A 288,358-nucleotide genomic window follows, 5' to 3' on the forward strand; every position below is an offset into this window, starting at 1 on the left:
TGTAACTCTATTTCAAATAAATAGATCTTTAAAAAATATTGATGAGTTGGGGTTAACTTCTAAGTTACTGTAAATTCCATTTAGGGACTCAAAAATAGTTTCCTACAAAACTTACAAAAATAGTTTCCTAGAAAAAGGTAGCGATTGCAAAAGACATTAGCAACCTCTGAAGGAGCCAGTGCTATGGCAAAGTAGGCTAAGCCTCTGCCCGCGGCACTGGCATCCCATATGCACGCTGGTTTGTGTCCCGGCTGCTCCTCTTCTGATCCAGCTCTGCTATAGCCTGGGAAAGCAGTAGAGGATGGCCCAAATGCTTGGGCCCCTACACCTGCATGGGAGACCCAGAAGAAGCTCCTGACTCCTGGCTTTGGATCAGCACAGCTCCGGCCAGAGCGGCCATCCGGTGGCAGCTTTTTATTTCAGGAGGAAGGATGTCATTTTCAACGAAAGGTGAGAGATGTGTGTGAGATACTGAAGGTTCCGTGAATGTTGCATGGGGAAACTGGTCACTAGGCCGGAAGACAGACTGATGGTGCTGAAAACCGTGGACTTTGGCCTTGAAGCACCTGCTTTTGAATCTGGCTGTGCTGTTCACAACCTGTCTGCCTTGGCTAAGTTATCTACCTTTCCTGAGCCTTGGTTGCCTAACTATACTGCGGACATAGTGCTGCCTCACCAGCTTGATGTGGAGATTGAACAAATGGATGCCTAACACTTGGTAAGTACACAATTATTGACAGTGACTGTTATTTTTGTTATTTGCAGAAAGAAGGGGAAAGCAGAGTCTGAGGCCAAGGAGAGGTTTCCTGCTGGCCTTAGCGAGGGACAGATAGCTGTTTTGCGTTCAGAAATTTCTTTGGAAGGGTCTGTCTGCTCCTGGTTCAAAGGCCCCTGCTGGGGAGTATTTCTCATGAAGCAACAGGACTTCTTTAGCTCTGGGGTCTTTAACCCGTGGGTGTGCTTTCCTCAGGGGACTTACCCTTAAGCTGGAAGACAAGCCTGTCACACAATGGCAGGATAAGAAAGAAGGCATGGTTAATGCCTGATTTTGCAGCCCAGAGGATCAGAGCCAGAAAGCTTTAGGGGGAGGAGGGCAACTCCCAGAGCAGACCATAAGCTGAGCGTTGTCCTGGGAAGCCTCCATCCCAGGTGAACTGGGACAGTTGGTAATGCTATCTTCAGAGAGCCTACTGAAGCCGCCAGGAGGGCTCCTTTCTGTAGAACTGAATACTCTCACAACTCTGCCTTTAGTCTTTCCTCAACACTCAGCTCCAGGTGAACTGCCTTTGAAGATCTGCCCTCTACCCTTGATTCCAATCTCCTGGGACCATAACCTTTCTGGTCAATTAGTTCCTTTCCACTAGCTCCCCTTTTGCTGTTGATACCCATGTAAGTCTGCTTCATTCTGATAAAACTTTCTCTTCTACCAGCCACTATCTTTTTCTTACACTTTGTTGTGTCTGGACTCCTCAAAATGGTAGGTTGCACTCACTGCTTCTTAGTGTTTAATTTCCCACCCGTTCTTCAACCTGTTATTGATCTGCTTATTAATAATCCAAAATATTAATGAGCCATGTGGGCTCTTGCCACATATTCAGAGAAGACTTCTGAATACTGGCACAAATAAACCAGGCAACATGATGAGTTTTAAGCTTTTTATTCAGTGAGAGAAATGCATAGGAGAGTGAGGGCGTTAATCTAATCTAAGAGAGAAGGGAAAGTCTGGAAATTAAGTTGGAATCCTTACCAAGCAGAAAGCAGGCCCAAAGCCACATGCAGCAAGTGTTTGGTTCTGAGCAACTATTAACAGCTTATCACCGCTGCATGAAGGCCATGAGACCGGAAGGCATGGGGCAACAAAGGTCCATAATGGCAAAAAGGGCCAAAGGGCCAGCCCACCGTGTTTCAGGCCTTTAAGCCACTTCCAAAGGGGAGTGGTTAATTAGTCTGATTGGCAGGTGGACACACAGGTGTGGTCAGGTAGGGGCATGAGATCACACTGGAGCTTAGTGAAGGCATGGTCTTCCAGCTCACAAACATAATCAATTTTATCCCATATACCTGCCTACATCAAACACCTGCTACAGTCTGCCCTTTACCTCCACCTGTGGACTGAAGCTATCTTGGGTGAAGACCCTATTGTGAGATTCAACACCCAGTTCTCAAATGTTTCTAAATGGACCACTTGTTTTTCACATCATCGATCATTTCCTTCATGACCCTTCACTCCTTTGACCTCTGGATGAGCTCTTGGTTTTCTTTCCATTACCCCAGGGCTTCTGTTCTGTTTTCCTCTGGAATCTCTTTTGCTCTAATTGCCTCTTCAATGCCTCTTAAAATTGCGTTTTGTCCAGGTGATTATAATAGTCTTCCACTGGAGTCTCCCAGATTCTAGGTTTGTCTCTTTCAAGTCTTCATTCCATAAAGTCATTAGAATAATCTTTCTAAATATGTGGGTCCATTGCTCTACCTAGTAAAAATGTTTAATAGTTCCCAAATCCCGCTTTGAAGATCCTAGCAGCATGAGATGTCCATTGTAATAGCTTTATTTCATACCACACCTTCTGTTTGGGAGAGCCATGCTTTCTTTTTCTACATGCTTTATTTTTCTCAAGATTTCTTTATTTATTTGAAAGGCAGAGTCTCTCTCTCTCTCTCTCTCTCACACACACACACACACACACACACACGGTAAGTGAGAAAGAGAGACAGTTCTTCCATCTACTGGTTTATTCTCAAATGGCCACAGCAGCTGGGGGCTGAAGCCGGAAGCCAGGAATTCCATCCAGGTCTCCCATGTGAGTGGTAGGAACTCATATACTTGAGCCATCATTCACTGTTTTCCAGGCACATTAGCAGGGAGCTGGATGGGACTTAACCAGGCAGGTACTCTATTATGGGATGCTGATGTCCTAAGCAGTGATTTAACCCCTGAGCCATACAGCCTGCCCTGGGAAGCCCTTTTGCATACCTGTTTCACCATGTTTCCTTGGAGATCCAGTCTTCTCATACATATCCTCTCAACAGTTTTATTTTATCTCCTCAGGAAGAACTATCCTAATATTTCTAGGTACCAGGCAAGCCTTGGCATCAGCTTAAAATCAGGTGTTTCTGCACACCTGTGTGCCTTTTGTAAGGAAACGACTTCTTTCCATCTGAGTTTCTCCTCTCTAAAAATGGGGGTGACAGTCATTGACGTCATAATGTGCTTGGAAGGAGAGTGCGTGTTTGTGAAATGTTTAGCATAGCGTCTGGCCTTTCCTCTGGGCTTTCTCTACCATGAGGGTAGAGCCCATGCCTGTCTCAATCATGCCAGAGTCCTCAGTGCCTTGGAGTATCTGCCAGAGTGGAGGCCTGTCTGAATAAAAGAGCAAGAACCACACCTAATGGTAATGGATCCATATCTGTGTGTTTATTTTCTACAATTTCCTGCTTACTAATATTGTTTGGTGATTTAAAAAAAATCTGTAATTCTCCTAGGCCTTGAAGGTCTGCTCTTACTTGCTAATTTATCTCTTTGCTCATCAAGTGTGGATTATGGATTCCACATTAAGAAAGGTGATTTAATCTGGAAAGATTGGGGCCAGCATTGTGGTGTGTTGTGGTGACTGAGACACCTGCATGCCATATCCGAGCACTGGTTTGAGTCCTGGATTTTCCTCTTCGCGTCCAGTTCCCTGTAATGTGTCCGAGAAAGCAACAGATGATGTCCCAAATACTTGGACCCCTGCGGCTCATGTGGAAGATCTGGATAATGTTCCAGGCTGCTGGCTTCGGCCTGGCTCAGCTCTGACTGTTGCAGCCATTTGGGGAGTGAACCAGTGGATGGAAGCGTTTTCTCTCTCTCTCTCTCTCTCTCTCTCTCTCTCTCCTCTCGCCCCCCTCCTTCCCTCTTTCTCTCTCTCTCTCCCCCCTCTTAGTCTACCTTTCAAAATGTTATCCCTGATCTGTGGTAACTAATAGAGTACAAAAATGTAATGTGTGAAATTTACATTTTGAGAGCTGATTATCGTTTATAGCCCTTGTCTCTACTGTTGAAGAACAGTGCATTTTTCTTCTTACTATTTGCTGAATTCTTTACATAGCTTATCATTATAAAATTAATTGAAAGAATGTCATTGTGAAAATTGAAAGGATAGCATCCCATATGGGGGCCGGTTCTAGTCCTGGCTGCTCCTCTTCCAATCCAGCTCTCTGCTGTGTCCTGGGAAAGCAGTAGAAGATGGCCTGGGTGCTTGGGCCCCTGCACCCACGTGGGAGATTGGGAGGAGGCTTCTGGCCCCTGGCTTCAGATTGGCGCAGCTCTGGCCATTGTGGCCATTTGGGGAGTGAACCAACAGAGGGAGGGGCTTTCTCTCTGTCTCTTCCTCTCACTGTCTATAACTCTACCTCTCAAATAAATCAATAAAATCTTTAAAAAAAATTGAAATGATAAGGAACATGAGTGGGAGGAAGGGAAGTATCACTATGCTCTTAAACCTGTATATATGAAATACATGAAATTTGTTCACATTATATAAATAGAAATTGTAAATAAAAGAAGAAAATCTGGAAAGATTAGAGATGTCAACTGACCAAAAAACTTTATTAACATACAGTGACCTGTGTGCAGGATCCATTGTTTAGTGGACTCTGATGAGGCAGCCTCTGCTGTTGGACACATTCTCCTCACACTTGGGCTGTTGTCCTGGCATGAGATACTGGGGGAAGGGTAGGGGGACATCTCATTCAGAAGGCAAGACAGAAAGGGGGTCTGGGAGAGAAAGGAAGGGATAGGATTGTTCTTGTTCTGGCTTTCTGCTCTCCAGGGTTGTGATTTTAGATGTGGCAAAAAGACATTTGCCAATAGTAGTAAAATACTGTTTTGTAAAAAAAGATTTATTTATTTATTTTCAAGGCAGAGCTACAGTTAGAGAGGGAGGAATAGAGAGAGAAAGGTCTTCCATCTGCTTGTTCATTCCCTGAATGGCTGCAACAGCCAGGGCTGGGATTATCTGAAACAGAAGCCGGCATCCAGGAACTTCTTCTGGGACTCTCACATGGTTTCAGGGGCCCAAGAAGTTGGACCATCTTCTACTGCTTTCCCACGCACATTAGCAGGGTGCTGGATTGGAAGCGGAGCAGCCTGGAATCAAACTGGTGCCCATGTGGGATGCTAGGATTGCAGGCGGAGGCTTTACTTGATGCGCCACGGTGCTGGCCCCAGTAGTAAAATTTTTTGCAGTCTGAGTTTAGTGAAGAATCAGCTAGGTGATTTGCGGGGCCCGGTGAGAAACAAAAACGAAGCCCTTTGTTTATACATTGCTAAGGATTTCAAGACGATGAGGAAAAGCATTAAATCAACCACAAGATCTTGGGCCATCTCTCAGGTTTAGCTCCATGAAACCACCCTGCTTTTGAGACTATAAGAATATTGCAGACAAGAAGTTTGTGTGTTTCTGGCATTTTCTGCAGGGTTCAGCTCACTGCCTGACTCATGAAGTTTAGAAAGAGAAATACCAGGCAGCAAGCTTTCTCTTCTTCATAAAGCTGGATTCTATTCCTTGTATCACAGCACCTTCTTATGTTTTACTCAAGACTCTGGAAGTTTCTGTGTTATGATTTCTCATGGTTTAATTACTTTGTTGCCTTCTCATCCTTTCTGAAAGGAAATTGAAAGATCATAGCTTTATGAGTAGATTTCATCCATGTGTCCTTATTTCTTTGCTTTGTTCTCTCTTAATCCTATTTTCCACATTATTCCTTGAAATAAATAATTCATTTCAGAGGGAGTGAGGGTGACATGGGCAGAGAGGCAAAACTCTCATCCATTGGTTGACTCCCACATGCCACAATGTGTAGAGCTGGACCAAGCAAAAGGCAGGAGCCTTTAACTCCATCCAGGTCAGCCATGTGGGAGGCAGGAACCCAAATACTTGAACCATCCCTTGCTGTCCTCTGGGGTGTGCTTTAGCAGGAAGCTGGAGAAGGGATTGGAGATGGGACTCAAGCCCAAGTACTCTGATATGGGACAAGGGTGTCTTAACTGATAGGCCAATTGCCTGCTCCCGGATTTTCGAACTTTACCTCCTGTAGATGGTCTTCACAAATTGCATGTCTGTGGCCATTTTAGTTTCCTTTGGGTTCCCTCCGACTTTCATCTCTTTCCCATCAAATAAAGCACTTACAATGGAGTGCAGTGTCATAGATACTTCTACTACTGTGGTGCATAAGCAGTGCTGGACTAACAGTTGTAGGGGACAAGCAGAGCAGTGGATGGTTTGCCAACCCTCCAATGCTTGTTATGATCCAAATTACATCCAAACTCTTTTCACATAATTGGTTCCTAACACATAACACGCTTGGCACTCCCTCTTTCCAAATTTTGTTCCATATCTGTTTAGTATATTTACTTTCTTTGTACTCTTTTAGTTTTAATTGTTTTAGCAGTCAACTTTAGTTGAATCTTGATTGATTTTTGTGTCTATTTCTCAACATTTGTTGGCTTCATATTAACTGACCCTTGGATTTTGATTTTTGTGCTAGGATCAGAAATTCTACCCCATTAGAGTTTTATTTAACCAGGAATTCTGCCTTTGCACTCAAGATTATTTGATGGATGATATGGTGAATTTCTACAGCTTATCTGAGTGATCAGAAACTATAATACACATTATGTGTCTATAATCCATGATAGTACTTAAATTATTCTTGTGGCATACTTATTTATACACTTTATTCTATTGTGATTTTTGACTTTTTGACTCCAGCCTGTTTTCTTTCCCTTCTCTTCTGTGTTGCCTTAGATCCTTACTGTATCATTTCTAAGGCAGGCTTTGACCCCTAAGATGACTGCCTATGATGTGGTCATCAAAGTAAACAAAGCATTGAAAAATCCACACCCATGAATGAACATAGAATTATTGTCTACTCAGTATAAAAAATGCAACTTCAGATGTCCTGAAAGAAGGGGGCCCTGTTCGAGACTTGAGGGAAGAGAAGAGATGTGACCCAGTGTCAGGGACTGCCGTAGACAGATAGGGCTGTGAATCTATCACACTTACCACGTGCAGGAGATTAAAATCCTGCCGATGTCACCCACCCATGCCTAGATCTTGATGTTATCAACACTAAGTTAATACGGAAAAGTAGACACATGAAAGAAGATCCCAAAGCTTAGTCGCTACTGTCTATACAGAAATGGCAGCATGGCGGTAGTCTTTGGGACTGAAAGTTACACAATTTTCCATTAATTAAATGTGTTTTAATAGCTCATTCCCTTAAAAGAACATTTTAAAAGTGATGTATGTGTGTATCTACTGACTAACAACTAATGTGTTCTAAATTCTGAGGTGTATTTAAACAGTGGAGAATTTTTCCACTAGGTGGTAGAATTTTGCCATGCTCATAGGTCTGAAAATGTTGGGAGGAGGGAAGTTACTTAATTAAGATGAGTTGAATTAAAATAGAAAGTGACCGTAATAACACCATACACCGATGGCATAGATTTTTTTCTTCTTGATACAAACACAGAAAATTATTCCTAATGCTATTCTTGAAGCAGGTCCAAAAGAAAACAAAGATTTTTAATTTTCAGAAAAAATTGGACATCAAAAGTACACCCTTAGAGACTAGTTTGTATTATATAGCCCTATATATCTGTTATATTATGTATGTATTACATACTTAACAATGACTAAAATTTTTACTTTCAATTTTAAAGAACTATTTCAATCTTTATGAGACCCCAGTTCTCTTTATTATAAAAAAGATTCTTGTAGAAATTATATCACTCTTATATTTGTCAGTTAGTTACTTCCTTTTTTTATAAGTGCTTTGAAAAAGAATTCAGGGAGGTGACATGAGAGGAAAGTTACATAGCATCATTCTTTACTGTCAAAATAGTTTTTTTAAATAATTGAATTTATAGTTTCCTTCTAAAGAAATCTTCAGTCCAATACTCAGCCTCCCTTGTCTGATTTATGTAAATGTTGTTGTACCGACAGTAATAACTTTCCATATGGCAAGACACATTTCTAATCCATTATACCTAATTCCAATCAGGAAACAAAATGAAACTCCTTGGTTTTTAACGTTTTTATGTTTCCTTCTAGTTTCTCTGCATAAAAGCTTGACTCCTTTCTCTTCTCTTACTTGGTAAATTAATCTTCCTTTCATCATTTCCCCTGTGTGACACTCTGACCCTTCTCCCTAGATCTTTCAAGCACTGTAAAGGCCACTTTTGAAATCAGTATTCTGCTTGAGCCTCAATAGATTGGGTCAGGCTCTATGATTAATAATTAATTCCAGGCCTTAGATAAAGGTCAGCCAGACATTGTTTCTCTCCCAGAGTCCCTTTGTGGTCTAAACTCACAGTATAATTCCCCATCTAGAGGCACAGCCCTGACCTCTTAACCTTTCTGCTATCTGGCTCTCTCTTCCTGTGCAGCACTTGTCTTCCTTTGATGAAAAATTCACACAGTGAAAGACAGTTGTACGATGGGGATTGGGCTTCAGCCTTGCTAACTCCCACTCTAATGAGAGGTGCCTTCCTACCAGGAGGCAACACATCTGATTTGCTGGGGGCAGGTTCTGGACTGGTTGTCTCTGTGGTGGTGAGCTTTTGGCAAGCCTTCTGGTGCTGTCCTGGCACTGCCTTATTGAGGATTTTAATTCAGTGCCTGCTGCGTGGTGTGCTGGGGATACCGATTTACATACAAAAATGAAATTTTTTTTTGCTTCCACAGATGTAATATCAAGTGGGTGGTAGGGATGAGTGAGTTGCAAGAATTTAGAAAGGAAATCAAGATGGGAAAGGTCCAAAATGCCGTGGAAGTCTGGTGAATGGGAGCCTAATCCACACCTTGGTACTCAAGGAAGGTAGAACAATTTCTGGTGCTGGGTAACAGACTGCTCCAAAACCTAGTGCTATAATATTATTACCAGTTTATTTTCCTTATAAAAAGTGTGGACCAAGAATTTGGGATCCACTGTGCCTGGGACCTCATCTAGGAGGACTGAAATGGCTGGGGGCTGGAGTCATGGGAAGTATCTTCACTCACATGTCTGACAGGCACCTGGGCAGAGATCTATCAACATGAGCACCTGCACATGGTCTCTCCATGTGACCAGAGCATCCTCACAACATGACAGACTCTGGATCGCTGCATCCTTTACATGGGCAGCTCTGGGCTCCAAAGGGTATGTGGGATGAGAGAGGGAGTGTGGCCATCTTTGGGAAACCCAATATGCTACAGAATACTTTCCAGAAGAATCGAACTCTGAGCTGACATAATGGCTGTGTAGGAATTAGTTAGGCAAAGAAGGCAGTGGTTTTCCAGGCAGGAGTAGGATGGGTAGATGCCTAAGGTCATGAGGAAGGAGACAGAGCACAGATTAGGTGGGGCATCGCAGATATGAAGGTAGTGGTGAATGATAAGGCTGGATAGGTGGTGAGGCTGTGAGAGAGGTTGTGTAGAGCAGTGGGGACTGTTGTGATTGTTAAGGATGAGATACAAAGTAAAATTTCTGCTATACTTTAAAAAATCACTCTGGTTATGTGCAAAGAACAGATTGGAGGGGACTAAGAGAAGATAATTAGGCAGGAAGTTGAAAACCAGAAGATCTGCTAGCCAGAAGTTGTAAGCCTGTTGAGAGATGGTGGTGATCTGCTGAAGAAATAGATTGGGAATAGAGAGAGGATACGGGTGTAGGGGTGGGAACTTCAAAAAGTTTGCAAGAAATGTATAGTATGAAAAAAACTATGCATGGGTTTCAAAATATTTTTGCACCAAAAAAACCTTTTTAAATCTGTTTCCTTGAAATTTGTGGGCAGATTCCTCATATTTAGAAAAAGAATCAAGTGGAGTTGGTGATAGTTGGATGAAACGGAGGGGTCAAGGGTGGCAGCCAGTTTTCTGGTTTGGGATCATGGGCCGATGAGAGAACTGTTCACTGAGATGAGGGAACACTGGAGAGAGGAGGCTTATGGGTGGGAAAGCTGATAAGCACCACGTGATAATACTTCCCACCCCTACACCCGTATCCTCTCTCTATTCCCAATCTATTTCTTCAGCAGATCACCACCATCTCTCAACAGGCTTACAACTTCTGGCTAGCAGATCTTCTGGTTTTCAACTTCCTGCCTAATTATCTTCTCTTAGTCCCCTCCAATCTGTTCTTTGCACATAACCAGAGTGATTTTTTAAAGTATAGCAGAAATTTTACTTTGTATCTCATCCTTAACAATCACAACAGTCCCCACTGCTCTACACAAGAGAAGAGGTCCAGTGGACAGTTGAATATGTAGGTCTAAAGCTTCCCATTGGTGCTTTTTGACTCCAGAGCATGAGGCAGAATCTCTTATATGAAACTGGTAACTGTAAGAGGAAATAACACTCACATCAACCAGCACCCACCTAGCTGAGCTTTGTCTTTGTTAAATTTCACTGATAAGGTTTCTTTTCCTGCTTCTCCATCACAGTGTTAACTTGCATATTTCTGCAAGTTTTATTAAAGAAAACTTACAGAAATGTTTGAGCCACATATTTCACTTGCTATTTGGCCTTAGCTGAACACATGGCTATTTCATTAATTTACAAAGGAATTGTTGGGGCCAGTAGGTTTACAAAGTGGGTTAAGCTGCTGTTTGTGATGTTATTATCCCATATTGGAGTGCCAATTCAAGTCCTAGCTGTTCTGCTTCTATAATGCAGAACCCTGGGAAAGCAATGGATGATGGCCTAAGTACTTGGGACCCAACCATCCATGTGGGTTGGAGTTCCTAGCTTCTGGCTTCTGCTTGGCTCAGCCCTGCCTTTTGGGGGCATTTTTGGGAAGTGAACCAGATGATAGAAGATCTCTCTGTCTCTCCCCCTTTCTATTGCCTTGCCTTCCAAATAAACAAATCTAAAAAAAAAGGAATTATTGGGCTGGGTGTGGTGATACAGTTTGTTAAACTGCTGCTTGGGAAATTGGCATCCAACATCAAATTGCCTGGCAGCTACACTATGCTTCTGATCCAGTTTTCTGCTGATGACAGCATCTGGCTTTGGACTGGTCCAGCCCTTGCTGCTGTGGGCATTTAGGGTTTGAACCAGCAGATGGAGGATCTTTCTCTAGGTCTCTCCTCTCTGTCATTCTGACTTTCAAATAAATAAGCAAATCTTAAAAAAAAAATAGAAAGGGATTATTAAGCAATTGCTATATCCTAGATGCTGGATTAAAAATTTGACCCTTGTCTAGCTCCTGCCCTAATCTCCCCTTTAGATTGTCACAGATCAAACAACCCCAGGTGCCAGCTCTGTTGTAGGTTCTGGCGAAGGTGGGAGTGCAGTTAGGGCATTGTCCAAAAGGCTGCTTGTACCCTGCATTCCTGCCTACCTGCCTACCTGCCTTTCTGCCTTCCTGCCTTCTTGCCTTCTTGCCTTCTTGCCTTCCTTCCTTCAAATATTTACGTATTTGAGAGTCAGAATTACAGAGAGACAGAGGGAGAGACGGAAATCTTCCATCTGCTGGTTTACTCTCCAAATGGCCATAACGACCATGGCAGGGCCAGGCTGAACCCAGGAGCTTCATATGGTCTGCCATGTAGCTGCAGGTACCCAGGCACTTGGGTCATCTTCTGCTGCTTTTTCCAGCTACATTAGCAAAGAGGTGGATAAGAAATAGAACAGTCAGGACTCTAACTGTACTCATATGTGATGCCAGCACTGCAGATGGTAGCTTAACCTGCTGTGCCACAGTGCCAACCCCAAAAACTGCCCTTATTTCTGGCGCTAATTGCAAGTTTAAGTGCTAGGAGCAAGACCACCCTTAGGTTTGATAATTTACTAGACAAACTTCCAGGACTCACTGAGTTGCTAGCTCACTGTTGGGGTTTATTATAGTGGAAACATAAAGATGGAAGTCAGCCAAGGGAAAATGCACGTGGGGTAGAATCTAGGGAGTTTCAAATGCAGAGCTTGCTGTTGTCCTGTACTGGTGCAGTCATCGACAGTGTCAGCCCCTCCTGGCCATGAAGTGTGACAACATACAGGGGGCACTGCAACCAGGGAGGCTAACCTACCCCTTGGTGTCCAGTTTCTACTGGGGCTTGATCATGTAGACGTGGTTGACCACCTGCATGGCTGACATTGGTCTCTAGCCCCTCTGGAGTTGAAACCAATACCATGTGATACACAACCTCCACTGTAAATCATACTGCTAGATCATCTGGTGTGGCCCACAGCCCCCAGAAAAACAAATGCCTTCTTAGGCAGGGCATTGTAAGAGCCTGGAGACTGACTTGTAGGAGCCAAGGGTAAAACTTGGTTTCTCCTTGAGCTAAGTTAATTCTTTGCCATACAATAGGATTAGGGATGCAGTTAATATAAACATAATTCAGTGGTTTGACAGCTGGGAGACTGAGAGAACAGAGGGGCTATACTCAGAAATGAAACCAAGAAGTAGCCTGCACTGGAAGGACAATAAGAGAGGAGGATGTTCACGAGTTCAGTTTTTGGGATTGAGATACTGGCCGTGATCCAACAATGTGAACTGACCTCAGAATGGCAGCAGTGGCTGGGGAGCTGGGGAGGCGAGGCAGAGGGGACAAGGGCAGTTGTATCAAAAAATCCCAGAAAAAGGCCCATATAGAGTTCCAGAGCATCAGGAACCACTACTGACCCTCCTGGTGAGTCTCAGATTAGAAAATGAGCCCCGAAGAGTCCCTCCCACTACCAGACACTGCTGGAGAACCGCGCTTCATAATGCCTCCACTGATACAGCTGTCACCACGTTGGGGCTGTTCTATCACCTTGTAAGGAAGTTCTATTTCCCTTATCATTGTGAAGGATTTTCTGATCAATAAATGACATTGGTGGGGCTTATTTGCCATAGGGTATTCTTGCCCCTATTTCAGTATGTAATGCCATCTCTCTTGGTATCTGTCACACTGTTGAATCTTGGCTGAGTCCATGGAGAACATGTCTCAGACTGGCTCCTCTCAGTAACTTGCAGATGTCCATTTTCCTAGTAGTTTCATAATCTTTCAGTCTGAAATATCCCTTACCTAGCACCAGTCTAAATTTGCCTCTAATTTTTTTTTTTGTGAAGATGCTTTGGGGATTAGCAGAGCTAAGAAGCCTCCCCTGGGTTATGCATCTGCTTCTTGTGTTTTCCCTACCAAGAAAACTTGCCCAAGACCCTAGAGCCTCTGGTTTCTGTTGCCACTGGATTGCCACTGATTCTGCCCAGAGCCTTCCTGATGATGGCAGCAAAACTGCAAAGCAAGTAAGAGCCAAAGCCAGGGATGGAAACAGGACACTGCAAAGCCCCAAACAGATGTTCCTGGGGCTGGAAGACAAACACAGAGGCACTCTCAGGGAGGCAGCACCATAGACGGGAGCATCAGGCAAGGGAGTTTCTTTCCTTTTCCTTGTTGGAACCTGAAAGAAACAATACATTTCCTTTCATTCCCATGAGAGATGGAAAATGCTCCTGTTGTTGAATGTGCACCTCCCTGGTAGGCATGGGCCAGCTAAGAGGCTGCCACAGTGGGGAAAATAGATGTCTTCTTGAAACACTCCATAACCTTGGCAGAACCTTGAGGTGGGCAGCCTGTTTAAAGGAGGCCTGGAAAGTCCAGTATAGCCATTTGAAGAGTGGTGGGGAACTTTCATATTGATCCTGGCCAACAGCTTGGTGTATCTGGTCCCTGGGATTAGCTGGCATCCCCATATTGCGGTGGTCAGTCTCTTGCACACACTTTCTCCAGGCAACTTGCTACTGTCCACATCTGTGCTGTGCCCTGCCAAGCACCCCCCCCCCCCACACACACACACACTCAACTGTTCCCCCAGTCACTTGAATGGAAATTTCACAAGTTTCAAGATAATGGAATCAAATGGGTAGCTGTGCAGCTGTATTATAAGGTCTAGACTAGAACAGAGGTGCAACTCCATCTGGCCTATGGAGATGAGTGGTCGCTTTCTCATGGGCATGTCTGTTTGCCTCTGTCTATATGACATTGTCTTCTTAGTGAGTAGAGTCCCATGGAACCAAATCTTTATTTTTTAAAGATTTATTTATTTGGAAGGCAGAGACAGAGATCTTCCATCTACTGGTTCACTCCCCAAATTGCCCTCCAGCCAGTTCTAGGCCAGATGGAAGAAGCCAGGAGCTTCTTCCAGATCTCCCACATGGGTGGCAGGGGCCCAAGTATTTGGGCCATCTTCCATTGCTTTCTCAGGCACATCAGGAGGAAACTGTGTTAGAAGTGGAGCAGCTGGGTCTTAACCCAGCACTGCAGTATGGGATGGGGTTATTGCAAGTGGTGGTGTTGTGCTACAACACCTTCCCTGGGACCAGGACTTTAGTTGCAGAGTCAGTGGAGGGTTCCTCAGTATAAATACAAGCAGCCCTCTGCTCTGGGCAAAGGTAGGGGGACTTTTTATCTGAGATGTAAGAGCCAACCTGGCCCGGAGTGTGGCAATCAAGGGACAGGATGGGCCAATCTGTACAGAAGCTGTGGAGTGGACACTTGGCCCTTCTCCCTAGATTCATGGAGAGCCCTCAACTTTTCTCAAGTGACTGTAATCAAGGCCCACAGCCATTAACACTGTGTGCAGTCCCGAGAGTTGACTCCTTGAGGAATGAAATCAGTGGGATGGAGGACAGACTGTGCAGGGGCCACAGGGAAAGGTGGAATAGCAGAGGCTGGTGTCTAGGGACATCTTTTAATAGCTCTGTGAGGAAATCGGACGTGGCTTTTGGGGACTCCTGAGGAGTTGCAGAAGATCTTGCTGGGGCAGAAATTCCTGCATGCTTGGAAGGATGTTGTAGAGTCAACAACAACTATCATTGATATGACATCAATTGCTGGGGAAGCTGGGATGGTTATTAAAATTCTCTGAGCATACCCTACCTTCTCCTTCTTGGCTTGTCCTCTCAACATTTCAGGTTCCTTCATTCCTTCAGAAACCCTATGCACTCTGCTAGGTTCTTGGTTTCGATGTCTGAGTGAGCTTGGCTGGCAAAACAAAATATAAATGGGGTGGCTTAAACAATAGAATGTTATTTTCTTATGGTTGTGGAGGCTAGAAGTCCAAAGTCAAGGAGGCTAGCATGAATGGTTTCTGGTGAGGGCCCTTTTCCTGGGTTTTAGATGACCATATTCTCACTGTATCCTCAGTTGGTGGGAAAGGAGAGAGGGGAGATGGAGGGAGAGAGATTTCTGGAATCTCTTCTTATAAGGGCATCCATCCCATTATGAAGTCCCACACTCAAGACATCATCTAAAACCTAATTCCCTCCCAAAGGCCCCAACATCAAATACTGTAACAGAGCTTAGGAGTCAATGCATGAAGCTTGGCAGGAGAAGGATACAAGTCAATCCATAGCACTAGGTTAATCAGACCACCCCAACCTCCACTCCTATGTCAGCCCCCATAGAAGGGGAAAACTATATTTGTCCTTATGTGGACAGTGCTGTCTTCCAGAGAGCTTGCTCTTTCTTGGAGACTTCTGTGCTTCTACACAGTCATTTTTTTATCTTCCTTGACCTGACTCTTCCAAGTTACTTCTCCAGTATCCTCATGGCATGTGTTGGTGTGGTCCTACATCTTTTCTTGGGAGGAACATCTAGCCAGAGACCAAGTCAAGGTGATAGGGAACAAAGAGCTTAATTCAGCCCGTACTGCTCTTCTTACATCTCAGGATGGGGCAAGAGTTTTCAGTTCTTGTCTCACTCTTCTGTTGAGGGAGGAGAGTTGGGAAAAGAGGATTCCAAAGAGGCAGCCACAGGGAATCCACAGGGTACCCAGGATGCCAACCCTCAGTCTGGATAGTACTATCATCTATCCATTCTGTTGAGTCAGGAATTGTTTGCTTCTGAAATCAGCAGTGATTATCAGAATATTAAACAACCAGTAACGTAGAACCAACGCCAACTACAAAACCAATCAATTCTGGTTGCACGTGGCAGGACCCCAGTTGTTACTGTGTTAAATAAAAGGGGCTCCTGCAATTGGGAAGCCGAGGACCTGGAGTGAAGTGGTTGTTGTTTAGCTTGACTGGGGCCCTGGTGACATGGCTATGACTCGGCCAGGGCCTCTGTCAGCCTCTCGTCTCTCCCCACCCTCTGGGAGCTGTCCTCTTCCTGTAGGCAGGCTCTCTTAATGTGGGAGGAAGGTGGTTAGTGAAGGCCCCATGGAGAAATCCTTGCAGTTTAGCAAGCCCAGGGACAGGAGGCACTTCTCTTGCCCTGTGTCTTTAAGTCAACGTAGGGACAAACTCTGGTGCACCTTCAGTCACATGCCTGCTTCACACAAATCACTGTTGCCTGGACAACGAGATACTATGAGTGGCCCAGTAAAGGTCAATGTTTGCTTCTGTATGTGTGGGATTTTGTGTGATTACCTCAGGAGCCTTGTATGGAACAGAAGGAACAATTCCTCAAAAGAAACAGAGGTTCTGGCAGGCAAAAATAGAGCTGTCTACTGTGAAGGCGATGGCAAAGAGTTAGGAAAGCTTCCCTCGCCACACACTGTGCACTGCTGCACTTGACACCACCCCCGTTTGGGTGCTGCTTCTAAAACAAGGGAGGGGAAAATCCTCCAATGCTGACTCACAGTGATTCCATTTGCTTGGTGGAGGAGGAAGGGCAGGACTATGGGGTGTGGTGGCTTCTCTTCTATGTGGTCACAGAAGAATTATTGGGGCTCTACCTCTGCCTTTCCCAGGGTTGTCTGCTAGACACTGGTGCAGGGCAATGAAGACCAGGGGCCCCAAGATATTTCACTATTTCTCTGTCTCCCTATCTTCTTTAGAATAGATTTTATTTGAGTTTTTAAGATTTCTTTTATTTTATTTGAAAGGCCCAGTTACAGAGAGTCAGAGCCAGAGCCAGAGCCAGAGATCCTCCATCCACTCATTCACTCCCCAGATGGCTGCAATGGCCAGGCCTGGGCCAGACCGAAGCCAGGAGCAGGAACTCTTCCCGGTTGCTCACAAGGGAGCAGGGGCCCTAGCACTTGGGTTGTCCCTTACTGCTTCCCAGCCACATTAGCAGGGATCTGGATCAAAAGTGGAGTAATTGGGACTCAAACTGGCACCCGTATGGGATGCCAGCGGTGTTGCAAGTGGTGGCTTTACCTGCTAGGCCACAACGCTGGTCCCCAGCTCTCTCTCTTCAACTGTGCTGTATGCAGAGTTTGCTGTCATGCAGTGCTGTGTCTTGTGCAGGATGTGGAGGCAGCTCCTGGGGGAGCAATCAGGAGAGGTTGGAGCAATGTGATTCAGTCTCGTGTTTTTCTTTCTTTCTTTCTTTTTTTTTTTTTAAATATTTATTTATTTGAATGGTAAAGTTACAAAGAGGGAACGACACAGACAGAGAGCTTCCAGGCTGAAGCCAGGAGCCAAGAACTCCATATGGGTCTCTGGCACGGGTGGTAGGAGCTCAAGCACTTGAGCCATCTGTTGCTTTCTCAGGCTCGTTAGCAGGTAGCTAGATCTGAAGTGGAGCAATTGGGAATCCAACTAGCACCCACCTGGGATGCTGGTGTTGTGGGTGATGGCTTAACCCACTGTACCAAAACTTCAGCCCCTCAGTCTGTGTTTAAAGGCTTATTTTAGTCAGCGGAGGGTGGGTTAGGGTTAAAAGGCCATTTGTGATGGTTAGGTATGAGTGGCAGCCTGCCTCCTGTTTTCCTTGCTGTGTGTGGGTTTGGATAGGTGTCTTGTCTTTGAGGTGAATGTAGGATGAGAATGGGCATTGGGTAAGAAAGGGGGGCACCTTGTGAGTAAGGAAGACTGAGAGCTGGGCCAGTGAGGTGAATGAAGGAGAAGGCATCTCTCACAGAACAAAGGGTGTGGGTGGACATGTGTGGAGATGCAGGGAGAGAGGGAGGTGCAGGGAGAGGGTCTGCGAGGATTTGATGTCAGGAGTGGCTTACTGAAGCAACAGCATGGGAGTGGGACTTGAAGGGAGGCATGATTTTGTGTCTCAGCTGTCCAGATAAATGACTTCAGCCATCATGCCAGGAAATGTGCGTTATAATTGCTGCTGTGCACAGAGCAAAACCTGGTGGGGAAAGGCCATGAGGGATGAACGCATCCCCTGCTTCGGCCAGTGTGGTTCTGCAGCCCCGTAACAGCAGCTGATCCACTGTGTGCCAGGCATGGAGATGACCCTATTACCAGCATCACCTCTCTCTGTCCATGAGACGACCCTGCCAATAGGCTTTAGCCCAGCAATTCTACAGCACAGGTGGAGAAACAGGCTCAGCATTAGCCAGGGGCTCCTGCTCAGACGGTCTTCCTTGGCCCAGTGGCTTAGGGGGCTAGGGCTTCTGTCACAGAGAACCGTAAACTCACATGGGAACTACAGAAACTCGTCTCCAGTTCTGGAGGGGGAAGGCTGAAGTCAAGGTGTCACTGGGGCCGTGTGCCCTCTAAGGGTGCTGGCAAAGCATGTGTCCCTAGCTTCAGGGTGGATCTTGGCTTGTAGCTGTAACTCCAGTCTTCACAAGGCGTTTTCCTGGTGTGCATGTCTGTTCCTTCACATGGCACTGTTGTGTTTTTAAATTTTTATTAATATAGAGAGAACAGATTTCATGTTTCTCATAGTTACAATCCTATGTCACTCCTTTAATCTCCTTCTTTTCTTTTCTTTTTTTTTATTTTTTGACAGGCAGAGTGGACAGTGAGAGAGAGAGACAGAGAGAAAGGTCTTCCTTTGCCGCTGGTTCACCCTCCAATGGCCGCCGCGGCCGGCGCGCTGCGGCCGGCGCACCGTGCTGATCCGATGGCAGGAGCCAGGTGCTTCTCCTGGTCTCCCATGGGGTGCAAGGCCCAAGGACTTGGGCCATCCTCCACTGCACTCCCTGGCTACAGCAGAGAGCTGGCCTGGAAGAGGGGCAACTGGGACAGACTCCGGCGCGCCCACCGGGACTAGAACCTTGGGTGCCGGCACTGCTACGCGGAGGATTAGCCTATTGAGCCGTGGTGCCGGCCTCCTTTTATTTTCTTTAATTTTTGCCAAAACATAATTAATTTTAATCCACTCTATAATTACAGGCTTAATTCACTACTAACCATAATATTCAAAAAATAAAAAATAGGAAGATCACATTTCCACAGGAGTATAAACAAGGGCTAAAATAACAATTATATCACAAGATGTCTGTTTTGTTCATATACATTGTTTTGTATTCTGTATTAACTACCATGTCACACTTTTTTTTTTTAAAGAGTAGTTTATTTATTTGAAAGAGTTGCAAGGAAAGAGGGAGAGACTATGGCCCCACATGGCCACACCGGCCTGGGCTGGGCCAGGCAGGAGCCAGGAGTCGGGAGCTTTCAGGTTTTTCATGTGGGTACAGCTGTCTTCTGCCACTTTTCCCAGGTCATTAGCAGGGAGCTGGATTGGAAGTGGAGCAGACGGGACTTGAACTGGTTCCCAAATGGGATGGTGTTGCAGGTGGTGGCTTTACCTGCTACACCACAATGCTGGTCCCATAGAGAAACCAGTGGTATTGAATGATTGGCCCACTCAATTCTAGTATGGAATCATCTTAGCTAATTACATTTGTAACAAATCTATTCCAGATGAGGTCAGATTCAGAGTGCTGATAGGGATTGAGACTTCAATTTAAGAACTAGAGAGAGGTGTGTTTCAACCCAGGGGTCAGGGTTTAGGGTCAGGAATCGGTCCATTTCCACCTCTAACTCAGCCTCTGGCAAGGGTCCCCTTGCTGTGTAGCTGACACCCCTGGCCCTGCTGCTGGTTCTGGGGCTCAGCTGTGACCTACATAGTGTAGTGACAGCTTTAGCTGATAGATAGAGACACTGCCAAGGGCAGGTGTCCCTCCCCTCCCACCATGGCCAGCTGCCTTGTCTCACCACCGCCACCACATTGTCTTGCTGACTGGCCAGAGCCCCTCTGCCATCCTCTGTACACCATTCTTGCTTGTCCTCCATCAAATAGACTCCCAGCGTCCATCAGCATGCTTCTCAGTGAACGCTGCCAGTGCCACTGTTTTCCTGCGTGCTTTTGGAGAATGACTGTCTCATTGCAAATGCGCCACGACTCATTTCCTCCTTCCTGTCTGTGGACTGAATGGGGGTCTCCACCCTCCTCCTCCAGGACCCCAGGAAGACAAATGTGAACAGTGGATCTAGGAGGTCCACTATCTTCAGGAATATCATCCTCCTCCTCCCTCCTCTTCCTTAGGCTGACTTCAAAAGCTGAGGCCCCGTGAGCAACTTTCTTGGCTGGTTTCCCCGCTCGATCTTAGCCAAAAGGCCGAGACGCGATTCTTGGCTGCTTTCCGTGCAGTTGCATATTTGATAGGGAACTGTGATTTTAATGATTCTATTAACTCCCTAGAAAAGCCAGCCTCGCTGTTTCCCCTCCTCTCCCTGATTTGGAAGTCGGTGGAGGACACACACAGACACATTCCCCTCTACTGTATAATGTTGCAATCAGCAGCCGGCATAATGAAATCCAATTAATGTGTTAGGTTGTTGTGATTCTAAAAATACTTCCTGCCCCCTGGAGGGGCTGAGGAAATTGGAAGAATCAAGGGATTACAGCAAACCTGTAATTTGCAAAAAGGTTCTTCAATCATTTTGGAGGCTGCAGATTTGTTCTTGAGAATACAAAAATAGAAATAGATCCCTGCTCTGGAGCGTGGCGATCCCCGAGACCATCAGAGTGATCCTTCCTGCAGATGCCAGGCCTTGCATGCAAGTCTAATGATCCCTTGGTTCGGATATATATATATATATATGAATTATTAAGGTCAGTTAATTAACACATTTTTCTTCTGCCGAAGTAATTAGATGAAGAGAGTTCTTGCCCTCTTTTTGGCTTTCTTGGCAGTTGCTTAGGGCTGCATTGAGGCAGTAAACATATTGCCACACAGATGCTAACCAGAAAAGTAGTTTTTCAGCTTCCATTTGATTTTTGAAGTGTCATCTTGCTGCTGAAAGCACTTCTACTCAGGGGCGTAGGGAGAGCTGGGGGAGGGGAGCTGGAGCCCGGGAATGCGGAGCGAGCAGCAGGCCCCCCACGCAAGGCTTCCTGGGAGCGCCTTCGAGACATGCAGCATTCATCTGTCATTCCATCCAATTTTAGGCTTCACACTCCACAATTTTATGCTCTCTTCCCAAAGTCGCTGTCACTTGTACAAAGGTCAGCCAAAGTGAATAGTTACCATTGCTGTTTGAGTTCACATTCCAAGGTCATTTCTCTTCTGTCCCCAGTGTGGCCACATATCTTTAAAACTGCCAGAAATTAGAATTTGGTGAATAAAGTGATTTGCCTGTCATTTATGTTTCTTGAATTTCTGGGTCAGTGGTCCCCCATACTGTCTTTGCACCTGAGTCAGCTGAGCATAATCAAGAACAGATTCCCAGCCTTTCTCTCAGATTGGTTGTCCTAGCATCTCTGGGGGTAGGGCCTGGAAATCTGCATTTTAAACGTCTCTGAGGGCCTTGGGGGAGGTGTTGTGTGGCAACAGGTTAAGCTGTTGCTTAGGACATCGGTGTCCATATCAGAGTGCCTGGTTTAAGTCTCAGCTCCTCTGCTTCTGTTCCAGCTCCCTGCTCATACACCTGGAAGCAGCAGGTGATGACCAAGTGCTTGGGCCCCTGACGCCCATGTGGGAAACCCAGATGGAGTTCTTGGTTCCTGGCTTCAACCTGATCTAGTCTTGCTGTTGTAGGAATTTGGGGAGTGAACTGTGGATGGAAGATTGTGCGCTGGGGCGCGCTCTCTCTCTCTCTCTCTCTGTCTCTCTCTTTCCCCTCCCCTCCTCTCTCTCTATCTTTCAAGTATATGAACATAAATAAACATTTTTTTAAAAAAAAACCTCCCTGGGCCAGTCTGGTGGGACATGCTAACATTCAGCAACTCCTTTTCTTTGCTGCCAGTGGCTGCTAGTGTTGTGCAACTCGGGCCTGCTGGCTGGTCCAGGGAGGCCTCCCTACTTGGCATAGTGAAATGCACGAAATGGCACTGGTTGCTTGGCCAGTGGATGCATTAGATTTTGTTCCACATCAGGTGATGCTTCCATCTCCTGGGTCTCTGCTGACCAGAGCAACAAGCATATGAGACTTGTCTGCTGTGAGAAGTCTGGTTGGCAGAGAAAGCAGAGCCTGGTAGAAAAGAAGGACAAAGACATGAGTACCAACTAACAAAGTTTCCAGAGTGTCCGTTTCCTCATCTGTGAAATGGGTTCAATAGTATCAACTCCCATGTGGTTGTGAAGCAGAGGCAAGGTAGGGCATATAAGATTCCCAAGCACAGTTTAAGCACTGTATTTGTGGAAGGATGGTGATGGTGTTGGTGATGGTGATTTTTAGCAAGGCTCTGATAGAAGCAAGGAGGTAGTGGAAGGTTGGAGAAGAGGCAGTGGAAACTGTGCTCTCCTTAAGGACTGGGCAGGTGTGTAGCGGTGCTGCGCCTGGCTCCTGATGGGCAGTCAGTGAGTGGTTCCTCCCTGGCTACTGCCTAGCTAAGATTTTGTGTGGTTCTCCTGGTATTTCTTTCCCATCCTTACTCTTCCTGATGGTGGTTGCTGACTTCACACATATCTTCACTGCAGGGGTAGGTGCCCTACGGTGCAACTTGCCCCAGCTCCACTCCTCACAGAATGGCGCCGTAGAGGCCTCTGTGTCAAGGCATGAGGGGTCGGGCTGGTCTGTAGCATCCACCCTGGGAACATGTAGCCTCCACGAGGGGCCTGCTGGCATGATGACTTGCTTGGATTCCCAAGAAGAATGAAGAGGCCATTATGGTTGGTGGAAGGCATCCACAGCAAAGATCAGAACTCATGACCAAAATGGGGAATGAGGACATCTCCAGTGTTGGCGATGTCTTTGGGATGGCAGCATTGAGGACTCTGGGCTCTGTACATGAGATCCTGGGTCACACATTTTGCCAGTTGGGATGATTATCAGATTCTGGGTGCTTTCCATGGATCATCTCATTTAACTCATGGAACCCTGAAACAAGTAATATCATAAGAGGACACAATCCCGCATCTTTAATTTTGAAACCCTAGAAGTTTTGAAAACCTCAAACGTTTTGTAACTCATTTGAATGTAAAACTGATCTGAGCAGATATATTTTGGCAGGAAAACATAAGTTGAATTCATATGATACTGTTTCCAGTTGTGGAAATGACGTGAATGTTCATGTGTATTCTGAAGAAACGTTAACAGATCTCATTGGTGTGGACTGTGTCAGACGTGGCTGGCGTGTTACATACAGCAAGGTGTGTAACATGTTACACAGGGTATGGTGTATGTGACATGTAAGTAATCTGAATTCTGAAAGCTCTTCTGACACCCAAGGGTTTTAGAATAGGGGTTCTTTGTTTTTTTCTGTTTCTCTGCTTTTACAGAAGAACCAAGGCTGAAGGAGGTGAAGTCATTTGCTGAGGGTCACAAAGCTGCTAAATTGGGTGCCCTGGTTCTAATCCAGGCCCCTTGTGAGGTGTTCTGCTGAGAGCTGCCGTTTCTTCCTTGATTTTTGAATTGCTTTCCATTCTGTCACCCTGGCATATGTGGCAGGCCCCAGGAGGAGTGTGCGTGCGTGCGTGTGCGTGCGTGCGTGTGTGTGTGTGTGTGTGTGTGTTGTGGGGTGAGGAGTCAGGTCTCCATACTCTCCTAGTCTACCCTGAACTTTATAAACCCTCTGTGTTTGTCCTAAATGTAAATTTGACCTTTCCACCCACCACTTAAAATCTTTTAGCGCTGCCTGTGCGCCAGGTCCAAGCTTCTCTCTAGAGTGGGACACGAAGTCCCTTCTGCAGTTCTGCAGTCAGTGGTGTGGACTCCGGCAGTGGATCCTCTCTTGCTGCTCCCTGGATGCTAGTGACCTGGGCAAGTCACTTATCTGTCTATGTCAGTTTTGATCTGTAAAATAAGGGTGATGGAAACATCAGCCTCCTGGGGCAGTACAAGGAGTTCACGAACTAATGCGGTGTATGACAGAGCAGCATAAGCTGTAAGCACTCGAGTATACATTGAGTATTCCTTGTACAAAGTGATTAGGGCCAGACATATTTCCAACTTCAGATTTTTCTTTTCATGTTTGAATATCTGAAAATACATGAGATATCTTGAGGATGGCAGTCAAGTCTAAACACCAAATTCAGGGGTGATGTTATGGCACAGCTGCTTGCAACACTGGCAGCCCATCTGTGCTCTTGTTCGAGTCCCAGATGTTACACTTCTGATCTAGCTCCTTGCTAATGTGCCCGGAGAAAGTAGCAGAAGATGGGCCAAGTGCTTGGACCCCTGCCACCGGTATGGGAGTCCTGGATGGAGTTCCAGGCTGCTGACTTTTGACTGGCCCAATCTTGGTTATTGTGGGCATTAGAGGGATGAACCAGTAGATGGAAGCTCCTTCTCTCTCTCCTCTGTCACTCTGCCTTTCAAATAAAAATAAGATAAATCTTAAAGTCACAAAACTTCTTTTGTTTCATATATACCTTATACTCACACACATAGCTTAAAGGTTGTTTTGCGCAATATTTTTAGTGAACCAATATTTTGCCTGTGATCCATCACATGAGGTCAGGTGTGGAATTTTGCACTTGAGTGTCATAAGAGGTCTCAAAATGTTTTTGAATTTTGGATTTTTGAATGCTGAACTGTTATGCTTATTACTATTATTATTTGGCTTTGTTGCTTTTTGTCTATGCTTCTTTCTTTCCCTACCCAACCCCATGCTTAGACTGTTATTGCCTGGTCTGGAAAACTACTGAAACCTCCTTGCCATTATTCGGCCATTTCTGTTCCTCTATCCTGTTGCCTGCTTGCCAAACACCTGCTTGTCTTTTGCAAATCATATTGACGGCCATTTTTGCCTTGAGGATGTTCCCAGTGTACACAGTTACTGGCCTTTGGGCTATCGTGATGCCAAATTTGCATTGCTGACATGGCCAGCGATGATGTATTTCTAAAAATATTTATTTTTATCTTACTTGAAAGAGAGAGGGAGGGGAGAGGAAAGGAGGAGGAAGGAGGGGAGGGGAGGGCATGGGAGAGGGAGATTCTTCAATCTACTTGTTTATTCTCCAAAAGCTCACAATAGCTAGAGTTGGACCAGGCTGAAGCCAGGAGCCCTGAACTCAATCCAGGTCTCCCATGAGGGTGTCAGGGATGCAAGCACTTGAGCCGTCACCTGCTACTTTATAGAGCATGCGTTAGCAGGAAGCTGGATCACAAGTGGAGCTGAGACTCACTCCCTGCCCTCTGATGTGGGATTTGGGCATCCAAAGCAGTGTCTCAATCCCTGCATAAAATGCTCACCCCTACCTGTGATCTTTTTTAAAACATATCATTTAATAACTTTAAATTTTTTAAACTTTTATTTAGTAAATATAAATTTCCAAAGTACAGCTTATGGATTACAATGGCTTCCCCCCTCCCCCCAAAAAAACTTCCCTCCTGCCCGCAACCCTCCCATCTCCTGCTCCCTCTCCTATTCCATTCACATCAAGATTCATTTTCAATTAGCTTTATATACAGAAGATCAATTTAGCACATATTAAGTAAAGATTTCAGCAGTTTGCTCCCACACAGAAAATAAAGTGTAGAATACTGTTTGAGTACTAGTTATAGCATTACTTCACATTGGGCAACACATTAAGGACAGAGATCCTACATGGGGAGTAAGTGCACAGTGACTCCTGTTGTTGACTTAACAAATTGACACTCTTGTTTATGGCCTCAGTAATCACCCTAGGCTCTTGTCATGACTTGCCAAGGCTATGGAAGCCTTTTGATTTCGCCGACTCTGATCTTATTCATACAGGGTCATAGTCAAAGTGGAAGTTCTCTCCTTTCTTCAGAGAAAGGTACCTCCTTCTTTGATGACCCATTCTTTCCACTGGGATCTCACTCACAGAGATCTTTCATTTAATTTTTTTTTCCCAGAGCTTCTTGACTTTCCATGCCTAAAATACTCTCATGGGCTTTTTAGTCAGATCCAAATGGCTTAAGGGCTGATTCTGAGGCCAGAGTACTGTTTAGGACATCTGCCATTCTATGAGTCTGCTGTGTATCCCACTTCCCATGTTGGATCATTCTTTCCTTTTTAATTCTATCAGTTAGTATTAGCAGACACCAGTCTTGTTTATGTGATTCCCTTTGACACTTAATTCTATCATTATGATCGATTGTGAACTGAAATTGATCACTTGGACTAGTGAGATGGCATTGGTACATGCCACCTTGATGGGATTGAATTGGAATCCCCTGGCACATTTCTTTTTTTTTTTTTTTTTTTTTTTTTGACAGGCAGAGTGGACAGTGAGAGAGAGAGACAGAGAGAGAAAGGTCTTCCTTTGCCGTTGGTTCACCCTCCAATGGCCGCCGCTGCAGCCGGCGCACCGCGCTGATCCTGGCAGGAGCCAGGAGCCAGGTGCTTTTCCTGGTCTCCCATGGGGTGCAGGGCCCAAGCACCTGGGCCATCCTCCACTGCACTCCCTGGCCATAGCAGAGAGCTGGCCTGGAAGAGGGGCAACCGGGACAGAATCCGGCGCCCCAACCGGGACTAGAACCCGGTGTGCCGGCGCCGCAAGGTGGAGGATTAGCCTATTGAGTCACGGCGCCGGCCCGGCACATTTCTAACTCTACCATTTGGGGCAAGTCAGCTTGAGCATGTCCCAAATTGTACATCTCCTCCCTCTCTTATTCCCACTCTCATACCTGTTGAAGTGAAATGGACACTATGAAAAACAGTGACTTGATAGGCCCTTGTCCTGACTGTTGATGTACAACTTAATACTTTATCCCTTTTAGTATTTTTTTTGTTCTACTTAATACTATTGGTTGAACTCTGTAATTAACACACTTATTCTTAGGTGTTTAAATTTAACTGAAAAGTGATTTCTGTTAAATACCTGTGATATTTTAAAGTTCTTATTGGTTTGTGGAGCTGAGTTTTTGAATTTTAAACCTCTTGAAAACAAGTCCTGTATGTTTTTGTATCCCCAGTTCCTGGCAGAGAATCTGATGTGAGCTGCATAATTAATATGTGTGGGTAAATGCTTTGGAGAACTCTTTCTATCTTGGATAGGAATTTCTGCTATGGATGCTATTTACAAGCAACATAATCTACTCTTGCTAATTTAAGCTGGAATAGGAATTTATTAAAGGATAGCTCACAGAATTTCCAAGAAGCCAGAGAATGGGTGGGGTTTGGGATGCTTTCTAGTCAGGAACAAGAGAGAATTCCACTGATGGGTTGTTTCACCATGGCTCTCTGCCATGCTGGGTGGGGACAGGGGTTTGCCTTGCTGATGTCCTGGGCAACATCTCCAGACATCTGCTGCCACCACCTCTGAAGGCTGAACTTCTGCACCCTCACCAGCATGCTATTGTGTAGCGCATGGGTGTGGCCTTCTAATTGTGTTGCTTTTTTCCAAATTGAAATCTCCCCTGGATGCACATGGACTCTGGTGGAGCCTAGATCAAAGGCCTGTGCATAGACTGCAAGGGAGGCTGTGGAGGGGAAGGCACCTATTTTGAGAAAGCATGGATTCATAAAGTAGGGGAGCCCAAGTGCAGATAAAGGTTTGAAAGGTGCTGAGTGGCTGGAATAGCAGTGGCAGGGGAATTGACAGCAACAGCAGTGATGGTTGAACAAGATCATATGGCTTGAATATGATTGTCCCTTCTGAAACCCAGGTTGAGAGCTGATCACCACTGTGGTGGCATTGGGAGGCGGGATCTCTCAGAGATAATAAGGTGGGTATGAAGGGTTCATGACTTTCTTACAAGAGTGGTTGGTGGGGCTGGCATGTTTGCATAACTGGCATCCCATATGGGCTCCAGTTCATGTCATGGCTGCTCCACTTCTGATCCAGCTCCCTGATAATGCACATGAGAAAGCAGTGGAGGATGGCTCAAATGCTTGGGCCCCTGCTACCCACGTGAAAGACCCAGGTGGAGTTGCAGGCTACTGGCTTTGGGCTGGCTCAGCCTGGAAATTGTAGCCACTTGGGAAGCGAACCATAGGATGGAAAATCTCTCCCCTCCCCATCCCCTCTATGGTTCTGACTTTCAAATAAGTAAATACATTTTTTTTAAAATATTGGTTGGTATAGAGTGAGCCCAGATCCTTTTGCTGTTCTCGTTTGCACAGGCTGCTTGCACTTGTGCTTTCCCATGGTGCTATGATGCAGCACAGAGCCCTTGCTAGATGCAGCTGCCTGATCTTAGACTTCCAGCCTCCAGAGATGTGAACTAAATACACTTCCTTCTTTGATACATGACGCAGTCTCGGGTATTCTGTTATAGCAACAGAAAATGGACCAGGTCAGTGGTGGAAAGGACAGGGTTTCCTGGGCAGAACCTGAATACGTTTGCAGCATGAGACTGAAGACTACCCCCAAATGAGGAAGCTGTTGGAGCCAACAGCTCTAGAGCACCAATTCTATCCTGTGCGTGATGGCCCTCTTCTCCATCTCCCCTGTCAACTCTGATGTCATCTGGACAAAGACTACACTCATGAATCGCAATCATTCTCTTTAAACTTGATTGTGAGTGATTTGTTGATAACAGAATAAAAGGAGGGACTAGTCATGATCTCAACTGATGCTCTACACCTGCAGTGTCCAGTGTGGTAAGCATTAGCTACACATGACCATGGGGCACTGCTGTGGCTAGCGTGACTGAGGAACTTTTAAATTTCATTCAACTTTCATCCATTTAGATGTAAACTGCTACATGTGGGCCATGTCTAATTTATCGGCTATGCAGGTACTCTGCTTGTTTGCAAGGACGAAATGGACCATTATGTATTTAAAATTAAAATAATTTTTAAATACATAGTCTACCATATAACCATATACCTATGTATATAGGTATACATATAGACTATGTCTGTATACATATAGAATATGTATAACCAAATACATATACATAGTCTACCATATAACCAAGTGTTGCTTGTTAGCAGTTAAAGCCTTCTAAGATTTTATTTATTTATTTGAGAAGCAGAGTTACAGAGATGGAGAAACAGAGAGCATAGTCTTCTATCTACTGATCCACTCCCCAGATGGCTGCAACGGCTGGAACTGAGCAGATCTGAAGCCAGGAACTTTTTCCAAGTCTCCCACACAGCAACAGGAGCACAAGCACTTTGACCATCCACTGCTGCTTTCCCAGGCTATAAGCAGAGAGCTGGATCAGAAGAGGAGCAGTTGGGACACAAACCAATACCCATATAGGATGCCAGAGAGACAAGTGGAGGCTTAGCCTAGTATGCCTTTTCTTATTGATAGAAATATTTTGTGATGGGGCTAGTGTTGTAGCATGTTGGGTTAAGCCACCAACTGTGACACTGGCATCCCATATGGATGCCTGTTTTAGTCCTAACTGCTCCACTTCTGATCCAGCTTCCTGTTAATGTGTCTGGGCAGGTAGCAGGGTGGGAAGCAGAGGATGACCAAGTATCTGGGCCCTGGCATCCAGGGGGAAGACCTGAAGGAAGGAAGCTCCTGGCTCTTGGCTTTGGCCTGACCCAGCCCTGGTCATTGTGGCCATTTGGGGAGTGGGCCAGTAGGTGGAAGATTTTTTTTTCTGTCTCTTCTTCCCTCTCTCTAACTCTGCCTTTCAAATAAATAGGTGAAAAAAAAAACCTGTGGTGGTTTGGTTTAGCAATAAACAAGTAAGTAGTGAGATATTGAATTAATTTTATGTTGATTTGTTAAATGAAGGCTCTAAAAATTAAAATTTGAAATAATATTTTACAAGTAAATCACTACAGAAAATACTTTTATTTGTCTTAGAGAATGTATTCAAGGTCTTGGGCAGTGGTCCTCAAATCGTTTATGAGAGCTTCTTTGGCAGGTTTCATATAACATGGGTTACAGGGACCCACCCTCCAAGTGCTGATTCTGTAGGTCTGGTGGGACTGGGAATTAACATTTCTAACAAGTGCCCAGGCAGTATTCATACTGCTGGTCTTGAGACACCACTCCAAGAACCCCTGGCTTGAGAAATTCTCTATTAAATATATTTAAGGAAACTTTTTCTTGTATGACATCTCAGAATTTTTCATCTACAAAGATTACTCTGAAGCTCCCAGAGGGAGCTATGTATTTGGCACAATCCACCTTGATTTGATCCTAAAACCTTTCCCCAAAGGGTAACCCAATGACCAAAACTGGGAAACACAATTCTATAAAGCTTCAGTTTTTTCATTCTTCCACTTCCCCTATCTAGTCACAAAATTGGACTTCTACAGGCTCAATTCCAAGCTGTCTTCTCTTTTCTATCTGTCTTGTCCTGAGAGCTCATTTAGGGCTGAGACAAAAAGTGCTGGCACCCAATTTGACATCCTGATCCCCCCTCTGAACTCCAGAGTGTATGCACTGCCTACTTGGCATTTTCTCCTCAAGTACAATGATGTCCTGAGCTGAGCTCTTGTTTACCACTGCTAGTGACACAGATTCCTCTTCTGGTTTCTATTCTGTAATGCTTCAGCACCCACCACCTGGCTTGTCATCAAGCTCATCAGCAAGATCTTTCATTTCTGCAAAAAAATTATGCAGAGTAGTGTATGTGTGTGTACCTATAGACACACAACACACACAACCTTAATCCAAATATGAAAGTCTCCATTACAGTCTCCATGCTAGTCACAGGCCCATTCAAGATATAGGTTTTTATTTCTATCATCATATGCTTTATTGAATGGATGACCCCTATATCTCCAGGTGGGGTCATAAAGTAGGGGAGAATAAAGTTATTCCCTAGCTCTGCCCCACCTATTAGTGTGGAGACTCAACTGGATCTCAGATCGTTCCAGCTGGTTTAAGAAAGCCCTGAGAAACCTTGTATGAGCTCAGGAGCAAGTCCTCTCTGGCAGTTTGCCCTTTCTGCTTCCCTGTGTCACCCAGAGAGGAGCTCTACCCAATTCCCCTCTTCCACAATGAAGTATGGAGGCAGGTGCGACTTCATGGCCTGGCTGCCACAGCCTTTTGCTCCATTGATCACTGAAGTCAGAGGGACACCTGGCTTCTCCATGTTCCATGACACAGGGTGTAGAAGAATTGTTTTATATGCTCTGCTTTTCACTGAAACTTGGGTAAAATGAACTTTCTGTTTTATATTTCTTATATCTCAGGTGCTTTTCTTCGATTCAGACAGATTCTATCCCTAAATCTTCTTTCCTTTTCTCCACTAACCTAGCGCTCTTGGACCAAATTTGGGTGGCTTTATTTTCCTTTCTTTTAGGAAGACTTCCAAAAAGTGGCCTCTCCTTCCTCATGCAAATAGAATTGTCTAAGACCTGCCTCCACTGCCTGACTAGTTTTCTTCCTGAGATGGATGCAACCTCATGCTCCTCGTGTGTGCTACCTCCTGCATTGTAGTAGATGTTGAGGTCTTTTTGTGTATGTAGATAGCATTTTGAGATGAGAGGTCTTCAGAAAAATTAGGGAAAGGACATATTCATGATGTCAAAATATTTTTTTAGAGATTTATTTATTTGAAAGGCCTAGTGACACAGAGACAGAGAAAGAGAAAAATCTTCGATCTGGTGATTCATTTCCCAAATGCCCTCAACAGTTAGGGTTGGGCCAGGCCAAAGCCAGGAGTCAGGGACTCCACCAAGGTCTCCTTTGAGGGAGGCAGGAATCCAAGTACTTGGGCCAGCATCTGCTGCCTCCCAGGTACATTAGAAGAAAGCTGGACCAGAAGCTTGGGAAGCCAGGACTTGAGCCAGCACTCTGATGTGGGATGTGGGCATATGAAATGAGGACTTAATTGCTTCACAATACCCACAAATGCTTTTACCCCAAAATAAACAACTTTTAATTCCATTTTCCATGAATGTTTGGACATACCCTTAAATATGGATGTTTATATATATAAACACAATGTGCACTTTCTGTTTGATTTGCATTGCACCATAAAATCTCGAGGGGCTACTCTGTTGGCTCCTCTTCTGGCCTCCTTCCATCTTTTGGAGTGTCCTAGGTTGTTCTTGGTTAGCTTCAAAAAGGTCAGAGATGCAGATTTTGTCACTCCAACCAAGATGGAAATCCATAGATCATTAATTCCCTGCTGATGGGTTCTTTAGATGGTACTCTGTCGCTCCCCCTCTTCGTGGAGTAACGACACAGGACCCTGCGCTGTTCTTTTGTCTGCTCGGCCCTTCCCGGGTTTGCTGCTGGTTCTTCCCGGGTTGGCTACTGACCCTTCCACCTCCGTGGAAGGGCGGTTCCCCCTAGCCACTTTCCCCACTTCCGCAGGGGAGCGGCACACCGCCGGCCGGCTCTCTCGGGGGCTGCACAGGCGTTCCCTCAGATGTTCCTGGTGCATGTTGTCTCTCTCCTCCTTTATAGTCCTCTTCCACCAATCCCAACTCTGCTACCCACACGCCGAGTACGCTGCTCTCCTCCAATCAGGAGCAGGTCCTGCTGTTTATTGGTTGAACTGGAGGCAGCTGTGTAGAAGCTGTTTCCTCCTCTCCCAGTGCCATATTGTGGGAGAGCAGATGCATAGAATAAGTCTTAATTCCAGTAACTTAGTCTAGTCCGAGTTGCTCCCAGTTGCTCCCCACAGTACTCCCATCAAGAAAAGGTTCAAATTGCAACCTGAGTTTCAGAGCAGAGCATCACTCGGTGGCAGAACTGTCCGGGTGCCTCTCCCTGTGCCTCCCTCCTTCATGCTCCTTCTGCTAGGGCCAGCCTTCCTTCAGCTGCAGGGTATGTGGGGCTGCAGAGCCTGCCAGGCCTTGTGGTGCCCTGGAGCCCAGCTTAGCTTCCGCACTGCCTTGATCCTCATCAGCAAGCTGTGTGGACAGATGGAGACTCTTTTTAGTTTTCCGCTTGTGAGCAGTTTGTTGTGCAGCATAATCCGACTTAGGCCACGAGGTGTAGTTAGGCTCTATCATGTAAAAAATCAATACAAAGAGCAAAGGGTTGGTGAACTGAATCTGATGTCAACTTTTTCAAATGTAAAAATAGCACCCACATAGATTTTAAATACACATTTAATGAGAGACAGTGTCTGTGGCCAGTTGTTCCTCTTTATAGTAATCCTGAATAAATAATTCATTCGGAGACTGAATTACTTAGTGATTCATTTGCCTAGACCCAATGCCAAAGCAATGATTTCCAAACCTGACTGCACAACAGAATCACCTGGGAAACCTATTAAAAATACAGATCCTTAATTGATGTGGGGACCTCAGATCCCGTAGTTTTAGAGTAGAGGTGAGAACCCAAGTCACCTGCAGAGCAGGCAGCAGTCATTCCAGTGTACTTGCCTTGGGGATTTTTGCCCATGACTAAACGCAAGTTGAATACTAGTTCTTCTGGTTTTTCATTAAATACTACACTCGCTGGGTGCTGCCGCTGCCAAGTGACTCTGGTTCCAATATGATTTCTCCTAATGTACTTGGAACAGCTTTCCATTTCATCTAAGTTTTTTCAACTCTCCCTTAAATTAGATTCTCTGTTCAAAATTTTATTGCTCGCCCAGCAAATATTTGCTAGGACACCATGTACTGCCCAAATGCCCTCTCTGTCATTAGTGACTATTATTAATTATTAATTGCTTCCAAATAGAATCCTTCAGCAAGCTTTGCTTTTTGGCAGTATCATGCAGTGCTTTCAGAATTATGTCTGTTATTCATAGAGGTATGCATAGTTCTTCTGGCTATGATTTATTATATGGTGTGATTTATTTATTTAATTTAAATTGCAGCTTGTGGTCTATGTAATAACAATGGTGTTTCAAATGTATCTATTTATGAATGTTTGGGACTTATGTAAGTATGTAAAACATAATCAGACATGTTCTCTTAAGAAGTGATTTGTAACGGGAAAATGTAATCTTTATCCTCATATTAGTATTTTGAGAAATTATTTGGTAATTAGAGTTATTTAAATATTAGATGCAAATGAAACTATGTGTATTATTATAAATATTTCTCAATTTGAATTTTCAAAGTTTACAAATTCTTATATCTCCTCAAAGAGTGATTAGAGGAAGCAGAATTACCTGCTCAAGGGAAAAACAACTTGGAATCTTATCAATTTGCTTTCTTATTACCATGAAGCCAATTTGAATAATCAAAATTTTTTACACTGCAGTAATTCTGCTTTTAAAGCCCTCATTTGAGCAGAGGAGTGATAACATCGGTGGACTCCTTATATATGTCCTGGTTGTGATTATGTCTCAACCTCACCTTGCTGAAGAGCCCATGAGAGTATTTTAGGCATGGAAAACCAAGATACTCTGGCCAAAAAAAAAAAAAAAAAAGACCTAAATGAAAGATCTCTGCGAGTGAGATCCCAGTGGAAAGAATGGGCCACCAAAGAAGGAAGTTCCTTTCTCTGAAGGGAGGAGAGAACTTCCACTTTGACTATGACCTTGTCTCAATAAGATCAGAGTCGGAGAACTCAAAAGGCTTCCATAGCCTTGGCAACTCATGACAAGAGCCTAAGGTGATTACTGATGCCATAAACAAGAGTGTCAATTTGTTAAGTCAACAACAGGAGTCACTGTGCACTTACTCCCCATGTAGGATCTCTGTCCTTAATGTGTTGTGCAATGTTAATTAATGTTATAACTAGTACTCAAAGAGTACTTTATACTTTGTGTTTCTGTGTGGGTGCAAACTGTTGAAATCTTTACTTAGTATATGCTAAATTGATCTTCTGTATATAAAGAGAATTGAAAATGAATCTTGATATGAATGGAATGGGAGAGGGAGCAGGAGATGGGAGGGTTGTGGGTGGGACGGAAGTTATGGGGAGAAACAGCCATTGTAATCCGTAAGCTGTACTTTGGAAATTTATATTTATTAAATAAAAATTTAAAAAAATAAATAAACCCACTTTGTGTGAATATTAAGTGGAAAATTAAAAGGTAGAAAAATAAACCTACATGTCTCTCTCATGAGGATTCACAGCACCAAGAAATCACATGAGCTGTCACTGCAAGTGTGGCCAGGCAGGAGCTATGGTAATTGTAAGCAGATGTATAGAGGACATTTTCTCCAAATATATTTCTTTTTAAAAAATTTTAATTGACAGGTAAAAACTATGTTTATGGCGTATGACATGATGTTTTGATATATGTGTACATTGTGCCAAATGCGTTTCTAAAATTACATATAAATCAGAAGCTTAAGTAGCTTTCTGCTTCTTTTCAACAAAGCGAAAGCATCCACATGAGAGGAAGAAGATGTGGTCTTTGTCATACCTCACTTATCATGATGTCCTCTAATTTCATCCATTTTGCTGCAAATGACAGAGTTCCATTTTTTTCTGGATGATTAATATTCCATTGTATATAAATGCCAAGTTTTCTTTATCCAAAGCTGAAAAAAAATCCTCAGTCTAAAGACAGAATAGTGATTACTAGAGGCTAAGAGGGATGAAGGGAAAGAGGGCGTTTGGATAATGGGTACCAAAGCAGAGATAGATAGAAGGAATAAGTTCCTAGTGTTGCACAGCTTAGAGGATGGCTATAGTTCACAGTAGCCTAGTATGTATTTTATGGTCAGAGAGAAAAAAGGATCTCTAAACATCTAATGAAATAAAATCATAGAAGGAGTTATGACATTGTTTATACTGATTTGATCAATTGTATATTTGGATTGAAATGTCACAATGAAGCCCTGAACATGTAAGATGATTATTAATAATTTTTTTAAGATTTATTTAATTTTATTTGAAAGACAGTGTTACAGGGAGAGGTAGAGACAGAGAGAGGTCTTCCATCAAGTGGTTCACAGCCTAGATGGCTGCAATTAGCCAGAGCTATGCTGAGCTGAAGCCAGGAGCCAGGAGCTTCCTCCAGATCTCCCACGTGGGTACAGGGACCCAAGGACCTGGGCCATCTTCCACTGCTATCCCAGGCCGTAGCAGAGAGCTGGATGGGAAGAGGAGCAGCTGGGACTAGAACTGGCATCCACATGGGACGCCGGTGCTTCAGGCCAGGGCTTTAACCTACTGCGCCACAGCGCCAGCCCTTAATAATAAAATTTTACAAATTAATAACATACATAAAACAAGGGATGCAAAGTCCATCATACATTCAAAGCATATATAGTAAGTGCCTATGATATCATGCATTATTCTAGGTGCTAAGGATAAAACAGTCTACAAGCCGACAAAATCCTTAACTCTCCTTCCTTGGAGCTTGGAGTCAAACAAAATAAATAAACTAGAAAAACAGTCACAAAGCAGAACCCACTGGAACAAGCTCTGGCGGGTCCCCAGAGGAAGGTCACTCCACTCCTTACAGAAAGACTTAAACATCCACTGAAGGCTTTTCCTCAAAGGATAGTATAACATCCCTGTTATCCATGGATACTGGCTCCAGAATTTCCTGCAGATACCAATATCCATAGATGCTCGTTTTTTATGTCAAATGGTATCAAGTTTGCACATGACCTGCTTATATTTCCTTTTTTTAAAAAAAGATTTTTTTTTTATTTATTTGGAAGACAGAGTTACAGAGAAGTAGAGACAGAGAGAGAGGTCTTCCATCCACTGGTTCACTCCCCAGATGGCCTCAATGGCTGGAGTTCGCCGATCTGAAGCCAGGAGTAAGGAGCTTCTTCCGGGTCTCCCACATAGGTTCAGGGGCCCAAGGACTTGGACCATCTTGTACTGCTTTCCCAGGCCATAGCAGAGAGCTGGATCGGAAATGGAACAGCCTAGTCTCGAACCGGCGCCCATATGGGATGCCAGCACTTCAGGCCAGGGCTTTAACCCGCTGTGCCACAGCGCTGGCCCCTACCTGCATACATTTTTTCTGGTCATTTTAAATCATCTTTAGATTACTTATAGGACCTAAATTCTATGTAAATTGCTGTTATACTGTTCAGGTAATAATAGCAAGAAAAGTCTGTACTTACTCAGTACCAGGGAGTTTTTTTTTTCTGTATGGTTTTGCTTTACGATTGATTGAATCCACAGAGGTGGAACCCACAGTTTTGGAGGACTACCTGTAAATGGGATGCAAAGCATTATTGGTCATGTTGTAGAGAAGAAAACTTTATTCTGTGTAGTATCTTTTTTTTTTTTTTTGACAGGCAGAGTTAAACAGTGAGAGAGAGAGACAGAGAGAAAGGTCTTCCTTCCGTTGGTTCACCCCCCAGATGGCTGCTATGGCAGGCATGCTGCACTGATCCAAAGCCAGGAGCCAGGTGCTTCCTCCTGGTCTCCCATGCAGGTGCAGGGCCCAAGCACTTGGGCCATTCTCCACTGCCTTCCCAGGCCACAGCAGAGAGCTGGACTGGAAGAGGAGCAACCGGGACAGAATCCAGCACCCCGACTGGGACTAGAACCCGGGGTGCCGGCCCCACAGGCAGAGGATTAGCCTAGTGAGCTGCGGCGCTGGCCCTCTGTGTAGTATCTTACACAAGGTTGAGAACCTCCACATTTATATCTCCAACTGCCTTTTGACATCTCCATTTGGATGCACAATGTGCAGCTCACACAAAAAATGCCCTAAACAAAATTCCTGACTCCTTACAGTCCTAAACTTGCTTCTACCTCAGTGTTCCCCATTAGAGTACATGGCACTTGATTTAACTCCCTAGCACAAACACTTAAAAGACATCCTTGATACATCTTTTCCTACATCCACTCCATCGACCACACACTTCAATTTCAAGATATGTGCTGACTCTGACCATGGATCATCTTCCCTTTGTCACCTGTGCCTGAGCCATTATCATTTCTCACAGGCATTCCTGCTACCTGGTTTCCCTGTACCCTTCTTTCATGGTCCCCTAGTCTAATCTGATAGTGACTAGACTGATCTTTCAAAGACATTATCCATCATTTCACTCCACTGCTCAAATCCCACTGATGGCTTTCGTCACACTTCCTATAAAACTCACATTCCTTTTGTCCTGTGCTTTGGCATCACTTGGGGGTTGCTCAGTTATTATCACTCAGCGAGGTGTCACCTGATCTTCTCTATGAGAATTGGCCTGTTCCCTCCACCTCTGCCAATTTCCTCAACCTTCAGTTTTTCTTCATAGCAATTACTGCAGCTTGAGGTTTTTATATTTATTGTTTACTGGTTTGTGATGTCCGCTTACCTCATGAGAATGTGAAATCCATGAACACAGGGACTCTGCCATGTGTCTTACTGTGTTCCCAGTTTCTAAAACTAATGCCTGGTGCACAACAATTGTGCAGTAAAAATATCTTCTGAATGACTGAAAAAATCAAGGACAAGGTATTCAAGATCACTGTGTTACACAACTCCTTTGGACGTGACACATTCCACAGCTACTTGTAGCAGTTATGAAATTTGCAAGGTACAAGACTTTGTAGTGGATTTAGGGAACAAAAAAATTGTTTTTATATTTTGATTGGGAAAGGGGCTCTGAGCGGCTGCATGGCAAGACATTATGTAGATGATCTTCATACTATTTGGTCTAAGATAGATGAAAAGTATCCGCTGTGGTTCACATGTATTGTGAGTGTGTCCTGAGAGGTTTCCTGTGTTGGAAGCTCGGTCCTCTGTGTGGTGTTGTTTGGAGGAGAAGGAGGAGGTACCTTGATCTGGGGTTTAGTGCAAGGTCATCAAGTCATTGGTGGTACTGCACTTAGAAGGGATTAATGGCGTTCTTGTGGAACCCTAGTTAGCTATGGTGAGACTGAGTTTCTAAAGAACAAGACGGGCTGTTGCTGCAGATCACTAGGCTAATCCTCTGCCTGCAGCACCAGCACCCCGGTTCTAGTCCCAGTTGGGGCGCTGGTTCTGTCCCGGTTGCTCCTCTTCCAGTCCAGCTCTCTGCTGTGGCCCGGGAAAGCAGTGGAGAATGGCCCAAGTGCTTGGGCCCTGCACCTGCATGGGAGACCAGGAGAAGCACCTGGCTCCTGGCTTCGGATCAGTGCAGCGTGCCAGCCGTAGCAGCCGTTGGCGGGTGAACCAACGGAAGGAAGACCTTTCTCTCTGTCTCTCTCTCTCTCTCACTGTCTAACTCTGCCTATCAAAAAAATAAATAAATAAAGAACAAGACAGGCCTGTTCCCTCTCCCTGGCTTCCTGTCCCACCCTGTGGTCTCTCACACATATTCTGACCGTTTTTACGCCATCTGCCTTGAAAGCATTACCGGAGCCAAGCAGGAACTGGTGTCATGCCCTTGGGCCTCTAGAACCGTGAGATGAATAAATCCCTTTTCTGTATAAATTAGTCAGCCATAGGTATTTCGCTACAGCAATGAAAAACAGACTAATAGGTACAGTATCCTTACAAGTTTTCCTTCCATCTCAGTCTTCCATTTTTGCAGAGAACATGCTGGGTCATTTGGAACATATTTTCTTGTTATTCTATGAACAATGAGAAATAATTTTTACATATCTGAATAATTTTGCTCAATTAAGCCTTGGAATTTCATTTCATTAAGAGTGGAAATAAGGTGGCTTCCATAGTAGCCTTTGAGAGGGAAAAGAAAACCCGAGCGATGGCTTCAGGATGAGGAGTTTCTGGATTCCTTGAGCACCTGCTGAGGTTGTTCATATCCTTAGGTGTTGGGTGTGCATATGGCCAGCCGTGTGTCTCTGTCCTTTACTTTAGTATATACCAGCTCATTGAGATCACCTGGAGATGGCTTTCGCTGTGACTCCCAGATCAGCTGGTCTTAGTCTTTTAGACTCATCAGCTGAGCCAGCAGCCACCCATTGCTGAGAGCAAACAGAGCTGTACTCCGTGGAGGCTCCTGACCAGCCACAGACTCCTCTTCCTCTTCTTGCTCTGTTGCGCAGCAGCTCATTGGAATTGGTCATCTTGTTCTGCGCAGCCTAGCAAAAATGAGGGACATCTTTACGTTTGGGATGTTGCTTCTCATTTCAGGCTCCTGATGGTGGCTCAGCGTCACTGGATCAATGAACTCTATAGAATCAGTATCTCCAAAGCAATTTCACCTTTATTTTTGTTTCTGCCCTTCTGATCTGGAAACTCGCTGTCTATTGCAAGCGCAATTCTGGTGTAATTCAGCAGTGTAGACACTTCTGGAGTTTTTCCTGTATCAGTCTCCCATTTGAGTTCTGTGTTAAATGATAGATCCAGTCTCTCATGGAGACTGTCTGCTAAGCACCTCTGACTGGCCCAACATCTAAAATACAATGGGTTTCTGCCACGCTGTTACCTAACAGGCCAAGATGCTCTTGAGTGGTCTGAGATTTGGTAGGAATTTCTGTCTTTAAGATTATGTAAAGAGATCCAAGATGACTGACTAGTGAGGCCCTGTGTTTGTTCCTTATTATTTCTTGCTGCCTGCTAATTTTAAGTTTTATTTTTTTCTTGCTTTCCCAAGTCCTTACAATACATTTTTAGATTGTCTAATAGGATCAGAGGTGAAATAAATTAAATTAAAGCTTAAAACATTCAACACAAAAAGCTGGGTATTTTTTCAAAAGAAAACAGGCAAATCTTTAGCCAGATGAAGAAAAAAACTCAGATTTGGAAGTGAAAAGGGAGACATTACAATTAATATCACAGAAATACAAAGGATCACTAGAAACTACTATGAATAATTATATGCTAACAAATTAACAAGCCTTGAAGAAATGGATAATTTCCTGGATATGTAGAGCCTACAAAGATTAAATCAATAAAGTACAGAAAATATAAACAGATCAATAACATAAGGAGATTAGAGAAGCAACTAAAAGTCTCCCATCAAAGGAAGGTCCAGGACTCAATGACTTTATAATTAAATTCTATGAAATATTTAATGTCTCAAACTATTCCAAGATCTGGGACAGGTTGGAACTCTGCCAAACTTTTTTATGAGGCAGCAGAGACTCAACACAAAAAGGAAACTACAGACTAATATTCCTGATAACATAGATACAAAAATTCTCAATAAAATATTAGCAAACCAAATCTAACACTATATAGAAAAGCTCATACAACATGAACAAATGGAATTTATTCCAGGAATGCAAGGATTGTTCATTTGCAAATCAATAAAGCCAGGAAGTACATCAAAAGAATGAAGAACAGAAATCATAAGATCACCTCAATAGATACAGAAAAATCACTGGATAAGATTAAACAACTCTTCATGATAAAATCTCTCAATAAATTAGGTATAAAAGGAACATACCTCAAAATTATAAAGGCTATCGATGACAAATCCAGAGTCAGTATCATTCATAATTAATGAGGAAAACTGAAAGCATTTCCCCTTAATTCTAGGAGAAGAGGATAATGTCCACTTTCACCACCCTTATTCAATATAGAACTGGAAATATTAGCAAGGACTATTAAGGAAGGGAAGGAAATAAAGGGCATCAAAATTGGAAAAAGAGGAAGTAAAATATTCATGTTTGCTGATGACATGATTTTGTACATGGAAAAACCTAAACACTCCACCAAAAATGCTATTAGAACTGATAAACCAAATCTGTAAAGTTTCAGGGTACAAACTCAGCATGCAAACAAGTAGCATTTATACACCAATAATGAATTTGATGAAAGGGAAATCAAGAAAGAAATCCCACTCACAATAGCTACAAAAATTAAATATTTAAGAATAAAATTAACCAAAGAAGTAAAAGATCTCTACAATGAAAACTGTAAACCACCAATGAAAGAAGCAATCAAAGACCCAAATGAGGAAAGATTTCCATTGTTTATCTGTTGGAAGAATTAACTTCATTAAAAAGTTCCTACTACCCAAAGCAATCCACAGATTCAATGCAATCCCTATTAAAATACAAGTGAAATTCTTTATAGAACTTGAAAAAAAATTCCTAAAAGTCATGTGGGACCACAAAGAACCAGAATAGCCAAAGTGATCCAGAGGTGAAAAAAACATCCAAGCCACAGGCATCACAATATCTAATTTCAAAGCATACTACACGGCTTTAGAAATTTATACCACGTTTCACTAGCACAAAAACTGACACACAGATCACTGGAACAGAATAGAGAACCTAGAAATTAATCCACATACATATAGCAAATGATTTCTGAAAAGGCTATCAAGAAGATACATTGAATAGAGAATAGTGGTTTTTTTTTTTTTTTTTTTTTTTTTTTTTTTTTTTTTTTTTTTTTACAGGCAGAGTGGACAGTGAGAGAGAGAGACAGAGAGAAAGGTCTTCCTTTGCTGTTGATTTACCCTCCAATGGCTGCCACGGCCGGCACGCTGCGGCCAGTGCACCGTGCTGATCCGAAGGCAGGAGCCAGGTGCTTCTCCTGGTCTCCCATGGGGTGCAAGGCCCAAGGACTTGGGCCATCCTCCACTGCACTCCCTGGCCACAGCAGAGAGCTGGCCTGGAAGTGGGGCAACCGGGACAGAATCCTGCACCCCGACCAGAACTAGAACCCAGTGTGTCGGCGCCGCTAGGCGGAGGATTAGCCTGTTGAGCTGTGGTGCCGGCCGAAAATATTTTTTTTTTTTTTTTTAACATTATTTTGTGCTGACACAACTGGATATCCATGTGTAGAAAAGAGAAGTTAGATCTCTACCTCTTACCATATACAAAATCTACTCAAAATGGATCAGCGACCTAAACATAAGAGCAGGAACTATGAAATTGCTAGAGAAAAGCATAGGAGAAACACTTTAAAACATTGGTGTAGGTAATGACTTTCTGAATAAGATCCCCAAAGAGCAGGCAACAAAAGCAAAATTAGACAAATGGGGCTATTTCCGACTCAGAAGCTTCTGCACAGCAAAGGAAACAAAAGTGAAGAGACTGCCAACAGAATTGGTGAAAATATTTGCAAGCTACTTATCTGACAAAGGGTTAATATCAAGCATATATCAGCAACTCAAAAATCTCAACAATAAAAACAATCATTCCACTTAAGAAATGGGCAAAGGACTTGAATAGATACTTTTCAAAAGATACAAATGGCCAATAAATACATGAAAAAAAATCTCAATATCATTTGCCATCAGGGAAATGCAAATCAAAATCATGGTGACATATCACCTTATCTCTGTCACAATGGCTGCTATCAAAAAGACAATAAAGGCTAGCAAGGAGGTAGAGAAATTGCAATTCTTAATGTAGCTGAGAATGTAAATTATACTGTCAATTTGAGAAGTATGGAGATTTCTTAAAAAGAAAACCTAGAAATAGAACTGCCATACAACTCAGCAATCCCTTTACAGGGTGCGTGTGTGTGTGCGTGTGTGTGTGTGTGTGTGTGTGTAGAAGACATGAACACATTGTATCAAAGAGTTTCCTTCTCCATCATGTTTATTGCAGCATTGTTCACAATAGCTAATATATGGAATCAATCAAAATCAAGGTGTCCATTATCCAATGAATGAGTAAAGAAAAATGTGGTAGATTTATGCAGGGGTATATTTAAGAATGAACTATTGTTTGTAGCAAAATGGATGCAACTAGAGGACATCATGTTAAGTGAAATAAGTCAGACATAGCAAGAGAAATAGTTTATGTTCTCCCTTGTATATGGAAGCTAAAACAAACAAACAAAAAACCTCAATATGAACACAGAATGGTGAATACTAGAGGTTGGGATGGGTAGGTATGTTAGAGGGAATTTGGGTAACAGGTACCAAATCGAAATTGGATAGGAGGAATAAGTTCCTTCTTATACATAATAAACTAGTATATGATGTGTGAACAAATAGAAGAAATAAGTACCAAGCCTCTAATCATAAAGTAATATCAAAGAAGGAAAAATGTTGATTGCTGTGTTTTGATCAGTACATATTTTAAACATGTATTGGAATATCACAGTGTAGTGCATAAATATGTACAATTATTAATAAAAGTAAGGAGAAATAGCAGCAAGGTCTGTTTGAGAAGTCTTCACAAATTTACAGTCTTTAATACTAACTTGGATATCAGTCCTAATTGAAACAAACAAACAAACAAAACCATTTATTTGAGAGGTTTTGAAATCAGAGAGAGAGGGGTGAGTTTTCCCATCTGCTAGTTCATTCCTCAAATGCCTGCAAAGACCAGGGGTGGGCCAGGCTACAGCTGGGGGCAGGGATCTCAGTCCAGGTCTCTTACGTGGTTGACAGTTACTTGAACTATCAATACTGCTTTCTATGATGTGTATTATTAGGAAACTGAAATTAGAAGTTGGAGCTGGGAATTGAACCTAGGCATTCCAGTGGGGGACATGGGCATCCAAGCCTCTAGGTTAATTGACTGTTCCCTGAAACAATTTGGCTTTTATAACTATTGCACTTCTTATTTTATATCTTTATCCTCTTCTGCTCTTTAGAAAATGCCCTGGCCACACATAAGTGGATGTTTGGCTTTACAAGAATTTGTCTATTTTTCTTCATTCCTGAAGGCAATTAAACTCTTATGGGACACAGTGTTGATGAGAAATGAGAAACATTCTCATACCTGGAATATTTCTTGTAGGAGGAATGGTTGAATTAATTGTCAAACCCTGTGATGCTTCACTACGCACTTTGGGAATATGTTGCAGAATTTTGTGTTTATGAAAATATAGAAGCATGGCATTTTTGAGAGCTAAAATCTGTGATACTGAATCCAAACTGATTTTTGTCTTATATCAATTTTCAAGCTTTATGGGAGTGGGTTATGGTGGCAGCCCTCTCTCATTATGTCTTCAGGGAAGTCACCTAGAGTGTTGCTGCGTGGTGTGTGTAAGGAGAGAACAATTTTTTTTACAGCTTTCTCAGGACAAGAGATGAACTAGAAATTATAGTATTTTAAGTTTGTAGTTTATTGAAGAGATTTAACACTGGCTTTTTCCACCAAGATTTCATTTTTATAAAGCATTTTTCTGAGCAATTTTACTACGTTTCCCCATAGGGCTATTTATATTGCTAGGCATATTATCATGTAAAGTTTTGCTGTTATTCTCATTTAGATTGGCTGTGCAGCCTGCCCCAAATTCAGGAGATAATTGAGTTTTTCAGTATTTTCCTCTGGGGGTACACCTTGACAAAATCAGTGCAAGGGAAAAGAGAAGGCACATGGCATTTTTAGGTGGACTCATATGCATATCATTAAGCATTTGTTTTCCAAGATGAGCAATGTGCATCATAAACACTGTTTTCCACTGTCTCCCATGGTCAGGGATGGAGTGAGCCTTAGGGAAGTCTACTGCATAGATTTCTATGTCTTGTTTATGAAAAATAGAGAATTTTTACATTTTGATGAGCCTGCATCAAAATATCCCTCTAAGCCAAAACAGCAATTGCAAATTGACCCTGGCATCATGTCCTGCTTTGGAAACCATTTGGGTAGAGAAACCTACATTTAAAATTATACAACAAAAAATTATGAATACAGAACAGAATATACTTTGAAAAGGGAAGAACAAAGAGGAAGCTGTCAACAGATGGGAGGTGGAAGGGGAAAGGAAGTTGGAGGGTCAGGCAGGAGAGATAATATCCTCATTTACAAACTGCAGAGCCAAGAGTTGAATTACTGCACTTTAATTAAAATGGCAAAGATAAGCAATAGATGAATTAAAAATTGTAATCCAAACACACACAAAAATGAAGAGAAGTAGGTTAAGGCACCTGTGTTTCATATCAGAGTGCCTAGGTTTGATGCCCTCTTCCAGCTCCTGATTCAAGTTTCTTCTTAATACAGACCCTGGGAGGCATGGGTGATGGCTCAGGTTATTGGGTCCTTGCTACCCACGTAGGAGATCTGGATTGAATTTCTGGCTCCCAGGTTTGGCCTGGGCCAGCTCTGGGTATTTTGAGCATTTGTGGAGAGAACTGGGGAGTGAACCAGCAAATGGGAACACTGACCCTTTCCCCCTCAAAATAATAATAATTTTTAAAAATACATAAAGAAAGGAGAAGGGGAAGGCAGGAAATTAATAGATTTTTTAAAATAGATTCACCATGTCTAAAGTTAATAAATCAAGGAACAGCAGCACAAGCACATTCTTTTTCTATTTTTAAATAACTTTTGGCCGGTGCCGTGGCTCAATAGGCTAATCCTCTGCCTTGCGGTGCCGGCACACCGGGTTCTAGTCCCGGTCACGGCGCTGGATTCTGTCCTGGTTGCCCCTCTTCCAGGCCAGCTCTCTGATGTGGCCTGGGAGTGCAGTGGAGGATGGCCCAAGTGCTTGTGCCCTGCTCCCCATGGGAGACCAGGAGAAGCACCTGGCTCTTGTCTTCGGATCAGCGTGATGTACCGGCCGCAGCGGCCATTGGAGGGTGAACCAATGGCAAAAAGGAAGACGTTTCTCTCTGTCTCTCTCTCACTGTCCACTCTGTCTGTCAAAAATAAAAAAAAAAAAATAACTTTTTTATTGTGGTGAGAATATTTAATGTGAGATCTACCCTCTTAACAATCTTTAATCTGTACAATATAGTATTGTTTACTACAGGAAGAGCACAATTTTAGAGATATTAGAGGGGCCAGTGTTATGTAGCAGGTTAAGCATCCTACATGGGTGCCACCAGTTGGAGTTCTGGCTGCTCCATTTCCAATCCAGTTCCTTGCTAATGAACTTGGAAAAGCATGAGAAGATGGCCCAAGTTCTTGGGTCCCTCCCACCCATGTGGGAGACATGGATGGAGTTCCAGGCTCTTGGGTTTGGCCTGGCCCAACCTCTACTGTTATGGCCATTTTGTGAGTGAACCAGCGAATGGAAGATCTCTCTCTCTTTCTCTCTGTCTCTGTCTCTCCCTCTTTCTCTGTAACTCTGTCTTTCAAATAAATAAATAAATCTTTTTAAAAAAAGCTATTGGAGTGGTAAGCAAAAATACTAGAACTGAAAATGTTTTCAAATGATGTTCTCTGTGTACAGGGTAGAGGGAATCAAGAGGGACTATGTGGGAAATGCTTGTTTTACTTTTATTTTTTTAAATTCTTTATTTTGGATTTTTTAAAAAAATTATTTATGTGAAAGGCAGAGTTACAGTGAGAGAGAGAGAGAGAGAGAGAGAGATTGAGATATCTTCCATCTGCTGGTTCACTCCCAAATGGTCACTATATCAGGGGCTGGGCCAGGCAGAAGCCATGAGCATCAGCTAGGTCTCCCACGTGGGTGCAGGGGCCCAAGGACTTGGGTAATCTTGCTGCTGCTCCCCCAGGCACATTAGCATGGAACTGGATCAGAAGTGGAGCAGCAAGGATTTGAACCAGCACCCATATGGGATGTTGGCACTGCAGGCGATGGCTTAACCTGCTGCTCCACAGCGCCAGCCCCGAAATGCTTATTTTTAATTAAAAGTTTTTAGTTGTTTTAAAATTAGCTATTTTAAATTATTTTTGCTATGTACATAAATTCAATTTTAGTTTGTTTATTTATTCAAGACTCAGTGCTGCTCCCATCAACTTGTTCACACCCTAAATGCCTGCAACAGCTGGGACTGGACTGGCGCTGTAGGTAAGAGCCAGGAACACAAGCCAGGCCTCCCTCAGGGGTGTCAGGACCCTAGGGGCCCAAGTACCTGAGCCTTCAGCTCTGCCTCGGCTTTGATTGAAGGAACTGGATCTGATGAGAAGAGTTCTAGGAAAAATTCGGGCAGCTCCAGTATGTGAGGTCATCAGTGTCTTACGTAAAGCTGTGGTTTGTTAAAATCTCTTTCTTGGTATCTCATCTTGCAGATGCAGCACAGAAGAAGCACAATTCCTCTGCCCCCTCACCAGCTTTCCTAAGGAGAGTTTCTTGGGGGATGCAGGAGAGGAGACAGTTCCCTGTCTTTGTGTGAATGTGTCTTAGAAAGAGGACACTTTGTAAGGGGGTGGTAATGAGGGAGAACTCAGTGTGGAGATAATGAGAGATTTCCTGTGGGGGAGGTCAGGGCCCTGGGGGTGAGGAGTTGGTACGGGAAGTGCCATGCCACCTGCCTTCCTTTCAGATGGGGGCTTCCAGTTCTGTCAGTGGCTAACACCTGGTCCTCCATGGAGGTATAACAGGGAAAGATCCTAGAGCCCCAACTACTGAGTTCATGGCCCCGGGAACTGTGGTGCAGGTCCCCATGATGGCATAGGGGGGTGAGGGGAGGAGTCACTGCTGAGACACTATGGGGGCACCACCCATAAACACCAAGAATCAGGTTTTCTTGCCCATCTTTCTAGATCTGGTGAGGCCTAAGGTTCTTGGATGATCTAAAGAGAGGAGACAGTGTCTTTGAACATTCATAGATACTTAATTTCTTTCAATCTTGTTGAGTGGCAAAGAGGGTGAGCTCAAATCCATTCTGTTTTGAAATACTGTTATTGGAGAGTTGAGGGGCAATTCATATGTTTGTGGTGACACCAAAGCACCCCAGATGACTGCCTTGGCTGTGTTTCCAGATTAACCCTGGGAATGCATTTCTAGTCACTACTAAAACCAAGGACTCAGCCATGCACAATGCACATTGGCCACGAAAACAACTGCTTTAAAGGCACTTTAGCGGTGCACTGAGAAACAGTTTTACATTATGTTCAACAAATGCAAACATTGCCCTATAAATATTTGATCTTTAGCAAGCTGTGGTTTCTGTCTGGACAACTATCACAGTAAAAACAAAGCGAATATACAATTCCTTTTTTTTTGGACTGAATTTGGGAAAATTTGTTGCAATGACATCTGAGACACCAAGGCACCAGGCATCTCTGAGAACCGTTTGAAACAGGTAGGAGGTGCACACTGACACAGCGAGAGAGGGAAGGGAGATGATAGGGCAGGCGCAGTGAAGGGAGAAAATCAATTGATCTTTGCACTGAAATTGCTGGACTCATGTAACAGGAGCTCTAGAGTGGATTTTTATTTACTTGTTTCTTTTCAACTGTATTTTATTTGCCATACTTTAGAAAATCATTAATTTTGGAGGGGGGAAACAAAAATTGTACATATTTATGGAGCACAGTGTCGTATTTCAATATATGTATACCAGGTGTACTGATCAAATCAGGGTTATTAACATTTCCTCCTCTTTGTCATTATGGTCAGAGCCTCAGAGCTCCTCTCTTCTATTTGCTCAGAAGGCATATAATGGGTTATTGTGAACCACAGTCAACCCACTGTGCTGAGTAACACTAGGAATATATGCCTTCTCTTTCTCTCTTTAAAGATTTATTTATTTTGGTGGCATGTACCAATGCCATCTCACTAGTCAAAGTGATCAGTTTCATAATGATAGGATTAAGTGTCAGAGGGATCACACAAACAAGACTAGTGTCTGCTAATACTAACTGATAGAATTAAAAAGGAGAGAATGATCCAACATGGCAAGTGGGATACACAGCAGACTCATAGAATGGCAGATGTCCTAAACAGCACTCTGGCCTCAGAATCAGCCCTTAAGGTATTCAGATCTGGCTAAGAAGCCCATGGGAATATTTCAGGCATGGAAAGCCAAGAAACTCTGGACAAAAAAAAAAAAAAAAAAACCTAAATGAAAGATCTCTGAGAGTGAGATCCCAGTGGAAAGAATGGGCCATCAAAGAAGGAGGAGAGAACTTCCACTTTGACTATGACCTTGTCTAAATAAGATTGGAGTTTGTGAACTCAAGAGGCTTCCATAGCCTTGGCAGCTCATGATAAGAGCCTACGGTGATTACTGACATCATAAATAAGAGTGTCAATTGTTAAGTCAACAACAGGAGTCACTGTGCACTTACTCCCCATGTAGGATCTCTGTCCTTAATATGTTGTACTATGTGAATTAACGGCGTAACTAGTACTCAAACAGTACTTTACACTTTGTGTTTCTGTGTGGGTTCAAACTGTGAAATCTTTACTTAGTATATACTAAGTTGATCTTCTGTATATAAAGATAATTGAAAATGAATCTTGATATGAATGGGATGGGAGAGAGAGTGGGAGATGGGATGGTTCACTGGTGGGAGGGAGGTTATGGGGGAAAAAGCCACTATATTCCAAAAGTTGTACTTTGGAAATTTATATTTATTAAATAAAAGTTAAAAAAAAGATTTATTTATTTTGAAAGGCAGGGTTGCAGAGAGAGAGAAGGGGAGAGAGGCAGAGATCAACCATCTGCTGGTTCACTCCCCAAATAACTGCAACAGCCGTGGCTGGGTCAGACTGAAGCCAGGAACCTGGAATTCTATCAGGGTCTCCCATGTGGTACAGGGTCCCAAGCAGTTGGGCCATTCTCCGCTACTTTACTAGGCACATTATTGGGGAGCTGGATTGGAAGAGGAGCAGCCAGGTTGGAACCGGTACCCATATGGGATGCTGGCATCACAGATGGCAGCTTTACCCACTACACCACAATGCCGGCCCCTATGCCTTCTAATTCTGACTTGGTACTCATTATCCAACCACCCTACATCCCCCCAACCTTCCCAACTTCTAGTAATTACTATTATACGTTTCAACTGAGGTATTTTTTTTAGCTTCCACATACGAGGTAGAATGTGTGATATCTGGGGGCCGGTGCAATGGCTCACTTGGCTAATCCTCTGCCTGTGGCATCGGCATCCCATATGAGCACCGAGTTCTAGTCCTGGCTGCTCCTTTTCCAGTCCAGCTCTCTGCTGTGGCCTGGGAGTGCAGTGGAGGATGGCCCAAGTGCTTGGGTGCCTGCACCCACGTGGGAGACCAGGAGGAAGCACCTGGCTCCTGGCTTCAGATCAGCGTAGCTCTGGCAGTAGCAGCCATTTGTGGAGTGAACCAAAGGAAGGAAGACCTTTCTCTCTGTCTCTCTCTCACTGTCTAACTCTGCCTGTCCAAAAAAAAAAGGAAAGAAAAGAAAAGAAAGAATGTAAGAAGTGTGATATCTGTCTTTCTGTGAATGCTTTCTTTCACTTATCACAATGTCCTCCAGTTCTATCCATTTTACTGTATATTAGAATATTTCATTCTTTTCTATGGCTGAATAATATTCCACTTCTTTTGTTTGTTTACAGGGCATTTCAAGCATTCTGGAAGGTTATAATTCCCATATTGAGAAAATAAGAAGTCTATCAAAGCAGGTTACTGATCTTATAGTTGCTTTGCATGCTGCTTACTCATGGTTGTTACCTATGACTCAGCAATCATCCAGGTTGAGACTGAGCCCAAGTCCATTGTGGGGGAAGATGCTGGAATCTGCACTATATTAAAATAATGTATGAAGTCCTTCAATTTGTCAGATATGCTTTAGTTAACTTTACATCTATTTTGGTCAATGCACTTTAGTAAAATTATTTCCTTGTTACAAAATAAGAGAGTCTGGAAGAGAGACTAAGAATATACTTATAAAAAATGTAAAGTACAAATCCTCATTAACCCTTAACTAAGGTCTCTTCTGTTAAAATTATACCAGGTCGAGTAAGCTCACACGTTTTTCTTCCTAGCTCTTTTTTATGATTTATTTGAAAGGCAGATTTACAGAGAGGCAGAGGCGGAGAGAGAGAGAGAGAAAAAGAGAATCTTCCATCTGCTGTTTCACTCCTCAGGTGGCTGCAATGGCCAGTGCTATGCTGATCTGGAGCCAGGAGCCAAGAGCTTCTTCCAGGTCTCCCACATGGGTGCAGGGACCCAAGGACTTGGACCATCTTCTACTGCTTTCCCAGGCCATACCACAGAGCTGGATCGGAAGTGGAGCAGCCAGGACTAGAACTGGTGCCCATATGGGATGCTGACAGGGCAGGTGGCTGCTTGACCTGCTATAACACAGGCCCCTCTGCCTCTCTTAAGATAATTGACATAACAATTAGGATAATTGCTGCTTGTGTCAATTGAGCCTTACTAAAGCCAGTAAGAAAAAGTTATTTAAAAATTAAAGAAAACTACCATGCTTTTACATAAATTACTTTGTTTTTGATTTAATATTTTAATATTACAGATGTCATTTAAACTACTTTTGTACCCTACCCAATCTTACTTATAAAAAAATCATCTTGCCCAGAGCTAAATCTCTCCAGAAGTATGTTGTTTCCTCCCCAAATTATTATTGTTATTATTTTTTTGGACAGGCAGAGTAGACAGTGAGAGAGAGAGACAGAGAGAAACGTCTTCCTTTTTCCGTTGGTTCACCCCCCAGGTGGCTGCTACGGCCAGCGCACTGTGCCCGGCACGCTGTGCTGATCTAAAGCCAGGAGCCAGGTGCTTCCTCCTGGTCTCCCATGTGGACCAGGAACCAGGTGCCTCCTCCTGGTCTCCCATGCAGGTGCAGGGCCCAAGGACCTGGGCCATCCTCCACTGTCCTCCCGGGGCCACAGCAGAGAGCTGGAATAGAAGAGGAGCAACCGGGACAGAATCCGGCGCCCTAACCGGGACTAGAACCCGGGGTGCCGACGCCGCAGGCAGAAGATTAGCCTAGTGAGCTGTGGCGCCAACCCCTCCCCCAAATTATTTTTAAGGCATATACTATGCTTGTATTCATAAACTTTTTTTTGTTTATTAGTCTTTAAATAAATTGGATTATAGCATAAAAATCATCCACTAAATTGTTTAGCTCAGTGGGAGCATTTCATTAGCAGCTTTATTGAGATATAATTCACACACTGCATAATCACCCAATGAAAATGTTCAACTTAATGGTTTGTAAGATATTGACAGTTATGTACAACTACCACCATGAGCACTTTTCAGGGCACAAATAATTTCATCACCTGAAAAAACTTAGCTGTTAGTCCATTAGCCTTTGTCATTCTAATTACTACCACTCCTCTCCTGCCTTCCCCCCCTCCACTGTGGTTCAGTCCTGAGCAATCATTGATACAAGAATCTACTTTATGTCTTTTACACTCCTTATTATGGATATTTCATGGGAATTGAATAATATGTAGTCTTCTGTGGTTGGTTTCTCTCACTTACATATGTTTGGTTTGTTTTCAAGGCTCATATATGTTTATGTTTAGCATGTATCAGCACTTCATTCCCTTTTAGGTTAAATACTGTTTCATTGTGTGAATACACCACATTTTGTTTATTCATTCATTGATGAATGCTTGGCTTATTTCCTGTTCTGGGTATTATGAATAAGGCTGCTGCAAGCACTTATGAACAAATTGTTGTGTGGATATGTGTTTTCATTTCTTTTAGCTGTCTACCAATATCATTTAAGGAATGCCACACTGTTTCCAATGTGACTGTGCCATTTGACATTTCCATCAGTAGTGTACTGATTTCTCTTTATCCTCAATAACACTTGTAATTATCCCACTTTTCAATTCTAGCCAGCCTACTGGGTGTGAAATGGAGTCTTGTGATTTTTTTTTTTTTTTGACAGGTAGAGGTATAGATAGAGAGACTGAGAGAAAGGTCTCCCTACCATGTTCTCATGAGTACCATTGCTTTATAGTAAATTTTGAAATCAGGAAGCATGAGTCCTCCAACTTTATTCCTTTATAAGATTGCTTTGCTATCCTGAGTCCCTTGCAATTCCATCTGAATTTTAGAATCATCTTGTCAACTTCTACAAAGAAGTCAGCTGGGAATCTGAGTATTTACTCTGTAGATCAACTTGGAGAATATTGCCATCTAAACAATATTAAGTCTTCTAGTCCACGAACCTGGGATTTTTCCTAGCTATTTAGATCTTAAAAGTTTCTTTCAACAATGTCTTCTAGTTGTCAGGTCATGAATTTCATGCTTCTTTAAAAATTTTTCCTTAGTATTTCCTTCTTTTTGATATTATTAAAAATGGAAATTGCTTTGTTAACTTAACTTTTGTTTGTTTATTTGTTTGTTTGTTTTTTGACAGGCAGAGTTAGACAGTGAGAGAGAGAGAGACAGAGAGAAAGGTCTTCCTTCTGTTGGTTCACCCCCCCAATGGCCGCTACGGCTGGCGCGCTGTGCCGATCCGAAGGCAGGAGCCAGGTGCTTCTTCTTGGTCTTTCATGCAGGTGCAGGCTCCCAGAGATTTGGGCCATCTTCTGCTTTCCCAGGCCACAGCAGAGAACTTGATCTGAAGAAGAGCAGCCGGGACTAGAACCAGAGCCCATATAGGTTGCCAGTGCTTCAGGCTGGGGCTTTAACCCCCTGTGCCACAGTGCTGGCCTCACTATATATTATTTTAAATTTATATTTTTCATATATTTATTTGTTAATGGGGTTTATCTTTGATTTACTAATTCCTATTAGCCTTTGCCTATTTTTTATTTGTTTCCTGGTTTGTGGGAGTTCTTTATATAGTCTGTATTCTTATTCCTTGTTGTTTTTTTATAGCACAAGTATTTCTACCTAATTTGTGGTTTTTCGCTCTTTATGATGTTGTACTGTAGAGAAGCTCCAAATCTAAATGCTGCCATGTTTGTAGGCAGAATTTCTGTAGGTTATATATTTTAATCATGTTTAAGAAAAGCTTCCCTATTCTCAGGTCATGAAAACATTTTCCATTTGTTCTCCTAACATTTAAAAATTTTTTTCTTGGGGCCAGTGCTGTGGCATATTAGGCTAAGTCTCAGCCTGCAGTACCAGCATCCCATAGGGGCAACCATTCTTGTCCTGGCTGCTTCTCTTCTAATCCAGCTCTCTATCTATGGCCTGGAAAAGCAGCAGAAGATGGCCTACTTGCTTGGGCTCCTGTACCTATGTAGGAGACCCAGAAGAAGATCCTGGCTTCAGGCCCCTGGCTTTGGATTGGCCCAGCTCAAGCCGTTGTAGCCATTTGGGGAATGAACCAGCAGATGAAAGACCTTTCTCTCTTTGTCTCTTCCTCTCTCTGCCTGTAACTCTACCTCTTAAGCAAAAAAATTAAAACATTTGTTTCTTTTAAATTTAGGTCTCTAATTCATCTGAATTTTATCTTTTTCTGTGGAAGCAGGAATCTTATTTTTCCCCATATGCAGTACCATTTATTAAATAGTTCAACCCCCTACCTTCTCATTGATTTGTTATTGATTTCTGTTATCTATCAACCTTTTGCCTATGTGCTGGGCTATTTCTGGGTTTTCAGAATTTTATTGGTTTCTTTGCTATGTACTGCATTAGTAACATACTACTTTCATCTCTCAAGTGTGAGTAGATATACACAGTATAAATGTGTGTGTGTGTGTGTGTGTGCATGTATGTGTGGGATATAATTTAGAAGAGAAGGACAGTGAGATTCTATTTGTATCTGTGAGACAGCAAGTCCCCTACTTGTTATATCCTAAAATTACTTTGGCTACTATTCATTTCTTATTTTTCAAAGTGGATATTAGGACAATGTCCTGTGGGTTTGCATTGGTCGCATGTATTTATCTGGAGACAATTGGCAGGTGCATGTGTTGATTCTGTATCTAATCACTTTCCTAATCATAATTCTAATAATTTATCTACAGATTTTTCTTGACTTTCCGTATGGGCAGTCATATTTTCTCCAAAATATAACAGCCCTGCTTGTTCCTTTTCTGCATTTAACCTTTTTTAAGGATTTATTTATTTATTTGGAAAGTAGAAATACAGAAAGAGGAAAAAGGAGAGAGAGAGAGAGAGGGAAGAGAAGGGGAGGGGAGGGGAGGGGAAGGGAGGGAAGGGAAGGGAGGGGAAGAGAAGGGAAGGGAAGGGAAGGGAAGGGAAGGGAAGGGAAGGGAAGGGAAGGGAAGGGAAGGGAAGGGGAGAAGAGAGATTTATTGATTAATCTTCCATCCTCTGGTTCACCCCTCAATGGCCACAATGGCCAAAGTTGAGCCAGGCCATTGCCAGGAGCCAGAAGCTTCCTCAAGGTCTCCCACGTGGGTGCGGGGGCCCAAGCACTTGGGCCATCTTCCACTGCTTTGCCAGGCACATTAGCAATGAGCTGAATGGGAGCAGGTGGGACTTGAACCAGCACTCATATGGGATGCTGACACTGCATATAGAGGCTTAGCTTTCTATGCCACAGTGCCGGCTCCTGCATTTAATTTTAATCTATATTTTAAAGCATTAAGTCACCAGTTATGGTTTTCATAATACCTGGAGTAGTACAGGTAATAGTGGCAATTGTTCTATTGATTTTTACTTCAAGAGGTTCCAAAGTTTCATCCTTTGTCATCAGCTTTTGACAGGCCACTTATGCTAAAACAGTAAGGACTATTCTAGAACAGTGATTCTTAACCTCAATGCTTCACTGAAGAACTTTATAAAAAATATTCATACCTGATTTCCACATTCAGAAATTCTGATTTAATTGATTTGGGATGCAGACTAAGAACTGAAACTTATAACAAACCAACCAACCTGCCCAGATGACTCTAATATTCAAAGTTTACTCTACTTCTCTGATTAATGTTTGCATTTATTGGGCAAGATTCTATTGGAGACAGACGACAGCAATACAAATATTCCCAGCTTAGGAAAAATGAAGAGAAGAATTTTATACATTTATAAGATCGTGGCAGTTGCATAGTTAGGAGTTGCTGAATCCAGAAAATACGGGTATCTGAGTCCTCTTTCCTACCATCTCTTGTTTCTATTCTCTTGGTAAGTGACAAGCATTCCCCGCTTGAGTGGTAGACTTGTTTCCAAAGAGAGAGGGATTGCTCTGAACTCGTAATACCCAAGATGGCAAGAGCATCTCTTTCCTGCTGGATCCAGGAGAGACCCTGATTGCTTGATACCTGCCCACCTCTGGACCAAGCCCTGTATACAGTATCATTTTCTTCCTTACTCAAACCTCTTTTTCCTTCTGTATTTCTGGCCCAAATAAAGACACTTATATCTGCCAGTCATGCCATCCAGACACCTGGGAATCATTCTTATCTGCCATTGCTGCCATCCAATGTGACTAACAATACAAATAGCCCTGCTATTTCTGTTGGTCTTCCTAAGCCAGACCTATTAATAACACGGTGCCAGAAGTCTCTGACCCCAGAGTCCTACTTTTAATCTCTCTAGTTTAACCTCTAAGGTTCTACTGGGTCTGCCTGATTATTTTTTTTTTAGACACTGCTCCTTAATGTGTGACACAGTGGTCCTGTTCTCTCTATCCCATTCTTACTGCTTTAATCCAATCTCTGAAAAGGTCCCTTGCTCAAGTATTGCCCTCTTTCTGTCCTGCCCCCTGTACCCCCACACACCTTACAGCAAGATCTTTGAGACTAGCCATGCACCACTGGCCATTGGCATTTGCCCATCTGTGTTGGACTACTTTACAAACTCTTAAAGCAAATGTCTTCTATAGTACTGTACCTGTCTTCTTACTGAGAGTTTGACTGTGATAAGAATTTCAACTCATTTTAAGCAGGAGAAACATCAGCTAATCAGGTGTTCTTTCAGTGCTTAGTTGCCATAGTTAGTATTCACAGTGGATTCATTCTAGCTCTCCTTAGCACCTTGCTGAGTTCCTCCCAGCTACAGCACTCACTGATGGGGCTGAGTGCTGTGAGGCAAGGGAATTCAATGAGAAATGGTCTCATAATCTCTGTTGACGCAGGGATTGAGATGCTACATTAACATGGGAAGTGTCAGACTCAGTGGAGAGCCACGAGAGAGCTCTGGAGGAGTTGGTGATGAGACTAACTCGGCCGATTGTGGAACAGAGAGGAATCCTGCACACTGGAAGTTTCATGGTGGGGCTATTGTGGCTAATTAAGAACAAGGTAAGGGTCATAAGATTTCTTAACCATGAATGCTGTATGCTGGTTGGAAACTTGAGTTAAACAACAGCATGAATAAGCAGAAAAGTTTGTTAGAATTTGTTAACTTGACACATGGGAATGACTTTTTTTTTTACCCTAGAAACCTTTTATTTAAGGTATACAAACTTTGTGCGATTCATCAATGTAAATTTAGGAACATAGTGATTCTTTCCATTCTACCCTCCCTCCCACGTGCACTCCCACTGTTCTTCCTCCTCCCTCTCCTATTCCCATTCTTATTTTTTAATAAGATCTATTTTCAGTTAACTTTATACACATAATACTAACCCTATACTAAGTAAATAATTCAACAAAAAGTATGAAAAACAAAATCTGTTCCTCAACAGTGGAGATAAGTGCTGTTCAAAGTCATTGCATCTCAAAGTGTCAATTTTATTTATATAGATTACCTTTTAGGTACTCTATTAATTATCACAGATCAGGGAGAACATATGGTATTTGTCTTTTGGGACTGGCTTATTTCATTAAGTACAATGTTTGAGTTGTATCCATTTTGTTGCAAATTAAAATATATCTTTTTTACTGGTATATAATATTCCATGGCGTACATATACAACGATTTCTTAATCCAATCTTCAGTTCATGGACATCTGGGTTGATCCCATATCCTAGCTATTGTGAATTCAGCTGCAGTAAACATTGAGGTACAGATAATGCTTTCAGATGCTGATTTCATTTCCCTTGGGTAAACTCCCAGGAGTGGGATGACTGGGTCATATGGTAGGTCTATATACAAATTTCTTCCAAGTGGCTATACTAGTTTACATTCCCAAAAACAGTGGATTAGGATACCATTTCCCCCTACATAATCACCAGCCTTTGTTGTTTGTTGATTTCTGTATGAAAGCCATTCTAATAGGGGTGAGGTAAACCTCATTGTGGTTTGGATTTGCATTTCCTTGAGGGCTAGTGATCCTGAGCATTTTTTCATATGTCTGTTGGCATTTGGATTTCCTTTTTTAAAAAATGTCTGTTAAAATCCTTAGCCCATTTCTTAACTAGATTAGTTGTTTTGTTGCTATTTTCTTGAGCTCTTTATAGATTCTGGATATTAATCCTTTATCTGTTGTACTATTTACACATGTTTTCTCCCATTCTGTTGGTTGCCTCTTCACTTTGCTGAGTGTTTCTTTTGCAGTGCACAAGCTTCTCAATTTGGTGTAATCCTATTTGGCAATTTTGGCTTTGATTGCCTGTGCCCCTGGGATGTTTTCCAAGAAGTCTTTGCTTTTGCCAATGTCTTGCAGGGTTTCTCTAAAGTTTTCTGATAATTTGATGGTATTGGGTCAAAAATTTAGATCTTTGATCAAGTTTGAGAGGATTTTTGTGTAAGGTGCAAGATAGGGGTCTTGCTTCATACTTCTGCATGTGGAGATCCAATTTTTTCAGCACAATTTGTTGAAGAGACTGTCCATGCTCCAGGGATTGAATTTAGCTCCTTAGTCAAAAATAAATTGGTTGGGGGCTGGCACCATAGCACACTAGGTTAATCCTCTTCTTGCAGTGCCAGCATCCCATATGGGCTCTGGGTTCTAGTCCCGGTTGCTTTTTTTCCAGTCCAGCTCTCTGCTATGGCCTGGGATAGCAGTGGAGGATGGCCCAAGTGCTTGGGCCCTGCACCCACATGGGAGACCAGGAAGAGGCTTCAGGCTCCTGGCTTCAGATTGGCATAGCTCCAGCTATTGTGGCCTTTTGGAAATGAACTACTGGAAGGAAGACCTTTCTCCCTGTCTCTCTCACTATCTGTAAACTCTACATGTCAAATAAATAAAAACTAAATAAATAAATAAATTGGTTGTAGATGTATAGGTTGACTTTTGGTTTCCATTCTGTTCCATTGGTCTACACATATATTTTGTGTCAGTACCAGGCTGTTTTGTTTATAACTCTTCTGTATTATGTCTTGAAATCAGGTATTGTAATGTTCCCAGCTTTGTTTTTGTTGTATAAGATTGATTTAGCTATTTGGGGGTCTCTTGTACTTCCATGTGAATTTCAGCACCATTTTTTGATCTGAGAAGAATATTCTTCATATTTTGATAGTGATCACATTGAATCTATAAATTGCTTTTGGAAGAATAGACATTTTGGTGATATTCTTCCAACCCATGAACATGGAAGATTTTTCCATTTCTGTATATTTTTCTATTTCTTCTTTTAATATTTTATAATTTTCATCATAGAGATCCTTGTCCTTGGTTAAATTTATTCAAAGGTATTGAAATTTTTTGTGGCTATTGTGAATGGGATTGATCTTAGAAGTTCTTTCTCAGCCATGCTATTGTCTGTATATACAAAGGATATTGATTTTTTTTTAAAGACTGGGTTCCAATAAAACTTTATTTACAAAATCAGGTTGGGAGTTATAGGCTGTAGTTTGCTGATTCCTGATAAAGCATTATTTTTTTAACTTTTATTTAATGAATATAAATTTCCAAAGTACGACTTATGGATTACAATGGCTTCCCCCCCATACCATCCCTCCCACCCACAACCCTCCCCTTTCCCACTCCCTCTCCCCTTCCATTCACATCAAGATTCATTTTCTATTATCTTCATATACAGAAGATCAGCTTAGTATACATTAAGTAAGGATTTCAACAGTTTGCTCCCACACAGAAACATAAAGTGAAAAATAATAGATGATTTTTTTTTAAATGATGATGAAATCAGATCAGACCTATTGTCATGTTTAATCCCAGTGAGAGTCAAGTTGGGAATTGATAATTTCTTTTTTTTCTTTCTTTTCTTTTCTTTCTTTTTTTTTTTTTTAACAGAAGATCAGTTTAGTATACATTAAGTAAAGATTTCAACAGTTTGCACCCCCATAGAAACACAAAGTGAAATATACTGTTTGAGTACTCGTTATAGCATTAAGCCTCAATGTACAGCACATTAGGGTCAGAGATCCTACATGAGGAGTAAGTGCACAGTGACTCCTGTTGTTGACTTTACAAATTGACACTCCTGTTTATGGCATCAGTAATCTCCCTATGCTCCAGTCATGAGTTTCCAAGGCTATGGAAGCCCCTTGAGTTCTCCAACTCTTATCTTGTTTAGACAAGGTCATAGTCAAAGTGGAGGTTCTCTCCTCCCTTCAGAGAAAGGTACCTCCTTCTTTGAAGACCTGTTCTTTCCACTGGGATCTCACTCACAGAGATCTTTTTGCCAGAGTGTCTTGGCTTTCCATGCCTGAAATACTCTCATGGGCTTTTCAGCCAGATCCGAGTGCCTTTAGGGCTGATTCTGAGGCCAGAGTGCTATTTAGGACATCTGCCATTCTATGAGTCTGCTGAGTATCTCACTTCCCATGTTGGATCAATCTCCCCTTTATTTATTCTATCAGTTAGTGTTAGCAGGTACTAGACTTGTTTATGTGCTCCCTTTGACTCTTAGTCCTTTCATTGTGATCAATTGTGAACTGAAATTGATCACTTGGAATAGTGAGATGGTATTGGTACATGCCACCTTGATGGGATTGAATTGGAATCCCCTGGTATGTTTCTAACTCTACCAATTGGGGCAAGTCAGCTTGAGCATGTCCCAAATTATACATCTCTTCCCTCTCTTATTCCCACTCTTATGTTTAACAGGGATCACATTTCAGTTAAATTTCAACACTTAAGAATAACTGTGTGATAATTACAGAATTAAACCAGTCATATTAAGTAGAACAGACAAAAAAAAAAATACTAAGAGGGATAATGTATTAAGTTGTTCATTAACAGTCAGGGCTATGCTAATCAAGTCACCGTTTCTCATAGTGTCCATTTCACTTCAACAGGTTTCCTTTTTGGTGTTCAGTCAGTTGTCACCGATCAGGGAGAACATATGGTATTTGTCCCTTTGGGACTGGCTTACTTCACTCAGCATGATGTGTTCCAGATTCCTCCATTTTGTTGCAAATGACTGGATTTCGTTGTTTCTTACTGCAGTATAGTATTCTAAAGAATACATATCCCATAATTTCTTTATCCCGTATACCGTTGATGGGCATTTAGGTTGGTTCCAGGTCTTGGCTATTGTGAATTGTGCTGCAATAAACATTAGGGTGCAGACCGCTTTTTTGTTTGCCAATTTAAATTCCTTTGGGTAAATTCCAAGGAGTGGGATGGCTGGGTCGAATGGTAGGGTTATATTCAGGTTTCTGAGGAATCTCCAGACTGACTTCCATAGTGGCTTGACCAGTTTGCATTCCCACCAACAGTGGGTTAGTGTCCCTTTTTCCCCACATCCTTGCCAGCATCTGTTGTTGGTAGATTTCTGTATGTGAGCCATTCTCACTGGGGTGAAGTGAAACCTCATTGTGGTTTTGATTTGCATTTCCCTGATTGCCAATGACCTTGAACATTTTTTCATGTGCCTGTTGGCCATTTGGATTTCCTCTTTTGAAAAATGTCTATTGAGGTCCTTGGCCCATCTCTTAATTGGGTTGTTGGTTTTGTTTTTGTGGAGTTTCTTGATCTCTTTGTAGATTCTGGTTATTAACCCTTTATCTGTTGCATAGTTTGCAAATATTTTTTTCCATTCTGTCGGTTGTCTCTTCACTCTCCTGACTGTTTCTTTTGCAGTACAGAAACTTCTCAATTTGATGCAATCCCAATAGTTGATTTTGGCTTTGACTGCCTGTGCCTCCCGGGTCTTTTCCAGAAATTCTTTGCCTGTGCCAATATCTTGAAGGGTTTCTCCAATGTTCTCTAATAACTTAATGGTGTCAGTACGCAGATTTAGGTCTTTAATCCACGTTGAGTGGATTTTTTGTGTAAGGTGTAAGGTAGGGGTCTTGCTTCATGCTTCTGCACGTGGAAATCCAGTTTTCCCAGCACCATTTATTGAATAGACTGTCCTTGCTCCAGGAATTAGTTTTAGATCCTTGGTCAAATATAAGTTGGATGTAGATGTTTGGGTTGATTTCTGGTGTTTCAATTCTGTTCCATTGGTCTATCCATCTGTTTCTGTACCAGTACCATGCTGTTTTGATTACAACTGCCCTGTAGTATGTCCTGAAATCTGGTATTGTGATGCCTCCGGCTTTGTTTTTGTTGTACAAGATTGCTTTAGCTATTCGAGGTCTCTTGTGCCTCCATATGAATTTCAGCATCATTTTTTCTAGATCTGAGAAGAATGTCTTTGGTATCTTGATTGAGATTGCATTGAATCTATAAATTGCTTTTGGGAGAATGGACATTTTGATGTTATTGATTCTTCCAATCCATGAGCATGGAAGATTTTTCCATTTTTTGGTATCCTCTTCTATTTTTTCCTTTAAGGTTTTGTAATTCTCATCGTAGAGATCTTTAACGTCCTTGGTTAAGTTTATTCCAAGGTATTTGATTGTTTTTGTAGCTATTGTGAATGGGATTGATCTTAGCAGTTCTTTCTCAGTCATGGCATTGCTTGTGTATACAAAGGTTGTTGATTTTTGTGCATTGATTTTATATCCTGCCACTTTGCCAAACTCCTCTATGAGTTCCAATAGTCTTTTAGTAGAGTTCTTTGGATCCTCTAAGTAAAGAATCATATCGTCTGCAAAGAGGGATAGTTTGACTTCTTCCTTCTCAATTTGTATTCCTTTGATTTCTTTTTCTTGTCTGATGGCTCTGGCTAAAACTTCCAGAACTATGTCAAATAGCAGTGGTGAAAGTGGGCATCTCTGCCTGGTGCCAGATTTCAGTGGAAATGCTTCCAACTTTTCCCCATTCAATAGGATGCTGGCTGCGGGTTTTTTATAAATTGCTTTGATTGTATTGAGGAATGTTCCTTCTATACCCAATTTGCTTAGAGTTTTCATCATGAATGGGTGTTGAATTTTATCAAATGCTTTCTCTGCATCAATTGAGATAATTATGGTTTTTCTTTTGCAGTCTGTTAATGTGGTGAATCACATTGATTGATTTGAGAATGTTGAACCATCCCTGCATACCAGGGATGAATCCCACTTGGTCTGGGTGGATGATTTTCCTGATGTGTTGTTGTACTCTATTGGCCAGAATTTTATTGAGGATTTTTGCGTCTATGTTCATCAGGGATATTGGTCTGTAATTTTCTTTCAGTGCTGCATCTTTCTCTGGCCTAGGGATTAAGGTGATGCTGGCTTCATAGAAAGAATTTGGGAGGATTCCCTCTTCTTCGATTGTTCTGAATAGTTTGAGAAGAAATGGGATTAGTTCTTCTTTAAATGTCTGGTAGAATTCAGCAGTGAATCCATCTGGTCCTGGGCTTTTCTTTGTTGGGAGGGCCCTTATTACTGTTTCAATTTCTGTTTCAGTTATGGGTCTATTTAGGTTTTCTATGTCTTCATGGTTCAATTTAGGTAGATTGCATGTGTCCAGGAATCTATCCATTTCTGATAGGTTTTCCTGTTTGCTGGCATACAGGTCCTTGTAGTAATTTCTGATGATTCTTTTTATTTCTGTGGTGTCTGTTGTTACGTTTCCTTTTTCATCTCTGATTTTATTGACTTAGGTCTTTTCTCTTCTTTTTTTAGTTAGTTGGGCCAATGGGGTGTCAATTTTGTTTATTTTTTCAAAAAGCAGCTTCTCACTTGGCTGATTTTTTCTAGTTTTTTTTTTTTTTTTTTTTTTGGATTCAATCCTGTTAATTTCTTCTCTGGTTTTAATTATTTCTCTTCTCCTACTAGATTTGGGTTTGGTTTGCTGCAGTTTTTCTAGGTCCTTGAGATGCGCTGAAAGCTCATTTAATTGGTACCTTTCCAATTTCTTGATATAGGCACCTATTGCTATAAATTTGCCTCTCAATACTGCTTTTGCTGTATCCCATAAGGTTTGATATTTTGTGTTGTTGTCTTCATTTACTTCCAGAAAGTTTCTGTTTTCTCTTTTGATTTTTTGAATGACCCAGTGTTCATTCAGGAGCATGTTGTTCAGTCTCCATGTGTTTGTAGGGGTTTCCTGAGTTGCTAATTTCCAGCTTCATTCCGCTGTGGTCTGAGAAGCTGCATGGTATGATTCTAATTCTTTTAAATTTGCTGAGACTTGCTTTATGGCCTAGTATGTGATCAATCCTAGAGAAGGTTCCATGCACTGCTGAGAAGAATGTGAAGTCTGTAGATGTAGGATTGAAAGTTCTGTAGATATCTGTTAGATCCATTTGGGCAATAGTGTCAATTAAATCTGCTGTTTCCTTGTTGATCTTCTGTCCGGATGATCTGTCTATTTCTGAGAGTGGAGTATTGAAGTCCCCCAGTACTATTGTATTGGAATCTAAATCTCCCTTTAAGTCCCTTAACATATCTTTTAAATAGACCGGTGCCCTGTAATTAGGTGCATATACATTTATAATAGTTACATCTTCCTGTTGGATTGAACCCTTAATCATTATATAGTGTCCCTCTTTGTCTCTTTTAACAGTTTTTGTATTAAAGTTTATTTTGTCTGATATTAATATGGCTACACCTGCTTTTTTTTTGGTTTCTGTTGGCATGGAATATCTTTTTCCAACCTTTCACTTTCAGTCTGCATGCCTCTTTGTTAGAGAGATGTGTTTCTTGTAGGCAACAAATAGTTGGGTTGTGTTCTGTGAGCCAGTCAGCCAAACGGTGTCTTTTAACTGAAGAATTCAGACCATTAATGTTCAATGTGACTATTGATACGTAGTGACTTTGCCCTGCCATTTTCCTGGAAATATTTTCTAGTATATGCTTTGAGCTTCCTATGCTCTTTTACTGGTAGGTGTTCTTCCTTTCCCTTCTTTCATATTGATGGCCGTGTTTCTGTGTTTCTGAGTGTAACACATCTTTAAGTATCTTTTGCAGGGCCAGACGAGTGGCCACAAAGTCTTTCAATTTCTGTTTGCTATGAAAGGTCTTTATTTCACCTTCATTCACAAATGAGAGCTTGGCAGGATATAATATTCTGGGCTGGCAATTTTTCTCTCTTAGCACCTGTGCTATGTCTCGCCATTCCCTCCTAGCTTGTAGTGTTTCTGATGAGAAGTCTGCTGTGAGTCTGATTGGAGATCCTCTGAGAGTAATCTGACGTTTCTCTCTTGCACATTTTAGGATCTTTTCTTTATGTTTCACTGTGGTAAGTTTAATTACCACGTGTCGTGGTGAGGATCTCTTTTGGTCATGTTTATTGGGGGTTATATGAGCTTCCTGTACTAGGATGTCTCTGTCATTCTCCAAACCTGGAAAGTTCTCTGCTAGTATCTCACTAAAAAGGCCTTCTAATCCTTTCTCTCTCTCCATGCCTTCAGGAACTCCTAGAACTTGAATGTTGGTTTTTTTTTTTAATAGTATCCTGTAGATTCCCAACAATATTTTTTAGATTTCTAATTTCCTCTTCTTTGGTTTGACTGTATGTTTTCCTGTGCTCTATCTTCTAAGTCCAATATCCTCTCTTCTGCTTCACCCATTCTGTTTTTAAGGCTTTCTAATGTGTTTGTCATTTGATCTATTGAGCTCTTCATTTCATTTTGATTTCTCTTCACTATCACACTTTCCTGTTCTACTAGTTTCTGAGTTTCATTTTGATTCTTCCTTAAAATTTCATTTTCACGAGAGAGATTTTCAATCTTGTCCAATAAGGATTTCTGTAGTTCAAGGATTTGCTTTTGAAAACTTCTAAATGTTCTTATCATAAATTTTTTGAAATTCGTATCTTGCATTTCTTCTATCTCATCATCTTCATAATCTTGGTTTGGGGTGTTTTGTTTATTTGGAGGCATCATAGTGTCATCGTTGATCTTGTTCCCTCAATTTCTGTGTTTGTTACTTGGCATAGTTAATTCTTCTTTCGTCACTGTGCGTTTTTTTTTTTTTTATTTTATACTATGTCCGTGTTAAGTGGACTGCCTGCTGTTGGAGGAGCCTTGGAGGCTTGAAATGGGTGCGGCCTGAGAGCTCTGCTTGGTTCTTCCTGGTTAAGGGTGTGCAAAGGTGACACCCTCAGGTTATGCGTGGTAAATCTCTCTCTATTTATTTATTTATTTATTTATTTTATTTATTCAGGGGGTAAGTAACACCGCACGGCACGGCTGTGCAGAATTGATGGTATTTAGCTTTCAGTCTCTGGCTTCTACCCACAGAGTCTGTTTAGGCTCCTCTGGACTCCCACTGGGTTGCCTAGGCTACTGAATTGTAGTGACTCAGTTCCTTAGCTCTCCCTCGTTGATATGTAAATCTAGAGAGGGGGCCTGCTCTTTGTCTCTTGAGAATTCTTCAAGCCTTGCAGCCTTGCAACCTTTGCAAGGTTAGGGGAAAGAGAAACCCCCAAGCTTTTTTCCTTCTTTCCGCTAGTGAGTTTGCTGCACTTTCCGGCCCCCCTCTAGATTCTGACCCCCGTTTCCCCACCAATGTCTCGGGTTATTGAGCTCACCTCCCCTTCCAGCACCGATGTGTGGACTCGGAGCCCTGAGCATCCCAAGTCTCCCCACTGTTGTCTGTGTGGCATGCACTCCCCTTCGAGCACTGGCCCAAGGATATTGGTTTTTGAGTGTTAATTTTATATCCTGCCACTTTACAAACTCTTAAATGAGTTCCAATAGTCTCTCTCTTTTTTAAGATTTTATTTATTTGAAAGTCAGAGTAACACAGAGAGAGGAGAGGCAAAGAGAGAGAGAGAGAGAGAGAGAGAGAGAGAGGTCTTCCATCCAATGGTTCACTCCCCAATTGGCTGCAATGGCCGGAGCTGTGCCGGACTGAAGACAGGAGTGAGGAGCTTCACGTATCCTACGTGGGTGCAGTGGCCCAAGGACCTGGGCCATCTTCCACTGCCTTCCCAGGCCATCACAGAGAGCTGGATTTGAAGTTGAATAGCCAGATCTTAAACCGGCACCCATATGGGATGCCAATGCTTCAGGCCAGGGTGCTAACCTGCTGCACCACAGCACTGGCCCCCTAATAGTCTCTCAGTGGAGTCTTTTGGATCCCTTTTATGTAGAATCATGTCATTGCAAATAGGGACAGTTTGACTTCCTCCTTCCCAATTTGTCTGCTATTTTATTTTATTTTATTTTACTTAATGGCTCTGGCTAAAACTTCCAGGGTTATATTGAATAGTAGTGGTGTGAGTGGATAATCTCGTCTGGTTCTGGAGTTTAGTGGGAATGCTTCCAACATTTCCTCATTCAATAAGATACTGGCTATGGGTTTATCATAAATTGCATTGATTATGTTGAAGATTATTCCTTCTATACCCAATATGCTTAAGGTTTTCATCATGAAAGGGTGTTGTATTTTTTCAAATGTTTTCTCTGCATCATATGGTTTTTGTGTTTCAGTTTGTTAATGTGATATATCACATTAATTGATTTGTGAATGATGAACCATCCCAGCATACGAGGGGTGAATCCCATTTGGTCTGAGTTAATGATCTTTCTGATGTGTTCTTGTATTGGATTGGCTAGTATTTTTTGAGGATTTTTGCTTCTATGTTCATCAGGAAAATTTGTCTTTAGTTTTCTTTCTCTGTTGGATCTTTTTTTCTGGGTTAGGAAGTAAGGTGATGCTGGCTTCATAGATGGAGTTTTGGAAGATTCTCGTCCCTTTCAATTGTTTGGAATAGCTTGAGAAGAATTGGAGTTAGCATTTCTTTAAATGTCTGGTAGAGGGGCTGGTGCTGTGGTGTAGTAGGTTAAAGCTCTGGCCTGCAGCACCAGCATTCCACATGTGCTCCAGTTTGAGTGCCAGTTTTCTGCTATGGCCTGGGAAAATAGTGGAAGATGGCCAAAGTCCTTCAGCCCCTATACCTATGTGGGAGACCTGGAAGAAACCCCTGGCTCCTGGCTTCAGATCAGCTCATCTCTGGCCATTGTAGTCATTTGGGAAGTGAACTAGTGGATGGAGGACCTCTTTCTCTCTCTCTGGTTCTACCTTTCTCTGTAACACTATCTTTCAAATAAATAAAATAAATATTTTTATATTTTTATTTTTTTAAAATATTTTATCTATTTTTTGAGAGGTAGAGTTACAGACAGTGAGAGGGAGAGACAGAGAGAAAGGTCTTCCGTCTTTTGTTTCACTCCCCAGGTGGCTGCAATGGCTGGAGCTATGACGATCCAAAGCCAGGAGCCAGGTGCTTCTTCCTGGTCTCCCATGAGGGTGCCGGGGCCCAAGGACTTGGGCCATCTTCTACTGCTTTTCCAGGCCACATCAGAGAGCTGGATTGGAAGAAGAGCAGCCGGGACTAGAACTGGCACCCATATGGGATGCTGGCACCACAGGCAGAGTATTAACCTACTGTGCCATGGCACTGCCCACCCCCCCCCTTTTAACTATTTTATTTATTAATAAATATTTTTAAAAAGTTTGGTAGAATTCATCGTGGGAGTCATCCAGTCCTGGGCCTTTCCTTGTTGGAAGGTTCTTTTGTACTGATTCAATCAATCCCTGTCTTGATTATTGGTCTGTTTAGGTTTTTTATGTCTTCATGGCTCAATTTTGGTAGGTCATATGTGTCCAGGAATCTACATTTTTTCTAGGTTTCACAACTTATTGTCACACAGCTCTTTGTAATAATTCCTGATTATTCTTTTTGTTTTTGTAGTATCTACCATTTTCAGAGGGTCAGGGAGAGAGAAATGCACTCCTTTGTATCCTGTAGGTCGTCAGGTACACTGTCCCCCACAGGGCTCCAGGCTAGACTCACGTCAGACTCTCCCCATGGCTTTATCACCAGTGGCTTGTGCTGTTGCAGTGTGGTCTCACCTCATGCTCCAATGCTTAAGGCTCTCGACTGCTGGGGTCCTGTGTTGTGTCTGTGCTCGTGCTCATGCTGCGCACCTACGCCCTCCACGTAGATCCACAGCGTCCCTTCCATGGAGTTTGCACTGCAGTTTTCTCCTTAGATCTTTCTTGAGATTCCACTCTCTTCACTTTTTTTTTTTTAAACTCGTGTGATGACTTTTAATGAGATACAGTTCACAATCCTTCTGTAGAAAATTTGTGGAATATGTAGGATTTTTGAAACCAAACATTTGTATTTATTTATTTTTTTGAAAGGCAGATGTACAGGGAGGCAGAGGCAGAAAGAGAGAGAGAGAGAGATCTTGAATCTGCTGGTTTACTCCCCAGATTTCTACAATGGCTGCAGCTGGGCCAATCTGAAGTGAGGAGCCAGGAGATTCTGCTGGGTCTCCCATGTGAGTGCGGGGGCCAAAGGACTTGGCCCATCCTCCACTGCCTTCCCAGGCACATTAGCAGGGAGTTGGATTGGAAGTGGAGCAGTCGGGACTCAAACCAGCACCAATATGGGATGCCGATACCGCAGGTGGCAGCTTAACCTGATACACCACAGTGCTGGCCCCATAGAAACCAGACTTCTGAGTAATGCACATTCAGACTGTGCTCAAAGCCAGTGTGGTCAATGGCTACCACACTGTGCAAAGCAGTTACAGAAACTTTTTTTTTTTTTTACAAAAGACTACTTATTTGAGATATAGAGTTACAGATAGAGAGAAGGATAGACAGAGAGAAAGGTCTTTGAATTGCTGGTTCACTCTCCAAATGGCCGCAAAGGCTGGAGCAGAGCCAATCTGAAGCCAGGAGAGAGGAGTTTCTTCCGTGTCTCCTACTCGGATGCAAGGCCCCAAACACTTGGGTTGTCTTCTACTTCTTTCCCAGGCCATAGCATAGAGCTGGATGAGCAGCCTGGAGTAGAATAGGTGTCCATATGGGAAGCTGGCACTGCAGGTGGAGGCTTAACCACTATGCTACAGCACTGGCCCTGAAACTTTTTATCATCACCAAGTCTCTGTTGTGCTGTGGGGTACATAGGAGCATACATGTCAAAAGTCATCAAAGTGCATGCTCAGAATGCGTGAATTTGTTGCATGTTAATTATGTATCAATGAGAGTTTGACAAAGTGTTATTACTCTGATTTGATTAAAGAAGCATTGATAGACTAATCTGGGATTTTAGTAATTTTTTACATTGATTTTATACCATTAAATAAAGAAAAAATCTTACAAACATCACTGTTGCTTCCTTTTCTAAAATAAGACACTTCTTCATTTTGGAGTTGGAGAGACATGGAGATACAAAGAGAAAGTTTCTATATACCAGTTCAGTTCCCAAATGCCCACAATGGCTGTGGCTGATCCATCCACGCTGGCAGTCTGGAACTCAATCCAGGTCTCCTACACGGGTAACAAGGACGCAAATATATGAGCCATTCCAGGGTGTGTGTTCACAGAATTGGGAGTGGAGCTGGACTTGAACTCAGACACTCATTTATGCATGTGGGCGTACCAAGAGAGGCATCTTAATCACTAAGCCAAACACCCATCCACCTCTTTTATTTTTGCTGCTTGAGCCAGCAACAAACTGCTATGTTGATAGCTTTGAATTTAACATTTATTCTGAGTTTTCATTTTTAAGCTAAGGTTTTCAATTCTTACCTTGCTTTAGAAAATTAAAAAATGTATTCTTTGGAGATTTAAACAATTTTGTAACCATTTTTTTAATGCTTTAATACTGTTCATGAAGCTTAATATGCTAGAAGAACTGCCAACCATTAAAAAGTGTTTTCCTAAGGTGGTTTATGTAATTATTAGAAACTATTGGTGCATAAAATAAAATCTTCACATCTAGTTCAACTTCCAGATGCTAGATCATTGCCTTTCCCAGAGAACTGAATAGAGTTTGAGAGAAAAATCACGGAGGCACCTCCATGGGGGTGTACAGAAACCTTGTCTGCCTCATTGAATAGACTGCATCCTGAACAACTTGGTCAGTATCTGACACTCAAAAAATTTCTGTGGAATGACCACATGAGTGAATGAGCTTAGGTATTAAACAAGTCTGATTTATTATAGATTGCTTAAAAAAAACCATTGTTAGTTAGAAAGGCAGAATGACAGATGGAGATGGAGAGGGAGGGAGGGAGGGAGCAGGAGAGCTCTCCCATTCTCTGCTTCACTCTACAAATACCCACAACAGCCAGGGCTGGGCCAGGCTAAAGGTAGAAGCCAGGAACTCAATCTAGGTATCCAATGTGGGTGACAGAGGCCCAGGTACTTATGCCACTAATCACTGCCTTCTTTGGTGCATTAGCAGAAAGTTGTATTGGAGGTGGAGGAGCAGGATTTGAACCGGCACTCTGATATGGGAGGCAGGCAACCCAAGGGGTAGCTTAACCTGCTGAACCACATGTCCACCCCTGGATTTTGACTCTTTTAAAATTTATTTATTTTTATTTATTTGACAGGTAGAGTTACAGACAGTGAGAGAGAGAGAGAGAGAGAGAGAGAGAGAGAAAGAGAGAGAGAGAGAAAGGTCTTCCTTCCATTGCTTCACTCCCCAAATGGCTGCCACAGCCTAAGCTATGCTGATCCGAAGCCAGGAGCCAGGAGCTTCTTCCGGGTCTCCCATGTGGGTGCAGGGGCCCAAGCATTTGGGCCATCCTCTACTGCTTTCTCAGGCCATAGCAGAGCTGGATCGGAAGAGGAGCAGCCGGGACACAAACCAGCGTGCATATGGGATGCCAGGGCCATGGGTGTGAAAAGTCAGAGCTCTCCTCCATGGCTGATGGGAATGTAAAATGGTGCTTCCACTTTGGAAAACAGTTTGTTTCTCAAGTGATTAAATGTGGGACTATCATATGGCCTAGAAATTCAGCTGCTACATATATATCCAAGAGAAGTGCAAACACGTCCACAAAGAAAGCTGCACACAAATGGTCAGATCTGTATTAGTGATAATGGCCAAAAGGTGGAAACAATTCAGTTATTCACCAATGGATAAATGGGTAAACAAATGTTTTGCAGCCACTTGGGGAGCCAACCAGTGGATGGAAGACCTCTCTCTCTCTCTCTCTCTCTCTCTCTCTCTCTGTCTCTTCCTATCTCTGTGTCACTCTGCCTTTCAAATAAATAATCTTTTTTAAAAATGCGGTGTATATTACAATGGAGTATTATTTAGATATAAAGGGACACACAGACTGTCACATGATTAGATCTTGAAAGCATTATGCGGACAGAAGTCAATTTCAAAAGACCACACACTGTACAGTTCTATTCCTATAAAGCATCCAGAGTAGCGAATCTGTAGGGACAGAAACTAGACTGGTGCTTGTTTAGGGCTCCTAGAAGGCATAGTATATGGAATTGATAGCTAAAATATATGGGGTTTCTTTCTAACATGGTGAAATGTTCTAAAATCAATTGTGGTGGTTGAATACATGTGTAAATACACTGAAAATCAATGGTTTGTGCAGGTTAAATGGGTGAATCATGTAGTATATAAATTGTATCTCAATATAAATGTTAGGATTCTAAAAAGTCTTTAGTGACAGTGAAACCCAAACTCGGGGCCAGCACTGTGGCACAGCGGGTTAACGCCTGCCCTGGCCTGAAGCACCAGCACCTCATATGGGTGCCAGTTCTTGTCCCGGCTGCTCCTCTTCCAGTCCAGCTCTCCGCTATGGCCTGGGAAAGCAGTACAAGATGGCCCAAGTCCTTGGGCTTCTGCACCTGCGTGGGAGACCCAGAGGAAGCTCCTGGCTCCTGGCTTCAGATCAGTGCAGCTCCAGATGTTGCGGCCAATTGGGGAGTAAGCCATTGGATGGAAGACCTCTCTCTCTCTCTGCCTCTCCTCTCTCTATGTGTACTTCTGACTTTCAAATAAATAAATAAATCTTAAAAAAAAAAAAAAACCCTGGCCAGCGCCGCGGCTCACTAGGCTAATCCTCCACCTTGCGGCGCTGGCACACCGGGTTCTAGTCCCGGTCGGGGCGCCGGATTCTGTCCCGGTTGCCCCTCTTCCAGGCCAGCTCTCTGCTGTGGCCCGGGAGTGCAGTGGAGGATGGCCCAAGTGCTTGGGCCCTGCACCCCATGGGAGACCAGGATAAGTACCTGGCTCCTGCCATCAGATCAGCGCGGTGCGCCGGCCGCAGCGTGCGGGCCGCGGTGGCCATTGGAGGGTGAACCAACGGCAAAGGAAGACCTTTCTCTCTGTCTCTCTCTCTCACTGTCCACTCTGCCTGTCAAAAAAAAAAAAAAAAAAAAACCAAACTCATCACACCATGCCTCATCCTCTATGCAAGTATTCACAGCCCCTTGTTCAGAAACAACTCATCATGGAGTTCCACAAATTATGCAAGTAGTTCTGGCTTGGTGTTTTGCACACTGGTGTTCCTGCTGTTGCAGACTTCTTCATGTGTGCCACCAACTCTAGCTTTCACTGCTTCCTTTGCTTCAGTGTCTTTTATAATGCTCCCCTCATTCTGAGATCTGCCTGACAAATGCCTGCTGATCTTCCAAGTCTATTCATTGGTCACCTTCATTTCAAAACCTCTGTACCTGCTAGTGCTTACCTGCCACGTATGATAATTGGAGCTTATGATAAGGGCAGATAGTCCTTTCTTAGTGTCTCACTCTCATTCTCCCTTGTTGCTCTCTGGTCCTATGTGTTCTGATGGTTGAAGACTTTCCAAAATATTACCTGTCTAAATGCTGAATCTGGATTCTGAACCATGCCTTTGGCTGTGCAGTGTACCCTATCTGACTCCTGTTGGACATATCCTTCTGGAAGCAGCCTAGAGCCTGTTGCTGGGCTGTGAAACTTGCCAGGCCCCTCCAGTGTGGCTTGAAAGCCCACACTCTGCACTCTGCTTTGCTCTGAGATCGATGGGACTAAGATCAAAACTGTGCTCTTCTCAAGTTGTCCCGACTCGGCTCCTCCTGTTTAGCCTTATCGCATGTTAACTATGCCTTGGCACTGCTTCCTCTCCCTAGATATCCTCTCCTAAGACCAGCAGCAGTTTTCTCTGACCACTTCCTGGCTAAGGCTGGGTTAGATATTCTTTTCAGGCCCTACTTCCTGTGCACAAAACAGGTGCTTATTGTGGCCTTTAGACTGTGTTGTAATCATTGTCCATTATCTCCCTCTCCCATTGGCTAGAACTTGTCAACGCTGTTTCCTACTTTGATATTTGATGAATGAGTTTTACTTTCTGATGTATCTCCATGGACTTATCTAGCTGTTGGGCTGCAGCAAAAATTAGAATTTGGAATATTATTATTTCTAACTATCCTTTTATTTTTGCTTAATTACATATATCACAATGCTAGTTAATGAGTATGAAGTTGTTATAAGGGCAACTGAATCTGTTTTTTTTTTTTTTTTCCAAGTCAACATTTTACCAAGTTCACAACGGTCATTTACCACATGATACTTTTTAAATTAAACACATAACATTATTTCATTTATCTAAAAGGCAGAGTTACATAGAGAAGGAGACAGAGACACATAGAGAGAGACAGATCTTTCATTTACTGGTTCACCCCTCAAATGGACGTAAGAGACAGGGGCTGAGCCAGGCCAAGGCCTGGAAGCTAGAACTTCAGCTGGATCTTCGACATGGGTAGCAGAGGCCCAAGCATGTGGGCCATTTTCCGGGGCCAGGAGTGACAGTAGCAGGGAGTCATATACGAAGTTAAGCATCTGGGACTCAAACTGGCACCATATGAGAAGCCAGTGTCACAGGAGGTAGCCTGACACACTGTGTGCCACAAACAGGCCCCCATAATCATGTTTTAGTCAATGAAAGGCTATGCGCATGTATTTACGGCAGTTGTCTCCTAAGATTATAAGGAGCTGAAGATTGATTGCCTGGTGACATTGTAACACAGTGCAACACATTACTCATGCATTTGTGGTGATAATATTGGTCTAAACAAACCTACTTAGACAGGTTTAGTCACAAACTCACCATTGTGTTATAATTGCCTGCAGTATTCAGTACAGTAACATGCTGTACAAGTTTGTAGCCTAGGAGCAAATAGCCGTACCATATAGCCCAGGTGTGTAGTAGGCTCTACCGTCTCTGTGTAAGTAAGCTTTATGATGTTTGCACAGTGATGAAATTGCTTAACAATGTAATCCTGACAACATACCCTTGTTGTTAAGTGATGCATGACTGCACCTTGTTATTAATAGCAAATTAATTGTGTTAGGTTTCTGAGGTGGCTGCATCTCAGCAGTGTGTCATAGGGCCTCTAATGCCAGATCGTGAGTTCCTGACAGCTGGGGCTTGTTCACATTTGTCTCTGTAAAACTGGAATCTAGCATAAATTTTTGACTGTATCAATATGTGTTTGTTTAATTGGTGGCTGGTTGACAAATTATAAAGTGAAATTATTTTTTAAAGATCCTCAGAGTTGCATAGAAACAAAGAGGAGATGGAGGCTATCTGCAGTCATTTATCTTTTAAAACTTCCAGTTGTCTCAAGGCAGCTTCTAAGTCCAGAGTCCTTTGGAATTTGGTAGCCTTTTCCAGGCAGGTTACTGTTCAGGGGGAGTAATATGCAAAATAGTGGAAGTGTGGGTACACTCCTGGAGTGTTGTTGCTTTTACACACATTGGCAAGTGATTTCTAGCCTGTTACTGTGGATGTTTTAAAAGTATTCCTGTGGGCTGGCGCCGCGGCTCACTAGGCTAATCCTCCGCCTTGCAGCGCCAGCACACCGGGTTTTAGTCCCGGTCGGGGCGCCAGATTCTGTCCCGGTTGCCCCTCTTCCAGGCCAGCTCTCTGCTGTGACCTGGGAGTGCAGTGGAGGATGGCCCAAGTACTTGGGCCCTGCACCCCATGGGAGACCAGGATAAGTACCTGGCTCCTGCCATCGGATCAGCGCGGTGCGCAGGCTGCAGCGCACGGGCCGCGGCAGCCATTGGAGGGTGAAACAACGGCATAGGAAGACCTTTCTCTCTGTCTCTCTCTCTCTCTCTCACTGTCCACTCTGCCTGTCAAAAAAAAAAAAAAAAAAAAAGGAAAAAAAAGAAAAAAAAAGTATTCCTGTGGAATGTGGTAGGTGAACCGACAAGTCTGTTTCATAGCCCTTTCATCAGATGCTCAAATCACAACACTTTTACAGCATAGTACTCCAAGGAGTTCACAATTACAAATGGTGCAGTGGAAATAGGATCTGCCTTAGAGATCATTATTCCAAGATTGTGTTCACTGACATCTAAGATGTGACTTCATCCAGGTCATCCTGCTTTGTTGAGTCTTTAAAATGAGGGTGAATGGCTACATTCTAATATCCTGAGATATTCTTTTTTCTAATTATTGATTCTAATCAATGCTGGAAGAATTTACAAAGTAAATGGATGGATTGTCTCCCTGTCTTAGTCTGTTTGGACTATCACACAGTATCACAACCTGGGTAGCTTATAAACAACAGAAATGTATGTCACAGTTCCAGAGGCTCAAGAGTCCAATACCAAGGCACCAGCAGGTTCCAGGTCTAGGGAGGGCCTGTTTCTCCTGTTTCAGAGATGGTGCCTTCTTGTTGTGCCCTTACATAGTGGAAGGGATGATCAGGCTCCCTTGGGCCTTTTTTATAAGAGCTCCAATCCCACTCATGAGTGCTCCATTCTTACAACCCTCCAAAGACCTTGCTTCTTAATATAATTACATTGGAGATTAAGTTTTGAAGGATCAAATCTGTGCAACACATTACTTTTTAGGCAGATAACACATTTTTAATTTTAGGCAGATATAAACATTCAGTTCATAGCTTTCCATAAAATGAGGAAGAAGTGGGAGGTGAGGTAGCAATTAAGCCACTACTTAGGATGCCTGGTTTCCAGTTCTGCCTCTGCTTGTAATACATTCTCTTTTTTTTTTTTAATATATATTTTTTTGACAGGCAGAGTGGACAGTGAGAGAGAGAGACAGAGAGAAAGGTCTTCCTTTGCCGTTGGTTCACCCTCCAATGGCCGCCACGGCCAGAGCACTGCAGCCGGCGCACCGCGCTGATCTGATGGCAGGAGCCAGGTGCTTATCCTGGTCTCCCATGGGGTGCAGGGCCCAAGCACTTGGGCCATCCTCCACTGCACTCCCTGGCCACAGCAGAGAGCTGGCCTGGAAGAGGGGCAACCGGGACAGAATCTGGCGCCCCAACTGGGACTAGAACCCAGTGTGCCGGCGCCGCAAGGCGGAGGATTAGCCTAGTGAGCTGTGGCGCCAGCCATACATTCTCTTGTAAATGTACATCTTGGAGGGCAGCAACTGATGGCTCAAATAGTTCATTCCTGCCACCCACATGGGAGATCAGGATTGAGTTCCAGGCTCCTGACTTTGATCTGGCCCAGCTTTGGCTGCTCTGATCATTTGGAGAATGAACTAGCAGAGGTAAGATTCGCCCCACCTCTCTCGCTTCCTCCCTCTCTCCTCCCTCCCTCCCCCAACTATGGCTGCCTTTCAAATAAAATGAAAATGAGTTTTTTTTAAAGATTTATTTTATTTATTTGAAAGACAGAGTTACAGAGAGCGGTAGAGATACAGAGAGAGGTCTTCCATCCACTGGTTCATTCCCCAGATGGCAGCAACAGCCAGAGCTGCGCCAGTCTGAAGCCAGGAGCCAGGAACTTCTTTGGGGGTCTCCCTCATGGGTTCAGGGGCCCAAGGACTTGGGCTATCTTTTACTGCTATCAAAAATGAGTTTTAAAAAGAGATTAGACTATTGTAAAGGTTTGTCCAAGCTTTATGTACCCCCCAAGAAGAAAAGATTGCTGCCTCAGCCCTCACTCCATAAGAGATATTGGGCTTATTTTTCATTCCCATATGAAATTGGCTCCTAGCTTGTGGTTGGAAAAATGAGGTGATTACCCTAAGGACTCTTGATTTGCTGCATGACTGGTATACATGGGTTATGTTCTGGAGTAGCTCCAATATAAAGCACAGATGGCTACTTCAGGGATGTGTACTGAGTTTGAATTAGTTTGTTTTTAAGGATTAAATTTTTTTTTTGTTCATTTGAAGATCATGGGAAGACAGAGAGAAAGAGAGAAAGAAGGTGAGAGCAAGAGTGAGCTAGACAGAGAGATATCAATATTTCATCTGCTGGTTTAGTCCTCTAAATGCCCACAACAGTTGGGGCAGACTCAGGCTGCATCTGAGAGCTGGGAACTCAATCTAGGTCTCCCATATGGGTGACAGGGACCCAACTACTTGAGTCATTTCTGCCTCCCAGGGTTCATATTAGCAGGAAGCTGAATTCAAGAACGAGTTGGGACTCAAATTCAGGCACTCAGGTATGATATGCAGGGATACCAAGTGACATCCTAGCCACTACATCAAGGACCAGTCCTGATTAGAGTTTAGAAACAGCAGAGTGTTGCTGGTGCTGTGGTGTAGCGGGTAAAGCCACCTGCAGTGCCGGCATCTCATGTGGGCACCGTTTCATGACCCGGCTGCTCCACTTCCAATCCAGCTCTCTGCTATGACCTGGGAAAGCAGTAGAAGATGGCCCAAGTCCTTGGGCCCCTGCACCCACATGGGAGACCCAGAAGAAGCTCATAGCTCCTGGCTTCGGATCAGCACAGCTCTGGCAGTTATGGCCAACTGGGGAGTGAACCAGTGGATGGAAGAACTCTCTCTCTCTCTCTCTCTCTCTCTCTCTCTCTCTGCCTCTCCTCCTCTCTCTGTGTAACTCTAACTTTTAAATAAATAAATAAATTTAAAAAAAAAGAAACAGCAGTGTCTCTTCTGACATTGAAAACCAGTGATGATCGTGTTGGTGTCCTCATCAATCTTCAGATATGTGTGTGGGATGGTACCCGCCTAACTTAAAAGAGTGATGGGGTCCGGAGCACAGGGGCACATCTTCCATTGTAACAGGAAGAAATAAGGAGAAGCAAGGACTGACACAGGCAGGTTTCCTGTGTAGAGGTAAGAAGTTGAGGCATTTCTCATCTAACGAGATCTCTCTTCTCAGGAAGTACAACTCAAGCTCCTCAAGAGAATGTGGGAGGTTTACGGAGACGATGTTGAGGTATGAAGTAATTGTCTTAGAGATTGGGAATGTGAGTTTACTGGGGCAACAGAGCAGACATTCCCGGAATATTGTGTATTCATTTGAGATTTGTGTTCATGGTTTGAGATAATTTTCCCTAATATCATTCAAGACATAAAAAGAGGGTATTTAAAAGGGTTTTGTAATGATAGCACACTTGAAAGAGAACATCAAGGGAGTGATAGTGGGGGGGGCATAGGTCTAAGGTTGGGAGGGAGTTAGGTGAGGACAGCATACAAGGGTGTCAGCAATACGCAAATGGCCCCAATGGAAAGTTGTTGCAGTGGAGCTGGTTGTTAACTGAATAAGTGAACTCAAAGGAAGAAAGGTGATGGTAGGAACTTGGATGCTTGAAACTCAGATCATGGGCGTGATAAGGACGGTACCCATAACGTGGATATAGGAATGGATGACTGAGATGTAAGAGACAGTCTCTAGAATTGAGGTAGTTCAGAAATTGAGATACTGTAGCATGCAATGGGTCATCCATGTTGGACGCTGTTCTCACTAAAAATGAGGATTGGACTGGGGAGAATGAGGAGGACTTGGTTGTAGGAGCTGATCCTGTTAAAGAAAGAAGGGGCGTAATGGGAGAATAAAAAGATAATAACATTGAGGAGATGGCAGTGGTATAGCTGCCACAAGCTTCAGTGCTATAAAAGGAAGGGGAAGTGGTTTGAAGTTGCAATGGAAAGGATGAAGATAACCTGCTTTCTAACACCAGCTTATGGAGGATGTGAGGGGGAAAAAAGGACTGCAGGGGAAGTGATGTCTGTGGGACACAGTCTGTTTTCATGAGAAGTAAACACTCAGGGAAAACATCAGAGTGAGGAGTTTGAGAGAATTCAAGAGGAACTGTGGGAAGAGAAGGTGGGTTGCAGTGCATGGGTTGTACTGAGCAGAGGGGGAAATCTGGCAACCCTGGGAGAGCTCTGGACTTGTCATGTGGGAAGGACAGAACCGCAGGTAGGAGGCATCTACTCAAGAGAGCCAACAGGGGCTCAAGATGCTTTTCCCAATCTAAAAGCATTTGGGGAGCCTCATTTAACTAAGCATTAGAATTGTGGAGACTTCCAGGTAAGAAGAGAGATAAAGCATCCTTTAGGGTGGGAACTTGTATTCCAGTTACAATCATGAACTTGTGATTCAGGTAAGACTTGGGTAATAAATCTACTGGTGGAAACATTTAGAGCTCAAAAATAGAAGGCTTTGGCAATTGGAGAGTATCTACTAACACACAACAGTGGGTTGACAAGTGAAAAAAATCACTCTTTTATTCCTCCAGAAGTTTGTTACTTAGTAAGGGTTTTCTAGAGCAAGAATCAATAACTTTCATTAAATTCCAAAAGTGGCCTTTGACTCCCCAAAGAGTGCCAATCTATGGTTTCCATGATCAATTAAACATTGTTAGAAAGTAGGTTATCTTCTTTTCTGAGTTAATTGAAATGTAGACAATTTCCTGAGCTTTTTGTCATCATTTGGACACAAACCTTAATCTTTGGTTTACATAATAGAGTTTTCTGTGAGCTCTTGTTACAGTGTAATGAGAAACACTATACAGAAGAAACTTTGTAATTTTCCATAATTACTAAGAGAGCGTTTGCAACATTTTGCACTTCATAAGTCAGTGAGTACATAAACAGAGACATGGCAAACAGACAAGGGCATGCTGTCCCTGTGAATACTCTTGACTGCATAATAAAAAAGTTGTTATGAACTACAAGGGTTGTACATTAATGGTTTGGCTAGTACTCTGTGGGGCAAGCAAACATCTCATTAATAGGCTTCATTGGAATTGCCAACAATTCTGACTTGCAAGATGAGTTCACCTTTGCGTTAAGAAAAATGTGTTTGACCTGAATATTAGCCACATAAATAAGGGAAGTAGACAACTTATCTGAATGAAGTCCCTTAGCACAGTAAGCTATTTCTAAGTATCTGGAAACTGTATTTATAGTCTTTGAATAATACCCATGGCTTATGTTAATGATGGCGATTATTTACTTATTAAAGAATCCATGAACATTTTCCTTTATTTCTATTTGTTTACCCTTGAGCCACAGCCCCACCTCCCTCCCATGCCAGTCAGAGATATGACCATTCACCTGCATGTTCTCAGGCCCAAGCTTGCTTGCCCTTCCTCCAGTCAACCTAAATTGATCACATTTCATGCAATACTATATGTTTTTCCCTCTCAAATCCATAAATATCAAGAGATAGGAATTCTATCATAGGATGATTTTGACACAGCTACACAGGGTTGTGACTAGTAGTTTCTCTTTGCTTCTGATAATTTCTGATGACTTGAAAAATCTTTAAGAAGGGCTTTCCGAGTTGGCATTGTGGTGCAGTGAGTGATACTGTTGCTGTGATACTGGTATTCTTTATCAGAGTGCTGGTTTGACTCCTGACTGTTCTGCTTCTGATCTGGCTTCCTACTAATGAGTCTGGGAAGGCAGCAGAATTAGCCCAATTGCTTGGGCCCCTGACACATATGTAGTAGACCAGAATGGAGTTCCTGGCCCCTGGCTTAGATCTGGCCCATCCCTGGCTGTTGTGGCCATCTGGGGAGTGAACTAGCAGATGGAATGTTATTCTCTCTCTCTCTCCCTCTCTATCCCTCTTCCTCTCCCTCTCCCCACCATTGCTCTGCCTTCCAAATAAATCTTAAAGGAGATTAGCTTTCATTTTCTATTCTCAGAGTAATAGAAAGTACATAAATGATATAGTATTATGAGTTAAAATAGCAAATTAATATTAAAATTTTAATACAAATATGAAACCACTTCTGTAACATAAGCTAGATTGTAAATTCCATGACAGTAGGAGCCATATCCGTCTTACATCTCCTGGTTCTTCATGGACACTCAATAAATATTTTCTGCAGTAGGTGAATAAAAAATAAGAAATAGGGGTCAGTGTTGTGGTACAGTGGGTTAAACTACAACTTGCAATGCTTGCATCCCATATTGGGGTGCTGATTTGAGTTCTGGCTGCTCTACTTCTGATCCAACTCCTTGCTAATGTATGTGGAAAGGCAGTGGAAGATGACCCAAGAACTTGGGCCTCTGCAATCTATGGGGGAGATCTGGGGGGAATTCCAGGCTCCATGCTTCAGCCTGGCACAGCCCCAGCTGTTGTGGCCATTTGGGGTGTGAATCAGTGGATGAGCCATCTCTCTCTCTTTCTCCCTCCCTCCCTCCCTCCCCCTCTCCTTTCCTTTCAGATAAATAAAATAAATCTAAAGAATGAATAACAGATAATTGACATTTTTGAGGAAATGAATAGATTGGCAGTTTGGAGAAATATAGTTATAAGTCATTTTCTTGTGGCTCAAATTACATAGTTCAAGATGCATTTTTTAAAGATTTATTTATTTGAAAGTCAGAGTTACAGAGAGAGGGAAGGAGGGAGGAAGGGAGGAAGAGAGAGAAGTCTTGCACCCACTGATTCACTCCCCAATTGGCTGCAATGGCTGGAGCTGGGCCGATCCGAAGCCAGGAGCCAGGAGCTTCTTCCTGGTCTCCCATGTGGGTGCAGGGGATCAAGGACTTGGACCATCTTCTATTGCTTTCCCAGGCCATAGCAGGGAGCTGGATCAGAAGTGGAGCAGCCGGGACTCGAACCAGTGCCCATATGGAATGCTGGCACTGCAGGTGGTGCCTTTAGCCGCTACACCACAGTGCTGGCCCCCTCAAGATGCATTTTTAAACTGACTCATTCTATGGAGTTAGAGGGCTTCCTGACTAGTGTTCATTTTCAGACCCAACTGTACGTGATCAGTCAATATAAGAGCTGTTTAATTTTTTTCAGGAACTTGTATTTAGTATCAAATTTTTATTCTACATCAAAAAGATGCCACAACTATGAAAATTGTGAACATTGCAATCTCAGTGCAAGCAGTCAGATGGAACCCTGGTCATCAAAAAAGTAATTCAAATTACCCCAAAAAACAACTGAATTTTTTAAACATCTTTATATATCCAGCCAATGAATTAAAATGGTTAATAAGAAAAAAATACAAATTCAGATGTTTGAAAAAGACAAGTGCTCAGGCATTTCTATTGATTTGATCATCAGTCTCTTGGCCACTCAGCTTCATGCCATTCATCATCTGGCAGGCTCACTCCACCACCTCTGGTGACTCAAGCTTAACCACACAGCTCCCCTTGGAGTCCCATTCTCTGTCTTGATGCAGGCACATAGCATGTGGCCACATTCATTGAACTGATCCTCTTCCATGTAAAATCAAATATGAGATTTCTCACAATGATCTGCATGCTTTCTTGGCCACCCCAGGAATATGGCTTCCACCTCCACCAAAGGAACCTGCGGAGCTTCTTCCAAAGTTGCCACATTCTATCTCAATGGCATGGTCAAAACTGGCACCTCCACCACCACCCATTACCAGGACCATGTGCTTGATGCCAGCACCCAGGGCTTGGCCCATGGCAGGGCCCATGCACTCCAGACTGTTGGTGCCCATGTGTTCCAGGCCCATGTGGTCAATGTTGTTGATGCCCAGGTTATCCAGGCCAGTGACATGCAATTCATCAGCGAGCTCCTTTGCTCCAGGCTGGCCTCCATGCCTGCCGGCACCATATACTCCATGCTCAGATCCCTGCACTCTATGGCACAGCCCATGTCTCCATGGCAGGGCCAGTATGTTCCATGCCAGAGCCCATACACTCAGTGGTCTGGCCCATACTGTGGATGAGTGTGGCCATGGGCTCCAGGTGGAAGCCCATGCTGGCAGCCATGCACTCCACACAGAGCCAATGCACTCCATGGTCATGGCCCAGAGCCCATGCACTCCACTGAGCCCAGGTGGTCCATGACCAGGTCCATACACTTGATCTCAGGGCCCACATGATTCAGGCCATGGCCCAGGCCTGAGACCATGTGCTGCATGCCAGCATCCCCAGTACAGTCAATGCTGGGGCCCATCCTCTCAATCCCCAGAATCCTGCATCTGCCTCCACCATTTATCCTGCCCATGTTCATCTCAGATCCAATTCGCCTCGTGTTTTCCATAGCACCACCAAAGAGGCCCTGCGTGGCTCCCATTTTATTTATTTAAAATCCTATGCCTTCCTTTCCTGTTCTCGCAGGCCCTATGTTTCCCATGCCAATGCCTTTATTCGGGTGATTGGTATCAGTAGGCTGCCCTTCTGTTCCTAACCTCATGCCTCTAGCACCAAGTCCATGGAGCAGTTGTTGTGGATGCTCAGGAGAGAAAAACATCTCCCTTTGGTGAGGCTCTCTCACCCATTTTGATGTACATTGGTCTATCAAAGAGCGGTTGCCCATTAAACATAGATATAGCTTGCACAGCTTCAATGAACTGTTCACAATTCCTATTCCTCACAGTGCCTATTCCTCGACTTTTCCCATCTTTATCCCCCAGAATGTCTGCTCAGACCCCCACAGCAGCCATACTAAATATTTCCTTCACTTTCTTCCAGCCAACGTTATAATACAGATTTGCTACAAATACCGTGCTTCCAAGTCTTCCAGCCGGTAATGCATGGGTAATCTCACTTGGGATGTTAGGATTATCTAGGATACTGGGTAGGATATTAATCATTCCTGGGCCACCTGGTCCCATACCCATCCCACCAGCCATGGCCAACTCTTTTGTGTTGCTCTCATGGCCTATTCACCATCAGAATCTTCTTTTACTTTCAGTGGCCTTCTACTTGTTTAGAACTTCAGCAGATTTTTTTCATACTTTCTGCCATCTTGAATTTAACAACGGCACATCCCCTTGACTTTCCTTCAGGGTCCATTAAGAGTTCCACGTATGTTACCTCACCAACTATTTTTTACCCAGATCTTTAAGTGACTGACAGGTCACATCAAAATGTACATTTGTGATGAAGGCTCAGGATCTCTTTGTTGGATTGACGTATGGTTCAAAGCAATTGCCTCCTCTTTTTATGTTTTTCTCCTTCCTCTTCTCCTTCTGAGTAGGTCATTCTCCTTTGCTCTGGTCCAGAGCCCCATTGTCGCTTGGTACACTGCTCTCCTCCATTTTGGGCTCCTTCGCCGCCACCTCAGCCATTGCTTTGACCCCTGCCACTGTTTTCTCCACATCTGGGCTTTGTGTGAACTGTTTATTTGCATGCAGATGCAGAAATATCCAATAGTGAAGGAAATCGTGGCATGTAAAATGGATTTTATAGTCAAAGATCTTGTGAAGAAATAACCTCATAAACTTATTTTAAAGATAAATGAAGAGGTGAAACCTTTAGATTTCGGTTATTAGGAATGGGGAGCACTCTGTGTTGATGGAACTCTCTATATAAAGGTTGATATAATGGTTATTAAGGCAGAATATGAATGACTTTGGCCCTGGGGATATAAGCTTAATGGCTTCTTTTTTTTTTTTAAGATTATTTATTTGCAAGGCCAAGTTAGAAAGAGAGGAGAGAGAGAAAGAGTTCTTCCATCTGTTGGTTCACTCTACAAATGACTTCAATGGCCCAGACTGGGCCAGTCTGAAGCCAGGAGCCAGGAGCTTCTTCTAGGTCTCCCACATGGGTGCAGGGGCCCAAGTACTCTGTTGTTTTTCCAGGGGCATTAGGAGGGAGCTGGATTGGAAGTGGAGCAGCCAGTACTTAAAACCAGCACCCTTATGGGATGCCAGCAATACAGGCATGGCTTTACCCGCTATGCCACAGCACCAGTCTGAAGTCTAATGACTTCTAAAGAGTGTTGGGAAGTGTTCCAAAGTGGTGAAATTCTAGCCAGAATTTACATGTTCCATGACAATAAATTTTCATTTGTCATTACATTGTAAACATTATCTTGGCTGGTACAGACAGGCTTTATGTAAACAGGGTAAATTTCTCACAGGTTGAAGAACATAATTATTAAAAACATCATCTCAGAAAAGAGGCTACTCAAAAGACAGTTATTGATTAATTTTAAGGAGGACATGGTTGGAAATTGATAAGAAATGTATTGATAAAACAAAGGATTGTCCAAGTTTTCTCCAGATGGCTAAGGCTAAACAGAACTTACTGTACATCCAGATCACATTGACCTGGTAGATAGGATTAATAGTTCTGTCTAGACACACCTCAGACAGGTTGCAGGTGTTTTTCTTGAATTCTTTGCAGGCATTTTAGGGGAAGTTGTTCTTGTAAGAAGTGTTGCCCAATTCTAGAATCAAAAATAAAGGTAATTATACTGTAATAGTTTTTGTCCCTTGACACTTTTCCACGTTACTAAAAACCACTCTTGGGCTTGCCTACTCACCTGAAGTTCTTGCCAGGTTGTTAAATATGGCATCCTGATAAAGTGCCCCCAAGTCAACTCTTGCTTAGCTACCCTTATAACCCCACCTCCTGATCAAGCACCAGCTGTGTTTGCTTTGGAAGACATGCCTAGTGATAATGCACCACCTTGTACCTAATACTGGCTTTGTTCCTCACTTACCTTTCTCCTCTCACTCTTACTTTCTTGGCACCCAGGTCCTCCTTCACTGAGGATTTTGTAGTAAGCTTTGCCTTTGGCTGTGTTTTATGTGGAATCTGGGATTGGCTTGGGATCTTAATGATGTAGTGTGTTCTGCAACGAGGCTGAGTTTTCTTCCTGGTCCTTGGACAAGGCTTTTCCAATAGTAAGTCCCCCTAGTTGAGAGATGAAAAAGGAAAATCCAACGTTTATGTAAAGATGTAAAGGATTTGAAAGGGTAATGTAAATGCTAAATAGATGGATATTTAATATAGTCCCAGGACAGATGTTTTGAACAGTGGTTAAGACGCTGTTTGAGAAGTCCTCATCCTATATTGGAGTGCCTATCTTTGAGTCCTGGTTCTGTTTCTGACTCCAGCTTCCTGCTAATGTTCACCAAGGAAGGTAGCAGGTGCTGAGTGAAGTAACTGGGTCCCTGGCACCTGTGATGGAGACCCAGACTGAATTCTGGGTTCCTGGTTTTGACCTAGGCAAGCCCCATGGAGAACAACATGAGGATGGTGCTGAGCAGAGGCGTCCCCTGGCAGCAGAGAGGAGTGAGGGAGGCTTCCTTGGTTCACAATCTGTAGGTTACTCCTGCTTTGCTGATTGTCCTTAGTGCTGCAAACTGCCAGAAGTAGGAGTGAGAAGGGGAGAAGAACCCAGATTCAGGATTTTAAAGACTTCAGAGTTTAGAATGTCTGCATTGCAGGAAATGAGGAGAGGAATGCTCAAGTACAAACTGGTGGTCACCACATCAGGTTAAATCAAACTTGAAAATCACAAGCCTTCTTTTACATACAACTTTTATCCGAGACCCTTTCTGGGAATAGTTTTGCAATCAGTAAGAGAAGAGGGGCCATGCAATGCTAGGATAGAGACAAAAGCTCACCATCAGGAAAGTTGCTGGAACGAAACTCATAAATGTACTTTTCTTATTTGGGTTAATTAGGTCTGTGACTTGGAGACACAGGCAATTGCTTAGAGATCAAATGTTCCTACAGAATTAATAGATACTGGAAAATTTTATAATTTGCCCTATTTCCCTGTATTGATGGAGTCCTTATTCCCATCACTTTATTTCCTTGTTTGTATGGATTTTGTTTAAAAAACGTATTTGGAAGATGCACACAATAGGCATTTACTATATGTTAATTGTACAATGAAAACACGATAAAGAAAATGATTTTGTGACCCCTTTTGATACCTGAGTGTTCCTGTTCATTCATTAGCGATTATTGACTAAGCACATAATCCATGCTTGATACTGTCCTAGGACTGTGTTTACAGACAAATACAGTAGAGATCAAGTTCCTACATTTGTGGTCCTCATATCTTGGAGTATCAGAGTAGCCCTTATTGGGAGTTTAACCGGCGCCAGGCATATCACACACATGAGCTTGTTTAAAGCTTCATAAGAGCTTTGTAAGGGAGGCACTCTTCTTATCCATCTTAATTTTACAGATGAGGGAGCTGAGACTCAGAGAGATGAAGGCACCTGCCCCTAGTCACACAGTTACCATGAACTGATGAAATTCAAAATCAGAGAATTACAGCTCCAGAGCAGTGTCTGTGATGTGTTGTTTGTGACTAGGAAAAAGTAAAACAGGGATAAGGTCTGGAATTCAAAAGAGGCAACTCTTTAACCAGTGGGTGAGTTTTATATTTGTTTAGTGTCCACTGCCAACCAAAGATCTTTTCACATGTATTCCTTGGGTATGGAGTGGCTCTTGCTAAATTTTGGATAACAGTTTTTGCACTAGTAAATATGTTACTCAGAGAAGTTACTTTTTAGAGATTACCATGGCAATTCTCACTGTTGTGATTATATTATTTTTAAAACAAAGAGTATTATAAGATAGTCTGTGTACAGCCTTCTCTTTCACATTCAGTGATAAGGATTTAAAAGAGAGAAGGCCCCAGAAAGAGGAAGCTGAAGGACATAAAGCCATGATAGAGATCCCTGAGCAACCATTGTGAGAAAAGCATCTTTCAGATATGTTTCCAAAGTAGTTACATTAAATTCATTTGTTGGAGCAGGTGTTTGATGCAACATTTAAGACACCACTTGAGAAGCCTGCATCCCATATGGAGTGCCTGGTTTGAGTCCTGACTCCTCTGTTTCTGATCCAACTTCCTGTTACTGTGTACCCTGAGAGGCAGCAGATGATGTCCCAAATAATTGAATCCATGCCACCAACGTGAGAGTCTCAAATTGGGTTCCAGATTCCTTCCTGGCTTCAGCCCAATTCAGCCATAGGTATTGTGGGCATTTGGATAGTGAACCAGCAGATGAAAGAAACCTTTTCTTTCTCCCTCTCCTTCTCTTTCTGCCTTTCAAATAAAAATGAAAATAAATTTGAAAAATTCATTTGTGTACTGTGATGCAAAGAAATCTGATTATTTGTTTATTTTTCACATTGACCTGAATCTGAGATTGCTTATTCATATAATCTATAAATATCTACTCTTTCAGAGATAAAATGAGGCACTAGAGTATGACTAGCGAAATGAGGAAGAATGGAGTTGGACTCCTTTGTTAATGTCTATGTAGCCAATCTGAGCAGGTTAGGAGAGAAGAGAGGATGGAGAATATTTTGAAAAAGTAGACAGAAGCCTTAAAGGACTTCAGTAAAGGTGTGTGAAAGAGAATAAGGTGCTGAAGAACTGAGGCTACCTTAGCAGGCTTTCACAGCTAACGTCACTGGAGTGAGAGGAAGGGACATATCCGTAGATAGGTTTTTTTCCAGTTCTAAACTTTCAGATCACTCCCTAGTGAACAAAACAGTACTGAAGCAAGAAGACGGATGCCATATTTATACCCTCACTCACCAGCAGAACTGAAACACTGTCCGACCTCTTTCCCATCCTAGAAACATTGGGACAGCTGGCAAATGGGTGGGAGGGCTTGCCTGAACCCGGTCCAAACTGTATTTTCCTGTGAGTGTCTGGGATAGGATTCAAAGCCCTTAAGATTGGACATTATTTAGCTTTCAATAGATTATCAGTTGGATGATCTTTAAAGTGTCAGCCCTTCCTCTTGCTTTTCCATGATTGGGCATATTTATGAGGACAACTGAAACTTTAAATCTCCCACTTTCATTGCCAGTAAAAGCAGCAGAAATGACAGCAATAAAAAGTCTTGGCTTCTCTTTCTGAATCAGTGACCAATCCTTTCATATCCAAGTAAGCTCATGTGACAATAAGCAATGGTCTGTAGCACCATTATCACTAAAGGCCAGCCAGCAATTTTGTTATAATATCTTCCAAGGCAGCTTGTAATTTGGCTGTTTTAATTAAACCTCACCAGCTCAGATTGCAGAAGGAAAGTTCTGGGAATTTTCCATTGAGCTGTCATTCTAAAACAATGTTCTATTATGAATTTGATGTCAGAAATCATAACAATATTTAAAACCAGATAATTAGCATAACAGTGGACTTGAGTGACAGTTTGAGCTTTTGGGAAGTTAAATTAAAATTGATATGCTTCTTTCTCTCTTGAACTGTCCAATCAACACATACACTTTTTTTTTCAGTATGGTCTTATCTAGGGGGCAGTTGGCTACAGTAGTTAATTCTGTACATAAGCAGGGGGATTAGGTTTGATTTCATTTCTTCCTTTTTAAAATTCTAGGTGTGAATAGTGAGAATAATGGTAGTGGTAAATTTACCAATACAGACTGAAGTCATAAAAAATCAAATGTCTAAAAGAATATTTGTGTTTGGGAAGCTCAGGATGCAGCTAGTAACGGGAAAGCTTGTAATTTACTGATTGTTTACTCTTTGCTGGTTACTGGGCTAAAACTCTACCATTTCCTCAGCTAAATCTTAAAGCCACACTACAGAGGAAGATAATAGTAGCATTGCATAGATGAGGAGATTTGCCAACGTCCCCCAGCCAGACTGCAGCTCAGGTCCTCTTGACTTTGGAGCCCACGCTTTAAACTATGATTATTGTCATGATGCTTTCTGCCACAAACTGCTCCCTTCTTCAACAACAAAAAGGGCTTTTCCCCAAGAGTCTACTGTTGTGCATGAATGAGTTCAAACAGAGGAGCACCACACGTTGATACAATTTGATGGTCCTTTATTGCCGGTGATGGAGAGTGGGCTCCTGTCCTAAGAACTCTCAACCCCGAAGTTTAGAGCAACAAGGTTTGTAAAAACAAAAGCCACAAAAACGGGAGGGAGAATACAAGGTTACTAGGGTCAAGCTGACCTAAGGCATGAAATTAATATCAATTACAATCTTGACAGTAGAGAAATTACAATCTTAACATTAATCCAGGTGCAGCTATCTGTCCTAAGCTTGAGTGTTCATGCTAGGGAGTTTCTATGCTCTGCCAAGTGGGGTGCAGTGCACTGTTATTGTCTGAGTTTTACATCATAGTTTCAGACCAGAATCTCATGGTGGGGAGGTTTTTTCTCAAGATGGAGTTTCTGGTGCTCTGAAGTGGAGTCACCACTGTCAAGGTGTTACTTCATTCTCCCCTTTATGGATTAACAATAATCAAATTCTTGATTTTGCCACATCATTACATTGATCAGAAAGGTTATTTAGAGTAACAGAAGCTATACTTTGTCTCATGAAATTTAGCAACCAGTTAAGAATTCAAGGGTGTACAGTCAGTCTGAGGAGAAGGCTATTGTGTAGGACAATCTCTGTGAGAGGCACAGGATGTCACAGTGGGGAGAGGTGGGAGCGGGTCTCAGAGCAAACCTTTCTGTCACAGCTTACAGCCTGTGTACACAAGACATTTTGCTAAAGCCTAAGGGGCTCGCAGACACTTAGCCCAACTGGATGGCCTCAGCAACCCTCTTCCTATTCCCCCTTTTAATCCACACCCTACTACTGTAGGGACCCAGGGTGTCGATTTCATCTTGGATGCTTCCTGTTGATGGGGGTCATTGTCCTGGGGCCCCCTTAGGGTGTGGAGTGAGAAACGGCAGTCAAAACAGGGTTCCGACAGGACGTGGCTTCTAAAGGGGGGGGCAATATCAGCTTGCAGACACTGCTTCGATCCAAGGTTTCATGTGCATTGCCATCTAGAATTTCATTGCTTTAAGTCTGGAAAAAATGAATCTAACAAGCAGATTAAATACACAGGACAGAGTCATTATTAGAGGATATATGAAAGGTGGGAGGGAGTTTTTTCATTTAGAGGCAAACAGAAACTGACAGGAGGGGCTTGATAATAATTATTTGGTATGAATGCCTACCCACATATATGAGGCCCAGCCCTATCTATCTCTTTACACGGGGGACTGGAAGAGACATCCTAAGGGGGGTGTGAACCTCCTTAGGGAAGGTGCCTTGTTGACTCCCATTTCCTAGCTGGCTTGGGAGCAGAGCTGGCCTGAACAGGAGGTCCGTATAGAATAGGCAGGCTCTCTAAAAGCAAATCTACAGCTGTGCCTGCGATGTTACTGACCCTAGGCTGTCCCCCTGATGGCCGTGGTTACTTTGGAAGCTGGGCAGAGTGAAGGGCTTTTCAGCTTAGAGCCAACAAGGTCTGCGGCTCTGACCTGGGAGTCCTTTGACTCCAGGGTAGTTCCATTGTCAGTGACCCAGCTCTGGACTGGCAGAGCTGGTAGAGGGTGGCTTCTGTTATGACTGCTGTCTGTCTGAAGCCCTGGCTTTCCACATTGAAAACCAACGCCATTTGGGGTGGACTGGCCTTGTTGGGTCTTTTTGATGGCAGACCACTGTCTAAAGCTGTTATTAATTGTCCTGTCACCTATCCTCACATTACTCCTGTTGTCTAGCTCGCTCTTTTTTTTCTCAGTCTTTGTTAAAGTAGACCACAGAAGAGGTCTTTAGGTTATCATGCCAGGGGGTGCTCAATCTCATCCCTATTTTTTGGTAGCTTGAGCTAGAAGTCTGTAGTCACAGGCATATTTTGATACTATTCTTTCTGTGACGTAAGATGATGCCCATGAGGAAAGTTGTATCTCTCCAGGTAAGATCGAACATGAAGATCACCTTATCCAAAGTGCCTATAAATTTTGAAGTAATTAGACTTTGTATCTCTCCTTTGGTTTTTTTTGTTTGTTTGTTTGCTTTTTTTTTTTTTTTTTTTTTTTTTTTTGACAGGCAGAGTGGACAGAGAGAGAGAGAGAGACAGAGAGAAAGGTCTTCCTTTGCCGTTGGTTCACCCTCCAATGGCCGCCGCGGCCGGCGCACCATGCTGATCCGATGGCAGGAGCCAGGTACTTATCCTGGTCTCCCATGGGGTGCAGGGCCCAAGCACTTGGGCCATCCTCCACTGCACTCCCTGGCCACAGCAGGTTTTTCCTGTTTACTGTGCCAATGGCGAAATAAATCTTGCTGTAAAATCATATCATGATGTCAGCTTTTATTTAGGCTATGTTATTTGTTTTTCTGTATGTGGCCAGGCTATTTGACCTTTTATATGTGTCCAGGCACTAGTAAAGAAAAATGTTAGCCGTCCCCTTTATAAGGTCTGAAGATCAAGCTGTAGATACTGATGGAGAGTTTAAAATAGAATCAGTTTTGGCTGTCGTCATGGCTCACTAGGCTAATCCTCTGCCTGCGGCGCCAGTACTCAGGGTTCTAGTCCTGGTTGGGGTGCCAGGTTCTGTCCCATTTGCTCCTCTTCCCATCCAGCTCTCTGCTGTGGCCTGGGAGTGCAGTGGAGGATGGCCCAAGTGCTTGGGCCCTGCACCTGCATGGGAGACCAGGAGGAAGCACCTGGCTCCTGGCTTTGGATTGGCACAGTGTGCCAGCTGTAGAGGCCATTTGGGGGGTGAACCAATGGAAAAGGAAGACCTTTCTCTCTCTGTCTCTCTCTCTCACTGTCTAGCTCTGCCTGTCCAAAAAAAAAAAAAAATAAATAAAATCAGTTTGTCATCTTGAAGAGAATAGATGCTTCTCAGATTGCTTGCTATCAATAACTTAATATCAAATGAAAATTAGGCAAACAATTTTAACTGTCAAATAACAACTTTTGAAACTATCTACCAAAAGGTCTAATGTCTTTTTGGCTGCTATGGCCGGCACGCTGTGTTGATCCGAAGCCAGGAGCCAGGTGCTTCTCCTGGTCTCCCATGTGGGTGCAGGGCCCAAGAACTTGGGCCATCCTCCACTGCACTCCCGGGCCACAGCAGAGAGCTGGACTGGAAGAGGAGCAACCGGGACAGAATCTGGCAACCCGATCGGGACTAGAACCTGGGGTACCGGCACCGCAGGCAGAGGATTAGCCTATTGAACCGCGGTGCTGGCTTATTCATTTTTTTAACAACAAAGTGTAACTTGTTTAACCAGCAAACCCAAGCATAAAAGTATCAATGACTTAAAATAATTTTGATTTCTTTGTATCAACAATTCTAAAATATCTGATACGGATTTATTTAGGTCACGTGAACCAAAAATGTATTTAGTGTTAACTTAGCAGTTTAAATTTATGAGCAATCTTTTATCTATAAGCCAATTAAGACAGAGCTCTTAATAAATGTTTCAGTGTAGACACACAATATGTACACAAGTATAACACATAACGTACATTATAAGATAGAACAATAAAATAGTTTTAGTAATAGCTTTTTAAAATCTGTAACTGTTTTTTTTTAAGTTATCATGAATTAATTAGAATTACTTCCTGATCTTAGTAACCTTAATTAATCTAACTTTTTCTCATTTGGAACCTGTTAAACTTTGGCTTTATCTATTTGCAGAGCCATCCAAAAGTACTGAATACAATAAATGTCAGGAAAAAGAAGTCCTTTAGAACCTAAAAGAGGACACATTTAAACACAGAACCAACAATGCTCTAATTTTCATGAACAGTAAATCTGATTTTTATTGTTTAGAGGAAAATACAAAACTATGAATGACAAAAGACTTTCAATAGCCATGGTTAAAATTATAAAACTCATTAACCAACAAGAAGAGGCACTTCCTTACTCTACACAGTATTTTAGAAAGCACCTGTAAGATTTTATAAAACATTTATCATTTTTAGTTCTCTGGGCCTTTTCTCATTAAGATAACCATCATGAATGATAACACAACAAAATCGTTAGACTTTTTTAGCTTTTGGACATTTGCATCGGTAGCATTTTACATTATCATTACTTAAAATTTAGCACCACTTCACATCTTGACAGTATATTTTTATATAAATAGCCTAATTAGCTGGTGTTTGGAACTTAGAATTTTCGAATGCCTGTCAAAGATGTCAAGAAGGCTTAAAATATAATATGGACCAGATTTGATCATTGTTACAAAGTGATCAATCAAATGTTTTGTCTGAGTATATATTTAAACAAACCATAACTTTTAGTTAATAAAAATACAGCTGTTTTTAAACAATTGGAACTTAAGAGTTTTTATAACCTGGAACAATTTTAAGAGTCAGAAATAGGGAAGAGAAGAGAGCTTACTGAAACAGGCTAAAAACCTGACAGAGCCACCAGTCACAAGAAACCCATTACACCTAGATGACTTGACATGCTGATATTATACCAACTGTTTATCTGAATTAAGGTCAAAATTACATTTATATGGAATTCTAGTCCTTTTTATAAAACTCTAGCTGGAAATCAGGGACATAACCCAGAGATTGCAAAATCCACCTTAGGGGGCTATAACAAGCACTGATTATGCATTGTTATTTTTTATCCAGAGCAGTAAAAAACTGAGTCACAAAACAAGTTTGGCAAGTTAAAAGGCAATTTTTTTAAGGCAATGATCTTTCTAGACTCAAAATAGAGAAATTCTTGAACATAACTGAAAAGGAGTCAGCTTAGACTGAGCAGAGCCCATGTTCAATGGAAGGGACAGAGAGACTCCAGAGACAAGGCAATTAAAGAGACACAGGGGCAGGACAAGGAGAAGAATATACCTCCCAGGATTAGGGATGCAGACAGTACATCAGGAAGTGGTCATGAAACAGGAACAGAAACCAGTTATACTGAAAATTAATCTTGAAGTGAATGGAAGGGGAGAGGGAGTGGGAGAGGGCAGTGTTGTGGGTGGGAGGGAAGTTATGGGGGGGGAAGCTATTGTAATCCATAAGCTGTACTTTGGAAATTTATGTTCATTAAATAAAATAAAATATAAATATAAAAAAAAGAAACCAGTTATATCCAGGAAAGGTTAATAAGGCTTTCTTTAACAGACCAGAGTCTCCTGTCCTAATGTTTCAAGCAGGAGACAGAGACAAGAATAACAAAACAACAAATAGCAAATGACAGAAACAAATTCTATCCAGGAAAGGCTTTTCATTAACCAGACCAGAGTCCCACCTCCTAACACCTTCGTGCTCAATCAGAGGGGACTTCCGTTGGTGTCTAGTCAGACATCCAAACACCCAGAAGGCCCCACTGGAAAATAAGAGTGGACTTACCAGAGGACCTAAGGCCAGTTGGCTGGTGAAGAGGTCAAGCTGAGCCCCCAGGTTGGTGAATCAGGACACAGGGCCCTGGAACATCATCAGGGGCCTCCCCTAAGGCCGGAGCACCAGCCTGGAAGGATCAGTATGAGCTTTTCCCCCAGGGATGGTCTCTGAATCTCGCTGGGGCCTCCAAAATGTTGTACCTGTGTGAGCTCAGACAGAGGAGCAGCATACATCGATACAATTTGACTGTCCTCTATTGCCAGCCTGGAGAGCAGGCTCATGCCCTAGAGAACTCTCCACCCGAAGCTGAAAGCAACAGGGCTTCTAAAGGCAAAAACCACAGAAACGGGAGGGAGAATGCATGGTTGTTAGGGTAAGGACTATTGGAAACTAATACCAATTACAATCTGGACAATAGGCGAATTACAATCTTAGCATTAATCCAGGTGCAACCTATCTGTCCTAAGCTTGAGCAATCATGGTAGGGAGTTTGTGCTCTGCCGAGTGGGATGCAGTGTGCTGTTATTGTCTGAGTACTGTTGTGTGAGTTTTAGGTCATAGTTTCAGACCAGACTCTCATGGGGAGGGGTTCTTTCTCAAGATGGAATCTCTGGTCCTCTAAAGTGGAGTCCCTACTGTCAAGATGTTACTTCACTACCTTGGAGCAGGTGTTTTTTGTTTTTTGTTTTTTTTAATATTGTCTTTCACCCAAAGGAAGTTTATCTATTCTAGGGCAACATTAAAACAAACAAACAAACAAACAAACAAAGCTAGAGGGCCTGGCTTACATAGTGAGTTAAGCTGCTGCTTCCAACACAGAATCCCTTATGGGTACTGGTTCCAGTCTCAATTGCTCCACTTCTGATCCAGCTCCCTGCTAATGGTCTGGGAAAGTAATGAAAGATGGCCTAAGTACCTGGGCCCTCACCACCCAGTTGGTGAATCAGGACACGGGGCCCTGGAACATCATCAGGGGGCCTCCCCTGTGGCTCTTAGCTTCAACCTGGCCCAGCTCTGGCCCTTGTGGGCATTTGGGTAGTTAATCAACGGATGGATGAGCAGTCTGTCTCTCCCTCTCTCTGTATGTCTGCCTTTTAAATAAATTAATACATCTTTTTTAAAAAGGTAAAGATAGGCCAGCGCAGTGGCTCACTAGGCTAATCCTCCGCCTACGGCACCAGCACCCTGGGTTCTAGTCCCGGTCAGGGTGCTGGATTCTGTCCCGGTTGCTCCTCTTCCAGTCCAGCTCTCTGCTGTGGCCCGGGAAGGCAGTGGAGGATGGCCCAAGTGCTTGGGCCCTGCACCCGCATGGGAGACCAGGAGAGGCACCTAGCTCCTGGCTTCGGATCAGTGCGGTGCACTGGCCGCAGCCGCCATTGAGGGGTGAACCAATGGAAAAGGAAGACCTTTCTCTCTCTGTCTCTCTCTCTCACTGTCCACTCTGCCTGTCAAAAAAAAAAAAAAAAAGGTAAAGATAAATCTAAAGCATTCAAGTCCCATGCTTTTAAAGAATAGTCATAAAACATCATATAATTCTATGAAAATTCATACCTATCACTTGTATTTCACTTTGCTGTTGCAAGGTGGGAGGGAGAGAAGTGAACGGCAGGAGAAAGGACAGGGAAGGAGAAATGGAAAGGAAGGGACTGTGAAGTTGAGGGGAAGGGAAGGCTGATGGGCGGAGGCACAGAGCCAATTCCCAGGGTCAGTGGGGAGAGGTCCTTGGGAGGCTCTTACACCATCTTTGACCACTGCTTCTGGAACTTTCTCTCATGTCTCTCAATCCTAATCTTTCTGGTTGTAGCATGATCAATCTCTTCCCTCCATTGGCTTTAATCTTCTTCCCTTCTAACATCCACAGTTGCTCCCTCAAGTTGAAAAAGCTTTCTCTTGGTCTCAAGTGCTCTCCGTGATGTGGAATTAGCATTTACCTAGACAGACAAGGTCTGACAACCATTTGCCAGACGGTAGAAGCCTTCCTTAGGTATAACACATAAGTGTTATATAAGTGGGGTTCTTTCCTTTCCACAAGCAAACTCTTTGAATCCTTTACCATGATAATTGAGTCAATTAAGACTAGCAGTCTGCCAAACAGTATTGAGTAAAGCAATCAGCATAGTCAGAGTTTTCTTTTTTTTTTTTTAAAGATTATTTATTTATTTTAAAGGAAAAGTTAGAGAGAGAGAAAGAGAGAGAGAGAGAAAGGCAGGGACACAGAGAGAGAGAGATCCCTGTCCGCTGGTTCACTTCCCAAATGGCCATCATGGACAGAGCTGGGCTCCTCTAAAGCCAGGAGCCAGGAGCTTTTTCCAGGTCTCCCATGTGAGTGGCAGGGAGCCAAGGCCTTGGGCCATTTTCTGCTGCTTTCACAGGCACCTTAACAGGGAGCCAGATGGGAAGTGGAGCAGCTGGGACTTGAACCGGTGCCCATATGAGATGCCAGCATTGCATGCAGTGGCTTTAGCAGCTGTGCCACAACACTGGCCCCATTTTCCCTCTATTCAGCTCTGTATTTTTTTCTTTTTGTGAACTATGATTACTATGTTCATTTCCACTCATTATGACAGTTTGCTACATACCTACCACCCTACTAAGCCTGTACCCTTGAATGTCACCAATTACTTCTGCATTGACAAGTAAAATACTTCTCCTACTCTCATGTTTTCCTTTCTTTCTAGTCCATATATTGGATAATGTCCCTCACTTCTTCCACCTCAAATTATTTATTTCTGGAACTATGGTTCAAATCTTGATTCTAGTTCAGAAATGCTTCATCTCCAACTGAAAGAGCTTGGTAAGAAAAGTGTGATCTTTAACTAGATGAGTTTGCTAAATTTGGGGCAATCCACTCAATGGGAAGTCGAGGTTCTATCTGATGCAGTTGTATCTGCAGATTATAGATTTTATTCTTTTACATCTACATTTATTGTGTGTGATTTTGAGGAGAGTAATTATTTTGTGTTTGATATACATTGTAGAAGAAGATATGGATTTGCTCATTTAGTTATTGAGTATCTCATTTTTTGATGTTGAATGATTCAGACCCTCTCTGAATACTCTCTGGATAGAAAGAGACAAAACCTACTTTGTCAAAAGTGAGCTAAGTTAAATTCTGATTTTTCATATGTACCTTCGCTTACCTTAAAGGAAAGACTACCAAACGCTCAAAATTTTACCACTGTAATTGTTCTTCTAGTCGCTTAATGGCAATATCCTTAAATGAAGGCACAAACTGCTCAGATGTTGGGTTTCTGTAACTGTGTAAATGCTTTCACATATCTCTTAACTCTATGTATACTCACCAGAGTTACTTACTTGGGAGAATTTAGTATCCTATAAAATTTATTATCAATTTTATTATACAAATACTTTCTCTTTGACTTTCTCTGTTTAGAATTACCAAGGTTTGAATTATACCAAGTCATCTTGCATATTTCCTTTCTGACAGAATGAAGAGATTTGGGTTGTGCTCATGTAAAGAAGTGATTGAAAAGAGGCAAACAGTTACTCTGTGGTGGATCTGTCTATAAGCCTCTAAACAAATGCTCTGGCAGATTTTTATCTTAATGGATTATAATTGTAGAATGTGCTCTAGATATCTACCTGCTAATGATTAATTTCTGACTCATAGCACTGACTTTCCTAACAGTTTGCTTTTTAGAAATTTACTAAAAGAAATGAAAGCTCTAAAAATAAATATCGATTAGTTTGAAGAATTTAGAGCCCTTATGAAGCCAATTTATATAATGAGGCTCCAACTTATTCAGCTTTAAGACTATCCTAAATATGGATTCTTCAATTCTTAAGAATGTAACTTAAGGGACAGGCATTTGGCACTATGGTTAAGATGCTGCTTGGGGTGACTGAATTGAATCCCAACTCTGCTTCCAATTCCAGTTTCCTGCTAATCCACACCATGCTAATGCACATCTAGTAGATGATGGCTCAGATACTTGGGCCCCTGCTACCCTGGTGTGAAGTCTAATGGAGTTCTCACCTCCCAGCTTCAGCGTGGTTCAGCACCAGCTGTTATGGGCATTTAGGGAGTGAACAGTGGTTGGCAGAACTCTCTCTTTGTCTCTCTTGCATTTCAAATAAAATGAATAAATAAATAAACAATTTAAAATGTGAGGAAAAGGAGTATGATTTACACTTGAATTTGATAGTAAATATCTACATTAAAATAAATTATGTGTAATTATTTTTTCAATAGAGCAGGTGAAATTTGAGGTTTTCTTATAAACTATAATATTTTTCTTTTCAGTTTAAAGAGTCAACACTTTTTTAAAAATATTTATTTATTTATCTGAAATGCAGAATTAGAGAGAGAGAGAGAGAGATCTTCCATACTCTGGTTCACTCCCCGAATGGCCACAATGGCTGAAGGTAGGCCAGTCTGAAGTCAGGAGCTTTTTCTGAGTCTCCCACATGGGTTCAGGGGCCCAAAGTCTTGGGTCATCTGCTGCTTTCTCAAGCATGTTAGCAGGGAACTGGATTGGAAGTGGAGCAGCCAGGACTTGTGCCAGTGCCCATGTGGGATGCCAGCATTGCAGGCGGAAGCTTTACCTGCTACACCACAGTGCTAGCCCCTTATTTTAATTTTTTAATTAAAATATTTTTGACAATGATAATCATACAGAACTTTAGGGTACATAATGATGTTATGATATATGCATAAAGTGTGGAATGATTAAAATATCTATCACCTTAAAGACTCTTAATTTATTCCTCCTAACCACATTTCTGTACCCTCTGATCAACATTTCCTTATTTCCTCACCCTCAGCTGATGATAACCAATATTCTACTTTCTGCTTCTATAAGTTTGTTTTGGGGGAATCTGAGTTTTAATAGTTATGGATAAAGTATGAGAAATGAGATAACATGTGAGCACATTTAGTGAATTATAATCTCCAAGTAACTGTTAATGACAATGAGTATTATTTTAGCTACCTCTCACAGTCGGGATAACTGCCTTTGCTAGTGTAAGAGGCATACAATCTACTGCAGCTGGTATTATTCAGGATTCAGACAAGCAAAACATGGCTCCCTTAGACTGAGAGAGTTCAATGAAAGGCCCATTCACAAGCTTGTAGACTGGATAGGCAAGATCGAAGAGAACCCCCAAGGAATGATACAGCACTACAGGGCTAGCAATGTGAGAAAACCATTACTCTCCTAGTTCTAAGCAGCCAGCAAAGGGAGTAGATGAAAAGGAGGGTGAGAGAACAAGAAAGAGCTGCGGGGTGTGTGGAAGTTGTGATTTGCCTCTTGTAGAACAGAGTCAAACTCTGGTCAAAGGAACAGATACCATAGTCTACCTTGCCTCGTCCTCACTTTGAGCTCCTGTTAATGGCTTAATCCAACTGTAAGCCAGAGGACAGACAACACAACCCATGATGCAGTTCATACAAGTCAATCTCTGGGCCCAGAGCAGGGACTGAAAGGGTGGAGAGTGAGTTTTCTCTGGAGCAGCAAATGAAATAAATTCAGCACACAGGCTTAGTTGTCCCCCTTAATTCACTTGGGTTAACTAACTTACTGGTCCAGATATTGGCATCACTCCTTCCCTTGAATATCACTATTATTCTTTATTGATTAAATCAGAGGTTTCACCTACAAATATTCCTTTCTTTCTGTTGTATGGCGATACTTCAAACATTTAATGGAAAACAAAATTCATAGATTATTTTGTTGCAAAAAATTTGAAATTCACATATATGTTTCACAAGTTTTTTGGAGACCTTTAATATGTATTGGATGTCTCTTCTCCTTCTTCCTATTCTAAATGATTTAATTCTGGAACTATAGTTCAAATCTTCAATTCCATCTGGAAAATACTTGTCTTGAACCGGGTAAGCTGGGCTTGCTAAATGTGGGGCAAGTGACTTACTGGGAGGTTGAGGTTTTACCTGATGTTACCTCCCAAAAGAAAATGAAAAACTGAAAATATATTTTGTTGCCCTGGTTGGTAATTGAACCATGACTTACTGTGAATAAATCTTGAATACTGTGAGTTGGAGGTGTGACAATGTTGGCAATACAACAAGGCACATAGATAATAATCTTTATGGATTATATCTATTGTGTGAATCTCTCCTGAAAACTGTTAGGTGAATGAGTTCTTTCATGTTACCTGAGAAAAAGAGAGTAAATCATCTATCTTTCTGAAAACACAGGAGTTGCTGTATCAGGAAAGTCTCAGCTATGAAGAGATCTTGATAGCTTTAGAATAGACCTTGTAACACTATCCTGCCTTCTTTGTCTTTGGATAATAGCTCTGGGCAAATTTGCCAATACACTTGCTAAACTGAGGTTCCCTTTAAGGAGGCCTAATTTGACCCCTGCTTCCTTTTCCCATCTTTCACTATTCTCCCCAATACCCACTTTGCACATACACACACCCAGACATAGGCTTGCAGGTAGATACGTTCCTCTCCAATTTTCTTCCTTTATCATTTTTTCTTCCTTCCTTTTTCTCTCTCTTTCCCTCCCCTCTCCCTCTCTTCCTCTCCCTGTCCCTCTCTTTTTCCTGTTACTTGACAGGCACAGGGACAGAGATCTTCCATCTGCTGATGCTGATTCCCTCCCTAAATACCTGCATCGTTTGAGACTTGGCCAGGTTGAAACCAGGAGCCTAGAATCTAATCCAGATCTCCTACATGGGTTCTGGGGATCCTAATACTTAAGCAATCACTTGCAGGCTCCCAGCATGTGCATTAGCAGGGAGCTTGACTCTGAAGTGCAGTCGGGATTCAAACCCCAGTGCTCTGACTGTTAAAATACCTAAGCAGTGTTCTAACTGCTGTTCCCAATGCCTGCCCCTGAGCTTCCTTCTTAACTCTAGTTTCTACTTAAACTGTTCTTCCTTCTTGGAGCACTCTTTTTCTTCTTGTATTTTTCCTACTCTGCCACTCTACCATATTGTATAATATTTGCTTATTAATAACACTACTCTACGGACACCCTGAGAGTAAAGGCTGTTTCTTGTCATCAAATCCCTAGGGCCTCGAATAGTGCCTGGCACATAATAGCTTCTTAATATGTGTTGAATTAATAAATGAGTGAAGGAATAGCAATGGCAAAAGTTATAATCACCAGTGTTTATCCTAAAATTAGTTCTGCTAGAATGATCTCATTTGTAACTGGATAAGAAAACTGGAAGATTTCTGAATAATTCAGAAATGTAAGTTCAGCTCCTGAATAAGCAGTGGCACGATAGATGATTTGTTGCATTGTGAGAGCACCTGGCTTGCTAGAGAATTGTGAGAAAGCTACTAATGCTTTTCAGATTAGATGCTCATTAGAATCCCTTCAGTTTACTTATCAACAATGATCAAAGCCAGACCTTCTGTCTCCAGTCTATTGAGTCAGCACCCCTGGAGTTGGGTTCTGAGCACTCCCATATTTTATTGCCTATCCCCTCCTTTCTCAGGGTGTGGTTCTGATGCACATTCAGGCAAGAGAAGCTTGCTTGACTCCTGCAAGGTCTTGCAGCTCCCTAGGGACTTGTGATCTTGCCACGGGTCTGAGTCATCAGCATCCTTAAGTTGTAAATGATATTTGTAAATATGCACAGTTCTGTGTTTTAATTTTTTATGACTTGTAGGCTCTACCCTGGGGAGATGTTTAATTTTCTTTTGCTGTTTTGTATTGCAGGGTCTTACTCACTTGATTAATTTTTAATCAGGGATACATGCTGAGCTATTTCCAGACTGAATGGCAGCAGCTCTGTACTGTTTTCCCTACAGAATTCTCATTAATATACTCCTCTGTGGCCCCCAGTGGGCCACTAATTTCTTCATCCTCTAATTATATTTATTCTCCTCTCATTATACGTAGTCTGTTGAGAAGGAGGCAGAGTGTTGGGGAAAGGCAAGCACAACTTAGCGATGTTGAGATGTGCTAGGTGGCAAGTGTTAATACTTACTTTGCCGGTAGATATGGATTCACTTGTGTGTTTCCATGGAGTCATCCAGTATAGTTCTGTTCCTCTATTTTCACAATCAGTTACTTTTATTGGATAATTGCTTGCTTGAAAGTTAATATGTGTTAAGCATATGACTTCATCAGAGAACTTTACTAAAACTTTCTACTGTGTAACCCAGTCTAGAAAATATTGCCAGTCATTTTTGTTAAATGGTTCTGCTGATTCTCCTAATTAGGCTTTTTATTAAAACCAAGTAATCGTTTTTTATAAAACAAATTATTGTAACCCAAAAATATTGGAATAGTCAACAGACCTCTCCCACTGGTGACTTGGTGGCCTTGCTGTTTTTGCGGCTCAGATTTTGAATCTTTATATAAAGGTCCAAGAAAATACATAAGAAGCGTGACACCTAAGTTCCCAGAAGGATAGTATATTATTTTTCTATTGCTGTGTTACAAATGACCACAAAGTTAGTGACTTAAACAACATTCATTTATTAATCCACAGTCTTGTAGGTCACAGGTCTGTTATGGCTTAGCTGTGTTCTCTGCTTATAGTCTCACAGCGTGGGAATCAAGGTATTGGCCTTGGGACTCCTGTGGCGTCTTGTTCAGGTTGGGGGTAGATTTCAGTTCCTTGTGGCTGGGGCCTGTGGTCACCATTTCCTTGCTGGCTGTGGTTGGGAGTCTCTCTTACCTCCCAGAAGTTGCTCTTTGATTTTTTTTTTGTTTCAGGAGATCCCTACCATGTTCAAAGCCAGAGATCATGCATCAAATTTTCTTTATGCTTCAAATCTTTCTGGCTTCAACCTCTCAAAATGCTGCTATTAAAGGGTTTATATTTTGAGGCCAGACCCACTCAGACATTCTCAGTATCTTAAGTTAACCTATTTGAGACTTTAGATTGTCACCATACCTTTACAGTAGCACCAAGAAAATGTTTGAGCAATTGAGGGACAGAAGTCCTGGGAGTCCCGGTTAGATTTCTGCCTAAAACAGGGACATAATTTAAAATCATAACATTTATTTATGATTTGTAAATATATATGGTTTAATTTTAATTAGCTGATAATATGCTTATTATCATTGAGAAAAGTACTAGCTGTGACAACATATATTATCACTTTTGCATTATCTATGGGCCAGAAATTAGAGTTTGTATGTACTTTTACTGAACTAGAAGGCACATTTCCTCTTGAATTTTGAACAAAAGAGCTCCTTTATACAGGGGTCATCCAAACTTTCACCTCAATGCCAAAATCTACTAGGTCAGTTTTTGGTCATTACATAATAGGCTTGATTGCCCATTCTTTCCTAAATCTGTTGTCTAGTGTCAAGAATTCTTTACAGACTATAAAAATGATTTTAAAAACTCCTTTCCTGATTGGTTTATGTTATGTTTAAAACCATAGCATTAAGTGGAAAGTTCCTTTCCTGACCAATTCTAGCAAAGCATGTTGAATCCAAGTATGTAAACTTGCTAAACAAGTACATACATATATGTGTGTGTATATATATATATTTTCTTCATAGAATTGATTGGTAAGTGAATGGGATCTGTTTTTTAGGATAACATAATAATATACATGAGAGAAAGTGGTGCTTTTTTTTGTTAACAATGAGTAAGATCATAAGAACTGGGTGAAACATCAGCTTTTCTAGTTAAACTTTGGAATTGCATAGTGACATTGGGACCAGGAATAAAAGTGCAAGCAAAGTGTGCAAAGATGGGAAAGAGACAAAGAAAGTGCCCAGGGGTAATGAGATAAGCTCTCCAACCTGGACAGAGAGACATGGTGCTCCTAAACCTGGATGTAGCGTGAAACCTGAATCCGAAGCAAGACGAAGGACTCAGACTAGAGAGAATGCAGGAACCAGGCAAGCACAGATCCCTGAGACCTGTGGTTCTGAAATTCTAATAAAGTCTCTTGTTTTCCTGCCTAAGAAACATGCACATACAAAGTTACACATAGAGTTTTGCATTTAATTCTGGACCATGGAGGGATTGGGACTCCAAGTAGCTATTTTAAATCACAGCTTCTCTACATGAAATTTGGGGGCAGACCCAGAATGAAGGGACCAGCTCTGAAACGGCTGTTGGAACTAGAAAGGGGCAGCCACCAGCAGCAGTGGCCAAGAGCCCTCATTCTGAAGTTCCCCTCTTTTTCCATCAAGCATTTCCTCATACTCTCTGGTCACTCAGAAGCGAGTCTTACAGGGTGAACTTGCACGGTCTAGAAACAATGAGTTTGCAGAGAGTGGACTTGGTACATCATGCAGCGAAGGAGAACTTCTAATATCTTTATGTATTCAGGCAGCTTTTTAATGGATACTTAAAATGGAACTACCTTTCCTTTTTCAGTTACAGATCAAGTCTTCTTTAAACGTTTTTTGTTACTTTATTGTACAATTTTTAAACCTGCTCATATAAGAATTGTATTGAAAGGCTTACTTGTTAAGCTGCAAGTTCACAATTTAATATTCATATTTAAATAATTAAGAAGGGGTCATCAAGAGATTGTGAATTATATAGGTACCTAATAATTGATGAGGTACAAATGACTTTAATAGGAAAGATGAAGCCACATCAGCTTTGACCTGCAAGGCAAGATAGTCAAGAGCAAGTATTTTTAAAATATTGTATGGCTTTTCTGAGGAGTATTTGTTAAGAAGTTACTAACAATGGAGTTTGAAGCTATCACTTTCTGTTTTTTCCTTTATCACATCTGAAGGTTGAAAAACTATGCAGGTTGGGGCTGGCATTGTGACAAGTTAGGTAAAGCCGCTGCCTGTGATACCAGCATCCCATATGGGTGCTGGTTTCTGTCCTGGCTGCTCCTCTTCTGATCCTGTTCCCTGCTAATGTTCCTGGGAAAGCAACGGAAGATGGCTCAAGTGCTTGTGTTGTGCCCAGATCGTTAGGTCCCCGCAGAGACCCCCCCAGAGAGTCTATCACACTGAACTGCAATAGCAAGGTTTATTTGGGAGTACAAGCCACGACAGGTACCCCATCCAACCAACCCGTGCAGCGGAGGAAGGAGTGAGGCCTCAGTCTTTGGGAGAGTTTTTAAAGGAAAAAAAAGGGCTACATCAGCAGGAAAAAAGAGTTACATACAGCACGGGAGCTGTGGGCACAGGGAGTTACAGCGGGGGCTTACAGCACGGGAGCTGTGGGCACAGGGAGTTACTTTGCTTAGCAATCTCTGCTGTGCTGTCCTTGGTCTACCGAGCTAGCTGTCCCTGGTAAGCTTTCATATCTCCGGAATGCCTGAATGCCTGCTTTTACAAGGACCCGGGTCTGCTATGGGAAACGGAGGCTGCTTTTTTTATTGTTTTAAAATGGAGTCACTTTGGCTCTTCACTTGGGCCCCTGCCACCCATGTGGGGGATCCAGAAGAAGTTCCTGGCTTCTGACTTTGGCCTGGCCCAGCACTGGTCATTGCGGAAGATTCTCTCTCTCTCTCTCTCTCTCTCTCTGTATATGTGTTTGTCCCTCTCTATCTGTAACTTTGTCTTTCAAATAAATAAATTAATTAAAAAAAAAAAAGAAAAACTATGCAGGTTGAGAAATGTGTTGGTTTTACCTACACTGCCTGCAGAGAGGACTAAAGTTACCCAAACTGACTGCTCTGCCAGGCCTGAAAGTTACCCACGTGGGCAACTCCCCCGGAGAGAACTGAGAGTTACTTCCCAGAGTGCATCAGAGGACTGGCCTCTACCAACATCGACTGTTGCACCAGAGAGAAAGGACAGTTACCCACCTAGATTATTCCACTGCAGCAGACTGAGAGTTACCTCCCAGGGAGAACTGACAGTTATTGACCCAGACTGTTGTGTGCACTAGAAGTGACAGTATCCACCTAGACTGTTCTATCAGTGAGGATTGGCCGTTCCCACCTCACACTGCCCATCAGAGAGTCCTGACAGTTACTGACCTGGAGCGCTGCTCCAGAGAGACCCGACTCTCACTCCCCTACACTGCTGCATCAGAGAGAGCGGACAGTTCTCCACCCAGACTGTTCCCTGAGAGAGGACGGAGTCACCCAGCTGCGTCAGAGAGAGCGGACAGTTGTCCCATGAGACTGCCACATCAGAGAGCTGACAGCTACCCTCCTGGGGTGCTCCTTCCGAGAGGCCTGACAGTAACCCACATTGACGGTTCTGCCAGAGAGAATTGACATCTATCCTGTGTCAACAGAGATGACTGAGGGATCCCCAACCAGACTGTCCCATCAGAGCGGATGGGCAGTTACCGACCTGGAAGGCTGCTTCAGACAGACCTGGTTCTTACCCTCCCATGCTGCTGCACCCGAGAGAACCGATTGTTATCCATCTAGACTGTCCCATGAGAGAGGCACGGCAGTTACCCACAGAGGGTGTTCCCTCAGTGAGAACTGTCACTCTCCTAGACGGCTGCTCCGTCACAGAGGCCTCTCAGTCACCCACCTTGAAGGTTCTGTCCAAGAGGCCTGACAGTTGCCTTCCTAGACTGTTCTATCAGACGGTGCTGGCATTTACCCTTCTAGATTGTTGCATCAGAAAGAACTATCCTAGCCTGTCTGCATGTTTTCCCTGCACTCAGGTTCTGAAGTATCAGTTATTTTCCTGGCTCATATCCCACCAGTAGTTGCTGAGAGGAATACTTTGGGGAGTTTGGGGCCACTCTATTTGTACATTTTGCATCAGTGTAATGAAATACCTGAAGCTGGATAACTTTATAATAGGAGAGATTTATATTGGCTCTTTGTTCTGGAGATCCAAGATCAAGGGTTGAATTCTCTGGAAGACCTCGTTGCTGGCAGAATCCCAAGGAGGTGGCAAGAGATGGCTATTCATGGGTGTATGTCTCCTCTGGTCTCTTTTTCTCTCTGTCTTAGTCTAGAACTACCTGGATTTAATGATGGCAGCTCTACCCTGATGCCTTATCTGATTCTAGTTGCCTTTTAGCAGCCACCTATGTTAGGAGGCATGGCACACCTGCCGGAGGGCTTTCCAACATGGAACATTTAGCAGTCATGCTGTTTGAGCCCCAGTTGACCTAAGTGGACCAATACAAGCCAACGCAAAGTAATGCCTGGCCCAGTGAATTGACTGTTTTTGGTATTATCTGTAAGACTAAGATTCCTATAGAGTATGTTTAGTCAGAGGCATTTTTTTCCATTCATTTGTTAACTCAGCAAATATTTATTAAGCACCATCCTAATCTTGGCCCTACCTTAGGTTCTATGCATTAAAGAATGTGACAAGACCCCTGGAATGGAGAGACAGATATTTACTTATTTAAATTTAAAGAAGACTTTTCATTATTGAATTGGTACCTTAATATTATATATGTTTATGGTGTACAACATGATGTTGTGAAATATGTACACATTGTAGAATGGCTAAATTAGGTGAATTAACAAATGCATTACTTCAGATGTTTTTATATGGCAAGTTTATTTGTAAATATTCTGGTAGTAATCTTCAAGTATAGAATAGATAGGTATTAACTAAAGTCAATATGTTATATAATTGATCTCTCAATTTTTTTCCTTTTATCTAAATTTTGTATCTTTGATCAGCATCTCCCCAGTCCTCCTTTCTCTCCTCCCTTCAGCTCCTGCCAACCATACATTCTACTTTCTGCATCAATGAAATTAACTCTTTAGACTCTATATATGAGCAAAATCATGCAATACTTGTCTTTTTGTACCTGGCTTATTTCACTTAACATAATGCCCGCCAGCTTTGTTCATATTGTTATAGATGACAGGGTGTCCTTGAAAAAGGCTCAATAGTGTTCCAATGTGTGTGTTTATACAACATTTTCTTTATTTCATATCTTGGATATTGTGACAAATAATTAATAAATAATAAAATTTCATGTATGATAGATGATTCAAGAAACATCAAAACAATAAAGCTGTGATTGAGTCCGGAGCAGCAGTATATATATTTCAGAAAATTTTTCTCTGTGACCTACATGATACAATAGTACCTGCTGTGCCAGGATCTAAGGGAAGACCTTTCCAGGAATGGGCTCTCAGAAGGTAAGAAGCTGGACTTGTCTGGACCAGCAAAGCAACTCGAGGCCCAGTGAAAGTCAAGTGTCTGTACTGAGCAGGCAGGTAGAACACAGAGGGTGACAAGGCGAGCTGGGGCCTTATACACTGTGGAATGAATTTAGAACTTATATGTTCTGAAGTTTCTGGAGGGTTCAAACAGGGTAATTATAAACTCTGGTTTTAAGTGATTCAAAATCTCATATAAAGAGTGGAATTCAGGGGGTAAAGGGAGAGGCAGGGGCCAGGGAAGAAGTTCCTGCTGGGCCTTGGTAAGAGATGGTGGGGGTGGGGGGAGAGAGGAAGTCAGTGGAGGTGGTAGAAGCACTTGGCTTTGGCTTGTGTGCACTGGAGGTAGGACTTGGCTGATATGATTGATAGAATGTAGGAAGCGAAAGAAAAGAATCCAGGGTGATTTGTATGGTTTAGGTGATAGTTGTGTCATTTTATGTTTCTAAACCCATTTTCTGTAAGTTTTCTTTTTATTTTATTTGAAAAGGAGAGAGAAGGGAAGGGAGGGAGGGGTGGAGGGAGAGAAGAAGAAGGAGAAGATGAGAGAGAGAGAGAGAGAGAGAGAGAGAGAATATCTTCCCAATCTTTCCCAATCTGCTGGTTCACTCCCCAAATGCTAGCAACAGCCAGGGTTAGACCAGGCTGGAACCAAGGGTCTAGCACTCAATCCACATTTCCCACATGGGTGACAGGAACCCAAGTACTTGAGCATCCCAAGTTACACCTTAGTAGGTACCTGGATCAGATGTGGGGTAGGGACTGGAACCCACGCATTCATATATGAGATGCAGGCATCCCAAACAGCATCTTAACTGCTATGCCAAATGTCCACCCTGGTAGTACTATTTTCTAAGGAACAGGATTTACCTGTACATGAATGGGAGTGGGGAATTAGCAGTTGTTGCCCAAGAGTATTTTTGCCACCAAGAAAGATGCTTGTAAAAGGAAAAGATGAGACGGGAGAGTAGCTAGAGCTAGGATGTGAGGAGACTGGGGCTTTCTTTGTTGTCTGCTGCTGTGATGTGTAGGTCTAGCAAAGTCTGTCTATAACTCTTTGTATCTTAAGCAGGGGTAAGATTAAACACCTCAGGACTGTGCTTGCACAATAACCCCCTGCAGAGTCTTAAGCTCCTGGGGTTTCAGGTTGTTGAAGTGTGAATGGCTCCCCAAAAGGTCAGGCAGGTCATCTCCTCCAGTGATTTATGTTAGCAGCATTGGTTGTTTATCTCTTCAGAACACTGCTACCAGGAAGAAAAGGAAATTCTTGGAACATTTTATTCTTCATAGGTAGCAGGGAAAGTGACTTAGAAAGCCCCTGTCCAAGTTATTAATTAGCCACTTAACTCGGATCTATAATAAAACATAAGGAATTGTCTCTCCTCAGCTCATTGAAGTATTTCATGCGAGGGCAACAAAATATCTAAAATAAACAATGTGGATCCTGTAGGCTTCTGAAAACAGCACTTCTCTCTTCCCACAGTTTAGTCTCCATAGAAATAATTCAAGACATTGAGCATTCATTAATATTTGATCATAATTTAACCAACAATTTTCAGTCACTGAGATAAAATAATCTGTCACCAGGAGTTGATAATTGGATGCCTGCCAAATGACTTTATGACTTCATCGGGGTATCTAGATGCTCCTTTGACCAGCACTGATAACAGGAGCCATGAGTGGAGTTAGGCAAGAATGCTGGTCTCCCACACCCCAATGTGAGTTACTTTGTTATTTTTCTCTTTACATGCTTACCACTCAAAGACTGCCAAGCATTTTTGAAGCACTGACTTTGTGAGACTTTTGACAGCTGAGAATTTGAGGCATTGAAGGGGTAGGGGGCTTATCTAAAATGAAACCAGATTTAGACTCTGAAGAATCTGCAGTCTTACAGGATGAAGAAATTGGAATTTATTTCTGATGACTAATGTCTCTACCTTCCTTATCTTCATCATTCTCCATCCCAACACACAGTGAAAGTTGAGTTGAAAATACTTTTTAAAAAAGTGTTGAACAAATACAGGCTTTTTTTGGTCATTATTTCCTAAGCAACATATTGTCAGTTAAAATTAGGTCTGTCTGCTTCAGCCAATTCACTGAAAAACAAAGCTGATACAAAGTAACAGGTGTGTTCAAGGGCAGTCTTGGGGAAAGGTGGACCTCTTTGGTCCCAAATATACTCTTCCCAACTTTTCAGCTTATCAGGGAAACTTTTAAAGGAGAAAAGAGAGATGGGGGAAGGGGCACTAGAGAAGATTGTTAGACTGGTTTATAGATTCTGTGCTCATTCAACTTTGATATGAAATTTGGCAGAGGTGTCTTTGACGTGAAACTTGGCTCATTTTGGCTGGTGGTAGCTGCTCTTCCAGCCAAGTCCTTGTAATCAGCTCCTGGAATTCTTGGGTCTGCATCTGTTGAACAAACATTCTGAACAGCTGCAGGCTTAGCAATTAGCCTTTGTTAATTAGAATGTGAAAAGGAAAGGAAGATGACTTTACAGTGGCAAGTGTGTGGCCAGTCACAGGGCTAGAATGTGGAAAAGGAATATGTATTGGGATTGGTTACAAATACAGTGTAACAACTATACAAATATAATATAACCACCACTTATATAGCATTTATGTGGTATTAGACATTTTAAGTAATCTAGAGATGATTTAAAGCATACAGGAGGATGTGCATAAGTTATATGGAAGTACTGTGCTTATTATCCATATTGTTTTTTGTTGAGTTTCTGTCCAGCTGGTTTGTCTATTTCTAAAAGTGGAATGTTAAAGTTCCCTACTATCATTGTATTGAAGTATATCTCTCCCTTTAGGTCTTCTAATCCTTAATCTATGCATTTCGGTACTCTAATATGGGGTGTATACATATTTATAATTGCTATTTCTGCTTACTGAATTGAAAACTTTATTATTGTATAATGACCTTCATTGTCTCTTTTTAATAGTTTTTACTGGCCGGCGCCACGGCTCACTAGGTTAATCCTCCACCTTGCGGCACCGAACACTGGGTTCTAGTCCTGGTCGGGGCACCGGCTTCTGTCCTGGTTGCCCCCCTTCCAGGCCAGCTCTCTGCTGTGGCCAGGGAGTGCAGTGGAGGATGGCCCAAGTGCTTGGGCCCTGCACCCCATGGGAGACCAGGATAAGTACCTGGCTTCTGCCATCGGATCAGCGTGGTGCGCTGGCCGCAGCGCTCCGGCCACGGTGGCCATTAGAGGGTGAACCAACGGCAAAAGGAAGACCTTTCTCTCTGTCTCTCTCTCTCACTGTCCACTCTGCCTGTCAAAAATAAATAAAAAAAATAGCTTTTACTTAAAATGTATTATATTTGATAGAAGTATGGCTACTCCTGAATTATTTTATTTGCGTAGAATATCTTATACCACCCTTTGACTTTTATTGTGTGTGTGACCTTAAAAGTGAAGTGATTTTCTTTTAAGCAGCATTTAGTTGTATTTGTATAACCATTCAGCAATTCTGTATTTTATTTTATTTAAATTTTTGACAGGCAGAGTGGACAGTGAGAGAGAGAGAGACAGAGAGAAAGGTCTTCCTTTGCCGTTGGTTCACCCTCCAATGGCCACCGCGGCCCACGCGCTGTGGCCAGCGCACCACACTGATCCGATGATGGCAGGAGCCAGGTGCTTCTCCTGGTCTCCCATGGGGGGCAGGGCCCAAGCACTTGGGCCATCCTCCACTGCACTCCCTGGCCACAGCAGAGAGCTGGCCTGGAAGAGGGCCAACCGGGACAGATTCCGGCGCCCCGACCAGGACTAGAACCCGGTGTGCTGGCGCTGCAAGGCGGAGGATTAGCCTAGTGAGCTGCAGCGCCGGCAATTCTGTATTTTATTTTTAAAGTTTTATTTAATAAATATAAATTTCCAAAGTGCAACTTTTGGATTATAGCAGCTCCCCCCCCCCCGGATTATAGGGGCTTTCCCCCCCCCATAACCTCCTTCCCACCCGCAACCATCCCATCTCCTGATCCCTCTCCCATCCCGTTCACATCAAGATTCATTTTCAATTATCTTTATATACAGAAGATAAATTTAATATATACTAATTAAAGAGTTCAACAGTTTGTACCTACACAGAAACACAAAGTATAAAGTACTGTTTGAGTACTAATTATACCATTAATTCACATAGTAGAAATTCTGTATTTTAACAGAAAAATTTAATCCATTTATTGTTCAGGAAACTATTGATATATTAGATCTTAACTGCTGGCATTTTGATAACTGTTTTTTAGTTTTATTATATGTCCTGTATTTCTTCCTCTCTCTCTTACAATATTCCTTCTGGTTAAATGACTTTTTCTATGAATGTGTTTTGATAACTTGCTTATCATTTTTGCTAAGTTTATTGTAGAATTTTTTGCTTTGTGGTAAACATTAGGCTTGCAGAAGACATCTTTTGGTTTTCATAAGCTATTTTGAAATGATAGAAAATAAACACTGATTATAAAGACAGGAAAGAAACCAAAAAGAGAAAGATAAGAATTTTTATAAAGAACTCTACACTCCCATTCCATTCTTCCCCATAGTTTGCATTTTTGATGTTCCATTTTATTTCTTTCTATGTTGTCCATCTCTTAAATGTAGTTATTGCTATTTTTCAAGATTCATTTATTTATTTGAGAAGCAAAACAGCACAAAGAGGAACTCCATCCTGGTGTCCCACCTTTATAGAAGATGCCCAAGTACTTGTGCCATCTCCTGCTACCTTCCTAGGCACATCAGCAAGACTGCTGGATTGGAAATGGAGTACCTAAGGATTTAAACTGGCATTCACATAAAGGATGTTAGAGTCGCAAGCTGTAGCCAAACCTGCTGTGCCACAAAGCTAGCTCGTGTTATTGTTATTTTTAATTATTGTTTCTTAATCCTCACATTAAAGATATGAATGGTTTATTCACCATGCTTGCAATATTAGAACATCCTGAATTAGTCTGTTCAGTTAATCTTTTTTTAGGATTTATTTTATTTATTTGAAAGACAGAGTTACAGAGAGAGGTAGAGACAGAGAGAGAGGTCTTCCATCCGCTGGTTCACTCCCCAGATGGCCGCAACAGCTGGAGTTGCGCCGATCCAAAGCCAGGAGCCAGGGGCAATTCCAGGTCTCCCACGTGGGTACAGGAGCCCAAGGACTTGGGCCATCTTCCACTGCTATCCCAGGCTATAGCAGAGAGCTGGATCAGAAGAGGAGCAGCTGGGACTAGAACCAGCACCCATATGGGATGCTGGCACTTCAGGCCAGTGCTTTAACCTGCTGCACCACAGTGCCGGCCCCTGTTCAGTTAATCTTATCAGTGAATTTCCTACCTTCTGATATTTTATTCTGACTAAGAATTATTGTCTTTCTTTCAGCTTAAGGATGTCCCTTTAGCATTTTATGCCAGACAGATCTGATGGAGGTAATGTATGTTTTCATTTTTTCTCTATAGCTAGGTGTCTATTTAGTTTTATATCTTCCCTAATATTATTTTGATATTTGATATGTTCCTAACAATTCTTTCCTCTAATGCTTAAAATTTATTCATCTAGAATTGGTTTCTAATTTAGAAATTATCTGCATATTTGACTATGTTTTAGTCTTTCTTTCACTCTCTTTCTCACTCTCACTCTCTCTCACTCTTACTCTGTATCAGAATTGTCAAATGCTTCTGTATTTTAGTTGGCCTTTTAGGTATTTTATATTTAATATGTTTTTACCCTTTTACATTAAAATTATTTTATTTATTTGAAAGTCAGAGTTACAGAGAGAGAGAGAGAGAGAGAAAGAGAAAGAGAGAATCTTCCATTTGCTGGTTTTCTCCCTAAGTGGTTGCAATGTCAGGAGCTGGGCCAACCTGAAGCCAGGAACCTGTAATACTTGGAATACCCTCTGGGTTTCCCATGTGGGTGGCAGAGGCCCAAGTACTTGGGCCATCTTCCACTGCTAGCCCAGGTGCATTAGCAGAATGCTTGATTGGAAGTGGAACAGCTGGGACTCAACCAGCACTTACACACGATGCTGGTATTGCAGGCAGTGGTTTAACCAACTGCACCACAATGCCAGTCTTTTTATATTTCTTCTTAATTTTTTGTTTTGTTCTGTTCTTGAATTTGTGAGCTCTTGCTGTTTATTTTATTATTTCTTATAGCTTTTCTTCTTTTTTAGAGTGAGAAAACTCTCCCCGTGATTCATTATCTAACTGCCTGCAACAACAAGCAGTGAAACAGAAACTCACTTCTTGTCTTCCACGTGGGAGCAGAGACACAAGTACTTAGGCTGTCATTTGCTGCCTCCCAAGGTAAGAAGCTGAAATAGGACCCGCAGGAGCTAGGGTTCCAAATGGTTTCTGAAGTCCTCTGCTAAATGTCTGCCCCATACTTTTTTATAATTTATTTGAGAGGTGCAGAGATACATAGATATTTCCCATCTGCTGATTCACTCCCCAGATGCCCACAACAGCCTAGGCTGGAAAAAGCCAGGAGCCCAAAATTCAATCTGGATCTCCCACAAGGATGGCAGGTACCCAATTACTTGGCCATCCCTTGATGCCTTCCAGGGTGCACATTAGCAGGAATGTGGAATTGGGAGCAGAGCTGAGACTCCAATCCAGGTACTCTGATATGGGCTATGGATGCCCCAAGCAGAGTCATAATCACTGTGCCAAATACCCACTTCTGTGCTCTTTAAGTGCACTTAGAACCATACATTTCTTCTGAGTGTTGCTTGGAGTACATGCCATAAATGGGTAGTTCAGTATTCTGCATTTATTAGTAACTTTAGATGTGATTTCTCCTTTAACACAAGAATTAGTTTTAAAAATGATTTTAATGGTTTTATAAAGCTTTAATTTTTCCTCCTCACATGTGTTTTTCAATAGGTTAATTCAGTTGGATTCTTTATCACAAATGGGTCTTAAGTACCATTCAGTGTTTCATTGTTTCTGTAGCTGGGCAATTTCCAGATGTTCCTCATCTGAATTATTTCTCTATCACAGACTGATACCATCCAAGTCTTTCTGATAATTATCATAGCTCATTGAATTGAGGCAGCTGAATTTAGTGCAAGTTCAAAATTGTTTCTTTCAAGAATTAACTCCTCTTTCTGGGTTTGAGGCAAAGAGCAAGTAATGGCCTGGCCTTATCCAAACCTTGTAGATAATTTTCAACCAAGCCATTTTGAATCTCAGGAGTCCCATTCCCCTAAGTAGCAGGATTGTTGGGTAAGGGGCATATCCAGAGCTCATCCTATAATGGAAAATCAATATTATAGTCTTGAGGATGCTTGTCCATGACTACAGAAAGTCAGAAAAAGTATGAACTACATGTAACAGGTTCTTTTCTACTTCCCCACTATTTGTCAACCCAGGGATTTCTTTTTCTTTCTTTCTCCCTTTCCTTATCCTTATTCCCTCCCTCTCTCCCTTTCTTTCTGATTCAACAGTTTTTAAAACTATTGACCATAATGACCATAATGATAGGATTAAGAGTCAAGACTAGTGTCTGCAAATAATAACTGATAGAATTAAAAAGGAAAGAATGATCCAACATGGGAAGCAGGATAGATAGCAGACTCATAGAATGGCAGATGTCCTAAACAGCACTCTGGCCTCAGACTCAGCCCTTAAGGCATTTGGATCTGGCTGAAGAGCCCATGAGAGTATTTTAGGCATGGAAAGCCAAGACACTCTGGAAAAAAAAAATGGAAAAACAAAAACAAAAGAAACCAAACAAACCTAAATGAAAGATCTCTGCAAGTGAGATCCCAGTGGAAAGATTGGGCCATCAAAGAAGGAGGTACCTTTCTCTGAAGGGAGGAAACTTCCACTTTGACCATGGCCTTGTCTAAAAATGATCAGAGTCAGTGAACTCAGGGGGCTTCCATAGCCTTGGCAGCTCATGACAAGAGCCTAGGTTGATTACTGATGCCATAAACAGGAGTGTCAATTTGTTAAGTCAACAACAGGAGTCACTGTGCACTTACTCCTCATGTAGGATCTCTGTCCTTAATGTGTTGTACAATGTGAATTAATGCTATAACTAATACTCAAACAGTTACATTTTGTGTTTCTGTGTGGGTGCAAACTGTTGAAATCTTTACTTAGTATATACTAAATCGATCTGTATATAAAGATAATTGAAAATGAATCTTGATGCGAATGGAATGGGAGAAGGAGCAGGAGATGGGAGGGTTGTGGGTGGGAGGGAAGTTATAGGGGGGAAAACACCATTGTAATCCATAAACTGTACTTTGGAAATTTGTATTTATTAAATAAAAGTTAAAAGAAGAAAAAAGATTAATAACACATAGTAAAAAATGTTTTGCCATGTATATACATATATATACATGTTAATGTAAATTAATATATATTACAATACATATATAAGATATATATATATACATATTATTTTTCTTGAAAGTAGGAATATTAATATATAAATCAGGATTCATGGCAAAGATCACAAAGTGAAGAAAGAAGGATATATTACTACATAGAGGGTATAATTCAGTGAGGACCATTTTTATAACTATCTGTGTACCAAATATTATGGCATCACATGTTTTTTCCTTTTCTCTATATATTAACTTCCACATATGAGAGAAAACATGTAAAATTTGTCTTTCTGTGTCTGGCTTATTTTACTTAGTGTAATGATATCCATTTCTATTCATTTTGTGCAAATGTCAGGATCTCATTCTTTTTTTATGGATGATTAATATTTCAGCATGTAAGTATAACACTTTTTTATGCAAACAATCATCAGTTGATGTACATGTAAGTTGATTCCATATCTTTGGTAATGTGAATTGGGCTACAATAAACATGGGAATGCAGGGACCTCTTTCATAAGCTGGCTTTACTTCCTTTGGATATATTTCCAGAAATGAGATAGCTGGGTCATAAGGTAGATTCATTGGTAGTTTTCAGGAATACTTATACTATTTTCCATGATGGTCTTACTGATTTGTATCCCCATTAACAGTGTATTAGGGGCCGACGCCGTGGCTCAATAGGCTAATCCTCCACCTAGCGGAGCCAGCACACCGGGTTCTAGTCCCGGTTGGGGCGCCGGATTCTTTCCCGGTTGCCCCTCTTCCAGGCCAGCTCTCTGCTGTGGCCCGGGAGTGCAGTGGAGGATGGCCCAAGTGCTTGGGTCCTGCACCCCATGGGAGACCAGGAGAAGCACCTGGCTCCTGGCTTTGGATCAGCGCAGTGCGCAGGCCGCGGTGGCCATTGGAGGGTGAACCAACGGCAAAAGGAAGACCTTTCTCTCTGTCTCTCTCTCTCACTGTCCACTCTGCCTGTAAACAAACAAACAAACAAACAAAAAACAAAAAAACAAACAAACAAAAAAACAGTGTATTAGGGCTCGCTTTTTCCATATACTTGCCCAAATTGGATAAAAACCATTCTAACTGGAGTTGAGATGATACTTCATCATGGTTGTCATTTGTATTTCCTAATGGCCAGTGATCCTGAGCATTTTTCATGTCCTCTTGGCCATTTATATTTTTTCTTTGGAAAAATGCCTAATCACATTCTTTGCCCATTTCTTAATTGGATTGTTTTATTGTTATTGAATTTCTTGAGCTCCCTGTATATCCTGGATATTAATTCCTAATTGCAGGCATAGTTTACAAATATTTTATCCCATTTTGTGAGTGGTCTTCACTCTGTTAATTGCCTCTTTCACTGTACAGAAAATTCTTTTTTTTTTTTTTTGACAGGCAGAGTGGACAGTGAGAGAGAGAGACAGAGAGAAAGGTCTTCCTTTTGCCGTTGGTTCACCCTCCAATGGCCACCGCGGCCAGCGCGCTGCAGCTGGTGCACCACACTGATCCGATGGCAGGGGCCAGGTGCTTCTCCTGGTCTCCCATGGGGTGCAGGGCCATCCTCCACTGCACTCCCGGGCCACAGCAGAGAGTTGGCCTGGAAGAGGGGCAACTGGGACAGAATCTGGTGCCCCGACCGGGACTAGAACCCGGTGTGCCGGCGGCGCAAGTAGGAGGATTAGCCTAGTGAGCCATGGCACTGGCCAGAAACTTCTTAATTTGATGTCATCCAATTTGTCTATATTTATTGTCTGTGCTTCTGGGGTCTCCTCCCTAGAGCTCATTGCTTATGCCAATGTCTTCAAGTGTTTCCCCTAAGTTTTCCCTAGCAGTTTGATAGCTTTAAGTCTAACATTTAGATCCTTGTTCCATTTTGAGTTGAAATTTTTTTAGCACATAAAGTAGAAGTCTTGTTTTATTTTTTAAAGATTTATTTATTTAATTGAAAGGCAGAGTTACACAGAGAGCAGAGAGAGAGAGAGACAGAGAGAGAGAGGTCATCCATCTGATGGTTCACTCCCCAATTGGCCACAATGGCTGGAGCTGCACTGATCTGAAGCCAGCAGCTTCCTCTGGGTCTCCCATGTGAGTGCAGGGGCCCAAGGACTTGGGCTGTCCTCTATTGCTTTCCCAGGCCATAGCAGAGAGCTGGATTGGAAGTGGAGCAGGCGGGTCTCAAACTGGCGCCCACATGGGATGCTGGTGTTTCAGGCCAGGGCATTACCCCACTGCACCACAGCACCAGCCCCAGAAGTCTTATTTTAAACTTCTGCATGTAGGTAACCAATTTTCCCAGGAAAATTTATTGAAGAGATTGTCTTTTCTCCAAGAAATGCTTTTAGTCTATTTGTCAAAGATAAGTAGGTTGTAGATGCATGGATTTATTGCTGGGGTTTCTTTTTTTCTAATTGGTGTTTTTTTAAAATAATTAATTTCATTTAAGGAATACAACTTCATGCATTTAATCTATACAGATTTGGAAACATAATGCTTATATCCCCTCTACCTCCCTCCCCCCCCCCATATTCTCACCCTTCTTCCTCCTCACTCTTCCCTTCTCACTCTTATTTTTACAGAGATAAATTTTCAGTTAATTTTTATACTCATAAGATTAGTCCTACATCAAATAGAGAGCTGATTACTATGAAGAAAAAAAAATTAGTAAAGAACATAAACAAGCAAACAAACAAGGAAAACATTGTTCCCCTATAGTCAAGGCTAGGGCTGCTCAAAATCATCACATCTCAAAGTGACAGTTTCATTCCTATAGATTACATTTTGAGTACTCATTAGTTACCACAGATCAGAGAGACCTATGGTATTTGTCCCTTTGTGACTGGCTTATTTCACTAAGTACAATGGTTTCCAATTGCATCCATTTTGTTGCAAATGACAAGATTTCATTTTTTACTGCTGTATAGTATTCCATAGTGTATGTATACCACAATTTCTTTATCCAGTCTTCAGTTGATGGACATCTGGGTTAATTCCATAACTTACCAATTATAAATTGAGCTGAAATGAACATGGGGATACAGATTACTCTTTCATATGCTGATTTCATTTCTTTTGGATAAATTCCCAGGACTGGGTTGGCTTGGTCATATAGTAGGTCTATATTCAGCTCTCTGAAGTATCTCCGTACTATCTTTCACAGTGGCTGTACCAGTTTACATTCCTACCAACCATGGATTAAGGTACTCTTCTCCCCACATCCTTGCCAGCATTTGTTTGTTGATTTCTGAATTCCAGTAGTCTCTTAATGGAGTTTTTTGGGTTCCTTATTTATAGAATCATACAATCTGCAAATAGGGATACTTTGAGTTCATCTTTACTGATTTGAATCCCTTTCATTTCTTTTTCTTGCATGATGGCTCTGGCTAGAACTCCCAGGTTTATATTGAATAGTAATTGTGAGAGCGGTCATCCTTGTCTGGTTCCAGATCTCAGTGGGAATGACTCCAGCTTTTACCCATTCAATATGATGCTTGCTGTGGGTTTGTCATAATTTGCCTTGATTGTGTTGAGCAATGTTTCTTCTAAACCCAATTTGCTTAGAGTTTTCATCATGAAAGTGTATTGTATTTTGTCAAATGCTTTCTTTGCATATAGCTCTTTGTAGTAATTTCTGATGTTTTTTAATTTCTTTGATGTCTGTTGTTACATTTCCCTTTTCATCTCTAATTTATTTGGGTTTTCTTTTTCCATTTTTGGTTCTTGGGCCAATAGTGTGTCAATTTTGTTTATTTTTTCAAAAAAACAGCTCTTCATTTTGCGATCCGTTGTGCTGTTTTTTTTTTCTTTTAATTTTGTTGATTTCTTCCTTAGTTTTAATTATTTATTTTCTTCTCCTGGTTTAGGTTTGGTTTGCTGTTGTTTTTCTAGATCCTTGTTGTGCATAGATAGTACATTTATTTCATGCATTTCCATTTTCTTGATGTAGGCACCAATTGCTATAAACTTTCTTCTTAATGCAGCTTTGCTGTATCCCATAAATTTTAGTATGTTGTATTGTCATTTTCATTTGTTTCCAGAAATTTTTTGATTTATCTTTTGATTTCTTCTATGACCCACTGTTCATGCAGGAACATGTTGTTTGTTCTTGATGTGTTTGCATATGATGTAGATATTCTTGAGTTGTTTTCCAACTTCATTGCATTGTGGTCCAAGAAGATGCATGATATGATTTAGATTTTTTGAATTTGCTGAGATTTGCTTTATTGCCTAGCATGTGGTCAATCTTAGAGAAAGTTCCATGTACTGAAGAGAAAAATGTGTTCTCTTTGGCTATAGGGTGGAAGGCTCCATAGGTATATGCTAGGTCCATTTGGTCTATGGTGTCAATTAACTCTGCTTTTTCCTTGTTTATTTTCTGTCTCGTTGACCTGTCCATTGCTGAAAGTGGGGTATTGAAGTCCCCCATTACTATTTATTGGGGTCTATATCTCCCTTTAAATCCCTTAACATTTCTTTTCAATATCCAGGTGCCCAGTAATTAGGTGCATATACATCTATAATAGTCACATCTTCCTGCTGAATTGATCATTTAATCATTATATAATGTCCCTGTTTGTCTCTTTTAATAGTTTTTGAGTTAAAGTCCTTTTTGTCTGATATTAGGATGGACACACAGCTCTTTTTTGGTTTCTGTTATCATGGATTATGTTTTTCAATCCTTTCACTTTCAGTCTGCTTGCATCTTTGTTGGTAAGATGTGTTTCTTGCAGGCAGCAAATAGATGGGTTTTCTTTTTTATTTATTTATTTATTTTTTAACTTTTATTTAATTAATATAAATTTCCAAAGTACAGAATATTCATTACAATGGCTTCCCCCCCCATAACGTCCCTCCAACCCACAGCCCTCCCCTTATTCATTCCCTCTCCCCTTCCATTCACATCAAGATTCATTTTTGATTCTCTTTATATACAGAAGATCAGTTTAGCATACATTAAGTAAAGATTTCAACAGTTTGCTCCCACACAGAAACATAAAGTGAAAAATACTCTTTGAGTACTAGTTATAGCATTAAATCGCAATGTACAGCACACTAAGGACAAAGATCCTACATGAGGAGTAAGTGCACAGTGACTCCTGTTGTTGACTTAACAAATTGACACTCTTGTTTATGGCATCAGTAATCACCCTAGGCTCTTGTCATGAGCTGCCAAGGCTATGGAAGCCCCCTGAGTTCACTGACTCTGGTGATTTTTAGACAAGGCCATGGTCAAAGTGGAAGTTCTCTCCTCCCTTCAGAGAAAGGTACTTTTTTTTAATCCATTCAGCCAGTCTACATCTTTTAACTGCAGAGTTGAGTGCATTTACATTCAGTGTGACTATTGTTAAGTTTGACTTTGTCCTGCCATGTTTCTGTCAATAGTTTTGCTTATGTATTTTGGATTTCATTTGTACTTTTGCTGCCTAATTTTCTGCATTTATCTACTTTTGTAGTGATGTTCTTGTTTCTGTGTTTTTGTGTTAAGCTCATCCTTAATCATCTTTTGTAGGGCTGGACAAGTAGTTAAAAGTCTTTCAATTTCTGTTTGTTATCAAAGATCTTTATTTCTCTTTCATTCATAAATGAGAGATTTTCAGGGTGTAGAGTATTCTGGGTTGACAGTTTTTTTCCTCTTAGGACTTGGGAGTAGTTTCACCATTCTCTTCTTGCCTGTAGAATTTGTGATGAGAAGTCTGGAGTGAGTCTAAGTGGGTTTCCTCTGAATGTAATTTGTCATTTCTATTTTGTACATTTTAATATCTTTTCTTTATGTTTTACTGAGGAGAGCTTTGTTACAATGTGTCAAGGTGAAAATATTTTCTGGTCCTGTCTATTGGGAGTTGTGTGTACTTCCTGTATTTGGATGTCTCTTTCTTTCTCCAGATTGGGGAAGTTCTCTGTTATTATTTCATTAAGAAGGTCTTTGGCCAGCGCTGCAGCTCACTTGGCTAATCCTCCACCTGTGGCACCGGCACCCCAGGTTCTAGTCCCAGTTGGGGCGCCAGATTCTGTCCCGGTTGTTCCTCTTCCAGTCCAGCTCTCTGCTGTGGCCCGGGAAGGCAGTGGAGGATGGCCCAAGTGCTTGGGCCCTGCACCCGCATGAGAGACCAGGAGGAAGCAGCTGGCTCCTGGCTTCTGATCAGCGCAGTGTGCTGGCTGTAGCAGCCATTTGGGGTGGTGAAGCAACAGAAAAGGAAGACCTTTCTCTCTCTGTCTCTCTCTCTCTCACTGTCTAGCTCTGCCTGTCCCAAAAAAAAAAAAAAAAAAAGAAGGTCTTCTAATCCTTTCCTTCCACGCCTTCCATAATTCCTAGGATCTGAACGTTTGGTCATTTGATAGAATCTTATGTATCTCCAACTATGTTTTTAAATTTTCTAATATCTTCTTCTTCTTCTTTTTTTTTTTTTTGACAGGCAGAGTGGACAATGAGAGAGAGAGAGACAGAGAGAAAGGTCTTCCTTTGCTGTTGCTTCACCCTCCAATGGCCGCCGCGGCTGGCGCACTGTGCTGATCTGATGGCAGGAGCCAGGTACTTCTCCTGGTCTCCCATGGGGTGCAGGGCCCAAGGACTTGGGCCATCCTCCACTGCAGCGCTGCTAGGCAGAGAATTAGCCTGTTGAGCCGTGGTGCTGGCCCTAATATCTTCTTTTATTTGGTCTGATTGTATTATTTCCAGAAATTTGTCTTCTGGTTCTGATACTCTTTCTTCTGTCTTACTTATTGTATTGTTACAGCTTCCCACTGCATTTTTTATTTGATCTATTGAATTCTTCATTTCTAATATTTCATTCTGACTTCTCTTTAATATCTCAATTCCTTAGGAGCACTTTTCATTTAGGTTGTGAATTTTTTTCTGATTGCTTCTAAGTAATCTGACAATTAATTTTTTTAATTCCCTTTCTGGCATACCCTCGATCTCTTCTTCTTCAGCTTCTATTATTGAAGAGTTTTAGTGTGTCTTTGGGGGACTCATAGTGTCTTCCTTATTCTTATTAAGGTTTTTTCCTTTGTTTTTTTTTGGCATTTCTGCTTGCTTTTCTCTTTAATATGTGTCTTGGTACTTGTGGTGAGATTTCCCTCTGCAATGAGCTGCTATGTGTCTGTGCATTTTAAGTGGAAGCACGCAGTCCCACCTCCGGGAGTCCTGCTCACTTCTCGATCATGGTGGGGGCAGGTATGAGAGCTCTGGTGCACTGAGCCCTCCCTGCTGGGGCCAGGGTTACTTATCACTAGTGCATGAAAGGAGCTTAAGATTTTGATACTTAGGACTTTTCCTTGTTGTACAGCTTGCGTGGTTGGGGGGAAATTACTCTGAATTGTTGTGATCCTTGTTCCTGGGTGGGGTGTGTTGTGAAGTGGCCCCTGCAATTGATGGGTATTTGCATGGGAGGCGAATGTGATGGCCCCCTGCTTACATTCAAAGATATAAACAGACAATATGGCTTCTCCCAGCCGGCTGCAGGTCCACTTGTGCATGGAGGGAGACATAGATGGACAGAGGCATGCCTGACCTCTCTGTTTGTTCCCCTATTCTTCCTACTTGGAACTTCAAATGCAGTTCACCAGCCTTCCCCACCTGCTGCTATCTGCAGCTCCGTGGACTCATGACCTTGCATCTCACCTGGTTCCCTGGGAAGGAGGTGGCATCAGTCTCCCCATTCAGCTTCTCCACCATGCCTCCCCCACACCTCCACCACTTCCCTTTCTCTTTTGCTCCCTCAGCGTGGACCTGCCCAGTCTCTGTTGGACTCCTGGGCTTCTCTGTGCAAAATTCTCATGGCTCTGTCACTGACTTGTATCCCCTTTCCTTATTAACTATCTATTTTTCCCCATGTGACTCAGGACATTCTGTTGCTATACTGCCATCTTGGTCATCTCCCACATTCTTTCTTGATGGTGGGTGTTTTCTGTGTTTCTATGTGTAACACATCCTTAAGCATCTTTTGTAAGTCTGGACATGAGGTGATATATTCTTTCAGTTTCTGTTTGTTATGGAAGGTATTTATTTCACCTTTATTCATAAATAAAAGCTTTGCAAGGTATAGTATTCTGGGTTGTTTATTGGAAAGAGAAAGAGAGAGAGAGAGAGAGAGAAGGAGAGGGAGGGAGGGAGAGAGGGATGGAGAGAGAGAGAGAGAGAGAGAGAGAGAGAGAGAGAATCTTCTACCCACTGGCTTACTCCTCAAATGGCAAATGGTTGCAATGGCTTAGGCTGGTCCAGGCTGAAGCCATGTGTCTAAAACTCCATCTGGGTCTAATGTGTGGGTAGCAGTGGCCTAGTACTTGGACCATCTCCTGCTACTTTCCAAGGTGCATTAGTATGGACCTGGATTGGATGTGGTGCAGCTGAGACTCAAACCAGCACTCTAATATGTAATGCCACTGTCACAAGCAGAATTTTAACCTGCTACACCACAACACCTTCCCTACCTTTCCATTTTTTTTGATATAGGAACTTATTGCTATACACTTTCCTCTTAACAGTGCTTTTGTTGCATCTCATACAATTTGATATGATGTATTTCCATCTCAATTAGCTTTAAGGAATTTTTAAATTTCCCTTTTGATTATTTTCAATGAACCCATTGTTCATTCCTAGAGTTTCTTTTGTTGTTAATTTGCAGCTTTACTTCCTTGTGGTCAGAAAAGTTACATTATATAGTTTTATTTTTTAAAATTTATTTAAATTTTGTTATATGGTCTAGTATATGGTCTATCCTAGAGAATGTTCCATTTACCAATAAAAATAATATGTGTTTTGTAGCTGGGAGATGAAATGTTCTATAAATGTCTATCAGGTCTCTTTTGTCTATACTATATATTAACTCAGTTGTTTCTTTGTTGATTTTTTTTGACTTGTTGATCTATCAGATCTATCCATTGATGCAAATGGCGTATTGAAGTCTACAGTACTGTATTAGTGCTTATGCCTCCCTTTATTAACATTTGTTTTATAAAACAGAGTGTTATGGTATTAGGTATGTATTGTTAGTGAAACCAGCACCATCTTATCTGAGGTGCCATCTTAAGTCTCTGGAGCCATCTTAGGCTCGGGCCAGTTGCCATTTTGTACAGTAAGTTTCAGTTTCCTAAGTCCAGCCTGGTTTACCAGAAATCAGGTGATCAAATTGCCCAACCATATTCATTGCTTTTGTCCCACCCAGTGGAATTTGCTGTTCTTACTTCCTCATCTCTGCTAAGCTGTTTTCCCAGCGCAGGCTACTGTTTCTCTTGTGCATGGAGAGGCAGTCTTGTCAGCCAACAAAATTTTTTCCCTCACTGTGGTGTTTGGTGTGTTTTGTGTGGCCTTGCATATATTACACTTATAAAAGTCATATCTTCTTGGCCGGTGCCGTGGCTCAATAGGCTAATCCTCCGCCTGTGGCACTGGCACACCGGGTTCTAGTCCCGGTCAGGGCGCTGGATTCTGTCTCTGTCACTCCTCTTCCTGTCCAGCTCTCTGCTGTGGCCCAGGAGTGCAGTGGAGGATGGCCCAAGTGCTTGGGCCCTGCACCCCATGGGAGACCAGGAGAAGCACCTGGCTCATGCCTTCGGATCAGCACAGTGCACCAGCCACAGAGGCCATTGGGGGGTGAACCAACGGAAAAAAGAAAGACCTTTCTCTCTGTCTCTCTCTCTCATTGTCCACTCTGCCTGTCAAAAAAAAAAAAAGTCATATCTTCTTGTTAAATTGATTCCTTGATTATTATTTAGTGACTTTCTTTGTCCTTTTAACAGTTTTCTTTTAAAGTGATTAAAGTATAGCCACTTCTGCTTACTTTTGATATCCTTTTGCATGGTATAACTTTTTCCATCCTTTCACTTTCAATCTCTGTGTGTATATTTCCTGCAGTTAGCATACTGTTGGATACTGTCTTTTTATACTTTCATCCAGTCTTTTAATTAGGGAAATTAGTCTATTTACATTCAAGATAATTATTGATAAGTAATAATAATGTTTTTCCTTTAAAATTTTTCTTGTGTGTTTTGAACATCCTTTGTTCTTTTGCTAGTATGTTTCCTACTTCCACACTTTCATAATGCAGGTTACCTTTCTCTGTTTCTGTACGTAGTGCATCCTTAATTATTTGCAAGGCTGGTCAGGTGTTAATGAATTATTTCAATTTTCTCTTGTCTTAGAAGGTCTTTATTTCACCTTCATTTATGAAAGAGAGTTCCTCTGGGTTAAGTATTCTGGGTTGGCCATTTTTCCTTTCTGAACTTGAACTATATTTTTCCATTCTTTCCTGCCCTATAATGATTGTGTTGAAAGGTCTACTGTCAATCTAGTAGGAATTCCTTTAAAAATGACCCAATGCCTTTCTCTTGCAAATTTTAGAATACTCTCTTTGTGTTTTACTTTTGAAAATTAAACTATAATTGTTAATGTCATATATAAATATGTAATATATATTACTATATTATATGTAGATATACAGTATAATATACACATACAATATAATTATAAGTATTATATTTATAATTATATAAATTATACTATATAATTATAATATATTATATATAATATATTTATATAAATATATTTATATTTATATATAGATATTATGTATTTATAAATATATATAATGTTACATATAATGTTTGAACCTTTAACTATAATTGTTAATGTTATATATAAATGTATATCTATACATTATATATAAATATAAATATATATTTACATTATAAATATATTTATTATATATTATATAAATGTATAATGCAAATATAAATATATTATATATAGTATATAGATATATATATTTATAATATATACATTTATAATATAAATTATATATAAATGCATATATACATTTATATATAAATATATATAATGTTATATATAAGTGTATCATGTTATTGTAAGTTCTTTTCTGATCATGTCTATCTGGGGTTCTAAGTGCTTCTGTATTTGATTGGCCATATCTTGCTACAAACACTTGGGGCCATCTTCCGTTGCTTTCCCAAGTGCCTTAGCATGGTGTTGGATCAGAATTGGAGCAGCTGGGACTCTAACTGGTGCCCATATAGGATGTTGGCATGGCAGGCAGTAGCTGAACTCGCCACATCACAATGCCAGCCCCTAATTTTTCATTTCTAATATTTTTATGTGATACCTTTTCAATATCTATCTCTGCTGAGTTTCTCATTTATATTATGTGCTGATTTCCTAATGTGTTTTTTTTTTTTTTTTTTAGTAAAGTAGGATTAATTCGATTTGGAAACCTGCCAGAGTGGCAAAGAGGGAGGTTCCAAGAAAGGAAGTCTCAAAAGTCTGGTGGTAATAAGGCTTTTAAGTTCAATCTTAGGGATAAAACTGTTAATCAATAAGGTGGGGATGAACTCAATAAAAGACCTGAATTACAATTCTTTATCCTGTCTAGGTAACTTGTTTTCACAATAAGCTGTGAGCTCAGGAGGAATCACCACTCACTTGCTATTCTCATGGTAAAGTTGGAGAGTCCTAAGGAAGGAAGGCAGACATTTTGATTTTGGTTAAGATAAGCTTTTGGGGGTAGAGGGAGCAAGCACTTCCAACTCCAAATTTCTACCAGGAGACTACACTGACTGCCTATTAACTCTTTAACTCCTCACATCTCCCCTGCCCAGAAGAATGGGATCCTAACTTCTGTTAGGGGGAACTGGACGATGACCACTCTGGCTGCTTCATGCTGAAAAGGGGCATCATTGGGGAAACAGAAGTACGGTATTCTTCTGGAGGTCACCAGTAGAATGTAGGTTTTTTCAGAGGCATCATCTGAAGTACTGCTTGGAGTTGATGGCTTCTAATTGTTAAGCCTGGATAACACAAAGCATGCAGGACAGTTTAATATACATGGTCCTAGCAAGAGTGCAAGAGAGATGATACATATTGGCCCTAGGAAGGGCAATAACCAATTTAGCCATTTCCAGTTTTCAAAGAAATTTTTTGCTTATATGTATTTTAGTTACTTCCTCATGCAGCCTGTCAATCTCCCTTTGAACTAGGTTTGTGTTATCACTTAGATTAAAACAGCATATTCCTGGCAATTGCTTATATCCAATTTTTTTTTTTAGTAATAAGTAGTCAATGGCTGCATGACTTCATAAAATACCTTCTTGATTCTGGCTCAGTTCATAACTGAGATATGTTAAGGCAGTAGCAGTGGCATGAGCTGTCTTTGCTAATATACAAGCCAACTCATTGATCTCCTTATGTGCCCGTGCAGCTAGTCCAGGAGTTAGTAAGATGAAAACAGCTGCTATCAGTGCCTCAGTTAAAGCATACAGCATTAAGAAGTCATCACAGTCTTAGGGGAACAATCATCTGGCATGTGTAGAATGTGCAGAGGCTGTCATGGGAGAGATGAGAAGAGGTACTACTCAACCCACAAAGCATAGGCCAGAAGACCAGAATATGACTTAGGAACTGTGAAAAGAGAAATGCACCACAAAGAAGACCCAAGCCCATTGGCATAGTCACATCATTTGAATAGTCTACATGAGTTATAGAAGAGCATTTATGCTTTCGAGTTAGATCACAGGAGACACAAACACAGTCATTATATATAAAATAGTAACGGCATGTAGTTCAGAGGTGAGTCCTTAGCTATGGGCCAAGAAGATATGTTTTGCTTAATTATCTAAGGAAAGTATTTGAGGGAGGTGCCTAGACCTAACAAATTCTGTTGTAATATATCCATAGGTGAGGCTCCTTCATGCATACCAAAGGATGTTTGGTTTAACACGTTAGAAGCTAGATGAGCCCATAAGTTTCTAGTAGGTGTGAAAGAACCTGTTTTGGTAAGGACAGTTGCAGGCTTGCCTGTAGTTAACTCACTGCTTGTGAAACCTGGGGCATTTTTGATGACTTTTCTGTTGTCCTTAACACTCAGGGTTGAGTGTGGGTCCTATCATGACTGTGTCAGAGCTGGTTAGCAGGATAGTCAAGAAAAGGAGTGACTGTAGAAGAACTTCACGAGTGGCATAGTGGAGACAGATTATGGAACAGGAGTGGTAAGCAGGAGCTGAGTTGGATCATAGTAACTAAGAGGTTACTCATCTGAAGGTGTTTTCTTAAACAGCAGCTTGAGTCCTTGAGTGGCTTCACAGGAGTAATTGACTTCTTTGTCAGTTTTTGACCCGACGTCGGCTTCTGGTATCAAGTCTTGCTATCACAAATCCCAGAAAGGACTGTCTAGTTCACTGTTTTAGATTTAAAGGATGCCTTCTTTTGCATTCTCCTTCATTCTGATTCTCAATTTCTGTTTGCCTTTGAGGACCTTGACTCGGTCCTCACAACTGACCTGGAATGTGTTACCTCAAGGGTTCTGTAACAGCCCATACCTTTTGGGACAGGTTTTTTTCTAAAGACCTATTAGAATTTTCTTACCCCCGAGTAACTGTTCTACAACATGTAGATACCATCCTCCTATGTGCTCAAACTGAGGATGATTCCCAAGAGGGCACTAAGGGCCTTCTGAACTTTCTAGCTGAAAGAGGTTACAAAATCTCAAAGTCAAAAGCTTAGTTTTGTCTACCCTCTGTAAAATATCAGAGTTTGACTATATCTGAAGGGAAAGGAGTATTGGGAGAAGATAGAATTCAGTCTATAGCCAGCCTCTCTCTCCCTAAGACTCTCAAGCATCTTAGAGGATTCCTGGACCTGACAGGGTTTTGTCTGCTTTGGATCCCTGTGACTGGGGAGATAGCTCGCCCCTTGTACCAATTAATAAGGGACACTCAGGCAGCTGGCACTCATATCTCGCTGTAGAATCCTGAAGCCCAGCAAGCTTTTACTCAGCTTATACAGGCCCTTCATAAGACCCCTGACATAAGCCTCCTCATGGGTAGATTTTTAATCTCTATGTCACTGAAAGGAAAGGGGTGGCTTTAGGACTAACAGACTAGAGGACCAGCTCAACAACCTGCAGGGTATCTTAGCAAGGAGCTCGATTCAGTGGTCAAGAGCTGGCCAGCCTGCCTCTGGACAGTGATGACAGTCGCTCTTCTGATACCTGAAGCCACCAAGTTTATCTTGGGGCAAGATTTAATAGTGTATGACTGGACTGCTGGCCTCAAAAGGAAGCTTTGATTAACAGATAACCATCTTTTAAAATATCAGACGTTGTTTCTAGAGGGCCTTGCAATCCAGATCAAAACATGCTCATCTCTTAATCCTGCCACTTTCTTCCCAGAGGTCATGAGAGGTCCCAAGCATGATTGAACATGTAGTGTTACAGATTTATGCAGTTAGAGAAGATCTTAAGGAGACGCCCCTGGAGAATCCAGACTGGGTTCCTTTATGGAGCACGGAATATGCCGATCTGGGTATGTGATTGTTACATTGACAGAAACTATTGAGAGCTCCTTTTTGCCCACTGGTGTAAATGCCCAGCTGGCTGAACTGATAGCTTTAACCAGGTCTCTTGAACTGAAAGATAAGAGGTTTGTATATACTGATTCTAGGTATGGCTACTTAGTACTTCATATTAATGCAGCTTTTTGGAAAGAGGCATCTCCTCACTGCCAATGGGACTCCTATTAAATGCCACCAGGAAATATATCATTTATTGTCGTCAGTGTTCCTTCCCCATGAAGTGGCAGTTATACACTGAAGGGACACCAGAAAGGGACGGATGAGACAGTGGAGGGAAATCAGCTAGCAGACTTAACTGCCTGGTCAGCAGCAAGAGAAACCCCGCCCCTTGAAAGCTTAGAGACTAGTCTGGGAGGGGCTGCTGCCAGAGATTAAATCCAATTCACCTGAGGAGAACTAGGGGCACATACCAGAGGATATAGCCTTCAGCCCAACAGATGGCTCCAATCAGAGGAGGAAAAATTCATCTCCCTGCCTCATGCCAGTGGAAGGTTTTCAAAACCCTCCATCAAGCTTCCATCTAAGGTAAGATAAAACCTTACAGATGGCCCAACAGCTATTCACTAGAAAGGGTTTCAAAAGACAGTCAAGCAGGTTGTAGGAGCTATGAACTATGTCTCAAAAACAACCCCAGGAATTATAAACTCCTGCTTCCAGGAATACAGAGGAAGAGAAGCTATCCAGGAGAGGATTAGCAATTGGAGTTCACTCATACACCTAAGGCCAGGAATGCCCAATACCTCCTAGTCTGGATAGATACCTTTACTGGTTGGTTGGAGGCATTTCCATGCAGAACTGAGAAGTCCACAGAGGAAATTATAATTCTTTCAGAAATTATCCTGAGATTTGGAGTACCAAAGTGTCAATGGCCCTCATTTAAGCCAACAGTCACACAAGGAGTTTCCAAGTCTCTAGGCATCCAACATCACCTCCAATGTCCATAGAGAACCCAATCCTCAGGAAAGATGGAAAAGACTAATAATGATAATCTTAAATGACACCTAAGGAACTTATCTCAGGAGACTCATCTCCTTTGGGTAAACCTGTTATCTATAGCTTTAATGCAAATTAGAAACACTACTTCAGATTTAGGCTTAAGCCCTTTTGAGAAATTATATGGGAGACCCTTTCTTACTAATGACCTAGTGACAAACCAAGAAACTATTAACCTTACTAAATCAGTAACTGGCTAATTTCCAACAAGCTCTTCAGCAATTATGTGAAAAACTGCCCAGGACTATAGCAAACCCTAAATTCAATCCTGGAGACTCAGAGTTAATAAACTCCCTCCCCACTCATTCCCCGTCACTCTCTGAGTCCTGGGAGGGTCCTTTTACTGTTATTTTGTCCACTCCCTCTGCAGTAAAGGTCTCAGGACATGAGGCTTGGATCCATCACACTAGAGTAAAGGTCTGGACTTCTAAAGCCCAACAATTTTCTAATTTCACTTTTTATCTGTATTCTTTTATATCTCTTTGAGTAACTTTACCATCATTTTTTTGAATGCTTCGGCATTTCATCAACCTCCCATTCTTCATGGCCTGATATGAATACACTATTGTATTCCTTTTACAGCATCATATTACAGTGCTTATTCACATTTCTTGTGTTTCTACATTGATTTTTGCACATCTGGGTGATCAGTTATTTCTCACGTTTGAAGGACAATTTTTGTTGATAGAAGGCTTTTTCCTGAAAATATGCCTTTGGGTGTTGGTTTGGTAGACTACTTTGGCTTTAGTTCCACTTGTACTCTATAGTAAAGCATCCCTTTAGCTTTATTTGCTTTAGTTGATCACAGCAGTATTGAGGCCTTGGGGTACTCCTGTCACTCAGTGTGGTTGCTGAGATACCCGAGGAGGGACTAGAATCTGGAGCCTCCCAGATATTTGGAACAGGCCCTGCTGGTACTGTGGGTGAACCTGGACAACCAACTCCCAACCAATACCCAAGTCAGGAACTGGATTTTCAGGATCAGCACTGACTTTAGGACCAGGATGACCCCATGGATTTCAAACCGCTACCCCATTCCAGAGCTCTGAGAGTTGTGCTAATGCTGTATGTAGGAGGTGGATCCCATAGATGCTATCTGAAAGAGTTACTGGATCCAGGAGACTGGCTTTGGCTATAGGAGAGCAGAAGAGTCTTAGACCACTCCCTGTGGGCTACTTGGTGGTCTGAGTATGGTACATAAAATGAAGCCAGAGGCCGGCGCCGCGGCTCACTAGGCTAATCCTCCGCCTAGCGGCGCCGGCACACCGGGTTCTAGTCCCGGTTGGGGTGCCGGATTCTGTCCCGGTTGCCCCTCTTCCAGGCCAGCCCTCTGCTGTGGCCAGGGAGTGCAGTGGAGGATGGCCCAGGTGCTTGGGCCCTGCACCCCATGGGAGACCAGGAAAAGCACCTGGCTCCTGGCTCCTGTCATCGGATCAGCGCGGTGCGCTGGCCGCAGTGCGCCAGCCGCGGCGGCCATTGGAGGGTGAACCAACGGCAAAGGAAGACCTTTCTCTCTGTCTCTCTCTCTCACTGTCCACTCTGCCTGTCAAAAAAAAAAAAAAAAAAAAAAAAAAAAAAAAAAAAATGAAGCCAGAGCCAGAAGTGAGCAGCACTACCCCAAACCTGGCATCTTCTGTGGGAGATGAGCTCCATGTTGTGCTTTGGAAGAGTACAGAAACTCTGGGACAGAGACACCAGCAAGTTGGGAAAATGTAATACATTATGAGATATAGAGAGCTCAGTTTATAGCCTCAATAAGTGAGTTGCTACTGGGCTAAGTGGGGGCACAGAAAGCCCAAGCCTTTGGGAAGCATGCTTGGTGAGTGCAGAAAGCCTAGACAGCTATTTGTAGGAGGGGCAGCAGTTCAAACTGTTATCCAGGATGGCAATGGTGCAGCCCACGTGGATACTACCAGTGGGAGGGGTGAAGACAGTGGGAGGGGGTGTGGAACTTTGTTGGTATTGGGAGCAGGCTGTTTCACTGTTCAAAGTGACTGCATGTTCCTGAGTACCTTCATTCTCTCAGAAATACACCATCTAGAGAGCTGGTACACTCTCTATGGTGTGCTCAGACCACAGTGCAAGAACTGTCCCTAGTGTGCAGGGAGCTCTGTGCCTTGGTATGCACACTGGGTGGGTGCATGGGAACCCTGAATCCCAGTGTGCACAGGTTCAAGCCATAATCAGTGATGTTTCAAGTGGTTGGGGGAGGGAAAGTATTGAGGATCTAGGCTGTACTGCTTTGGTTTTATTCCTTTATCCTTGCTGCTATGTCTGGTCTCTCTGTACTGCTGTGTTACCACTGTTCTATTATTGTGTTCTGGCACTCTTCCTTGGGCACTCACTTTGAGATGTAGCTGCTTTGGGTCTTCTACATGGAGAAGGGCTTCTCTCCATGGCCATCTTGAATCTCCCCTTTATTTCCAATTTTTTCCCCAAAAGCATTGAGTTCTATGCTAATGCAATTTAAATCCCTTTGCAGCCCCTTGTAATATATATTTCTCTACACTATGCACCTGGAGTATAAAAATGAAATTAATGCAGTAATTAAATATAACAAAGTGCTAGCAAAGGGTTTGTTCTCCCATCTTTTAGGATAAGGAAGATTAAGGCCCATGCCTGGCTCTCCTGCAGCTCTGTGGAGGGCTAAACAAGCAGCAGCTCACCGAGGCTCTCCATGGCCCACAATTGCCTGAAGACCTCAGCTCCTGGTTTGCTCTTCCGCCTGGACTTCATCTTCTTGGGTTCATGTCTGTTCTTCTGGATAGCCAGAGCTTCCTCTTGCTCACACACTATAAGCCCAGGAGCCATTTGGCTGGGAGTGGTTGGCAGTTGGGTTGGAAGTGGGGCCCAGTGAACATGAGCACACAGAGACCTGTTCAAACCACCATCTGCCTCTCTCAGACATTTGCACAGTTGCCAGTCTTGTGAGTGCAAAATGGTCTTTCATTGTGCTAATCTGACTCTTTCTAATCACTAGTAAAGTTGGACATTTTTATATATGAACATTCAAACTTTCTCTTTTGAAATTACCTAATTCATATCACTTCCCATTTTTCCATTGCATGGTTTTTCTTAATACTTTGCAATTGTTTTGTGTATGAATATGCATATTCTGGATACCAACCCTCTATTGTCACATGGGTTACAGCTCTCAGTTGCTAACTTATCTGTATTTTGTAGTGACTTTTGTTGTACAAAAGACTTTACTGTTTATCTAAGTAGTTCATATCTTTTTTCATGTTAAAGAAGGAAATAAAATTGACTGAGGATGCCCTATCTTCATGGCCTCCAATTCCAAAGAAAAATGTTGAAAGGAGAAATTGATGACTCACTTCTTTGACCATGATAACAAATAATGGGTGATATTAATAGGAAAAAACCCAGGCTGTCTTAACATTTTTATACCAGAGCTCTAAAAAGCTGCTTAAATGTCAATTTTTGTTAAATGACAGGTTTTTAAAAAGGCCTGCAAAATTAACTGTCAAGGTTATAAATCCTAAGAAAAAGACCCAAACCTTAGGTCACAGGAATATCTGCCAGGACTAGGTAATTTTCACTTTAACCACTTTTTTAGTTGACAGGAGTAATCTGTAAATGTCGAAACCTCATTATTTACAGGACGGGGTGGCTGAGTCATCTTGATATTCAATGGCAAACGTTTAAGTGCATTGTGGATCATCTTTATGCTGCACTGTCAGTGAGGAAGAACGGGAGCAAAAGAGTTGAAAATAATGGTCAAAAACATGACTACACCACTGCATCCACTTAGACAGGGAGTCCCTGGCCACTGTGGCAACTGTTTTCCCATGTACACTCATTAGTCACATCAGGATACAGGTAGGTGAAAAATATCAAAGATGCCAAATTTGACATTTCAAAACAAAAGAGAATCTTCTCACAAAAAATATATTTTCATGATTATACACCTCATGGCCCCTCATCCTCACCCTAAGCTGCATATTTAACTTCTGTTGGGAACAGGCATGTGTTTCTGGCTAATTCATTATGAAAACCTGCTGATGACATTTTAAATAATTTAACTTAGTAGCTTTTGGCAATTTTTAGCATTCATTATTTTTATATCAGTGCGTGACATGGGAATGAAAACTCATAAGCAACTTCCCGATGAATAATTTAAGCAACTCATTTTTGTGATATTTTAAAAGCAATCCTCTGCAAATAATTTCCCTCCTTCCTCCCTACCTTCCAGGGCAAGCTGAGGCCTATGTCATGAGACTGACCTACCTCCCCGGGCCAGTCTTTTATGGATCCCGTACATGGGGAGATAGCAGAGTGGATACACCTTGGGTTGGTCAGCTGCCTCCTGTATTACTTCTGGCTGTTCATCTGGAATTTGAACCTGTTTGAGTTGGATCACAGTTTCATCTAATATTCAGGTGCACCCCAGGCTTTCTTTGGCTCCATGAGATCCTTGACTTGTGACTCAGACCCTGGGCAGTACCATGGGCTGGGGAGAGGGTGAATGGTGTCTCAGTTCTTCTCTGGGTTGTTCCTGTTTCCTCAATGTGGTCATAACCCCAACCAGTTCTTAAACCTGTTTTAGATAGTGATTGACAGGAACCTTAAATCATTACAAAAATGTTCTTCCCTGGTAATGGTTCTCTTTTAATTAAAAATAAGCCAACATATCAATGGGAATGATAGTGGCCCACAGATGTCTGCCATTTCAGTGTTGCTGTTTCCCTCAGGTAGCTGTTTTCCCCAGACAGACTAACTCTAGGGGTCTCAGCCCTCAAATCCAAGGCTCCTCATTCTCCCCCAGAGAGAAGGAAGGCCCGTGTTCTCCAACATCAAGCCTAAGCTACTCCCTTGGAAGAGAAAAGAAAAATATCAACATCTGAGAAGGGGCAGGACTAAAAGGAATGAGAGTGGGGTGCCCTTAGCAGGGTCTCTCAACAGCACAGAATATAGTGAGGCTGTTGTCATTTTTATTACTGCTGGTGGGTTTTTCTGTTCGCCAGCAAAAAAAAAAAAAATGTACTTTTCCCCTTCAGAATTTCCAGTATGCAGAGTTTTCCTGTATCACAACAGTCAATATGTGTTAGGTTTCCAAGGGCTTGAAGGGCAATGCCTCTACTCATCTTCACAACCACTCCATGACACAGGGATCACTGTCATCACCACCTTCATTTTACAGATAAAGATACTGAAGTCCATGGAGGCTGAGGCCTGGCCAAGATTGCCAAGACATGGTTCCAGTGCAGTTGAGGGTCCTCTCTCAGTAGAGTCCAGAGGCCATGCTCTTACCCATAGGACCCTGTCTTCCAGCTGCATCCCACCATGTGCTTCATCCATTACCCGCCTTCCTCCCAGGCAAGTCTGGCTCTGTGCCAGATTCCTCCTTCTCCAATGGGGGATTCTTCCTTAGGGCTCGCTTGGATTCTCTTGGTCCCCTTGCTGTTTGTCCTTGTCCATCAGATGAGTCTATACATCTAAATTAGTTCCTCAAAAAAATTTTTTTTACAAGAGGCTTCTTAGCTCCCATGTAAACCAGAATATGAATAAGAATGTACTTTCCAAGCAATTCCAGCTTCTGTCTAGGATCTAATCAGACCTATGCTAGTTCCACATGTAGGAATTATGATCCAGAAGTGAAATTGCTTCTCCTCCCTCCCTCCCTTTCTTCCTGGAAGCTATGCATTTCTTCTTACTCATTAGGTCTACAATGAAGGAAAGTTACCAGCAGGTGAACAGTGAGCAGCTCATGGACTGCATTTTTACAGTATGACTATAAACCTGTTTTACTGAAAATGAACAGTCACCTTTGTGCTTGTGTCTGTGTCTGTCTCTTTTCCTTGCAGAGTCGGCATTTAGGAGCCATGCACTTTATGATCACAGTGGTTGTTGGCAGCTATCTCTGTTCTGACTTGTTGCTACTACATTGACTATGGAATATTGTTTTTAAAGTTTTTAATTAATAATAATTTTACAGTTAATGAATTAAATTGTGACTTTATACACACACACACACACATACAATGTGTGCTGATTAAAACAGTATTCAACATTGCCCTTTCTCTAACATTATGATTGGAGGCTTTTGGAGCTTTTTCCCCCCAGTTTTTCATACAGTATATACTAGATTACTGTGAATGGTAGGCTTGCCACTACGCTGTGTAACACTAGGAATTTATTGCTTTGAGTAAATTCTGATGTGGTGCCCATTATCCAAATCCCTTCTATCTTCTTCTATCCTTCCCAGTCTCTAGTTACTACTATCCTGGGTTTAGCTTGAGTAATTTTTTTAGCTCCCACATATGAAGGAAAACATGCAGTATTTATCTTGTTGTGTCTAGCTTATTCTCTTAACATGAAGTTCTTTAGTTCTACTCATTATGGTACAAATAACAGTATTCATTCTTTTTTATGGCTGAATAATATTTCATTTTATATATGTTCCACCATTCATCTGATGACAAAAACCTTATTTGATTCCATATATTGGCTATTGTGAAGAGTGCCTCAGTAGTTATCTCTTTTTTTAAAGATTTATTTATCTGGGGCCGGTGCTGTGGCTCACTTGGTTAATCCTCCGCCTGCGGCGCCGGCATCCCATATGGATGCCAGGTTCTAGTCCCGGTTGCTCCTCTTCCAGTCTAGTTCTCTGATATGGCCCAGGAGGGCAGTGGAGGATGGCCCAAGTGCTTAGGCCCTGCACCCGCATGGGAGACCAGGAGGAAGCACCTGGCTCCTGGCTTCGGATCAGCTGAGCGCCATCCATAGCAGCCATTTGGGGAGTGAACCAATGGAAGAAAGACCTTTCTCTCTGTCTCTCTCTCACTGTCTGTAACTCTGTCAAATAAATAAATAAAATATTTTTTAAAAATATTTATTTATCTTATTTGAAAATCAGAGTTACACAGAGAGGCAGGGAGAGAGAGAGAGGTCTTCCATCTGCTGGTTCACTCCCCAGATGGCTGCAATGGCCGGAGTTGAGCCAATCTGGAGCCAGGAGTCAGGAGCCAGGAGTTCTTCTGGGTCTCTCACGTGGGTGCAGGGGCCCAAGGACTTGAGCCATCTTCTACTGCTTTCCCATGCCATAGCAGAGAGCTGGATTGGAAGTGGAGCAGCCAGGTCTTTTTTTTTTTTTAACTTTTATTTAATGAATATAAATTTCCAAAGTACAGCTTATGGATTACAATGGCTTCCGCCCCATAACGTCCCTCCCACCCGCAACCCTCCCCTTTCCCACTCCCTCTCCCCTTCCATTCACATCATGATTCATTTTCGATTCTCTTTATATACAGAAGATCAGTTTAGCATACATTAAGTAAAGATTTCAACAGTTTGCTCCCACACAGAAACACAAAGTGAAAAATACTGTTTGAGTACTAGTTATAGCATTAAATCTCAATGTACAGCACACTAAGGACAAAGATCCTGCATGAGGAGTAAGTGCACAGTGACTCCTGTTGTTGACTTAACAAATTGACACTCTTGTTTATGGCATCAGTAATCACCCTAGGCTCTTGTCATGAGCTGCCAAGGCTATGGAAGCCCCCTGAGTTCACTGACTCTGATCATATTTAGACAAGGCCATGGTCAAAGTGGAAGTTTTCTCCTCCCTTCAGAGAAAGGTACCTCCTTCTTTGATGACCTGTTCTTTCCACTGGGATCTCACTCACGGAGATCTTTTTTTTTTTTTTCCCCCAGAATGTCTTGGCTTTCCATGCCTGAAATACTCTCTTGGGCATTTCAGCTGGATCCGCATGCCTTAAGGGCTGATACTGAGGCCAGAGTGCTGTTTAGGACATCTGCCATTCTATGGGTCTGCTGTGTATCTCACTTCCCATGTTGGATTGTTCTCTCCTTTTTTTTTTTTTTTCCTATGGCCATACCACCCTGAACATGCCCAATCTTGTCTGATCTCGGAAGCAGCCAGGTCTTGAACTGGTGCCCATATGGGATGCTGGCGCTTCAGGCCAGGGTGTTAACCCGCTGTGCCACAGCGCTGGCCACAGTAGTTATCTCTTTGATATAATTATTTCATATCTTTTGGATATATGCCATCAGTGGAATTTCTGGATCATATGGCACGTCTATTTCAAGTTTTCCATAGTGGTTCTGCTAACTTACATACCCACCAGCAGTATCTGAGATTTCTCCTTCCTCCACATCCTTACCAGCATTTGTTACCTTCTCTTTCTGATAATATCTACTCTCACAGGGATGAGGTATTGCCTCATTATGGTTTTATTTTATATAGTGATACTGAGCATTTTTTCATACAGTTGGACGTTTTTATTTCTTCTTTTGACAACAGTCTGTCCGGGTCCTTTGCCCATTTCAGTTTTTGAGTTCTTGATATATTCTGGATATTAATCCTTTGTTTGATATGTAGCTTATAAATATTTTCTCCCATTCTGTCAGATGCCTTTTTACCCTATTGTTTGTTTCTTGTGCTGCACAGAGCTTCTGAGTTTGATATAATGTTATTTGTCTAGTTTTGCTTTAGTTGTATATACTTCTGGGGTCTTATAAAAAATCATTGCCTACACTAAATGTCTTGAAGTGTTTCCCCTATGTTTTAGCAATTTCATAGTTTCAGGTCTTATATTTAGGTCTTTGATATATCTTGAGTTGATTTTTATATGTAGTGAGACAGTAATCTAATTCACTTTCTGTATACCCATTTTTCCAGCACCATTTATTGAAAAGGCTTTCCTCTCTCCAATGTATGTTCTTTGCAACTTTGTCAAAAAGAATTGGTCTGTATGTTAATGGATTAATTTCTGGGTTCTCTATTCTGTTCCATTCATCTATGTGTCAGTTTTTATGCCACTGCCATGCTGTTTTAAATACAGCTGTGTAGCAGTATACTTTGAAACCGTGTATCGTGAGGGCTCTAGCTTGCCTGCTTATATGTATGTACGTATGTATTTTTGCTCAGAATTGCTTTGGGTATTCTGAGTCTTTGTGGCTATATGTGAATTTTAGGATTCTTTTTTTCGCATTCAGTAAAGAATGCCATTAGTATATTGATAGAGGTTGTGTTGAATATGTAGATTACTTTATATAGTATTGACATGTTAACAATATTAATACTCCTAATATATGAAGACTATCTTTCTACTGTTTTGTGTCCTTGGTGATTTCTTTCATCAGTGTTTTATAATTTGCATTGTAGAGATTTTTTACTTCTTTAAATTTATCCTTAAATGTTCTATTTTTTGATACTGCTATGAATGAGGTTTCTTTCATGATTTTCCTTTAAGCAAGATCTCCATTGGTGTACAAAAATGCTGCTTTTTGTATATTGGTTTTGTATCCTGAGACTTTACTAAATTGATTTATCAGTTCTAGCAGCTTTTTTCCATATAAATATCTTATCATCTGCAAATATGGATATATTTTTACTTCTTCCTTTCCAATTTTGATTTTCAATATTTCTTTTTCTTCCCTAATTGTTATTGCTAATAATTTCAATACCATATTGAATAAAAGTGATTAAAGTGGATATCCTTGTCTTGTTCTAGATCTTAGAGGAAGTGCTTTTAGCTTTTCTCCATTCTATAAGATATTGGCTGTAGATATGTCATTTATAGCCTTTATAATTTTGAGATATGTTCTTTCTTTCCTAATTTGTTGAGGGTTTTTATGCTGAATATTATCAAATAAATCTTATCAAGTGCTGTTTTTACAACTGTTGCGATGACCATATTATTTTTTTCTTCATTATGTTGATGTGATTTATTGTCTTTATTGGTTTAAAATATTGAATCATGCTTGCATCCCTGGGATAAATTCCACCTGATTATGAAGTATGATCTTTTTTATATAGTGTTGGAATCAGTATTTGTTAGCATTATGTTGAGAAATTTTCCTCCTATGTTTATCAAGAATATTGGTTTGTAGTTTTCTTTTTGTATTTAATTTTGGTATCAGAGTAATGTTGGCCTCATAAAAATAGTTTGGCAGAGTCCACCCTTTTTAATATGTTGGAATAATTTAATAAAAATTGGAGTTCTTTAAATGTTTGGTATAACTCACTTGTAAGGTCATCAAGTTCTGGAACTTTCTTTGATGGAGACTTGTAACTACTGCTTCAATCTCCATGCTTGATCTTAGCCAAAAGGCAGAGATGTGATTCAATCTCATCACTTGGTATTGGTCTGTTTAGATTTTATGCAGCCTATTGATTTAATCTTGATAGGTTGTATGTATTCAGGAATTTATCCATTTCAGATTTTCCAATTTGTTGGCATATAGTTGTTCGTAGTAGTTCCTTATGATTATTTTTGTATGTCCAAGGTATTGGTTGCAGTCCTTTTTTATCTCCAATTTTATTTATTTTAATTTTCCTGTTTTTTTTTCCTTTGTCAGTCTAACTGAAGTTTTGTCTATTTTGTTTATCTTTCCAAAAAACCAGCTTTCATTCTGTTGATGTTTTAGCTTTTGTTTTAATTTCAATTTAACTTATTTCTGTTCTGATTCATCTTATTCTAACTTTGGATTTTTCTTGATTTTCTCAGTTCTTTAGAGGCAATATTAGTTTTTTTTCAAAAAGGTTGTATTTCAAATCTTTGTGCTTTTTTAGTTGTGTACTTATCACTCTAAATGTCCTTCTTAAACAATTTTGCTATATCCCACAGATTTGGATATGTTGTATTTTTATTTTCATTTGTTTCAAGATTTTTAAATTTCTTATTAAATTTTTTCAATGATTCATTAGTTATTCAGGAGTGTGCTATTCAATTTGCATATATTTGTAAATTTTTATTGATACTATTGTTGATTTATGGTTTCCTTCCTTTGTAGTCCCAGAAAATGCATAGTATGATTTCAGTTTCTTTTAAGTTACAAGGCTGATTTGTGCTCGAATATATGGTATATCCTTGAAAATGTTCCATGTGCTGATGAGAAGAATGCGTATTCTATAGATATTGTGTGGAATGTTCTGTAAATGTCTGTTAGGTCCATTTACTCCATAGTATAGTTCAACTCTGATGTATCTTTACATCAGATATAAAGCCTGTTTTACCTAATATTAGTATAGCAACTCCTGCTGCTATTTGGTTTTTATTTGCATGGTATAGCCATTTCATACTCATCACTTTCCATCTATGTGTCTCTTTGTGAAGTGAATTTCTTGTAGGCAGTACATAGTTGGGTCTTGTTTTTTTTTTTTTTTTTTTTTTTTTTATCCATTAGGCCAGACTATATATATATATATATATATAAAATTTTTTTTGACAGGCAGAGTGGACAGTGAGAGAGACAGAGAGAAAGATCTTCCTTTTACCATTGGTTCACCCTCCAATGGCCGCTGCGGCTGGCACACTGCGCTGATCCGAAGCCAGGAGCCAGGTGCTTCCTCCTGGTCTCCCATGTGGCTGCAGGGCCCAAGGACCTGGGCCATCCTCCACTGCCTTCCCGGGCCACAGCAGAGAGCTGGACAGAATTCGGTGCCCCAGCTGGGACTAGAACCCTATGTGCCGGCACCGCAGGCAGAGGATTAGCCTATTGAGCCGCGGCGCCGGCCAGACTATATATTTTGATTGGAGAATTTAATCCATTTGCATTCAGAGTTAATGTTGGTAGATAAGAACTAACTCATCCTTTTGTTGATGGCTTACTGATTTTTTATATATTCTATGCTTCTTTCTGCCTTTCTTATTATTTATTGTTATCTTTGTGCTTTAGTAGCTTTCCTTCATGATAAAATTAGATTCTCTTTCTCTTTTGCATATCTGGTGTTAGTTGATTTTGTGCTGCCCTGTGTTTTCACGATAGTTTTATGATCCTTTTACTTTTAATATGGCACTTGCTTCAAGACTCCTTGTAGGACTCAGCTCGTTGAAGTGGATGTGGGCTTCAAAGGCATGTGTGTTCAGGACTCACAGAGTAGGATGTCAATCACAATGGGATCTGTGATAGCAGTAGCCACATTCCTGGCGCTGTGGGAGAGAGGGTGCTGTACCTTTCCTACCAGGTAAGCCTGAGTGCTGCTGGGGATCATGGCACAAATAGCTTATGACCCTGGAACCCATGTGATGTGGATGGGACCTTCCCGACCCCTGCTGTGTTGTCATGGGTGATTCTGGGGCTAATAGTATCAAAAGTCTCAGTCCCAACACTGAGGGATGTGAATGGTTGCTTTCTCAGGTTCCACAGGGTGAAGATAGGTTATGCCTGGAATTATGTGCTGGCAGTCTTGGGCCTGGAGCAGTGGAATGCAGTTACAGTTTCACATGGTCCCACCGGATGGGCCCAGGAGACTCTACAGCATCTACTACTAGTAGTCATAGTCCTGGAGCTTCAGGGCAGGAAGGCTATATCTGGCCAGTCCTAGGGGAAATGTGTAAGTAACACTGGGGATTGTACACTGGTAGCCCTGGGCCTGCAGCAGTGGAACAGAAATACAACTTTTCCCAGATCCCTCAGTGCACATGCAGATGTTCCTGGGAATTATTATTTTTCTTTAAAGGTTTATTTTATTTATTTGAAAGCCAGTGTTAGATGCACACACACACACAGAATGAGAGAGAGAGAGAGAGAGAGAGAGAGAGAGAGAGATCCTTCAGTTGCCAGCTCACTCCCCAAATAGCTGCAACAGCTAGGGCTAAACCAGGCCAAAGCCAGGAACTCAGAGTCTCCTCTGGGTCTCCCACGTGGGTGCAGGACCCAAGCACCTGAGCCATCCTCCACTGCTGTCCCAAGCACATCAGCAGGGAACTGGTTCAGAAATGGAGTAGCCCGGACACAAACCAATGTCCAAATGGGATGTTGGCATCACAGGCAGCAGTTCCACCTGCTTGCCACGACACCAGCCCTGGAAATTCCTGAGAATTATAGAGATGACAGTTTGAGTACCAGGGCTGCAGATTGCAGTAGAGACCTTATCGATATCTCCTATTTCACAAACAGGTAATTTTGGGGATTGTGTCCTGGAAGGCATGAGTCTGGACCAGTAGAATGCAGATAGGGTCCATGAAGATACAGTGGGATAACTCAGGTTACTCTGTGGGATAAAACTCCAACAGTCATACTCTCATAACTGTAGGTCTTGGGGCATATCTTATTTGCATGATATATGATGATTGCTGATTTTATTTGGAATTTTGCCCATGCAGGCCTGGAATAGACTAATGCAGATAGAGCCTTTCCTAATCCCCCAAGGGAGCACAAGTGTTGCTGGGCCTTACAGAATCAATAGTTACAGTCCCAGAGCTGCTAGATGCAGTAGGGTCCTTACCTACATCTCACAGGATAAGTGCTGACTGTGCTAGGGATTGTGGGCTGGCAGCCATTAGCCTTAAGCAGAGGAGTGCAGTTAGGGCCCATCATGCCCCACTGGTGAGTGCTAGCTGCACCAATAGACAGTTCTGGAGCTGTAGGGCACAGAAGGGACTACCCCTCATTCCAACCTGGCATGCAAAGGTGATGCTGGGGCTTGTGCTAAGAGATGAGGAAGGAAACTTCCTCTGTTATGGGTCTCCCAGATTGTGTAGAATGAGCACGCTTGGCTCTGGGGCTTGTGTCCAGCAATGCCACAGCTGCCAGAAGCAGAGGGGCCCTCTCTCTGTCCTGTGAAGAGCTCTGGCTCTGGTTCTAGGGTTTCGGGTAGTGATGGTATTACTTATTCTCCCTTAAGACAGAGTTGAATTAGCAGTGAGTGTGTTGTGAGAGCTCAGGCCTGAGACTTTGAGTGGGAGGCAATGTGGGTTTCTTTTTTGGAGTAAAGCAGTTGCCTGGATCATGGTCAGCTTTCTAGACAGGATGTACAGCCATTGAGGAGTATGGGATTCTCCTGTAGTTACAGTTGCCTTTATGTAGTGGTAGTGGTGGCCACAGAGCTTTCTGCTTTCATTTTTCCCAGGAGATGGCCACCCCGTCCCCAGCTGGGGAGCCAGGTGTGCTTTGTCCCTCTCTCTATGGTGGCTTTTGTGAACCTCAGTGCTGAACCTTCTCTACTGTAGATTTTCATTAGCCAATTTCCTGGAAACACAATCTTTCCTCTGTTACTCTAGTTCTCTGCAGTGGAGGCAAGTATAGGGCCTCTCTATTCAACCATCATGGCTCTTCCTGCTGTGAAATATTTTGAATATTACTTCTATATATACAAGGGTCCTTCAAAATTTAATGGAAAAGATGTTTCTTTTGTTGCAAAAAAGTTTAAATATATGCATAGTCTGTTTTCATAATACTCATTTCCATGAACTTTAAAATAGTATTTATTGTTTATTTGAGAGACATCCAGAGAGAGACAGAGTTCCATCTGTTGGTTCACTCCCACTGTGGTGGTTGGAGCTGGGCCAAGGCAAGAAGCCAAGAGCACAGTCCAGGTCTCCCTGTGGGTGGCAGGGACACAGTCATGTGAACCATCACCACTGCCTCTCAGGATCTGCATCAGCAGGAAGCTGAAGTCAGAAGCCAGAGCCAGGTATTGAACACAGACACTCCAAAAAGGAGATGGACACCTCAGTCACTAGTCTCAAATCTCTAGGTCAAATACCCACTCCTTCAATGAAGTTTCCAAAGATCCCCTCATGCACATGAATATCAATTTTTTTGCATCAAAATGAACTTTTTTAAGGTTTTATTTATTTATTTGAGAGGCAGGGTTATAGACAGAGAGAGGGAGAGACAGAGAGAAGGTCTTCCATCCACTGGTTCACTTCCCAAATGTCCACAATGGCCAGAGCGGGGCTGATCCAAAGCCAAGAGCCAGGAGCTTCTTCAGGGTCTCCCACATGGGTGGCAGGGGCCCAAGGACTTAGGTCATCTTCTGATGCTTTCCCAGGCCATTAGCAGGGAACTGAATCTAAAAGGAGCAGCCGGGGTACAAGCCAGCACCCATATGAGATGCTGGTCTGCAGGCAAAGACTTAGCCTACTATACCACAGTGCTGGCCCCTCAAAATAAACTTCTAAAATCTGTCTTTCCATGACCCATTGAAATACTTTCACATGCATCTACAGAAGCACACATCTGTAGATATGTTTCTATCTTCATTAAAATAATATATCTGAGAACAGAGTCATGATTTTAGGTTTCATATTTGTATTCCCTGAAGCATACAAAGAGAAATAAATTATCAGTGACAACACTTGGAGCTCGAGTGCTTCTGGGCTTGCCGTGGGATACAGAGCCCCTCCTGGACAGAACCAAGCCTGGAACACAGATCTGCCAAGCCGTCAGCTCAGTGTTCTTTCAGGGCACACTGCTGTCTCTTGACCTCTTCCATTGGAGGCCAATGATACCATTGGGTACCTTTAGTTCAGTTGACTTCTACTTTTTAACAGAACTTAATTATTTTTATTCTAAGATTTGATTCTCTTTACTGACCCTAGAAATTTCACTATTGCTAAAAAACTGAATCTAAAGCAGTGCGAGAGTTTCTCCATCTTTAAAAAAAATTATTTGTGTGTATTTATTTGAAAGGAGAGACAGAGAGAGAGCTCTTCCATCCACTGGTTCATTCCCTAATGCCAAACCAGCTGGGGCTGGGCCAGGATAGGCTTCCCATGTGGACAGCAGGGAGTCAAGTACTGGAGCTCTTAGATGCTGCATCCCAGGGAACATGGTAGAAAGAAACTAGAGTTGGAAACAGAGCCAGGACGCAATCCCAGGTTCTGAGATATGGGATGCAGTCATCCCAAGTAGCATTGCCTACCACCCTGGTTTTACACCTCTTGATAACAGTTTCCTCATATTCCAGCCACTTCTTTGGCTTTCTCCTATTTACCATTCCTAGAATTCACTTTTTTGTGGTAGTTATCTTTCAAGCTAAATGTTCTCCAAGACCTGCTTGGGTAGTTTTTCTCTACTTGAATTTTGGCCTAATTTTTCCCCAAACAGAAGACACTAATATTTTCTAATGTTTACACTCATTCCCATCATATTTGTTCCTTCCCATTATACCTTTACTTCAAATTAGCATATAATGGTTAAATTTGCTTAGAAGGGATCTTCAGAAAGTTCATGGAAAATGTTGAGTGTGAAAAAAACTTGCATGGACATAAAAATTTCTCATTAAAATAAACTTATCTTTTAATTCTATTTTCTGTGAAGTTTTAGAGGGGCACTTCTATTTAATATCTCCTTTGCCAATATCACTTCTTAAATTTTTGCATATCTTTTACCATAGATTGGTTTTAAAAGACATTTGGGATACAAAATTGCAGTTTATCCCAATATAACTTTAAAAGATACATTTCAGAAATATAATGAGATTTTGATACGAAGTATTTCTGCACATATACTCCCTTATCTGATGGCTGAACTGATTTTCCACCTACAACAGATTTCAGAGCCCCCTGAAACTATTTATTTCTGAATTGAAGATTTTCATCTTAGCAAACCTTACGATTTAACTCCATTTTGGCCCATCTCCCATCCATCTTTTGTATCACTCTAAAATGTCTAAGTCACTACCAGAATGTACAAAGAAAGGCATTTCTCTCCTTTTCATTTTAGGAGATGGAAAATGAGCAATGGCAAGTGTGTAGCTGCATGGGGAAAGGGCTGGCTCCAGAGAAACTTGTGAGCACTGTAAAAATCTCACTAAATTCTGTATGTGAGCCAGAGGGATTGTGGTGATGAAAAGGATAAAGGCCCCACATCTCAAGGAAGGCAATGTTCTCTCAGACACTGTGCTTCCAAACATAAGCTTAATAACAAACTTAATAACTCTGTGCACACTTTTGAAAGCACAAAGCCGTGATTGTAATATGTGTTTCCTCATGTACCTGGCACTGAAATTCTTAGTTGTAAGACATCTTTATAAATTCTGGACCACACAAGATTAATAGAGAATGACACATCTTTGCACCTCAGGATATTGTTTCTAGCTTGGCAGAGATCTACCTCGAGCTTGTTTAAAGTTCTTAAATAAAAATATAAATACACACAAAATCATCATATCAGCACTCTTTGCTAAGTGCCTGCCAAGGGCAACATGATATAATGTAAATGTGGATCTTCATTGTCATCTTCTGCTGCTTTAATAACAACAGCAAATGTTTGTTTATTGAGTGCCAAGGTCTCTTCAGATACCACTTCTTTTTTATTTACATTTTTTTGATATAAAGAGATTTCATATAATTCAAAGATACAATTCTAAGAATATAATGATACTCCTTCTCTCCTCCTTCCTTTTGAAATTTTTGCAATAACATTTTAAGCTTACTTTATAGTCAAAGACTTAATGCTTCACTAAATAAAGAGCTCAATAATAGAAAGCAGAAAGACGACTGTTCAGCAGGAATTAGACAAGGACTATAAACAATAATCAAGTCCCAAGGTATAGTTATACTCACATACACTAGGTACCACAAACCAGAGAAAAGATGTGATATTAGTCTTTTTTAGATTTGGCTTAGTTCACTAAGCATTATGGTCTCCAGTTACATCAGATCCTATTAAAAAAAAACTAATAAAATTGTTAAAGATTTATTTTTTATTTATTTGAAAAAGTTACAGAGAGAGAGAGAGACAGACAGACAGAGACAGAGACAGACAGAGAGAGATCTTCCACTCTCTGATTCATTTCCCAAATGGCCACAATGGCTGGGTTTGGTCCAGGCCAAAGCCTGGAATCTGGAACCTCTGTTGGATCTCCCACGTGGGTGCAGGGGCCCAGGCATTTGAGCCATCTTCCACTGCCTTCCCAGAAGCATTAGCAGTGAGCAGCTGGGACATGTACCAACGCCTGAATAGGATGCTGGCGTTGCAGGAATAGGTTTAACCTACCTGCCACAATGCTGGACCCTAGGTGCCATTTTTTATGTGTGAAGTTGTGGCCCTTCAAAAAAAAAAAAAAAAGATAAGTTGGAGTTTTAAGTCCCAGTAGCGCAGAAGGTGACTTCCTTTGAAAATAGGGTAGTTGTAGATGCAATGGGTTGAGATCAGGCCACACTGGAGCAGGGTGGGCCCTTACTCCGATATGACTAATGTCCTGAAAAAAAGGAGTCACACAAAGAGAGGAGCTGGTTCTGTACTGACAGAGTACTCCTCACTGGAGTGATGCATCTGCAAACTAAGGAGCACCCAGGATTGTTGGCAACCCCCAGAGAATACGAGAGGCAAAGCAGGAGTCAGCCAGGCAGGGCTCTGTCAATACCTAACTTAGTTCGACCATCAAGAACTGTAAGACAAGACATTTCTGGTGTTTTTAGCCATCCTGTCTATGCACTTAGTTTTGACAGCCTAGGAAGCTAATACACTATTTCATTTCAACCTCTAAATGATTTAATGGGTTACATAATGTCCTTTCCCCCATGTTAGAGATTAGGAAGTAAAGTAACTTGTTGAAAAGGACACAGCCAGTAAAGAAACAGGAGCAGGGCCAGGATTTGAAGCAAGACTGACAGCTGTCATCTGTAACTGACGCCTTCAGTGTCTCCCACGGAGCTGGCATTCTTTCCCAATGCCAGGCTGTGGGTTTTGTCTTTTCTGCGGGTGTTTGCTAAAAATAGTACATACCTGTTTATCAGGAGCTACTCTTTTTATTCATCACATACCTAATAACATAACTGACTATAAAAGTAAAAAAAAAAAAACTTTTTGTTTCCAAAGTTGTTGTTTGGCCATATCTTTTTCCCTGATCCCGAACTCTTTCTATGAAGCTGGAGTGAACCTGTGAGGCTGCACATACCAGAGGCAGAGCACTGCCTGCAGAGCCAGGTCCAAGCTGCTTAGTGTAGTTTGTGGGTTCTTGCTACCCCACCTGTTTTGTCTCCTGCCATTTCTGTTGGCCTTGCACTGTGATTATACCCTCAACACTGCTATTGTTGCCAGAACACTTCATGTCTGTACAAGCCTGTGAGCTGTTCCATTTGCTTGAAATGTCATTCTCCCTCTTATACACCTAGAAAAATGTCCACTTTTAAAACCAAAGATTGTGTAGTCACCTCCAGAATGTCTTCTCTAACGTCCTTCTTTCCCTCTTACTCCCACCTCCAGGGGACCTCTAACTTATTATTTTTGAGAGCCTATATTCTAATTCCCATTGGTAGGTGTGTACAGGACCATTCTTTCTTTTCCTCCCAATGTTTGAGTCACGATCAGAAGGGGAACTCTTTTGAGAAGTACGATGAGAATGGAACCAAATATCATTTTGTTTTGTGACTCAGCTTAATGTTTTGCTGAAAATCACTGCAGTGAAACTTTTGAGGTTTGATTTTACTTGTAAGTACTTCAGATGTGGGTCTAAATCACTCGAGTCCAGTGGTCAAGTGACAGGGAAGCAATATGCTAAGATGTGGGAGAGGTTGCAGAAAAGCAATGACTGGCTGAGTTGAGCTCTTTTCTGGAAATGCCTGGATGGCTTTGTTGGTTTACTCCTGATAGAAAATATGACTCCATGTTGGTGCTATGGTCTGGGTGTTTGTGTCACACCCAGCACCTCCAAATTCATATATTGAAAATCTGATCACCCATGTGATGCTATTGGGAAATGGAGCATTTGGGAGGCAGTACGTCTGATTAGGATTAGAAACCTTATAAAAGAAACCTTTGAGGGCTGGAGCTGCCTTGGAAAGCAGTGGAAGATGGCCTAAGTGCTTGGGCCTATGCACCTGTGTGAGAAACCAGATTAAGATCCTGGCTCCTGGCCTTAGATTGGCCCAGCTCTGGTCATTGTAGCCACATGGGGAGTGAACCAGCAGATGGAAGACCTTCTTCTCTGTCTCTCCCTCTGTATCAGTACCTCTACTTCTAAAATAAATAAATAAAACAAAACAAAATAAAGGGACCTTGATCTTGGACCTCTCAGCCTTTAGGACTGTGATAAATAAATTCCTATGGTTTATAAGCCACCAGTCTCTGGTATTGCAGCAGCCCAAAGGGACTGAGCGGGCAGACAGCATAAGGACCAAGGATGCCTTCACCTTGTGCTCTTCAGTACTGGAACTCTCCCAGCACAGTTCCAACTATGTGGTGTGTTTCAGGACATTCAGTTCTTTCCCAGGTATTTTAAGACTTTCTCCCTAAGATGTTGAGCCATTTCAGAAATGTCTCTTTAAAAACCCAGAAGCGGGATTTCTCTAATGTGCTTAAGAAGGACAATGGTTTGGTGTGATTTGTTAGTGAAAATTCTCCCAGAAAGATTAGTGACGTATTCTATATCGTACCTTAAAAGATGGTCTTCACTGATCATCGGGAAAAACTAAGCAACAGGTAGTTGAACCCAACATTCACTCGTTTGGTTTAGTAGTTAAAAATGTGCCAGCCAGATTGAAAGACTTACATCTTTAATGCCGGATTTTTAGCTGAGATGCATATCCTTGTAGCAAACTGTTCTAGAAATGATTGCTGCATTCATTTGGGGTGTTTCTGAATGGGCAATGTAAAATATTCTTTTTTTTTTTAGTTAGTACAGGAGTGCCCCCAGGTAGAACATGGACTTTTCTATTTTTTTAAAAAAAATTATTAATATAAAGAGAACAGATTTCATAGGTAAGATGGCAACCATGCTTCTCTCCCTATCTTTATCCCTCTCCCTCCCTCAATCCCTCTTTTTCCTTCCTTTTCTTTGTTCTTTATTTTTTGCAAAGGCATACCTTCAATTCCCACTATAATCAGACTTAATTCACCACTAACCATAATACTCAACAAATAAAAAGTAGGAAGACCACAGTTCTGCAGGAGTTCAAACAAAGGCAAAGAATAGCAATCATATAACAAGAGATATGATTCTATATTTTTTTGTATTCTGTATTAACTGCAACATATCAAAGAAAGCACATGATATTTGTCTTTTGGGGATTGGCTTATTTTACTAAGCATAATGGACTCCAGTTGTATCCATTTTGTTAGGTAGGATTTTATTCTTTTTAATGGCTGAGTAGCATTCCATGGTTTATATATACCACATTTTCTTTATCCAGTCATTAGTTGATAGGCATCTGGGTTCGTTCCATGTCGCTCCCCCTCTTCATGGAGGAACGACACTAAACCCTGCGCTGTTCTTTTGTCTGCTCGGCCCTTCCAGGGTTTGCTGCTGGTCCTTCCCAGGTTGGCTGCCGACCCTCCACCTCCGTGGAGGGACGGCTCCCCCTGCCACTTTCCCCACTTCCGCGGGGGAGTGGCACACCACCGGCCAGCTCTCTCGGGGGCTGCTCAGATGTTATCCGGATGTTCCTGGTGCATGTTGTCTCTCTCCTCCTTTATAGTCCTCTTCCACCAATCCCAACTCTGCTACCCACACGCCGAGCACACTGCTCTCCTCCAATCAGGAGCAGCTCCTGCAGTTTATTGGTCGAACTGGAGGCAGCTACATAGAAGCTGTTTACTCCTCTCCCAGCGCCATATTGTGGGAGAGCAGATGCATAGAATAAGTCTTAATTCGAGTAACAGTCTAGTCCGAGTTGCTCCCCACGGTTCCATATCTTAGCTATTGTGAATTGAGCTGCAATGAACATGGGGGTACAAATAACTCTTTCATATGTGGATTTCATTTCATTTGGGTAAATTCCCAGGAATGGGATAACTGGATCATATGGTAAACTCTTTTCAGATTCCGAGGAGTCTCCATACTGTCTTCCCTAATGGTTATACTAGTTTACATTCCTACTAACAGTGTATACGTGTGCCTTTATCCAACATCCTCACCAACATTTACTGTTTTTAGATTTTTGGATGATAGCCAATCTAATTGGGGTGAGATGAAACCTCACTGTGGTTTTTATTTACATTTCTCTGATCACTAGTGATCCTGAGCATTTTTTAATATGTCTGTTGGCCATTTGTATTTCATCCTTTTAAAGCTGCCTGTTCATGTCCTTTACTCATTTCTTACTGGATTGTTAAACATGGAGCTTTCAAAGTGAACCCAGATATCCATCAACTGATGACTAAAGAAAATGTGATACACACACACACACACACACATAATGTAATACTACTCAATCATAAAAAGAATAACATCTTATCTTTTGCAATAAAATACATATAATTGGAGACCATTATGCTTAGTAAAATAAGCCAATACCAAAAAGACAAATGTCATATTTTTGTGGCAGCTAATATATACAGTACAAAAAATTACATGAATGAAATTGACATCTTGGGATTTGATTATTTCTTATAGCCCTTGTCTATACTCCTGAGGAATAGTGATCATTTTACTTGTTGCATTCTTTGGTAATGGAAGATTAAGCTTATGGTTATAAAGTAAATTGAAAATGTACTATCCCCAAAATTAAAAGAAAATTAAGAAAGAAAGGAGGAAAGAGGGTGGGAGGGAAGGAGTGAGTTTGGAAAGTATAGTTATTTACTTAAAATTGTATATATTAAATATGTAAAATCTATTCTATATAAATATGTATATATTTAAGATCTATTTCTTTACTTGAAAGTCAGAGTTATACAGAGAGAGAAGAAGAAGCAGAGAGAGAGAGAGAGAGAGAGGTCTTCCATCCACTGGTTCACTCCCCAGTTGGCTGCAATGGCCAGAGCTGTGCTGATCTGAAGCCAGGAACCAGGGGCTTCTTCTGGGTCTCCCACATGAGTGCAGGGACTCAAAGACTTGGGCCATCTTCTACTGCTTTCCCAGGCCATAGCAGAGAGTTGGACTGGAAGTGGAGTTTGCCAACTCCACTTATCTTATTTAGACAAGGTCATAGTCAAAGTGGAAGTTCTCTCCTTCCTTCAGAGAAAGGTACCTCCTTCTTTGATGTCCTGTTCTGTCCACTGGGATCTCACTCGCAGAGATCTTTCATACAGGTTTATTTTTTCTGCCAGAGTGTCTTGGCTTTCCATGCCTAAAATACTCTCATGGGCTCTTCAGCCAGATCCGAATGCCTTAAGGGCTGATTCTGAGGTCAGAGTGCTATTTAGGACATCTGCCATTCTATGAGTCTGCTGTGTATCCTGCTTCCCATGTTGGATCGTTCTCTCCTTTTTAATTCTATCAGTTAGTATTAGCAGACACTAGTCTTGGTTATGTGATCCCTTTGACTCTTAATCCTATCATTCTGATCAATTATGAACTGAAACTGATCACTTTGACTAGTGAGATGGCATTGGTACATGCCACCCTGATGGGATTGAATTGGAATCTCCTGTCATGTTTCTAACTCTACCATTTGGGGAAGGTCAGCTTGAGCATGTCCCAAACTGTACATCTCCTCCCTCTCTTATTCCCACTCTTATATTTAACAGAGATCACTTTTTGGTTGAATTTAAATGCCTAAGAATAATTTGTGTGTTAATTACAGAGTTCAACCAATAGTATTAAATAGAACAAAAAATACTAAAAGGGATAAAGTATTAAGTTGTTTATTCATTTTTTAACAAATTCTTTTTTGCATACACAATGAATTTTGTATTTAATGAGGAGAATTGTTTTAATTTTTCACCACTCTAAGGCAATTGTTATATCATTTTTAGAGAAGCTAGTCATTTTCACACAGGTATTACATATGAACTTTGCATACCACATTTCCTTATGTGTATGCAAAGTAGTTTCTGTACTCTCTAGACTGTTCCTTGATCTGTTTTGTTGATCTCATGGTCAATTCAACTCTTTTATTATTGAGATTTTTTGATACTTTTAGAATATTTTAAAAATGTAATACCTAAAATACTTTAAAAGTACTTTAAAATTTTGTAGTGTTATTCTGTTTATTTGAAAGGCAGAGTGATATATAGAGAGGGATAGAGAAAGAGACCTTCCATTCACTGATTCACTCCCTAAATGACTGCAATGACTTGGACAGGGCCAAGCTGGGGCCAGGAGCCAGGAACTCCATCTGTGTCTTTCATAAGGGTGGCAGGGGCCCAAGTACTTGGGCCATCTTCCACTGCTTTCCAGGCACATTAGCCTGGAGGTTGATTGGAAGTGGAGTAGCCAGAAATCTGATGTTCAGATATGGGATGCCAGCATCACAAATGGTGGTTTAACCTGCTGAACACCATTGCTGGCCCCTCTATTACTACTTTTTGAAAAAAAAATTAGTTTTTTAAACATATTCAATGTGATTTGCAGATATAATTCTAAGAACATAATGATATTCTCTTCCTTCCTCCCTCCCTCCTTCCCTCCTCCTCTCTCTCCCAGACTCCTTTATTCTCCCTTTCTTTTTTTTAGTTTTTGAGTTGACATGTTAAATTTACATTACAGTAAAAATGCTTAATAAGAAGTTTAATAAGTAAAAAGCAAAAGATCTTAGTTTAGTGCGAATATGTAATGGCTGTAAGAAATAATTAAATAGAAAAATGACCATTTCACCCATATATAGTAATTTTAAAGTAACCACAGATCATTAAAACCATAGAAGTATAACATTCTTAATCATTAGTTTGACAAAGGTATAAAATAAAGTTTTACAAAACTGTATTTTCAGCAATACTGATGCACACAGATATTTCCTTCTTTTTCTTTTTTCTTTGTCCTTTAATATAAGGGAGAACATGCAATATTTGTTTTTCTGTGTCTGGCTTATTTCTCTCAATATGTTGTCTTCCAGTTGCATCCATTTTGATGCAAATGTTAGAATTTCATTCTTTTTATAGCTGAATAATATTCCATTATATGTAAATACCACATTTTCCTTTTTTTATACCATATTTTCTTTACCCATTCATCTGATGATAGACACGGTGGTTGGTTCCAAATTTTGACTATTGTGAACAGTATTTCTATAAACATGGTGGTGCAGGTATCTCTTTGATACATCATATTCAAGTCTTGCAGGTATATAACTAGTAATGGGATTGCTGGATCATATGGCAAATCTATTTCCAGTTTTTGAAGAAATTTCCACACTTTTTCACAGTGACTGCACTAATTTACATTCTCACCAACAGTGTATAAGTGTTCCACTTTCTCTACATCCTCACCAGTGTCTTGGATTTTTGCTATTCTGAAAAGAGTGAGGTTATATCACATTGTGGTTTTATTTAAGTTTCCCTGATGGCTAGTGACACTGAGCATTATTTCATATATTTGTTGGACATTTGTATTTTTTCTTTTGAGAACTGTCTATTGAAGTCCTTTGCCCATTTGTCAACTGGATTGGTTGGTTTTTGTTGTTGTTGCTGAGTTTTTAAAATAGCTGATATATTTAGGACATTAATCCTTTGCCAGATAGGTGGTTTGAAAATATTTTTTACCATGCTGTTGGATATCTCTTCACGCTGTTGATCATTTTCTTTGCTATGTAAAAGCTTCCATTTTGTTGCCTGTGCTTTGAGAGTATTGTCCCAGAAGTCATATCCTACACCAATGTCTTAGAGTGTTTCCCTTATGTTTTCTTTTTTTTTATTTTTTAAAATTTTTTTGACAGGCAGAGTGGACAGTGAGAGAGAGAGAGACAGAGAGAAAGGTCTTCCTTTGCCATTGGTTCACCCTCCAATGGCCGCCGCGGCTGGCGTACTGCGGCCGGCACACCGCACTGATCCGATGGCAGGAGCGAGGCAGGTACTTATCCTGGTCTCCCATGGGGTGCAGGGCCCAAGCACTTGGGCCATCCTCCACTGCACTCCCTGGCCACAGCAGAGAGCTGGCCTGGAAGGGGGGCAACAGGGACAGAATCTGGTGCCTTGACCGGGACTAGAACCTGGTGTGCTGGCGCCTCAAGGCGGAGGATTAGCCTAGTGAGCCACGGCGCCAGCCCCCTTATGTTTTCTTCCAGCAGCTTTATAGTCACAGATATTAAATTTAGGTATTTGATCCATCTTGAATTGATTTTTCTATATGATGAGAAGTATGGATCTAATTCCATTCTTCTACATGTATACATCAGTTTTGCTAGCACCATTTGTTGAAGAAATTATCCTTATTCCACAGTATGGTCTGAGCACATTTGTCAAAAATCAGTTAGCTGTATGTACATGATCTAATTTCTGGGCTCTATTCTCTTCCACTGATCTAAGTATCAGTTTTTATGCTACTATCACGCTGTTTCAATTACTATAGCTTTGTGGTATGCTTAGAAATTAGGTGTTGAGATGCCTCCATCTTGGTTTTTCTTGTTCAGGAATGCTTTGGCTATTTGGGGTCTTTTGTGATTCCATATGTATTTTAGGGTTTTTTCTAACTCTGTAAAGAATGCCATTGGTATTTTTATAGGGGTTTTGTTGAATCTGTAGATTGCTTTAGGTAGTATTAAGTAGATATTTTCATGATATAGATTCTTCCAACCTATGAGCATAGGATATCTTTCTATTTTTTGTGTCCTTGATGATTTCGTTCATCATTGTTTGATAATTTTCATTGTACAGATCTTTTACTTCTTTGGTTCAATTTAATCCTAAATAGTTGATTTTTTGTGGTTATTGTGAATGGGATTTCTTTTTTGATTTTTCTTTCTGTGAATACATCATTAGTATACGAAAAGCTACTCTTTCATGTATGTTTCTTTTGTAACCTACAAGTTTACTGAATTGGTTTGTCAATTGTAAGAGATTTTTACTGGAGTGTTTAGTTTTAACATGTACAGCATGATGCCATCTGCAAAGATGGATAATTTGACTTCCTCTTTTCCAATTTTGATGCCATTTATTACTTTCTCCTCTATAACTGTTCTTGCTTAAACTTTCAGTACTCTATTGAATTAGAGTGGTGAAAGTAAATATCTTTGTCTTGTTCTAGATCTGAAGGGAAATGCTTTCAGTTTTTCCCCACTCAGTATGATTTTGGCTGTTGGTTTATGATATACAGTCTATATAATTTTGAGGAATGTTCCTTCTATAACTAATTTCTGGAGGGTTTTTTATCATGAAGGGGTGTTGAATCTTATCCAGTGTTTTCTTTGCATCTATTGAGAAGACCATATGGTTCTGGTCATTCTATTGATGTGCTTAATGACATTTATTGATTTGTAAATGTTGAACCACCCTTGCATTTCTGGGATAAATACCACTTGATCATGATGTATGTTCTTTGGATGTGGTTTTGGATTTGATTTGCTAGTATTTTGTTGAGAATCTTTGCATCTGTGCTCATTAAGGATATAGGTCTGTAGTTTTTGTGTTGTGGCTTTGGTTTTGGTGTCAAAGTAATGCTGACCTCAAAGAAAGAGTTTGTCAGAATTCCATCCTGTACAAAATTTGGAGTAGTTTATAAACTATTGGAGTTATTTCCTCTCTGAATGTTTTGTAAATTCAGTAGTAAAGCCATCAAGTCCCAGAATTGATGGAAGACTTCTGATTACTGCTTTAATTTAATTGCTGGTTATGAGTCTGTTTTGATTGTCTTCTTTATTTGCTCTGGGTAGGTTATGTGAATCCAGGAATTAATCCATTTCTTTGAGGTTTTCCAGTTTATTAGCATACAGTTCTTCCTACTAGTTTTTTAAGATCTTTTATATTTCAGTGGTGTCAGCTATAATGTCTTATTTTACATATCTATTTTTTTGAGTTTTTTTTTCTTTTTTTTCTTTGTTATTCTGGCTAGGGGTTTATCTATTTTGCTTATCTTCTCAAAAACCAACTTTTGGTTTTGTTGCTCTTTGTATTTTTTTTTAGTTTCAATTTTGTTTATTTCTGCTGTAATCATTATTTCTTGCCTCCTGCTGATTTGGGTTTATTTTGCTTTTGTTTTTCTAAGTCTTCAGAATGTATATTTAATTTGACACATTTTCCTTTTTTTAATGTAAGCACTTAATGCTATAAACTTTACTCTTAATGCTGTTTTTGATGTAGCCCACAGATTTTGATATGTTGTGTTTTCATTTTCATTTATTTCACAAAATCTTTTGGTTTCCTCTTTAAATTCTTCCATGATCCATTGATCATTCACTAGTGTGTTAATTTCCAAGTATTTGAGTGTTCTGTTGTTCTTGTTATTGGTTTCTAGTTTAATTAATAGGGTATGATAAGATACATAGTGTAATTTCTATCCTTTTGAATTTGTGGCCTAATATGTGGTCTATCCTAGAAAATGTTCCTTGTGTTAAATGAGAAGAACATGTATCCTGTAAATATGTGTTGGGTCCATTTGCTTGATAGTATTCTTCAACTCTCATGTATCCTTATTGAATGTTTTGTCTAGTTGAGCTACCCATTGATGAGAATGCAGTGTTGAAGTTACCCACTATTATTGTATTGGAGGCTATCTCTACCATTAGGTCTAATAGTATTTTCTGTATACCTCTAGTGTTATTGTGTTGGATACTTATATATTTATGATTTCTATGTCTTCTTGTTGAACATTTTTTCAAAGTATCATGTCCTTCTTTATTTCTTTTACAGTTTTTGATTTAAAGTCGTGTTTTGTCTGATATTAGGATGGCTGTACCTGCTCACCTTTGGTTTCCTTTCGCCTGGCATAATTTTTTCCAACCCCTCACTTTGAGTCTGTGTGTTTCTTTGTTTTTGAAGTGAGTTTATTGCAGATAGCATATGGTGGGCTTGCAGGTTTTTGTTTTTATTGATTCAGCCAACCTAAGTCCTTTGGTTGGTGAATTTAATTCATTTACATTCAAGGGCAGTTTTAATATGTAAGAACTAAGATCTGTCATTTTGTTGATTGGATAATTATTCTACCTGCACTGTTAGTGGATTTGGTGGTGATACATGTTTTCATGACATTTACTTCCAATGCAGGACACTCTTCATAATTTCTTGAAAGGCTGATCTGGTGGTAATGAAATCTCTCAGTTTTTGCTTATCTGAAAAAATACTTAATTTCTCTTTCTCTTTTTAAAGGTAGCTTCACTGGATATAGTATTCTTGGTTGGTTGGAATTTTTTTTTCTTTTTAAGAACTTGACAATATTATCCTACTCTCTTCTGTCCTGTAGGGTTTCCACTGAGAAGTCTGATGTTAATCTGATTGATTTATATGTTACTCAATGCCTTTCTGTCACTGTATTTAGGATTCTTTCCTTGTCCTTGATTTTAATAATTTCACCACAATATGCCCTGGAGAAGACCTTCTATGTTTCAGTCTGTCTGAGGTTCTTTGAGCTTCTTGTATCTTGATGTTCATGTCTCTTTCAAGACTTGGGAAATTTTCAAGCATTATTTCATTTAGCATGTTCTCAATACCTTTTTCCTTTTCTTCTTCAGGAACACATAGAATATGAATATTTGGTCATTTAATGATATTTCATATTTCATGTAGACTTTATTTATTCTTTTTAGTTGTTTTTTTTTTTCTGCTGATTAAACAATGGAATTGTATGGCCCATTTCTTGAATAACATATTTGAGCTTGTTTTATGTGCCCCAAGTTGCTGATTCTATAAAACTGAAAGCTGACTATAGAGTCTTGTCAAATGTTGGGGGTTACATATTTTCCTAATTGGATTTGTTTTTTTTTTTATCTTTTATTTAATAAATATAAATTTCCAAAGTACGACTCATGTGTTACAATGGCTTCCCCCCCCCATACCGTCCCTCCCACCCACAACCCTCCCCTTTCCCACTCCCTCTCCCCTTCCATTCACATCAAGATTCATTTTCGATTATCTTAATATACAGAAGATCAGCTTAGTATACATTAAGTAAGGATTTCAACAGTTTGCTCCCACACAGAAACATAAAGTGAAAAATAATAGATGATTTTTTTTTAAATGATGATGAAATCAGATCAGACCTATTGTCATGTTTAATCCCAGTGAGAGTCAAGTTGGGAATTGATAATTTCTTTCTTTTTTTTTTTTTTTTTTTTTTACAGAAGATCAGTTTAGTGTACATTAAGTAAAGATTTCAGTCGTTTGCACCCCCATAGAAACACAAAGTGAAATATACTGTTTGAGTACTCGTTATAGCATTAAGCCTCAGTGTACAGCACGTTAAGGACAGAGATCCTACATGAGGAGTAAGTGCACAGTGACTCCTGTTGTTGACTTTACCAATTGACACTCCTGTTTATGGCATCAGTAATCTCCCTATGCACCAGTTATGAGTTTCCAAGGCTATGGAAGCCCCTTGAGTTCTCCGACTCTTATCTTGTTTAGACAAGGTCATAGTCAAAGTGGAGGTTCTCTCCTCCCTTCAGAGAAAGGCACCTCCCTCTTTGAAGACCTGTTCTTTCCACTGGGATCTCACTCACAGAGATCTTTTTGCCAGAGTGTCTTGGCTTTCCATGCCTGAAATACTCTCATGGGCTTTTCAGCCAGATCCGAGTGCCTTTAGGGCTGATTCTGAGGCCAGAGTGCTATTTAGGACATCCGCCATTCTATGAGTCTGCTGAGTATCTCACTTCCCATGTTGGATCACTCTCCCCTTTATTTATTCTATCGGTTAGTGTTAGCAGATACTAGACTTGTTTATGTGCTCCCTTTGACTCTTAGTCCTTTCATTATGATCAGTTGTGAACTGAAATTGATCACTTGGAGTAGTGAGATGGCATTGGCACATGCCACCTTGATGGGATTAAATTGGAGTCCCCTGGTATGTTTCCAACTCTACCAATTGGGGCAAGTCAGCCCGAGCATGCCCCAAATTATACATCTCTTCCCTCTCTTATTCCCACTCTTATGTTTAACAGGGATCACATTTCAGTTAATTTTCAACACTTAAGAATAACTGTGTGATAATTACAGAATTAAACCAGTCATATTAAGTAGAACAGACAAAAAAAAATACTATGAGGGATAATGTATTAAGTTGTCCATTAGCAGTCAGGGCTATGCTGATCAAGTCACCATTTCTCATAGTGTCCATTTCACTTCAACAGGTTTCCTTTTTGGTGTTCAGTCAGTTGTCACCGATCAGGGAGAACATATGGTATTTGTCCCTTTGGGACTGGCTTACTTCACTCAGCATGATGTGTTCCAGATTCCTCCATTTTTTTGCAAATGACTGGATTTCGTTGTTTCTTACTGCGGTATAGTACTCTAAAGAATACATATCCCATAATTTCTTTATCCAGTCTATCATTGATGGGCATTTAGGTTGGTTCCAGGTCTTGGCTATTGTGAATTGTGCTGCAATAAACATTAGGGTGCAGACCGCTTTTTTGTTTATCAATTTAAACTCCTTTGGGTAAATTCCAAGGAGTGGGATGGCTGGGTCGAACGGTAGGGTTATATTCAGGTTTCTGAGGAATCTCCAGACTGATTTCCATAGTGGCTTGACCAGTTTGCATTCCCACCAACAGTGGGTTAGTGTCCCTTTTTCCCCACATCCTCGCCAGCATCTGTTGTTGGTAGATTTCTGCATGTGAGCCATTCTAACCGGGTGAGGTGAAACCTCATTGTGGTTTTGATTTGCATTTCCCTGATTGCTAGTGACCTTGAACATTTTTTCATGTGCCTGTTGGCCATTTGGATTTCCTCTTTTGAAAAATGTCTATTGAAGTCCTTGGCCCATCTCTTAAGTGGGTTGTTGGTTTTGTTTTTGTGGAGTTTCTTGATCTCTTTGTAGATTCTGGTTATTAACCCTTTATCTGTTGCATAGTTTGCAAATATTTTTTCCCATTCTGTCGGTTGTCTCTTCACTCTCCTGACTGTTTCTTTTGCAGTACAGAAACTTCTCAATTTGATGCAATCCCAATAGTTGATTTTGGCTTTGACTGTCTGTGCCTCCTGGGTCTTTTCCAGAAATTCTTTGCCTGTGCCAATATCTTGAAGGGTTTCTCCAATGTTCTCTAATAACTTAATGGTGTCAGGACGTAGATTTAGGTCTTTAATCCATGTTGAGTGGATTTTTGTGTAAGGTGTAAGGTAGGGGTCTTGCTTCATGCTTCTGCACGTGGAAATCCAGTTTTCCCAGCACCATTTATTGAATAGACTGTCCTTGCTCCAGGAATTGGTTTTAGATCCTTGATCAAATATAAGTTGGCTGTAGATTGATTTCTGGTGTTTCAATTCTGTTCCATTGGTCTATCCATCTGTTTCTGTACCAGTACCATGCTGTTTTGATAACAACTGCCCTGTAGTATGTCCTGAAATCTGGTATTGTGATGCCTCCGGCTTTGTTTTTGTTGTACAAGATTGCTTTAGCTATTCGAGGTCTCTTGTGTTTCCATATGAGTTTCAGCATCATTTTTTCTAGATCTGAGAAGAATGTCTTTGGTATCTTGATTGAGATTGCATTGAATCTATAAATTGCTTTTGGGAGAATGGACATTTTGATGATGTTGATTCTTCCAATCCATGAGCATGGAAGATTTTTCCATTTTTTGGTATCCTCTTCTATTTCTTTCTTTAAGGTTTTGTAGTTTTCATCGTAGAGATCTTTAACGTCCTTGGTTAAGTTTATTCCAAGGTATTTGATTGTTTTTGTAGCTATTGTGAATGGGATTGATCTTAGCAGCTCTTTCTCAGTCATGGCATTGCTTGTGTATACAAAGGCTGTTGATTTTTGTGCATTGATTTTATATCCTGCCACTTTGCCAAACTCCTCTATGAGTTCCAATAGTCTCTTAGTAGAGTTCTTTGGATCCTCTAAGTACAGAATCATATCGTCTGCAAAGAGGGATAGTTTGACTTCTTCCTTCTTGATTTGTATTCCTTTGATTTCTTTTTCTTGTCCGATGGCTCTGGCTAAAACTTCCAGAACTATGTTAAATAGCAGTGGTGAGAGTGGGCATCCCTGCCTGGTGCCAGATTTCAGTGGAAATGCTTCCAACTTTTCCCCATTCAATAGGATGCTGGCTGTGGGTTTTTTATAAATTGCTTTGATTATATTGAGGAATGTTCCTTCTATACCCAATTTGCTTAGAGTTTTCATCATGAAAGGGTGTTGAATTTTATCAAATGCTTTCTCTGCATCAATTGAGATAATCATATGGTTTTTCTTCTGCAGTCTGTTAATGTGGTGAATCACATTGATTGATTTGCGAATGTTGAACCATCCCTGCATACCAGGGATGAATCCCACTTGGTCTGGGTGGATGATTTTCCTGATGTGTTGTTGTATTCTATTGGCCAGAATTTTATTGAGGATTTTTGCGTCTATGTTCATCAGGGATATTGGTCTGTAATTTTCTTTCAGTGCTGCATCTTTCTCTGGCTTAGGGATTAAGGTGATGCTGGCTTCATAGAAAGAATTTGGGAGGATTCCCTCTTTTTCGATTGTTCTGAATAGTTTGAGAAGAAATGGGATTAGTTCTTCTTTAAATGTCTGGTAGAATTCAGCAGTGAATCCATCTGGTCCTGGGCTTTTCTTTGTTGGGAGGGCCTTTATTACTGTTTCAATTTCTGTTTCAGTTATGGGTCTATTTAGGTTTTCGATGTCTTCATGGTTCAATTTAGGTAGACTGCATGTGTCCAGGAATCTATCCATTTCTGATAGGTTTTCCTGTTTGCTGGCATACAAGTCCTTGTAGTAATTTCTGATGATTCTTTTTATTTCTGTGGTGTCTGTTGTTACGTTTCCTTTTTCATCTCTGATTTTATTGATTTGGGTCTTTTCTCTTCTTTTTTTAGTTAGTTGGGCCAATGGGGTGTCAATTTTGTTTATTTTTTCAAAAAACCAGCTTCTCGCTTGGCTGATTTTTTGTAATTTTTTTTTGGATTCAATCCTGTTAATTTCTTCTCTGGTTTTAATTATTTCTCTTCTCCTACTAGATTTGGGTTTGGTTTGCTGCAGTTTTTCTAGGTCCTTGAGGTGCGCTGAAAGCTCATTTATTTGGTACCTTTCCAATTTCTTGGTATAGGCACCTATTGCTATAAATTTGCCTCTCAATACTGCTTTTGCTGTATCCCATAAGTTTTGATATGTTGTGTTGTTGTCTTCATTTACTTCCAGAAAGTTTTTGATTTCTCTTTTGATTTCTTGAATGACCCAGTGTTCATTCAGGAGCATGTTGTTCAGTCTCCATGTGTTTGCATACTTTCTGGGGTTTTGTTTTTTTTTCTTTATTTTTGTCTGATTTCAAATTTCTTGTCCCTGAGATCACAAATTCTTTCCTCAACTTAGTCTACTCTATTGTTAAAGCTCTCAATCATATTTTTATTTCACTGATTGAAGACTTCATCTCCAAAATTTCTATTTGTTTTTTAATGAGTTCTATCTCCTTAGTAATATTTTCATTCATGCCACACATTAATTTCCTCATTTCTTTAATTTGTCTGTGTTCTTTTGCATCTCATTGAGTATCCTTGCAAGCATTATTTTGAATTCTATATCTTCATTTTATAGATTTCCTTCAGTTCAGGATCTAATTCTGGAGGAGTACTGTGTTCTTTTTTTAAGATTTATTTTATTTATTTGAAAGACAGAGTTACAGACAGAGGTAGAGACAGAGAGAGAGGTCTTCCAGCCACTGGTTCACTCCCTAGATGGACACAATGGCTATAGAAGCCAGGAGCCAGGAGCTAGGAGCTAGGAGCTTCTTTCTGGTCTCCCATGTGGGTGCAGGGGCCCAAGCACTCGGGCCATCTTCTATTGCTTTCCCAGGTCATAACAGAGATCAGAAGAGGAGAGGCTGGGCCTAGAACCAGGGGCAGTACAACATTTAAATATTAGAATGTGAAGGTCCCAGACAGGGATGCCCACTCTCACCACTGCTATTCAATATAGTTCTGGAAGTTTTAGCCAGATCCATTAGGCAAGAAAAAGAAATTAAATGGATACAAATTGGGAAGGAAGAACTCAAACTATCCTTCTTTGCAGATGATATGATTCTTTATTTAGGGGATCCAAAGAACTCTACTAAGAGACTATTGAAACTCATAGAAGAGTTTGGCAAAGTAGCAGGATATAAAATCAGTGCACAAAAATCAACAGCCTTTGTATACACAGGCAATGCCATGGCTGAGAAAGAACTTCTAAGATCAATCCCATTCACAAAAGCCACAAAACAATCAAATACCTTGGAATAAACTTAACCAAGGACGTTAAAGATCTCTACGATGAGAATTACAAAATCTTAAAGAAAGAAATAGAAGAGGATACCAAAAAATGGAAAAATCTTCCATGCTCATGGATTGGAAGAATCAATATCATCAAAATGTCCATTCTCTCAAAAGTAATTTATAGATTCAATGCAATACCAATCAAAATACCAAAGACCTTCTTCTCAGCTCTGGAAAAAGAGATGCTGAAATTCATATGGAGACACAGGAGACCTCAAATAGCTAAAGCAATCTTGCACAACAAAAATAAAACCGGAGGCATCACAATACCAGATTTCAGGACATACTACAGGGCAGTTGTTATCAAAACAGCATGGTACTGGTACAGAAACAGATGGATAGACCAATGGAACAGAATTGAAACACCAGAAATCAATCTACAGCCAACTTATATTTCATCAAGGATCCAAAACCAATCCCTGGAGTAAGGACAGTCTATTCAATAAATGGTGCTGGGAAACTGGATTTCCATGTGCAGAAGCATGAAGCAAGACCCCTACCTTTCACCTTACACAAAAATCCACTCAACATGGATTAAAGACTTAAATCTATGACCCGACACCATCAAATTATTAGAAAACATTGGAGAAACCCTGCAAGATATTGGCACAGGCAAAAACTTCTTGGAAAAGACCCCAGAGGCACAGGTAGTCAAAGCCAAAATTAACATTTGGGATTGCATCAAATTGAGAAGTTTCTGTACTGCAAAAGAAGCAGTCAGGAAAGTGAAGAGGCAACCGACAGAATGGGAAAAAATATTTGCAAACTATGCAATAGATAAAGGGTTAATAACCAGAATCTACAAAGAGATCAAGAAACTACACAACATCAAAACAAACAACTCACTTAAGAGATGGGCCAAGGACCTCAATAGACATTTTTCAAAAGAGGAAATCCAAATGGCCAACAGACACATGAAAAAAATGTTCAGGATTGCTAGCAATCAGGGAAATGCAAATCAAAACCACAATGAGGTTTCACCTCACCATGGTCAGAATGGCTCACATATAAAAATCTACCAACAACAGATGCTGGCGAGGATGTGGGGAAAAAGGGACACTAACCCACTGTTGGTGGGAATGCAAATTGGTACAGCCACCATGGAAGTCAGTCTAGAGATTCCTCAGAAACCTGAATATAACCCTACCATACAACCCAGCCATCCCACTCCTTGGAATTTACCCAAAGGAAATTAAATTGGCAAACAAACAAGCTGTCTGCACATTAATGTTTATTGCAGCTCAATTCACAATAGCTAAGACTTGGAAGCAACTTAAATGCCCATCAACAGTAGACTGGATAAAGAAATTATGCAATATGTACTCTATATAATACTACACAGCAATAAATAAATACATTATCCCTCTTAGTAGTTTTTTTGTCTGTTCTACTTAATATGACTGGTTTAATTCTGTAATTAATACACAGTTATTCTTAAGTGTTAAAAATTAACTGAAATGTGATCCCTGTTAAACATAAGAGTGGGAATAAGAGAGGGAAGAGATGTATAATTTGGGACATGCTCAAGCTGACTTGCCCCAAATGGTAGAGTTAGAAACATACCAGGGGATTCCAATTCAATCCCATCAAGGTGGCATGTACCAATGCCATCTCACTATTCCAAGTGATCAATTTCAGTTCACAATTGATCATAATGAAAGGACTAAGAGTCAAAGGGAGCACATAAACAAGTCTAGTACCTGCTAACACTAACCGATAGAATAAATAAGGGGGAGAGTGATCCAACATGGGAAGTGAGATACTCAGCAGACTCATAGAATGGCAGATGTCCTAAATAGCACTCTGGCCTCAGAATCAGCCCTAAAGGCACTCGGATCTGGCTGAAAAGCCCATGAGAGTATTTCAGGCATGGAAAGCCAAGACACTCTGGCAAAAGATCTCTGTGAGTGAGATCCCAGTGGAAAGAACAGGTCATCAAAGAAGGAGGTACCTTTCTCTGAAGGGAGGAGAGAACCTCCACTTTGACTATGACCTTGTCTAAACAAGATAAGAGTCGGAGAACTCAGAGGGCTTCCATAGCCTTGGAAACTCATGACTGGAGCATAGGGAGATTACTGATGCCATAGACAGGAGTGTCAATTGGTAAAGTCAACAACAGGAGTCACTGTGCACTTACTCCTCATGTGGGATCTCTGTCCTTAATGTGCTGTGCATTGAGATTTAATGCTATAACGAGTACTCAAACAATATATTTCACTTTGTGTTTCTATGGGGGTGCAAACTGTTGAAATCTTTACTTAATGCATACTAAACTGATCTTCTGTAAAAAAAAAAAAAAAACAAAAAAGAAATTATCAATTCCCAACTTGACTCTCACTGGGATTAAACATGACAATAGGTCTGATCTGATTTCATCATCATTTAAAAAAAATCATCTATTATTTTTCACTTTATGTTTCTGTGTGGGAGCAAACTGTTGAAATCCTTACTTAATGTATACTAAGCTGATCTTCTGTATATTAAGATAATCGAAAATGAATCTTGATGTGAATGGAAGGGGAGAGGGAGTGGGAAAGGGGAGGGTTGTGGGTGAGAGGGACGGTATGGGGGGGAAGCCATTGTAACACATGAGTCGTACTTTGGAAATTTATATTCATTAAATAAAAGTTAAAAAAAAGAAATTATGCAATATGTACTCTATATAATACTACACAGCAATAAAAAGCAATGAAATCCAGTCATTTGCAACACAATAGAGGAACCTGGACAACATCATGCTGAGTGAAATAAGCCAGTCCCAAAGGGACACATATCATATGTTCTCCCTGATGGGTGACAACTAACCAACCACAAAAGAGGAAACCTGTTGAAGTGAAATGGACACTATGAGAAACAGTGATTTGATCAGCCCTTGTCCTGACTGTTGATGAACAACTTAATGCTTTATCCCTTTTAGTATTTTTTTGTTCTACTTAGTACTATTGGTTGAATTCTGTAATTAGCACACAATTATTCTTAGGTGTTTAAATTTAACTGAAAAGTGATCCCTGTTAAGTATAAGAGTGCGAATAAGAGAATGAGGAGATGTACAGTTTGGGACATGCTCAATCAGACTTGCCCCAAACAGTAGAGTTAGAAACGTGCCAGGGGATTCCAATTCAATCCCATCAGGGTGGCATGCACCAATGCCATCTCACTAGTCAAAGTGATCAATTTCAGTTCCCAATTGATCAGAATGATAGGATTAAGAGTCAAAGGGATCACATAACCAAGACTAGTGTCTGCTAATACTAACTGATAGAATTAAAAAGGAGAGAACGATCCAACATGGGAAGCAGGATACACAGCAGACTCATAGAACGGCAGATGTCCTAAACAGCACTCTGGCCTCAGAATCAGCCCTTAAGGCATTCGGATCTGGCTGAAGAGCCCATGAGAGTATTTCAGGCATGGAAAGCAAAGGCACTCTGGCAAAAACACACACACACACACACACACACAAAACAAACCACCAAATAAAAGATCTCTGTGTGTGGGAGTGAAATCCCAGCGGAAAGAACGGGCAATCAAAGAAGGAGATACCTTTCTCTGAAGGGAGGAGAGAGCTTCCACTTTGACTATGGCCTTGTCTAAATAAGATAAGAGTTGGCAAACTCAACAGGCTTCCATAGCCTTGGCAGCTCATGACCTATGGTGATTACTGATGCCATTACCAAGAATGTCAATTGTTAAATTAACAACAGGAGTCACTGTGCACTTACTCCTCATGTAGGATCTCTATCCTTAATGTGTTGTACAATGTGAATTAATGCTATAACTTGTACTCTAACAGTACTCTATACTTTGTGTTTCTGTGTGTTTGCAAACTGTTGAAATCTTTAATTAATATATACTAAATGATCTTCTGTATATAAAGATAATTGAAAATGAATCTTGATGTGAATGGAATGAGAGAGGGAGTGGGAGATGGGAGGGTTGCAGGTGGGAGGGAAATTATGGGGGGAGGGAAATCCACTGTAATCCAAAAGCTATTCTTTGGAAATTTATATTTATTAAATAAAAGTTAAAAAATGAATGTGAAGGTGAAGAGATTAAGGAAATTCTGGAAATGGAATTCAAAAAATGAATCATTGGACTGCTCAAAATCAATCAGAAGGAAATCCATGAGCTCAAAAAAAACTATGTATGATATGAATGAGAAGTTTTCTCATGAAGTTGAGAACTTAAAGAGAAATCAAAATGAAATACTATAAATTAAGAATTCAATGGATCAAAGAAAAATGCTTTGGAATGCCTTAAAAAGAGTTGGTAAGGCAGAATAAAGAATATATGAGCTAGAATACAGATCTCTGTAAATTTTACAGTGAGACCAAAAAGAAGAAGAAAAAATCAGAAAACTAAAATATAGTGTTGAAGATATATGGGTTACTATCAAGCGACCAAGCATACGGGTCATAGGAGTGCCTGAAGGAGTGGAAAGAGTGAGGGGACTAGAAGGCCTACTTAGTGAAATAATTACAGAAAACTTCCCTAAGTTGGAGAAAGAAAGGAATATCCTAGTACAGGAAGCATATAGTTGCCTATACCATGCATCTTATCTTATCCCAATGGATTGAAGCTTAAAACCAACAACTAAAGAATCTCAAGAACATGTGTAAACACATGGAGACTGAACAGTATGCTCCTAAATGAACAGTTGGTCATAATTTCTGGAAATGAATGAAGATGAGAATAACACATATCAAAACTTATGGGATACAGCAAAAGAAGTGTGAAGAGGGAAGTTTATAGCAATTAGTGCCTACATCAAGAAACTGGAAAGTCACCAGTTGAGTTGTCACCAAATGAGTTGTCAGTGCATCTCAAGGACCTAGAACAACAACAATCCAAACCCCAAATTAGTAGGAGGAAAGAAATAATTAAAATTAAGGAAGAAATAAACAAAATTCAAACCAAGAAAAGCAATAGAAAAGATCAATGAAATGAAGACCTGGTGTTTTGAAAAAATGAACAAAATAGACACACCATTGGCTCAACTAACCAAAAAAAAAAAAAAAAAAAAAAAACCAAACCAGAACACCCAAATTAACAAAATTGGAAATGAAAAAGGAAATGTAACAACAGATACCACAGAAATAAAAAGAATCATCAGAAATTACTACAGAGTGGCATCCCAACAAATCAGGAAGCCTAGAAGAAATGGAGAGATTTTCAGACACATACAATCTACTGAAAAATTGATCTCTGTAAAAAATAAGAATGGGAAAGGAAGAGGGAGGAGGAAAAAAGATGGGAGTATAGATGGGTGGGTGGGAGGGAGGGTAAGGGGAAAAGAATCATCATGTTCCCAAATCTGTATATATTAAATGCATGAAGTTGTATTCCTTAAAATTAAACAAAAAGTCATTGTAAAAAAGCTAGACTTTTCATAGTGTTTTATTTTTGAGCTGTCCTTATTTACATTGATATAAGCTTATGCTGTTCTTATAGAATGATATGGGAAGATATTCATGCTGTCTATGCTCTGAAAGGGTTTGTATAACAGGAAGTAGGCAGTGCGTGAAGTTGCCACTTGGGGTTCCCACATCCCATTTGGAGTGCTGGTTCAATTCCCAGCCACTCTGCTCCCAATCCAGCTTCCTACTAAGTATCCTGGGAGGCAATAGATGATGGCTCAGACACCTGGGCCTGGGCCACTTTCACCCATGTGGGAGATCCAGGAGTAGTCCCAGGCTCCTGGGTTTGGCCTGTCTCAGTCCTGTTTAGGGTATTTGAAAAGTGATGCAATGGATGAAAGAGCTCTCTCTCTCTCTCATTTTTTCTATCTCCTGTTTTCTCTCTCTCTCATTCTGTCTCTCTCTCCATCTTTGCTGAGGTGTCTTTCAAGTAGATGGAGATAGAAAAATAAGCATTTAATAGAAACCCTGGGGACTAGAGCCCATTTTCAGGGTAGAGTGATGAAAGGGAGGGGGTATGGGTCTTCTAACAGTTCTGCTTTCCTGATGACAGCAAAGAGATAGTTGGAGGTGGAGCATGATGGGAATTCACCTTGGCCCATGAGGATCTGTGTGTTGAGTGTGATGGAGCAATGACGGAGGCAGCCTGATGATCGGGGAGCCAGCACAGCCCTGAGTAGTTGATCTTTATGAGAGAACAGTTTTTCATGGTTAACTAATCTCACCTGATACAGACACAATGGAAATTACTTTCTACTCCAGTTCTGGGAGGAGTACTTACCACATATCTGCCTCCATCTCCCTCCCCAACAATTGCCATTAGACCATCTGATTAAATTTCACTGGGCTTCCTGCCACAGTCCACCTAGCTGCCTCCAGGGCCTCAGAATGACCTAGCCCTGGAACTGGCTCGTGCCTTACACGACGTACAAGGCCATTTTGTAAGGCACAGAGAGATTCAGTCATTATCAAGGAGGATTTGTCACTGGTCCCCTGTGACTGTTGTAAAGTCATTTTGAGGAGGTGGAGGTCTGAAGACAGTACTTTGTCTCTTCAGGCTCTAGGGTGTATTTCTATTGTGATGATAATTTGTCTGAACTGCCGTTCTGAGGGCAAAATGGTGGCCGTGCCTTATTCTTCATGAAGTCGTATTGCTCTGGTGCTGTCTGGCTGCTTGGCCTGGTCCTGACCCCAGCTTTTCCCAGTCTTCTGATCCCCAAGACTTATTATTTTCTCCTTGCCGGTTCCCCCTGCAGCACAGATACTCAGCTGTGGTCCATGTATCCTAAGGCATTGTCTTGGGGAGGGGGAGGCTGTGGAATGTGGACTTTTATGGATATCTGCATGCATTCATTTCTTTTTTTTTTTTCAGGTAAACAACCTCATATTTCATTAAATTCTCAAAGGGATTTTATAACCATGAAAAGTTAAAATTTTTCAGTATGTTAACTCTTCATGGGACTGGCATTGTGGCACAGTGGATTAAGCTGTTGCCTGTGACACGGGCATACATATTAGTGACAGTTTGAGTGCTGCCTGCACCACTTCCAGTCCAGCTCCCTGCTGATATGCCTGGGATAAGAGCAGAAGATGACCCAAGTACTTGGGCCCCTGTACCCATGTGGGAGACCCTGATTAAGTTCCTGGCTCCTGGCTTCTGCCTAGCCTAGCACCAGCCATTGTAGCCATTTGGGAAGTGAGCTGGCAAATGGAAGATACAACTCTCTCTCTGTCTTTACCTCTCTCCTTTCAAATAAACAAATAAATCTTTTAAAAAAATTCATTATGCCAAACACCTAGAGAGCTGTAAACATGGACCATATTATTTGACATCATATAGCCTGCTTTAATCAAATTGCTTTTGGATAATATACCATCTGTTTATACTGAAGAATGTTATAATGAATAGCTATATGAAACATGCTATTGTATTTATTATAAGCAAATTCATTGTTCCCACATCACACATTGACCTTCCCAAGAGGACCCATGGGAGAAATCTTGTGTAGATCTCAATACCAAGAAGACTAACAGCCCTATTTGTCCTTGGTAATGGATATACTCTTTTTTATGCCCCTATGACTTTGGCAGTTTTAAATCTCTCATTTTAATGGAAGAAATTCAACCAAGATTTGTGGCTCATCTCTGTCTTGTCTATGATTTTATCTTATTTTTTTCCAATTTATAATCTCATTTTAATCTTTTTTGTCTCTACTGAAAAACTGCCTTCAATTCTGTTTTAGAAGGATTTATGATAAAAATATCTAATCACAATTTGTTTGAATGACTCACAATTACCATGTATAAGACAGATTATTGTGTAAACTCTTGCCTGTACCCAAACATGAAAAATATCTTTCTCATCCATTTACAGGAATGGTTGGAGTCATGGTGATCCAGGATGATGTCATACAGTAAGTATCTGGGGTCTGCCTACTCGGGGTCCATTAAGTGGGAATTTAATCCAGTGGATCTGGAAAAGATGATGAGATATAAGCAGATATAAGCAGATAAGGGACCAAAGCCTAGGGAGAGTGATTTGGTCTGGAGATGCATGGTGAAGATGGTAGAGTTTACACAAAAGGTGGCAGTGCTAGCAGTCAGCATGAGGTTCCTAGGGAGTGCCTAGGGATACAGGTAAGCAAAAGACCCTGGGATTGACCTCATAAGCCCAGAAAACCTCTCTGAGAAGAGAAAAGAGGCTGAAAAGAATGTGAAGATAAGGCATGTGAGAAAACCAGGGTAGAAACCAGGCTTCTAGAGGCAAATGTTCATAGTATCAGAAAAACAAAAAAGCATATATTTATAAATGGCTATAAAAGGAATCTTGAATGTAAGTCTGACAATAAGAGGGAGCAGCCTCTAGATGACAAGGTGTGGGGAGGGAACAGGTAATGTCTGATCTAGTCATTGCCAGTGTAAAATGGGGTTGAAATTAGACTGAACACAGAGGGGGAAGCAGAGTCAGAGGAAGATTCTCTCTCTCTCTCTCTCTCCCTCTGCTTTCACCAATGGCAGGGAGAAATACTGATTAAACAAATAAGCTTTACTGGAGAACCAAGATTCTGAAGTTTGGAATGAGAGTGAAAAGGTAGAAAAGGGCCAGAGAGTCCAGGAAGATGAGATATTTTTTCCAACAATTTATTTATTTGAAAGGAAGAGGCAGAGAGAGAAAGAGGGAGAGAGAGAGAGAGAGAGATCAATCTTCTATCTTTTGATTTTCTCCCTAAATATCCACAATGGTGAGATCTGTACTAAGCCAAAACCAGGAACCTGGAATTCCATACAGGTCTCTCACATGGGTAAAGGGGGCCCTAGTGTTAGGGTACCATCCTCTGCTGCTTTCCCAGGCACATTAGCAGGGAGCTGGATAGGAAGTGAGGCAGCCAAGATTCTAACTCGCACTCTGGTATGGGATTCCAGTGTTGAAGGCTGCAGCTTAACTCGCTGTGCCACATACCAGTCCCAGAAGATCAGTTCTTGAAGAGGAGGTGTTGTACGCTCTGCACTAATACCTGAGGGGGCCAGCACTGTGGCGTAGTGGGCTAAGCCTCTGCCTGTGGTGCTGTCATCCTACATGGTCACCAGTTCGAGTACTGGCAGCTCCCTCTTCCAATCCAGCTATCCACTATGGCCTGGGAAAGCAATGGAAGATTTCCCAAGTGCTTGAGCCTCTGCACCTGTTTGGGAGACATGGAAGAAGCTCCTGGCTCCTGGCTTCAGTTCAGCTCAGGTCAGCTCCCGCCATTGCAGCCATTTGGGGAATGAACCAGTGGATGAAAGACCTCTCTCTGTGTCTCTCCCTTTCTTTGTCTGCAACTCTACCTCTCAAATAAATAAATAAAATCTTTAATAAAATAATACATGAGAAGGGATGGAGGGAGAGAGAGAAATAATCTAGTATGGATAGCATGGAATGTACAAGTGGTAGCCTAATATGTTCAGGAAAGAAGTAATGGAAAGATTTTACATAATATGCATAAAAAATGGAGTGGCAGGGGTTAGTTTTGATATGACCAGTCAGTAGAGAGTGAGAGGAATCAATATAGGAGTAACCAAGAACAAAAACAGCACAAGCCAACACACATACACACAAAGTGGGGAAAAGAGAAGTCAGTTCAATAGTTCCAGAAGCTTCCAGGACCACTGACTATGTTTAGACCATTTTTTGGCACAGAATCAGAGAATTTTGTTCCCTCTTCCTTGGGGAACTCCCACTTAATGAGAGAACAGCTGCATGGACCAACTGAAAGGAAATGAAAGTAAAATATTAGCGTAATAACATGATTATTTTCAACAATGTTTATTGTAGGATAAAGGCAACTTGAATTGGGGGCTGTGAAGATTCAGGTTTCTAATGACCACATGGAATTGCTTAGGTGGAAAATCATCGAAAAAGACAAAATGTACTGAGGCATCCCCAAAGCTTTGAGCCAAAAGGAAGTGGGAGACCTGACTCTGCTCACATGATATCAGAAAGTTTTGATCTTTGCAGATGTATATATCTTCCCCAGCAAGTGCTAAGGCACCAGACTCTACATCCTGGCATGTATGTGTTGAGAGCTACAGTTTTCATTAAAGTGGAATATTCCCACCCCATGCATAATCGTCAGCCTCTTCCTCTCCCAGGAATTGCTCTGTTCTTGTCCCTTTCCTCCCTCTCTTACTGACAAGTGGTACTTGATGGGTCATCCTTAGTTATCCAATCCCTTACAAGACAGTTTGCTTCCCTGACTGCACCAACAGAAATTCTTGGCAAGCAACTGATAGAATCTCCATTTATAGTCTTTGCCATTAAGACCTATTTGAAATCTGCAAGATTTCAAGCACATGTTTTCAAGCACATTTGGATTGGGGTTTTCTGGGATGCAGCTCTAAACAAGCCTGATAAATTCTCTTGTTTCTTAATTTCTCTCTCAGTTTCTCTTAAATGTCTACACAAGGGTAGCATTGCTCTTGGTGGAACATGATAACCAGTTGAGGAAGAGAGGTACAGGATTAAGGGCAAGCACTGCTCCTACATGGAGAAAGTGTCCAGAGGAGAAGTCACACCTCCAAGGGACCATCAAGATAGAGATCTTTTAAGTGTTAGGAGGCACTGAGGGTAAGCCCTGCTGGTGGCTGGCTGAGGTACTGTGAGAGGAAATGGATGAGCTAGAAGAGTTGTGAAGATGTAATAAAGGCTTGCACGTGTCATAATGTGAACTCAACAAATGGGAGGTACATCAGCTTGGAGAGGGGTTGGCTCCCCACAAATCTGAGAGAGACTAGGGCATGGAAGGTGCCATTCACCCATGAATGTCTCTAGATGCGGTAGTTCTGATTCTAATACCTGCATTGACATCGGTTCCTCTTCTTGAGATACACTATTGTTTCAGAGCTACCTTGCCATGAAGATTCATTATCTTGTCTTAGCTCTTCTGTTCTTTGGCTTGCTGTCTATTGCAGGTAAGGATTTTTTTTACTAACAGGGAGGGATTGAAGCAAATGAGAAGATTTAGATTATAGGAGCCACACAGAAAACTGTGGACAAGGTTTCTTAGTAGATACTCAATGAACATTTGTTGGGTGGGTTTGTTGAGTAAATGAATTTGCTTTACAAATGACTTGTTGAGAATATAATCGAATATGGAGAATTTCAGGATTCTCTTTTTATTCTACACAAAATTTCTCACCTCAGCTATAGGGTAGAATCTCAGATTTTTCCAAGAAAGGGAACTTGAAGATGATCTTCTCTGTTCCCTCATTTTACAAGTAATGATTTTGAGACCTTGAGTCCAGGTCTAAACTTCAGTGTATCATGCAAATATTATTTCTAATCTCAAGTTTCTCTGTCTAGCATAAGTAAGGTGCAAATAGTATCTACTTCATTGAATTTTATGGAGAACCTTAAATGTTTTAATTCATGTAAAGGGTTTTTTAAAAGTACCTAACAAACTGCGTACTCAAGAAATAGTAACTCTTATAATTAACATTATTACTAATTTACTTTCTTAGTTTATTCCCTGGAGTGATTGCTCTTTTCGGTTCGGAATATCCTCAAGCAGAATGGGCCTGGGGAAACAAAACCCAACACGCTATGAAGTTCCAGGACTTTATCATTAAAATGTCAGATGACTGTCAAATAACAATGAAACTAAATAAGCTTAATAAAAGAAAAAAAAAACTAAAACTTCAGGTGCTCATGAACTGACAGGGCCTGATAAGGTTAAGAACAGATAAGAAGGAGGCCGGCGCCGCGGCTCACTAGGCTAATCCTCCGCCCAGCGGCGCCGGCACACCGGGTTCTAGTCCCGGTCAGGGCGCCGGATTCTGTCCCGGTTGCCCCTCTTCCAGGCCAGCCCTCTGCTGTGGCCAGGGAGTGCAGTGGAGGATGGCCCAGGTGCTTGGGCCCTGCACCCCATGGGAGACCAGGAAAAGCACCTGGCTCCTGGCTCCTGCCATCGGATCAGCGCGGTGCGCCGGCCGCGGCGCGCCGGCCGCGGCGCGCCGGCCGCGGCGGCCATTGGAGGGTGAACCAACGGCAAAGGAAGACCTTTCTCTCTGTCTCTCTCTCTCACTGTCCACTCTGCCTGTCAAAAAAAAAAAAAAAAAAAACAGATAAGAAGGGATGAGGGAGAGCGATGATGCCAGGAAAATGATAACCTTGCTGTTATTGAAGGGAGGAGAGGGAGGAGTCTATGGTGGCACGGGAGGGGTTAGGCTGAGTGATTTAGAAAGTTGTGGTGCTATGAATAGAAAAGTGAAGCCAAAGAAAAGAAGCAGATTTGAAAGGGAAGCCACTGAGAGCTTTAGAAGGGTGCTTCAAAGGGGCAGACATCCAAGTGGAAATAATCTGGTGGAGATTTGAGAGTAGGAGAAAGCTGTGGCTGGAGACCCACTGCAGGACCTTCTAATGAAGTGTGACAATTGAAGCTTTGTGAGCAGACTACAAATCTGGCCACTGTCTCTCTCTCCTTCCTCTTCATCTCTGGTATGTTACATCTGGGCACTGTGTGCTGGTATAGCACCATTATCTTTTCTCCCTCTCTATTCCTTCTTCCCTTTGTCTTCTTACTCTTTCTCTATTTTGTTTCTTATTCCTGGACATATAAGGAAGCTTATACGTTGCACATAAGGCTTTTATTTAAAAAAAAAAAAAAAGCTAACAGTAAAGGAATTCAGGGCTAGGAAAATCAGTTTAGAGAACAGTAATCTGGAATCTACCACAATGGCTCCTGGGTGAGGTGGCTGAGAGTGGGGCGGAGGAGGTACTTGACATGGAGCGGTGCGAGTGACCGCCTGAGAAACTGCACTTGAACTTCGTGTACCTGTGGCCCTTACCTGCCTGCAATGGCAGGACATCCTGCATTGACCTTTCTCCTAGAATTGTCCACAATGCTAGGCTTACTCAGTCCAAAAGGAGGTCAATTAGTCTTCTACACCAAGTCAGGTGCACTTGCAGTCTCTTCTAAATGTAATTTAAAGCCTGATCAAATGGGACCTTCCCACCAATATTTCGCCACCAAGCTTTATGTTTGAAATTCTGACTAGGACCTTGTGAATATATCTCACAAATAAATGTATTTTTTTGTTTACATGTCTTTATTTTTAGGAACTGTAGATGCTCATGAAGTCACTAGTGTCCCGGAGTGCAAAAACCAAACATTGTGTATTTATCGAAATGAAACTGGACACTGTTCTGACTCGAAGGAGGTCGAAGTTTGTGTCTTGCATCTTAGAAAAAAAAACAAACCAACAAACCTTAAAGAAATAGAAAATTAGGAAGACAGGATGACCAACTCCTTTGTCTTATTAATAAAATAAAATCTTCCTTCTCCTCTCTCTACTTCTCTAGTGGTACATTTATTTATTAACCGACAGTTCAGGCTTTTGATGCTCAGAATCAATCGCCATGAGAATGAACACACCTTGCTTAGGGCAGAGAACTGCAGATATGAGAAATCTAAAGAAGACTTAACTCTGCATGGGGAGTAGGGGTGAATGTTGGGGAGTGTGATGTAGGGGAGAGGAGGATCTGGGGGAAACTGTATCCTACAGGGATGGAAACAAAAGCAGATGGAAATAGAGGTGATTTCTCTGTAAACCACCAGCAGAGTCTTGCCTCTTACTTTGTACTTTTGGTTTAAATCCTTGGTTACAATATGTTCATGTTTGCCTCACAATTTGTGATTCTTTTCCCTGACTTCACAATAAATACCCTCCTACTCCCCAGACCAGACCTGGTAAAGAAGGAATGGGATTCTTGGGGCCTGGACTCCTGTCCATTGTCCAGTGCCTGTGATGGACATAACACTGGCAGCCTAGTGCTTTCTCCTCCAAGGCTTCCCCAGGCATCTACCCCAGTTCCCTTTGAAACTACTCACCTGGAATTTTAGTACAATTCATGATTGAACAACTCTAATTTAAGTAGAAAAGACTGTGAATATGTGCAGAAGTACCCGCATTTTTAAATTGGAAGTTTTATTGCTAGCAGGTGAATTTCAGACTATGTGTGACTACAGGGTACAAGGTCAGGCAAATAATGGGTCCATCAGTCAGGATTCTGGAGGGTAACCATGAGACACTGGAGGAAGTTCACCAGGTTGGTCAGGGTGGCAGGGCTGTGGCAAAAATCTCGGGCTGGGGAAGCACCCGGACAAGAGCAAGGCAGGGAACGCTAGTAGGTTGGCTGTAACAAATGCCTCCACCTGAAAGCAGGCACATGGGCTGGGAGAGGCCCTGGCAGCACCGTGAGGGAGACACACAGAAGGCCAAAAGTCCTGGTTTGTCTTTTGAAGGAAGGTGCAGCAGTGAGGCTTAGCAACGTTGGCACAGATGTGCTCAGAGAGTTCACCGATACTACGAATTCAGTGTGGCAGCTGAGGCCTTGCCTTTGGCCTGCCGCCCCTTCCTAGGTCCTGCCCTGTGCAGGTGAGCTGCACCTGGCTCCTCTATGATGCTGACGAAGGCGAGGAAGCAGCAGGAAGAGGATGAGGCAGTGCTGCTCCCACTCCTACTGTGACTGTCTCACCCCAGCCAAAAGACTTTCCTCACTCCAAGGCCCAAACCCAAGGAAGCAGAGGTTCTGGTCCAGCAGGTCACGGGCTGTAGGCGGTGGACACAGTGAAGGTGGACCTGGTGCAGCCAAACTGCCATGCAGTGTCTCCAAGTCTTCTGGATGAAGGTGAGCTGCACAGGGACACCCAGTGCCCCGCTGGCTGGAAAGGCCGTTCTGGGGTCCCCAAAGCCCTCCCTTACTTGGACTGTAGATAGCACAGCCCAGTCCCTGTTCCCAATGTCCCATGTGCTTTGAGTTTATTCAAACAAGTAAAACATATCATTCCAGCTTCTCGAGGCTGTCGTTGTGTCATTTCCTATTTCTATACCTGATGCCCCTTCCCACAGCCCTCAGGACTGCTTAGACCTAGTTTCCAATCCAAAATCTCCCACCAGACAAATGAGAGTGATTCTTTGGCTTGTCTATTTGTGGAAGGGACGAGGGGAGAGGCCTGTGTTTTATATGCAGTCTCACATGTTTACTGGGGTGTGTTTCCAAACAGAAAATTCAGTAAGAACCAGAGCCATGCTACAACAATCAGGCCAGGTACGGATCCCAATATTTTCAGTGCCTAACCAATTGTGCATGTAAGGTAGCTACTACTAGGATCACCTGTGTACAGGTGAAGAAACTGAGGCACCTGAGAGGTTAAATAACTTTCTTGGGATCATGCAAAAGGGTGAGCTTGGGATTTATAACCCAAACAATCCATCTCTAGAGTCCAGGCCCTTACCCACTCTTCCAAGAATAACAACTTGAAACAAATGTTTATAAATTGAAGCAAATTAATTTTGTTGAATATTTCCTTTGCAGTGCAGAAATTAAATAGTTTGATGTAATCCCATTTGTCAATCTTGGTTTTATTGTCTGTGCTTCTGGGGTCTTTTTCTTTTTTTATGGTCTGTAATTTTTTTTAAACTTTTATTTAGTAAATATAAATTTCCAAAGTATAGTTTATGGATTACAATGGCTTTCCCCCCCCCCCATAACTTCCCTCCCACTCGCAACCCTCCCATCTCCCGCTCCCTCTCCCATTCCATTCACATCAAGATTCATTTTCAATTATCTTTATATACAGGAGATCAATTTAGTATATATTAAGTAAAGCTTTCAACAGTTTGTACCCACGTAGAACATAAAATATAAAATACTGTTTGAGTATTAGTTATAGCATTAATTCACATTGAACAACACATTAAGGACAGAGATCCTACATGAGGAATAAGTGCACAGTGACTCCTGTTGTTGACTTAACAATTTGACACTCTTGTTTATGGCGTCAGAGATCTCCCTAGGCTCTTATCATGAGTTTCCAAGGCTGTGGAAGCCTTTTGAGTTCGCTGACTTCGATATTATTTCGACAAGGTCACAGTCAAAGTGGAGGTTCACTCCTCCCTTCAGAGAAAGATACCTCCTTCTTTGATAGCCCATTCTTTCTATTGGGATTTCGCTCACAGAGATCTTTCATTTAGGGTTTTTTTTTTCTGCCAGAGTGTCTTGGCTTTCCATGCCTAAATACTCTCATGGGCTCTTCAGCCAGATCTGAATGCCTTAAGGGCTGGGTCTTTTTCAAGGGGTCTTTGTTTATGCCTGTGTCTTGTAGAATTTCCCTGATGTTTTCCTCTAGTAATTTGATGGTATCAATTAATAGATTTAGATCCTTGATCCATTGTGAGTGGATTTTTGTATAAACTGTAAGGCAGAGGTCTTGTTTCATGCTTCTGCATGCACATAACCAATTTTCCCTGCATGATTTGTTGAAGAGGCTGTGCTTTCTCCAGGGATTGATTTTTTAGCTTGTTTGTCAGAGATTGTTTTGTTGTAGATGCATAAATTGATTTATGTTGCTTTTATTTGGTTCCATTGGTTTACCTGTCTATTTTTGTGCCAGTACTGGGCTTTTTTATAACTGCTTGTAGTATGTCTTCAAATCTGGCATTGTGATGCCTCTGGCTTTGTTTTTGCTATTTAAGATTGCTTTAGCTATTCTGGGTCTCTTGTATTTTCATATGAATCTTAGAATAATTTTTTCTAGATCTGAGAAGAATATCCTTGGTATTTTGATGTGATCACATTGGATCTGTAAATTGTTTTTGGTAGTATGGACTTTTTGATGATATTGATTTTTTTTCCAATCTATGAACATGGAAGATTTTTCTAATTTTTTTGTGTCTCCTTCTATTTGTTTGTTAATGTTTTATAATTTTCATTGTAAACATCCTTCATACCCTTGGTTAAATTTATTCCAAGGTATTTAAAATTTTTTGTAGCTATTATGAATGGGAATAATTTTACAAGCTTTTTCTCAGTCATGCCATTATTTGCATATAGAAAGGTTATTGATTTTTTCAACTTTTATTTAATAAATATACATTTCCAAAGTAAAACTTTAAAATTATAGCAGCTTTCCCCCCATAACCTCCATCCCACCCGCAACCATCCCATCTCCCACTCCCACTCCCATCTCATTCTTCATCATGATTCATTTTCAATTATATACAGAAGATCAACTTAGTATATACTAAGTAAAGATTTCAACAGACTGCACCCACAAAGACACACAAAGCATAGAGCACTGTTTAGGTAGTAGTTTTACCGTTAATTTGCATAGTACAACACATTAAGGACAGAGGTCCTACATGGGGAGCAGGTGCACGGTGACTCCTGTTGTTGATTTAACAATTGACACTCTTGTACTGCCTTCTTTGATGGCTCGTTCTTTCTGCTGGGATGTCACTCACAGAGATCTTTCATTTAGGTCATTTTTTTTTTTGCCAGAGTGTCTTGGCTTTCCATGCCTGAGAAACTCTCATGGGCTTTTTAGCCAGATCCAAATGCCTTAAGAGATGGTTCTGAGGTCAGAGTGCTGTTTAGGGCATTTGCCATTCTATGAGTCTGCTGTGCATCCTACTTCCCATATAGGATCATTCTCTCCTTTTTAATTCTGGTTATTGATTTTTTTGTGTGTTGATTATATATCCTGCCACTTTGTCAAACTCTTAAGAGATTCAATAGTGTCTTAGTGGAGTCTTTTGTTTCCCCTTTATATAGGCCCCTTTCATCTGTAAACAAGGATAATTTCACTTTCTCCTTTTCAATTTGTATTCCTTTGATTTCTTTTTCTTGCCTAATGGTTCTAACTATACTTTCCAGAACTATAGCAAATAGCAGTGGTGAAAGAGGACATACTTATCTGGTTCCAGATCTTAGTGGAAATGTTTCCAATTTTTCCCCCTTAAGTACTGTGCTGTCTGTGGGTTTGTCATATATTATCTTGATTGTGTTGAGGAATGTTCCTTCTGTACCCAATTTGCTTAAGGTCTTTAATAGGAAAGGACAGGTATTTATCCTGCATATTTTGAGATAATCACATTGTTTTTGTTCTTTAATTTATTAATGTTATGTATCACATTTATTGATCTGTATATGTTGAATCATCCCTCTATATCAAGGACTATTCCCACTTGGTCCAAGTGAATGATCTTTCTAATGTGTTGTTGGATGTGTTAGTATTTTGTTGAGAAGTTTTACATCTATGTTATCAGGGATATTTGACTATATTTCTCTTTCTTTTTGTATCTTTTTCTGGTTTTGGAATTAATGTGATTCTGGCTCATAGGAGTTTGGGAGGATTCCAGACCTTTTTGTTTTGAATATTTTAAGCAGAATTGGAATTGGTTCTTGTTTAAAAGTTTGGTAGAATTCAGCTGTGAAGCCATCTGGCCATGAGCTTTTCTTTGTTAGGAGGGTCTTCGTTACTAATTCAATCTCTATCTTGGTTATTGGTCTATTTAGGTTTTGTATGTCTTCTTGACTCAATTTTGGTAGATTGTATATGTCCAGAAATCTAGAATGGGAAAAAATATTTGCAAACTATGCAAGTGATAAAGGATTAATATCCAAGATCTATAAGGAGCTCAAGAATTCAACAACAGTGAAACAGACTACTCACTTAAGAAATGGGCAAAGTACCTGAACAGGCATTTTTCAAAGGATGAAATACAAATGGCTAACAGGCACATGAAAAAAAGCTCAGGATCACTAGCCATCAGGGAAATTCAAATAAAAACCATAGTGAGGTTTCATCTTACCCCAGTTGCAATGGCTATCATCCAGAATTAAAAAAATAATAAATGGTGGTGAGGATATAGGGAGAAGGTACCCAAATCCACTGTTGGTATGAATATACACTATTACAACCATTGTAGAAGGCAGTATGAAAATTCCTCAGAAATCTGAAAATAGATCTACCATATGACCCAGCCATCCCACTTCTAGGAATTTACCCAAGTGAAATGAAACCAACATAAGAAAGAGTTTTTTGTACCCTCAGGTTTATAACAGAAAATTTACAGTAGGTAAGATATGGGAATCAACTCAGGTCTGTCAACTGGTAACTGAATAAGAAAAATGTGTTATATATCTACCATGGAATACTACTCAGACATAAAAAAGAATGGAATCCTGTCTTTATATACAGAAGTTCGATTTAGTATATATTAAGTAAAGATTTCATCAGTTTGCACCCACACAGAACATAAAGTATAAAATACTGTTTGAGTATTAGTTATAGCATTAATTCACATTGAACAACACATTAAGGACAGAGATCCCACATGAGGAGTAAGTGCACAGTGACTCCTGTTGTTGACTTAACAATTTGACACTCTTGTTTATGGCGTCAGTAATCTTCCTAGGCTCTTATCATGAGTTTCTAAGGCTATGGAAGCCTTTTGAGTTCGCCAACTTCAATATTATTTTGACAAGGTCATAGTCAAAGTGGAGGTTCACTCCTCCCTTCAGAGAAAGATACCTCCTTCTTTGATTGCCCGTTCTTTCCACTGGGATTTTACTCACAGAGATCTTTCATTTAGGTCTTTTTTTTTTTTGCCAGAGTGTCTTGGCTTTCCATGCCTAAAATACTCTCATGGGTTCTTCAGCCAGATCCGAATGCCTTAAGGGCTGATTCTGAGGCCAGAGTGCTGTTTAGGACATCTGCCATTCTATGAGTCTGCTGTGTATCCCACTTCCCGTGTTGGATTGTTCTCTCCCTTTTTTATTCTATCAGTTAGTATTTGCAGACACTAGTCCTGTTTGTGTGATCCCTTTCACTCTTAGACCTATCAGTATGATCAATTGTGAACTGAAACTTATCACGTGGACTAGTGAGATGGCATTGGTTCATGCCATCTTGATGGGATTGAATTAGAATCTCCTGGCATATTTCTAACTCTACCATTTGGGGCAAGTCAGCTTGAGCATGTCCCAAATTGTACATCTCCTCCCTCTCTTATTCCCACTCTTATATTTAACAGAGATCACTATTCAGTTAAATTTAAACACCTAAGAATAATTGTGTGTTAATTACAGAGCTAAACCAATAGTATTAAATAGAACAAAAAAAATACTAAAAGTGATAAAGTGTTAAGTTGTACATCAACAGTCAGGACAAGGGCCGATCAAGTCACTGTTTCTCATAGTGTCCATTTCACTTCAACAGGTTTCCTTTTTGGTGCTCAGTTAGTTGTCACCCATCAGGGAGAACATATGATATTTGTCCCTCTAGGATTGGCTTATTTCACTCAGCATGATGTTTTCCAGGTTCCTCCATTTTGTTGCAAATGACCGGATTTCATTGTTTTTTTATTGCTGTGTAGTATTCTATAGAGTATATATCCCATAATTTCTTTATCCAGTCTACTGTTGATGGGCATTTGGGTTGATTCCAGGTCTTAGCTATTGTGAATTGAGCTGCAATAAACATTAATGTGCAGACAGCTTTTTTGTTTGCCAATTTCATTTCCTTTGGGTAAATTCCAAGGAGTAGGATGGCTGTGTTGTATGGTAGGGTTATGTTCAGGTTTCTGAGGAATCTCCAGACAGAGGAAATTATCTAGCCTAGATTTTTCTTTGCAAATAGAAAGATGGGCAGCAAATGATGAGTTTAATTTTGGGTATGTTTAAATGGCATTATGTTGGGTATATAAATATCTGTCTTATATACAGACGTATGTGTTTAGAGTCGAAATTTGCACTGTAGATATGGAGTGGAAAATCGTAGCATAAAAACAGATAGTTTAATGGATGAAAAGTATAATATCTCCCAGTAAATGCATACACAGAACAGCAGAGGACATGGGACTGAACTTTATTGTGAATATACACAGTTAAAATAGTAGGAAGAAGAGACATGGATTAAGTCAGAGAGAAACATTCATAAAGGTGGGAGGAGAGGGAAGGAATGTTAGGACTACATCTAGGAAAGATTGCCCAGGAAACGAGCTCAAATGAAAAGAGTTCAGTTCTTCAGAGAAATGGAGGAGGGTAATGAGAGAGAATGAGTAGATTTGGGGAGAAATGGTTACTGGAGCTTTTCACCAAACTGTTGCAAATATTAGGTAGGAAGGAATAGTACGAGATGGTACTACGTGCTATTTTGTCTTATTTGTTCTCATGTTTTGCTTTATTTCTATTGTTTATATATGCTTAACCTTGATAGCCCAAAGGACTAAACTATGATACTCCTGCAAACATTTCTGTCCCAACCCTGGAAATCTTGCTAGAAATCCTGCACTTAACACAGTTGGAGAACCACAGAAATGAGAAGGACCTCAGGAGTTCACTCTGGTTCACTTCATTTTATTCATGGGGAAGACGGACGCTCAAAAGGGTTCAGTGACTCCCACCATAGAAGTCACCTGAGAGAAAAGTCCCTGCGCTTTCTGATGTGTCTCAGTGTGGCTCTGAAACAACAGGTAGAGTTAGATAAAACGCTTACACTGTCTTCTGATTTCCACATACTGTATCTAGACTTGAGGATCTGATACCACATCATGGAGGGAGATGCTAAACCAAGGATCTAAAAATCTAAAAATCCTCTAAAATCCTCTGTTGTTGAATAAGAACATTAAGCTGGGTCTGGTTCATTTGACTCAATGCTTTAGAAGCTTTAGCAGTTTTGATGGCTCTTTTAAACACAGTGAGGCTTATTCAGGATCACTAGTATCTGAATAAAATACAGACTTTTTCCAGAGATGTGGATCTCTTTAAAGACTTCATTTTTTATTTTTAGAAAGCTTTTATTTAATAAATATAAATTTCATAGGTGCAACTTTTGAAATACAGCAGTTCTTCCTCCCATATCCACCCTCCCACCCCCAAACCGTCCATGTCCTACTCCCTCTCCCATCCCATTCTTCATTAAGATTCATTTTTAATTATCTTTATATACATAAGATCAACTATATACTAAGTAAAGATTTCAATAATTTGCACCTAAACAGACACACAAAGTATAAAGTACTGTTTGAAGACAAGTTTTACCATTAATTCTCCTAGTACAATTTATTAAGAGATCCTACATGTGGAGCAAGTGCACTGTGACTCCTATTGTTGATTTAACAATTGACACTCTTATTTATGAAGTCAGTTGTGACATAAACTTGTCACATTGGAAAATATTGACAATAATAGTGGTGAGGATTTTATTTTAGACTGAATTCCTATAGGCTTTTGTGCAGTTTAGCACAGCACCAAAGGACAGGTGCTGGAGTCAGAGCCATTGTTCTTACACTTGCCTGTCTGCTTGTATATTAATGCATGTTTTATCCAGGAGCTAGGAGCTTTGCTCTTATGTGGTTAGGATTATAAGCTGATCAACAAACCAGAGACTCACAAGGTTGTCTGTGTCATTGTTTCTGGGGAAGATGGTGAGTTGGTTTATAATATAAAAATATATCTAACAATTTCAGACTGCTAAACGCCTACACTAGTGAGAGCTGCAGGCTTTCCACTTTACAAACATACATAGAGTGTTAGCATAGAATTTTGCACTCATTGATTGTAGAGGCCGTATATGATCTGGTGTGTTTTCAACGGCATCAACAAAGTTGAGACGACTTATGTGACTTCATCTATGACATTATTAAACTAAAAGAAAGAACTTATATCCAAAGTTTACTACTTAAACAAAAATAATATTTTAATACTCTGACTCTATTTTTTATCTTTCAGCTCTAAACAGTAATTTCTAGTTAGCATTAGCTCTCCAAAACTTTAATCTCCATAAGAAGGCAATAAGCAATTAAGGAATGTTACAAATGTTGTACCAGAGGCAAACTTTGGGAGCTATTGTTTTGAATTTTGAAAAATTTGCAAGTTGTAGGATGGTTTTGGCAGGAGTACATGGCATATATATACTTATCTGTCATACATATACAGTGTATATATACATATACACTTTATGACCGAGAAATGCATCAATAGGCAATTTAATTGTTCTTTAATGTCATTTTGCTTACACTGATTATTACTAACATACAATTTCTCTCTGAATATGTAACCTATATCAGGCAGAGTGCTAAGCACCACATGTAAATTATCTCATTTAGTCCTTATAATACTTACAAGTCCTTATAAGACCCACAGGAGTCTGATACAATCCCCAGTACTTTGTTACAGATGAATTAGTGGAACCATGGAATGCTTACACAGCTACTCAGTTATCTAGCTGGTGATATGGGAACCAGAATCCAAATTCAGCACTCTGAAATCATAATACTAGCTTAGCTGTCAGAGACATGGACGGAAGGAGATTGTGATGGGTGCTTCTCAGGCTAATTTCATTCATTCCTCACAACCTCACAAGGTGAAAAACATTACTGCTGACAGATGTGGAAACTGAGACTTAAAGGAAATACTTTGCTGAGACACAGCAGGTGAGTGGTGGAGCTAGGAAAAAGACTCGGCTCGCTTCTAAAAGTGTCATTTTAACTTGAAGATAATTTTTACATCTTTTTTCCTTAAATGAAATCAAAATGTGATGCCCAATTTTTTGTAAATGTTTACAGAATAATCCACAAACTAGATTAGCAAGCTTTTAGTACTACAGATTTATTCTGACCTTGAATTTAAATCTTTATTAGCTTATTCATTATATCCCATTTTATCTGGTGATTCACTCCCAAAGGCCTGCAAAGGTAAAGCCTAGAGCCAGAAACTCAATCTGGGTTTCCCACATGGGTGTCAGAGATTCAACTACTTGAACCATAACCTACTAATCTCATGTTTTGCAGGAAGCAGGAAGCTAGAATAAGTAACACAGAGGAAACTTAAACCCAGGCACTCTGATATATGGGATGTGAGTGTCCCAAGCAGTGTCTTAACCACTGGCCTAAACACCTGCCCCTGACACAGACTTTAATGTTTCAGTTTAGAGTTCCACCAGAGTTTCAGCATAATGTCTAAAGATTGCATTGCATGCATAATCTAATGAATCTAATGTCTTTACATATGATATTTAAGCTCAATTCCAAATAAATTGGACAGAATTTGACACTTTAGCTCAAAGGGATGATATTTTTAAATGTGTAGGAGAAATTCAGGAATATTGAAGTTTTCCAAGTCCAAAACATTCCTTAATTTACCAATGAAATACGAAATTCAAAAAGAACAGATTAGTCATATCACTCAGCATACATTTTTTCCATAAAACAATTTTTAAAGAAAATACAAATAGCAGAGGAAACTGATATGAAAAATCTAGTTAATATTTATTATCCTAGTTTATTCATTCAACAAAATATCTACTGAGAATATGTTTATGCGTGTCAGAGATATGAAGGAACTTCAAAATGTTCATAGAAAAATGGAATTAAAAGTTTTCAGCGGGCATTGTGGGTCAGCAGATTAAACCAGTGCTTGGGACGTCAGCATCGCGTATCTGAGTGCTGGTTTGAGACTTGGCTCCTCTGCTTCCAATCCAGCTCCCTGCTAATGCATATGGGAAGGAAGCAGATGATGGTCCAAGTACTTAGGTCCCTGCCACCCACATGAGAGATTTAGACAGAATTCCTGGCTCTTGACTTTGTCTCTTTTTTTAAGATTTATTTATTTTATTTATTTGAAAGTCAGAGTTACACAGAGAGAGGAGAAGCAGAGACACAGAGAGAGAGAGGTCTTCCGTCTGAGGCTCACTCCCCAAATGGCCGCTCTGGCCGGAGCTGCGCCGATCCGAAGCCAGGAGCCAGGTGCTTCTTCCAGGTCTGCCATGCAGGTGCAGGGGCCCAAGGACTTGGACCTTCTTCTACTGCTTTCCCAGGCCACAGCAGAGAGCTGGATTGGAAGAGAAGCAGCCAGGACTATAACTGGCGCCCATATGGGATGCCGACGCTTCAGGCCAGGGCATTAACCCGCTGCACCACAGCACCAATCCCATGGCTCTTGACTTTGGCCTGGCCCAACCTTGCCCGTGGTGGGTATTTGGGAAGGGAAATGAACCAGCAGATGGAAAGTTCCTCCCCACCTCTTTTGTCATGCACACACACACACATTCTTTCAAATAAATGTGGGTTTTTTTTTATAAGTTTATTTCAGAATTTGGAATTCATACTTATGAGTAGTCTGAAAAAGCTCATGGAAAGTGAGTATTATGAAAAAATTGTGCACGGATTTCAAATTTTTGTACCAAAAAATTACCTTTTAATTGCATTTTCTGTAATTTTTTGAAGTCCCCCTACACAGCAGGGAAATAAAGAAAAATCCCTGCTGTCAAGATTACTCTCTAGAAAAGGTACAGAGGGCGAACCTGTGAGCAAGCTGTAAAGAGTGCACAGAGAGGTGGGGTGTGAGCAATGGAGGACTGGGGGAGGAAGGGAAGTGTGATGTGAGGGCAGGGTGATTGGTTCCAAAGGCCGGTCAGAGGAGACCTCCCTATAACACAGAAGCTATCATTCCTGCCTGGTTGTGATGATATAAGAATGTGGGACAGGGGCAAGCACTGTGGCTCAGCAGGTTAAGCCGTTGCCTGTGACACCAGCATCCCATATGGCCACTTGTCCAAGTATCAGCTTCTCCACTTCTTATCCAGCTCCCTGATAATGCACCTGGGAAAGCAGTGGAAAATAGCCCAAATGCTTGGGTCCCCGAACCCATGTGGAAGACCCAGATGGAGTTCCAGGCTCCTGGTTTCTGCCTGGCCCAGGCTTGGCTATTGTGGTCATTTGGGGACTGAACAAATGGATGGAAGATTTCTCCTTTTCTGTCTTTCCTTCACTCTCTGTAACTCTGTCTTTCAAATGAATAAATAGGGCCGGCGCCGCGGCTCACTAGGCTAATCCTCCGCCTTGCGGCGCCAGCACACCGGGTTCTAGTCCCGGTTGGGGTGCCAAATTCTGTCCCAGTTGCCCCTCTTCCAGGCCAGCTCTCTGCTATGGCCAGGGAGTGCAGTGGAGGATGGCCCAAGTCCTTGGGCCCTGCACCCCATGGGAGACCAGGAGAAGCACCTGGCTCCTGCCTTCGGATCAGCGCAGTGCGCCGGCCTCAGCACGCCGGCTGCGGCGGCCATTGGAGGCTGAACCAATGGCAAAAGGAAGACCTTTCTCTCTCTCTCTCACTGTCCACTCTTCCTGTCAAAAAAAAAAAAAAAAAAAAAAAAAGGAGGTTGTCAAATAAATCAAATAAATAAATAAATCTTTAAAAGAAAAATGTGGGACAAAGTAAGCAAAGCCCACTGTGCTGAGTGCAGATAAAACTATTATTATTGTATTTTCTCCATGAGACCACAAATGTGACTTACCCAGGTTAAGGTCACCCTGTTACAGCTACTTGGCAAAACCTGGATTTGAACTCAAGTTTTCCAAGATCTTCCCATTTCTTCTTTTTTCTCTTATGGGTATGGATCATACTCACACAATGGACAGACACTGCCAATCCCATTGCTTGTAGGTGAACCTAAAATAAAGGCTTGCTTTCCGTTTCCAGACATTCTCCTGCAATACATTTGTGCTTTAAAAGTATATTTACTATACTTTTTGTTAAATGTATCTTAAGAATGCTTAAAGATATGAGTTTATTTAAAGTATTATGTAGCAGTAGTGCTATAGCTCCTTTAATAGCCTATTGGATTTTCACATTGTTTTCAAAACCTGAGTGCAATTGCAGAAAACACATTTGGATGATGGCATAAGTCAGCTCTGAAGGAATAACAAGTCCTGGGGGTATTTTTGTAGAATCTTGTCAAGACAAATAAGGGTGGTGATTTAAAATAAAGAACCAATTGTGCAAATGCCATTCTGATAGAAAAACGCCGTTATGAGAAATTTATAAGGGCAACTCCCTTATAAGGGAAAAGACAAATTGATGCAACTCTTTGGAAAGAAATGTGACTAAAAATAAAGAGTCAGGAAGAGTCATAGTATTTTAATGAATTTATTTGAAAGGCAGAGTGGCAGAGAGAAAGTGAGAGAAGAGTCAGAGACTGAGGCATATGTCACTGGCAGGTTCACTCTCCAAATGCCCACATGAACCACCAACACCGTCTTGGTCTCCCACATGGTTGGCAAGGAACCAAGTATTTGGGACATCATCTGTTGCCTTCACAGATACATCAGCAGGGAGTTGGATTGGAAGCGGAGCAGCAGGGACTAGAGCTGGCACTGCATTGAAAGCAATGGCTTAACCTGCTGCAACACAATGCGCCCTGAGATTCATATTAGTTTGACTGGTAAGTCAATTTATAGAAATTTTGTCCTAGAAAACTAAATTAAAATAAGGGGAAAACATTGTTGAGGAAGATGTCCATTGTAGTAAAATGGCAAAAATATTGGAACAAAAAACACCTAACAATAAAATTGTACTAGGTAGAGTAGATGTGTATCCTTAGTAGCAACTAGTAGAAATGATAACAACAAACATTGCAAAGCAACATAGAAACACCTTAGTTAGGGTTTCACATGAAAAAATCATATATAAAATAGAGTGCTGATTATTTTAGCTATGTAAAATTACAGAGGAAATTGAAAGGGAATATGTAAAATGGTTTCTAAGTTATTTAGTGAGATTGAGGCTTGCAGATTTTCCCTTCTACCTTCCAAATATTCTGCAATGCTGTTAGAATGCTTTAAGAATTAAAATATATTAATGCAGAGTATGTTAAAGATATTCTGTCCTTATTTTCCAAATGGTTGTAAAGTTGGCTGTAAGTATGAAACTTTCCCACACCAATATTTTAAGGGTTACTGTGTTTTCATGCAGCATGATGGTCAGATGCACCATTTCTTTCTGAATCAGGTCAGAGTTATATTGGTCTTCAAGCCAACTAACCTGTTTCCTCCATGATGGCATAAGTTTCTTCTAAGAATTTATTCTTACTCTACATAATCAGTGGTTAATAAACTATGCTTCTGATACTCGGGTATTTTATACATTCATAAGCAATCAGCTAGTTTAAAGCACTGGGCTCTTAAAAATGCAATGAGACAGCATCTTCATGTGCCTGGGAGATGCTTGGACACATCAGCTCAGATACAGAATGACTGTTTACATTTTTTCTACAACTTACACACATACACACACACATATACTGTGTGTTCCAAGAGAGATGTACTTAAGTCCAGGGTTTTTATACCTTGGAAGGTGAACAAACATTATTACTTCCTGCCCTTCACCTCCTAGATTTTCTAAATTCTAGCCTGGAGAGACATCCACTTTGTGAGTTAAGCAGGAAAAAAAAAAGATGCAAATAGTTGAGTGCAAAGATTAATGCTACAAACAACTTTATTTTTAAGAGTTATTTATATGAAAGGCAGAGTTATGGAGAGACAGAGAGAGAGAGATAAAGAGAGAGAGAGAGAGACAGGGAGAGAGATTCTCCATCTGTTGGTTTACTCCTCAAATGGTCACAACAGCTGGACCTAGGAAGGCCAAAGCAGGAGCCAATAGCTTCCTCCAGGCCTCCCAAATGGGTACAAAGTCCCAAGCACTTGGATCATCCTCCACTGCTTTTCTCAGGCACATTAGCAGGGAGCTAGATCAGAAGTGGAGCAGCCAGGGTTTAAACTGGTGCCCATTTGGAAAGCAGGTGTCGCCGGTGGAGGCTTAACCTGCTATGCCACAATGCCAGCCCCACAATATCCAATTTCATACAAGAGGCCACAATCCTGAGTCTTTCTGCTCAACTATTCCTCTGTTCCCCAACTTGATTCCTGTGTCGTATGCTAGGCATTTGCCTTAGAGAAATACCTCAGGGATATCCCAGACTCTTGTCTCACCTGTGTTCCGAGACTGTGGAATGCTGTCAACTGTCTCTAGGATGCTTCTTGAGTTGAGTCCCTTTCCATCACCCCCACCTAGGATATTGGATTAGCATTTTGGTAAGCCTCTACTAGAGCTGCCTTCCTCAAGCAATTTTATTTTCACTTTAAAAAATCATGGGTATGGGGCCGGCGCTGTGGCATGGCAGGTAAAGCCACCGCCTGCAGTGCCAACATCCCATATGGGCACCGGTTCGGGTTCCATCTGCTCCACTTCTGATCCAGCTCTCTGCTATGGCCTGGGAAAGCAGTGGAAGATAGCCCAAGTCCTTGGGCCCCTGCACCCTCATGGGATTCCCAGAAGGAGCTCCTGGCTTCAGATCAGCATAGCTCCAGCCATTGTAATCACCTGGAGAGAGTGAACCAGTGGATGGAGGGTCGGTCGGTCTGTCTGTCTGTCTCTGTCTCTCTCTCTCTCTCTTCGCCTCTGCCTCACTGTAACTGTGCCTTTCAAATAAATAAATAAATCTTTTAAAAATATCGTGGGTGGCTCTTTACTTCTTTCATTACTGCTGGGTAAAGCGTGAATTTTGTTTAATTTGAAAATTAAAACCTGGTAACTGGCACCCACCGATGACTCTTGTAGCCCTGTTTTTCATCTCTTCCTTATGCATGCCACAGCCAATTCAAATCGCAATCTGGCTTCTGGCTTCAGTTCTTCAAGTCCGGGAAGGGAAGCCTTTGCATAATTCCAAACCTTTTCTGCAATATCTTTTCTGTCCTACATTACAAACACCCGGGCATTATCTGCTCACATCTGTCTCCCTTAGATTGTTAGTCACTCGCCACTCAGCTTAGTCACACCCACACTGCTGAGGCACAGGAACTGTGAGATAATAAATCTGTGTTGTTTTCAGCCACTAAGATGCTGGTGACTTGGTGTAAACATATGCAGATTTTGGTGTCTGGAAGTGTGGTGCTGCCATAACAATTACCCATGAAGAATGAATTTGAAACCAGACAAGCAGGGAAGGGAGAGAAATTTTAAGGCTCATGACAGACTAGCCTTCGACTGCTTCAAACGCACTGTTAGTAGATCCGGGGCTTTAAGGATCCCATCAGAGTGTTGTAAAGAAGTAAGGGAAGGAAGATTCTTGTTATAGAAGTGGACAAGTCAGAGAAGTTGTTTTCAGCAATTATGTGAAAAGTGGGGATGTAACTAAAGATGTTTCCAAGCAACATGAGAACAATATAGATAGAGGCAACCATGACTTGGTGGTTTAAGAAATTTTCGCCTCTCTAGATGATGAAATATGCTTGAATGAAGACACTGGCGTGAAGAGAAAAAGCCAAGATATGACTGTGCAACCTTTTGTTTAAACTCTGGAAAGATCAAAAGGTCCCACTAAGGGCTTTTCCAAAAGGTTAATGTTCCCTCACAGAGCCTCTTAATGAAACCACAGGGAGTCTGGAAGCTTATGGTTTGTTCTGCATCCATCTCTATAGGGGCTGTGAGTAGAAGCAGAAATAGTAAAGACCTGTAGATGTGGTTTTGTCCCATTGAAATCCATGGGACACCCACAAAGTTGGCAGAAGCACTTCCGTCTTGGATGGAAAGGTGCAGAACAAGTGCAAAACTGAAACAAGCTGTTGGATTCCCAACACTCTTCAGGCAGGAAGCAGGCGGAGAAAGCTACATGGGTGCAAACCTTTAATACAATTTTTGAGTCATTTTTGGTGACTCAAAAACAGAACTGACAGCCCAGAAAGTGGGGCTGAGAGCCAGGGAGGATTATTTTCAACCTTTGTGTCATAATAAAGAAACTCCCAGGTTTTGTTCTAGCTGCAATGACTTCTGAACTGCTATGGACCAATAACTCATTTTTTTGAACCTTGGATTTTTCCTCTTTATGCACTGGAAGGTCTCCAGCTGTTGTCCTACACCTCTCCCACCACAGCATGTTGGGTTTGTCGGGACAGATAACTGTCTCTTTAGTGTCACACTTCCACATCTGGGGGGGTGGCATTTCCAGGGATCTATAACTAACAGACTGCACCCAGGAGGCTCATCTGCACCTGGCCCTGATTTAGATGATGAGATATTTGTGCTTTGAGCTGATGCTGTAATGGAATGAGACTCCTGGGACTCTTAAGAGTAGAAAATGTATTTTGTATGTGGAAAAGGCATAACTCATTGGTGGCAAGAGGCTGAAGACTCTAAGGTGGTCCCAATGCTCCTTGTTTCCTGGTGTAATTCCCTTCCCTGAATGCAATCAAAGGGAAAGCAGAGGTTAATTTTTATTTCAAGTTCTTGGCATGGATAAAGAGAGGAATTCTTTATGCTGGCATATATAAAGTAAATTTTTATTCAGAAGGTAAGAAAGCAAAGGTGGGGAACGGACCAGAAGAAAAAAAGGGGTGGCAGAGGGGAAGTAGAGAGAGGGCACTTCAGCATCTCCTCCCGTCCTGGTTGACAGAAAGAGAGAGCTTTTCCCACGTGCCAGCCTCTTGTATGAGGTCAGAGGCAATGGCTCCTTGGACGGCTCCTCCCATCCAGGTCCAAGAGAAGGAGATGCATCCTGGGAAGGGAGCAGTTTGATTGACAAATAGGCAGGTACATGGGGTGTGATGGGGGGCTGGCTTCCAGCTCAGCAGATCTAGCTAGCTACCTGCCTTATCACATGTCACAGGTGGAACCTAGGACTTAACTCCAGCCCCTAGACTTTGACAAAGGAGCTGGGATAACAGTCCCATGATCATGCCACTTCATGTCAGAGTCTGGCCAGCATCTCTTCCTCCACTCCTTGCTGTTTTTGAATAAACAGGCCTCTGTGAATCTTACAGCCTCAGGAGAGTGTCAATGAATGCTTCCAATGACATGAACAGGGACATGGAGCCTTCCTTAATTGAGCCTCCAGATGAGAAGCCAGCCCTGGCCAGGGAAGCAAGATCTCCTGATAATTTCTACTTTTATCCTAAATTGAAACAGTTGAAACCACACAAAAGGTAAGATCATGAGTTTTGAGGTAAATCAAGATTTCTCAAAGTCTTATTTAATTATTAGTTTTCTGTTACTTCAAAGACATAAAGAATTATTAAAGCCAGTTTTCCACTTAGAATAAACTTCTATTTTTTCCCCTTTGGCTCTTTAAAATTTGTGTTTGTTTAATTTTATTTGAAAGCCAGGATGATGAAGAGAGTTAAAGAGAAAGAAAGATATGCACGCTCACACATGCACAAACAGAGGGAGAGAGAGAAAGAGAGAGAGAGAGAGAAAGAGAGCGAGGGAGAGAGAGAGAGAGAGAGAGCTCGAGCGTACTTCCATCTACTGGGAGGCAACAAGTTGATGGCTCAAGCAGTTGAGTCCCTGCCCCCCTTGTGGGAGGCCCAGACTGAGTTACGACTGGTTCTTGGATTTGGCCAGGCCCAGCCCTAACTGTTGCAGATATTTGAGAGTGAAACTGTGGACAGAAGCTTTCTCCAACAAGTCTCTCACATGGGTGGTAGGAACCCAAGCACTTGAGCCATTACATACTGGCTACTAGCATGCACATTAGCAGGAAGCTGGATCAGAAGTGGAGATAGCACTCGAATCTAGAAACTCTGATACGGAATGTTGGATATCCCAAGCAGTGGCCTAACCTGCTGTCAATGATGCCCACTCTTCTTTGACTAATTTTAAAGTCAGTGAAAATGGGGCTCTTGGATATAAAAATGAAATTCAGGGAAATTTAAATGTGTTACAAAGTTATTGAAGCCAATAACCTTATGCAGATCATCTCTGTAAAATATGCCTTAAAAGTAACTTGGGTTTTGGGGACAGTGTTATGTGAAATCCCATATTAGCACTGTTTTAAGTCTCAGATGCTCCACCTCCAATCCAGCTCCCTGCTAATGTGCCTGGGAAAGCAGCAAAAGATGGCCTAAGTCCCTGGGCCCCTGTCACCCATGTGGGAAACCTAAAAGAAGCTCCTGACTTCAGCCTATCAGCAGATAGAAGATTTGTCTTTTTTTTTCCCAGTGTCTCTCCTTCTCTTTCTAACACTGACTTTCAAATAAATAAATAAATAGATAAATAAATAATTTTTTTAAAAAATAACTGCTTTCAGTGAAATAGATTGATAAAATGTGGCATTGATATTATTAATAATTTGCCACTAAATGGTGTATGCAGGTTTCTGAGAAGATGAGCAGATTAATGAATATAATGAATGGAATTGCATAGGCAGACACATAGTTTTGATTCTTTCATTGTTCAGATGAGGAAACTTAGATCCAGGGACTGGATTAAGTTAAGTCTCAGTTTAGGTTGTATGAGTGCTGTTCTGGGTTGCCAGTACATAATCTCCATGGCTGTACGGTGTGTATAATCTTGTTGGTGAAATTCATGGGACAAAGACCCAGAGCTCTCTATTTCTGGGTTGGGGGCCTTTCTGCTATGCTACACCAACTAGCCTTAAGTCTTTTTTTCTTACTTTTATAAACAAAATTAAATGGAGTGGGCATTTGGTTCAATCATTAAGATGTCACTTGGAACACCTGCATCCCACATGGGATTGCCTGGGTTTGAGTCCTGCCCATGCACACCTTGGCTCAAGCACGTGAGTCCTGCCACCCACCAGACACACAGTCCCTAGTTCCCAGCTTCTGCCTGGCCTAGCCTCAGTGGTTGTGGGAACTTGGAGGATAAACCAGCAGATGGAAGTGCTCCCTCTCTCTCTGACTTTCAATAAACAAGTAGATAGATAGATACACAAATAAATGAAGCCTTAAATATTAGCTACGATTTTTTGATGATCTTCATGTTTTCTAGGATGTGTACTGTCTTGGAGCATTTGGGTGGAATCCATGAAACAAAAAACCTAAAAGAACTGTTTATGATTTGAACTACATCTTCAGACTAAACCCTTCTCACACTTAGATCTTAATATTAAGATGGGCCATCATCAAGTCTATTACAGTTGAAAATGAGCAATTTGGCTGGTACTGCGGCTCACTTGGCTAATCCTCCACCTGCGGCGCCTGCACTCCAGGTTCTAGTCCCAGTTGGAGCGCCGGTTCTGTCCCGGCTGCTCCTCTTCCAGTCCAGCTCTCTGCTGTGGCCTGGGAAGGCAGTGCAGGATGGCCCAAGTGCTTGGTCCCTGCACCTACATGGGAGACGAGGAGGAAGCACCTGGCTCCTGGCTTCTGATGGGTGCAGCGTGCCGGCCGTAGTGGCCATTTGGGGGGTAAATCAACGGAAAAGGAAGACCTTTCTCTCTGTCTCTCTGTCTCTCACTGTCTAACCCTGCCTGTCAAAAAAAAAAAAAAAAAAAAAGACAGAAAGAAAATGAGCAATTTGAAGAGAATGAAGATCATGAGAAGGTAAATGCAATTCTCAAAAAGCATTGACATAATGAATTTAAACTAGTATGTATTCTTTCTATTATATCTAATAAATTATTTAAATCTATTAAATCTAATAAAAATGTTATGTGAAAAGCACTAAATTAGTCATCATAAATTTTGGGAAAGAAATCATTGTATCATGATAATGTTAATCTAGCCAAACATACACAAAATATGAATAAACCATGCACAAAGTAAGAATACCTTGTGTAAGTGCACTCCATAAACCTCAAAGTTAATACACTGACATATACTCTTTGAATCTTCAATATTCTTTGGAAGAAGATATTTGAGTCATTCCATAGTGCATATATACACCATTTTCATCATTCAGTCATTGAATAATGGGCATTTGGGTTGATTCGCATATCTTAGCTATTGTGAATTTAACTGCAGTAAACATGGGGGTACAGATAACTATTTCATATGCTGAGCTCATTTTGTTTGGGTAAATTCCCAGGAGTGGAATGTCTGGGTCATATGGTAGATTTATTTTCAGATTTCTGAGGTAAGTCCCTACTGTCTTCCACAATTGCTGTACCTTTGTATTTCCCACCAACAATGGATTAAGGTACCATTTCCCCCACATCCTCACCAGCTTTTATTGTTTTTTTGATGTCTATACAAGAGCTATTATAATTGGGTGGGGTGAAACCTCATTGTGATTTTGATTTGCATTTCCCTGATGGCTAGTGATCCAGAGCACTTTTTTCATGTAGGGTTTTTTTTTTTTTCCATTTCAAGTTCCTCTTTTGAAAAATTGCTGTTCAAGTCCTTTGCCCATTTCTTAACTGGATTGTTTGTTTTGTTAGTGTTGCGTTTCTTGAGCTCTTTATAGATTCTAGATATTAATCCTTTATTAGCTGTATAGTTTGCAAATGTATTCTCTATTCCTTCAGTTGCATTTTTACTTGATTGAGTGTTTCCTTTGCAGTGCCTCTTAGCTTGATGGAAACCCATTTGTCTATTTCAGCTTTGATTAATTTATTTGGCTTTGATTGTGCTTTTTGGGGTCTTTTCCAAGAAGTGTTTACCTATGCCAGTGTCTTGCAGAATTTCCCCAATATTATCCTCTATTGAGTTGATGGTATCAGCTTGTAGATTTAGATCCTTGATCCTTTGTGAGTTGATTTTTGTGTAAGATATAAGATAGGGTTCCTGTTTCATACTTCTGCAGACAGAGATCCAGTATTCCCAGCACCATTTGTAAAAGAGACTGTCATTGCTCCAGGGATTGATTTTAGCTCCTTTGTCAAAGATTAGCTGGTTGTAGATGCTTGGATTGATTTCTGGGGTTTTGAATTTATTTCATTGGTTTACATGTCTATTTTTGTGCCAGTGCCAGGCTGTTATGATTATAACTGCCCTGTGGTATGTCTTGAATTCTGGTATGGTGATACATCTGGCTTTGTTTTTGTTGTTTAAGATTGCTTTAGCCACTTGGCTTCTCCTATGTTTCCATACGAGTTTTAGCAGTATATTTTCTAAATCTTGGAAGAATGTCCTTGATATTTTGATTTGGATCACATTGAATCTGTAAATGGCTTTGGTAGTATGGAAATTTTCATGATATTAATTCTTCTTATCCACGAACATGAAGGTTTTTCCTATTTTTTGTATCTCCTATTTCTTTAAAGCTTTATAACTTTAATGCTAGAGATCTTTCACCTCTTTGGTTAAATTTATACCAAGTATTTAAATTTTTTGTAGCTATTGTGAATGGAACTGATGTTACAAGTTCTTTCTTAGCCAATGCATTGTCTATGTATATAAAGGCTATTGATTTTTTTTTTTGACAGGCAGAGTGGACAGTGAGAGAGAGAGAGAGAGAGAGAGAGAAGTCTTCCTTCTCCATTGGTTCACCCTCCAAATGGCCGCGACAGCCGGCACACTGCACCAATCCGAAGCCAGGAGCCAGGTGCTTCTCCTGGTCTCCCATGTGGGTGCAGGGCCCAAGGACCTGGGCCATCCTCCACTGCCTTCCTGGGCCACAGCAGAGAGCTGGACTGGAAAAGGAGCAACCAGGATAGAACCGGTGCCCCAACTGGGACTAGAAATCGGAGTATCGGCACCACAGGCGGAAGATTAGCCTATTGAGCCGTGGTGCCGGCCGAAGGCTATTGATTTTTATGTGTTAATTTATATCCTGCAACTTTACCAAACTCTCTTATAGGTTCCATGGTTCTCCAAGTGGAACTGTTGGTTCCTCTATATACAGACTCATGTCATGTAGAAACAGGGATAATTTGACTTCCTCATTTCCAATCTGTATTTTTTTTTTTGACAGGCAGAGTTAGACAGTGAGAGAGAGAGACAGAGAGAAAGGTCTTCCTTTGCCGTTGGTTCACCCCCCAAATGGCCTCTACGGCCGGCGTGCTGTGCCAATCTGAAGCCAGGAGCCAGGTGCTTCTCCTGGTCTCCCATGTGGGTGCAGGGCCCAAGCACTTGGGTCACCCTCCACTGCCCTCCTGGGCCACAGCAGAGAGCTGGACTGGAAGAGGAGCAACCGGGACAGAATCTGGCGCCCTGACCGGGACTAGAACCCAATGTGCCGGCGCCACATGTGGAGGATCAGACTAGTGAGCCTTGGCGCCGGCTTCCAATCTGTATTACTTTCATTTCTTTTTCTTGCCTAATGGCTCTGGCTAAAACTTCCAGAAATATATCAAATAACAATAGTGAAAGTAGGAACCCTTGTCTGGTTCTACATCTTAGTGGAAATGCTTCCAATGCTTATCCATTCAATATGATGCTGGCTGTGGGGTTTATTGTATATAGCCATGATTGTTTTAAGGAATGTTCCTTCTGTACTCAGTTTGCTTAAGGTTTTTTATCAAGAACAGATTTATATTTTATCAAGCACTTTCTCTGCAACTATTGAGATAATTTTATAGCTTTTATTCTTTAATATGTTAATGTGATGTATCACATTTATTGATTTGAGTATGTAGAATCATCCTTGGAGACCTTGGAGATCAAGGATTATTCCCAGTTTGGCTGAATGATCTTTCTAATGTGTTGTCAGATTCTAACATGTTGTCAGGTTAGTTAGTATTTTCTTGAATATTTTTCCATCTATGTTCATGAGGAATATTGGTCTATAGTTCTCCTTCATTGTTATATCTTTTTCTGATTTTGGAATGAAGGTGATGCTGGTCTCATAGAAGGAGTTTGGGAGGATGACTTCCCTTTCAAATGTTTTGAGTAGTTTTAAAAGAATTGGAATTAGTGTTCTTCTTTAAAAGACTGGTAGAGGGGCCAACACTGTGTGGTGTAGCAGGTAAAGCCACTGCCTGCAGTGCCAGCATCCATATGAGTGCTGGTTTAAGACCTGGCTGCTCCACTTCCAATCCAGCTTTCTGCTACGGCCTGGGAAAGCAGTAGAAGATGGCCCAAGTCCTTGGGTCCTTGCACCCACATGGGGGACCTGGAGGAAGCTCCTGGCTCCTGGCTTTGGATCAGCACGGCTCTGGCTGTTGTAGCCAGTTGGGGAGTGAACCAGCGGATGGAAGACCCCCCCCCCCCCCCGCCACCGGCTCTCCTTCTCTCTCTCTGTGTAATTCTGACTTTCAAATAAATAAATAAATAAATCTTTAAAAAATGCATTTAAAAAAATAAAAGACTGGTAGAATACAGCAGTGAAGCCATCCAATCCTGCACTTTTCATTATTTGAAGGATCCTTATTAATAATTTTATCTCCATCTTGGTTATTGGTCTGTCTAGGTTTTCTGTGTATTCATGCCTCAATTTTGGTATGTTGTGTGTGTCCAAGTATCTATTAATTTCTTCTAGACTTTCCAGTATGGAGCTTTTTGTACTTATTTCTGATGATTCTTTTAATTTCTGTGGTATCCATTGTTAATCTCCTTTTTCATCTCTGACTTAACTAATTTGGATCTTCTCACTCTTGTTTTTGGTTAGTTGTATCAAAGGAGCATCAGGTTTTTTTTTTTTTTTCAAAAACCAATTTTGGGGCTGGTGCTGTGCTGCAGCAGATTAAAGCCCTGGCCTGCAGCACAGGCATCCCATATGGATGCCAGTTTGAGTACCAGATGCTCCACTTATGATCCAGTTCTTGGCAGACCTTTTGTATTGTTTTTTTTTTAAAGATTTTATTTATTTTATTTGAGAGTCAGATTTACGGACAGTGAGAGAGAGAGAGAGACAGAGAAAAAGGTCTTCCTTCCGTTGGTTCACTCCCCAAATGGCTGCAATGGCCGGAGCTATGCTGATCCGAAGCCAAGAGTCAGGAGCTTCTTCCTGGTCTCTCAACGTGGGTGCAGGGGCCCAAGGACTTGAGCCATCTTCTATTGCTTTCCTAGGCCATAGCAGAGAGTTGGACTGGAAGAGGGGCAGCAGGGACTAGAATTGGTGCCCATATAGGATGTGGGCACCGCAGGTAGAGAGAGGATTAACCTAGTGCACATGGTGCCAGCCCCTTGTATTGTTTTTTGTTTCAACTTTATTATCTAATTTAATTATTTCTTTTGTCCTACTAGTTTTGGATTTGGCTTGTTGTTGTTTTTCTAGGTCCTTGAGATGCAATGTTAGCTCATCTATTGATGCCTTTACAATTTTTGATGTGGGCAATAATTGCTATAGTTTTTTCTTAACACTGCTTTTGCTATATCCCATAAGTTTTGATATGTTGAATTGTCATCTTCCTTCATTTCCAGGAATTTTAGATTTCACTTTGTATTTCTTCTGTGACCCATTGTTCATTCAGGAGCATGTTGTTTAGCCTTCATGTTTCTGCGTGTGCTCGAGATATTTCTGAGTTGTTGATTTCCAGCTTCATTCCAATGTGGTCAGAGAAAATGCATGGTATGATTTCAATTTTTTAACATATGCTGAGACTTGCTTTATGGCCTAGTATATGGACAATATGAGAGAGCATTCCATGCAATGGTGAGAAGAATGTGTATTCTGCATCTGTAGGATGAAAAGTTCTGTAGGTATCTGTTAGGTTCATTTGGTCTATACTGTTGATTAACTCTGTTATTTCCTTATTGATTTTCTGTCTGGTTGATTAGTCCACTGCTGAAAGTGGGGTATTAAAGTCCCCCATTACTATTGTATTGGAGTCTATGTCTCCCTTTAGAACCATTAACATTTCTTTTTAATAGCTATGTGCCCTGTGATTAGGTGCCTATACATTTACAATAGTCACAGCTTCTTGTTGAATTTATCCCTTAATCATTACATAGCACCCTTCTTTGTCTCTTTTAACAGTTTTTGCATTAAAACCCATTTTGTCTGATATTAGGATGGCTATACCAGCTCTTTTTTGGTTTATGTAAGCATAGGATATGTTTTTCCATCCTTTCACTTTCAGTCTGCATGTACCTACATTGCTGAGATGTGTTTCTTGTAGGCAGCAAATAGATGGGTTTTGTTTTTTTAATCTATTAAGCCAGTCTGTGTCTTTTAACTGAAGAGTTGAGGCCATTTAAATTCAAGATGACTACTGATAAGTAACAACTTGACCCTGCCATTTTTCCATAAATATTCCTATTGTTTACTTTGGATTTCATTTGTACTTCTACTGGGAGATTTTCTGCCTTCACCTTCTTTTGTAGTGATGCCCATGTTTCTGTGTTTCTGTGTGTAGCACGTCCTTAATCATCTTTTATAAGGCTGGACAAGTGATGAAAAATTCTTTCAATTGCTGTTTGCTATGGAAGATCTTTTATTTCACCTTCATTCACAAAAGAGAGCTTTGCATGGTACAGTATTATGGGTTGACAGTTTTTTTTTTTTTCTTACAGGTTGGAATATATCTTGCCATTCTCTTCTAGCCTGTAGGGTTTCTGATGAGAAGTCAGCTGTGAGACTAATTGGAGATCCTCTGAAAGTTATCTGGTGTTATAATATTTGCTTTATATTTTACTATAGAGTTTGACTACAATGTGTCATGGTGAAGATCTGTTCTGGTCATGTCTATTAGGGGTTCTGTTGGAGATCTCTTAGATGTCCCTTTCTCCAAATTAGGGAAATTTTTCTGTTATTATTTAACTGAATAGGCCTTCTAATGCATTCTGTCTTTCCATACCTTCAGAAACTCCTAAGACTTCTATGTTGAGTCCTTTTATAGTATCCCATAAATAACCAACCCTGGTTTTAAATTTTAGAATTTTTCCCTTTTTTGTTTGATTTTCAAATATTTGTCTTCTAAGTCAGATATTCTTTCTTCTGCCTCACTAAGTCTGTTGTTTAGGCTTCCACTGTATTTTTATTTGACATATTGAATTTTTCATTTCTAATATTTCATTTTTATTTATCTTCAAAATCTCTCTATCATTTGAAAATTTTTCATCCATGTCATTTATATATTTTATTAACCTATGAATTTGTTTCTCATTGCTTTTGAGTATTCCTGTGATCATGATTTTGAATTCCTTTTCAGGTATTTCATAAATCTCATCTTCATATCCTAATATTGAAGTGTTGTTGTGTTTCTTTTGGAGAGTTGTGATTTCTTCATTGTTCTTGTTTCTTGTGTTTCTGCACTTATTTTTAGGCATTTATTGAAGCACTTGTTGGTTTTTCCCACTGATGGATTTTATCTTTGAACTGTTGCTTAGTGGAGTGTGTACTGCTTCAGTGAGTACCCAGAGGCGTGTGCTGTGTGGGGCTAGGTATTCTGTTCAATGTTCAAGGGTGGGGTGAGAATTCAGGGTGATTCTCAAGTAGGGAATGGTGGTTCCCTTCCTTTTACAGCAGGGGGGATTGTGTGATCATGCCTGTTGGTATAATAACAACCTTAGTTTCTGTCTTCCAAGGTAATCAATACCAGAGGTTAGCAACAGTGGACACAACCCTTACCCAAGCTTGCTACTGCATGAACCATACATAGTATCTGTGCAGGAACCCTCTGCAATGATTCACCCCAGGCAGTCAGGGAGCTCAGAGCCTCTAACACCAGACACAGTGATTGCAGGGAGACCTGGCTACATCCCAGAGTCTATAGTGCAGTCCTAGAATCCCCAGAGTAACAAAACACAAGATTCCCATAGCTACAGGGTGCCAGGGACCCCCTTCTCAGCCCTGCATGCCTGCTCTGTCCAAAGTGAGAGCAGAGACATTCCTAGACATTCCAATCTAGATGTTGGACAATTTTTTAAATATTTTTCAGCCAATTGTATTTCTTCTTTGGAGAATTGTCAAAGTCCTTTGCTTACTTCTCTACTGCAGTTTTTTGTTGGATGCTCCACCATGGCAGTTTGAGTCCCAGAGCCTCTGATAGATTGAGAAGATGAGAGCGTCTCACAATTCTAAGGTGGTGTCCAGCCCCATGTCAACCCTCCCAGCCAGACTCAAGTCAGTGGGAAATGTGAATTTTTCTCTCTGATAAAAATCCTCTGGTCATGTGCACAAGAGCTGCCCCAGCTCTACTGTGCCAAGATGGTGCCTTCTCCCTGTTGGTTCTCCGATGTCCTTTGAGGGGATGGGGGAAAATAAATATGGTTTTTTTCTAGATTAAGTGGGTACCCTGCCCCATACTAGGGATCCAGGCCAAACTAAAAGTCACCATGTTCCACAGGATTCTCCTATATGCAATTTCTCACTCACAGAAGCTGGCGTCTTCTTCAGCCCCTGGCTTCAGGAGTCATGTGTGGTGTCTCATGATGCTGCACATCTTCTCTTTCCACACTACTCCATGGCATCCCTCTTCATTCTGTACAATTTCAACACCAAACATTTCTCCCGCTCTCCCCTAGGAATACACTTCATTTGCTTTTCTTTTTCTGTCTTGCCCTGGTCATTATGGTTTTGATTTGCATTTCCCTGATGACTAGTGATGTTGGACAATTTTTAAAATATTTTTTAGCCAATTGTATTTCTTCTTTGGAGAATTGTCAAAGTCCTTTGCTTACTTCTCTACTGCAGTTTTTTGTTGTTTTGTTGTTGCTGAGTTTTTTAAATGGCTAATATATTCAGTATATTAATCCTTTGTCACATAGGTGGTTTGACAATATTTTTCCCATACTGTTTGATATGTTTTCACTCTATTGATTGATCATTTCTTTTGCTGTGCAAAAGCTTCTGAATTTGATATAATCACATTTATTTAGTTTTGCTTTTGTTACCTATGCTTTGTGGGTCTTCTCCAAGAAGTCATATCTTACACCAGTGTCTTGGTGTATTTTCTCTAAATTTTTTTCCAGTGACTTCATAGTCCCAGGTGTGAAATTTAGGTCTTTGATTTATCCTGAGTTGATTCTTGTATGTGGTGAGAGATATGAATCTAATTTCATTTTTGTGCATATATAAATCCAGTTTTTCCAGAGCTATTTGTTGAGACTATCCTTATCCTACTGTGTAGTCTGAGTCCTTTTGTCATAAATCAATTGGCTATATATATATATATATATATGAGTTAATTTCTCTTTTGTTCATTGATCTTTGTATCCGTTTTTATGCCAGTACCATGATGTTTTAATTATTTTTAACCTTGTAGTATGCCTCGATATCAGGTATTGTGATGCATCTAACTTGATTATTCTTGCTCAGGATTGCTTTGGTTATACTGGATCTTTTGTAATTCCATATGAATTTTAGTATTGATAAATTAGAATGTCATTAGTATTTTGATTGGGATTGCATTGAATCTGTAGATTGCTTTAGGTAGTATTATGTAGACATTTTAATGATATTGATTCTTTCTTTCTCTGAGCATGGAATATCTTTCCATTTTTTCGTATGTGTGACTCTGATGCTTTCTTTCATTATTGTTTGATAATTTTCATTGTAGAGATCTTTCCACTTCTTGGGTTATATTAACTCCTAAATATTTGATTTTTTGGTGGCTATTGTGAATGGGTTTTCTTTCTTGATTTCTCTTTCTGTGAGTTCATCATTAGCATACAAAAAGCTACTTTTTAATTTTTTTTAACTTTTATTTAGTAAATATAAATTTCCAAAATACAGCTTCTGGATCACAATGGCTTTTTCCCATAACTTCCCTCCCACCCGCAACCCTCCCATCTCCCACTCCCTCTCCCATTCCATTCACATCAAGATTCATTTTCAATTCTCTTTATATACAGAAGATCAGTTTAGCATACATTAAGTAAAGATTTCAACAGTTTGCTCCCACACAGAAACATAAAGTGAAAAATACTGTTTGAGTACTAGTTATAGCATTAAATCTCAATGTACAGCACACTAAGGACAAAGATCCTACATGAGGAGTAAGTGCACAGTGACTCCTGTTGTTGACTTAACAAATTGACACTCTTGTTTATGGCATCAGTAATCACCCTAGGCTCTTGTCATGAGCTGCCAAGGCTATGGAAGCCCCCTGAGTTCACTGACTCTGATAATTTTTAGACAAGGCCATGGTCAAAGTGGAAGTTCTCTCCTCCCTTCAGAGAAAGGTGCCTCCTTCTTTGATGACCCATTCTTTCCACTGGGATCTCACTCGTGGAGATCTTTCATTTAGGTTTTTTTTTTCCCCCAGAGTGTCTTGGCTTTCCATGCCTGAAAGACTCTCATGGGCATTTCAGCCGGATCCGCATGCCTCAAGGGCTGATTCTGAGGCCAGAGTGCTATTAGGACATTTGCCATTCTATGGGTCTGCTGTGTATCTCACTTCCCATGTTGGACCATTCTCTCCCTTTTTGATTCTATCAGCTAGTATTTGCAGACACTATTCTTGTTTATGTGATCCCTTTGGTTCTTAGTCCTATCATTATGATCAATTGTGAACAGAAATTGATCACTGGGACTAGTGAGATGGCATTGGTACATGCCACCTCGATGGGATTGAATTCGAATCCCCTAGTCTGTGTCTAAGTCTACCGTTTGAGGTAAGTGCTTGAGCATGTCCCGAATTGCACATCTCTTCCCTCTCTTATTCCCACTCTTATATTTAACAGCGATCACTTTTCAGTTAAGTTTCAGCACTTAAGAAGAATTGTGTATTGATTACAGTATTCAACCAAAAGTATTAAGTAGAACAAACAAAAAAAATACTAAGAGGGATAATATATTAAGCTGCTCATCAACAGTCAGGGTGAGGGCTGATCAAGTCACCGTTTCTCATAGTGTTCATTTCACTTTAACAGGTTTCCTTTTTGGTGCTCAGTTAGTTGAGTGAAATAAGCCAATCCCAAAGGTACAAACACCACTTGTTCTCCTTGATAGGTGACACTGTTCTTATATTGGAGTCTATCTCTCCCTTTAAGTCTAATAGTATTTCCTGTATATATCTGGATGATATTGTGTTGGGTGTGTGTGTGTGTATTCAAGATTGTTATATCTTCTTGCTGAATTGATACTTGTATCCAAATATAATATCCTTCTTTATATTTACTGCTGTTGATTTAAAGTCTGTTTTATTTGACATCAGGATAACTGTGCTTGCTTGCTATTGGCTTCCATTTACCTAGTTTATCTTTTTCTAGCCCTTCACTTTCAGTCTGTATGTTTCTTTGATTGTGAAGTGAGTTTCTTGTAGGCAGCATACAGTGGGGTTGTGGTTTGGTTGGTGAATTTAATCCACTTATATTCAAGTTCAGTATTGATAGATAAGAACTAAGATCTGTCATTTTGTTGATTGGATAATAATTCTACCTGCTCTGTTAGTGAATTTGGTGGTGTCCTGTGTTTTCACAACATTTACTCCTAATACAGGACACCCTTCAGAATTTCTTGTAAGGTTGGTCAAGTGGTGATGAATTCTCTGATTTTGCTTATATGGAAAATATAGTATTGCTCCTTCACCTTTTTTTTTTTTTTGACAGGCAGATTTAGACAGTGATAGAGAGAGAGACAGAGAGAAAGGTCTCCCTATCCATTGGTTCACCCAACCAAATGCCTGCTATGGCCGGTGCGCTGTGGCTGGCGCACTGCACCGATCTGAAGCCAGGAGCCAGGTGCTTCCTCCTGGTCTCCCATGTGGGTGCAGGGCCCAAGCACTTGGGCCATCCTCCACTGCCTTTCTGAGCCACAGCAGAGAGCTGGACTGGAAGAGGAGCAACTGGGACAGAATCTGGCACCCCAACCGGGACTAGAACCTAGGGTGCCAGTGCCACAGGAGGAGGATTAGCCAAGTGAGCTGTGGTGCCAGCCTCTCCTTCATATTTAAAGGCTGTCTTCACTGGATATAATATTCTTGGTTGGAAGGTTTTTTTTTTTTTTCTTTTAAGACTTTGAATATATTATGCTGCTCTCTTCTGGCTTGTAGGGTTTCTGCTGAGAGTCTGATGTTAATCCAATTGGTTTTCCTTTATATGTAATTTGACACTCTTCTCTTACTGTCTTTAGGATTCTCTCCTTGTCTTTAACTTTTGATAATATGCCTTGGGGAATGACCTCTGTGTTTTAATCTGCATGGGGTTATTTCAGTTTTTTTGTACCTGAATGTCCATGTCTCTTTCAAGACCTGGGAAATTTTCAATTACTATTTAGCATTTTCTTAATGCATTTTTCCTTTTTTTCTCCCTCAGGAATACCTATTATATGAATATTTTCTCTTTTAATGATATCCCATATTTCATGAAGACTTTCTTCATCCCTTTTAATTCTTGTCTCTTTATTTTTGTCCAATTGGATTATTTCAGAATTCTTGTCCTCAAGGTCAGAAATTTTCCACTTTGTCTATTCTGCTATTTACACTGCTAGTTGCATTTTTTATTTCATTGATTAAATAATTCATCCCCCAAATTGCTATTTGGTTCTTTTTTATTTTTTAAAAGGATATATTCAGAAGTTTATTTTATTTTTAATTTTTTACAGGGTGCTTACACTTTATTTTTCCCCAGAAAACTTTTATTTAAGGAAACAAGCTTCATACATTTCATAATTCCAACTTTAGGAACATGGTGATTCTTCTTTCCATACTCTCCCTCCCACTCACACTCCCATCCTTCTTTCTCATCCCTCTCCTATTTCCATCCTTATTTTTACTAAGATATATTTTCAATTAACTTTATACACATATGATTAACTCTATGTTAAGTGAAGACTCAAGAAATAGTATAAAAAAAACCTTGTTCTTCAATAGTTGAGACAAGGGTTGTTCACAGTCATTGCTCTCAGTGTGTCAATTTTACTTCTAAAGATCACTTTTGGGATAGTTTATTAGTTATCACATGTCAGGGACATATGGTATTTGTCATTTTGGAACTGGCTTATTTCGTTAAGTATAATGTTTTCCAGATTCATCCATTTTGTTACAAATAACCAGATTTCATTTTTATAACCACTGTGTAGTATTCCATGGTGTACATATTCTTAATTTCTTTACCCAGTCTTCAGCTGATAGGCATTTGGGTTGATTCTTAGTATTGTGAATTGAGCAGCAATAAACATAGGGGTACAGATGACTCTTTCATATTCTGATTTCATTACCCTTGGGTAAATTCCCAGAAATGGGATGGCTGGGTCATATGGTAGGTCTCTATTCAGATTACTGAGGTATCTTCATACTGTATTCCAAAGTGGCTGTATCAGTTTACATTCCCACCAACAGAGGATTAAGGAACCTTTTCCAACACATCCTGGCCAGCATTTGTTGTTTGTTCATTTCTGTATAAAAGCCATTTTAATGGGGGGTGAAGTGAAACATTGTGGTTTTGATTTACATTTCCCTAGTGATCCTGAGAATTTTATCCTGTGACTGTTGGCTATATGGGTTTCCTCTTTTGAAAAACGTCTGTATAAGTCCTTTGCCAATTTCTTAACTAAGCTGTTTGTTTTCCTGCTGTTGAGTTTCTTGACTTCTTTATATATTAATCCTTTATCTTGCATAGTTTGCAAATAATTTCTCCCATTCTGTCAGTTGCCTCTTCACTTTCCTGAGTGTTTTCTTGCAGTACAGAAGCTTCTCAGTTTGATATAATCCCAGTTGTCAATTTTGACTTTGATTGCCTGTGTTTCAGTTGTCTTTTCCAAGAACTCTTTGCCTATGCCAATGTCTTGCAGGGTTTCCATAATGTTCTCTAATAATTTGATGGTATTGAGTTGTAGGCTTATGTCTTTAATCCATTTTGAGTGGATTTTTGTGCAGAGTGTAAGGTAGGGGTCTTACTTCATACATCTGCATGTGGAGATCCAGTTTTCTTAGCACAATTTCTTGAAGAGACTGTCCTTGCTCCAGGGATTGATTTTAGCCCCTTTGTCAATGATAAATTGGTTGTAGATGCATGAGTTTATTTCTGGCATTTATGTTCTATTCCATCGGTCTATCCATCTGCTTTTGTATGAGTACCAGGCCTTTTTTATTCTAACTGCTCCATAGTATTCTTCGGGTATGGCATTTTGATGCTTCCAGCTTTGATTTTATTGTTTAAGATTGCTTTAGCTATTCTAGGTCTCCTATGTTTCCACATGAATTTCAGCATCATTTTTGCTATATCTGAGAAGAATGTCCTTTTTATTTTGATTGATATTGCATTGAATCTGTAAATTGCTTTCAGTAGTATGGATATTTTGATGATATTAATTCTTCCAATCCATGAACATGGAAGATTTTGCATTGTTTTTTGGTATCTTCTATTTTTTCTTTAATGTTTTGTAATTCTCATCTTAGAGATCTTTGATATCTTGATTAAATTTATTCCAAAGTATTTGAGTTTTTTGTAGCTTGTGAATGGTCTTTCTCAGTTTTGCCATTGTCTGTAAATACAGAGGCTATTGGGTTTTTTGTGTGTTTGTTATAAACTTCCCTTTTAACACTGTTTTTGCCATATCTCATAAGTTTTGATGTATTGTACTGTTATATTCATTTATTTCCAGAAATTTTTGGATTTTACTTTGGATTTCTTCTGTGACACACTTTTCATTCATCAGCATGTTGTTTAGTCTCCATATGTTTACTTACATTATGGAGATTCTTGTGTTGTTGATTTCCAGTTTCATTCCATTATGGACAGAGAAGATGCATGGTATGATTTTGATTTTTTGAATTTGCTGAGACTTGCTTTATGGCTTAGCCTGAGGTCAATCCTAGAGAATGTTCCATGCACTGGTAAGAAGAATGTATATTCTGCAGCTGTAAAATAAAAGGTACTGTAGATATCTGTTAGGTTCATTTATTCTATAATGTACATTAAATTTGTTGTTTCCTTACTGATTTTCTGTGTGTGATTGATCCATTCACTGCTGAAAGTGGGGTACTGAAGTCTCCCATTACTATTTTTTTTGACAGACAGAATTAGACAGTGAGATACAGAGACAGAGAGAAAGGTCTTCCTTTTCTGTTAGTTCACCCCCCAAATGGCTGCTAAGGCTGGCGCACTGTGGCTGGCACACCACGCTGATCCGAAGCCAGGAGCCAGGCACTTCCTCCCAGTCTCCCATGCGGGTGCAGGGCCCAAGCACTTGGGCCATCCTCCACTGCCTTCCTGGGCCACAGCAGAGAGCTGGACTGGAAGAGGAACAACCAGGACAGAATCTGGCACCCCAACCAGGACTAGAACCTGGGGTGCCAGTGCCACAGGAGGAGGATTAGCCAAGTGAGCTGCGGCACCTGCTCCCATTACTATTGTATAAAATTCCTTATCTCCCTTTAGGTCCACTAACATTTCTTTTTAATAGCCAGGTGCTCTGTAATTAGGTGCATATACATTTACAATAGTCACATCTTCCTGTTGAATTGATCCCTTAATCATGATATAGTGCCCTTCTTTGTCAATTTTTATCAGTTTTTGTTGACAAATTCTATGTTGTCTGATATTAAGATGACTACGCCAGCTCTTATTTGGTTTATGTTAGCGTGGGATATGTTTTTCCATCCTTTCACTTTCAGTCTGCATGTACCTACATTGCTGAGATGTGTTTCTTGTAGGCAGCAAATAGATGGGTTTTGTTTTTTAATCTATTAAGCCAGTCTGTGTCTTTTAACTGAAGAGTTGAGGCCATTTAAATTCAAGATGACTACTGATAAGTAACAACTTGACCCTGCCATTTTTCCATAAATATTCCTATTGTTTACTTTGGATTTCATTTGTACTTCTACTGGGAGATTTTCTGCCTTCATCTTCTTTTGTAGTGATGACCATGTATCTGTGTTTCTGTGTGTAGCACATCCTTAAGCAACTTTTGTAAAGCTGGATGGGTGGTGAAAAATTCCTTCAATTTGTTTGTTATGGAAGGTCTTTCATTTCACATTACAGAGTTTTGCATAGTACAGTATTATGGGTTGACATTTTTTTTTTCTTACAGCTTGGAATATATCTCACCATTTTCTCCTAGCCTGTAGGGTTTCTGGTGAGAAGTCAGCTGAGAGACTAATTGGGGATCTCTGAAAGTAATATGGTGTTTCTCTCCTGCATATTTCCTAATCTTTTCTTTATGATTTTCTATGAAGAGTTTGACTACAATGTGTTTTGAAGACCTTTATGGTCATGTCTATTAGTTCTACATGCTTCCTGCACTTGGACATCATTTTCTTCCTCCAAATTAGGGAAGTTTTCTGTAATTATTTCACTAAAAGGCCATCTAATCCATTCTTTCTTTCCATGCCTTCAGGAACTCCAATGATTCTTATGTTGGGTTGTTTTATAGTATCCCATAGATCTCCAACATTGTTCTTTAGTTTTCTAATTTCCTTTTTTTTGGGGGGGGGGCGGGTCTAACTTTTAAATTTCCAGTGATTTGTCTTCTAACTCAAATATTCTTTCTTCTGCTTCACTGAATCCTTTTTTAATGCTTTTCTTCAATTTTTTATTTGTTATATTCTTCATTTCTAATATTTCATTTTGATTCCTTTTTAAAATCTCAATTTCATGGGAGAAATTTTCTTTCATGTCATGTATGAATTTCATTAATTCAAGGATTTTCTCCTGATTACTTTTAAGTAATTCTATGATCAATTTTTTAAATTCCATTTCTGGCATTTCTTCAATCTCTTCATCTTCACATTCTAGTATTGAAGTGTTGTGTTCTTTTGGGGGCATCATATTGTCTTCATTATTCTTGTTTCTTGAATTGCTGCATTTATTATTCAGCATTTGTAGAGATACTTGTTGATTTCTTTTTGTTTTGTTTTGTTTTTCCCTATGATGGCTTTTATCTTTGGACTATGCCACTGTGGCTTAGTGGAATGTGCACTTTTTCAGTGAATATTAAGAGGGGTATGCTGAGTGTGGCTAGGGAGCTCTGTTCAATGCTTCAGTGTGAAGGTGTGAAGGGAATGTCCAAGGTGACAGCCATGTTGGGCATGGTAAAGTGCCTCTTTTTTTTTTTAATCAGAGGGGAAGTTTGTTCTGTTCTGTTGGTGTAGTGTCATGCTACCTCCTCTCCTCAAAGATCAGTGCCTCGGTACTAGTCCCAATCAGTACAATATATCTGGGCTGTCACAAGGACCACACAATAGATCCATGCTGTACTCTGTGTAAATATGGATCTAGCAACAATGACCCTCATCAGGGAATCAGGGAGCCCTGAATGTGTGGAGCTGCCCACAGTGACTGCCCAAAGTCCCAGTTGCACCCTATACTCTCCCATGCAGCCACAGTGTTTTCACTATGCGGGAACACAAGCCTCCCACAATCATGAGCACCCAGTTCCCCGTCAACCTCCCTGCCAGGTGTGTTTGCTCAGCTGGTTGTTGGGCGTGCAGTCATGAGCTGGTGCAGCTGTTACATATGCCCAACTGGTGCCTGCCCTCTCTCCACTTGTTACTGGACACTAGTGCAGGGTGGTTGGGGAGAGAGAAATGTCACTCCTTTTTTCTCCTCTAGGTTGGCAAATACACTGTCCTCCAGCACTCTAAGCCAGACTTGCACAAGGCTCTTCCCATGGCTTTATTGCCAGTGGCTTGGGCTGCTGCTGTCTTATCTCATCTCCTTCTCCAAATCTGGTGCCGAGCTCTTAGCTGCTGGGGTGCTGAATTGTGTGTGTCCACACCCTCCACATGGGTCTGCATTGTCCCTGTATTGGTGTCAAGGTTCCTCTGCCATTTTCTCCCTAACTTTTCCTGAGACTTCACCCTCTCCACGTTTTTAAAGCCATCTTCCCCTGGACTAGAGCGGTAAGATCCCTCTCTATTCCGCTATCTTTGATCCACTTCCAGAAGTTTAGTTTATTTGGTTTTTCTCAAGAAGTTTTATCTCCTTAGTAATATTTTAATTCATGTCACTCATTGATTTCCTCATTTCTTTAATCTGTCTATCTGCGTTCTCCTTGAGTTTGTTTACAATCATTGTTTTGAATTCCATATCTGTCATTTCAAAGATTTCCTTCAGTTAAGGTTCTACTTTTGGAGAAGTACTGTATTCCTTTGGAGGAAAAATGCCACCTTGCTTCTTCATGTCTCCTGTTTTCCTACATTGACATCTGCCCATCTGATATACTTGTCTCTTCTTCTCTGCAGAGTAAGTTTTATTGGAAAAGAGTATATGGTTTAGTTGGAATGCAGGGTATCACTTGGTTTGTTGCTTTGGCTTTGGTTCTAAGTGAGTCCAGGAATGTATTCCCTGAGTGATTTCTTTTAACTTATTCAATGTTAGCTGTGTCTGAAGTGACACAGTGGTCTAGTCTGCTGCAGTTCATAGGGAAATGAGTTGCAAACAGCCCTTTATCATTTGACAGGATTTGGAGCTGTCTGCTCGTATTATGGGGGAAAAAAAAAACAGTCCCCAGACTGATGTGAAGTCTCTTGAATGCTTTTTGGCTCAATAAAAAAAGGAAAAACTTAGAAAGTTTAGCTTTCTGGTCCTTTTGTTTTCATGAGATTTGTTGCTAGAAATCATTCTCACAGTTCTTTTCTGTACAGAATTTGTCATCAACTATGTCATCAACTAAAACGCAAGCTTCATCTGATCCCTGCCAGAGATCTTTCCCCAGGAATGCTCAGTATCTGCCCTACTGACTTTCGGAAGCTGTTAGCTCTTCACTGTGTAGGGCTGTCCTGGACCTTGTAGGATGTTGATGATATGGGACATGTTCAATCGGACTTGCCCCAACTAGTGGAGTTAGAAACATACCAGGGGATTCCAATTCAATCCCATCAAGATTGCATGTAACAATGCCATCTTACTAGTCCAAGTGATCAATTTCAGTTCACAATTGATCACACTGATAGCTCTAAGAGTCAATGGGATCACACAAACAAGACTAGTGTTTGCAAATACTAGCTGATAGAATAAAAAAGGGAGAGAACAATCCAACATGGGAAGTGGGATACACAGCAGACTCAGAAGGGCAGATGTCCTAAACAGCAGTCTGGCCTCAGAATCCGCCCTTAAGGCATTCAGATCTGGCTGAAGAGCCCATGAGAGTATTTTAGGCATGGAAAGCCAACACACTCTGGCAAGAAAAAAAAAAAAAAACCCTAAATGAAAGATCTCTGTGAGTGAGATCCCAGTGGAAAGAACGGGTCATCAAAGAACAGGTCATCATCCTTTCTCTGAAGGTAGGAGAGAACTTCCACTTTGACTATGACCTTGTCTAAATAAGATTGAAGTCAGCGAACTCAAGAGGCTTCCATAGCCTTGGTAACTCATGACTAGAGCCTAGGGAGATTTCTGACACCATGAACAAGAGTGTCAAATTGTTGAGTCAACAACAACAGTCACTGTGCACTTACTCCTCATGTAAGATCTCTGTCCTTAATGTGTTGTCCAATGTGAATTAATGCTATAACTAGTACTCAAACAGTATTTTACACTTTATGTTCTGTGTGGGTGCAAACTGTTGGAATCTTTACTTAATATATACTAAATTGATCTCCTGTATATAAAGATAATTGAAAATGAATCTTGATGTGAATGGAAGGGGAGAGGGAGCGGGAGATGGAAGGGTTGCAGGTGGGAGGGATTATTGGAGGGAAAGCCATTGTAATCCATAAACTGTACTTTGGAAATTTATATTTACTAAATAAAAGTTTAAAAAAAATAAAAAAAGGATGTTGATGAGCAGCCCTGGCCTCACCCAGCTTACATCACTGAAACCCACTCATTTAGTGTTGAGAACTAAACATGTCTCTAGACACTGCCAAGTGTCCTCTGGGGGAAAATTGCTCCCCTTTGAGAATCCTTTTATTTGGTTGGATTAATGTTAGGTTTCTGAAAAGGTTCTGAACAAAACCAAAACTCCTATTTGGGGGTTTAATACAGTTCTGCTTTCCCTACCTCGTGAAATCTAAGGTTTCTGCATACAGCATCCTTTTAACCTCTTACAAACTGGTTGATTTCCACCTGAGTGCATGATTGCTTTGAAATTTCTTGCTGAACCACGGAAAGGAGCTTCCAGCACACAGGGACATTCCAGCTGCTTTCAGCTGCTTCCCCTTACCGTGTATGCATGGTAAACAGATATCTGCCTTGTAAAAGGCAATTATCAAACGTTTTGCTAGGATACAAGAGTCACCAGATTTCTAGCTTTGCGATGTCTGTTTTTTATTTCTGTGATCACACTGCGAAGGCAATACCACATTTAAGGTTTTTGTTACAACGCCATTCCACTTCTGAGTGTCAGTCTGTGTTATGTGTTTGAATTACAAGAAAAAGTCAGAGCCTTGAGGCTTAAGGGAAAGAAGGTTTGAGGTAGATGAAGTAAGTTACTGAAGGGTGGGAATATTCTTTATCGGAGGAACCAAAAGAAGGTTGAGGATGGAACTCAGCAGGGAAAGGGTGGAGCAGTGTGAGATGAGGCCATGGAGGTAAGCAGAAACTGGATCTTCAGGGACTTCTATCCTGTATAAGAAGTGTTTTATTCTAGGACACAGGAAACAAGTAGAAAATAGATAATTTTTTTTTATTTTTTGACAGGCAGATTGGACAGTGAGAGAGAGAAAGGTCTTCCTTTGCCATTGGTTCACCCTCCATGGCCGCCATGGCCGGCGCGCTGCGGCTGGCGCACTGAACTGATCTGATGGCAGGAGCCAGGTACTTACCCTGGTCTCCCATGGGGTGCAGGGCCCAAGCACTTGGGCCATCCTCCACTGCACTCCCTGGCCACAGCAGAGAGCTGGCCTGGAAGAGGGGCAACCAGGACAGAATCCGGTGCCCCAACCGGGACTAGAACCCGGTGTGCCGGCGCCGCAAGGCAGAGGATTAGCCTAGTGAGCCACTGCGCCGGCCGAAAATAGATAATTAAATATAAGCAGGAAGTCCTGTAAGAAAGCTCATGTGATAGGAAGGTTGCTTAAATATGGATATAGCCAAAGAGAGGAGAATAAAGGTTATGAAATTTTTAGAGGGGGCGGAGCCAAGATGGCGGAATAGTGAGGGCGCGCACCGATAGTCCGGGAAAATTTAGTTTAATAAAAGGGGAGTTACGGTAGCCGCAGAAAAAAGAACCAGGAAAAAATTGCACGGGAATCGTGAATCGGAGGACCTACTGGGAGAACAAGGTCGCCCACCGCGCGCGCGGAAGCCAAGTCGCGGGACGGAGCCGCAGAAGCCCCAGTGCTCCAAGGGGAGTGCATGCCACACAGACAACAGCGGGGAGACTTGGGACGCTCCACACATCGGCGCTGGAAGGGGAGGTGAGCTCAATAACCCGAGACATTGGTGGGGAAACGGGGGTCAGAATCTAGAGGGGGGCCGGAAAGTGCAGCAAACTCACTACCTGAAAGAAGGAAAAAAAAAACCTTCGGGGTTTCTCTTCCCCCTAACCTTGCAAAGGTTACAAGGCTGGAAGGCTAGAATTCCCAAGAGACAAAGAGCTGGCCTGCGCTCTGGATTTACATATCAATGGGGGAGAGCTAAGGAACTGAGTCACTACAATTCAGTAGCCTAGGCAACCCAGTGGGAGTCCAGAGGAGCCAAAGACTGGAAGCTAAATACCATCAATTCTGCACAGCCTTGCCCTGCGGTGTTACTTACCCCCTGAATAAATAAAATAAATAAATAAATAAAAAGAGAGAGATTTACCACGCATAACCTGAGGGTGTCACCTTTGCACACCCTTAACCTGGAAGAACCAGGCAGAGCTCTCAGGCCGCACCCATCTCAAGCCTCCAAGGCTCCTCCAACAGCAGGCAGTCCACTTAACACGGACACAGTATAAATAAAAAAAAAAAAAAAGAAAAGAAAAAAAAAACGCACAGTGACGCAAGAAGAATTAACTATGCCGAGTAACAAACACAGAAATAGAGGGAGCAAGATCAACGATGACACTATGATGCCTCCAAATAAGCAAAACACCCCAAGCCAAGAGTATGAAGATGATGAGATAGAAGAAATGCAAGATACGGATTTCAAAAAATTTATGATAAGAACATTTAGAAGTTTTCAAAAGCAAATCCTTGAACTACAGAAATCCTTAATGGACAAGATTGAAAATCTCTCTCGTGAAAACGAAATTTTAAGGAAGAGTCAAAATGAAACTCAGAAACTAGTAGAACAGGAAAGTGTTATAGTGAAGAGAAATCAAAATGAAATGAAGAGCTCAATAGATCAAATGACAAACACATTAGAAAGCCTTAAAAACAGAATGGGTGAAGCAGAAGAGAGAATATCGGACTTAGAAGATAGAGCACAGGAAAACATACAGTCAAACCAAAGAAAAGAAGAGGAAATTAGAAACCTAAAAAATATTGTTGGGAATCTACAGGATACTATCAAAAAAAACCAACATTCGAGTTCTAGGAGTTCCTGAAGGCATGGAGAGAGAGAAAGGATTGGAAGGCCTTTTTAGTGAGATACTAGCAGAGAACTTTCCAGGTTTGGAGAAGGACAGAGATATCCTAGTACAGGAAGCTCATAGAACCCCCAATAAACATGACCAAAAGAGATCCTCACCACGACACGTGGTAATTAAACTTACCACAGTGAAACATAAAGAAAAGATCCTAAAATGTGCAAGAGAGAAACGTCAGATTACTCTCAGAGGATCTCCAATCAGACTCACAGCTGACTTCTCATCAGAAACCGTACAAGCTAGGAGGGAATGGCGAGACATAGCACAGGTGCTAAGAGAGAAAAATTGCCAGCCCAGAATATTATATCCTGCCAAGCTCTCATTTGTGAATGAAGGTGAAATAAAGACCTTTCATAGCAAACAGAAATTGAAAGACTTTGTGGCCACTCGTCCGGCCCTGCAAAAGATACTTAAAGATGTGCTACACTCAGAAACACAGAAACACGGCCATCAATATGAAAGAAGGGAAGGGAAGAACACCTACCAGTAAAAGAGCATGGGAAGCTCAAAGCATATACTAGAAAATATTTCCGGGAAAATGGCAGGGCAAAGTCACTACGTATCAATAGTCACATTGAACATTAATGGTCTGAATTCTTCAGTTAAAAGACACCGTTTAGCTGACTGGCTCACAGAACACAACCCAACTATTTGTTGCCTACAAGAAACACATCTCTCTAACAAAGAGGCATGCAGACTGAAAGTGAAAGGTTGGAAAAAGATATTCCATGCCAACAGAAACCAAAAAAAAGCAGGTGTAGCCATATTAATATCAGACAAAATAAACTTTAATACAAAAACTGTTAAAAGAGACAAAGAGGGACACTATATAATGATTAAGGGTTCAATTCAACAGGAAGATGTAACTATTATAAATGTATATGCACCTAATTACAGGGCACCGGTCTATTTAAAAGATATGTTAAGGGACTTAAAGGGAGATTTAGATTCCAATACAATAGTACTGGGGGACTTCAATACTCCACTCTCAGAAATAGACAGATCATCCGGACAGAAGATCAACAAGGAAACAGCAGATTTAAATGACACTATAGCCCAAATGGATCTAACAGATATATACAGAACTTTCAACCCTACATCTACAGACTTCACATTCTTCTCAGCAGCGCATGGAACCTTCTCTAGGATTGACCACATACTAGGCCATAAAGCAAGTCTCAGCAAATTTAAAAGAATTAGAATCATACCATGCAGCTTCTCAGACCACAGCGGGATGAAGCTGGAAATTAGCAACTCAGGAAACCCCAGAAAGTATGCAAACACATGGAGACTGAACAACATGCTCCTGAATGAACACTGGGTCATTCAAGAAATCAAAAGAGAAATCAAAAACTTTCTGGAAGTAAATGAAGACAACAACACAACATATCAAAACTTATGGGATACAGCAAAAGCAGTATTGAGAGGCAAATTTATAGCAATAGGTGCCTATACCAAGAAATTGGAAAGGTACCAAATAAATGAGCTTTCAGCGCACCTCAAGGACCTAGAAAAACTGCAGCAAACCAAACCCAAATCTAGTAGGAGAAGAGAAATAATTAAAACCAGAGAAGAAATTAATAGGATTGAATCCAAAAAAACATTACAAAAAATCAGCCAAGCGAGAAGCTGGTTTTTTGAAAAAATAAACAAAATTGACACCCCATTGGCCCAACTAACTAAAAAAAGAAGAGAAAAGACCCAAATCAATAAAATCAGAGATGAAAAAGGAAACGTAACAACAGACACCACAGAAATAAAAAGAATCATCAGAAATTACTACAAGGACCTGTATGCCAGCAAACAGGAAAACCTATCAGAAATGGATAGATTCCTGGACACATGCAACCTACCTAAATTGAACCATGAAGAGATCGAAAACCTAAATAGACCCATAACTGAAACAGAAATTGAAACAGTAATAAAGGCCCTCCCAACAAAGAAAAGCCCAGGACCAGATGGATTCACCGCTGAATTCTACCAGACATTTAAAGAAGAACTAATCCCATTTCTTCTCAAACTATTCAGAACAATCGAAGAAGAGGGAATCCTCCCAAATTCTTTCTATGAAGCCAGCATCACCTTAATCCCTAAGCCAGAGAAAGATGCAGCACTGAAAGAAAATTACAGACCAATATCCCTGATGAACATAGATGCAAAAATCCTCAATAAAATTCTGGCCAATAGAATACAACAACACATCAGGAAAATCATCCACCCAGACCAAGTGGGATTCATCCCTGGTATGCAGGGATGGTTCAACATTCGCAAATCAATCAATGTGATTCACCACATTAACAGACTGCAGAAGAAAAACCATATGATTATCTCAATTGATGCAGAGAAAGCATTTGATAAAATTCAACACCCTTTCATGATGAAAACTCTAAGCAAATTGGGTATAGAAGGAACATTCCTCAATATAATCAAAGCAATTTATAAAAAAACCCACAGCCAGCATCCTATTGAATGGGGAAAAGTTGGAAGCATTTCCACTGAAATCTGGCACCAGGCAGGGATGCCCACTCTCACCACTGCTATTTAACATAGTTCTGGAAGTTTTAGCCAGAGCCATCAGACAAGAAAAAGAAATCAAAGGAATACAAATCAAGAAGGAAGAAGTCAAACTATCCCTCTTTGCAGACGATATGATTCTGTACTTAGAGGATCCAAAGAACTCTACTAAGAGACTATTGGAACTCATAGAGGAGTTTGGCAAAGTGGCAGGATATAAAATCAATGCACAAAAATCAACAGCCTTTGTATACACAAGCAATGCCATGACTGAGAAAGAGCTGCTAAGGTCAATCCCATTCACAATAGCTACAAAAACAATCAAATACCTTGGAATAAACTTAACCAAAGACGTTAAAGATCTCTACGATGAAAATTACAAAACCTTAAAGAAAGAAATAGAAGAGGAAACCAAAAAATGGAAAAATCTTCCATGCTCATGGATTGGAAGAATCAACATCATCAAAATGTCCATTCTCCCAAAAGCAATTTATAGATTCAATGCAATCCCAATCAAGATACCAAAGACATTCTTCGCAGATCTAGAAAAAATGATGCTGAAATTCATATGGAGGCACAAGAGACCTCGAATAGCTAAAGCAATCTTGTACAACAAAAACAAAGCCGGAGGCATCACAATACCAGACTTCAGGACATACTACAGGGCAGTTGTAATCAAAACAGCATGGTACTGGTACAGAAACAGATGGATAGACCAATGGAACAGAATTGAAACACCAGAAATCAACCCAAACATCTACAGCCAACTTATATTTGATCAAGGATCTAAAACTAATTCCTGGAGCAAGGACAGTCTATTCAATAAATGGTGCTGGGAAAACTGGATTTCCACGTGCAGAATCATGAAGCAAGACCCCTACCTTACACCTTACACAAAAATCCACTCAACGTGGATTAAAGACCTAAATCTTCGTCCTGACACCATTAAGTTATTAGAGAACATTGGAGAAACCCTTCAAGATATTGGCACAGGCAAAGAATTTCTGGAAAAGACCCGGGAGGCACAGACAGTCAAAGCCAAAATCAACTATTGGGATTGCATCAAATTGAGAAGTTTCTGTACTGCAAAAGAAACAGTCAGGAGAGTGAAGAGACAACCGACAGAATGGGAAAAAATATTTGCAAACTATGCAACAGATAAAGGGTTAATAACCAGAATCTACAAAGAGATCAAGAAACTCCACAAAAACAAAACCAACAACCCACTTAAGAGATGGGCCAAGGACTTCAATAGACATTTTTCAAAAGAGGAAATCCAAATGGCCAACAGGCACATGAAAAAATGTTCAAGGTCACTAGCAATCAGGGAAATGCAAATCAAAACCACAATGAGGTTTCACCTCACCCCGGTTAGAATGGCTCACATACAGAAATCTACCAACAACAGATGCTGGCGAGGATGTGGGGAAAAAGGGACACTAACCCACTGTTGGTGGGAATGCAAACTGGTCAAGCCACTATGGAAATCAGTCTGGAGATTCCTCAGAAACCTGAATATAACCCTACCATTCGACCCAGCCATCCCACTCCTTGGAATTTACCCAAAGGAGTTTAAATTGATAAACAAAAAAGCGGTCTGCACCCTAATGTTTATTGCAGCACAATTCACAATAGCCAAGACCTGGAACCAACCTAAATGCCCATCAACGGTAGACTGGATAAAGAAATTATGGGATATGTATTCTTTAGAGTACTATACCGCAGTAAGAAACAACGAAATTCAGTCATTTGCAACAAAATGGAGGAATCTGGAACACATCATGCTGAGTGAAGTAAGCCAGTCCCAAAGGGACAAATACCATATGTTCTCCCTGATCGGTGACAACTGACTCAACACCAAAAAGGAAACCTCCTGAAGTGAAATGGACACTATGAGAAATGGTGACTTGATCAGCATAGCCCTGACTGCTAATGGACAACTTAATACATTATCCCTCATAGTATTTTTTTTTGTCTGTTCTACTTAATATGACTGGTTTAATTCTGTAATTATCACACAGTTATTCTTAAGTGTTGAAAATTAACCGAAATGTGATCCCTGTTAAACATAAGAGTGGGAATAAGAGAGGGAAGAGATGTATAATTTGGGACATGCTCGGGCTGACTTGCCCCAATTGGTAGAGTTGGAAACATACCAGGGGATTCCAATTCAATCCCATCAAGGTGGCATGTGCCAATGCCATCTCACTACTCCAAGTGATCAATTTCAGTTCACAATTGATCATAATGAAAGGACTAAGAGTCAAAGGGAGCACATAAACAAGTCTAGTATCTGCTAACACCAACCGATAGAATAAATAAAGGGGAGAGTGATCCAACATGGGAAGTGAGATACTCAGCAGACTCATAGAATGGCGGATGTCCTAAATAGCACTCTGGCCTCAGAATCAGCCCTAAAGGCACTCGGATCTGGCTGAAAAGCCCATGAGAGTATTTCAGGCATGGAAAGCCAAGACACTCTGGCAAAAAGATCTCTGTGAGTGAGATCCCAGTGGAAAGAACAGGTCTTCAAAGAGGGAGGTGCCTTTCTCTGAAGGGAGGAGAGAACCTCCACTTTGACTATGACCGTGTCTAAACAAGATAAGAGTCGGAGAACTCAAGGGGCTTCCATAGCCTTGGAAACTCATAACTGGTGCATAGGGAGATTACTGATGCCATAAACAGGAGTGTCAATTGGTAAAGTCAACAACAGGAGTCACTGTGCACTTACTCCTCATGTAGGATCTCGGTCCTTAACGTGCTGTACACTGAGGCTTAATGCTATAACGAGTACTCAAACAGTATATTTCACTTTGTGTTTCTATGGGGGTGCAAACGACTGAAATCTTTACTTAATGTACACTAAACTGATCTTCTGTAAAAAAAAAAAAAAAAAAAAAAAGAAAGAAATTTTCAATTCCCAACTTGACTCTCACTGGGATTAAACATGACAATAGGTCTGATCTGATTTCATCATCATTTTAAAAAAATCATCTATTATTTTTCACTTTATGTTTCTGTGTGGGAGCAAACTGTTGAAATACTTACTTAAGGTACACTAAGCTGATCTTCTGTATATTAAGATAATCGAAAATGAATCTTGATGTGAATGGAAGGGGAGAGGGAGTGGGAAAGGGGAGGGTTGTTGGTGGGAGGGACGGTATGGGGGGGGAAGCCATTGTAACCCATGAGTCGTACTTTGGAAATTTATATTCATTAAATAAAAGATAAAAAAAAAAAAAAAAGAAATTTTTAGAGACAAAATTGTAAGAACTCTGTGATATATTGAATATTGGCTTGAGAAAAAAAATTATGGATAGATCCTGGCTTTTGTTTTAAGTGATTTCGGGAGTATTAATTTCATTTATTGAGTTGAAAAGACTAAAAACAAGGGTTCTGTTTGGATCAGATTATGTTCAAGAGGGTATTAGTGAATCGTATGATGGTTATAGGTGGCCAGTTTGCCGTATGATCCAAGATTTCTAAAAAGATGTCAGGAATGGAAACATTGACTTGAAAGTCATCAGTATTTAAGATATTGAAAGCCATGGTCCTGGATGAGGTTGTTAATGGACAGTAGAGAAGAGAAAGCATGTCGTAGAAGATACCAGCATTTGGAGATTGGGCATAGTAAGAACAGCAAACTAAAGAAAATGAGAAGAGGCATACAGGGAAATTTGAAAAGACAGGTTGGGAGTCAAGGATGTGTAATGAAAGGAGAATCTTCTTTCTATTCCTGATGTCTGCCGTAGTAGTTCCTAGTATATCCTGTCAAAGGTGAAGGAAGATAGTATATGCAAGAAAATTCAGGGGCCGGTGTTGTCGCACATCAAGTTAAGCTGCAGCCTGAGTGCTGGCATCCCAAATGGGTGCTGGTTCGAGACCCAGCTGCTCCACTTTCAATCCAAATCTGTGTTAATGCACTTGGGAAAGCATCGGTGGATGGCTCAAGTACTCGGGCCCCGCACCCACAAGGGAGACCTGGAAGGAGCTCCAGCCTCCTGACTTTGGATCATTCCAGCTCTGGCCATTGCAGACATTTGGGAAGGGAACCAGTGGATAGAACCACTCTCTCTCTCTCCCTCTCTCTCTCTTTCTCTCTCTCTTTCTATAACTTTGCCTTTCAAATAAATGAATAAATCTTTTTTAAAAATTCATGTTTTTTTAAAATATACTCAGAACCAAATAGAAATGTGCCAAGGCACTATTTTGCAACTTACAGTACATATTGAAGTTCTTATCCTATTGACATATTGACCTCTTCTTTTCTAAGACTTTATAGTATGGTATTATAGTATGGCATTTAAAACTCAACTTCAACGTCCAAGTAAGCCTCAGATACATCTTGTAAGAAGAAACTGTGCTTATACACACAAAGATAATGATACAGAGACTAAGGAGCCACCTGAACAAGAAACATTTCAACTTGAGTTAATGAGCAGGTAAAGCACCAGATCTGGCCTTAACTTTGAGATTTAATGATTTCCATAATTTCGGATTCTGGAAAACCACCAGTAATGTTCTTTTAGATATCAAGAAGAGAGAAATGTGGAAAAACAGGAAAACATTTCTTTGTGTCATTTTCATCCACTCAAAGTAAATAAAAGTCTTATGGGAATGCCCTCTGACAATGCAGGGGAATGGATACTGAAAACGCCATCGGATCATAAACCCTAGCAGTTGCGATCCCAGCTCCAGTCAAGCAAATAAAGCAGCTTGCTTTTGTTGTATGGAGTTACAAGTAGAAAAAAACCAGCCTGACTCTTTTCTGAACAAGTTAGGAATCATGCTTCTAAAGCATTTCTTCTCTATGTCTGTATGCCTGAGCAGTTCTGCTTCTTACTACAATGAAGTCTTATAGAAAACACCTCCTAGTCACAGGATCTTTACATTACCGTGAGACAATTAAGATGCACTTGCTAGACTGATTATAATAGTAAGACAGCCTTAAAAATAGTAAAACAGCCTTGTATATCACAGAAATAGGCTTTGTATAAGAAGTATACAGTCAGTCATTATATTCAAATATAGGATTTAAAACAAAAATGACTTTTGAGGTACAAGTTTCTCACCCTTTTGTTTACTCCATGATTAGTATATTTAAGCCTCATTAATGAAGTGTTAGAAGTTTACCCAGAGGAAATGCAATCAGCACATGAAAGAGTGATCTGTACCCCCATGTTTATTGCAGCTCAATTTATAATAACTAAGGTGTGGAATCAACCTAGATGTCCATCAACTGATGACTGGATGAATTATGGTATACCTACACCATGGAATACTACTCAGTGATAAAAAACAAATGAAATTCTGTCTTTCAAAACAAAATGGATGCAACTGGCAACCATACACTTAGTGAAATAAGTCAGTCCTAAAAAGACAAATACTGTCTTGTCCCTGATCCGTAGTAACTAATCAAGTACCTAAAAGGTAATGTATAGGAGGGAAGTTGACATTTTGAGATTTGAATATTGTTTACAGCCCTTGTCACGACTGTTGAGGAACAGTTTATTTTTCATAACATTTGTTAAACTCTTTACTTAGTGTAGGGTTAATCATGAGTATAAAGTAAATTGAAAATAGATCTTTGTAAAAGTTAATTATACCTTAAATAAATTTTTTAAAGAATTTCACATGAATAGAGTTCAAATATCTTTTTGCTTTAACAAGTTTGTAAGATGTGCCTGACCAACAAGTGTTCCTTGAATGTTGCAGACTTCAACAGACCTAATATGACTGATTTCTATGACAGGTAAGTGCTAGAACAGATGAGAAGAATTTAATCTACCTTAAAAAAGTTGCATTTTTTGAGTGAAACAAGCTTTACTCATGTTTTGCATTCTCTCAGTTATACATCACACCCAGGCCTGAGTCTACTGGGAGCTTGCAGAGGGAGGGGACCTCAGGCTTGGGCAGCTCCTTGCTGGTTTCTTCTAGCCTGAAATTATATTCAAATCTCCAATGAGTCGGGGTCCCTGTTTTCCCTGAAAGACTTTCAATGTGGATCTGACACATGAGCCTCTGCACTCATTTTTGCTCCTCTCCATCTGGTCAAGCTTGTGTGTGTTGCCAGGGTGACAATCCTGAACATAATGTGCTATCCACTCCCTGCCTTTCTTCTGCAATGCCTGCGTGAGTCTGCAGTTCAGGCTGACTGTCCACTAAGTTCAGGCTGACTGTCCACTAACCACAGGACAGAAGAGCTCCCTGTAGAATTTTTCTCACAGATGACCCCACTCTCAGCTTCTTCCCTCTTCAGTGCCACTGGGCTGTTTTCCTGTAAACCTATTTCAAGTGGATTCCTGGTGTTTGCTTTACTTTGTGATGCTTGTTTTAATTTTAGAATATGTTTCTCTAAATGGAACGTTAGGGTTTTGAACCTTTTCCTATTGGCAGTACTGGGTGCTTGTTCTGTTTTTGTTCTTATTTTTTCATCTGGCTTGGGGGAGGGACTTCTTTGAGTCTGCACTTAACTATTAATCACCAGAATGTACGCTTTCCAAAGACAGTATCTTAGTCTTAAATCTACCTGCTGCCCAGTGCCACACTATCACTGAGTAAGGACTGACTCTTTTCCAACAATTTGAGTCATATACTGAATGTGACACATCCTGTCAGGTGTCCTACAAGCTTCAGAAACCACATTCAGTTGAGCATGTGGTTCTACTAGTGCAATGGCACTGGGACCCGGGTGTTTGCCATAATCTCCCCTACCCAAGCAGCTTCCCATCAAAGGCTGTCCCCAGACACCCTCAAATCTCAGTCAAGCACTAGAGTCAAGGAACAAAGGAAAGAGGTGACAGCATTGTATGGCGCACTTCGACTGACAGCTTGTAAGCGTGTGATCAGTTGGGTCCTCTGAAGGAGGATTTTTCTAGGAATGATCCCGTGTTTCTCAGAGTGTCGGTCCGGTCCTGACCTCTACCTGAGATCTGCCAGCCTCCGTTCTGTGAAGATGTGGAACACTTTCCTTCTCTTCTCAGGAGCTGAGAGTCCAGGGGAAGTGTTGAAGGGGGCCCAGTTAGTACCTTCATCCCAGTTAATCCTTGTAACTGCTGCTGCTGGAGGCCCTGTGCCACTGACATTGACAGCAAAGTGCAGGGTCGCACATGTGAAACCATCCACACTGGCTCTGCTTCTGATGCCCTCATGTTACCTTCCTGGTTCTAGTTTGATAGGACATCCAGCACTGGCAAGAGGTGCAGATAGAACCCATACCATGCCTCCGTCTTCATATCTCTGCTGTGCAGAGCTGGAAACAAGGAGTTTGGCTTCAGGTCTGGTCAGAATCACACCTCCAGGAACTTCCAGGAGCTGGGTACACTGTCGTAACCTCCTGTAGGAGGCCAGAATGTGCTGGTGATGTCACTCTTCCTCCTTGGACGCATCCCAGCATCCCATACACTTCTTTTTCTAAGGAAGGGGTTGGCCATGTTTTATATCCTTTGAAGTGAGAACCCACCACATTGACTGCTTGATCTATTAGGAAGCTGCGTTATTGACTTCAGCATAATGTGTATAAATAACTTTGCTAATTAAAATGAGTCTTAGCAGTTTATTGAAGAACTAGAAGAGCGTCTATTGGGAAATATTCTACTTTGGAGGGGTGAAAGATTGCAGCTCCCATGACTTCTTGGGAGAAATAAAAATATTAAATTTTATTTATTACTTTCCATATATTGAGACTGGAGGCTTGCCTCAGATAGAATAAATTATTGTGCATTGTAAGGTTTTTATTAGAGACTTTAGGCCTGCAATCACCTTATATTTGCTTAGCATTCAACTGAGGACAGGCAGAATATATACCCTACTTACTCACTTGTAGCATGTTTAATAGACTTAATTTTTAATGTTTCAAGCAATCTTTTTGTTTGGAAAGTAGATTCTCCAGTAGCTGCCAGGAATAAAGGATGGTTGCCCCAGAGAGGCAAGGAAATTATAAACTCTTCTTCCCACATTCACATTTTAGAAGAATTGATTTTTTTAATCTCCAGTATTGCAAAGGAAGAATTTTATGATCTTGGTTGAACTCCAGATTTTGGAATTATGTTATTGTATGTTAAATGTTATGATTCCTCTCCAAAAGATGTAGAAAAAGTTTGTCCTAAATCTCATTTATCTTGACATGCAAAGCTTGTATGTATATGAACTAAGCAAAAAGATATTGGACCTGCCTGCTAAGTACCTATGCTTCACAGCAGGACACAATTATGACTAAACTGATCAGTGTGGACCAGGAATGAAGTTGCATACAACTGCAGTCGGGTTTGATGAGTTGAGTGAAAAATGTTCAAATAGCTTCATTCTGCAGAATTCAGTGGTTGCCACAGCAGAGATGGAGGTCCTGAAAACCTACATTTTATTCCCCTACAGATTGGAGGAACAGATTGGTAATTGTTTTTAAAAACAAAATGTTTTTGAATTTTAAATTAAAATTTTGCATAGAATTTCTGGGCTTCAGATAAGGAAAAAACAAAACATAATTATTTGGCAGCCCAAGTGTCTATTGTTGTGTGGTTAGGCATCTTTTAATGTCTCCTTAGTATGCACTTAAAGTAAAAGCTTCACACCAATTGTCAAAAGGAAACTCTCATTGGATTCAACAGTGATCTTTTCTGCTTTTAGCCACGTTTTTCTTTTCCTTTTGCTCTTTGAAAATGAATGTTGGATATACAAATTACTAGGTATGTGTAAGAAGGTCTAGGCATAAGTGACACAGTCTCTAATTGTTAAAATGTGTTTTACTTAACTAGCTCTCCCATGGAAAAAAACTAACTATGAAATTTTATTTGCTAAGCCAGGAACAATTGCTGTGTTCATTTTAAGCCAGTCTCTTTGAAGTTAAATTCCAAATGTCTTCTCAAGATTTTTGCAATGGAAAATTGAAGGTATGTGTTGTTGTTAAACAAATATTTTCCCTTTATATTTTTATTACATTCTGTTTTCTATTCAGACACTTGCTAATCCCACTTTCAATAAGAAAGTACTGATTCATCTTGAAGACTTTGTTCTTTGTTTCTTGCTTGGAACATAGTCTGCCCCCACGTTTCTAGATGTATGTTCTGGGATATAATGAAATTAGAGAATGGAAATATGGGAAGGAGTTGCTTTCTTCTCATCTGAGTTCTTCCAGTCTAGCCAAGGATTCAGAGCATGTCCTCTGTGTGCCGCTGCCTCTGCTTTTCTGAAAGAGGAAGAACAGGTGATCCAAGAGCATCCACATGTTCCCAGAACAAACACCCTAGGTCTCGAGGGCGTCGTGTGGAATGCTACCTACACGTTTATCAGGTCTTGCAGTTCTTGACAGAAAGGCAAACCTGCCAAAGGTTCCCCTGCATAGATTTCTTTAAGCTCCACATCTGGGCATTAGAAAGCACATATTAAGCTCAAGCATCTTTGGTCTCCAGCCCAAGATTCTGTCTCTAGCATTAAGGGATCTGATTCCATCCTTAATTTATCAAGTAATTAGGATAGCCTGGGATATGCCAGGCACTCTTGTAGTTGCAGGGGATAGAACGTACGTAAACCCCTATGTAGTTCCTGCCCTTGTCACGTATAGTCTAGTAGAAGAGAATTTAAATCAAACAATTACAGAAATAAATGCTGATAACTGGCAGAGCATAGTGCTATGAGAGGGAGAACTTAACCTTGTTGCTAGGGCACTGAGGTAATTTGGGGAAGGGACATCACAGTGTATGGGAGAACATGTTCTTGGGAGAGGGGAGAGCATGTGCAAAGGCACTGTGTCCAGCAGGCTGGTTTGAGGAGCTAAAAGACGTCAGCCTAGCAAGGGCCAGGGCAGGGCATGGCATGATGTGACCCTGGAGAGGCAGTCAGGCCCAGTCACACAGGGGCTTATGTAAGCTGGGTTTTATTGAGGAAGGGATAGAAGGCCGTGAAGGATCTTAAACAAGAGGCTGTCAGTATCTATAAATATCTTAACCTATTTTACTTTATAATATCATGTATATATAACCAAATTTCTATGTTCAAATAACTGATGGTGTTGTTTTTGTGAATGTAAAAATAAATAAGTCCACAAATGGAAGACAAAAAGGTTAATACTAAAAAAAGAAAAATTTATTATTTCTCTAATGAAAACTTCTGCATTACTTTCCCTGTTATCTTCCTCTTTTTGAGGGGACAAATGACATGCCTTAAGTAACTATCCTATAAAACATGAATTTATTTTTTGCATCTTTAAGCTACTTTTGGTACTCATGGCATGTCTCAGTCTATTTTGTGTTTGGATAGCCTAAACCCTTAGTGGATTTTATAAGACAAGATTTTTTAATGAGTTTTTATTTTACCTCCTGTCTATATGTGTAGATCAGAGAGGCTAGTTGTTTTGAGGATATTATTATGCAAATCCATTTATTCATAGCTAGCCAAGCCATTAGAGAAATGGAATCCCACTGTCAAATATTTACTTATTCACTTTTCTCTGTCTTGAATCTGACCTTAATTCACTCTAACTGCCTTGTGGCTTCAGGTCCAAGTAGAAAAGTAGATAAACCTCTGGGAAGTGTTCTACATGTGGGCAATTGTATCCATCAGAGGTTGCTGGTTCCAAGAGACAGACCAATAAAAATGTACTTGTTAGAAAAACTGACTCACTGGATTTCAGGAGTGAAATTCTGTCTTTCTCAGGATCTTGAGTAGCAATTTTGTCAATGTACCTTTGAGACATTTTGGCTCATTTATTTGAGAGATAGCTATTTTGATGTATTGTGACAATGATCTCATCTTAACATTCTAAATGTAATTTAAAAGACCCCCAAATTTAAAACAATTAAATAAAACAAAATCTAGTACATAAAAAAGAACTTACTACTCCTGTGTTTGGAAAGTATCCTGGTAATATGTATTAATAGCTAGGAAAATAATAAAGCCCTTTGGCCCAGTGATTCCAACCTTATGACAACTAAAAACAACTTATTAATTAAGTGAAAATGTTTGATGAAATTTACAAATGCATTTCATATTGACTTTCACTGCAAATATCTTAATAAATAAATAATGATTCTGGTAGAGTTCAAGTTTTCTCTTTGATGATTTAGGACTTAACCTTGAAACTTCACGTGCTCTAGGAAATTTGTCCCTTCAAAAGTACACCATTCCTGAAGATGTGCAGAACCCAAGCCACTGATACAGGCAGAGAACCTTAGTGTGCAGATTGCAGCCTGTGTGCTCACTGATTTGGGGCTTCACAGACATGCCTGTGCTTTCAAGTGGGAGTATTTTCAGCTTAGGAATCAGTCTTATGAAGTGAATGATCATCTACTTAGTGAAATGATTTTAATTAAATGAAAATGGCTTTGTATTATATAAAAAGAAAGTAAGCAAGTTCCAAAGTAGAAGACTGAGCACTTATTCTAACGAGAAGTATGAACATATGAACATAGACAGCAAAGTTCTATTAAGTATTTTCTTGAATGAAAATTTACCTTTGTCTCTGTTAGTTTTTATATTGAATATATTTTCCATAGTAAGTTTTAATTATAATAGATTTTGCTGAGTCATCATACCCAGAATGTGAAAAAAGAGCAGTAACCATGAGGACACTTATACATTGGTATTAGAACTTGAGATAGACTATTGAGAAACAAATATTCAAGCCTGATGTGCTAAGAATTTAAAATAAGAACCATTTTTACTTCCAAGACTGGCGACTTGTATCTCAACACTGAAAGTGCGTATCATTTCTCCAGATAGGTTGTTGAAGTCATTGTTGAGTTTATGGCTCACGCTGGTTAATCTAAACAACAGGAATCAGAGCATCTTTGTGAAGATACATATTAAAGCTAAATTAAAGACTGAGGAGTCAGCAAGTTTAATGTGCCCATAAAGATATGATTATTATGGTTCAATGTGGGTGAGCAGTTTAATCTTTCCAATTTTTTATACAAACTGATTCCATTTCCTATCCACTTTCATCTTATATGAAAATTTTAAATCTCCCCATTAGTTGAGAATGTTCTGAGGAATCCAGTGATTTGACATTTGTCAGGGCCAATAATTTTTTTCATTTTTACTTTAATTTTAATTAATTTTAACATATTCAGTATGATTTGTAGGTACAAGTCTATGAACATAACGATATTCCCCTCCTCCCTCCCTCCCTCTATTCCTCCCACCCTCCTTCATTTTACCTTTGTGTCTTTTTTTGTTTTTGAGATAGCAATTTCTTTTCACTTGACTTTATACACATATGATCAAGTCTATGTTAAGTAAAGAGTTCAATCAATGGTGTTAAGAAGGAAGAGAAAAATAAAATGTTTGACAGTCAAGACAAGGGCTGTTCAAATCATTGCTTCTCAAAGTGTCAATATCACTTCTACATGTTTCCTTTTAGGTGCTCTGTTAGTTATCACAGATCAGGGAGAACATATGATATATGTCCCTTTGGAACTAGCTTATTTCACTAAGTATGATATTTTCCAGATCCATCCATTTTATTGCAAATGACTGGATTTCATTTTTTACCATTGTGTAGTGTTCCATAGAGTACATATCCTATAACTTCTTTATCCAGTCTTCAACTGATGGGCATTTAGGTTAATTCCATGTTCTTAGCTATTGTGAATTGAGCTGCAATAAACATGGGAGTGCAGATAACTCTTTTATTTGCTGATTTCATTTCCCTTGGGTAAATTCTGAGGAATGGGATGGCTGGGTCAAATGGTAGGATTATATTCAGATTTCTGAGGTATCACCAAACTGTCTTCCATAGTGGTTTTTCCAGTATACATTTCCACCAACAGTGGATTAGGGTACCTTTTCCCCACATTCTCACCAGCATTTGTTGTTTCTTGATTTCTGTATGAGAGTCAATGTAACTGGGGTTAGGTGAAACCTCATTGTGGTTTTGATCTGCATTTCCCTGGCTAGTGAGAGACAACATGTTTTAAATTTACATTACAATAAAAAGGCTTACTATTTCACTGAATAAAGAGTTTAACAAGTAAAAAACAAAGAGATCCTAATGTAGTGAGAATATAGATAATGGCACTAGATAATAATTGAATGTATAAATGACAATTTTACACACAAAAAATTTTCTGTAGTCAGTTATTCATAATTTCTTTAAATGAAATACAACCAATGAGTGTAACAGCTAAATATTTCCTATTTGGTTATATGATAATAATTAAGTTCTTTTGAACTTTAAGCCAATTCCTCTCAACAGTTTATGCACAGGAATACTTTTATGCAGATTTCAATGCAAATACTTATACATACATTTTTTTTAACCACAGATCAGAGAAAAAATATTTGCCTTTTCTGGACTGGCTTATTTTACTAAGCATAATAGTTTCCAGTTGCATCCATTTTGTTGCAAAAGACATGATTTCAATTTTTTTAACTGCTGAGTAATATCCTATAGTGTATATATACCACAATTTCATTAACCACTCATCATTGATAGACATCTGGGTTGATTCCATATTTCAGCTATTGTGAATTGAGCTGCAATAAACAAGGGGTACAGATAACTCTTTCACATGATGATTTCATTTCATTTGGGTATGTTCCCAGGAGTGGGATGGCTGGTTAATATGGCAAGTCTATTGTCATTTTTAGGAGGAATCTCCATACTGTCTTCCACAATGGCTGTACTAGCTTGCATTCCATCCAAGTGTAGTAGGGAACCTTTTTCCTTTTTCCAATAGCCATCGCAGTATATATATATTTTTTTTATTTCTGTATTTGACCATTCTAACTAGGTGAGATGAAACCTAACTGTGGTTTTGATTTGTGTTTCCCTGAGTCATCACATGTCTGTTGGCCATTTGGATTTCCTTTTTTGAAAAATGCCTGTTTAAGTCCTTTCCCTATTTATTAACTGGATTGTTTTGCTGTTTTTGAGTCTCTTGAGCTCTTTATAGATTTTGGATATTAATCCTTCATCAGTTTCATAGTTTGCAAATATTTTCTCCCATTCTGTTGGTTGCCTCTTGACTGTGTTGAAGTATATCCTTTTCAGTGCAGAAGTTTATGACCTTGATCCTAGTTAACTGTTTTGACTTTAATTACCTGTGCTTCTGGGGTCTTTTCCAAGAAGTCTTTGCCTATGCCAACAACTTACAGAATTTCCCTAATGTTTTACTCTAATAATTTCATGGTATCAGGTCATAGATGTAGAAACTGGATCTGTTTTGAGTTGATTTTTGTATAAGGTGTAAGGTAGGGGTCTTATTTTATTCTTCTACATGTGGATATCCAATTTTCCCAGCAGTATTTTTTGAAGAGAATGTCCTTTCTCCAGGGATTGATTTAACCTTCTTTGTCAAAAATTAGTCAGTTGTATCTGAGGGGATTGATTTCTGGAAATTCTATTCTGTTCAATTGATCAGCAAATGTATTTATGTGCCAGTACCAGACTGTTCTGATTATAATCACTCTATAGTATGTCTTGAAATGTGGTATTGTGATGCCCCTGGCTTTACTTTTGTTGTTTAAAATTGCTTTAGCTATTTGGGTGTCTCTTGTGTTTCCATATTAGTTCCAGTATCATTTTTTCTAGATCTGAGAAGAATGTTGTTGGTATTTTGAGGGGATCACATTGAATCTGTAAATTACTTTTGCTATTATGGACATTTAGATAATATGCATTCTTCTAATCCACAAACATTAAAGAATTTTTCTTTTGTGCGTGTGTGTCTGTGTGTGTGTCTTCTACTTATTTCTTTATTGTTAATTTTCATGGTAGAGATTTCACCTCTTTGGTTAAAATTATTCCAAGGTACTTAAATTTTTTGGTAGCCTTTGTGAATGGGGCTGATATAAAAAGTTCTTTCTCAGCCATGGCATTGTCTATGTATACAAGGATATTTTTTGTGTGTTAATTTTATATCCTATAACTTTACCAAACTTTCTTATGAGTTCCAAAAGTTTTGTAGTGGATTCTTTTGGTTCTCCTATATACAGACTCATGTAATCTGCTAACAGGGATAATTTGACTTCCTCTTTTCCATGTTGTATCTTTTTGATGTCTTTTTCTTTCCTAACTGCTCTGACTAAAACTTCCAGGAATATTTTGAATAGCAATGGTGAAAGTGATTCCTTGTCTATTTCCAAATCTTAGTCGAAATGCTTCCAACTTTCCCCATTAAATGTTATGCTGGCTATGGGACTGTGTTGAGGAATGTTCCTTCTATACCTAATTATGTTTAAGGTTTCTATCATGAAAGAATTCTGTATTCTATCAACTGTTTTCTCTGCGTCTATTAAGACAATTTTATGGCTTTTATGCTTCAATTTGTTAATGTGATGTATCCCATTTCTTGATTTGTGTATGTTGAACCATCCCTGGATACTAGGGATAAATCGAACGTGGTCCATTGAATGATATTTCAGATGTACTGTTGGATTGGATTAGCTAAAATTTTGTTCAGGATTTTTGTACCTTTTTTAACAGGGATATTAGTCTACAGTTATTTTTCTGTGTTGTATCTTTTTCTGGTTTTGAAATTAAGGTGGTGATTGGCTCCTAGAAGGAGTTTGGGAGGATTCCCTACCATTAAATTGTTTTGAATAGTTTGAGAAGAATTGGACTTAGTTTTTCTTTAAAAGTCTGGTAGATAATAGTAGTGAAGCCATCTGGTCTTGGACTTCTCATTTTTTGGGAGAATCTTTATTTCTGATTTAGTCTCTGTTTTAGTTATTGGTCTATTTAGGTTTTCTGTGTCTTCATGACTCAATTTTAGTAGCTTACATGTGTCCATTTTTTCTGGGTTTCCTGATTTGTTGGAATATAGCTCTTTTAATTCATTTCTAATTATCCTTTTTATTTCTGTGGCACCCATTCTTACACCTCCTTTTTTATCTCTGATTTTATTGATTTTGGTCTTCTCTCTCTTTTTTGGGTTAGTTGAGCCAATGGTGTATCAATTCTGTTTATTTTTTCAAAGAACAAGCTCTTGGTTTCACTGATATTTTGTATTTTTTATTTCAATTTTGTTTATTTCTTTTTTATTTTTAATTATTTCTTTCCTCCTACTAATTTGGAGTTTGGTGGTTTGTTGTTATTTTTATGGATCCTTGAGATACATCGATAGTTCATTAATTCATGCCTTTCCAATTTTTTGATTTAGGCACTACTTGCTATAAACTTCCCTCTTTTTTTTATTTATTTTTTGACAGGCAGAGTGGACAGTGAGAGAGAGAGACAGAGAGAAAGGTCTTCCTTTTGCCGTTGGTTCACCCTCCAATGGCCACCGCGGCCAGTGCGTTGCGGCCGGCGCACCGCGCTGATCCAATGGCAGGAGCCAGGTATTTATCCTGGTCTCCCATGGGGTGCAGGGCCCAAGGACTTGGGCCATCCTCCACTGCACTCCCAGGCCACTGCAAAGAGCTGGCCTGGAAGAGGGGCAACCGGGATAGAACCCGGTGCCCCGACCAGGACTAGAACCCGGTGTGCCGGTGCCGCAAGGCAGAGGATTAGCCTAACGAGCTGCGGCGCCGGCAATAAACTTCCCTCTTAACACTGCTTTTGCTATTTCCCATAAGTTTTGATATGTTGTTTTGTCATCTTCATTCTTTATCAGAAATTTCTTTTAATAAAAAGACAATCAACAATATTTTTATTTTGGGCACTTAGCATTCCACAGAGCTTCATCAAGTTCTGAGGTAGGTTAAATATTAGCATTGCATTTTACAAAGCAAAACCCAGGCATATGTCCTGTCACTCATAGCAAACGTCAGGAGTCCTTATCATGGCCAGTAATAACATGGACTCATCTTGTCTCATTTGTGAATTTAATGGCAATTTGTAACTACTCATGACAAAATAAAAATATAAATATATAATAGGAATTCTAGTTTGGAGTTTGGAATATTTTAGAATTCTTCATTCAATCCTAGAAATACATATATTGCAGGATAGCCTACTTGTTGTCATTACAAATATATTTATACAGAACTGATCCTTAAAATTACAATGAACATAGTATTGATTTTTCTGCTTTCTGGCTTTTGGCATGGGTCAAGCAGGAAGGTCATCAGACTTTAGGAGCTGTGTTGAAGGCACCATCTACTGTAATTTGGGATTATAGAAAAGCAAGTATGCATTTGGAGCCGAGATCCAGAAAAGATACCTGAATCCAAGTCAAAGATAAAGAGAAAACCAGTATAAACTTCATGCTACCAATCAGCATTATAACAATTCCTGGGAAGAGCTAAGAATGGTAAATGCTGCTCCAATAGTCTACTGAAGTTCTAAGTACATAAACTGTATGTAAAGCTAACTGACATTTTACTACAGTGACATGGACAGAATATCTATGTATTTTTAATATGAATAAATTTGTCATGTAAAATATTCTGTCAGTAAGCCTTTCCTTTTAACTGACCATAATTACTTAAGTTATTTACCAGAATTCAGCTCTTCTTGACATATGTTCCTGGGCCAATGTTTTGAACTATTTGTTTCATTATATTTAAACAATTATCAGTTATTAGTAATAATACAGGCTATATCCTAAGAGTGATTAACTAGCAACTGAGAAATGAGGCAGCAAATGTCATTATTGTGTTATAAAATGCAGGATTCAGCACAGCAAATTTCTTGAAGAGTAAGGATACACATCTATGCTTCCTTATAGTTTGAACAGCCCTATACCATTTGAATCAAAGAAGGAAAAAAAAACAGTTGCTCCTCTTCCAGTCCAGCTCTCTGCTGTGGCCCAGGAGGGCAGTGGAGGATGGCCCAAGTGCTTGGGCCCTGCACCCGCATGGGAGACCAGGAGAAGCACCTGGCTCCTGGCTTCGGATCGGCACAGTGCCAGCCATAGCAGCCATTTGAGGGGTGAACCAACGGGAGGAAGACCTTTCTCTCTGTCTCTCTCACTGTCTAACTCTGCCTTTAAAAAAAAAAAAAAAGCAAAAAAAAAAAAATTACCAGACAATGGAGGTGGGCAGAAGGCCAAATATGAAAGCCTTTTACTCTAGCATACCCAAAGTGAATTGTGGAAGTAAAAAGTATCTACATTTAAAAAGTTCATATAAATTATGTGAACTGTTATTTTCAGAAAAGTCAAAATGAATGTTCTGCATAGGACCAAAGATATGCCTAAGCAACATACCGTATTTGCACAAAGCCACTGAATGTCATGGATATCAGAAACAAACAAAAAGCTTAAGTCTATGGCAGACTAAGCAAAGACTTCAGTTTGGTATTCTTTAAGCCTGAGATTTTAAATTCTTATCATACAAAAGCTGTAATGACAGGGTTTGTGTAGTAACTTTTATGCTCCTGGTTGGCACATTGACTACTTTTTAATATGTGACATTAATACAGACATTTGTGAAAGGTTGTACAAAACTATTGTATTTACAAAAATGGCACAAAAGTGAATTCAACAGTCAAATGCACATGCAAACGTCATTCACATCTTCAACAACAAAAGGTATACTACCATTATAGAACTGAGTAAGAACAGTAGCTTCAATGGCAGCTGTTAGGTACTAGAGTCATATAAGTTACACCAGAATGGGCAAATATTGCCCAAGTAAAATTCTGTTGTTAAAGCTGAAACAGGTTTCAGGCTGTTCAAGTTCAACCACAGAAATGCAAATCTTTTGGAGTCCCATCTAGTTGTGTTTGAATTATGTAACTTTTCTTACAACTTGTGGCCTTAAACTTCTGTTTTACAAAATCCAAAAGGAAAATACAGAAAAAAATCAATACAACAGAGATTATGTTAAATAAGGGTAATATACAAAGGTATAATTAAGATGAAGTAAGTAAAGCCAAACTATTAAAATTGTAAAATTTGTTACTTGTTGGAACCTACACTAGGAGTTGGGTAATATATACAATTATTTTCAAGTAGATTACATTGCTCTATCATGTCTTTATCAGTGAACTATTTAATCAAAAACTCCACACATGTATATTCCCTTACAATTGCAGCACATGCTACCACTACCTGCAAAGCTGTCATTCTCAAACGACTTAGAGAATGAAAGGAAGTAAGAAGTGGATAGGTAACATAATAAGAGAAATAACGGGAATTAGAAGATTCATGCAGTTCAGCTCTTTTAATCAGCCAGCCAGCTTGCTAGCAGCAAGGGATGGCTTCCATTGAGGAAGGTCCTGTGGATTGGGAATGTGGTCACCAGTGACCTCCATTTTATCTGGGGCTGCAGTAGGAAATTGCTTGTTTTTCATTTTTGCTTTTGCCATGTTTTAATCCTCAGAATCAAAGTATTTTTGCCCTTTCTGCAATTGTTTCCTTAAGAAATCTGAACTTCTGGGCTTTTGTCCCAAATGAGGATAACTTGCTTTTAATTTTGCTTCTTCAGCTTTCTCTGGACTAGTCACCTTATCTTCCATTTCCTTCTGCTCCTCCATGGAGACTGTCTCGGGGACTTCCACAGACATAGTGCTCCCTCTGCCTAACCCCGCTTCTCCAGCTTTCAGATGCCCGATCAGGAGTTTTTTTATTTTGCTTATGATTTCATCAATGACCAACTGTTCATTCAAGAGTGTTTTGTTCAGTCTCTGTGTGTTTTCATACTTCCTAGAGATTCTTGAGTTGTTAATTTCTAGCTTCATTCCACTGTGGTCAGAAAATCTACATGGTAGGATTTCAATTGTTTTGAATTTGCTAAGACTAGCTTTATGGCCTAGAATGTGGCTTAGCCTAGAGAAAGTTATGTGCACTGATGGAAAGGATGTATATTTTGCAACTGTGGTATGAAATATTCTGCAGATGTCACTTAGGTCCATTTAGTCTGTAGTGTAGATTAGCTCCGTTGTTTCTTTGTTGATTGTCTGTCTAGTTGACATATCCACTCACAAAAGTGGGATGTTAAAGTCCTGCATTACTATTGTTTGGAGTCTGTGTCTGCATTTAAATCCATTAATATTCATTTTATATAGCCAGAAGCCCTGGAATTTGGTGCATATACATTTATTATAGTCACATCTTCCTGTTGAATGGATCCCTTAATCATTACAAAGTTCCTTTCTTTGTCTCCTAACAGTTTTTGTGTCAAAGTCTATTTTGTTTAATATTAGAATGTCTATAATTGCTCATTTTTGCTTTCCATTAGCATGTAATATCTTTTTCAATCATTTCATTGACAGTGTATGTGTAGCTTTGATGATGATATGTGTTTGAAGCAAATAGATGGGTCTTTTTTTTTAATACATTCAGCCAGTCTGTGTCTTTTTTTTTTTTTTTTTGACAGGCAGAGTGGACAGTGAGAGAGACAGAGAGAAAGGTCTTCCTTTGCCGTTGGTTCACCCTCCAATGGCCGCTGCGGCCAGCGCGCTGTGGCCGGCGCACTGCGCTGATCTGATGGCAGGAGCCAGGAGCCAGGTGCTTTTCCTGGTCTCCCATGGGGTGCAGGGCCCAAGCACCTGGGCCATCCTCCACTGCACTCCCTGGCCACAGCAGAGAGCTGGCCTGGAAGAGGGGCAAGCGGGGACAGAATCCGGCGCCCCAACCGGGACTAGAACCCGGTGTGCCGGCGCCGCTAGGCGGAGGATTAGCCTAGTGAGCCGCGGCGCCAGCCGAGTCTGTGTCTTTTAATTGGGGAATTTTGGCCATTTATACTCAAGGATACTATTGATAAAAAGTGACTTGGCCTTGCCTTTCCATAAATATTCCAGTTGATTTCTTTGGATTTCCTTTTATACTTCTACAAGGAGATTTTCTGCTTTCACATTCTTCCACAATGATGACTATCTTTCTGTGTTTCTGTATGTAGCCCATCCTTAAGCACATTTGTTAGGCTGGGTGAGTGGTGACAAATTCTTTCAATATCGGTTTGTTACAGAAGGTCTTTATTTCACCTTTATTCATAAATTAGAACTTTGCAGGGTATAGTATTCTAAGTTGACAAGGTTTTTTTTTTAAGACTTAGATTAGGCTGGCGCCGCGGCTCACTAGGCTAATCCTCCACCTTGTGGTGCTGACACACCAGGTTCTAGTCTCGGTCGGGGCGCTGGATTCTGTCCTGGTTGCCCCTCTTCCAGGCAAGCTCTCTGCTGTGGCCAGGGAGTGCAGTGGAGGATGGCCCAAGTCCTTGGGCCCTGCACCCCATGGGAGACCAGGATAAGTACCTGGCTCCTGCCATCGGATCAGCGCGGTGCGCTGGCCGCAGCGCACCGGCCATGGCGGCCATTGGAGGGTGAACCAACGGCAAAGGAAGACCTTTCTCTCTCTCTCTCTCTCTCTCTCTCACTGTCCACTCTGCCTGTCAAAAAAATAAAAATAAAAAAAAGACTTAGATTATGTTTCTTCATTCTTCCTAGCCTCTTGAATTTCTAATGAGAAATCAGCTGTGCATCTCTTGGAGATCTGATGATAACGTGACATTTTTTGTGCTGATTTTAGAATCGTTTCTTTATGTTTTACTGTTGAAAGTTTGACCACAATGTGTTGTGGTGATGATCTTTTCTGGTCAAGTCTATTAGGAATTCCATGTGCTGCCTGCAATTAAATGCCCCTTTCTTTCTCCAAATTAGGGAAGCTTACTGTTATTTTACTGAATAGGCCTTCTAATCCATTCTCTCTCTACACCTTCAGGAACTCCAAAGACCTGTGTGGTGGGTCATTTGACAGTATCCCATAAATCTCCAGCACTGTTTTTTTTCTAATTTCTTCTCTTTTTTTTTTTTTTGGTCTGACTGAGCTATTTCTAAAAATTTCTCTTCTAGCTCTGATAGCCTTTCTTCTATCTCACCAAGTCTATTGTTAAAAGCTTTCCACTATATTTTTTATTTGATATATTGACTTCTTCATTTCTAGCATTTCAGTTTGACTTCTCTTCAAAATCTCAATCTCATGGGAAATTTTTCACCTATGTCATACATGGATTTCTTTAGCTCATTAATTTGCTTCTCATAGCTTCTGAGTAGTCATATGATTATTCTTCTGAAATCTTTTTCAGGCATTTCATCAATCTCTTCATTCTCATATTCTATTATTGAAGAGCTGTTATTTCCTTTTGGGGAATCATGTTTTCTTACTCCTTCTTGTTTCTTGTACTTATGCATTTATTTTTTGTCATTTATGGAAAGATTTGTTGGTTTTCTCCACTGCTGGATTTTATCTTTGAACTATACCTCTGTGGCTTAATGGAATGTCTGCTCTTTCAGTGACTACTTAGAGGCATTTGCTGGGTGGGGCTACTGTGGTCAGTGCTCAAGGATGAGGTGAAAATCTCCAGAGTGATACCCAATTGGGGGTGGTAGATCTCTACTGTAATCAGAGCAGAGGGTATGATTACATCTGATGGCATAATCACAACCTCACTTCCTCTCTTCCAAGGTGATACATGCCAGTGGTTAGCCACAGTTGATACAACCTTAATCCACAATGGCACATGAACCTCACAAAGGGACTGTGCAGTCCTCAGTGTGAGCACAGAACCCTCAGCAATGACCCACCTGAATCAGTCAGGGAGTTCTGAGCTTCGACACCAGACACAGTGATTGGCCAGAGACCCAGTGCCACCATGCCCTATGGTGCAGTCACAGTTTTCTCAAAATCACAGCATGCAAGGCTCCCACAGTCAGGGCATGTAAATGATCACCTCTCTTCCCCATGAGCCTGTCCCGTCCATGGAGAGAGCAAAGTTGTTTCCTGAGCCAGCTGCCTGTGGGTGTCCTACCTTAGCAGTTTGAGCCTGGAATCTGTGACAGATTTAGAGGATGGCGGCACTTCACATTCCAGTTGGGTGCTGAGCCCTCATCAACCCTCCCAACCAGACTCAGAGGCAGTGGGAAACACAGATTTCTCCCTCTGCTAACATCCCCTGGTCACAGACATGAGAGCCAGCACAGCCTCTACTTGTGTCAAGATAACGATTTGCCCCTCTGGTTGCTGTGGATGGGGAGAAAGAAATGTGCTTTTCCTTCACTGGATTAGGGGGTACCTAGCTCCCTGCTGCAGCTCTAGGCAAGACTCAAGACAGTGTGATCCACAAGGCTCTCCCTCAGGCAATATCACCAGTGGCAGGGGCTGCTGCAGTCTGCTCTTACCTCTATCTCTGCCTCTCAGTCTCCTCCAGCCTCCAACTGTGGGAGCTGTAGATCAAGGGCAATGATTTTTAAAAATATATTCTAACTTGAAATGTTACATACATGCAGAAAATGTGCAAATCAAAACTGCAGTTGAATGAATTCTGTCCTTTAAAGGTACTACTGTGTTTAGCTTTGTGGTTTAGTTTCCTCTGATTTGAGGGCATTCTATAAATGCAACCACACAGTGCTGTGTGTGTGTGTGTGCACGTGTGCAATTTCTTTTGCTTCACACTGAATTTTTGAAATTCTATGTTAGATGTAGCTATATATTTCAGTTTCTGTAGGGTATTCCAATATAGAATTTAGGCAGGCTTGGGCCACTATTATAAATAATACTTCTAAGAACACTTTTGTGCATAGATTTCTATTGAGTTATATATTTAGGAGTGGATTGTTATGTCATGAGATGAGTATTATCTACCATTTTAGACAACTTCCAAAAGATTCCCAAAATAGTAGTAGTAGTTTATGCTCCCACTGGTGATGTGTGTTCTAGTTCTACAAACACAATATTTTAAGTCTTAGATTTTAGCTAAGTGATTAGTGATATCACTGAATTTCCTCTCTTATTAACGAATTCCATGGCTTTTCACAAAGTTCGCCATTTCTTCTATTTTTATAATTTATTTCAATTTACTCTTTTGTGCAATACTGGTTGGAGACACTTGCTCATTTTTTAAAAATAGTTGTCTTTATCTTTTTGATTTATAGCTGTTTATGTACAAATATCTTCTCTCAGTCTGCGACTTACATTTTTACTTTGTTAACTGTACCATTTGATGAACATAAGTTTTTAATTTGTCAAATCTGTCAATTTTTCTTTTTACTGTTAGTAAGTCTTTGCTTCATGTTGAAGAAGTCAGTTTCTCATCCTGAAAGCATGAGAATGTTTCCTATGCTAACTTCTGAATGTTTTATGTCATACTTGGACATGGAAAGAATTAGGGAACAAAGGAAACATGGTTCGTAGGGGTGCTGACTAGGAAATATGCAGGAGGTTTCAATTGGGTGCAAACAACTCCAAGTCAGGAGTGGGTGTTTGGCCTAGCAGTTAAGGTGCCCACATTGCACCTTGGAGTGCCTGAGTTTGATTTCTGGCTTTCACTCCTGACTCCAGTTTCCTGCCAATGCAGATCCTGGGAAACAGCAATGATGGCTCCAGAAATTGGTTTCCTACCACCCGCCTGGGAGACCTGGATTGAGTTACCTTTTCCTAGCTTCAATTTGGCCAGCTCCAGCCATCGTGGCCATTTAGGGAATGAACCAGAAGATTGGAACATATTTCTTTTCTTTCTCTCTGTCTCCCCTTACCTTTTTTTTTTTTTTTTTTTTTTTTTTTTTTTTTGGACAGGCAGAGTGGACAGTGAGAGGGAGAGACAGAGAGAAAGGTCTTCCTTTGCCGTTGGTTCACCCTCCAGTGGCCACTGTGGCCGGCGCGCTGCAGCCGGTGCATCGCACTGATCCAAAGCCAGGAGCCAGGTGCTTTTCCTGGTCTTCCATGCGGGTGCAGGGCTCAAGGACTTGGGCCATCCTCCACTGCACTCCCTGGCCACAGCAGAGAGCTGGCCTGGAAGAGGAGCAACCAGGACAGAATCTGGCACCCTGACCGGAACTAGAACCTGGGGTGCCAGCGCCGCAAGGCGGAGGATTAGCCTATTGAGCCACGGCGCCGGCCTTCCCCTTACCTTTCAAATAAATATTTGAAAAAGGATCTCCAAGTCAAGGGCTCAAGCATCTTTCACTTAATCAAACAAATGAAATTATAATGTATCTCCCAAGGTTTAGATTTGAGAAACAAATAGCATTTATAGCAAAAGCAGGTACACTGCCTGGTAGTGGCAGGCTTTGTAATTTTCTAATGGCTGTATTATGCCTGGGTATGCAAAGAGTGGGTTGTTTGGGGATGGGACAAATGCAAGCCAAGCCTCTTTGAAGAGCACCTCTGGAACAGGATACCTTGTACAGAAGGTTTTTAGCCTCGTTTCAAGAAGGTAACATACAGCATCTAAGAAATACATGCTGGGATGGCTGACGCCGTGGCTCACTTGGCTATCCTTGGCCTGTGGCGCCGGCACCCTAGGTTCTAGTCCTGGTTCAGGCGCCGGATTCTGTCCCAGTTGCTCCTCTTCCAGTCCAGCTCTCTGCTGTGGCCCGGGAGTAGAGTGGAGGATGGCCCAAGTGCTTGGGCCCTGCACCCGCATGGGAGACCAGGAGAAGGCACTTGGCTCCTGGCTTTGGATTGGTGCAGCACGCCGGCTGTGGCAGCTATTTGGGGGGTGAACCAATGGAGAAGGAAGACCTTTCTCTCTGTCTCTCTCTCACTGTCTAGCTCTGCCTGTCAAAAAAAAAAAAAAAAAAAAAAAAAAAAGAAGAAAAGAAAAAAGAAATACATGCTGGGAGAAAATTATACTTCTTGTTTTTCCCCATTCCATTGATGGTTATCTGAATTCTGATGCATTTGTCACTGAACAGAAAATAAAACACAAGCCATTTAACTAAACGACAAAAGTATCAAAGGAATTAGTTTCACAATTACTTACAGTGGAATCTATTTTTTACACCTTCTATTTTATACTTCCCAGTTAGAAATGATTTCACAAAATGGTTTAAAAAATAAAGAAACTACATGTAGATAAGAAAATTAATATTCTGGTTTCACTTACTTTGGTAAATTGGTTTCGAGAACAGGAAGTTCTGATATTCTTAAAGAAATGAATAGCAGTTGGAGGAGTCAGGATTTCCTTCACTGGGTGCTGAATGGGTTAGATCTTAGTCATTTGAAAGGAATTGACTAAAGAAGTCACAGAAGAGTGAATGACATGCGTTGGCATAGTCTTTTGTTGGGTAGGGAGGGGATGATAGGCAATTTTTCAAATTTAAGTGAGGACTTATTTGGAGGGTGTTGAAAACTAGGTAAAGAGGCTAGACTTGATGTATCAGGAAGTTGAAGAGTGTGACAAGCAAGAGTCGAGAAAGTCTGGCAGTGCCATAATAAACAGAAAGCAAGGGCTGGCAGGATTCTGTGAAAGGCAGGCAACTGAGGAGGCTGTGGAGAGAGGGTGCAGTTGGCAAGAGTGGAGAGGCCTCTGGGATGAGGAAGGCCTGGTGGTGACTTCCAGCTCCATGTCTAGTCTCCCCGAGCCAGATTTTTTGTTTTCATCAAGAATCTTTTGCTGGTAACTGAATGTTAACTAAATCTTCATTATTATTATTATTTTTTTTTGACAGGCAGAGTAGACAGTGAGAGAGAGACAGACAGAAAGGTCTTCCTTTTCTGTTGGTTCACCCCACAATGGTCGCCACAGCCGGCGCACTGTGGCCAGCGCACCACGCTGATCCGAAGCCAGGAACCAGGTGCCTCTCCTGGTCTCCCATGTGGGTGCAGGGCCCAAGCACCTGGGCCATCCTCCACTGCCTTCCCGGGCCACAGCAGAGAGCTGGACTGGAAGAGGAGCAACCAGGACAGAACCGGCACCCTGACCGGGACTAGAACCCGGAGTGCCAGCGTCGTAAGTGGAGGATTAGCCTAGTGAGGCATGGCGCCAGCCCTAAATCTTCATTTTTAAAAACAGAATTTTCGGCTGGCGCTGCGGCTCACTAGGCTAATTCTCCACTTACGACGCCGGCACTCCGGGTTCTAGTCCCGGTCAGGGTGCCGGTTCTGTCCTGGTTACTCCTCTTCCAGTCCAGCTCTCTGCTGTGGCCCAGGAAGGCAGTGGAGGATGGCCCAAGTGCTTGGACCCTGCATCCACATAGGAGACCAGGAGGAAGCACCTGGCTCCTGGCTTCAGATCGGCGCAGCTCCGGCTGTAACAGCCATTTGGGGGCTGAACCAACGGAAGGAAGACCTTTCTCTCTGTCTCTCTCGCTCACTGTCTAGCTCTGCCTGTCAAAAAAAAATAAAAATAAAAATAAAAAAACAGAAATTTCTTGGATAATTACTAGATTGGCTCAGAAACCAAAGGAAAAGTCAGCAACCAAGCCTTGAGATGACACAAACCAGGACAGCTAGGAGAACTTGAGAAATGGAATAAGAGATTAAAAACCATCCAGAATTCTCTTCTCTGAGGAAAGTAGACACAGGTTTCATGATGGGGATGAGGGATGTGACTGCTGGTAACTTTGTCCTCACCCCACCCCAGCTGCATCACCAAAAAGGAAGGACTCTTCCCATAGCTGAAGTCCCTAGATTCTGAGAAAAAGAATAGCTTCTGACTACAGGCAAGTCCCTTAACTGTTCCATGTCTCTGTTTCCTTGTCTGATAAAAGGGAAATCTAATAGAGCTTGTGTCATAGGGGTGTTACAAAGCTAAATGACTTAAAATATTTAAATGAAATAGTTGGGATTCTTTGGAAGAGTTGTCAGCTCAGCACTGTTATTGTTGTTAGCTCACCCCAAAGACATCACTGTGGTCAGGAATGTGTGGTTTCATGGTTGGCTTAAGCATGCCTAGGAGTGGGAATAAGGGTATTATCACTGGTACCACAGGAATGAGGTGGAGAAACAGCAGTGTCCCATGAGAAGTTGAGGGAGGGGAAGGGAAGTCAGCCAGACACAAACAATGACTTCTCGCCACATTCCTCATCTGCAGTATAGCTTTATTGTTGAGTTGCAATGTCACTGTGAGAATGAATAATAATGTCGGTAAAATGCCAGTAATCTGACAGATACTCAAGATATCATCTGTGTATCATCTGCACATGGTTAAAAACCAGGGTCTGGGCTAGATACCAATAATGAAAATTTAGGACTTGGATTGGTTTGTGGAATGTATTGATGGTGCCCAGGGCTCTCACTTTAGATATTTTACCTTTTGGTTGTGTCTTATGACAAAGGGCAGTCATACACTTGTGCATTTACATACACATCAAGATCATGTTTGATTATTTCTCCTTTGGCCCTGAGAGGAAGTAAGCATGTTCCTCTCAGGAGGTGCCTCCCATGTTCTCTCTAGTTGAATGTCTGTGGTCTGTGAAAATGAACAGTTCAGGACCCCGTATTATGTTTCTTTCAGTCAGAGAGAGTGATCTCTTAGCAGGTCCAGCAGAGAGATCAGTGTCTATGGCTGGCCAAAAATGTGTGGCTGCTCCAGGAAGGTGTAGGAGGGGGACCCCCTTTCTATGAGGCTAAGAGGTTCTTACCAGTTGTTACCAGATGAACAGACAATCTCTTTGCTCCATCCCAACATTCATGTGATTTATAACCCAAAACCAACACTTACCTCCTCAGATTACACTGTGATGGTTAATTTTGTGGGTCAACTTGGCAGGGCCATGGGATGCCCAGATTGCTGGTTAAACATTATTTGTGGGTTTATCTGTGAGGATGTTTCTGGAAGAGATGAACATTTGAGTGGCCAGACTGAGTAGAGTCCATGGTCTACTCCAGTGTGAGTGGGCATCTTTCCATCTGCTGAGGGCCTAGATGGAGCAAAAAGGCAGAGAAAGATTGAATTCATTCTGCCTGAGTGTGTGAGCTGGGACATCCTGTTCCCCTACTCTTGGAGCTCCTGGCTCTCAGCTCTTTGAGCCCAGAATGGAACATCTCTGGGCTCTCAGCTCTCAGACCTTGGAGCTACACCACCAGCCTTCCAGGGTCTGTAGTTTGCAGTTGGCAGATTGAGGGGCTTCTCAGCCCCCAGAGTCGTGTGAGCTAATAACTTCTAATAAGCTTCATTCTGAATAGAGTGGAGGGGTGGGGTCTTTCAAAGGTTCATGGAAAACCATATTACCAAAAATCTGCATAAATTTCAAATCCTTTTCCCAAAAATAAACACCTTTTAATGACATTTTTCCATGAACTTCCTGAAGTACTCTCATGGAACTCCTGTTGGTTCTGCGGAGAGCCTCGACTGAAATATACATTGTTCACCAGCTTGGGTCCATAGGCTCATGCTAATCAGCTTAGTGTTCTTATAATCAGCTTTTGAAAATACGTAGTAAGTTGAGTAGACAAATCCAGGCCCAAGAGAAATAACTCGAGACCTTCTTGGGCCTCAAAAATGAAAGCCTGAGTCAAGAATATTCTAGGATGTTAAGGCCTCAGATGAGAAGTAGCAAAATATTTTTCATTTCAAATTCTTTGGAATGCACGAAGTAGAATAAACACTCAAAGTTCCTTGTGTATATGAGGTTCTAAACATCAGCAAGAAAACTGCAGGTCTTAGCAAGGCTTCCATTCTAACGCTGCTCTGAAACATTTATGTGAACGGTATTTCAGAAAGATTTGATTGACATGGATTATCCCTGACAGAAAAGAAAGCCCTGCGCGAGAATGAGGAAGGCAAAATGGAACTTTGGACCTGTACTACAAGAGCACAGCGGATCAAAAGGAATGCAAGCAAAGAAGTTAGAGAACAAAACCTCGGGTGAAATAGAGGTGGCGAGAAGGTAGCTATGGAGGACTGTGCAGAGCCGGAGGCCGTGAGCTCTCCCTGTCTCAGGATAATACTCTATGGAAAGCAGGAGACGGGTTACTGTTTCACAGAGGCCTGTTTATCCTGTTAGATGTTTATATTAACTGACCAGTTTTATTTGACATGCAAGATCCCCAGCTCACAGGTAAAATTTTATTTCTTTATAATCTTAGTTATTTCAGGGGTTGACACACACACACAGACACACACACACACACAGACACACACACACATACACACACATCTATGTCTATGTGTATAATTGTTACAATTCTGTTAGAGAAGAAAAAAGTAGTGCTGGTGTTCCTATTGCTGGTGCTCCTTTACTCAGACACCAGTGTCACGTTAACTTTATCATTAATGCATTGGCTCACTTCGGGATTCAAGTCTTCCAAATCAGCTAATTGTATTGATCAAATGAGTTCGTAATCACCAGTCACCATCCTAATTAATTAATAGCAGCAGCAGCAGCAGGAGCTGCAATTTCCACCTCTCTAGTATTTTATAATTTACAAAGTGCTCTCACAGATTGATCTCATTTGATAAATGAGCTTGCAAGTGAGTGCCCCATGGATGCAAACAGCTCTTCTGGCAAGCAAAATGCCTTAGTTACATGAGAATAGGCATCTCTTTTCTCACAACCATGGAGTTTGACAGGTAGTCCAAGGACTACATATTTTCAGTGAAAAATTTAAGTAGGCAAATATCTGATGCAACAGGAAGAACAGGTTTAATGAATATTAAAGATACAGAAGTGCAGTATATCATCTGAAATTACAGGACCATACCTACTGAGCATGATACTGTGCTACTAAGAAGTGAAAGAAGCCCCATTGCTGATAAAGATGAACTGGAAAGATTTCCATCCCCTTTTGTGATTCGTTTATGGTTGTTCATCATTTAAAGCTAGTTTTCAGCCTAGTGTTTTTCTTGCAGTTTTAGTGAAGACTAATTGAAATGCAGTGAATGGGACACACCTGCAGAGTACAATTGGATGAGCTTTGACTTATGTGCACACTGGTTAAGCCATCACCAGCCACACTCAAGGTAGTGACATACCCATCACACGCCCAGATGTTTGCTCAGCGCTGCTCTGTAATTCATGTCCTACTCCCCAGATGACCTCTCATCTGCTTTCTACAGTTTGATTTTCAATTTCTAGTTTTATATAAATAGAACAATACAGTATAAGCTCTTTTTGGTCTAGGTTCTTTCACTCAGCACAATCAACCTAAGAGTCATCCATGTTGTGAGTGTAAAGAGTTCTTTCCTTTCTGAACTGCCCAGTAGCATCCCATTGTCTACATGGTCTACATTTTGTTTATCCATTCACCTGTTGGTTTTTCTTTTATTTGGGGCTTATTACAAATAAAGCTACTATAAACACCTAAATATAAGTTCCTGACTGAAATAATCAGACAATGATTGGATAATCAAAGTTAAAGTTTATTCAGCTAGAGAAACTAAGGACTTAAACCCTGAAGCCATCTGAACTGGCTTCTGTTTAGTTACAAGTTTTATTCTTATAGGGTGAGTACATGTATTGAGTCAGGTGTAAATGAGACAGTTTCCTGTGTGGTTCCCAATCATATTACATCAAGAAAGATACCAGATAACAGTTACAGTGTTGGTTATCGATTAAGGAGGTACACTGTATTTCCACACTCTGTGTTATCCATATGCAGGAAGAGGCAAACAATGGGGTTGTGAGTCATTCAAACAAGGGAGTCAGTAATCATTTTTTCTATATGGCCCTAAGATGTCAAGCTTACTCCTTCTTAATTAACATATAGCAGATGTTCCTGCGTCACACAGTCTGTTGAAAAGTCACAGTTCACGGGGAACTGATGTCAGATAGCACCTGTACTGACTTAGGCCTTCACAGTCACCACTCCATCCTGAAGTTCCCCTGGTTGTCAGAAATCAGTTGAAGTTACAAACCATGCCACCACCAACGTTGTTTGGATTTTGAGTGTCATTGGAACATTAGGAGCTTCAAGCTTTATGTTTTCCTGCTACATTTAATAAAACATACTGAAGGTCATTTCTAATATTTTGCCAAACGTGACCCAGTTTTCCCTATTTGTTGCCTATCTTGTGCCTAGTGCAAGTTCTAATGAGAAATACACAAAGCAACAGCACGGTTGTAATTGTGACAGTAACATGACCTTAGTTGGGATCTGATGAAAAAAGGTATAGATAAAAAACCATGATTAATTTGGAGGCAGTGAATAATCAGCATTTCTTTGAGGATCATGAGAACAATTTGTCATCCTGAGCTGAAGCTGCTCAGAACTTAGGGTAGCCAACTAAACAGATCATGTAGGGGTCTTTCTTTCTTATCTCTTATAATCAATTAACTTTTGGGATGATATTGTCTAATCTAGTTGCCATTTTCCCAGATGTATTTCTGTAAGTACAACATGTACAATTTGCCTTGGTTTTTCAATTGCTAGAGTCTGAAATTTTATGTTGAGACAGACATTATCCCTCTATTTCCAACTATCCACACAATGGGGAGCCTGTCTTTGCTGAGATGGGACACTACCAAGGCCATAAATAAATACATATTTTTAAAAATAGGCAATGTAAAATTCAAAGAAGTTGACCAGCTTGGCATAGTAAGATCAAAATGGACATATTTTAAGAACAAAATTAGGCCGGCACTGCGGCTCACTAGGCTAATCCTCCACCTTATGGCACCGGCACACCGGGTTCTAGTCCCGGTTGGGGCACCGGATTCTGTCCCCGCTTGCCCCTCTTCCAGGCCAGCTCTCTGCTGTGGCCAGGGAGTGCAGTGGAGAATGGCCCAGGTCCTTGGGCCCTGCACCCCATGGGAGACCAGGATAAGTACCTGGCTCCAGCCTTCGGATCAGCGTGGTGTGCCAACTGTGGTGGCCATTGGAGGGTGAACCAACGGCAAAGGAAGACCTTTCTCTCTGTCTCTCTCTCTCTCACTGTCCACTCTGCCTGTCAAAAAAAAAAAAAAAAAGAACAAAATTAGTGCAACAATTATTTAAAAAAAGTATAAGAACTGTGCATAGCAAGAGTTAATTTTAAGGTTTTTCCAGGCCTGGTCTGGACTCCTGGGGGGAGCACATTTGTCGCTGGACAGGTGGCACTTGAGGTCAGTGGTGAGGGACTGGACCACTGAAGTGGATTAGTCAATACTTTCTCTTGTAAATAAGAAAAGGATTCAGGAGTAATTCCACTGAGTTTGTATTTAAAGAGATTTAAAGCATTTTAATGGTGGACAACAGGACCAAAAACAGCTATTATTAAGGATTAATAGAGTTCAGTATAGTCAGCAATTAGGAAATTAGGTTTTATTTTTAACATTTAATATACCTAGAATTATAATTGTTAAGTTGTATTGACATTTCAGATTTTTGGGAATCTCATACAGTTTAGAACATGTATTTTTAAAATATTTTTATAAACATTACTTAAGATTAGTCATAATTTCTTATTTGACTTTCTTTTTTTGTTTAGACAGGCAGAGTGGACAGTGAAAGAGAGAGAGACAGAGAAAGGTCTTCCTTTGCCGTTGGTTCACCCTCCAATGGCCGCCACGGCCGGCGCACCACGCTGATCCAATGGCAGGAGCCAGGTACTTATCCTGGTCTCCCATGGGGTGCAGGGCCCAAGGACTTGGGCCATCCTCCACTGCACTCCCTGGCCACAGCAGAGAGCTGACCTGGAAGAGGGGCAACTGGGACAGAATCCGGCACCCTGACCGGGACTAGAACCTGGTGTGCTGGCGCCGCAAGGCGGAGGATTAGCCTAGTGAGCCACAGAGTCAGCCACTGACTTATTTTTAAAAAAATATTTATCTACTTTTTATTTGAAAGGCAGAGTTACAGCGAGAGAGGAACAGACTGAGGGAGAAATCGCCCATGTGCTGTTTCACTCCCCAAATGGCAACAACAACCAGGGCTGGGCCAGGTCAAACCCAGGAGCTAAGAGCCTATTCTGAATTCCCCACTTGGGTGCAGGGGCCGAAGCACATGGACCATTCTCTGCTGCTTTCTCAGGTGCATTATCAGGGAGCTGGGTAGGAAGTGGAGCAGCAGGGCCTCAAACTGGTGCCTACAAGGAATACTGGCATCACAGGCAACAGCTTTAACCACTACGCCACAACTCTGGCCCCATTTGGCTTATTTCTTTTTTTAGAAAAACCTATAAACAATTTCCTTTTGATTTTAGCTAGCATGATTCTATATAAAATTCCTTTTATAAAATTTTATGCTTTAACATTTTAGTAATATATTCAAATTTATTTTTGTACTGTATATATCTTTATTTTCTTATTGGAACAATCAATCATTCTCCTTTAGACAAAACTTACTTTTTTAAATAAATGTTTATTTCTTTCTCTCTGTCTCTCTCTCTCACTATCCACTCTGCCTGTCAAAAAAATGTTTATTTATTTATTTGAAAGAATTAGAGAGAGAGAGGGGGAGAGAGAGATCTTCCATCCAGTGGTTCACTTCCCCAAGAGTTGCAACAACTAGGGATGCACCACAACAAAGCCAGGAGCCAGGAGTTTAACCCAGGTCTTCCACATGGGTGGCAGGGGCCCAAGTACTTGGGCCTTCTTCTACTGCTTTTCCTTGGTCAGTAGCTGGATTTGAAGTGGAGCAACCAGGACTTGAACTGGTGCCCATATGAGATGCTGGTGCTGCAAGCCAGCCTTATTACTTTTCTTTTACTTGGTTTGACCATAAGTATTCTCTCTCATACAAAATTTTTATTTAACTTTTTTCCAAAAATATATCCTCATAACTTTCTTTATAGCTCTCTCTTATATAGTGGTTTCTTCTTGTATTGTTTTATTTCCTTCTTTTATTTGTATTTATTTGAAAGAGTGACACACTCACACACACACACAAACACACACAGAGAGAGAGAGAGAGAGAGAGAGAGAGATCTTCCATTCACTAATTCAATTCCCCAAATGCCCACAACAGCTAGGGCTGAGCCAGGTCAAATCCAGGAGCCCAGAATTTCATCCAGGTTTCCTGCATAGGTAGACATAATTCAAGAACTTGAGCCAGGTTGTGCATGAGCAAGAACCAGTATTGAAAGCAGAGCAGCCAGGACTTGAACCACGCCCTTCAGTATAGATTTAGGTACTCCAAGCAGTGACTTAACCACATTGCACAACACCTGCCCCTTATTTTAACCTTAAGTCAATAGTTTGAAACAACCTTTACATAACCTCAGAATTAGAAAAAAAAAGACTCTTAATAGTCTTAATTTCTAGTGGAATCCTAAAAATAAAGGGATACTTGAATTGCATGTCTTATACTAATATTTTATGAGTTTATATCTTATAATGAGAAACATTTTTTCTCCTTGAATAATTCTTTTTTAAAAAATGTATTTGTCTATTTATTTGAAAGAGAGAGAGAAAGATCTTCTATCTGCTTGTTCATTCCCCAAGTGGCTGCAGCAGAGGCAGGAGCCAGCAGCTTCTTCCAAGTCTCCCACATGGGTAACAGGAGCCCAAGCACTTGGGCCATCTTCTACTGCTTTCCCAGGCCATAGTAGAAGGCAGGTTTGGAACAGGAACAGCTAGGACTCAAACCAGTACCCATATGGGATGCTGGGATCTCAGGCAGAAGTTTAGCCCACTATGCCACACTGCCAGTCCTCCTTGAATAATTCTTTTTTTTTTTTTAATTTTGTTTAAGGAATACAACTTCTAATGCATCTAATAGATACAATTTATACAATATATACAATGCATCTAATATATACAAATTTGGGAACATGATGATTCTCCCCTCCCCTTCCCCATGCTTAATCTCACCTTTCCTCTTCCTCCCTCTTCCTTTCCCATTCTTATTTTTTACAGAGATCAGTTTTTCAGTTAATTTTTATATTCATTAAATTAACCCTACATGAAGTGGAGAGTTCACCAACTAGCATGGAAAAACAAAACAAATCAAAACAAACAAAAATATTATTCCTGGATAGTCAAGGGCTGTTCAAAATCATTGTATCTCAAAGTGTCAGTTTCATTCCTATAGATTACATTTTAGATACTCTATTAGTTACCACAGATCTGAAAGACAATATGATATTTGTTTTTTGTGACTGGCTTATTTCACTAAGTGTAATGGTTTCTAATTGCATCCATTTTCTTGCAAATGAAAGGATTTAAATTTTTATACCGCTGTGTAGTACCCCATTGTGTGTGTGTATGTGTGTGTATGTGTATACACCATATTTTTTTATCCAGTCTTCAGTTGATGGACATCTAGATTGATTCCATATCTTAGCTATTGTAAATTGAGCTGAAATGAACATGGGGGTACAGATCACTCTTTCATATGCTGATTTCTCTTCCTTTGCATAAATTCCCAAGAGTGAAATGGCTGGGTAATATGGTAGGTCTATATTAAGCTTTCTGAGATAGTTCCATATTGTATTCCACAGTGGCTGTGCCGATTTACATTTCCACCAAAAGTAGATTAAGGTACCCTTCTCCCCATATCCTTGCCAGCATTTGCTGTTTGTTGATTTCTGTATGAGGGCCACACTAACAGGGGTGAGGTGGAATCTCATTGGGGATTTGACTTGGATTTCCCTGATGGCATGGCTAGTGATCCTGAACGTTTTTCATTGTGTCTATTGTTCATTTTAATTTCCTCTCTTGAAAAATGTCTGTTTAGGCTCTTTGCCCATTTCATGAGTAGGTTGTTCTGTGGTTGTTTAACTTCTTGAGCTCTTTATAGATTCTGCAGTTAATCCTTTGTCAGTTCCATTGTTTGCAAATCTTTTCTCCCATTCTGTAAGTTGCCTCTTCACTTTGCTGAGTGTTTCTTTTCCAGTGCATAAACTTCTCAGTTTGGTATAATCCCACTTGTTAATTTTGGCTTTGATTGCCTGTGCTTCTGAGGTCTTTTCCCAGAATTCTTTCCCTATGCCAATGTCTTCTAGGGTTTTCCTAATGCTCTCTAGTAATTTGATGGTTTTACATCATAGATTTAGGTCTCCAATCCATTTTGAGAGGATTTTTATGTAAGGTGTAAGTTAGGGGTCTTGTTTCATGATTCTGTATGTGGAGATCCAGTTTTCCCAGCACCATTTATGAAGAGACTGTCTTGGCTCCAGGGGTTGATTTTTGCTCCTTTGTCAAAGATAAGTTGGTTGTAGATGTGTATATTAATTTCTGGAGTTTATATTATGTTCCACTGGTCAACATGTCAGTTTTTGTGCCAGTACCAGGCTGTTTTGGTTATAACTGTACTTTAGTATGTCTTAAAGTATGGTATTCTGATGCCTCCAGCTTTTTAAATTTGATTTTTTAAATACTTATTTATTTCAGAGACAGAGTTATAGATGGGCAAAGGCAGAGAGAGAGAGAGAGAGAGAGAGAGAGAGAGAGAGGTCTTCCATCTGCTGGTTCACTCCCCAATTGGCCGTAATGGCCAGAGCTGCGCCGATCTGAAGCCAGGAACTAGAAGCTTCCTCCAGGGCTTCCTCATGAGTTCAGGGGCCTAAGCACTTGGGCCATCTTCTACTGCTTTCTCAGGCCATAGCAGAGAGCTGGATCCGAAGTGGAGCAGTCAGATCTCGATCCAGCACCCAAATGAGATGCTGGCACTGCAGACGGCAGCCTTACCCACCATGCCACAGTACTGACCCCCCAGTAGTGTCTTAGTGGAATCTTTTGAGTTCCCTCTATATAGAATCATGTCATCAGCAAATAGGGATAGTTTGACTTCTTCCTTCCATATCTGTATCCCTTTGGTTTCTTTTTCTTGCCTGATGGCTCTGGCTAAAACTTCCAGGACTATATTAAATAGCAATGGTGAGAGTGGGTATTTTCTCTGGTTCCAGACCTTAGTGGGAATTCCTCCAATTTTTCTCCATTCAGTAGGATGCTGTCTGTGAGTTTGTTATAAATTGTTTTGATTATGTTGAGAAATGTTCCTTCTATACCAAATTTGCTTAACGTTTTCATCATAAAAGGGTGTTGAATTTTGTCAAATGCTTCTTCTGCATCTAGTAAGATAATTGTATGATTTTTGATCTTCAATTTATTATGTAGTTTATCAAATTTATTGATTTTTCAGATGTTGAACCATCCCTGCATACCAGGGATAAATCCCACTTGTTCTGTGTGAATGGTCTTTCTGATGTGCTGTTGGATTCAATGGGCTATTATTTTGTCAAGGATTTTTGCACCTATATTCATCAGGGTATTGGTCTATAGTTCTCTTTCTCTGGTGTATCTTTTCCTGGCTTAGGAATTAAGGTGATGCAGGCTTCATAGGAGTTTGGGAGGATTCCCTTCTTTTTGATTATTTTGAATAGCTTGAGAAGAATTGGTTTTAGTTCTTTAAATGTCTTGTAGAATTCAGCAATGAAGCTGTCATGACCTGGTCTTTTCTTTGTTGGAAGGGTATTTATTACTGATTCAATCTCCATCTTGGTTATTGATCTATTTAGGTGTTCTATGTCTTCATGATTCAATTTATGTAGGTTGTATTGTCAAGTAATCTATCCATTTCTTCTAGATTTCCTAATTTTTTGGCATATAGTTCTTTGTAGTAACTCCTGATGTTTCTTTTTATTTCTGTGTTATCTGTTGTTACACTTCCTTTTTTATCTCTGATTTTGTTAATTTGGGTCTTCTCCCTCTTTATTTTTTTGGTTAGTTGGGCCAATGTTGTGTCTCTTTTGCTTATTTTTTCAAAAAAATCAGCTCTTCATTTCATGGATCTTTTGTATTTTTTTGTTTGTTTATTCCATTTTAATTATTTCTTTCCTCCTACTATTTGGAGTTTGGTTTGCTGTTGTTTTTCTAGGTCCTTGAGATGCATTGACAGCTCATTTATTTGCTGGCTTTCCAGTTTCTTGATGTAGCACTAATTGCTATAAAATTCCCTCTTATCACTGCTTTTGCTGTATCCCAAAAGTTTTGATATGAAGTATTCTAATCTTCATGCATTTCCATAACTTTTTTGATTTCTTTTATGATCCACTCTTCATTTAATAACATACTGTTCAGTCTCCATTGTTTACATATGCTCTTGAGATTCTTGAGTTGTGGGTTTCGAGCTTCAATCCATTGTGATCAGGAAAGGTGCAAGTTATGATTTTGATTGTTTTGAATTTGCTGAGACTTGCCTTATATACTAGTATACAGTCTATTCTAGAGAATGTCCTGTGTACTGTTGAGAAGAATGTGTATTCTGCCATTGTGGGGTTAAAGGTTCTGCAGGTATAAGTTAGGTCCATTTGGTCCATGTTTATTAGCTCTGTTGTTTCTTTGTTGATTGTATGTCTGGTTGATCTACTCAGTGATGAATGAGGGGTGTTGAAGTCCCCCATTACTATTGTATTTGGGCCTATGTCTCCCTTTAGATCTGTTCATAGTTCTTTTAGATAACTAGGTTCCATGTAGTTGGGTACATATACATTTATTATTTTAACATCTTCCTATAGTATTGCTCCCTTAATCATTATATAGTGTCCTTCTTTGTCTCTGTTAACAGTTTTTGCGTTAAAGCCTTTTTCTGTGATATTAGGATGGCTAGAGCTGCCTTTTTTTTTTCTCCTGTTAGCATGGAATAATTTTTTCCATCCTTTCACTTTCAGTCTGCATGTATCTTTGTTTGTGAGGTGTGTTTCTTGAAGGCAGCAAATAGAAGGGTGTTATTTTTTAATCCATTCAGTCAGTCTGTATCTTTTAACTGGAGAGTTGAGTCCATTTACATTTAGGGTAACTATTGATGAATAACTACTTGGCCTTGCCATTTTTCCACAAATTTTCTTGTTGTGTACTTGGATTTCTTTTGCACTTTTACTGGGGATTTTCCATCTTCGAGTTCTTTCATAGTGATGTCCATGTTTCTGTGTTTCTGTGTGTAGCACATCCTTAAACATTTTTTTTTAACTTTTATTTAGTAAATACAAATTTCCAAAGTACAGCTTATGGATTACAATGGCTTTTTCCCCCAATAACTTCCCTCCCACCCAAAACCCTCCCATCTCCTGCTCCCTCTCCCATTCCATTCACATCAAGATTCATTTTCAATTATCTTTATATACAAAAGATCATTTTAGTATATATTAAGTAAAGATTTCAACAGTTTGCACCCACACAGAACATAAAGTGTAAAATACTGTTTCAGTACCAGTTATAGCATTAATTCACATTGAATAACACATTAAGGACAGAGATCCTACATGAGGAGTAAGTACACAGTGACTCCTGTTGTTGTTTTAACAATTTGACACTCTTATTTATGGCATCAGTAATCTCCCTAGGCTCTAGTCACGAGTTGCCAAGGCTATGGAAGCCTTTTGAGTTCATCGACTTCGATATTATTTCGACAAGATCATAGTCAAAGTGGAAGTTCTCTCCTCCCTTCAGAGAAAGGTGCCTCATTCTTTGATGGCCCATTATTTCTACTGATATCTCACTCGCAGAGATCTTTCATTTAGGTCTTTTTTTTTATGCCAGAGTGTCTTGGCTTTCCATGCCTAAAATACTCTCATGGGCTCTTCAGCCAGATCCAAATGCCTCAAGGGCTGATTCTGAGGCCAGAGTGCTGTTTAGGACATCTGCCGTTCTGTGAGTCTGCTGTGTATCCCGCTTCCCATGTTGGATCGTTCTCTCCCTTTTTTATTCTATCAGTTAGTATTAGCAGACACTAGTCTTGTTTGTGTTATCCCTTTGACTCTTCGACCTATCAGTGTGATCAATTGTGAACTGAAATTGATCACTTGGACTAGTGAGATGGCATTGGTACATGCCACCTTGATGGGATTGAATTGGAATCCCCGGGCACATTTCTAACACCACCTTTGGGGCAAGTCAGCTTGAGCATGTCCCAAATTGTACATCTTTTCCCTCTCTTATTCCCACTCTTATATTTTATAAGGCTGGACAAGTGGTGACAAGTTCTTTCAATTTCTGTTTGTTATGGAAGGTCTTTATTCACATGTATTTGTAAATGAGAGATTTTCAGGGTACAGTATTCAGGGTTTACAGGGTTTTTTTCTCTTAATATTTGGACTGTATCTTGCTGTTGTCCTCTAGCCTGTAGGGTTTCTGAAGAGAAGTCAGCTGTCAGACTAATCGGAGCTCCTCTGACGGTTATCTGGTGTTTCTCTCATGCACATTGTAGAAACTTTTCTTTCTGCTTTACTGTAGAGAGTTTGATTATAATGTATCATGTTGAAGATCTATTCTGTTCATATCTGTTAGGAGTTCTGTGTCCTTCCTGTACTTGGACATTCCTTTGTTTTTCCAAGTTAGGGAAGCTTTCTGTAATTATTTCACTAAGTAGGCCTTCTAGTCCCTTCTCTCTTTCCATACCTTCAGGCACTCCTAAGACCTATATGTTGGGTCATTTGACAGTATCACATATATCTCCAACATTGTTTTATAGTTTTCTAATTTATTCTTCTTGTTTTTGGTCTAACTGTAAAATTTCCAGAAATTTGTCTTCTAGATCTGATATTCTTTCTTCTGCCTCAACAATTCTGTTAAGGCTTTCCACTGAATATTTTAATTGATCTATTGAATTCTTCATTCATTTATTTCTCTTTCAAATCTCAATTTCATGCTAAAATTTTTCATTCATATCATATATAGTTTTCTTTAATTCGTGGATTTGATTCTGATCATTTTTGAGTAATGTGATGATTAATTTTTTGAATTCCATTTCTGGCATTTCCTCAATCTCTTCATCTTCACAATCTAAAATTGAAATGTTCTAGTGTTCTTTTGAGGGGCTCATAGTGTCTTCCTTATTCTTGTTTTTTGAATTTCTGCATTTATTTTTAGGCATTTATAAAATCTTTTTTATTCTTTTGTCTAATGACTTTTATTTTGATCCATACCTCTGTGGCTTAGTGGGACATCTACCCTTCCAGTGAATACCAAGAGGTATGTGGTGAGTATGGCCAGAGAGCTGTGTTCAGTGCTCCAGGATGAGGTGAGTATCCAGGGTAAGAGGGGTAACATCTAAGTTTGGCATGGTAGCTTTCTTCTAGTTAACTGGATGGAGAGGAATGGTCACCTCTGTTGGTGCGACCACCCCTTCTCCTTTGAGCTGAGGAATGCCCAGATATTAGTCCCTGGTGTGCTCAACACTCATCTGCACCAGTATATGAACCACACATATGACCCATGAAGTCCTTCCTGTGAGCACGGTTCCCTCTGCTATGAGCTGCTTTAGGCAACCAAGGAGCTCTGAGGGTATGGATAAGCAGTTTCTGGTTGCCCAGAACCCAGCCACATCCTGCCTCCTCTCATGTAGTCACAGTGTATGCTCAGTCTTAGCTTCCAGGGCTCTCAGGGTTGAGGAGTACCAGTGAGGCTACTCCACCCTGCTAACCTGTCCTGTCTGCAAGGAAACTAGGGTGTTCCCAGAGATGCCGACTGTGTGTGTTCCAGCCTGCTGGATTGAGTCCGGTCCTCCCAACCAGATTTGATATCAATGGGAAACGGAGGTTTTTCTCTCTGGTTAGATCGATGTTTTGCAGGTGTGCAAAATACCCACCTGCCACAGTCCCATTTGCTTCACAAGTGTGCTGGGTGCATAGGGGAGTCCAGCAGGCAGCACTTCCCTTCCATAGGGATGGTTCCTACTCCCCTCCTGTTGCTGGGTAAGTGCAACTGGCATTGTTGACTCCATCTCCCTGGGTGGAGGGCGACCTCAATAATTGCTGGGTGGGTGCACAGAAGTGAGAAAAATTTCAGGTGGGCAGCCACTACCTGCCTGTGTCCAAAAATGGCACCAGCACTCCCACTACTGGCTGCAGGTCTCTGTTGTAGCAGGGAGGAAGGGAAGGAGAGAGATGCGCCACTCTTTTCCCCCCTCACCTCTAGTTAGCGGTCACCCTGCTGTCCTAGGGGATCCAGGTGGAACTCGAAAAGGTGTAGTTCACTAAGCTCTCCCTCCTGCTATATCAGCAGCGCCGTGAGCCCATGGAGTCCTCTCTCACCTAGTTTGCTGGGACATGCCTTTCCTCCAGATCTGAGTTTGTGGATATTTTGCTGTATGTCTGCTCTTTCCACACGATCCCAGGCATTTCCATTGCTTTTGCAGGATCTCCCACTTCAGCTCCCCTGCAGCTTTACCCTGAGAGTGCACCCTCTCCACTTCTTTCCAATATTAATTGTGTCCAGCCTAAATCAGACCACCCTGTCATTATTCCGTCATCTTGGAACCCTCTTCAAACAATTCTTAATGTGGACCAGCACATATTTATTAAGCAACTCAAATATATTTGTCTTTTTATAAAATTTGAGAAATAAAACTTGAATCTATGTTTTGTAATTAATAGTTAATCTTATTTAGAAATGACCTGATGTTTCACGAATAGCCATCATTAAAGCTAATAAAACGGTATGAATATAGTTACCTAATAGAAACTACATTAAAGCAAACCATATTCTAAATCATAACTATTGCTTCAAAGTACATAAGTTTTTAACCCATTTATCTCTGCTTTCCTGGTTCTTAGATCAAATTAATATTTTTATGATTTTAAATATGTAATAGGCATGGAGTTGTATGTCTTGAATAGTTTTCAACAATAATAGGGCATTGGTGTGCAAAGCTGACCAAGTTAAATCATGGGTTTAACAGAGGTAAGCGATTCCTACAGGTGGTTGGTGGACCTCTAGCATTGTTCTCTGTCATCCAGTGGACTTATTGGATTGTTCCATCCATTAATGTGCTTTACTTTCAGAAATGTGTATTTGAATCAACTGGTATAAAGCCAAATACCCTGGCTCATAAGTTATAACAGGTAAGTCGAATTGCTTTGCAAATCCCACTGGGTCTTGTACAGAATCTGGAAAGTCTTTTGTCAAATCTCTTAGTACAGCTTCAATCCAATGGGCAAAGGTGGTGACTGACCTGTTTATCCCTGTAGCACATGCCTCCTTGCAATGGGCTCTTATTGTATTAGACTCTGGATATTTTCCAAGGTTTCAGGTTTAGCAGAGAGGGAGTAGGGGAAGGAGGCAGACAGGCAGGGAAATGGAATCTGGCCCCTGGCAAATCAGAGAGCAGAGGGTGTGTGGGAAAAGGACGGAGCTGAAGGTGGGCAGTCACCTGCTGGGGTTTGTACCAGCCATGGTTGTTGCTACAGTTGTTGTATTTGTTTAGGCTGCTTTAATTCTGAAACAGTTTTAGGGAAAGTCTTATTGATTTCTTGTGAGCAAATAATTTTACCATTTCTTCTCTTTGATGCATTTAAATACCAATCAAAATAGTTACTCACTCATTAATTTTATTACCAACTTTTTAAGTTGCATACCCAAAAAACACCAGTTCAGGTGTTATGAAAATTTTTCTCACCCTGGCCATTTAAAGACTGAATCATCTCTAGTAATTCTCCTACCTAGAGAGATATTTGCACATTTGAGCCCTTGGGCATTGTATCTAAATCCTGCCTGAGTGCCTGCAGGATGCCGATTTTCAGGTACCTCAGTAATCTCATTTTCAGATGCCGTGTTTCCTATTCCAGTTGAGTGAGACAAAGTCTAAGCATAGTGGGTAAAACTGCCTGCAACACTGGCAACCCTTATGGGCTGGTTTGAGACTGAGTTTCTCAGCTTTCAATCCAGCTCCCTGCTAATACTCCTGGGAAAGAAACAGAGCATGACCCAAGTTCTTGGGTCCCTGCACCCACATAGGAGATCCAGATAAAGCTCCAGGCTTCTGGCTTCAGCTTGGGCCAGCATCAGCTGTTGTGGCCATTTGAGAAGTGACCCAGTTGATGGAAGAGATCTCTCTTTCTCTTCCTCTCTCTATGTAATTCTGACTTTCAAATAAATAAATGAATCTTTAAAACTAATTGCTTTCATTTTAATCCTTAGACTAGAGCAATCCTCCTCAAGCTTATGGTGCCTGGGGATCAGCTGGAGACCACGTTCAGTGCACATTCTGATTCCATGTGTCAAGATGGGCCTGGGACTCTGCATTTCTACTGAGCTTGCAGGCAAGGCTGCTGCTGTTAGCCCAAGGCCTGCACTTTGAGAATTGCTGCACTGGACCAATCTAATGCTAGTTTCTAGCCATTTCTGAGCCTACCCATTTCTTTCCCAGTGGTTCTCAGCTGGGGGCAGTTTCACTCTCCATAACACATTTGGTGACACCAAGACACATATTTGGTTGTCACAGCTGGGAAGGGGATGCATCGAGTGGGTAGCATTCTACAATGTACAGGACAGCTGCAGCAACAAGGAGTTTTCCAGCCCAGATGTTAGTAGTCCTGTGGTTGACAAACCCCATTTATCTCACTCCAAATAGAGCTGCTGAATGAAAGGTCACCTACCCAGTGTTTCCAGCCTTGGAAGAACAGTTGTGTGAGTATTTAAATTTTAACAAGATTCAGTGTTGAGACTTTGGTCCCCTGGCCCAGTTGCTGCTTTCCATGTGAAGAGTCAGTCTTCACCTTCCATATATTAAACACCCCGCTGCCTTGGCTTTGAATCAAAGACAGAAGCAGCTAAGGTCCGTTTGGGTTTTGTTTGTTTATTTTAAATATTAATAAAGTCCTCCCTGCCAAGGACAATATAAATATATATTGTTGTAAGTACATGTTGTTAATAAACCTCAGCTTAACCTTTTGCATAGGTTTGTATTCTCTGCTATGATGGTGCTAAGAACATAGAAGAGGGAGCCAGTGTTATGGCGTAGTGAGTTAAGCAGCAGAAGAGGCCTTGGGAAAAGTCCTGGGGTCCCTGCAAACACATGAGATCCTGGAGGAAGCTCTTGGCTCTTTTTTTTAAGATTTTATTTATTTGAGAGGTAGAATTTCACATATAGAGAGGGAGAAACAGAAAGGTCTTCTGCCCACTGGTTCACTTCCCAAATGGCCAGAGATGAGCCGATCTGAAAACAGAAGCTTGGAGCTTTTTCTGAGTCTCCCACACAGGTGCATGAGCCCAAGCTCTTAGAACATCTTCCACTACTTTCCCAGGCTATAAATAGAGTTGGATCAGAAGAGGAAGAGCAGGACACGACTGCTGCCCATATGGGATGCCAGTGCTGCAGGCGGAGGCTTAACCTTACTATGCTATGGCGCCAACTCACCCCTGGCTCTTGGCTTCAGACCAGCCCAGCCCCAGCCCTTGAGGCCATTTGGGGAGTGAACCAGTAGATGGAACACCTCTCTTTCTATCTCTCCTTCTCTCTTCCTTTCAAATAATTTTTTTTAACTTTTATTTAATGAATATAAATTTCCAAAGTACGGCCTATGGACCACAATGGCTTCCCCCCCATAACGTCCCTCCCACCCGCAACCCTTCCCTTTCCCATTCCCTCTCCCCTTCCATTCACATGAGGATTCATTTTCAATTCTCTTTATATACAGAAGATCAGTTTACCATACATTAAGTAAGGATTTCAACAGTTTGCTCCCACACAGAAACATAAAGTGAAAAATAATAGATGATTTTTTAAATGATGATGAAATCAGATCAGACCTATTGTCATGTTTAATCCCAGTGAGAGTCAAGTTGGGAGTTGATAATTTCTTTTTTTTTTTAACAGAAGATCAGTTTAGTATACATTAAGTAAAGATTTCAACAGTTTGCACCCCCATAGAAACACAAAGTGAAATATACTATTTGAGTACTCGTTATAGCATTAAGCCTCAATGTACAGCACATTAAGGACAGAGATCCTACATGAGGAGTAAGTGCACAGTGACTCCTGTTGTTGACTTTACAAATTGACACTCCCGTTTATGGCATCAGTAATCTCCCTATGTACCAGTCATGAGTTTCCAAGGCTATGGAAGCCCCTTGAGTTCTCCGACTCTTATCTTGTTTAGACAAGGTCATAGTCAAAGTGGAGGTTCTCTCCTCCCTTCAGAGAAAGGTACCTCCTTCTTTGAAGACCTGTTCTTTCCACTGGGATCTCACTCACAGAGATCTTTCATTTAGGGTTTGTTTTGTTGGTTTTTTTTGTTTTGTTTTGTTTTTTTTGCCAGAGTGTCTTGGCTTTCCATGCCTGAAATACTCTCATGGGCTTTTCAGCCAGATCGGAATGCCTTTAGGGCTGATTCTGAGGCCAGAGTGCTGTTTAGGACATCCGCCATTCTATGAGTCTGCTGAGTATCTCGCTTCCCATGTTGGATCACTCTCCCCTTTATTTATTCCATCGGTTAGTATTAGCAGGTACTAGACTTGTTTATGTGCTCCCTTTGACTCTTAGTCCTTTCATTATGATCAATTGTGAACAGAAATTGATCACTGGGACTAGTGAGATGGCATTGGTACATGCCACCTTGATGGGATTAAATTGGAGTCCCCTGGTATGTTTCTAACTCTACCATTTGGGGCAAGTCAGCTTGAGCATGTCCCAAATTGTACATCTCTTCCCTCTCTTATCCCCACTCTTATGTTTAACAGGGATCACATTTCAGTTAAATTTCAACACTTAAGAATAACTGTGTATTAATTACAGAATTAAACCAGTCGTATTAAGTAGATTCAAATAATTTTTTAAAAAAGTTTAAAAAAAAAAAAGAACCTAGAAGAGAAATTTCTAATACCTTGCTGGCATTAAGACAAAATTTCTTCTATAAACATATGCAGAAAGAACTAGAATTCTGGTTTAGGTTAGAGAATTACTCTGCTTTCTTCAACTTCTACCCATGACTTACTGGTCATAGTTTAGTTACTTGAGCTTTCTATTTGTCTAGAGCATAAGGTAAATATGACTGACTTGTGGTCAAAAATATGACTTGTGGTCAAATATATGACTTGTGGTTCCCACAAGTATAACAGAATTTTTGAGCTCCTAAGAATAACCACATGGATAAAGGAATTATGTGACAGGAACGAGTTCCAAATTATATGATAGTTTATGGTAGGAGCTAGAGGCAGACTCCTGAATCTCTCACCTGCTTTAATTATTAGTTCTTGACCTTAGCAGGAAAAGCAAGTCTGAGCCTTGTGACCTTGGCAGGCAACTGTAGAACACAGCATGGTGGAGGTAAAATGGCGCCCCCTGAAGTTGTGCAGTGCATACTCTACAGCCACATGCACAGCCCTGGGCCATAAGCACCTTTTTAAATCATTCTGCTATTTCCTCTTTTGTGAATGAAGGTAATTATTACCTAACTCATAGGGTCAGTAAGAGTTTAAAATGACTCCATGTTTAGGAGATATTGGGAACGAAAACTGGCAAATGCTAAGTATTCAGTAAATGCCGTATTGCTATTAATTTTCTTTGTAATGAAGACAAAAGAAGTAGTAGAGGGTATCTGTGAAACAGGCATTTGTGTGTGTGGGGGGGGGCCTTTGGGAAGAGCTATGGAGTAGAAGAAGCAGAAGAAGACTAGAGAGAACAATAAAACTATGAAGTGTACCCTATTATGAGTACAGTTCTACTCATAATAGTGGGACAGCACCCTGGGCCGTAATGACAACTCCAAACACCCAGACTTGATTCTCGCCCTCCTTGGTCCTCAGAAGTCTCCTCTCCTCTGGAAACGCTTTCACTGGGCTGTGACTTATTACTGTGCTCCTAGAAATGTTCGGTTGCTGATCAGTGGACTGGACGTGTGCAGGGCGCTTCCTGCTGAGGCCTTCTCTGTCACATTACCGCGTGTGGTGAAGATCAGTGTCTTCATTCCTGAGTGCACTGCCAGGCAGGTGACGGGTTCTGGTGGTCATGGTCACAGCTGTGAAGCCAATGCCTCACCTGCACGGGGCTTCAGCAATACAGTGAATACTAGATAGAGGATTACGTCCTTCTCAGCTTCGTTTCTCTCTACTAATTCACATCTCTGTCATAGTTTATTCCCCTGTGTATATACCTTTTCTATGAGAACAAATTCCTTTATGAAAAGGAAAAGGCATAGATTGTCCATTTTTAAAACAGTATTGTGCTTGCTATTTTCTCCACCATTGTTCAAGTCATCCAGGCTCAAACCTTATAGTCCTCTTTCCCCCTCCATTCCTGAAAGCTTTGCCAAATGATGTTTTCCTCTAGAATTCTTTGTAGCTATTTCCACCCACCCCCCATCCCTTTATCCCCATTACTCCTATGGTCCAGGCTGTTACCCTATTTTTCTTAGATCCCAATGATATGCTCTTGCCTGGCCTCCTGGCCTCATCCCCTAATGCAGCCTCAGCATGCATGTGCAGTAAATGCCTCCTTCTCCTTGCTGCTCCTAATGCTTAGTCGCTTAGGTCAGCCTGGTCCTTTGGCCACGTCTTGCTTGCTTCCCTGCTTATAAGCTTCTTGCTTCTCTGCTTGCTTCTGATTTCCCGCTCACTTCTGCTATTCATTGCCTCTCTTGTTGAGCGTCTCCTGCTGCCCATGCCTCCGTCTCCAAACTCCTGCTCATGATTCTCTCACCAACAGTGCTTTTGTTCTCCCCAGCCCTGCTCCACTGGGATGTGTATTTTAAAAAATTATTCATTTGAGAAATAGGAGAAGAGGATGGAGGGAGGGAGACAGAGAAAGAAACTCTCATCATCTGTTCACTCCCCAAATGCCGGCAACTGGGGATGAAGCTGGGAGTGGAGAACTCAATCTGGGTCTCCCACGTCGGTGGCAGGAACTTAACCATTTGAGTCATCACCACTGCCTCCCAGGGTCTGCATTAGCAAGAGATGAGAGTCAGGAGCCAGAGCCAGGTACTTCGATGTGGGAGGCGGGTATTCTAACTGTCTTTACCTACCAGGACAAATGCCTGTTTCTGTTTGTTAATTGTTCTCTAAGCAGTCGGTATCAGATTTTCTTTAAAGGAGGGAATTATCTCTGTTTAGCGAATGACTGAAAACTAAACCTTGATAAATTGCTTGGAGTGAAAGGGAAACCTTGAGTGTCTAGGTCTCAGCAGCTACAGCAGAAGAGAAGTAGTGAAGTCCTATGTGTGAGAGATCAAAGAACTGGGAATGGGATTGGGAGAGAACAGAAGAGGGTAAAAGGCCACAAGCAGTTTAAGAACAGAGATGTTCAGGACCAGCACTGTGGAGCAGCGGGTAAAGCTGCCACCTGCAGTGCTGGCATCCCATTTGGGCGCTGGTTTGAGTTCCGGATGCTCCACTTCTGATCCAGCTCCCTGCTGATGTGCCTGGAAAAACAGTGGAAGATGGCCCAAGTGCTTGAGCCCCTGCACCTACCTGGGAGACACAGAAGAAGCTCCAGGTTCCTGGTTTTGGATCAGCTGGGCTCCGGCCCTGCAGCCATTTGGGAAGTGAATTAGAGGATGGAAGATACTCTCTCTCTCTCTCTCTCTCTCTCTCTCTCTCTTCCTGCCTCTGCCTCTCTGTAACTCTGCCTTTTAAATAAATATGTAAATACTGAAAAGAAAACAAAACCAGAGGTGTTCAACACTCAATTTGAAATTATTAAATTTTTTGGTGTAAGGGGAACTCCCTCCTGCACTTTCCCCAATCTTCACTTTAGTTTGCTTTCTAGAATGAATGATTTGTGTTAGAAACACAGAAGCTAGTTGAGTTTGATGCAGAATAAAACAATGTATTTCCTTGAGCTGGATTTTAAACTACTTGAGCACAGAGATTGCAACTCACATTCTTTGGGGATTCTCCATGCAAGCAAGCACGGTGCTGGGCAAGCACATACCCATTATCTGTGATGACACTTGCCTCCAAGTAGACGATGCATAACGCTCAGGAATGTTTAGAGCCGGCAGAGTCTTGTTGGAAGCCTGCTTTCAGGAAGTGAGCTAGAGTGTTCTAATGTATACAGAGGTTGTCAATCTTTTGCTGAAATGGGTTAGATAGTAAATATTTTTAGATTTGTGGAACACAATGTCTCTGTCATCACTAATCATTTGCCCTTGCAATGAGAAAACAGTCATAGGTAATAAGTAAACAAATTACATGGTTGTGGTTTTCTTTAATTTAATTTTAATTAGTTTTTAACAGATTCAATGTGTTTTGTAGGTTCAATTCCAAGAACATAATATTACCCTCCTTCTTCCCTCCCCCAGCAGTGTATAAATGTTCCCCTTGTAAGTTGTTATTTTTAGAAATGTACTCTGAGATGAGATTGCCATGAATAGGTTTTTTTGTTGTTGTTGAAAATAGGATTTGCTGCTTAAAAAAAAAGTTTGAGTATTCTTGGGAACTTTAGAACCATCATCAAATGGTGCATTTCCCTGGTGTTACTATCAGAATGTTGAAGTGGACACCAGAATTCTCAACTGTTAATGACTTGGTCACATAAATTGAGAGCAAGCACCCAATGGGGTATGAGATTCCCAATCCCAGATCTCTGGAAGAGTTAGAAATTCTGTTTCAATCAAGTTTTTAAATGTAAACCTATTTGCATCTTTGGCAGTGTTGGAGGGCTTAACATTTATCTACATTAATTTTTTTAAGATTTATTTATTTATTTGAAAGTCAGAGTTACACAGAGAGAGAAGGAGAGGCAGAGAGAGAGAGAGAGAGAGAGAGAGAGAGAGAATTAGTTCTTCTATCTGCTGGTTCACTCCTCAAATGGCCACAACAGCCAGAACTGTGCCAATCTGAAGCCAGGAGCCAAGAGCTTCTTCCGAGTCTCCCACTTGGGTGCAGGGGCCCAAGGACTTGGGCCATCTTCTACTGTTTTCCCAGGCCACAGCAGAGAGCTGGATGGGAAGTGGAGAAGCCGGGACTTGAACCAGAGCCCATATGGGATGCTGGCACTGCAGGCGGTGGCTTTACCCGCTATGCCACAGCGCCGGCCCCAACATTTATCTACATAAGATGTGTATAACATCTTTGAGCTTGCTACCGGTGATGTAAGGAACATTGTATAAGCTTTTAAGCCAACACTCAGAAGAATGTTTTGACTTTAGGCTGAAAATAATGCAAATCGTGGTTTTCTTACAGAAATTCCTAAAGCTGGTGCTTTACTTGCCTATGGAAGAAATTCATAGTGCAGTACTCTCTGTTACCTTTCCTGAAGCCCAAAAAGCTTGAGTCTAATGCATATATTTGTAGCCTCCAAACTTTTATTTTGCATTTTTCCCCACCAGGGGTCATTTAGCTTTAAAATCTCATTAACCATTTTCAGCAAGGTATCACAATATACTGAAGGGATGATCAAAAAAAAAATTTAAAATCACTTGACAATCTCATTTTATGTTGATTATACCCCTGACTCACCACAGCTATAACATATTGCATTCTAAATTAGTCCAAAAGGCATAGAGAACATATGAGGAAAGATAGAAAAGCATAATGATAGCAGAAAAGTGAAAATGTACTTCAGTCAATCTATATAAAACAGACACAGGTATTCTTGCTCTAGATGAATGCAAGTATGTTGGATCCCTCATTAGAACCGAGTGTGGCATGTGTCACAGCCTGATGGCCTCCCTGCCGGAATGATTTGCCTGCTGGTTGCTCTGTTGAATTGTATTTGGAGAAGATACCATTTCCTCTAGTTTTAATAATTGGTTCTCTATTTTGAATGCTATTTAATCCTTCTGTGTTAAACTACAACATCAGGAATTCCTATCATACTTGAAATAATCAAGATAGTAAGAAAAGTTTGAGGAAAGTGAGAAAATAGTTAGATTGATTTATTAAAAATCTCTCCTTTGGTGTAGGCATTTGGTGCAGCAGTTAAGCCACTGCCTAGGACACTGACATCCGACATCAGAGAGAGAGAGAGAAAGAGAGAGAGAGAGAAAGTCTTCCATCTGCTGGTTCACTCCCCAAATGGCCACAACAGCCAGAGCTGCTCCAATCCAAAGCCAGGAGCCTGGAGCTTTTTCCTGGTCTCGCATGTGGGTGCAGGGGCCCAAGCACTTGGGCCATCTTCTACTGCTTTCCCAGGCCACAGCAGAGAGCTGAATGGGAAGAGAAGCAACCGGGACTAGAACCGGTGCCCACATGGGATGCTGGCGCTGCAGGCGGAGGATTAACCAACTGTGCCACAGCACCAGCCCCTGGGAATAGTTTGATATCCCTCCTCCCCAACTTCCAGTCTCAAGATTGTAGTGACTACAAAGTGCATTCAGCTTGGGGCAGGCATTTGGCCTCCCAGTCTTCAATGTGCCTGTGTCCCACCTTGTAGTACCTGGGTTCAATACTTGGCCTTAGCTCCTGACTCTAGCTTCCTGCTGATGCAGACCCTGAGAGGCAGCAGTGATGCCTCAAATACCTGAGGTTCTGCCACCCACACTGGAGACCCGGATTGTGCTCCTGGCTCCCAGCTTCAGCCTGGCTGTGGCCATTGTGGGCACTGAGGAAGTCATCCAGCAGAAGAGTGTTCTCTTGATAGATCAGCTTCTTCCCCTAAATAAATAAATAAATAAATAATAAACTAAAAGTTCACTCAGCTGAAGAGGATGAAAATCGATATTCAATTTACAAGTATGCCAAGCAGATTGCTAAGCAGCTTGGGAGTTGTTTGCTTTCATTTATGTTATCAGTCAATGATGGAGTTAATTTTAATTGTACATAATTAGATTTGAAAGTTTTAGTGTTGAAACCACAGTGCAATACTTTTGGCAACTTTCTGAATTTCCCTCACTCCCACTATGAGCAACATATTTGAGAAAAAGAAATGTGTTTTTAGAGGTTAATTGCTATTTCTAGTAATTTTCCTTGGTTATCTCTCTATTCGGCCATAGGCAAAGATGGGTTGGCAAATACAGGCCTACTTGTCAAACCCAGCCAGTCATCTGTTTTTATGAAAACCACAGCCTAAGAATGCTTTTTTATTTTAAATGGTTGAGAACAGTCAGAAGAAGTGGGCGTTTGGCATAGCAGCTAGGATGCCACGTGAGATGCCCACATCCCGTGTCAGATGCCTAGCTTCAGGTCTTGGCCTTGATCCTGATTCCAGCTTCCTGCAGGTTTTCATCCTGGGAGGCAACAGTGATGCCTCAATTACATTGTTTCTTTAAACAAATTTTTGTGAGAGACAAAGGGAGCACTCCCATCTTCTGGTTTATTTCCAAAAGACATGCAACGGCCCACTGGGCAAGGGAATGAACCAGAATCCAGAAACAAAATCCAGGTATCCCAGAACCATTTCTGCTGCCTTCCAGGATCTGCCCTGGCAGAGAGAGAGAGAAAAACTGAAGCTGGAATCAAACCCAGAACTCTGACAAGGAGCGTTGGTGTGTTAACGACTAGGTTAAGTGCCCACTCCTATACTGCTGTTTTTAATGAGAGTTGTTTTGTGATGTTCCTTTAACATCCTTTGTTATTTCTGTAAGGGTAGGAGAAATGTAGCCATTGTCACTTATGATCTTAGTCATTTAAATTCTTTTTCCTTGGTCAGTCTAGCTAAAAGCTTTCAATTTTGTTGATCTTTTTAAAGAATCTGGTTTCATGTTCATCAGTTTTCTCTTGTTTTTTCTATTCTCTGCTTCATTTTTTACTCTAATCTTTATTTTTCCTTTCCTTTTGACTACTTTTAGGTTTCTTTTGCTCTCTTAATCCTGTTTCTTAAGATGAAAGGCTAGTTTTGGGTAGATACGTGTTTGGTCTACTTTGTTGTTATTTTCTTGTCCATCTGTTTAGAGAATTGGCTGAATCATCTTACTGAGGTCTACTTCCTTTCTGCGGTTGGAGCTTCTGATTCTTCCACGGTAGGTGCTGCCTTCAGCAGGCATACAGTCGCCTGTAATTTTGACAGGATTGTCTTTCATTGTCTTTTCTCTGACCAGATTCATCTCTTAAACTGTACTAATTAGCAGCCGATTACTCTCTTCTCTTCAACAGTACCCTGGGGTATAAATTGCCTCCTAGTCTAATCCGAGAAAATTCACATTTCTTTGAAGATGCAGATTTCCATTGCTGACAGTTTTTCTGACCCCAGGAAGGCTCTTCCTATTATCTCTTGTAGGGGTTGTTGCTGATAAATCAGTTACCTACCATTAAGCTTCTATCTCCAGTGAAGCCATTAATCTCCTTCTGGTTGCCTTTCACCGAAAACAGCAAACATCGCTGTATTGCACAACACCCTTAGACTTTAACTTCTCTACAATCTGTTACAAATGAAATCGGTTACTTTTGAAGCAGATTTAGTGCTCTTTGTTTTATAGCTTTCTTCTCCCTCTGGGCAAAGTCTTAGAGCCAGGGCTTGAGATAGGAGAGAGGGAAGGTGGTACTTCTTTTTTCTTCATTGATTCCTTTGTTTTAAGGGCCCAAAATACTTGACAGAGGGGTAGCAGTAGCTTCAGGTTTTCTCAACATTCATCTCCTGGCTTGACACTTTTATGAGCTACAGATGGGCAAAGGCAAGAGTGATCTGAGCCCAGTGCTTTCTGCGTGCTGCTCCCAAGGTGGAGACTCCATCACGCTGGGGGGTGCTGAGCTGAAGAAGGAAGCTCCCACGTTTTGGCATAATTCACCCAGACCTTAGCCTGAACAACAGGTGGCTGGGGCAGGGTGAGAAATGCTGACTTCCTGCTTTTCCTAGGATGATAGCCTTCTAACATGAGAGCCAGAGAGAAGGGGAATCCTGTGTTTTTGTCTGCACCAGACTAACGAGGACTTTATATCTTGCTGGGCTGGGAAGATGGAGAGAGAAAGCAGATGAGGCTTCAGATATCACAGACTCTGTTCTTACTGAATTTTAGTAGTTTCTCTTGGATAAGTGTTCCTTGATTTTCTTTCTGACCTTGTTACTGAAAATTGGGTCACTGTCTCCAAGGCCAAATCAAAATAGGGAGGAGATTTGGAGGGGAAAGAGATCATTTCATCTGTCGACAGATGAAGAGGTAGCGGACTTCTGTCTCAAGAACTACCACCATTTTAAATGAGGATGTTTGGGGTTTTTTAAAAAAGACTACAAAGAAGGGGGCTAGACTGGCAAAATCGTGAAAGAGTTGCAAGTCACTGGTGTCAGCCACAGAGGCTTGTACATTCCTTCTTTGTTTCATGCTCTGGTCCACAAGCGGTGATATTAGACCTGTTACTGGAGAACGGCAGGGTTCTTATCTTCGTGCCAGAAAGATTTCAGGCATGAGACAGAGAGTAGTGGAAAGTAAAATAGCAAGGGAAGGGGCGTCCGTAAGAATGGATGGGCACCTCTCCAGACAGAACCTGAGAGAGAGTGCCCAGTCGCTCGGACTGGGGGAGAGTGGGGTTACATGGTTGAGTGGAGAGAGTACACCTGGGCAGGCCAGGTGGGTGGCTCAGCAGAGAGGCAGAGGGCTGAGTGCTCAGTCAGTTGAGGCTGGGGTGGGGGTGGGGGTTTAAGGAGATGGGTCTTGCTTCACCACCTCTGCTCCTCTTGGAACAAAGGACTTTTTGGATGTAAATAGAAAAACTCCTATCTGAGTCTTCTCCCTGAAGTTATCAGACAGGGGAAGTCTGGCTAGCACTGCCCCCATTAGAGGAAGGGCAGATACTGGGCTGCACCTGGAAGATTATCAGGCAGAAGGGGCGAGGACCCTCACCCGCAAGTTACCAGGTAAAAGGAGCAGGGCAGGATGCAAATCCTGGGCTGTCCCTGGAAAGTTATCAGGATGAGTTTGAGATGCATATGTTGGACCTAAATGTCTCTTTAGGCCTTTGTCACACACACATAAGCTCATATCTGACTTCCTACCTAACAGACCTAGCCCAGCCAGGTTGTAAGATAAGGAACCAGGTAACATGTGCCTTAGGACATGGGCGAGTGGGAAGCCTGCAGCCCAGCCCTGAAGTGTTAAGTAGATCCTCTGTGTGAGCTGCCTGCACAGTGTCACCTGGTTGGTAAGATGGTCAAGTGAGAGCCGGCGCCTCGGCTCAATAGGCTAATCCTCCACCTAGCGGCACTGGCACACCGGGTTCTAGTCCCGATCGGGGCGCCAGATTCTTTCCCAGTTGCCCCTCTTCCAGGCCAGCTCTCTGCTGTGGCCCGGGAAGGCAGTGGAGGATGGCCCAAGTGCTTGGGCCCTGCACCCCATGGGAGACCAGGAGAAGCACCTGGCTCCTGCCATCGGATCAGCGCGGGGCGCCGGCTGCAGTGCGCCGGCTGCAGTGCGCCAGCCGTGGCGGCCATTGGAGGGTGAACCAATGGCAAAAGGAAGACCTTTCTCTCTGTCTCTCTCTCTCACTGTCCACTCTGCCTGTCAAAAAAAAAAAAAAAAAAAAAAAAAAAGATGGTCAAGTGGGCTTCAGTCAGGCTGGGGGCTCCATGCAGGGTCTAGCTACTTTCTGCCCTGGACCTGGACCTCCTCTAAATGGAACCCCTTGAGACAATACTGGCTACCTAGGTGTTATCTATTGGAGAGGCACATGACCTCAGGCATCCAGTAATTAAAATCTGGTGGGGCTGGCTGCACCACTCCCTCAGTTCAGTGAGTTAAGGGAGGGTACCTAGGAGACTGGGACCAGATGGTATCTAGGGTTTGCATTCAAGGCCCTATTTGTGGCTTGGTTCCAACCTTAGGACTGATTATTGTCACTGAACAATTTTTTTTATAGTTTTCACCTATTTTCTTTGTGAGTGAGTCTATGGAGCTCCCCTTGCTGTCTTGGCTGGAGTGAAATTCAATTTTTATTTATTTAAAAATTGCACACACACACACACAAACTTGCACACAAATGCTTCACTAATGCATTCTGCATATTACAGACAATACACAAATATAAATTTAAAAGATGAAATGATTTCAAATAAACTTTTAAAAGGAAGATTGTATTTATTAATGTCTAAAATATTATTGTCATCAAAATATTATTTTAATGTTATAAGTGACTATAATTTTACTGATTTTTATTTTTTAATTAGCTGGAGAAAAAGAATTCTCAATTGCTGGTTCACTCCCCCAAAGACGCAAAATGGCCTGCTCTGGGGCCAGAGTCAGGAGACAGGAATGGAATGTAGGCCTCCCATTTAGCTCACAGGATCCCAACTACTTGAGCTATCACTGCTGCTTCCCAGGATCTGCAGGGTCAAGAATTGAACCCAGGAACTCCAATGTGGGACATGGGGCAGTTGACTCCTAGGCTAAATGCTCACCTCTGTACTGCTGCATTTAATGAGAGTTGTGTGATTGGAATTCTAACATGTTTTTAAAGCCTTGTTTCTGGTTTGGTGGATTTGGACACCTGGTTTTAATGGCTTCCTCAGCTGGAAAAATACCTAACAAAGACATGTAGATGTAATGGGAAAAGTTTGTTCCTAGATGTACTTACTAAATCACTTTTCAATTGTACTCATTAATAAATTCTCAACTTCCATTATGCCTATCATTTGCTTTTGCAAACTAGTTGGATGTTTTTACATCTTTGTATTTTTTAATTTTAATTTTTTTTATTTGAAAGGCAGGGTGACAGAAAAGGAGAGAGAGAGAGAGAGAATCTTCAATCCACTGGTTCACTCCCCAAATGGCCGCAATGGTTGAGGCTATGCCAGGAGGAAGCCAAGAGCCAATGTCTCCCACATTGGCAGGTGGGCCCCAAGTGCTTGTGTCATCTTCTGTTGCATTCCCAGGCACATTATTAGGGAGCTAGGTCAGAAATGGAGCAGCTGGGACTTGAACCAGTGTTCTGATATGGGATGCTGGTATCACAGGCAGCAACATAATCCATTGTGCCACAGTGCCAGCCACTGTATTTTGGCTTTGATTGTAAGCTTCTTTACTTTCTTAATGTTTTCTTTATATATTTGAGAGGTAGAGTTACAGACAGAGAGAGGGAGAGACAGAGAGAAAGGTCTTCCATTCACTGGTTCACTCCCCAGATGACTGCAACGGCCAGAGATGGGCCAATCTGCAGCCACGTGGGTACAGGAGCCCAAGCATTTGGGCCATCTTTCACCACTTTCCCAAGCCATAAACATAGAACTAAACCAGAATAGGAGCAGCCTGGACATGAATCATATGAGATGCCAACAGGGCTGGCAGAAGTTTAAACTACCACTCCGTGGTGCCAGTCTCTCTGCTTTATTTTTTTAATAACAGATGTTCAACTTGTATCTAAAAGACATGGAATAACCATGATAAGGAGATGATAAAGAGATATAAGCATGATATCTATATCAGGGTCTGCTGGATAGTATATGCTAAATAGGTACATTTTCCAATCTTCTACTTCCCTCCTACTCCATTATCAACACATAATACTTGTAGAATGGCTTAAGTCTTGATGGGGATATTGATCTTCACCAAAGTTCATTTGATACCATTAGTATTTAAGAGACTAGGTTAACATTTATTCTTCCAAATTTGCTTAGTGTATTTTTTTAAAAAAAATTTTAAATCTTAAATTTTTTAAAACTCTGCAAAAGTAATTACTTGTAAGATTCTAAAGTGAATCATGAAATTTATTTCCAGTTTTTCTGTGAAATTTATTACCAATTTTTAAAGGTTTTTAAGTTAATAATTTGTCAAAGTGACAACTTATGTCTTCCTTGACCACAAAGAGCGCCTAACAGTGGAAACATTTTCAAATATGTGTTTTCAAAATTTTGTTTCTGTAACACAAATTTTTTGGAAGAAGTTTCCTTAATAAAAGGCATTTATTTTCTCTCTCTCCCTCCTCCTTTCCTTCCTTCTTCTCTCTCCTTTAAGAATATGTTATGTGTGTTTCTGTGCTTCAAAATATTTTTTGTATAGTATAGTGCTTACTAACATTTCTGTCTCTATAAAAGAGAACTTCCCACCATGTTTAAATTTGGTAGTTGTAAATCTGAGATAACCATTGAACCTCATGAAAATTTAAGAAAAAATCACCATTTCATTTCATTGCAAAGTATTAGCATTACACTGCATTTTTAGTGTTATGCTTGTAAAATTTAATGGTATTTTTGACCTCTTATTGATGTTTTTATCCTTTTATTTTGAAAAACTTTTGTTAAAAATACCAAAATATAGATGATTATGTGTGGAGACACCATCCTACCATCAGCTTCAACTCATACCTAGTCTAATTTCCTCCATATACTCCACACCCTTTCCTGCCAGAGTTTTTTAAAAGATTTTTATTTATTTATTTGAGAGGTAGAGTTACAGACAGTGAGAGGGAGAGACAGAGAAGAAGATCTTCCATTCACTAGTTCACTCCCCAAATGGCAACAATAGCCAGAGCTGCGCCCATCCGAAGCCAGGAGCCAGAAGCTTCTTCTGGATATCCCACATAGGCGCAGGGGCCCAAGCACTTGGGCCATCTTCCACTACTTTCCCAGCCCATAGCAGAGAGCTGGATTGGAAAAGGAGGAGCTGGGACTAGAACCAGTGTCCATATGGGATCTTAGCGCCATGGACGAAGGCTTAGCCCACTCTACCACAGTGCCGGCCTGCCAGATTACTTTAAAGAAAAATATCAGACAATATATGATTTCATCTTTAAATATTTTGGTGTATATCTCATAAAGATAAGGAATGTTTAAAAACAAACTTCATTTCATACCCAAATATTTTTTTTAACTTTTATTTAATGAATATAAATTTCCAAAGTACGATTTATGGATTACAATGGCTTCCCCCCCATACCGTCCCTCCCACCCACAACCCTCCCCTTTCCCACTCCCTCTCCCCTTCCATTCACATCAAGATTCATTTTAGATTCTCTTAATATACAGAAGATCAGCTTAGTATACCTTAAGCAAGGACTTCAACAGTTTGCTCCCACACAGAAACATAAAGTGAAAAATAATAGATGATTTTTTTTAAATGATGATGAAATCAGAGCAGACCTATTGTCATGTTTAATCCCAGTGAGAGTCAAGTTGGGAGTTGATAATTTCTTTTTTTTTTTTTTTTTTTACAGAGGATCAGTTTAGTATGCATTAAGTAAAGATTTCAACAGTTTGCACCCCCATAGAAACACAAAGTGAAATATATTGTTTGAGTACTCGTTATAGCATTAAATCTCAATGCACAGCACATTAAGGACAGAGATCCTACATGAGGAGTAAATGCACAGTGACTCCTGTTGTTGACTTTACCAATTGACACTCCTGTCTATGGCATCAGTAATCTCCCTATGCACCAGTCATGAGTTTCCAAGACTATGGAAGCCTTCTGAGTTCTCCGACTCTTATCTTGTTTAGACAAGGTCATAGTCAAAGTGGAGGTTCTCTCCTCCCTTCAGAGAAAGGTACCTCCTTCTTTGATGACCTGTTCTTTCCACTGAGATCTCACTCACAGAGATCTTTTGCCAGAGTGTCTTGGCTTTCCATGCCTGAAATACTCTCATGGGCTTTTCAGCCAGATCCGAATGCCTTTAGGGCTGATTCTGAGGCCAGAGTGCTATTTAGGACATCCGCCATTCTATGAGTCTGCTGAGTATCTCACTTCCCATGTTGGATCACTCTCCCCTTTATTTATTCTATCGGTTAGTGTTAGCAGGTACTAGACTTGTTTATGTGCTCCCTTTGACTCTTAGTCCTTTCATTATGATCGATTGTGAACTGAAATTGATCACTTGGACTAGTGAGATGGCATTGGTACATGCCACCTTCATGGGATTAAATTGGAGTCCCCTGGTATGTTTTTAACTCTACCATTTGGGGCAAGTCAGCTTGAGCATGTCCCAAATTATATATCTCTTCCCTCTCTTATTCCTACTCTTATGTTTAACAGGGATCACATTTCAGTTAAATTTCAACACTTAAGAATAACTGTGTATTAATTACAGAGTTAAACCAGTCATATTAAGTAGAACAGACAAAAAGAAAACTAAGAGGGATTATGTATTAAGTTGTTCATTAACAGTCAGGGCTATGCTGATCAAGTCACCGTTTCCCATAGTGTCCATTCCACTTCAACAGGTTTCCTTTTTCGTGTTCAGTCAGTTGTCACCGATCAGGGAGAACATATGGTATTTGTCCCTTTGGGACTGGCTTATTTCACTCAGCATGATGTGTTCCAGATTCCTCCATTTTGTTGCAAATGACTGGATTTTGTTGTTTCTTACTGCAGTATAGTATTCTAAAGAGTACATATCCCATAATTTCTTTATCCAGTCTGCTGTTGATGGGCATTTAGGTTGGTTCCAGGTCTTAGCTATTGTGAATTGAGCTGCAATAAACATTAGGGTGCAGACCGCTTTTTTGTTTGCCAATTTAAATTCCTTTGGGTAAATTCCAAGGAGTGGGATGGCTGGGTCGAACGGTAGGGTTATCTTCAGGTTTCTGAGGAATCTCTAGACTGACTTCCATAGTGGCTTGACCAGTTTGCATTCCCACCAACAGTGGGTTAGTGTCCCTTTTTCCCCACATCCTCGCCAGCATCTGTTGTTGGTAGATTTCTGAATGTGAGCCATTCTAACCGGGGTGAGGTGAAACCTCATTGTGGTTTTGATTTGCATTTCCCTGATTGCTAATGACCTTGAACATTTTTTCATGTGCCTGTTGGCCATTTGGATTTCCTCTTTTGAAAAATGTCTATTGAGGTCCTTGGCCCATCTCTTAATTGGGTTGTTGGTTTTGTTTTTGTGGAGTTTCTTGATCTCTTTGTAGATTCTGGTTATTAACCCTTTATCTGTTGCATAGTTTGCAAATATTTTTTCCCATTCTGTCGGTTGTCTCTTCACTCTCCTGACTGTTTCTTTTGCAGTACAGAAACTTCTCAATTTGATGCAATCCCAATAGTTGATTTTGGCTTTGACTGCCTGTGCCTC

The 288,358-nt window shown here is 41.0% G+C and overlaps 2 long non-coding RNA genes and 2 pseudogenes across 2 annotated transcripts; 1 reads left to right on the forward strand and 3 right to left on the reverse strand.

Annotated features, from left to right (window-relative positions):
- Positions 1-232: 232 nt before the first annotated feature.
- LOC103348678 (uncharacterized) lies at positions 233-181,628 on the forward strand. The gene is made up of 5 exons (XR_016230999.1): positions 233-718; positions 115,355-115,401; positions 116,148-116,280; positions 176,176-176,215; positions 181,396-181,628. It is a non-coding gene; the product is annotated as an uncharacterized LOC103348678 (long non-coding RNA).
- On the reverse strand, positions 31,777-41,232 carry LOC127491654 (uncharacterized). Its single transcript, XR_007920505.3, has 3 exons — positions 41,081-41,232; positions 36,866-36,955; positions 31,777-32,877 (listed from the first exon to the last, which is right to left on the reverse strand). It is a non-coding gene; the product is annotated as an uncharacterized LOC127491654 (long non-coding RNA).
- On the reverse strand, positions 83,234-85,255 carry LOC100347312 (heterogeneous nuclear ribonucleoprotein M pseudogene; annotated as a pseudogene).
- A 63,777-nt stretch (positions 181,629-245,405) lies between the features above and the next one.
- On the reverse strand, positions 245,406-245,758 carry LOC100359035 (cAMP-regulated phosphoprotein 19 pseudogene; annotated as a pseudogene).
- Positions 245,759-288,358: the final 42,600 nt, after the last annotated feature.

Source organism: Oryctolagus cuniculus, chromosome 3, assembly GCF_051225735.1.
Source record: "Oryctolagus cuniculus isolate XC-2025 breed Fujian yellow rabbit chromosome 3, ASM5122573v1, whole genome shotgun sequence".
Lineage (NCBI taxonomy): Eukaryota > Metazoa > Chordata > Mammalia > Lagomorpha > Leporidae > Oryctolagus > Oryctolagus cuniculus.